Source organism: Dasypus novemcinctus, chromosome 11 (assembly GCF_030445035.2).
Source record: "Dasypus novemcinctus isolate mDasNov1 chromosome 11, mDasNov1.1.hap2, whole genome shotgun sequence".
Classification (NCBI taxonomy): Eukaryota; Metazoa; Chordata; class Mammalia; order Cingulata; family Dasypodidae; genus Dasypus; species Dasypus novemcinctus.
Window position 1 is genome coordinate 86,506,891 of NC_080683.1, and position 285,693 is coordinate 86,792,583.

Genomic DNA, 285,693 nt, shown 5'->3' on the forward strand with positions numbered 1-285,693 from the left:
GTACAGATGAGGGAATTGATCTTGCCACATGGCAAGATGTGGCCTGAACCCATATCTACAGGCAAATCAAATTACTCCCTAAGCTTATGAACATACTATAGCTCAGAGTACACAGCCACTGTCAGCGGAGTCCCGTGGCTTAAATAATATAGAATATAGACTAGCGCTAATAGAATTTTCTACAATGATTGAAATAGCCTGTATTTGCACTGTCTACTACAGTAGCCACTAGCCGCATGTGGCTATTAAGCACTTGAAATATGACTACTGTGATTGAGGAACTGAATTTTTAACTTAATTTGATTTTAACTTAAATAGTGGCTACAGTTGTGGACAAGGAAGATACATTCATAAAATTCCTCTTCTAAGCTCTTCAAAGCATAGGCAGTTATTTTCAAACTTTAAATCACAGAACCCCTTTTTAGAAATTGAAAACATTGTTCCAAACACCAATGTAAAATATAAATCAGCATGCTGGTATGAGGGTGGGCCTGGAGCCCACTGCTCCCTCCCTCACTTCCCGCTCTATCAATTCTCCCCTGTCCTTGGCCAGCTGCACCTGTACCGGATCACCTGGGCCCTTGGGTACCTCCTCAAGAGGTGCACTGAGCATGGAGCGAAAACCACTGAACAAAAATGCAGAAGTTGGAAGCAGCAGCAGGTAATTCCCCCAATGAATACTTACTGAGCAGCAACTGGGAAGGAGGTGCTGGGCTAGATACTGTAGGGGTTATGTGGGAAATTTGGCCCCTGATTCAAAGAGACAGGAAAGGCATAATGATTGTCAATAACCCCTTAGCTCTATGCCATGTGTACCTTACCATATTTTGTCCTCGTGTTAGCCTTATGAAGTCCTGGGATCTTCCTTTCATAGTTTAGGACATGAGGCTCTAAGAGATGAACAACTCATCCAAGGGGGACACAACCAGTCAGTGAGAAGCTGAGATCCAGGTCTACCGGACCCAAAGCTGTGTTGTGCCCCTCAAGAGCTCACCATCCAGATGGGGAGGGTGTCTGTACCAAGGGCCTTGAGAGCTGGTGTTCATCATAGCAGCCTGGCCAACTAAGACACGGGCCCAGATGGAACATGACTCAACTAGAGTAAATGGGCGTTGGGGACAATTAAATGCCAAACTTTATGGTTCAGACTGGATATCTGGGATGAATTTTTTTTTTTTGGAAAAGGGAGCTTAGTGGAACTGGAATAATCCAGAGGATATGGGGCTCCTGCAGGGATCTTGGGAGGTGGGTGGGCCAGAGGGAGGAGCCTCTCCCAGCGCCTGGCACGTGGGAGGGACTCCACGCAAATGTGTTGATTGTAAAGGGGAGAACAGCCTTAGCCCGAAGCTGTGAGGCACACAGCAGGCAGCCAGGTCAGAGCCACGACACGGGGCACCTGCAGGCTCTGCCTCCCCTGCGACGCCAAGGGGTTGCAGTGGGTAGTTATGGATTTCACTGTTACAGAGCTGTGATGATCGTTCATTATCGTAGCCTGTCCCCACTGCTAAGGAGTAAATGTTTACTTATCTAAATACAGGCACTAAATGTGGTCATATTCGAGTTGTTCCTTTAAATATAAAGATCGCAGATGCTGGTAATAACGGCAGGAGACGTTCAGTTTGTAAGACGCCCCTGCTTTTTAACAATTAACATTTCCAAACACAAAGGCTTTGAATATTCTGTACTGGTGCCAGGGACTGGTCAGACCCTGCGATCTGGATGCTTTGGGCTGCAAAAATCTGAAAACCCAGATACGATTCATTTTTAAAATAAAGACATTGATAATCTCCTAGCAAAGAAAGCCAGATGTCGGGCAGTTGGTGGCTGGTTTTTAAAAAGCTTGGTGGTGTTCTGAAGCCCCTGGCTCTTTACGCCGTTCTGCTCAGCGGTCCTCAGCGGTCCAGCCTTGCCTCAGGGTCCCAGGACGGTGGCCCCAAGGCCCAGCTCATGGACAGGGGTCCAGAGGCAGAAAATGAAATGTGTTCATTATCTTTTCAAACGTGAAACAAATCCTCCTGGAAAACCCTCCTGGAGGTTTTCTCTCAAATTTTATTGGCTGGACTTGCATTTCGTGTCCAAACGTAGATCAATACCTTGGAAAAAGGAATGAGACCGTATCTGGTCCGAGCAGCCTTCATCCTCTGGAGCTGAGGCGGTGCCCAGCCTCCTTGGAAGGGCATGGCTACTTGCGGGCAGAGTGGACTAGTTGGGCCCTGACAGCAAGGAGGTAGTGGTGGGTGGCTATGGGGACACAGTCGCAGTGTCTGCCCTAAGCAGGGACTTCCAAACGTTCTCTGCAGAGTTTTTTCCTGAGGTGCAGGAAAAGGGAGTTCTTTGGTCAATTAAGCATCAAAAAGAGTGCATGTATTAAATCACTTTCCAGGAAATTCACAATGTCATTAGTATATTGAAGGCTCTGAGAAGGCCTATATTTAAAATGTGTTTAACTCAGAATTTTCCAGATATATTTGACCGTATAAACTTTTGTTTGTGAAAATTTAAGAACAATCCAACAGAATTAGTGTTCCATGAAATATCTGTTTTGAGGCTGGATATTGGTATTTGTTGGGCTTTCCTAACGATATTTTAAGTTGGTATTTAGGTGTTAATAGGCTTTATGTGTAGATACATTTATAAGAAGAATTGTAGACAACTTTAATTTTGAATATTTTGCTAATTTTTAAATAAACAATATAAATATATTGCAGAATTCAATTGTTCCCTTCTATTGACTAGAAGGAACTGTGTGCTCCCTTCTATGAAGACACAGGAGGTGGGAGCAGGCTGGAGATTGACTTATTTGCTGGAACTAGATCTGATGAAAAGATTCTAGATGCACTGTGAAGGTTTGAAGCTGTATGTACCCCCAGAAAAGTATATTCTTAAAGGTAATCCACTCTTGCGGGTGTAGACCTGTTGTAAATAGGATCTTTTGGTGAGGAGGATCCTAGATATGACCCACATGATTCAGGGTGGGTCTTAATCCTGTTCCTGGAGTTCTGCATAAGAAAATGAAGTTCAGCCACAGAGGGAGAAAGCTATGGAAGCAAGAAGCTGGGAGCAGCAAAACCCAGAAGAGAAGGGAGAGACCAGCAGATACCACCATGTGCTTTGCCAAGTGACAGAGGAGTCCAGGATCACTGGCAGCCGGTCTTCAGGAGGAAAGCATCATTTTGATGGTGCCTTAATTTGAACATTTTCGTGGCCTCGGAAGTATAAGCTTGTAAGCTAATAAATTCCTATTTTAAAAGCCAACCTGGTGTTTTGCTTTTGGCAGTCTAGCAAACTAGAACAATCCCCTAGGCTTTGAGATAAACAAAAATTAATTTTTTTCGTCAGGGTGAGTTCCAGATAGTATGTCCAGTCTTTCCATTATTTTGTTTTTCTACAGAACTACCAGAGCAAGAAAAATCTAAAAACTGTCCAAACGACATGACACTTCTACCACCCCAGGGGCCACATAATGGTTGACGGTCTTCAACAATGAATGTACACGGTCCCTCTCAGGTCAGGAAGCAGTTAGAGAACTTTCAACTTGATATGTTATTCCATTGGTCCAGCCTGAATCTTCTATAGCTCATTTAACAAATGTAATTGAACATCCATTTTAAGTACAAGGCCCTGGGGAGATTTAAAGTTGAACAAAACCGGAAACATGGCCCTTGCTTTTAATAAGTCAGTTCTCTGGTTGGTATCAAGATTCAAGTCCAGATATTAAGTGATAATAAGGATAGCTAAACAATACTGGGCAATTTCACAAGAAATGTCACTGGGCTGTATTAAGAACTACATGACAGACACCCTGGATTTCTGCTAAAAAGCTTGCATTCTCTTTCTAGACACGAAGAACTTGTTAAAAATCATAAAAGAACTTTTTATATAATGTAGTTAGTTGGTAAGAGCCTCCACTTAACCTGAGGTGCTCTTTGGGATCATCATTTTCATGTGAGAGTACCTATGAATTACAAATAACTCAATATTACATATGAAGATACACATACATATGTATTACAATCAATGCTAAGCTCCTAATTCAGACCAAAATAGGCTATCATAATCTGCTAGTTTGCCAAAAGAAATATACCAGAAATGGGTTGGATTTTATAATGGGAGTGTATTGGTTTACAAGCTTACAGTTCTGGGGTCATGAAAATGTGTAGATCAAGGCATCATCAGGATGATACCTTCCTCCTGACGACTGGTTGCCAGTGATCCTAGACTCCTCTGTCACATGGCAAGGCACATGGTAGCATCTGCTGGTCTCTCCCTTCCCTTCTGGGTTTTGTTGTTTCCAGCTTCTTGCATGTGTGGCTTTTACCCTCTCTGTCTGAATTTCATTTTCTTATAATGGACTCCAGTAAAAGGATTAGGACCCAACCTGGGCTGTGCCTTAACTGAAGTAACCTGATCCAAAGGCCCTACTTACAGCAGGTTTACATCCTCAGGACTGGATTAGCTTTAAGAACATGATTTTCTGGGATCCATACAGCTTTAAGCAATCACAAGGACTTTCTCTGGAAAGGAACTTTGCTTATTGATTTGGAATTTATAGACACAGACTGTTCCAACTCTGTCAGGCCTTCCCACCATGGGACTCACCAGCAAACTGAAATCTGGGAAATGGTCCCCCACCCACCATTGGCTGCCCTTCTCAGAAGGGAACTCTCATGCTTTCTATTTGCAGAAAGAGCATCTTTCTTTCCGTCTCTCCCTCTCTTTCCCTCTTTCTGTTTCTTACAACCCCTCTCCCTTTGGTGGGGCAGACCTTCCAAACCTGTCCTATAATGAGCTAAGAGGCAAAACTCAGGAGTTATTTTTGTCCTTTGCCACCTCATATGGATGGTACAAAAGTATTGGAAACTGAAGAGTTTTGCAACTCTTGTGAGTTGGAAATAGAGATGGTACTTTATGAGAACCACAGTGGGGAAATGGAGGAAAGATATTCTCTTTAGGACCTCAAATACTAGTTGGATCTGGACTAGGAGTGTGGCTTATGCTTCATGTTGCAACTGCAAGTCCAGAAAAAATAGTTGCTCTCATTGCTATAACTTTTTGTTGAGGTAGGGGAAAAAAAAAAGGAAGAGATAATGGGTCTTTCCAACAAAGCACACTGAAGAAATCCCTCATTTGGACAGAGTTTTCCTTAAAGAAGTTGAACCCTGGTGCTCTGTGGCATGGAAGGTGATGGCATTCTCCCATGTAAAATCTGACCATAACCTGCACAGATGTATGTATCATCCTCTGTAAAAGAATGATCTTCAAGTGAAGGAGTGAATTAAAGGCCATTAAACTTCCCGTTTATTCTAGAAACACACGTACAAGCTCATAGAAATTGGAGAGAGAAAACCACAGGAATACAGATTTATTAAGAGTGTACTATGAGGTGGGCACTCTGCTAGGTACATCACAGTATCTCATTTAATCCTTAAGCTCTATGAGGTAGATAACATTATCGGCATTTTGCAATTATAAAATAAGATCAGAGACATTCCATAACTTATCCAACACTGCACAGCTCAAAGGTAACAGGGTAGTAGGGCTGGGTTTTAAGTCTATCTCCAAAACCCATGGTCCTTCTGTTGTGCTATCTGTTGAGTTTCACAACTCAATAATTATTAGGAATATACATGAGCATTAGCCCTGTGAGATTTAACCTACTCAGTGCTTATGGTCTTTACTGCAAAGTGTTGAAAAATATAATGGGAAACACCATGAAATCAAGTCATGGGGATCCTTAGTCAATCAAGCTTTCTCTGTTCTTTGCACAAGGCCTCACCCCCACCCCACCCCCCCAAAAAAATTTTAATATCATGGATTAGGTTCCCCGAAACATTTTTGAGGCTATCACTTGGGGTGACTACATATCTTTTTCACTTTTGTACCTATCATCTCTACTGATGTTCAGTCCACTGGCACCAAGGTGCCAATAGGGACACAAAGGCCCAAGCAAATGGTACAATTTAGAAAAGAAATTTCATTAAGCTTACCTGGCAAGGTTAGAAGTGTTAGGATTTAGAACTTCCAAAAAGGGAAGGTTAATGGAGGTAAAGGCCAAGCAGAAGAGAGGAAGGCTAAGTAGGGGCAGCAGAAGAGACAACCTCTCACTGGAAGGAGGAACAAAATACTTTTTAAAAGGCATAAGACACTATTGTTTGCCTACCAGATTGTTACATAATTTAAAGATCGCTTTTGGTGAGGCCAAAGGGTATGGGCATTTTCATATACTGTTAGATGGAGTGGGTAAGTTAGTATAGTCTTTTTGGTCAGTAATTTGGGAGTAAGAGGAATAGAGTATATTTTGGCATGCATCAGAATCACCTGGAACCCTGTTAAAACACAAATAGCTGTTTCAGATTGAGTTTCTGATTCACTGGTCTGCCATGGGGACTGTGAATTTGCATATCTAACAAGTACCCAGGTGATGCTGATGCTGCTGGCCCAGGAAAAATTGTTCTAAAATCACTGGTATAAGTGGTTAAGAGCTTGGCTCTGATACAGATCAGCTCTATGAGCTCATACTTGTTACTTATCCACAATCTGTATCAATTTTGGTTTTCATGTGTTAAAAATGGGAATAATAACAGTGTGATGGCTAAATACATTTATCAACTTGGCCAGGTTATGGTGTCCAGTCTTTTTAATAAGCAAGCACTGGCCAGATTGATAGTGTGAAGACATACTGTAGACTTAAATCATCAGTAAGTTGATTAATTCTAGGGCTGATTATATCTACAATCAACCCAGGAGATTGTCTTTAACAATGAAGGGTGTCTCATCCAATAAGTTGAAGGCTTTAAAAGGAGACATGAGTACTTTAGCAGTCAGAAGAGAGAATTTCCATCTCTACTTCAGTCATTCAGTTTATCCTCAGGAATTCATCAAAAACCTTCATCAGAGTTCCTAGCTTGCAGCCTGCCCTACAGAATTTGGACTTGCCCATCCCCACAGATGTGTGAGACAATTCTTATAAAAATCTAACAATATTTTTCTGTCATTTGTTTCTCTAGTGTATATAGCTCATACAGTTGTGATAATAAAATGAGTTATATATACAAAGTACATAGAGGAAGTGCTCAGTAAATATTAGCTCAATAAATGTTATAATTAAAAATGCTCATTCCCTTTGACTTGGCAATTCCATATCTAAATATCTGTCCTAGTAAATCTTCACATTACAACTTAGATGAAATAAATAAGTCCATTGAAATATAGAACTTAAAACTGACTCAAGAAGAAACAGAAAATCCTTCAAATGAATCAAATGTAAAATTAAAATCTTTCTCACAGAGAAAATTCCAGGTCCAGAAGTCCTCACTGGTATGTTGTAACAGTCAGATTGGTGAATCCCAGAAAAGACTGTTTTTGAGCTAATCCATTCCTGTGGGTGTGGTACCCTTTTGTTGCATTAGATTTGGTTAAGGATCTTGATTAGATCCCTTTTGACTGGACTGCATCAGTGAAGCATGACCCAGGTTGGATCTCCACCCTCTTACAGGAACCTTATATAAATGGACAGACACAGAACTATGGAAGCAAGAAGCTAAAAGCAATAAAACCTGGAAGAGAGAAAGTGAGTCACACCATGTTTACCTTGCCATGTGAAAGAGAGCACTCCAGCTTCACCTACATCAGCAAAAAGAAAGGGAAGTACCAGAGGCTCAAAGAGATGAGGCCCAGGGAGAGATGCCTGATCTCCCACAGCTGAGCTCCAGAAGAAAGTAGAGAGTGACAGGCAGACCTGCCATCTTGCCTTACCATGTGGCAGGACTCCAGAAGCTGCTAGCCGCTGACCCTTGGTGAGAAAGCATCTGTGAAGATGTCTTGATTGGGGCATTTTCACAGCCTCAGAACTGTAACCTTTTGCCCCAAATAAGTCCCCTTTATAAAATTTCTGGTAATTTTGCATTGGCAGCCTTTGGCAAACTAAGACATACATTCTACAAAATATGTAAGGAAGAGATAATACAGATATTGTGCAGAAGACAAAACACTTCTCAATTATGAGTCTAGCATTACCCTAACAAATACAAGAGAAGAACTATAGGCCAATATCGTTCATGAAAATACATGCCAAATTCCTAAACAAAATATTAGCAAATAAATCTTGCAAATTATAAAAACAATAATACATCATGACCAAAATCTGTATTAGTTTCCTAAGGCTACTGTGACAAAATACCACAAATTCAATGGCTTAAAACAACAGAAATTTATTCCCTCACAGTTCTGGAGGCCAGAAGTCTGAAATCAATGTCAGCAGGGTCACACTCCTTTTGGAGGCCCTAGGAGAGAATTCTTCCTTTCCTTTTCCTGCTTCTAGTGGCATTCCTTGGTTTGTAACCCCATCACTCCCATGTCGGCCTCCACCTTCACATCTCTTTTGTGTTTATCCCAGGCATGCAAGGTGGTTTTAGCATTCAAAAATCAATGAGTGGAGGAAGTGGCTGTGGCTTAATCAGATTAGCTCCCGTCTACCATATGGGAGGCCCTCGGTTCGTGTCCTGGGGCCTCCTTGTGAAGGCAGGCTCACCCGCATGCTGAGGAGTGCCGCCCACCCGCAGATGCCGTGGAGCACTGCCTCAGCAAGGTGACGCAACAGAAAAAGAAGGGAGACAAGCGAGAACACAGAAGAGCCCGCAGTGAATGGACAGAGAGAGCAGACAGCAAGCAAGCCGCAAGGGGGGAGGGCAAATAAAATAAATACAGACACAGAAGAATGTACAGCGAATGGACACAGAGAGCAGACAGCACACAAAACGCCTCAAGCGGGGGTATAAAAAAAATCAATCAGTGGGAGAGTGGATGTGCCTCAAGCGTTTGAGCCCCTGCTTCTCACATGGGAGGTCCTGATGTCGCTCAGTGGTTGAGCACTGACTTCCCACCTACAAAGTCCTGGGTTCAAAAGTACTGATGCACCAAACTACATAGATCAATCTCAAAAACATTTTGGTTTGAAAAAATAAGTCTTGAAGTTTGGTAAATGAGGCTTACCATTGCATGATATAAATTACATCAAGTTATAGAGCAGCAAAAATGAACATATAATAAAACACTTGATTAAATATCTAGATTAGGAGTTGCCTTTTTGAAGAAGCTGACAAAATATGGATATACTAAGAAGGCACAAGGGAAATATCTGGATTGATGGTAGCATACTTGTTTATGTTACAGGGGTTTTATATTTGTTGCATTTCATTGAATTATATGAATTTAATTATTGTGCTTTCAACTGTTTGTAAATTATGTCAAATACAAAGAGCACCCAACTCAAAAAAATAGGTTCATTTTATTAGCTATAGCCTAAAGTGTTTTGGTGAAGATTACTCATGTTTGCAACTTATTTGATATGCAAAGAAATAAAAAATATAAAACAAAATGTAAAACAAAAAAACCCACCAAAGTCCTGGGTTCAATCCCCTACCCCAGTACAAAAAAAAAAAAAATCTGTGTAATTCACCACATTAACAGCATAAAGGAGAAAATTCATATGATCATTTCAGGTGTGGAAACAACACAAAAATTCAGCACTGTTCATGATTAAAACATGGCAAAATAGGAATAGTTGGGGACTTCATTAATTTGATAAAAGGCTTGAAAAAACGTTAATGCCATACTAGTTGGTGAAATATTGAATGCTTTCCCTCTAAGAGTGAAAACATTACAAAGTGTTTACTTGCATCAGTTCCACTCAACATTGTATATTGGAAAACCTAGCCCATGCATTTGGCAAGAAAGTAATAAAAACCGTATAGACAGAAAGGAAGAAGTACATCTTTAGATTCACAGATGACATTATTGTGTATGTAGAATATCTGAAGGAATCTGCCACACACACACACCCTCAAAAGTTACTGAAACCAATAAATAAATTTAACAAGGTTTCAGAATATAAGAGCAACATATAAAAGTCAATTGTAAATCTATATACTGGCAACAAATAATGAAAGAAATTTTGAAAGTGCATTTATAGTAGCATCAATATACCTAGGAAAAAAATTAGCAAAAAATGTGCAAAACCTCTGCACTGAAATTTGCAGAACACTGCTGAGAAATATTAAAGACCTAAATAAATGGAGAGATATACCATGTGTATGGGCCAGAAAACTTAAGATATTGCTTCTTCCCAAATTGATTTATAGATGCAATATAATTCCTATAAATATCTAGTAGGCTTTTTGTTTTTAGAAATTGACAAGCTGATTCTAAAATGGAAATGGAAATGAATAGAATATAGAGTAGAAACAAAGCTGTAAGGCTTATTTTACCCATTTCAAGGCTTATTAAAAACCTATACTTGGTTTATGAATACATTTCAATAAAATTGATAAAAAAGAGTGATACAGCAAAGGTAGCAAAAGGTTAAAATTGATAGATCTGGATACCTGGAGGGTGGTGTTATGTTTGAAGTTCTCTGTATGGGGTTTGTATTATTTTTGTACTGCCCTGTAAGTCTGAAATTATTAAAAAAAAAAAAAAACCACAAAAACAAAAACCTACACTACGCCAAGAAAACAAAAAATGGCAGATGACACGGGCGCTGCAGGAGGCCCTGGGGGCTCCGGAGCTCCCGCGGGCCTGGGACCGGGCTTCCGCGGTGGCTTCTGCGGAGGCTTCGGCCGCGGGTCCCCGGCAGAGGTCGGCACGGTGTTCAGGGTGTTGGCCATGGAGCAACGTCGCCAAGGCCACCTCCAAGGCCGTCTCCAAGACCTACGGCTATCTCACCCCCGACCTCCTGAAACAGACCATGTTCCCTAAGTCTCCCTCTCAGGAATTAACCCTCATCTCGTCAAGACCCGCGCCAGGGTCTCGGTGTAGAGGGCGGTCCAAGCTTCCCGCCGTGGCCACCAGCAAGGTTTTCATACAAGAAAAATAAAGTACTTTAATTAAGCCCGTTTTAAAGAAAAACAACACCTACAGTAATTAAAATACTGTGGTATTGGCATAGAACAGGTAATAGTTCAATGGCATAGAATGAAGAGTCCAGAAATAGACCCAAACATACATGGTCAACTGATTTTTCAACAAAAATGCAAATGCAATTTAACGAGTGAAAGTGATGTCATCTTATTAAACGGTACTTGAATAACAAGATATTTATATTAAAATGACCTTTACCTCTACCTCACCTCTTAACACAAAAATTTTCAAATGGGTCATAGACCTAAATCTAAAAGCTTTAACTCTTCTAGAAGAAAATAAAGGTAAATATCTTCTTCCCATGGTGCTAGTTAAAGGTTTCTTAAGATATGAGTGCTCGTGCATACACACAATATATTTGACTTGATTAGAATTTTTAAATTTCTGATTACCAACAGATATTAAAACAAGCAATATTTGCAAGACGAAGGACTTATATTCAGAATATATTACAAATGCCTTATATAAACAATTTTAAAACAGAAAAGATAATACAAATGCCAATAAGCATATAAAAAGGTTCTCAGTGCAAATTAAAGCCATAATGAGATACCCTTACACACCCATTAAAGTGACTATACTTTAAAAAACAAAAGATTGATACTACTGTATGTTGTTGAAAACATAAAGCAACTCAAGTTCTCCTGCCTTGCTTGCTGGCGTGTAAAATGGTACAATCACATTAGAAGACTGGCAAGCTTTTAAAAAGTTAAATGTACACCTATCCTATGACCCAGCAATTCCACTTCAAATGGGGAAACAGCTGTGGCTCAACTGATAGAGCATCCACCTACCATATAGGAGGTCCCAGATTCAAACCCAGGGCCTCCTGGCCCATGTTGTGACTGGCCCATGTGCAGGGCTGACGCACGGCAGGAGTGCCATGTCACACAGGGATGCCCCCCACGTAGGGGTGCCCCCTGTGCAAGGAGTGCACCCCACAAGGAGAGCTGCCACGCATGAAAAGTGCAGCCCACCCAGGAGTGGCACTGCACACACAGCTGACACAGCAAGATAATGCAACAAAAAGAGACAGATTAACGGTGCCGCTGAGAATGCAAGCGGACACAGAAGAACACACAGCAAATGGACAGAAGAGAGTAGACAACGGGTCAGGGGGAAGGGGAAAGAAATAAATCTTAAAAAAAAAAATTAAATAATTGTCATTTATAGGCTTTATATAGATGTCTTTTTTTAAATTTTTCTTAGTATATTGTAGAATAGCCAAAAGTAAATACCGAAATTACTGAACTTACTGAACTAAAATCCAGATTCCTTGATCTTTGATAATTGTAAAATTATATAACCTTTTATTTTGTGATTGTAAAAGCCTTGTGACTAGCCCCCTCTCCATTCTGTTTTACAACTTTGAAGTCTTATGATCGCTAGACAACCCCTTATGGCTTCTTATAAGGAACCTGAGCCAGCCCAGAATCAACACACCTCAGTTACTCATTAGCATAAACCTGCCTGTCCTTGGATACTAGAAAATTGTCAGCATTACTACAGTTCAAGGAGACAGATTTTAGGCTGATAGGCCCTCTGATCTCCTTGCTGTGTACTGGTAATAAACATTTTCTCTCTTTGAAACTCCAATTGGTCATTTGAAGCATATCTGGCAGAAAAATCTGCATTTACTTGGCAACAAAATAAAAACATACCTCCATAACAAAACATACAAAAATGTTCATAGCAGCTTTATTCATAATAGCCCCCAACTGGAATCAATTCAATTGTCTATCAACAGATGAATAGATAAACAGATTGTGGTGTATTTATACAATGGAATATTCTTCAGCAATAAAAAGAAATTACTGATGTACCCAACATGAGTGACTCAAAACATTATGCTGTGCAGAAGGATCCAGACACATGAACACAAAATGTGATTCCATTTATATGAAATTCTAAAAAGGCGAGACAGTGGTGGAAATGAGAATGACAGATGCTTCGGTGGGTACGGGGGATATAGACGGTCCAGGAGTATGAGGGGACTTTCTGGGCCATAGAGGAAGGGGAAACATTTTCCTCCCTCAGAGCATCATTAATTGTTAGGAAGACAAAAGAATAATCTCCATGTGTATGTTGGTGCATGTGAGTGTTCAAGTGTGAGGATTATCTTTGTGTGGGAGATTTTTTGAGGCCTTTGAACTCACCCCAGATAGATAAGAAGGAATATGAATTTCAGTTAAAATTAAGTCAGTGAAAAAAAGAGATGTTGAGAAAGACAAGAAATTGAAGGTAAGGACTGATACTAAAAGAGGAAGGAGAAAAGTTAGAATGAAGCAAAGGTGACTGATTTTCCTAGCTTGAAAGGTGAAGTGAGGATCTTTGTGTGAGAATTCAGCAGCACTTCCTGAAAATAGTCTGAACATCGAAGAAGGAATGTGGTGAATAGATATATTTAAATGTTTTTAAGTCAAAGTTTTCATTTCTTTCCCCATACTGTATTCTCTCACTTAGTTAAAAAGAACAAATTTTCCTTTTAGGTTTTTATGTTGCTTGTCCAAGCTGAATTCTTACTGCCTACAAGATGAAATGATGCTATGTGAGGCCTTAAAATGATTAATTACACCTAGGCAGACAAAAGAAAAGCTTCTAAAGACTGCAACTATGCCTAATAGCTTAATTTTTTATTTAAATGTAATATGATTTTTTTTTTCCTTTGGGGTAGTATTTTATTATGACTTCTCACCCAAAAATATAAGGAATAGACCTATTTGAAGAACAAAATTATGTTCATCCCTGTCCATATACAAACATGGCATATGATCCAGGAATTCTATGCTAGGATACAAGGGTGATGTTAATAACTTGCCCTACTGAGCACCTGCTCTGTTATGCATCCTGCCAGATGAGGTGCTGGGAGTACAGAGGTGGCTAAAGCCCAGGCTCTGTACACAAGAAACAAGAGTCTCCTATGGAAAGAGACACACACTTTTGTTTTCTAGGAGTGGTAAGGTGTTTGTTCAGGTGTCCACTTTCTCTTAGCCTAGTGGCTGGTTAGAAAGGCAGCTGTGGTCAAAGAAGTTTCCCAAGAGATCTGTCCTACAAATAGTACAATACTGAATATGCAAGCACTGCTCATCATTGAAGCAGCCAAGTTAGACAAGCACAATATCAATTTTAAGTAGAAATAGAGGTTTTGTATTTTGTTACTTAAACATTGATTCTTCTTTCCACCCCCTGAGGTATAACCATATAAGATTCCTCAGGTAAATTATAGAGGGACAGATGGGCACAAAAGAACACTCTCAAATTACTAAAAGGAGAAAATCCCAACCCCCTATCCACTCACAAAATGCTATCTTTTTGTTTTCTAAAACATCATTCTAATTTTAATTTAAAAAATTTTCCTCCAGAGATGTTTTTAAAACTATCATTTTACTTCTGAGGTTTTTGCAAGCCTTGCTTCTGTGGTTTTGTGACATCATAAGCATCCTGAATAAACTAACATAATGCAAATCACGGGGAGACTATACTCTGCAAGACAAGTGTAATCTTAAAAACTTCTAATTTTAACACCAAAAAAAAATTTTAACACCACAGCTAATTACAAGAGTACTTTAAAAATTCACACAGAAACAAAGTCAATTAAATTTTATTACAACCAAGAATATAAAATAAATGCAATGTAATTTTAACAGTCATTTCAAGAAGGATGGCAGGACAACTCAAAAGCAGAAACACTCAGCTCCAAAGCGGCAGCTCATCCTGCACCCCACGGAGCAGGCCTGTGATGGGTGCAGCTGGCTCAGAGTGTGCACCTCGCAGCGGAGCACAGAAAGCATACACAGTTGTCTATATCATTATAGAAAGAACGGCGCGTGCATAAAATTACTGCAAAAGGAGACGAAGACAGGCACACTTCACAAATAGGAATTATGGGAAATACCAACTAGGGCAGTTTAGAAAGGATATACTACATACCATATATAAAAAGTACTTTAAACTGTTGTTAAAAAGGACATCTTCGGTCCAGATTTTGTGTAATACTTTTAGTGTCTACACAGACAAATCTTAAAAAAATTAAATAGTATTAATTTACTAAATATTTAGGAGATAACAGTGCATTAAGAATTTTTCTTTTTCATATAATACATATCACTCCTTTGCAGTGATAGCATAGAAGAGTAAGTATGGCCTTAGGTACAACATGTTTTTTAAAAATCCTAAAACAATGAACTTTTTTTATGGTAATTGTGTTTATTCTTGAAGATTATGGGGACCTAAACTGCTCTGCTTTCTACAAAAGATGATTTGACTCGAATCCTTCAAACCTCCTCCGGTCTGGTTGCCATTGCAGGGCCTCTCAATGACCTACGAAGACATCTTTACAATGAATTTAGTTAGAATTTATAATTATCATGGAGTTCTTCCTTCATTGTATAGTTTCTGCTGTCAATTTATTCAAAGTAGTTCAAGCTGCAATTATTATTATTCTACATTTCTTTCCTTTACCCTTTAGCAGAGAAGACAGCATCATTTTAGATGCATAAAATTAGCAGTTGCTTCACCAGGAATGTGAACGAGGCAGCAAACATGCAGGTAAACATTGTCCCTTTCCATTCTTAAATTGTTTTTTGTAAAAACAAGAGTAGTGCAGAAGGCCAAAATTCTATGTCCTAAAGTTTCAAAACCACACAGATATAAAAATAGGCATGTCCTTGGTGTTTGTATGTTACTGCATGATCTACTTCATCATGAGGACTGTTTCAGCCTATAGTGTCAGCCTTGCTAATCAAGCTGCCTTACCCTTGACCTCATAGTGCCTGAAACTCTAGTATCCCTATTCCCAAACACACATCTCACCAGAAAGCTAACTCTAAAATGGAGTTGTAATATGGAGAGCCAAAAACTTTCACTTTGATTCATTCCTTCTTTTCCATAGCCTTTCCTGGTTTGGGAATTTGCCGTGAGTGGCAGATATCCACAGAAGAGTGGTTCCATGTCCCTCTAGGGATATGACTGTGTTAAATACATTTTCAAAGAGGAATATGGTCATTTAGGTACCACAAAGGTAAATTTTAACCTCCAAATGCTTCACAAGTTTCCTTAGAGGTCCCGCAGTTTTAGGGCCCTTATGAATGTAAAAGGCTTTGTTCCCCTTTATAGGGAAAAGGAAATTACCAAAATTATTTTTAAAAATTTTATCATTAGCCCTGAGGCAAGAACAGAGGAGAAAAGGGCCAGTACCAGTGCAGTGACCAGAAACCCAGTCATCTGTAATGGGAATTTCTGGCTATGTCCTAGAGAGCCCAGTGTTCTGTGAGGAAGTGACGAAATCTCCTTAACACTTTATATATCAGTTCTGCCAGTAAAATTCATTATATACAAAGAAATTAGGGTGTCCTGTGAATGTTTAAGTACATATCACAAGGATTGTATGTCAAAGTTGCTTATAAAGTATTAAAGGGCATGGTTTTTTGGTTTATACATATATTTGGGTTTGTCTTTTATTAAATGTACACTCCCATAGAGGGCAGGAACAGAGCTTCTATTTTCAGTGTAATCTCCTACAACACTTGGTAGTTCTGCCTATAAGAACCAACCAGTTGAAAGGATGCCATGAACATTTCCAATATACATTAGTGCCTTTTTTGATATTTAATCTCTTTCTCTAAGGTGGCTAGGCATAGAGAACCCTCCATGGCACTGTTTACAATAAAGAAGAGCTGGGAATAATAACTCCATCAAGTTAGTTTAGAAGTAAACTAAAGGACCTTCATATTTTAAGAAGGTTTTACCTATAAGCCAATTCTATAGCACAGACATCCTGGGAGAGCTTAAATCAGTCATAAGCTCCTTAATACAAGTATGTCTTGGCCTTCCTTTGTGTCTAACACCCAGCGCAGTGCTGGGTCATGGTGAGAGTGCAATGAGCATCTGATGAATGACAGCTCTACACAGGGAGACTTCAGGGTACGGAGTAGAATGTTACACAGGTAGGTGCATTATACAGAAGGCTATGCAGTTCTTATTTTAAAATGGAAGGGGTAAACTATCATGGAGACAATCAGAAATTCCATCCAATGGAGCATGTCAACTGTTTCATCTTCAGTCTTGATATGTCACGATACAGTCTTTATTATTAATAAGCATTATTATGCTGAGATCAGTAAGGTCCCTTGCTGGCTACGGTGTGACATCAATAGTGCAAAATGTATACTGGCTTCTGTCTCAATCTTATGTTACTTGTGTATGGACCCAGAGTATCATAACCAGGTAGATAAGTTCATAAAGAATAGTTAAAAAAATAAAAAAGAAAAAAAGCATAAAATTTGCATATACAGTAATCAGCTATTCTTCTAGCTCAAGAAAACAAATGTTTAAAACAAGGCTGGTGCTGTAGTAGCATTCAGAACACAAGTATCTTGCCCCTTACATTACAGTGGGAGCTCTAAGTCTTTACATTACCTTCTGACTCTGGGGAGGAAAGGGTGCCTTAACCTGGCTAAGAAAAACTCAGCCTCCAATTCATAGATAATGGAAATGCAAAAATTCACTTTATCTAGTATAGTCTTACACTATCTGCCCGTAGTTTTTAGGCACAATTATTAAATTTTCTCCTAGGGGCAAAGGAAAGCATTCAGTGCAATGAAAAGATTCTTGATAGAACTGTTTCACTAACAACAGCAAAATTATGCATACATAATACATACTTCAAACATGAATAAAACCTAAATTTTTAACATGCTTTAAAAATAGTCACTCTATGTCTAATGCAAATATGAATGGAGAACAAACACTGCTTCTTTATTTTAAAAGCAATTTGATTTGCAGGCTTCTAGTTGAGTACCCTTGATTATTTAAGAAAGTTACTCAAGTTGACCCAGATGGGAAGAAACCAACAGTTCTTTAGTGAAGCCAACTTTATGTAAAATATACACTAAAAGCTTTTCTTTCAAAGGAAAGTAATACATCCTTTCATTAGCATTACTCCTTCAAGAAATCTTAGTGCAGTTAATATTCTGTTCCAGCTTTTTGGTGCGGGTCACCAGAGGACTGTATTTCATCAAAACTCTTGAACCCTTTTTGAAGGTAGATTTAGCTATATGAAGATTAAAATTATAATTCTTAATTGTTGAATACTGTTCAGAATAAGATGGTGATTCTGGGAACTAAGTTCCATATGAAAGATTACATAAAAATTACAACATACTTCAGTTTTTCATAGCATAAAGCATAGTAACTGCAAAGGTGTAGGCTGTTTTTGGTTGTAGGTTCACTCTGTCCCACCTCTTGTCTTTTATCAGACCTTCCCTGAAACTAGATAAATAGAAACATAATAGCAAAGTACTTTGGGACAGTAAAAGTTTCTGTTTGAGACTTCCATGAGCAAAACAGTTTATATCTTGTGAAAACAACGTAGTGCTTAAAAAGGTGCATTTTTACCTGTGTTGCTAAATCAGTTCATGTAGTATAAAACTATACACCACTGGAATCCTGTTTCTAAAACATTAAAATCCTATTAAAAGAGCTTTGAAAAGCTAAATCATAGTGATTGCTACAGCATGAGAAAGGTGCACCAGGAAATTCTTCAAAAAATGCTGAAGGTTACAGAAGTTAAGTGCTGGGATTAGATCAGACGCTTCATCAGAGAAATCACAATGCAACACATGCAGGGGGAGGGTGTCGGGGAAACTTCACAAGAATCTTCTTTAAGAAAGAAGAGCTATCGGTTCTGCAAAATGCTCAGTTTATCAAGTTTTCCTCCTATATGTGTGAGTTTTAAACCGGCATCGTAGGTTGCATTTTTGGTTCTTTTCGATGCTGACGTCATATTGCTGGAGTCCACGCGGGGAGGGCTGCGCTGGTCAGTACCGGTGCGCCTGGTGAGAGGCGTGGTACTGCGCGCTCTGCTGGGAGGAGGAGGAGTAGCCCAGTGCGCTTTGGGACTGAGACGGTCCCTGGGCGCTGCTTTGGTAATTCAGGCGTGAGCTGGAGTGCTGGAAGGAAGAGGACAAGGAAATTAAGGATGTAAGAAGAGAATGGCTCAAGATGTTAATCACAATAGCAATGGGAAATGAGCCATTTTCATCATTAGGCTCCCAATTCAGGTCCACCGAGTTACGTTGGCTTGTTAATACATTTTGCTTATTTGAGATCACAGCCTACTACCACTGTAATCACATGTTCGGACAGGCACAAAGTTTGGCTGGATTTCTTTGAGAGATAAGTTACACTTGCAAGGAAAGGCAGAAGAGGAACTTAGGCTCTTTAAAGTATTGATAAGTATTAATAAGTATAAGAGCATAAACATATGTTTTTTATGAGCAATTCTGGGGTGCGATTTAACCTTTCACATAATGGAGATCTGCAAAGTAATTGATTTGGCACACCGAATCATTGGTATTCCTAATGTAGACTGACATGGTGTTTCTCATTATGAATTACACAGGGGTGTGATCAAGATAACATGCTGAGGGGAAAAAGAGTTTTCAGAGGTAGAGGTGGAGTGGCAGCAGCAGCATCTGTGAGACAAAGCAATGCAAGGCCCAAAGCGTGTGGCAACAGTAAGTGTATTTTATAAACTTCAAGTAATATTTAGAGGAAAACAATTTTCATATATGACTGATCTCGAGAGGGCAGAGACAAAAGTATTTCAATTCAATAGGCTTCTATCACTTTAAATGAGACAGTCATTTTCAGAGTACCAAAGTCAAATATGAAAAAATACACAAAAAAGGAAATTCATCTATAGAATAAGAACATGGTGCCTGGTTAAACATAAGCATAACTGGAGCTAGTGTCTTCGGCTGCATTCAGAAGGTTGGCTTTTCTAAAGCAAAGTGGGAGTGAATGTACTTAATAAAGGTATTGCTTGGAGTTAAAAATATAATTACCTTGAGGTGGCACTGGGGTTTAAGGAAGGGAATCTAGGTCCCCTCCTGAGTAAGCAAAGGCTGCCAAACTGGATTTGCAACATCTGGTCTGAGACAACAGTGTTATAAAATAGTCTTGGTTAAAAACAACCAAGTTACATAACTCTGATAACTTGTGTTGGTAGAAGAAGCTTTTCAAAATTCCAAATTTTAACTACATGTTTTATTTTGACGTTTGTTATGAAAAGTGTTTCCACTCACAAGGCATTACTGGCAATTTTGCTGTAAAATAGAATGTAGACATATAAGAATCTAATGTGTTGTAGTGTATCTTTTTTAATAAGTTTTTTTTTTTTTTAGAGAAAAACGCCAATGTCCCTAGTTTAACTGTACTTAATTGTACTTGTTTACAATTCACTGATGAAGTATCACAAAGCCCTGGAATTCTACTAATGGACCCCATTAGAAAAGTGTCAGAAGTTCTCATTAACAGAAAAATTAAGTCTGGCCTTGAATAAATTGAGATAAAAGGAACTCAGGGAGAATCAACTATAAGAAAATAAAATATTACATTAGCCTAATAATTTAGTTCATATATTATGAAACATAGCTATTAACTTTTCATTTTAAAATGTGTTTATGGTGAAACTGAATCCAATTACAAAGGTGTTTTACACTCCTGAAATGGCCTACTAGAGTTGGGAATGTGAGGGAAAAAGAAGATAATGATAAGCCTTATAATTGTTAGGCTATCATTACTTTTTTTTGAGAGGGATGGGGGGGAAGATTTTAGTTTTATTTTATACACAAAGAGCTAGCATTGTTTATTTAGTAGGGTAGATATTGTGCACAATCCATTCAAGCCAGATCACTTAGTACAATTTGCTAAAGCCTGAATCATTTGCACACTGGCAGAAGAACTGGCAGCACATTTCAGGCTGTATTTTCAGATAAGACCATGTGGGTTTGAGCAGACAAGGCAAGAGTGGGGAACCCTGTCTGAATTTTCATGGTTATCTCCCACAGAGCTTCTAGTGACCCATCTTCCTTTTAGGGATACAATGAGGCAAAGGGGACTATGATTATTTTTTAACAGATGTCCTGGTTTGAGTCTTTTGTGGCACCCAGAAAATCCTGTCATAAAGCAAACCCATTCCTGAGCCTATAAATCCATTGTGGATGGGGCCCTTCTGATTAGATCACTTCTGATTAGACTGCTTCAGTTAAGGGCCTTTAATTAAATTTCAGGACCCAGGGTGGATCTTAATCCTTAACGGGAGTCCTATGTAAATTGAGGAGAGGACACAGAAAGAAAGCCGCCATCTTACCCTGCCATGTGTGAGAGGACTCCAGGGTTGCCTGCAGCCCAGAGGCTGAGACTGAGAGGGGATCCCGAAGGCCGAAACACAAGCCAAATGCCTGACTGACCACAGCTGAGCTCATGGAGAAGGTAGAGACCAGCCACCATTTTGCCTTGCCATGTGGCAGAAGGCCAGGACTGTCTGTAGCTGACGTTTGATGAGACAGCATCTTTGAGGATGCCTTGATTTGGACATTTTCACAGCCTCAGAAATATATGCTTCTACCCTAATAATTTCTATTGTAAAAGCCAACCCATTTCTGGTATTTAAAACAGAAACTGGTACCAGATTGGGGTGCTGTTATGCAAATACCAAAAATGTTGAAATAATTTTACAAATGGCTAAGGGCAGATTCTGAAGGAACTGTGAGATGCTTGACAGAGCGGGCCTAGATTGCTTTGAGAAGACTGCTGGTACAAATATGGACCCTAAAGTTACTTCTGATGAGGACTTAGAAATGGTGGATGTGGCATTGTAAACTGGAAGGAAGCAGATTCTTGCTTTAAAGTAGCAGAGACCTTGGCAAAATTAGAAGTTAGATGGAAGGCAAAGACCATAACATAAACTAGCTGTCACTGTGCCTTGCCATGTGGCAGGAGTCCAGGATTGCCAGCAGCTGACCTTCGGTGAGATGGCATCTCTGCTGATGCCTTGATTTGGATATTTTCACACCTTGAGAATTGTAAGCTTTTAATCTAATACCCATTGTATTCAATTTCTAGTATTTTGCATTGGTAGCTTGTAGCAAACTAAAACGGCAGATTAGCAAAAAAAAAAAAAATAGCTCTTCAATACTAGACATAGAACAAACAGGTTGGTAACACAAGAGATGAAAATCAGGAGTCATGGGACTCTCCTACCCCACCCCAAGGTAGTCTCTCCAGCTAAATAGCTCAGAAATCTATCCATTTCAAACATACCCTGTAAGATTTATGCTTAAGCAGAGAGTACAGGAAGGACAAAGAAAAATGTTAGAACTCTTGAGTTTGAAAGAATTGGGAGAGGGGGTTGCACTATTTATCTGTCTATAATTAACTATAATCAGGTTAATATAATCAGAGACACAAAGATGAGCCACTATATAGTAAAGGTTTGTTTCTTAAATAATAGGAATGAACTAAAATTTAAGGTTTGGGGAAAAAACTGAATTCATAACAAAATTCAAATATGATTGCAACTACCACCCAAACAGCAAGCTGTTTTCAGTGGATCAAACTGAGTTTCTGTTTTGGGTCATGGAAAATAACTTTTTAAAAAAGTAGTGTATAAAAACAGATTAGTTTAAGGTATTCAAACTGTGAAATCAGTTTAGGCAGTTCTTTATTAGGTTGTTTTTGTTCATGTTTCTGTTTATTCCAGTTTATCCAGTTTATGGCTCCCTTGCCTAAGGTTTTGTTTTCTATTCTCTCCATCCTAAATCAGTTCCCTGGGGGATTATGGTTCAAAATTTTCTTTTACCTTCCATTAAAAATTTCCCTTCTTCTTCAATCTTCTCTTAGCCTGTTACTCTCTTAAAAATGTTTTTTTTCCCCCCCAAGATTTCCCACAGTTTTCACAATGGGTATTTTTACTTCTTTCTCCAAATATCAGTCCTTAGCTTCTTTTTTTAAATTTCCTGCATTAGTAGAACAATTGTAGCTTTCTTTTTATCTTAATATCAAAAAAGGGGAAACGGACTTTGGACCAGTGGTTAGGGCGTCCGTCTACCACATGGGAGGTCCGCGGTTCAAACCCCGGGCCTCCTTGACCCGTGTGGAGCTGGCCCATGCGCAGTGCTGATGCGCGCAAAGAGTGCCCTGCCACGCAAGGGTGTCCCCTGTGTAGGGGAGCCCCACGCGCAAGGAGTGCACCCATAAGGAGAGCCGCCCAGCGCGAAGGAAAGTGCAGCCTGCCACGCAGGGGTGTCCCCTGTGTAGGGGAGCCCCACGCGCAAGGAGTGCACCCGTAAGGAGAGCCGCCCAGCGCAAAGGAAAGTGCAGCCTGCAGAGGAATGGCACCGCCCACACTTCCCGTGCTGCTGACGACAACAGAAGCGGACAAAGAAACAAAGAAACAAGATGCAGCAAAAAGACACAGAAAACAGACAACCGGGAGAGGGGAGGGGAATTAAATAAATAAAAATAAATCTTTAAAAAAATATATATATATATATATTTATCAAAAAAGTATTTTCTAGTTTTAAAATCATTTTTTAAAGCAGTTTTATTGAGATATATTCACTCACACTCTAAACCATCCTTCTAAATTGTATAATCAATGGCTATCAGTATAATCAGAGTTGTATATTCATCACCACATTCAATTTTAGAACATTTTCGTTACTCTGAAAAGAAAAACCCCATATCCCTTATAATCCCCTATTGTTGACACTTAGCGTTGGTGTGGTACCTTTGTTACAAATGATGAAGAATATTCAAACATTAACTATAGTTCATGGTTTGCATCAGGTATATTATTTCCCACATACCACCCTTTTATTAACACCTGGTAATAGTGATGTACATTTGCTATAATTCATGAAAGAAGATTCTTATATTTATACTATTAACCACAGTCATTGTCCCCAACAAGGTTCACTGTGTTATACAATCCCACTTTTTTATCCTCTAGCTTTCACTCTGGTAACTTACATATGACCCAAAGTTTCTCCTTTCAAAACCACATTCATATTTATATTCAGCACTGTTAATTATACTCACAATAATGTGCTACCATACCTCTGTCCATTTCCAAACATTTACACTCAACCTAAATAGAAATTCTGCATGAATTAAGTATAAACTCCCCATTCCCCCTCTCCCCTCCATTCTTTAACTCCTGGTAACCTGTATTAGATTCTAAATCTATGAGTTTGTTTATTATAATTAGTTCATATTAGTGAGATTAAAAAATATTTGTCCTTCTGTGCCTGGCTTATTCCACTCAACATAATGTTTTCAAGCTTCATCCATGTTGTCCCATGTATCAGGACTTCATTTCATGTTATGTATTTACCGCATTTTGTTTACCCAGTCATCAGTTGATGAACACTTGGACTGCTTCCATCATTTGGCAACTGTGAATAATGCTGCTATGAACACCAATGTGCAAAGGTCTGTTTATGACCCAACTTTCAGTTCTGGGTATATACTTAGTAATGGGATGCAAGATAATATGGCAACTCATATTTAGCTTCCTGAGGACTGTTGGTTTGCACCATTTTACATTCCCACCAGCAGTATATGAGTATTCCTATTTCTTCACATCCCCTCCAACACTTGTAGTTTTCTGACTTTTTAATAGTGGCCTTTCTAGTAGGTGTGAAATTGTATTTCACTGTTGTTTTGATTGGCATTTCCCTAATAGCTAGTGACATTGAGAATCTTTTTATGTGCGTTTTACCATTTGTAGTTTCTCTCTGTAAAAATGTCTATTCAAGTGTCTTACCCATTTTTAGATGGGTTGTTTGGCTTTTTATTGTTGAATTTTTTTATTTTTTAAACATATTCTGGATATTCAACCATTTATTGGATATATGGTTTCCAAATATCTTCTCCCATTGAGTAGGCCACCTTTTCACCTTCTTGACAAAGTCCTTTGAAGCACAAAAGTTTTCAATTTTGAGATTCCATTTATCTTTTATTTATTGCTGTACTTTGGATGTAAGGTTGAAGAAACCATTGCCCATCACAAGAATTTTAAGATGCTTCTTTGTATTTTCTTCTAGGAGTTTTATAGTTTTAGCTCTTATGTTTAGATCTTTGATCCATTTTGAGTTAGTTTTTATATAAGGTGTGAGATAGGGGTCCTCTTTCTTTTGAATATGGATACCAGTTCTCCTAGCACCATGTGTTAAAGGGACTATTTTGTCTGAGTTGAATGGGCTTGGCAGCCTTGACCAAAGATGTGAGTGTTTATTTCTGAACTCTCAATTCAATTCTTTGGTCAAAATATCTACCTTTATGCAAGTACCATGCTGTCTGGACCACTGTACCTTTGTAATATGCTTTAAAGTCAGGAAATGTGAGTTCTCCAACTTCATTCTTTTTTCTCAAGCAGTATCTATTTCCCCTTCCCCTGAGATAGCTGCCTTGTCTGTCTACTCGCTGTGTCTGCTTGCTGTGTCCACTCATTGTTTGCTTGTACTCTTTAGGAGGCACTGAACACTGAACCAGGGACCTCTCATGTGGGAGGCAGGTACCCAACTGCTTGAGCCACATCCATTCCCTCAAGCTAAATTTGGCTATTTGGGACCCCTTACCCTTACAAATAAATTTGATAATTGGCTTTTCCACCGCAGCAAAGTAGATTGTTGGAATATAATTGGGATTGCATTGACTCTATAAATCAATTGGGTAGAACTGACATCTTAACAATACATGTATAAAGAATGTCTTTCCATTTATTTAGGTCTTCTTTGATTTCTTTCAGTAATGTTTCTGTAGTTTTCTGAGTACAGTTCCTTTACATCCTTGGTTAAATTTACTCCTAGATATCTGATTCTTTTAGTTGCGGTAGTAAATATAATTATTTTCTTATTTCCTCTTCAGATCATTCATTTTTATTGTATAGAAACACTACTAATTTATGGGTGTTGATATCGTACACCTACCGCTTTGCTGAATTGATTTATTAGATCAAGTAGCTTTATTGTGGATTTTTCAGGATTTTTCTATATATAAGACCATGCCATCTCCAAAAAAGTTTTACTTCTTTCATTTCAGAGTAGATGCATTTTATTTCTTTTTCTTCCCGAACTGCTCTGGCTACACCTTCCAGTTCAATGCTGAAAAGCAGTGGTGACTGTGGGCACCCTTGTCTTGTTCCTGATTTAGAGGAAAAGCTTTTAGTCTTTCACCATTGAGAATGACGTCAGGTGTAGGTTTGTCCAATATGCCCTTTATCATGTGGAGGAAGTTTTCTTCTATTTTTAGTTTTCTAAGTGTTTTTTATGAAGAAGTGGTGATGGGTTTTGTCAAATGCCTTTTCTGCATTAACTGAAATGGACATGTGATTTTTTTCCCTTCATGCTATTAATGTCGTATATTAATTGATTTTCTTATGTTGAAAATCATACCTTGCATACCTGGATTAATTTCCAACTGATCCTATTGATTTTAGTATATAAAATTTTAAATGTGCTTTAGGACTAGGTTAGCAAGTATTTTGTTGAGGATTTTTGCATCTATATTAATTAGAGAAATTTGGTCTGTAATTTTTTTTTTCTTATAGTATCTTTATCTGGCTTTGGTATTAGGGTGATGTTGGCTTCATCGATTGAATTAGGTAGTATTCCCTCCTCTTCAATTTTCTGGAAGAGTTTGGGCAGAATTGGTATTAATTCTTTAAATGATTTGTTTATTCACCTAGGAAGCCATCTGGTCCTGGGCTTTTCTTTGTTGGGAGGTTTCTGATGACTGATTCAATCTCCTTACTTGTAATTAGTATGTTGAGGTCTTTTTCAATTTCTTCTGCTAATGTGTTTCTAGGAATTTGCCCATTTCATATAAGTTGTGTAATATGTTGGCATACAGTTATTCATATTATCCTCTTATGATCCTTTATATTTTTGTGGGGTCAGTAGTAATGTCCCCCCTCTCATTTTTTATTTATTGCATCCTATCTCTTTTTGTCAGTCTAGCTAAGGGTCTGTCAATTTGTTGATCTTCTCAAAGAACCAACTTTTGGTTTTATTAATTCTATATATTATTCTCAAATACATATATTTCTGCTCTAAGCTTTGTTATTTCTTTCCTTCTGCTTTCTTTGGGATTAGTTGCTCTTTTTCTAGTTCTTTCAGGTGTGCAATTAGGTCTTTGATTTTAGCTCTTTCTTCTTTTTTAATGTAGGCATTTAAGGTTATACATTCCCTCTCAGCATTGTCTCCACTACATCCCATAAGTTTTGATATGTTGTCTTCTAGTTTTCATTTGTCTCAAGATATTTATTGATTTCTCTTGCAATTTCTTCTTTGACTCACTGAATGTTCAAAAGTGTATTGTTTAACCTCCATATCTTTGTGAATTTTTCAGTCCACCACATGGTATTGATTTCCAGCTTCATTCCATTATGGTCAGAGTAAGTGCTTTATATAATTTCAATCTATTTAAATTTATTGAGACTTTTTTTGTGTGTGACCCAACATGTGATCTATCCTGATAATGATCCATGAGCACTTGAGAAGAATGTATATCCTGCTGCTTTGGGGTACAATGTTCTGTATATATCTGTTAGGTCTAGTTCAGTTATATTATTATTCAAGTTTTCAGTTTCATTTTGATTCTCTATCTAGATGTTCTATCTATTAACGACAGTGGTGTACTGAAGTCTCCAACTATTATTATACAGACGTTTATTTCTCCTTTCAGTTTTGCCAGTGTTTGCCTCATGTATTTTGGGTACCCTGATTAGGTGCATAGATACTTACAATTTTCTTTCTTCCTGGCAGATTGCTTCTTTTAGTGATATATAGTGTTGTTCTTTGTCTCTTATAACACTTTTGCCTTTAAAGTCTATTTTGTCCAATATTAGTATAGCTTCTCCCCAGCTCTTTTTTTGGTTACTGTTTGTGTGGAATATCTTTTTCCATTGCTTCACTTTCAACCTATTTGCGTCCTTGGGTCGAAGGTGCTTGTAGACAACACATAGATGGATTATACTTTCTTTATCTATTCTGTCAAATGTCTTAATTGGAGAGTTTAATCCATTAACACTAAATGTTATTACTGTAAAGGCAGTACTTCAACTATTTTTATCCTTTGCATCTTATATGTATTATATCTTATTTTTGTCTCTCTTTTTACCCATTTAGTTACCCTTAGTAATATTCTTCATTTCTATACTCTCTTCCAAACCTCTCTCTCCTGTCTTTTCCTTTCAGTCTGCAGAACTCTCTTTAGTATTTCTTATAGGGCAGGTCTCTTGTTGATTAACTCTTTCAGTTTCTGTTTCTCTGTGAATTTTTTTTTTTTTTAAAGATTTATTTATTTATTTAATTTCCCCCCCTCCCCTGGTTGTCTGGTTGTCTGTTCTTGGTGTCTATTTGCTGCGTCTTGTTTCTTTGTCCGCTTCTGTTGTTGTCAGCGGTACGGGAAGTGTGGGCGGCGCCATTCCTGGGCAGGCTGCTCTCTCTTTTCACGCTGGGCGGTTTTCCTCATGGGCGCACTCCTTGCGCGTGGGGCTCCCCCACGCGGGGGACACCCTTGCGTGGCACGGCACTCCTTGCGCGCATCAGCACTGCGCATGGCCAGCTCCACACGGGTCAAGGAGGCCCGGGGTTTGAACCGCGGACCTCCCATATGGTAGACGGACGCCCTAACCACTGGGCCAAAGTCCGTTTCCCTCTGTGAATATTTTAAACTCTCCCTCATTCTTGAAGGGCAGTTTTGCTGGATACAGAATTCTTAGCTGGCAATTTTTCTCTTTTAGTACCTTAAATATATCATACCAGTGTCTTCTCACTCCCATGGTTTCTCTGAGAAATTGGTATTTAATCTTATTGCCTTTTTCTTGTGACACATCATTTTTCTCTTGCTGCTTTCAGTATTCCTCTTTATCTTTGGCATTTGATGTTCTGACTAGTGGGACTTGAATAGGTCTTTTTGGATTTATTCTGTTTTGAGTATGTTGTGCTTCTTCGATATGGATATTTACATCTTTCTTAAGAGTTGGGAAATTTTCAGTCATTATTTTCTCAAATATCTTTCTGCCCTTTTCCCTTCTCTTCTCCTTCTGGGACTCCCATAACATGTGTCCTGAGTATGACAAGGAGCTGTGTAAAAATGATAACTTCCCACCGAAATGAAGTAGAAACATCAGATCAAAGAAAGACTCATAGAAGTCCAGCTTGGCAAGTTCAGAGACAGTTATTTTCTGAGCTTGATCGGCTGCACTTATTGCCAATGGAGAGGGGTCTTTTATGGGGCATTCTACATTTACAACTGAGGTGGAGCTATCTTCTAAAGAATGTAGTGCATTGCCAAAGGTACATGATTTGACAATAATTATCAAGGCACATGGGAGATGAGTATTACTTACAGGAGACAAGTCCTAAAGGAACAGATGTTTTCTGCAGGGCAGAAGAAGTTATATGTTGGTGGAAAGGTTTACTGATACAGGAGTAGTCAGGCAATTTGGAGAAAACAGATATCATAGCAGCCTTCCAGAAAAACAGGTGAAACATTCTAGTACAAGATCTGTTGATCAGTTATGGGTTACAGCAGCTTACAGTTTTAACCATTCTGGAATGCTGCTAATGTTGGGAGTGGTGGAAAGAGCAGGAAGGGCTGGGGTATGAAAAAATGCAGTGTCATATATGCCATAACATGTATGTCTGTGTACTCCATGCTGTCACTCAGTTCTCTGAGATCTTGCTCAATTTTTTACTATTTTTTTCTCTATCCTTTTCTTCTTAATATCTTTTATCTCTTTAGCCATATTTTCCTTGATATCCTTGAATTGATTTAGATTTATTTGAACATCTTTGATTAGTTGTTTCAAATATCCTTTGGGCCATATCTTCCTGTTTCTTTGTATGGCTTGTAATTTTTTGCTGATGTCTGGACAGCTGCTTATCTTGATGAATTTACTCTGAAGGGTGGTTTCTCTCTCTCAGCTAGGGTTTTGTTGTTGGTAGCTTTGTGTTAAGGCTCTTCTTTGACACTTGGTTTGACAATATTTCCTAGCCAAAACAGGGCCAGGGACCCACAAATGGGATGACGATTAGTTCCAAAGGGTCCTGGGGAGAAGGTCAGGACAGATACAAAAAAGCCTTTTTTCAGCTTCTAAAGACTGTGCTTTCCTGGCCTGCTCAGCAGATGGAACTCTTTGCCAAAACCCCTTTTTGTTGGCCCCAGAAGGTATACTTTCCTGGCCTGCTCAGCAGAAGGCACTCTTCAGCACCCTGTTCCCCACAGTCCTAAAAAGGCAGGGTGTTTTTAGACCTCTGCCTCTGACATAGGGTTGAAACAATGGTGTGACAATGCCTGTCTGGAACAGGCTAAAACAGTGGGGCCCAGTGGTCTAAATTTCCTGGCCAAAAGCTGGATCAGTACTGGGCTGTGTCCCACTCTGTACTTAGGGAGGAGGACTTCTGCAGTAGCCAGCCAGGCAGGGACTGGATCTGACTCCAGGGTGCTTGCCTTGAGAGTGGGAGATTGGGCATTGATCACCACCACCAAGCAAGAAGCTCACAGTCTTTTACCACAGTCTTTGGTCTCTTTGACCCACTATTCTCTGGATGCTATACAGTGCTCCCCTGAGCTCTGGAACTCCAGAGCAATTGTTTCAAAACCTATCCACTAGTGCCTATCCACTAGATGTGTTTGGTAAAGGAGGGAGTCATGCAGCCACCTACTCCACCATCTTCCTGGAAGTTCTCTCCTCATTTTTAGTGAGACTTGTGGCAGTTGAAGCTTTTGTGGATCACAGAAAATTATGTTCTTAAGTTAATCCATTCCTGCACATGTAAACCTATTATAGATGGGAACTTTTGACTAAATTACTTTAGTTAAGGGCCTCTGATTAGAAGGCATGACCCAGGATGGGTCTTAATCCTCTTACTGGTGTCCTTTATAACCAGAGGAATAAAAATCCATTGACACAGCAAAAAGCCAAAGAGACAGAGAGGATTTCAGAAGCTCAGAGAGAAGGCCCTGGGAGTCAGAAGGTGAAATCAATGGTATACAGAAGCTGAGAGGAAGCCACTTTATCCAGAAGCTGAAAGTAGTGAGGCCCAGAGGAGAGGGGAGAGATGACAGGACACTGCCATGTACCTGATCACCCACAGCTGCAGCTTGGGGAGAAAGGATCTCCTGATGATACCTTGATTTGGACACTTTCATGGCCTCAGAACTATAAGCTTTTGTTTTTGTTTTTGTTATTTGTTTTTGTCTTGTTTGAGGTACCAGGGCCAGGAAATGAACCTGGGACCTATATGTGTGAAGCAGCGCTCAACCACTGAGCCACAATGGCTCCCCTGAGTTGATTCTTTCCTTTGTTTCCTTGTTTGTTTGTTTTTAGGAGGCACGGGGAACCAAACCTGTGACCTTCCATTTGGCAAGCAGGCACTCAACCACTTGATCACATCCGCACCCAGAACTATAAGCTTTTACTCTAATAAATCCTCATTGTAAAAGTTAACCAATTTCTGATATATTGCTCCCAGCAGCTTTTAGCAAATTAAAACAAGGCTTAACAATTATTTCTGAGAAGTCACAATCTTACCCCTTTCACTTCTATACCTATGTGGTTACTTACTGATTATCTCCTCCCACTGAAAGCAAATCTTTCTAAAATATGCTCCTTATTTTGTCCAAAGTAAGCCTAAGGTGCTGCCTCCCTCTCTTTCAATTGCTTATCTGCTTCTGGAGATATATTTTTCCTGATCCAAACAAAGTTCTTAGAAAGCTATAAAAGGTAAAATGATGACATTTTCATTGAGGAGGGAAGCATCTGCCTCCTCAATTTCCCCCCTTAGGATATCAGGATAAATGAGTCAGGAAACAAAATATCTTTCAATTCCATGAAATATGATAAAAGCCCTCATTTTCATATAATGCCCTAGATATAGGATTGTACAGTTTGTATAGTCAAACTCTAGAGTTGAAGTGTCTGTAATAAACATTTCCCATTTCATAAAACATGACCCTAGAAAAGAACAAAATTCAGGAGTACCTGATAATCTGACTGAATAACAGGTCCACCAGAGCTTGCGCCTGAAGGCCCCAGCCGTGGCTTCTTGCTGGGTGGCACCTGGCTGAGGCCAGCATCCTGGCCGTGCTGCATCCCTGGCCCGGTGCCCGCAGCTGCAGCCCCTCCTGCGGTGCCATTGGTCTGGGCGCTGTTCTGCTGCGGGGGCGGTGGTGCGGGTGGAGGGGCTGCTGCCTGCTGTGGGGGGGCTGTTGGCTGCTGATGCTGGTTTTGTTGCTGTGGCTGGTTCTTTTAAGGAAAAAAATAAGTATGCTGGCACGAAACTAAGTTTGCAGTAAGTTTCATTATCTGATATGCGCTTGTGACTGCTGACCAATCTGGGGAGGAACCTATGTGAGACACCAAAGTGAATGGAGCAGCCAGGGAATGCAGCGTCCCCCAAAGGTCAAAGCACCACATGAGGACATACCTCATTCCCTAAAGTTCACTGAGTCTACACAATAGCCATTCATATCAGTCACTGACATCCCACCATCGACCAGAAAGCACACAGGAAATAGCTCTGCACTCATTAAAACAGCTATACATCTTTCTATCCCGATTCTGGGAAAGTAGAGTGTGGGGAGAAGGCTGATCTAGCCAGTTAAGATAAAGAAAATAGCGATGCTTTGAAAAGCCAGCCTGCCTGAAGTGATGGTGCTGACACAGAACAAACAAAGCAGCAAGAATTAGGAATCAGCCATAGAACGGGCTATAAAACAACCCAGGAAGTTCACCAGGTAGCTCATTTATCTGCAAGCTTATTTTACCTCAAATTTCAAGGTACACCTACAAACCCTAATCTTCCCTAGAAAGTAAAGTAAAAACAATAACATAAAAGGCAATTAAAAATATAGGAATTACTAGATTATACTTCCCTAAATTCTCTTTATGTCTCCCTTCTTCTCTGCAAGGGGCAAAGTATACCATGCAGTTTATACCTTGTCACCTTTCTCTTCAGGTTCATCTTCATTAAGGAATTCTCGTTTGGGGTATGGAATCTGGCAGCCAGCAAATACACTACAAATAATTGTTAAAAAAGAAAAAAAGGAATACACGTCATGGCTTAAAATATTGACCTTGTTAATTTAATATTCCACTTTTTCTTAACAGATTCATGCTCTCTTACTCATGTATGGCTAGTGTTTGTCTGATGCCTTCCAACACAACTTATGCAAAAGAACAATTAGTTTTCTGAAATTTCACATAATTGTCACTTTCAATAACAAATTTTAACAGTTGTTAGATAATTAACATATATGATATAGAAGTTTCTCCAAACTAACTTCATCAGTAACCAAAACCAACTGAATTTACATTTGCTTCAATATGAAAAAAATTTTTTTCTAAGAAAAGCTGTACTTCTAATAAATCCAACCACAAATTATACACGAGTGTAATAAGGATAAAGAAATAGAGGGTTTGTTTCAGTGGACACACTATGGAAAACAGAACTTTAAATTCCTAGTTCTCTCTGGTTTGGTTCCATCTCTTATCTGGCTGATAGATCCAATCTGTTCTCAACTTTAGTTTTTATCTGTAAAATTGATTAACGGTCATTTCTGAAACAGTTGTTCTCATTCACACCTCTCTGCAGCTTTGCTTGTTTCTATATACAGGTTCTTTTTTTCTTGGTAGTTTTTTTCTGAGGTAGTATGAATAAAGAGAGTAAAATACTTTAGTAACATGTGCCTCTTTTGCTTTCAGCTGCCATCCCACATCCTCAACCTGGAGCAAAGGTCACAGAAAAGGTAAGATACATACTCTAATGTCGGCAAGGGATCCTCCTGAAAATAGGGATCCTGTAGAGCCTGTTCTGAGGTAATTCTCTTGGTTGGATCCATAGTAAGGAGTTTCTGAAGCTAGAGTAACACACGAGAAATTGACAGTACATGAACAAGTTGCACTTGTGCGTTAGTGTCTAGCAGGATTAACATCAAATACATAAAGTACAGCTCATTGCATGATTGGACCACTAAACACATATATGTGAAATGGGCAGAAATCCCTTTTAGAATTAATTTTTTTTTTCTGCTGATAAACCATTGAAAAAATTTCAGGCCAGAAGTCAAGGGTGATGTCTCAACAGAAAAAATATTTAAATTTGCCTCAGCATCCTCTAATTTCTTTTCTTTCTAAAGAGAAAGAATAGCTGGGACAGTTCCATGGTAAATGGGATGAAGGAAGAACTGTGCTAAGGATCAGACTTCAAAGTCTGGGAGAGATACACCTACCAGCAAGAACACTTTGCTGTCAGGCTTGACCTTGTGTTTCTCCATGTACTTGATGAGGCTACTGTTGGCATACCTGCAAGGACAAAATCACACATCATTGGGAAAACTCACAGTTTATATTTCTTTATGAAAAGTTCCAAGATGGGTTTTCTTATAAGGTATGTGTGTTTAAGCCATCATTTTCTCTGATTAAAAAGGAACGCCTTACCCAATATTGACAAATGTGTGAATAAATAGGAACTGATATACAATGGCATATAATTTATATTGATTACACTTTGGAAAATAATTTTGCAATAACCATTATAATTGAAAGTAAAAACAAAACAAAACAAAAAAACAGAAACAACACAAATGTCCATCAACTGAAGAACAGGTAAATAAATTTTAAATATTCACAGGATGAAATGCTTTCTAATAGTAAAAATGAACTAAAGTTATATGCATAAGGCTGAGTGGGAAAAGCAAGTTACTAAAGAAAATACCATTTATATAAAGTTCTAATTCATATTAAACTGAACAATAATTTATTTAGAGATACATACATATGTAGGAAAACTATAATGAAATACAGGGGAGTGGATGTAGCTTAGGAAGTTGAGCACCTGCCTCCCACACGGGAGGTCCTGGGTTTGGGTCCCAGTGCCTCCTAAAGACGACAAACAATGACACTGAGCAAAAACAATGAGCAAGACAAAGAGCAAACAATGAACAGACATCAAGCAAAAATGAACAGGGAGTGGATGTGGCTCAAGCAATTGGGTGCCTGCCTCCCACAAGGAGGTCTGGGTTCAGTTTCCAATGCCTCCTAAAGAAGTAATGAGCATACAATGAGCAAACAGACAAAGGAGCCATCTTGTGGGGGGAGGTGTGGGCAGCAGGGGGAATGGGAATGACTAACACAAATTCAGAATAATTTCTATCCTTTGGGAAAGATGTGGACAGGGAGCGAGGGGGCCCCAGATTACCTCAGTGATCATTATAATGCCCTATTTCTTAGGTTGAGGGGTGAGCAGATTATTATTCTAAAAATACTACATATATTTTCACCATATATTCTTTCCTGTATAAGAAATATTTCCAATCAAAAGGGTCAAAAAATATGTTCATGGTAGAACATTTTTAGACACTATAATATGCATAAAGAAGAAAATTAAAATCCACTTATAATCAAACCAGTGATAACCACTGTCAAAATTTTGATAATTTCTTCTGGCATTTTTCATATATATATATATGATACACACAAACACAGAGGGATTTTTTTTTTTTAATAAAATTGGGACCATACTATGTAAATAGGCTTGTAACATTTTTAACTTGATACTGTTTCATAAACATGTTTCCTTATCAAATACTTTTTAAACTTATTATTTTTAATCGTTGTGTATCTTCTACTGTTACTTATATTGTTTATTTCATAAAGACTGTGAAATGAGGATCCCTGTAGGTCCTTGTAAATCTGGGGTACATTGTAGGGAGGCAATACTGCAGAAGAATCAAAGAGCCCCTACTGGACCCTGACTCAGTCATTTACCAGCTGTGTGATCTTGAGCAAGCAGGTTTATCTGTGTAAGCCTTAGATTTCCCATCTGAAAAATGGGGATTATAATTATAGTTACCTCACAGAGTTATGAAAATCATACAGGAAAATGCTGATAAAGGGCTTAGCACCATGCCTGGCACATAGTAAGCAGTCAGCTATTTGTGGCTGCTCTGACTATGTCTACAGGATAAATTACTGGAATTATCAGATCAAAGAATACACATATTTTATAGCCTTTTAAAAAATGTTTTCTAGAACCTTGCTTACATAAATGTGCTTTTCAGATCAGCAGCATGGGCATTACCTGAGAGCCTGTTAAAAATGAAGATTCTCAGGCCCCAGCCCAGATTCTATATCAGAATCTGCAACCTGCACGATTGCAGGTGATTTGTAGGTATACTGGAGTTTGAGAAGCACTTATTCTCACCATGGAATATGAGTAAGAGTGTCCATTTTATTGGATTCTTGCCAACACTAGGCATTTTTGTTTAAAAAAAAAAGTAGCCACTGGGTAATGGGAAGAAATCGTAGTGTTTAAATAGAAAAGGAGTCTGTCTACATGTCTTTGGTCTTTGTACTTGGTGTTATGGGTTGAACTGTGTTCCACAAAAAAGATATGTTGAAGTCCCCTCATGCCCAGTACCTCAGAAATGATCTGTGGAAGTTTTAGATTATTTTATGAATCCCAAAAGAGAAAGATTATGTTTGTAATTTTGTAAACTAATCTATGCCTCTGGGTGTGATAGCCTTTGATTGCATTAAATGCAGGTGAGGTGTCTTGATCACCTGTGAAGATTAGAGCTTTTTTTTTTAAAGATTTATTTTTATTTCTCTCCCCTTCCCCCACCCCCCATTGTCTGCTCTCTTGTGTCCATTCACTCTGTGTTCTTCTGTGTCTGCTTGCATTCTCGGCAGCACCAAGAATCTGTGTCTCTTTTTGTTATGTCATCTTGCTGTGTCAGCTCTCCATGTGTGGGGTGCCACTCCTGGGCAGGCTGCACTTTTTTGCACAGGGTAGCTCTCCTTGTGGGGCACACTCCTTGCACATGGGGCACCCCTGCGTGGCACAGCACTCCTTGAGCACTGCAGCACTGAGCATGGGCCAGGAGGCCCTGGGTTTGAACCCAGACCTCCTATCTGGTAGGCAGGTGCTCTATCAGTTGAGCCACATCTGCTTCCCAGATTAGGGTTTTTGATTTGACTACACCAGTGGGTGTGACTCAGGTTGAGTCCCTGCCCCCTTGCTGGGTCTGAAAGAAATGGACACTCTCACAGATAGACACACAGGAAGAGATCACAGATAGACACACAGGAAGAGAGAGCGCTATCATTTTTGATCCTGCCATGTGACAAAAATGAGAAGTTCAAACAGCTAAAGTCCCCGGAAGAGATGAGCCATTCACCTGATAGTTTACAGCTGATCTTGGGAAGAGAGCATGACAGCTAAGACTGATAGAGAAGGCCTGGAAAGAAACAAGCCCTATGTCAGGAAAGAGAGGACTATAGGATCTCTAAGCACAAAGCCCCAAGAGGCTGGGCCCACAGAGCTCAAGAGGAAGAGGGAACCCAGAGGGGAAGGAGAGAACTGGTAGAGATCACCCACTATCTTGCTTCAACACATGGCAGCTGACTTGACCAGGAAGTGCCTCTTAAGGTACCTTGAGTTGGACTTTCCACAGCTTTGGGATTCTAAGCTTTTACCCAAAATAAATACTCTTTATAAAAGCCAACAGATTTCTGGAACTTTATATTGCCACCCCTTTGGCAGACTAATATACAACCTTACTTGGAAACAGAGTCATTACAGACAGACTTCGGAAAGTTAAAAAGAGGTCATACTAAAATAGAGTAGGTCCTTGATCCAATGCCTGATGTCTATAAAAGAAAAGGAAAGGAGAAGCAGATGAGGGGAGAATGACATTTGATGACTAAGACAGAGAACACCTTTGCTGGCTACCACCAGAAACCAGGGGCATGGAATTGATTGTTCTCCACAGACTTTTGAGGGGGCATGGCCCTTCCAACACCTTGTTTTCGGATTCCTAGCCTCCAGAACTGTAAGACAATAAATTTTTTTTTGTTTTACTGGTACTGGTAAAGTTTTTTTTACTTTGTGATAGCAGCCCTAGGAAACCCTTTAGTAACTTGGGCTAACTCCAGATTTTGGGTTATTTGTTTCTATCATAATATAAAGGTCTTTTTTTTATATATAAGACTCTGAGATGTCCTATGCTTAATACTCATTTTGGTTCCTTCTTATACTTCCTAAGTATTAATGTTAAGCTAATTTTGTATCATTTTCTTCCATGTTTGTTAAGAGTTTAGGAGCTGAATGGTTTTTAATGTAATTTAAATTCTTTACATACTTCATGAGGGATTTTATGCTTTATATTTATTTGAACAAATTCAATTTTTAACACAACTTTATGATTTCTTTTAATTCTATTTTCACTTCATCTTCTAATGAGCTAATGAGAGTTGACATTTTGGAAAGATTACAGAAACTTCTAATATTAACCTTCCCAATTTCACTGAGAGTAATATTTTTTAGTTCTTTATCTGATATTAAGGAAAGCAAATAATTATCCTTTTACTTTTTAGGTCATTTGAAAGAGAATTTTCTGTAATTTTTTTCTTAATTATATTTTACTTAGTGACTTACATACATTGCATTTTAAGTTTCTGGATAGCTTTAGATTTGGGCAGTTTTAAATAAATCCCTGTTTGTATTAGTAGCCTACTTTTATGTGGGTAGAATGGTATGCTTAGGAACTATGGGCTCTTATCTTTGGACTTTTCCTATTATTCTTCCAACCAAATTTCATTTATCCTTTATAATTTCTCTCCTTTTATTTCTGGTTATTATAAACACTATCATGAATTCTCTGGTAAAATTACCATTTAGTCTTTAAATACTAAGTTAAATGTTAAGTGCCTTAGTTAATATCTACATCTTTTATATTATTATAGTTTTGTCTTCAATTACTTGAACCACTTTCATCCAGCACCCAGTTGACAAGTAATGAATAGCATATACTATGTGCCAGGCCCTGGGGATACGTGGTATATGAGGCAGACATGATCCATACTGTCTAAATGGAAAGACAGATGAGTATCTAAGAAATAACTGTAATGTAAGGTGATCAGTGCTGAAAGCAGCAGCAGAGGATACAACAGGACTTGCAGAGGGGGAGCACCTAACTCAGTCCTAGAAGGTCAGGGGAGGACTCATCAGGGAAATGATGCCTCAGCCAATACCTAAAGAATAAGCAGGGGTTAATCTGATAAAAAGGGCAGGAGGAAAGTATGTCCTAGATTGACGGAATAGCATGTGTAAAAATCCAGAGTTCTAAGAAAGCTCAGAGTATTTGCAGTACTTAAAGAAATTCACGACACCTGGGCTATAGAATACAAACTGGAGAGTGGTCAGGAGGTAAACCTGGAGAAGTAGCAGTCAAGGCTTTATAAGCCATATTAAGGAACTGACAGCAAAGCAAATGAAGAAAAACCAGGTAAATGATATGATCAGATTTGCACTTGTTGATGACTGCAGTGTCAACAGTAAATTGGAATGAAGAGTGGAGATAGAAATACCACTGAGGAGGCCACTGCAGGATGCCTGGTTAGAGACATGGTTGTCTGGACAACAAGAGTAGCAAGGTAGATGGAAAGAAACAGGAAGATTCAAAGAATACTTAGAATAAATAACTGACTAGATGGGTAACTTTTTAGATACTGGGGGTATGACAGAGAGGGGGACAGAAGGAAGATCAAGGATAACTCAAGTCTTGGCTTGAGCAATTAGGTGAATCATAGGGCCATTTCCTAAGATAAGAAATACAGTGGGAGGAGGGGTTTAGGGGGATAGATGTTAAGTTCAGTTTTGGATGTTTAATTTGAAGTATTTATGAACATTCAAGTTGGGATTCCATAAAACACATAGATAAATGGGGCTGAAACTTGGGAAAGAGAGCAGGATATATAGATTCAAAATTGAGGAGAGTGAGTGGGAAAATGTCTAGAGCCAGAAAACAGCCTTTCAGGACAGAACACTGAGCAATACCAGCGCTATCCTTAAGAGATAGATAGAGGCAAAAGGATAGATAGAAGCAATGATAGTAGCATTCTCTACTTTTCTTTAGGATGTCTGGCTTCATTCTTAAAAGTCAACCTGTCCTGAAATTCTTCTATTAAGTTGTCCAAAGGGAACCTCTTTCACTTTTTCCTCTAGGTGTACATGTTTGTAACAAATTCCTATCATACTATCACCTTTACTCTCCTTTCCTTTCTACTCAATGTACATGTCTCTACCAGTTTGTTATTCTCACAACCCAGGCCCATGTGTTTTCCCTCTGCCATCCTTCCTGATTTCCTAGTCCACCATTTTAGTTAACAGTTATGACTCAGATAAAGATAAAATCACAGCTGTAAAGATGCTGGTGGTAAGATGTTAGATGGGAATCCTGTTTTTCATCAATGATTGTTCTATAAACCCTCAACTTCTCTAATAAAGAAAAAACTTTTTAAATTTAATAAAATCACAGCTGTGGTCCTGAACTATGACATGGTAAAATAGAATAGATATTTAAAGTACCTATTGAACCTTAAATTCTAAAAAGTTAAAAAATACTCTAACCTAAACCTGACATGTACATTAATAGTACGTGGAATATCTTCTTTAAATGATAAACATAATTTGTGCTCTAAAATCTAAGCATCTGGCCTTAGTAATAATCTATACCTAGCTTTTTAAAAGATTGAAGTTCCCACTGAAGTTATGTCCTATATGTAATATGGAATTACTTACGTTGTTCTTCTAAAGTCTTTCTGAAGTGTGGGGTATTCTGGCATCTTTCTAATATCTTCCCAGTCTTTATCTTACAAAAAAAATATTGAATTCTGTTATACGAAATAATGTGTTATGCTTATAAAAATTTCCTAATTTAAAAAAATATTCATAAATATAAAAAATATACTTGATTTTGAAAAGAAAACTAAATTACCTGCAGGAAACCCCATGACACTAAATATCCGATCTAGTTGATCATGATGAAAGGGATTGCTTGTTTTTATATCTTCCTGACGACAGTGAAAAATAGGTTCTGAAGTCAGCAATTCAGCAAATATGCAACCTATTGCCCATATATCTATGAAAGAAGAAAAGCAAGTTTTTGTACATATTTATTATATTTCCTTGGTTATAATTCCAAAATATGATCACAACCTACGTATAAAAATACTTTTTAGTGAAGCAATATATAAAACACAGTAAGTGCATTAAGAAAAAAAATACATGGCATGGAAAAACAGAATCTCCACATATCAGATTGAAAGCCAAATAAAAAATGTTTACCTGTAAATTTCCTGATGAAATTAAGCTTGGGAAACTCAATTTAGTAACCAATGAATTTCTTAGAGCCTATCTAACCCACTATCAATAATTTAATTAATGAAGCTTTCACTGAACATCTAATATAGGGCATAATACTCAAGATTTGATGAAGTGAAACAAAAACATCATCAGGCATGATTATGTAATTCCTTTTTAAGGCAATCAGATGAACAGTGATAGAACTTACGAGTTTCTGATATAGACAGATAGTACAAATCAAATAAGATGATTTGAAGAAACTCAATTTTTGTATGAAAGACTGTCAACTGCAGTTTATTCAGCAAATTTTAAGGTCTAGAAGCTGATAAATAATAAACTGCATGAAACCATAGTTCATTTATCTGAACTCACTTAGAAATGGTTCCCTTCCATATAAGTATGCCTTCTGGATAATGGGAACATATCCCTTCAACAGCCATTTTTCATTACATTACTTGCCATCTTAAGAGGCCATAAAACAAATATAATTTAGTCATTCTTAATGATATAGCAGGGTCATCATAATGATAAATATCTATCACTAAAGAGGAGTGTAATAATACTTTTAAGTATCTACTTCTTAATTCTTACCAACCCCCCATGTTCCCACCTCATATTAACTGTCACTCTTGCCCCTGATATGGATGCCTCTGACAGTCTCATTTTTCTTCCTGCTGGCTGTCTCTACTCTGCAGTTGACTGGGACTATGATGGACTCTCTAATATGCTGCCAGTCACACTGATTTCTGGTTTGTCTTCAAAGAATGGGGAAAAGCATCTAGATTTCCCTGTGAATTGCTAAGAAAAGGAATCTCAGTGTAGCAAGTAGGGTTACACTCTAGGGTTTCCTGACTCTTATCAGTTCTAATTTTAAATGGTCATCTGGTTCCTGCACCACCTACACCTACACTTCAATGCTCTTACTCTGTCAACTACTTGTTTCAGTACACACACACTACCTGAGATGTTACTCCATAAATGTCTACTGATAGCACATTATCATCTCTCTTTTTCTATGCTCTAAATAGAAATAACTCATTTCTGACATGGACCAGGTATGGAGAGAATGACAATGTAATGTGATACACACTGCTATGAATATGAATATATTTCAAGCCCAAAGAGAACAGATTTGGGGATTATTCTTTTTCTATGTTTTCACTCTTCTCCTAACTTCTATCCACAGTGGTTAATTGGAACTTAACTAAAATTAGAAATTGGTGATTGTTTTTATCCAGTGTTAAATCTCATTTATTTACAAGCAGTGAACCCTATTGAAAATGATGAACTAAAGTTAATAGTACAATTATAAAAAGGCTCTTTCATGAATTGTAACAGAAGTACCACCCTAACGCAAGGTATTAATAATAGAGTGGTATATGGAAACGCTGCATGATTTTTCAGTAAACTAACAACTTCTCTAACAAAAATAATTAAATAATAAATTTTTAAAAATCTGGGGAGTGATTTTAGCTTAGTTGGCTGAGTGCCAAGATCCCAGGTTCAATCCCCAGTACCTCCTAAAAAAAAATTCTTAAAAACTCTCATTTACTGAGCAACTAAGTTGCAACCTAGTTAAAATTTCTGTTCCTTATGCTGAAGAATTATGAAATATAGTTGGTTTTCAATTCATACACAAAAACCTTTCTGCCCAAATAAATCATATCTATTTTCCTTTCAACACTAAAGCACTTAATCAGAGAATATTCATAAAACTGTGCTTTTCAAAAGCTCTAGGGGGAGCTGAGGTGTCTCAGGCAACTGGGTGCCTCTCTTCCACATGGGAGGTCCTGGGTTCAGTTCCTGGTGCCTCCTGAAGAGACCTCCAGCAGACATAGAGAGCACACAGCAAATGGACACGGAGAGCAAACAGTGAGTGCAGAACAATGGGGGGTGGGGTGGGGAGGATAAATAAAATAAATCTTTAAAAAAAAGCTCTAGGACCACTCATAACAGAATTACCTAAGGGTGCATGTTTAAAATGGGCCTTATACTCAGGACTTATACTAGAATGGGAATTCTTTTTTTTTAAGGATTGAACCCAGGACATGGGAAGCAGGCGTTCATCCACTGAACTACCTTGGCTCCCCAGTGAGAGTTGGTTTTTTCGTTTGTTTGTTTTTAGGAGGTACCGGGATCAAAACCAGGACCTCATACATGGGAGGCAGACACTCAACCACTTGAGCTACATCTGTTCCCTGAGGTATTTCTTTTAACAGAAGGTTTTAGCTGAATTTGTCTTTTCTTAACGGAAATCTCCCTTTTAGCTAGAGACTGTACCAGTGTTTAGTGAGAGCCCAAGGCATAGAGATTTACGCTATCACACCCTCTACACCCTGCCCCTTGCCCTGGGATATTGCACCACCGATGTCTAGGGTACCATCTGTTACTTGCAACTAACATTCCCCCTTTCCCTGGCTTATTTTCAGTCTCTTCCTATCCTCTGTTGCTTTCAGAGATTGTCTATGGGATTTTACTGTTATCAATAGTGGGGAAGACTAAAAGGCTCAAAAATACAGCCTCACAGTAAAAAGCCACTTATTGAAATGTAAATAGAATGAGGCTATTTCCTACTTTAATGAAGAGGTAACAGTTCTAATAAATGGCAGGATAAAAAGCTCTCATTGTTCTTAGAGCCACTCAGTTCCTTCCATTTGTGTTTGGTAGTTCTCCTTTCTTCACCCTTCACCCACAACTGCCACTGTCCATTGCTGATAACATGCCCTTGGCAGCCTTTGATCTGTTATCATACTAGTGGCTCAGCTGTGGGGTGGGGGGCGGTCTAAGGTCAGTCTCACATTCCTGTACTGTCAAACACAAACTGGTTTTCCTCACAGTTCTGAGGGTATTTAGAGGCTTTTTCAGTAATTTAACGAAATTGTTCAACAATATATATAAAAGTATTTACAATATTCCGGCACTGTGCAAGAGTCTCAGTCCCTGGACAAAGTAAAAGTGTGTTCTAGGTGCCTAAATTTTGCAGAAATCTAACGACCTGATAAAGGAGAACATTATTTTAATTTTTGTTTGCCTGTTTTACCCTTGAACAGGTTAATCATCACAATCTTTCCAAGTATAAGAACTTCTCCTTCCTTAGTTTCTTTGGATGCCATCATTTTTTTTCATAAGCTTGTATAATAAAAAAAGGATTGTGCTTATTTGTCTATTTCTAGTAATTTTATACTTTTAGTGCCTTTATTAAATAGAACCCAACAAAAGAAGCTAAATGTAGTCAAAACTGATATTAAACTAATACCAGTAAACAGAATACTCAGCAAAAAGAAAATTTTAAAGAAACACACTTAGCAAAATTAGGTACTTTACAGATACTGTTGACTCTCCCTAGCCTTTTACCCCCTTTAAGGAAATCTCTAGACTTGAGAAGGGTCCTCTCCTCCTGATTTCCTCAATTCGCAGCTGGGCCCCCTGAGAATTTCACAATGACCAGGTAGCAAAATCTCTGAAGCCTCTGTTCTTGTGGCGTAAATCCTACAGAGAGTATATTTATAACAGGTTTTCTTACTCGGTTTTTCTGTTGATTAGATGGCAAGATGCTGAGCACCACTAATTTACCAAGACTCAACCTATTTCCTACTTTAATGAAGAGGTAACAGTTCTAATAAATGGCAGGATAAAAAGACTAGTCATATTGTTTCTTGTTTAGGAAAGGATGCAACTGACAAACTTTTTCCTAAATAGAAGAGGCCTTCTCCAACACCACACTATTTCTGTTTTTCTTCTTGCAAAGAAAAGAATTCTAAACCTCTTTTCAGCTATTCCGATCAATAGCTAGGTAAGGGCAAAATAAAATTCGTAGGATATTATTTCCAAAGCAACTCAACAGGACAGAATCAGATACCTCTTTTCTCTGAAAGAATATGCTTTCTTCTTCTGAAAGAACCATGTTCTTTTGTATAATTAGAAATCCAAATCTACCAGAACATAAAGTCTCAGAATATAGAAACAGGGCTTTCATAAAGAGACATGAAGTAGTTTTTTGCCAAGTGGCTTAGTTATTATATCATTTGGCATTTATGACAGTATGGTGCCAACACAGTAAATCATTTTAAACTAACTTACCAATGGCCTTTGTATAATGCCTTGCACCAAGCAAAAGTTCTGGAGCCCGATACCAGAACGTCACCACTACTGGATCCAAATCTGCTAAAGGCTTTAGAGGAGAATTGAATAATCTGGCAAAACCCATGTCAGCTAAAAAATAAAATAAATTAATGTAAAACTCAGCTTGGCATGATATTAGAACCATGTAGTCATACAAATTTGACAATAGCTATTAATCTTTAAAACAGGTTCTTAACCTTTTTTGTTACACGGACCCCTTACTAAGTCCACGCTATACTGTGTATTATTTAATAAATATATCACACCCACACCAACATGCCCCCACAATACTGTTTTTGAATTTCAATCCAAGCTCATGGACCACTGGTTAAGAACTCCCGCTTTAAAGCAACCCTTGTCTCCGTGCCTCCTTAACCAGGGGTCTGCACCAAGCACTGGTGAAGAACAGTTCATTTCTCTTTAGTAGCTGCCTTTTGAGATAGATATTATTATAGTACCTATTTTACTGATGAAGGAAATGAGGCTTAAAGATACTCTGACTTACCAAGGGTCATAGAGCTAGTAATACAAAGTTAGAATTAGAATCCAGGTCTGATCGGATTCTATTTTTTAAAAAAATCCTTAAATGCTTTAAAAATCTAAAATAGTCTAAATGTCTCCATGATTAATTATGATTTCTGTATTCCTAGTCACCTAAAGCCTGACCACATCTTAGTTCAGTGTGTGCTGGAGCCAGGTCCCATGCCAAGAGCCGATGGGGCACTTCTTTTCCCCACTCTGCATTCAGGGACATCATGTTGATGGCTTGAAACTGGCTGTGGTAGGAATATTGACCTCATGGAAAACAGCAAATGCTACCAATTGGGGCTCCCCTTCACCCCCAGAAAGCCAGTTATTGAACATTTACAGGTACATCACTGTTAGTAACATGTTTCCTTAGTAACATGTATAGAATACATGAGATCATGTTATAATTTAGCATCTAACAAAAGCCTATACCAAAGCTAACTGATTTAAACATTACAGTATTAAAAGAGTAACAAAAAGGAATCTGTTACTGTAAGTCCTGGAGATGATCTAATTTTCTGAAGACTTCATAAATACCTTATATCTACCAAGCACTTTCTAGTTAACAAATAGTTTTCACAAACATGTATCACCTCATTTAATCCTCATAAGAACACTGTTTTAGTATTTTGCTCCCCATTACTGAGATGAAGACTCTAATGCCCAAAGCAGTTAAAAGTTAGAGATGCTAGCACTTAAACAGAAACCATGTTATCATTTAGGATCTGCATTCTTAACCATGGATCTGGCATATAATAAATTATAAATATAATAATTGCAAGTCACAAAGGCAAAGTCACAAGAAAGATAAACCTCTCTAATTTGAAATATACAGGGCATATTTTTATTGTATAAGGGGCCCCAATGCACATATAGCACATAAAAATTTCAACCTCAAAGCATCTTTTAATCTAAAACTAATATGCTGTAATACAATACACATTAAAATTTTAACTTACAGTGATTTTATTTCTTTAGAGTTTGAATAATTTATAAGACATTCTAAGAATACTTTAGAATAGCCAGGTCTTTAAAATAAAGGTGTCCATTCTGTATAGGGTGATGGAAAAATTTTTGTAATGGATGGTGATGATGGCAGCATAAGACAACACTGTGAATGTGATTAACACCTCTGAATTGTATACTTGATAGTGGTTAAAATGTGAGATGTTATGTTGTAAATATGCTACCACAATAAAAATTTTTTAAAATAAATTAAAAAAAAAAAAAGCTGTCCAAGGAAGCCTATGTGACTGCTATTCTTAACTAAATTTCCCTGTAGCAGATATTCAAAATCATTGCACCAAGATTGCATCTACTTTAAAGCATTGCTTTATATATTTGATACAGATTACTGTTGATGGTAAAGAAATATGATGGAATGTTGTTTCATCCATTAAAAAACACTTTACTTTCAAATAAAGGTTTCTAAAGCCAGTACTTCTCCCCCTATTATCTATCTCCTTAGTTTATTCTAGGCCCCATCTATTCACTGTCACATGAAATCAAGGCCATGAGGAAGCAATAAATATTCTTAAAAGCAATTCCTGGGTGACTCAAGCTGTTGAGTGCCTGCTTTCCACATGGGAGATCCTGAATTGGTAACCACTGCCTCCTAAAAAGACAAAAACAACAAGCAAACAAACGAAAAAACCAACTCAGGGGAGCTGATGTGCCTCAGTGGTTGAGAGCCAGCTTCCCAAATACGAGGTCCTGGGTTCAATCCCTGGCCTGGTACCTCAAAAAAAAAAAAAAAAAAGTTCTGTCTACTTTATGAACTTTGAAAGAGTTTCAAACCATTTTTCAAATGATTACAAATTAGAAAAAGGTAACTAGCCTAAACATTACTAACAGTTGTTTTCCTAAAATTAGATATGAGTGAAACTGTTTAATTCAATGAATAGGGATAGTAAAGTTCTGGTATGGGTGCTAAGCAGGCAGTATCAAAAGACAGAAAAGCAGCAGAAGACATTGCCTAACCACCAAGATGCTTATAAGAAGGCAAGATACAAAATAAATGGAGTTGATGAAATAAAAAGGGGATGAGTTCTACAAGAATAAAGGAATGTTTCTACTGGTTTCTACTAGATTCTAAGTTCCTTTGGGGGCAAGGGTCTCTGTGTCCTCGATGTTTTTTTTTCTGGAACAATATTTAATAAATATCTGTAGAAGTGGACTAAATTGAAAATGGAACTTAAGCTGATTCTTGAAAGATAAATCATGTTAATAGTAAAAAAGAAGGCAACAGACATTTTAGGGAAGGTATGGGAGAAGGGTTGCTGGACTCCGATACAAAAGGGCATAGTATGTTTTTCCACTCAACTTTGGTTTTCTTGTAAGGCAAAAAAAGACATGTATTAAAGTATAAGCATTGGTATTAATGTTATTACTTTTAAAAAAAAAGAACATGGGGCCAATTACACATGGCTCAAGTGATAGAGCATCCACCGACCACATGGGAGGTTCAGTGTTTAAACCCAGGGCCTCCTGGCCCATGTGGTGAGCTGGCACATGCACAGTTCTGTTGCACGCAAGGTGTGCCATGCCATGCAGGGGTATCCACCATGTAGGGGAGCCCCACGCACAAGAAATGCGCCCGGCGTTGAGCCACCCCGTGCAAAAAAAGCACAGCCTGCCTAGGAGTGGCGCCACACACAGAGAGAGCTGACACAACAAAAAAAGACAGATTTCCTGGTGCCACCAAGAATGCAAGAGGACACAGAACAACACACAGAGAATGGACACAGAGAGCAGATTTGGTGGGAAGGGGGGGGAGAGAAAAAGAATAAAATGAATCTTTAAAAAAAAAGAATGTAGAGAGCAGATGCAGTTCAAGCTGTTGAGCAACTGCTTCTCACATGGGAGGTGCCTCCTAAAAACAAAACAAACAAAACAAAAAGCAAACAGATGAGAAAACCAATTCAGGGGAGCTGATGTGGCTCAGTGGTTGAGTGCTGACTTCCCACAGACAAGATCCCAGGTTCAATCCCCTGCCCTGGTACCTTAAAAAAAAAAAAAAAGAATGTGCTATTAAAACAATTTAATTAACTAGATTGGTTGTTCACTAGACCTTTGTCATTAGTCATTATTTACTTTTATCCCTGATTTTATCCTTAATCTTTAGGATATTACAATCTTAAAACTATTAACGGTAGGGTAATCCAATGGCCTGGCTAGAGTAGAGTTTATGTTGAAGAGCAGAAGAAACAGTGGGGAATAGTAAGGAGATCGCACAAAGTCTATGTGATCAAGATAAATGTGGTGACTGGTACAAACAAAGGAAATGATGAATTTGGCTTGGGACAATGGAGGATAGAGGCCAGCAGAGCATCAAATCGGAGATAAGGACTTCAGCTAGGATGAGAGAGTAGCCTCTGAGGTCTAGATCTCCAAATCATCTGTGTAGCATTAAGATTTTGAGGCCGTAAGAATTTATCAGTACCCTAAAGATGTCATTGTGGATGAGGCCATGTGCCAAGCTAGTGCCTAGAGTATCTGGAAACAAGAGGCTAATAGGAATAAGAAGAAATGACAAGGAAGTGGATTTGGGTCAACTGATAGAGCATCTGCCTACCATATGGGAGGTCCAGGGTTTAAACCGAAGGCCTCCTGACCCGTGTGATGAGCTGGCCCATGCACAGTGCTGATGTGCACAAGGAGAGCCCTGCCACAAGGGGTGTCCCCTGTGTAGGGGAGCCCCATGTGCAAGGAGTGCACCCTGCAAGGAGAGCCACCCCGTGTGAAAAAAGCACAGCCTGCCCAAGAGTAGTGCCGCACACATGGAGAGCTGATGCAGCAAGATGACCCAACAAAAAGAGACACAGATTCCTGGTGCTGCTGACAAGAATGCAAGTGGACACAGAAGAACATACTAGGAATGGAGAGCAGACAATGGGTGGGGGGGGGGGGGGTAAGGAAGAGAAATAAATAAAAAATAAATCTCAAAAAAAAAAAAAGAAATGACTAATGAAATTCAGAAGTAACAGCAAGAGTGGCAGTAAGAATAATGGAGAAGACAGTCTCAAGGCAAGTTGGTAAGAAGAATAAATGGTTTAAGGCAATAAAGAATGGAGACTAAATACCCAAACAAAGGCCTCTTGACCTGGTGAGAGAGAAGTTCGACAGGTATGTGCTGTTAGAGGGCAAGAGGGGATGAAATTAGATGCTGGAAGTTCTGGAAGTATAGGAACAAGAGGGTAAATATGAAATACAGCAAATGCGAAAGAAGATAATATGGGTAGGAGCAGGTTTATTTTCAAGCTGGGAAGAGGACTATGAATATTTAAAGGTGAAGAGCAACTTGAGAGGGGTAGAATGGAAATACTGTAATATGAGGAGCTCAAGTATAGTGGGAAGATACTTACAAGTCAGGAACCCCATGAGTAAATAGGGCTCAGGAAAGGAAGATTCACTTGTTCTCTGAGAACATCTCTAAGACTGAGATGCAGAGAGGAGACTGGTGGTCAATGCAGTTACAGCCAGGCCTACTTTTGTTATCACTAGACAGAGACTTGGAATTCTAGTCTTACCTTTGAAAGGCTGAGTAAGTTACAAGCTCTCTAAATTGGGCTTCCTATCAGTAATATCTATCTTGGGGGAGCACTGTGTAAAATAAATGAGGAAAAAAATCACAAATCACACTGCATAATAAATTGTTTTACTATCCCTCTCACAGAGAAGAGCCATCCTTTATCTTCTTTCACTAGTGTCTGTGGCAAAAAGTATGTACTCAAAAAAACGCCTATAAAAAAAGCATGCGAAAGAGAAACAGAAGCAGGAGCTAGGAAGAGTGGTGGAAGGGAAGCGGAGGAAAATAGGACAAAATTAATATCAATAAATTTTTGAATGAGTGAGAACTTCAGTAAATTCAGAGTAGAGGCTTAAACAAGGGGAAGCTGGTTTTAAACAGCTTCTTCAGGGACTAGGCTAGAGAATTAGGTGAAGTAAAAACCAAGCAAATGGGGAGTGGATGTGGCTCAAGCAGTGAGCCCCCACCTCTCACATGGAAGGTCCCAGGTTCAGTTCCCAGTGCCTCCTGAAGTAAGAGCAGACAACAAGCAATGAGCAAAAAAAAAAAAAACAAACCCAAGCAAACACACAAGGGAGCCTTCTGCGGAGGGCGCGGTTGGGAATCCTATTAAAAAACTAAGAAGCAGGGCAGGCTAGGTCAAAGTAAGACAGCTTGAATTCATAGTAGGTGAAGTTAGCACAATTTTGTATCACTTTAGCATGGTATATTCTAATAGCAAAGAGAGCTGGCTGATGAAACAATATTTATTTACAAATCCTTCTAAAGTCACTGAACATTCAACCCTCTAAAATCACTGAACATTCAATAAATGTAATTTCTATTAAAAAAAAAGCAATTTCTATAAAAAGCAGTTAGAATTAAGCATTTCTTAGCTCATTTTCTCCCCACATAGATGGCAGGTATAAACTTATGCTGCTATCTGTTAAAATCTTCAGAGTTGCACAGGAAAAAAAATTTTTTTAAAGAAGGTACCAACATGGGAAGCAGGCACTCAATCAGTCCACTCCCCAATGACAGTTGGTTTTTTTGTTCATTTGTTTTGTTTTCATGTTTTAGGAGGTACCAGGGATTGAACCCGGGACCTCATACATGAGAAGTAGGCACTCAACCACTTGAATTAAATCTGCTCCCCAAAGGAAATTTTAATAAACAGATATGACCCCTGCCAGTCCCTTAAAATAAGAAAGACAAGGGATGATTTCTATTGTCTTGAAATGCTCTAAATGAAATGCTTCTCATTTTGAAAAGCAATGTCGAAACCTGGCACAGGACATGCAGGCCTGAGGGAAGGGAGTACCAGGAGGGTCTATATGTTAGGTCATACTGGAGAGAGATGTAGTCAAGGAAGGGAACATTTGGCAAAGATGAGACAAAAGTAAGATTTATGGGATTATGTTTAGGGTGACATGCAGGGCAGTGGTGGTGGCATAAACACATGCTTGAAATATGATATGGGAAGGAATGTTTTTGTGGGCTTGCTTATTAATTCCCATGATACTGTAACTAAGAGTTAAGAATTAACAAATAATTATGATTACTAAATCATTATATAGATGCCTTTATATTATAAAATAGCCAAAGGTTAATAAGTGAAATTACTGAACCTGGCTAGACTTAGCCTAGATTTTCTATTGTGATGGGCATTCGAAACAGTTCTCACCCATTTATAGTTACCCTAGACTTAGCCTGACCATTGTATATGCTTACTATTATGGTTATTCCAAATGACCTTGGCCTTGTTTATGGTTATTCCAAAACTAGGCTCACCCATGTGTGTACTTACTATTGTGAAGGTAACCACTCCACCCTCCTCTGTTTAATATCAATATGAAAAATCTTGTAACTGATCCCAGATAGTTGTGACTCACCCTGGTTTGGTACTCACCCCCATCCTTTTTATCCCCTTAATGTTTATTAATACAGGAAACCATGCCAGCTCCACCCCAATTATTTATTAGCATCCTAATTTTATAAAATATCAAAATTAACACAGTTCCAGGAGGCAGTTTTGGGGGCCACTGACCTTTGCTTGTGTAAACAGATAAACTATTTCTAAATGTCTCAGAAATTGGTCTTTAAAGTGGATCAGGAAGAAAAGAACCTGCTTTGCTCAGTATCAATACTCCAGCTGAGAACCACAGAATCTTATTTCAGGAATAAACCTGAGGGGTTATAACTATCTCTATTTCCCAACATCTTTTCTAGAAGTATTGTGAGGAAGTAATTTTAAAATTAACTACTTAAATAAGGGAAACCGTCTTTGCAGTCACTTCAGTGTTTTAATAAATTATCTTAGGAGTAATTACCTACCTATTTTGACTCTCCCCCTCTCAGGACCTTCTCCCATTACTAGGATATTTGCTGGTTTCTAGAAATAAAAATAGAGCATTCAAATTACTATGTTTATTCTTTTGACATGCTCTACAATGATTAAAAGAAGAATTCTTGTAATATGAATTTATCACTTTCATATTTTCATCAAAACTATAACCAAATATTAAGTACCCTCTATGTAGTTAAAGCATTTGACATACTGAAAGTTAACACTAACTTTATATAAACATTGTTGCTACGGAATTATACCTTTCAAAATTATATCATACAAATAATTACAGAGTAATTAAAGCTACTATTTCTATTCATTCCATAGAAGAAACTAATAGTAATTTTAATAATAATAAACAACCCTGCACGAATTATAAACTGTCTGCTTATTGCACACAACAAAGAATTTATGTGGTTGAAAATTTTTATATAAAATTTCAAACCACAACATAATTACCTTCATTTAAGTGGAGCAATGGAATATTCCCCACTAAATATTTTTTAATTATGATAAGGAAACATGACCAATATTCCATAGAACCCATTAAAATTCATACATCTTTTAAGCTATAGTGCATGCAAAAGTGATAAATTGTAAATATAAAATCCAAGACTAATCTAGAGCTATATAAAGAAAAGAATAGGCTGCAAATATATCTACCATCTTTTTTTTTTTAAAGGTTTATTTTTTTATTTATTTCTCTCCCCTTCCCTCCTGTTGTCTGTTCTCTTAGTCCATTTTCTGTGTGTTCTTCTGTGTCCACCTGCATTCTTGTCAGGCAGCACTGGGAATCTGTGTCTCTTTTGGTTGCGTCATCTTGCTGTGTCAGCTCTCCATGTGTGCGGCACCACTCCTGGGTGGGCTGTGCTTTTTTTGCACAGGGTGGCTCTCCTTGCAGGGTACATTCCTTGCGCATGGGGGACCCCTACCTGGGGGGCATCCCTGCGTGGCAGGGCACTCCTTGCATGCAGCAGCACTGCGTAAGGACCAGCTCACCTCACAGGCCAGGAGGCACTGGGTATTGAACCCTGGACCTTCCATATAGTAGGTGGACACTCTATCAGTTGAGACACATCCGCTTCCCAATCCACCATCTTTTAAGTCCCCCTCATTTGTAGACATTTGAATGCAGACATTTTTTAAATTTTGTTTTGATTTTGTTTTCCTTTTTTGGGTAAGTCAGTGCTTACATTTACGAGCAGTAAATGCTTTGGAGAGAAAACTTGTGTTTTTCACTTATCGACTCGTTTATTCAATCAATGAGTATATTTTATTGTCTTCTAGGCACTAAGAGAAAAACAAAAGTAAACAAAGTGCTTAACCTCCAGAACCTCATATATGGGAAGCAGGTGCTCAATCACTTGAGCTATATCTGTTCCCCTAATTTGCTTTTTGTTTTTTACTTAATTTTATTATTATGGGGACTTTTTTTGAACTTGGCACAAAACTTGAAAGGTACAAAAGTTTCTATACAGTGAAAAGTCTTCTTGCTGCCACCAATTAATTTGCTTTTAAAAATTTATCTATGAAAACAACAAGCAAAAAAAAAAGTTCAAAAGAAGATATGATTAACCAGGAATTCCATTGTTAATGGCAGTGTTCACAGTGGGGAAGAGAGGGAGGTTGTCCATGAGTCAGATCCTGAAGAATGAGTATGAACTAGCACCGCAGAGAAGAAGGGCAAGGTCACGACAGGATGTGGAAAGGGCTATGACTGTGGTATGTGAAGGAGAGAGAGAGAGAAGTCTGACTTGACAGAAATGAGAGGACTCTTGTTGGGGGTAGTAGAATGAACCTAGACTCAGTTTGGTCTTCAAAGCCAAGGGAAGTAATCTGACCTTGATATTAAGGCAGTGATTACAGGAGAGGGGGAGACAAGGGAACTGAGTGATGTGATAAAGGTTTTATCTAATGCGTTGTAAACTGAAATGGAGAGGAAGATATGGAGCTGAGAGACAGTTTAAAGAAGCAATTAACAAGACTTTGTGACTGGCTGGTCAAAAGATTAAGAAAGTGGGCGATAAAGATGTCACCAAGGTTTTGAATTTATATGACTGGCAGAAGGGTGGTGCCTTTTATGGTAATAGAGAAGTTATGACAGGCACTGCTCTGGGATTGGAAGACAATGCAAAGAGGGAGATGATATACTGAGTTTGGGTAATGTGAGATGTCTAAGAGAATAGGAAAATTTGGATATGAAAGCTATTGTCACTAGAGTGTGATAACTAAAGACATAAGACAGTATTAGTTCATCATAGCACAAAGAGATAGCCGTCAGGCAAAAGCTAAACCTGCAAAATTCAAGTTTTGACAACTATTTATCAAAGATCTATCATATATAAAACATTGTACTGGAAACTTTCAGGGAACAAAGAGAATAAAACATGAATACCCTGACTTTAAGTAGCTTAAAATCTAGTAGAAAAAGAAAGACAGCTTTTTAGAACGTAAGGCAGATTACAAAAAATAGCAGCAAAGCAGCAAAATAAAATGCTAGGAATGAGTGCTTCTTTTCAGTGAACTTCAGAACAGTCTTCATAAAGGAGATGACTTTGATGATTTTAAGAATGACTAAGAATTTGGTAAGCAAATTCTTACTTATGAATTTTCAGGCTCACAGAGTCATATAGATAAGGACATAGTCATATACAAATAAAAACAGCATATTAGAAGAGCCCACAAGTATTCTGATGTGATTAGAGTAAAGGATATTCAGCATATAAATAAGACTGGGAAACTTTTTGGAGTAAAATGTCACATAAAGGAGACAGGAATTTATTCTATAGGAATAAATATCTATAGGAATAAAACTGAGATGAGGTGGTAACATAATGAGCTTTATATGAAGAATGCATTAGAAAGGATATATGGACCACAAAAGAGAGACAGAGAGACCAGTTGGCAGTGGACTACAAGAGTCCAGGGAAAAGTAAAGGGCCCTAACTTGTGACAATGGTTATGGAGGACTATATAACAATATTTCAATATAAAAGTTCAAACTTAGCTTGAGTGGATTAGATGTTTAGATGCTGAAGACACAGCAGTAAACAGAACTTGCAGAAAATCCTTGCCGCCCTCCTGGAGCTTACATTTTAGTGAGAAGAATGCTATTTGGGTCTTTTTATGTCTTATACCATTTTGTCCTTCAATTCTTCCATCAATACCTACTGTTGTTTACATTTCATTTTTTGTATTGTACCATTTTGAGTCTCTTCTCATTTCTTTCAGTATATATTTTTCTTATATTTTCTTTGTGGGACATACATTTAATGTCCTAAATATATAACAATCATGTTTTATTTGATAGTATACACAAACACTATTTCTATGCCCTTCTGTCCCCCAACCTTTTTTTTGAGTACTTGTTACAGATTACAACTTTATATGTTAAATGTACAAAATCACAGATTTTATTGGTTTGGGTTTTAAAACCTGTAAAACATAAAAAGTAGAGTCAAAAACACAATGCAATTATACTGGAATTTTTAATTTCCCATACGGTTACCTTTGCCATAAGTCTTTCTTTATGTCACTTTGATCCACTGTCTAGTGTTTTTTCCTTTCAGTCTGGAGAACTCTCTTTAGTATTGCTTGTAGGACAGGTCTAGTAGTGATAAACTCCCTCAGCTTCTGTTTATCTGGAAATGTATGAATCTCTCCCTCATTTTCGGAAGAATACCTTTAATACAAAATTACTGACTGGCAATTTTTTTTCAACACTTCAAATATTTTGTTACTCTGCCTTCTTGCCTGCATGGTTTCTGATGAGAAATCAGTAATCTTTTTTTTTTTTAAAAAAAGATTTTTAAAATTTCTCTCTCCCCACACTCTTGTTGTTTGCACTTGCTATGTCTGTTCATCTTTGTTTCTTTTAGGAGGCACCAGGAACCAAATCTAGGGCCCTTGATGTGGGAAGGAGGTGCCTAATAGCTTAAGTCACCTCCACTCCCTGCTTTGTTGTATCTCACGTTATGTTTTTCCTCTTATGTCTCTCGTTGGGTCATCTTGCCGCGTCAGCTCACTGCACCTGCCCATTGAGCCAGCTCACTGTCCTGCTCATCCTCTTTAGGAGGCACCAGGCACCTCTGCTCCCTGCTTTGTTATGTCTCTCATTATGTTTTTCTTCTTGTGTCTCTTGCTGTGTCAGCTTGCTGCACCTGCCGATTGTGCCAGTTTGCTGTCTTTTTTAGGAGGCACCGAAAACCAAATCATGAACCTCCCATGTGGTAGGCAGGAGCCCAATAGCTTGAGCCACATCCACTTCCTAGTACTTAATCTTATTGGGACTCCCTTGAGTATGACACATTGCTTTTCTCCTGCAGCTTACAGAACTCTCTCCTTATCCTCAGCTTTCTACAGTTTGACTATGTGTCTGGGCTTTGTTCTCTTTGAGTTTATCCTGTTTAGGATTTGCTGGGCTTCTTGAACATGTATATTCATATCTTCCATTAAATTTGGGAAATTTTCTGCCATTATTTCTTTGAATATTTCTTTTGTCCTTTTCTCTCTTCCTTCTCCTTCTGGGGTTCCCATAATGAGTATTTTGGTATGCTTGATGGTGTCACACAGGTTTCTTAGGCTCTGTTTGCTCTTGTTAATTCTTTTTTTTTTCCCCTTTCTGCTCGTCAGCCTGCCATTTCAATTGTCTTGTCTTTGAGATCATTGATTCTTTTTTTTTGCAAGAGCCAATCTGCTGTTGAAACACTCTAGGGAATTTTTCATTTCAGTTATTATGGCCTTCAATTCTAGTAATTTTGTTTCACTCCTTTTAAAAATTTCTGTCTCTTCATTGAGATTGTCATATTGTTCATTCAGGCTTATCTGAGCTTGCATGGAGCCTGCCTTCTTGTCCTGGGCTTGTGCTTGTTTGTGGACCTTATGAATTCCCTAGTTTACAGGAATTCAAATGCCCCCTCTACTCTCTATGAAATATTTTCACCCTTTTTTTGGTACCCTATTGTATGAGGTAATACATTGCCCCCAGGCAATTTTAATTCTTATAACAGCTTTCTTTCTTTTTTTTTTAGATTTATTTTATTTATTTATTTCTCTCCCCTTCCCCCCCACCCCGGTTGTCTGTTCTCTGTGTCTATTTGCTGTGTCTTCTTCTTTGTCCGCTTCTGTTGTCAGCGGCACACGAATCTGTGTTTCTTTTTGTTGTGTCATCTTGTTGTGTCAGCTCTCTGTGTGTGCAGCACCATTCCTGGGCAGGCTGCACTTTCTTTTGTGCTGGGCAGCTCTCCTTGCGGGGCGCAATCCTTGCACGAAGGGCTCCCCTACGCGGGCACGGCACTCCTTGTGCACATCAGCACTGCGCATGGGCCAGCTCCACACGGGTCAAGGAGGCCCGGGGTTTGAGCCGTGGACCTCCCATGTGGTAAACGGACGCCCTAACCACTGGGTCAAGTCCGCCACCTCTTATACTAGCTTTCACACTGTCTTGAAAGTTTCTTCTGCCTGCAGGCTAAGTTCTGGGAAGGCAATCCGCAGACAAATTTCCTGATTCAGTCTTTCAGGCTTACTTATATCAGACAGTTTAGAACCAAGCATACAGGCACCCAGCATGCACAAAGGGATTACTCTGCTCCCTCCAGAATAGGCCAGGAACCATAGTGGGAACGCAGGCTGGCTCTACCCTGCTCTGGTAAGGGTAGAGAAGAGCTTGCAAGGGTGCCACACACTCTGCCTACTGTTTTTTTTGGTTTGTTTTTTGAGGTACCAGAGCCAGGGATTGAACCCAAGATCTCGTATGTGGGAAGCCAGTGCTCAACCACTGAGCCACATTTGCTCCCGCTACTGTTTTTCAAGTTCGCATTTTCTTGATTTGGCCCTTGCCTGTCACGGAAACCCTTTAATTCTTTTCCAGAGTTTTGAGGAAGATGGCAGTTTTTGCTAGCTTTCAAAGATTCTGTGTATGAACAGCACCCTGGAGTGTCTTACATCACCATGTTAGTCAACCAAAACCAAGTAATAGTCTTAAGTGTTTACTGTATTATTATGACTTGCAACTTACATAAATGTTCCAAATGTTCTTTTGTATGTATCATATACTATATTAAAATAATAAAGACCCAAATGCACAAGGAATAGGGATAGGTACTAGTGGAGGTGAGGTGGGAGGATATGTCAAGCATTATTTTAAATTCCTGAGAAAAAGTCTCCTTGAGAAGGTCACATTTAAGATAAGCCCTGAAGAAAGCCAGGTGAAGATCTAAGTGGAAAAGAACTCCAGGAAGAAGCAGAAAAAAGAGTAAGGTGAAAGGCTTGCGGGAACAACAGGTAAGGAAGAACAGAGTGGTGAAGTGGTGGCAGGACCAGAGGGAAGGCAACTCAAAGAGGGACTGCTTGCTATTTCACATGGGTCTACTTTGGGTGAAAGTTATGTTAGTATCAGAACTGGATAGGTTCTTAAGCACAGTCTGCCCTGTACTCTGAGTGTTGATGAGGGCTACTGCAAGTTTTGCAGAAGGGCAAAGTAATGGAGCAGTTAGGAAAACTGTGGTGATCTAGTGGGCTGCATACTGAAGAAAGAGCAGAGGGCAGTGTGGCTAGTCAACGTGGGAGGGGGAAAGTAGTGGGAGAAGCAGAGGGGTTAAGGCAAAGGTTGGGGAATGGGGTGCTGATCATGCAGAATCTTATAGGAACTTGGAGAGACTTTTAGGATTTCCATGACTAGAACTAGCATCATTTTGGTATATTATTTTTTTGCTGCATAACATATATAGATTTTGGTATTCTTGATATCTGATTGCGGGGCTTAGAGAAACTTATTTTCTACTACATTATTTATTTTTATAATGTTCTGTTTTATATATTTTGGTGTTGTTTATCCAGTAAAATAAATACAATAAAAAATAAATGATGCTGAGGAGAATAAAGGAAGGTAAGGCTATTAAGTACTTACTGTATTATTATGAATTTAAAAAGAGCAATGAAAGAGCCTTGAAGGACTACCAAAGGTAGGAAAACCTAAGGCGCACAGGGCACTAGAAGCCAAGTGAATTTAAAAAGGAAGAGGTGGTCATCAGGTACAACAGAATAAAAACTGAGAGGCAATTGGATTGGACAACTACGCCACTGGTGACAGAGAAAAAGATTATTTCTGTGCATTCACAGAAGCCAGTAAGTGAAGCCCAGATAAGTTGAAACAAGGTCAAGACAGGTGAAGAGTATACTTTTTTGCGGGTTTTTTTGTTTTGTTTTTTATTTTATTTATTTCTCTCCCCTTCCCTTCCCCTCACTGTCTGCTCTGTGTCCATTCGCTGTGTGTTCTTCTGTGTCTGCTCACATTCTTGTCAAGCAGCACCAGGAATCTGTGTCTCTTTTTGTTGTGTCACTTTGCTGTGTTAGCTGTGTGTGTGGTGCCACACCTGGGTAGGCTGCACTTTTTTCATGCAGGGCGGCTCTCCTTGCGGGGCACACTCCTTGCAGGGGAGCACCCCTACATGGCATGGCACTCCTTGAGCATGGCAGCACTGCGCATGGGCCAGCTCACCCCACGGGCCAGGAGGCCCTGGGTATGGAAACCTGGACCTCCTATATGGCAGGCGGATGCTCTATCAATTGAGCCACATCCGCTTCCCAAGAGTACACTTTTGAAGGCCTTAGTGATAATGGAATCTCTAGGATGTAATAATTGAAATTGTAATATTATCAAATAAACTGTCTTACATATCAGTTGTTACATTATTTCTAACACCTAATTTTTAAGCTTAAATCCTTGCAAAATAAAGACAGATAAAAGCACAGTATGACATATGGGAGCAAAAGTTGATTCACATAAAAAATGAAAACAGATTATGAGCTGCTGAATGGGAGAAATGTAGGAAACTGGTTTTAGATCACTGCTAGGCAACTCTTGTTGGAAATTCTTGCAGTCATGCTATATTGAAACAGAGAACATGAGCACCAGAATGGAAAAAAGATACTAAGAGAGAAAAAAAAGGAGCTAGTTACATTGAAATTCATAGAGAATACCTCTGATGGAACATACTTGAAGCCTAATAAAGTTGTATGTGTGGGGTCACCATGTCGAGCCTGAGACAAGGGCAGAGGCAGTGACATGGTTTAGGGGAGCAGTGGCCTAAAAACTCTTTTGTACAGTCTGAGAAAGAAACCCAGAGCTTGGTCAGTATTCACAAGGAACGGCTTTGTAGCCAAGTTAAGACCCAGAATTGCAGAAGCAGTCATATTTTTAAATGTATATCTCTTAACTGGGATTTACTGGTCCCTTTCAGAACAAGTAAATAAATATTAAGATCACAAGATACTTGATGTTTTAAAATAATAATAACAACAACAAAGTAACAATATAATCACCACACAATGCTTTTAAGTTCTTACAGCATTTTCACATCCATCATTTAATTTTCATGTCTGGAAATTCCCAGGGTCTGCAAGGGGATGAGGTAAGTCTCAGAGCAAGTTCATCCAATCCTCAAGATTCTACATTGACTTGTGATTACAGATGTTATGCTTAGTTTTCAAAAGACTAACTTTATGATGATGAATTTAAGTGAAAGCTGTACGTTAAAAAGAAAAAGGAAACTGCAGCTCATACATGCACACCTGCACCCACACACAAACCTAAAAAAATGAAGGATACCAAAATTGTCCTGACCTAGTTACATCCTAATTAACACAGACTATGCTTTACTAAAACTCCTCTTCTTGCTGTGAACACAAAATGCCAGCTGTGAAAGAAAGTAATACTGCTGGGTTTGCACACTTTTGTTACCATAGAAACAGTAGAAATGGCAGGAGTTGGATGGCTCACATTTAAGTTATCAACAATAAAACTGTATAGACAAATCAATGCTGCAAGATTCATTTTAGTCAGACTGTATTTTAAAGACAATAGTCAGGGAAATAATGTGACAAATACAATTACTAAGAAACTATTCTTGAAAATCTGCATTTTTGCAGAATTTAGTTAATTCTTGGATTTACATTCCTGATGTTCTATATGTATCCTAGATTTGCTTTTTCCTTTATAGAATCAATTTTCTCCCAAGGTTACATTTATTTCAGTTAATTGGCATATCACCCATAGAACAGCTTAATGATATAAAATCCTTCTACTACATTTGTTTTATACTCCCCACCCCAGGACATGTAGAACACAAATATAAAATCCAAATTATGATTCCTATCCCTACCAATATACAAGGCAGAAAACACACAATTGCCTGCAATCCTCAATAATGGCAACAAAAACGACCAGAATTGGATTATTTTCTGAAAACAATGAACAGTGCTGGCCTAATACTAATGACTACAACTATTCTTTTATTTAAATACTGTGGGGGTACAACTCTCCTCCCATTTGATAAAGAAGTATATTCCCAAGAGGAAACCCTCAGTTCAAGTTCCTGTTCTCCATTGTTTACCCTGAACAAATAAGATTCTGTGTTGTAAGAAATAGGGCAAAGAACTATCTGAAAGTAAGATCTATGCTTTTATAGCAAACATAACAGTCATTTGCTATTAACATTAGTCCATCAAGTTTGCTTACTCCTTAAAACAACTGCATTGATTACACAGTAGAGAATTTTAAAACAGAGAATTGTAGCATGTCATGAAGATGCACAGGTTCTGGTTATTATATTGCATTATCTTCTAAAAGGCAATGAGTATATTTCCGGCACCACTTTATATTTCTGCTGAAATCCAGGCACATAGTAAGTGATTAATAAATATTTGTTGAATGAATGAATGAAAATTGCTAATGGTTAGCATTTATGGTCCATCCAGCTATAAGGGTAAGGCAGAAGTATTCACCTTTGATAGGCAAGTTCCCAATTTAAAAAGTTACAAGAAACTATAAAAGCATTTACCCCTCAAATATGCTAAGCTCACTTATGAATACAGATTTTTAAAAATCCTGATTTCAGCTTATTTCAGTGTTTCAACAATCACCCATAAGCTGTGATTCCCAAATCTATGCCTCTATGTCCCTAAAAGTTTAGAAAGCTATATCAACTGCATGCTGGCTATCTCTACAATGACCTCAAACTAATATGTCCAAAACTCAAATTCTACTTTTCCCTGCCCAATCTGCCTCTTTTTCTGGTGTTCTTTTCTCAGTCATTCAGTTACCAAGGACCAAAGTCTGGACTCCACCTTCTCCTTCATCCCTCAAATCTAACTAATACCAATCCTAAATATTTATCTATTGTCTCTCCTCCTCTCTATCTTGGTCACCTCTGCCCTAGTTCAATCCCTCTCATTTCTCAACCAGCCTATAACAACAGCCTAATAAAGCTAGTATCCCTTGCCCCTCAAACACGTTTTTCCAGATCCCTGTCTGAAAGGCCTGTCTTAAACAAAAATTTGACCAGCTCAGCTCCAACTCTCGCCACAGGATAAAATCCACACTGCTAAGCAAGCCAAATCTGGTCCCTGTCTTTCTCTTCTGATTCTTCTTTCATTACTTCTTGCTTTGCCCCATAATATCAATGTGCTTGTTGTTTCTTACCCATGCCCTTAGTCACACATCTCTGTCTGAAATGCTGTCCTCACCTCCTGCCCCCTTCATTTTATTAATCCCTCCTCATCATTTTAGACTCAGCTCAGTGTGAGTCCTCCAGGAGAGCACCCATTCCAACTGGTGAGGTGTTCTCTGGTGCTCTCAGGACCTTAGGCACAGATGATCCCGGAATGTACTTCATCTTTTCCTTTTTCTTTTTTGAGGTACTAGAGTCCAAGGATTGAACCTGGGACCTCATATGTGGGAAGCCAGCATTCAACCACTGTGACACATCAGCTTCACTGAGTTGGTTTTTCATTTGTTTTGCTTGTTGCTTGTTTTTGTTTTTTTCAGGAGGCACTAGAAATGGACCCTGGGACCACCCATGTGGGAGGCAGGCACTCAACCACTTGAGCCACACCCACTCCCCATCATTTCATTTTTAAGCCTAGTTGTTTCAGGGTTATCTGTTTATGTATACCTTTCCCATCATGCGCCTGCAAGGGAAGGTATTGTACTTGATTAGCCCCTGTGTCCATCACAGTGCTGGTACATAAACCAGCACATCTCCCAGAGAAATGTAGTTACAAATAATATAGTTTAAAAAGACAGTTGGGCTCCATAGTTCTATTAATGTTATACTCTAGATACATTGTAGGTTAAACAAGTTAGGCATTTCTACTCAGAGAAATGCTTAAGTTGTTGTTTCTGAGAGAAAATGCCTTCCCAGTTCCAAATTACCTATTTAAAACTAGAATCTGGCTTTCAATAAAATGGGAGCAATCTATAAAATCAAATGCTGTCCTTGACTTCATTTTACTTTAAAATGGTCCAGTGATATCTGTAACACAGCACTTATGTTAATCCAACTCTGGTATTCATGTCAACAAAGCCTGGCAATGCAGCACTGTTACACAAACAATGGACTTCTTTGTCTTTGCCTTTTAGGAGTGGTTACAGGCCTGAGCAGAAGAGATAAGGTTTTCTTTGCTCTAACAAAAACCACTAAAAAGCAACCATTACACAGCTCCATGCAAAACAAATACGTGTTAGGCTATCTACCTAACTAACTTCAAGGTCACTCAGAAGGTATAATCAAGATATATTCCACATGGACAGCAGTAGCAGGGATAATACCATGAAAGCATTCCGATCTGTCCAATTCATTAATGAGTACAATCCATCCCTAGAGAATCAATACTGGTAAAAAGTAGTTTTCTATTTACATTTGTGATATTCACATTCAAACCGAAATACTCATTTTTATAGCACAAGAAAATAAGAACATCAGAGGTAGAGATGATCAAACTAAGCCCTCTCATTTTACTGATGAAGAAACTGAAGGCCAGAGTGGTGAATGACCTTGAACCTCACACAGCCAACCTCATTCTGCTCATACAGCAGCAGACCCAGGATTAGAACCCAAGTCTCTAGGGATGCACTCCACCAGGGTTACAAGCACAAAGCAGTCCCACACTTGGAAAATGCATGGTACTTAACTGATTTACAGCTCTCACCTCTAGAAGGCTTCTACCCAGACGTGTGCTTAGTTGAGATTATGATCCCACAAAATAACCGTCATAGGTAATTTCCTGGTAAAATGAATGAATCATCAGTCTTTTCATGCAAAATACTCTTATCATTCTCAATAAGGAATCTAGAATCAACCCATGTTTTAGCCAAATAGAATGTCTGTGGTAGGGATTACCAAAGTATATGCATTTATCAAAACTCATCAATTTATAAACTTATACATGCACCCATTTTAAGGGTGCATTTTACTGTATATAAATTCTACCTCAAAAGAATGGATTAAAAAAAAAAAAAAAGGGAAACGGCCTTTGGCCCAGTGGTTAGGGCGTCCGTCTACCATATGGGAGGTCCGCGGTTCAAACCCCGGGTCTCCTTGACCCATGTGGAGCTGGCCATGCGCAGTGCTGATGCGCGCAAGGAGTGCCGTGCCACGCAAGGGTGTCCCCCGCGTGGGGGAGCCCCACGTGCAAGGAGTGCGCCCGTGAGGAAAGCCGCCCAGCGTGAAAAGAAAGAGCAGCCTGCCCAGGAATGGCGCCGCCCACACTTCCCGTGCGGCTGACGACAACAGAAGCGGACAAAGAAACAAGACGCAGCAAATAGACACCAAGAACAGACAACCAGGGGAGGGAAGGGAATTAAATAAATAAATAAAAAATCTATTAAAAAAAACAAAAAAGCAGCATGCCTGAATTCCACATGTCCTGGGGTGATTTTCTAATTTTCTAAATTTAACCACAGGCCTCCATGTACTGAGGCTTCTGTCTGTGCCTTTTGGTTCCTAACCAGTTCCTGCCATTTTTGTAGACATGGAATATATCTTGATTATAGTCTCTTCGTGACCTTGAAGGTAGTCAGGTAAACAACCTTCTAGATTCATGTGTTTGTCAGCACCAGCTACCAAAACTTTGTACCAAAGTCAGGGATCATTCAGAAGAGTGAGCCCTGACCCAGAGCTGGACCTTAAGAGGCTTCCAATGGCACTGTGGGGTCAAACCACAACCTTTGAAGTCGGTCCTCTTGTAAGTATGATTCTTGGTGTGTATCCTCTACCTATGGTACAGATGGCAGGGCATTATACTCTAACTCAAATCGAGGACTGCTGAAAGCTCCAGTTACTGGGTTATGGTTGGAAGAGGAAAAAAGTGCCATGCCAAAAACCCACAGCACCTCGGACATCTATAAGGTGTGTGTCACTGTCCAGAGCACCCTAAGACACATAATCACATATGATCTACCCAAGGCTTTGTGAAGAGGCAGGATTAGGGTCACTATGCATGACGATATCGTTACCAGCAAAAGCCCCAGACTGCATGAGTGGTGGATCCACAGACCACTGAGGACCCAGCTCAAAGGAACTAGGTTAGGAACCAAAAGTCACAGGCAAGAACCCAAGCATGGTTCTTCATGGTGACAAGATTTGTAATGGTCCAAAATCACCTAAAATTACAGATTAGAAGATATTCTAGCAACACTTTACTTTTTCTTTGCTCTGTATTTTGAAAGAAATTTGAATGACTAAGCCATTTAAAAATAAATACTATTTTCTCTCTCACTCTTTTAAGGAGAATGTTAATAAATCAAATGAAAAATAATAAACAGAAAATCATTTAAGTAGCATACAAAGCCTTGTTGAAGTCTCCAACAATTATTGTCTGGTGGGGGTGACTGACTACGCACCTAACCAGGAGCCTCTATTAGTTATATCTCCTTCAAAAAGAAAGAAATGAAAAGTTATATGATGCACTTATTAATCTGATCTCACATAAGAAAATTTTTTAACTTTCATATTTTTAAATATTAATACCTGGCAAAAAAAAATAGCAATATTTAAAATAAACAGGGATGAAACATGGCCTTCTTTTTTTTTTAAACACCAGGAGGCATGGGTCACATATTTATACTATGGTTCTATCAATACTTTGCAAAGCAGAAAAAGCTAGGAAGAGTATCAGGCTAAAGGATTTCTGGGGAAGAAAGAGGTTAAAAGAAAGGCATCCTTGGATTGCTAATGGTACCAAGAAAGAATGTACAGAAGCTTCTACAGAAGGGAACTTGGAGGCAAGGCATTCAGGAACTCTGAAGCTAAGTTGGGGAGTGAGTATGATTGTGTAGGGACAGTGGGTGGGGAGGGGATTCCTAGAGAACAAAAGGCAACATTCTGAAGTCTCAACTTAGCACATACCATGTGCTAGGTACTGGGATATAGTAGTCAAAAAAAGATATTCTAATTTATAGTTCAGTTTATGCCAATGATCCAGAAGCAAAATTCTGTAACTGAGGAGCCATAAATCTACCTAACAATACTATTATTTATTCAATATTTCTGCATCTTTGCTAAATAATAATGTGAAATTTTCAGATGCTTTGCTTAAATTCAAGTAATTTATGAGCATAAACAATATGCCAATGCTAGGGAATCATAAATTAGTAGGACATGATCCCTGTTCTCAAGAAGTTCATAATTTAGAAAAAGAAATAAACTATATCTTGGCATTCCTCCAGTTTACCAGAATAGTAATCCCATAAAAATGAGTCATTCTGTATTTCATCTTCTTACTCTTTGCTATATCCTGCTATAAAATTATAATACATCTTTTCTCCCTTGGTGTTTACAAGTTTCAAACATTTATAGACTTACATCCTACCTCACTATCTCTCAGAAAAAAAATATATTTAGCTCCTTTTCTCCTTTCCTTTTAAAGCAATTCCTCAATATAAGTAATATTTTTGGTGATTTTATTTAAATTTTCTATTTCTGTATTAAATTCTAGGATCCAAATGACATAATTACTATTCCAGATGTGATATGTGATTCAATCAAAATAAAAACCACCAACCTTCATGATGATGTAATGCTTCTGTGTGTGAAGTCTAAAACACTGGCTTCTATTTTTTTTTCTGGGGGCAGGGGTGCGATTAATACTACAACATTACAAATTTATATTTACTCTAACATCTTTAATTGTATGGATTTTCCAAGTTTCTCACATCAAATGAAAATTATTGATGGTGACTATTCTGAAACAGTTGTGACTAACAAATAGTGTAAAGCTAGATTTCTTACAGCAATAGGAAATGAAACATAAAAAATTACCCATTGACAAATAGCAACTTCACTCGTAAGGTCATAAAAATGATTTTTCAAAAGTTTCCATCATCCTCCTTTTAGTACTATATTCATATTTTATGTACTTTATATTTTGTATCTACCACGGGATATATCTACAAAGTAAAAACACAGTTTAAATCTTCTACTCCTAAAAAATATTGAGAAAACAATGACAATATGGTCTAGATATCAGGATTACGACCAGTGAAAAGAATCGACCAGTGAAAAGAACCGAGGGGCTGTCAGACTAGATTCTCATCAATTTAAAGGTTCATATCTTATTCAGAGTTACTTATGAGAGGAGGGGAGACATTTGGTAAAGATGTGCGTAGAATATACTAGGGTCAAAACCATATTCAGAACACAATTTCAATAATGTTTATGCAATGGATGAGGTAATAATAATCAGAGCTGGCTTCTTTAGTGGGGAAAAAAAGTCATTCCATTGCTCACAAACATTCAGTACTTAAAATTCCCTAAACTGATATTCAGGACCTTCCTCAATCGGGCTCCAACCCATATCTTTCCTGTCTTACCTCACACTGCTCTAATTAAGTTTATACATATTGAGCCTATACATCCTTTCTGGAATAAGCCATGTTGCTTCTCACTTTAGAATTTTTACATCCACACTCCCTCAGGTTACCCTCATCCCCCAAATCTCTATTTAAATTCTACTTATCCTTCAAAGTCCAGCTCAAAAAAATGCTACCTGGTGTCTGAAGCTTTCCCTTTCCCCTATTCAGAACCTCTTCAGACCTCTCATGTAGCCATGACCATATTTTCTCTCATTTATTTTAAAATATAATTATTTTTATATACATCATAGTTCTTCTCCTGGACTATAAGTTCCTTGAGGAGATGGTCTTTGATGAAATCATATTAGTACTGTCCCTATCCTTTGTGCTTTGCACATGCAAGCATATAATAAATATTATTGGGGAAAGTTTGTTCAAATATACATGTTTACTTGATCCCCCCCAAAAAAGCCATAATATTTGTTAGGAATCAAATCACGTCCTCAACAAAGATATCTTCAAGTCCTAACCCTCAGTCCTATGATGTGAACCTATCTGTAAAAAGGATCTTTGAAGATGTTATTAGTTAAGGTGAGACCAAACTGAATCAGGGTGGTCTTAATCCAGTATGACTGGAGTCATTATAAGCAGAGAAAATTTAGACACAGAAGGAGGCAAGAGAAGATGGCCATGTGACAGAAGCAGAGACTGAGTTATGGATTGCTGTAGTTGGAATACTACAGACTTCAGAGAAATCCTAATTCTACTGACATCTTCATTTGGGACTTCTAGCCTCCAAAACTATGGGACTATAAATTCTTGTTGTTTGGAGGCGGAGTTGGCCCAGTGGTTAGGGGTCTGTCTACCACATGGGAGGTCCGCAGTTCAAACCCCGGGCCTCCTTGACCCGTTTGGAGCTGGCCTATGTGCAATGCTGATGCACACAAGGAGTGCCCTGCCATGCAGGGGTGTCCCCCGCGCAGGGAAGACCCACGCGCAAGGAGTGCACCCTGTAAGGAGAGCCGCCCAGCACAAAAGAAAAGTGCAGCCTGCCCAGGAATGGCACCGCCCACACGGAGAGCTGATACAACAAGATGACGCAACACCAATCCTATTGAAACTATTCCAAAAAATCGAAACAGAAGGAACATTGCCGAACTCCTTTTACGATGCCAACATTATCCTAGTACCAAAGCCAAACAAAGACACCACAAGAAAGGAAAATTACAGACCAATTTCTCTAATGAACCTAGACGCAAAAATACTTAACAAAATACTTGCTAATCGTATTCAACAACACATTAAACGAATTATACACCATGACCAAGTGGGATTTATTCCAGGTATGCAAGGATGGTTCAACATAAGAAAATCAATCAATGTGATACACCATATAAACAGATTGAAGGAAAAAAATCACATGATTATATCTATAGATGCAGAAAAGGCATTTGACAAAATACAGCACCCCTTCTTGATAAAAACACTCCAAAAGATCGGAATACAAGGAAACTTTTTGAACATGATAAAGAGTATATATGAAAAACCTACAGCCAACATTGTTTACAATGGCAAAATCCTGAAATCCTTCCCTCTAAACTCAGGAACAAGACAAGGATGCCCATTGTCTCCGCTCCTATTTAACATTGTCTTGGAAGTACTTGCTCGAGCACTGAGGCAAGAACCAGATATAAAAGGCATTCATATTGGAAGGGAAGAAGTCAAAATTTCATTATTTGCAGATGACATGATCCTATACATAGAAAACCCTGAGAGATCTACAACAAAGCTGCTAGAACTCATAAATGAGTTCAGCAAAGTCGCAGGTTATAAGATCAATGCGCAAAAATCAGTAGCATTTCTGTACACCAATAATGAGCAAGATCAGGAGGAAATCAAGAAGCAAATACCATTCACAATAGTAAATTAAAAAATCAAATACTTAGGAATAAATTTAACTAAAGAGGTAAAAAACTTATACACTGAGAACTATACAAGACTGTTCAAGGAAATCAAAGAAGACCTAAATAAATGGAGGAATATTCCTTGTTCATGGATAGGAAGACTGAATATTATTAAGATGTCTAACCTACCAAAACTGATCTACACATTCAATGCAATCCCAATAAAAATCAACACAGCCTTCTTTAAGGAACTAGAAAAACTAACTATGAAATTTATTTGGAAAGGAAAGAGGCCCCGAATAGCCAAAGACATATTGAAAAAGAAAAACGAAATAGGAGGAATCACACTTCCTGACTTCAAAACATACTATAAAGCTACAGTAGTGAAAACAGCATGGTATTGGAATAAGGAGAGACACACAGACCAATGGAATCGAATTGAAAGTTCAGATATAGAACCTCAAGTATATAGCCATATAATATTTGATAAAGCCACCAAACCCTCTCAACTGGGAGAGAATGGCCTATTCAACAAATGGTGCCTGGAGAACTGGATAGCCATATGTAGAAGAATGAAAGAGGATTACCATCTCACACCTTATACAAAGATCAACTCAAGATGGATCAAAGACCTAAATATAAGAGCCAAGACCATAAAGATCTTGGAAAGCAGTGTAGGGAAACACCTACAGGACCTTGTAATAGGAAATGGCTTCATGAATATCACACCAAAAGCATGAGCAGCAAAAGAACAAATAGACAAATGGGACTTCCTCAAAATTAAAGCCTTCTGCACCTCAAAGGAGTTTGTCAAGAAAGTAAAAAGGGAACCCACACAATGGGAGAAAATATTTGGCAACCATATATCTGATAAGAGACTTATAACTTGCATATATAAAGAACTCATATATCTTGAAAACAAAAAGATAAACAACCCATTTAAAAAATGGGAAAAAGATTTAAACAGACACTTCTCCAAAGAAGAAATACAAATGGCTAAAAACCACATGAAAAAATGCTCCAAATCTCTAGCTATCAGGGAAATGCAAATCAAAACTACAATGAGATACCATCTTACTCCCTTAAGATTGGCAGCTATGAAAAAAAAAAAAGAATACAAATGCTGGAGAGGATGTGAAGAGAGGGGAACACTCATCCACTGCTGGTGGGAATGCAGAAGGATCCAACCATTCTGGAAGACAGTTTGGCAGTTTCTCAAAAAACTAGATTTGCCATATGACCCAGCAATACCACTGCTGGGTATATACCCATCAGAACTGAAAATAAGGACACAAACCGATATATGTACACCAATGTTCATAGCAGCATTGTTCACTATTGCCAAAAGTTGGAATCAATCCAAATGTCCATCAACAGACGAGTGGATCAATAAAATGTGGTATATTCACACAATGGAATACTACTCAGCTGTAAGAACAAATACACTACAATCACACGTGATAACATGGATGAACCTTGAGAATCTTATGTTGAGTGAAGCAACCCAGGCACTGAAGGACAAATACTACATGACCTCAATGATATGAAATAAGCAAACTGCCTCAGAGAGCTAGAGTGTGGAAAAGAGGCTTACAGGAAATCGGGGGTGGAGGAAGGATGTGAGTTAACGTCTGCAGGGGGGGAATCTGTGATGAGCTGGCGGTAAGTATGAGCACAAAGAAGGGACAAAATGGGGGCAAGGGGTTGCCTTCGGATGGGGCATTTGTGGGTTGGAGGGGGGCTGGGGATGGGCAGAGGGGTAATATTATCCAAAAAATGGGGGGAGGGAGGGGCAACATACGAACATGGGAGAGTGTCAGGTGTTCGTTGAGAACAAAATGTTGAGAAACTCGTATCAAAGTATAAGTAGGAGGGTTACCTGTTTAGGATGCTCAGGGGGTATGGTCTGATGCGGGAAGGACTCCAGGGGAATAGGTAAAGGCTCATTATGCCAAGGTGGGTAGTACCACTGGGAAGAGACCCAAGAAGTGAGAGTTGGGGTGGACCCACATCCTGGAGTATACTAATGCCATCAAATAGAACTGTATCTCTCTTGAGAGAGGATGGCTCCCAGGGCAACAGGGCAGTTGAGAAAGTCAGGCCCTGAATACTGCTGCAAGTATCTCTGGATATGGCTTCTTGGGAAATGGAGATTGGCTTGTGTTGTGGGTCCCAAGGGGAGGGGAAAATGGATGTGGAATGGATGGAACCAAGGTAAATATGGGGGCAAGAGAGGAGTTTTGTGAGAGTACACGAGGATGAATATAAAACATGTAATATTACACCAAAAACATATAGGGGACGACAGACTAATAATGTAAACCATAAGGCAAAACATAGGATAACTAAAAAATTTAGAAAACTGTACAACCTAAAGTATGGACCACATAGTAAGTACAGCTGTCACCTTGTTTGAAAGCTATTGTCTTGGAATCTCTACATCAGTTTCAGGAAATATGATATGAATAAGTTAAAAGATTATCGCTGCGGAAGGGAAAAGGTTTTATGGTGGATCTGGGGAAGTACTGTATATTGTATATATGAATTTCGGTGATCTAAGACTCTTGTGAAGCTGACAATTTGTTGGGATTGACTTTACAGGAAGTTTTGGATCACAGAGTGGTTCAACAATGGCAGCGGAGGAATACTGATATAGGATGTTATTGACAAGATATATAGGGTTAACAGGGAGTTATACAGGGCATATGCCCAGGGTATATAGTAATGTCTAGATATACTCATAGTGGAAACAATTAAAAACAACAGCTGGGGGGGGGTACCGGGCCCTGGCCGGGGGGGGGTCACTGTCGTGGACCCTGGAGGAGTAGCGGCAGTCCCCCAGGTGCAACGGCAAGAACCAGGAAGGAAGGAGGGCCCAACAGTGGGCTCCTGATACTAATGGCTATGCTTTTGAGCCTGTACACCTGCAATAAGAACAAGGCCTAGAGTAACACTGTGCCTGGGAGTTTCCTCCTGACAGCCTTCATGTTACTCAAATGTGGCCATTCTCACAGCCAAATTCATCATGTAGATGCAGTGCATTCCCCCCAGCGAGGGACATGACACCCGGGGATGAGCCTCCCTGGCACTGAGGGACCGCTACCACATACCAGCTGAAGATACAACTAGAAAATGACCTTGAATTAAAGGTTCAATACGGATCAGCAGAATATCCCTGTCTACATATAATAACATGACTTCAAAATGCTGATTGACCTAATGTAAGGGGGAAATGGAAAGGAGAAATGAGATTATAAGGCTGTGAGTCTCTAAAAAAGAGTCTGGAGGTTGTCAGAAGGAATCCCCTTGTGCACAACTGAGCAGAGTCTGAGAGACAGACAAAATAGATACAACCCCAGGTATTGGTTCTTTTGAGGGATAAAGAGACCCACGGGTTCTATGGTCATGGCAGATGGGGTTCACTGTCATGGCAGATGGCCCTTCTTCGGAGCCTGTGTTTCTGCGTGATGGAATTGGACTCAGAGGGGATCTCTTTTCACAAGACTTCCATGCTACTTTATAGGAATTGTAATAGGTGCTGGGGTTTAAGATATATTTAGGGGATTTGAATCTCTGGACTGATAATATGACACCCAGGCCCAGAGCCTCAACAGACTTCGGCTCCTACACTTTGATTTATTGGACTTACCCCACTCAGCTAACATGGAGTTGAAGAAGGTCAACCACCACACCATGGAGCCTAAAGTATCTACAAATGAAAGCAGGAGAGTGCATCCAGTATCCATGTGGAATCTAAGCCCCCACTTGACATAGATGTGCAATGGACACAACCAATCCAATGTCCACAGAGAAAATGTGGAATGGGTGTGGGAAGGGTAGCCATGGTGGCTGCTGGGTTTGGGGAATGGGAGGAAGAGATGAGAGGTGGAGCCAGTTACGGGACGTTGAGTTGTCCTGGGTGGTGTTTCACGGACAACTACGGGACATTGTAGATCCCCCCAGGGCCCACTGGATGGAACGTGGGAGAGTGTGGGCTATGATGTGGATCATTGACTATGGGGTGCAGTGATGCTCAGAGATGTTCTTACCAGGTGCAATGGATGTGTCACGATGATGGGAGCAAGTGTTGCTGTGGGGGGGAGTGGGGGGTGGGGGCGGTGGGGTTAAATATGGGACCTCATATTTTTTGAATGTAATTTTTAAAAATAAATAAATAATTAAAAAAAAAAAAAAAAAGATGACGCAACAAAAAGAAACACAGATTCCCATGCTGCTGACAACAACAGAAGCGAACAAAGAATAAGACACAGCAAATAGACACAGAGAAGAGACAACTGGGGCGGGGGCGTGGAGGGGAAGGGGAGAGAAACAAATAAATCTTTAAAAAAAAAAAAAAGTAAATAAATAATTGTTTAAACCAACAAGTCTGTGGTACCTTGTTACAGAAACCTGACAAACAATGACAATATTCAATCAATATTTTTATTGGTATTAATTCACTGCAGAAATATTTACTTAGCACCTGTTGTATACATGGGTAATGGTATACAAAAATCACTCAGGCATAGTACCTGCTTTCTCAAGTTTATGGTCTAAAACAGGATGTAAGATGTCCATATAAATTGCTACAATACTAAGAGATAAATGCCACAAGAGAAGTAAAGATGTATGACAGGAATAAACGAGGAGGAGAGATTATTTCCAAATTAGAGATGGATATCACGTTTTAACATGTGTGCTGGATCTGGAAGGACAGGTAGTATTTGAATATGTAGAGACAGGGGTAAAAGGGTTTCAAGATGAAAATTAAAGGCCAGATAGGCATGAAATCTGAGAGAGATACAGGTAACATCCAGTAGTTCAAAAGCCTAGAGTATATGTGAAAGATGATGGTGTTAGCAGGACTTGTACTCTGAAAACTATAAAGCATTGTTGAAAAAAATTTTAAAAGATATAAATAAATAGAAAAACATCTCATATTCATCATCTTAACCTTGGGCAAAACTCCCCAAACTAAATTAAAGATTCAGCGCCATTGCTATTAGAATCCCAGTTGACTTCTAGTAGAAAATCATAAGGTGATTCTAAAATTCATGGGGAATTCTAAGTGACCTAGCATAGCCAAAACAATCCTGAAAAGGAAGAACAATGTAGGAGGACTCACACTCTGATTTCAAAACTTACTAGGAAGCAAGAGTAATCAAGACAGTGTAGTACTGGCACAAGGATAGACATATCTTTCAATGAGACAGAACTGAAAGCCCAGAAATAAAACCATACATCTATGTCTAAGTGATTTGCAACAAGAGTGCCAAGATCATTTAACAAAGAAAGTATAGTCTTTTCAACAAAGGGTACTGGAACAACTGTATATCTGCAAAAGCATGAAACTGGCCTCACCTTACACATTATATGAAAATAAAAATGGATCAATGATCTAAAACTATAAAACTCTTAGGCTTCAAAAAGCTAAAGAAGATACTGCAAAGATGAGAAATGAGTCTCTGAGTCCTGAGTTAGCGACAGCTGCATTTGCTATTGCACAGTCTCTCCCTTTTGATATGCAGATGACCAAGTCAAACCTACTCAGACAGCTACTGCAGCATGAGGAAGAGTCGAGGGCACAGAAAGATGGAGAAAGATGAAAAGTCAGTTTCAGTAATATATTTTCAGATATGAAAAGTTTCCAGATCAGCTATAGCTACATAGTAGAAGACCAGAGCATCAGATTCAATTTAATGAAGGATCAGAAAATTATGTTGATGAGGAAATAACCCTGGCTCTTAGAAAAAGTTTGAAGATAAATATATTCAAGGAGAAGAGACAATAGTTTTGATATACTCAAGAAGAAGAGACAACAGTTTTGATATAAGGCAGTTACTGAAGAAGCACCTGAAACAGAGAGATCACCTTTGCTACGGGTCATGGAATTTGCTAAGCAGTTACCATAGTCAATCAACAGCCCTTTCAGAATGGTTTTGAAGAGATGATCCAGTGGACAAAAGAGCAGAAACTGTGGGAGTTCCCAATTAGCATGAAGTAGGCTTCAATAATGATGGTTCATAATTTCACAAACACATATTTCTGGATAAATACCTGAAGGATTTTCCTAAACAAGGACCAATTTGCCACTTCATGGAGGTGGTGACCTGCCCAAAAACCCATATCTGAGTGTTGAACAAATAGAGTATTTTAGAAATTATTTCAATGAAAAGAGGGACATTCTAAATTAAAGTGACCTACAATTCAATTGAAGACCATGTAAATTTTTATTTCAAGCTTTTGGATATGGATATTATCACTAAATAAAATAATTTTATTAGTAAAAAAAAAGAACAATTTCAATAAATTGAAAAAACAACCATGAAGATATCATTATCTATGTAGAAAATCCTGAAGAATTGACAAAAATCTCCTGGAACTAATAAGCGATTATAGCAAGGATGCAGCATACAAGATTAATATAAAAAAAGCTAATTGCTTTCTTATATATCAGCAATGAACAACTGGAATCTGAAATTTAAAAAAAACAAACAAAAACAAAACATATTTACATTAGCATCAAAAAAGAAAAAGAAAAACTCATATGGACAAGATACATATGAGGAAAACTACAAAACTCTAATGAAAGTAATCCAATAAGACCTAAATAAATGGAGAGATATTCCATGCTCATGGTTAGGAAGCTTCAATATAATTAAGATGTCAGTTCCTCAAATTTGATAAGTAGATTCAATGCAATCTCAGTCATAATCCCAGCAAGTTATTTTGTGGATATTGACATATTCTAAAGTTTATATGGAAAGTTTATACGGAAACCAACACAATACTGAAGAAGAAAAAAGTTAAAATACTGACACTTTCACATGATGATGGGAACGAGTGTTGATGGGGGGGGGGGAGAGGGGGGGTGGGGGGGTGGGGTTGAATGGGACCTCACATATATATTTTTAATGTAATATTATTACAAAGTCAATAAAAAATAAAAAAATTAAAAAAAAAAAAAACAAAAAAAAAACAAAAAAAAAAAAAAAAAATACTGACACTTTCAGCTATCAAGACTTACAAAAGACAACTAACAGGGAAGCCGACGTGGCTCAACTGATAGAGCGTCCGTCTACCATATGGAGGGTCCAGGGGTTCGATACCCAGGGCCACGTGGCCCGTGTGGTAAGCTGGCCCATGTGCAGTGCTGCCGTGTACAAGGAGCGCCATGCCACACAGGGGTGCCCCCGGGTAGGGCTGCCCCATGCGCAAGGTGTGCGTCCTCCAAGGACAGTTGCCCCTTGTGCAAAAAAAGCAGCCTGCCTAGGAGGGGCACCACACCACAGAGAGCTGATGCAGCAAGACACAACAAAAAAGAGACACAGTTTCCTAGTGCCGCCTGATAATACAAGCAGACACAGACAAACACACAGCAAATAGACACAGAGAACAGACAATGGGGGGAAAGGAAGAGAAAGAAATAAAATCTAAAAAACAATGCTTCTGAGCTTTGTCCACATTGTTTAAAAAAAAAGACAGCTAACAGAATGGGAAAAAACATTTGCAAATCATATATCTGACAAAGGACTTGTAATCAGAATAAAGAATCTTGCAACTCAAAAATAAAAGATAACCCGATTAAAAAATGAGCAAAGGATCTGGACATTTCTACAAAGAAGATAAGCAAATGGCCAATAAATACATGAAAAGATGCTCAAGATCATTAGTCATCAAGGACATGCAAATTAAAATCACATGAGATACTACTTCATACCCACTTGGATGGCCAGAATCAAAAAGTCAACAAGTGTTGGTGAGGATGTGGAGAAACTGGAACTCCCATAGACTACTGGTAGGAATGTAAAATGGGGTAGCTGCTTTGGAAAACAGTTGGGCAGTTCCTCAGATGATTAAACATAGAGTTATCATATGACCCAGCAATTCCACTCCTAGGTATACGACCAAGAGAAATGAAAAGATAGGTCTACTCAAAAACTTGAACACAAAATATTTATGGCAGCATTAATCATAATACTTAGAAAGTAGAAATAATCCCAATGTCTACCAATGGATGAATGGATAAATAAAATGTGGTATATTCTTACAATGGACTATTCAGCTATAAAAAGTAATAATATGTGTTATTATTTGGGTGAACCTTGAGGACATTATGATAAGTGAAAGAAGTTAGTCACAAAGGTCAACATATTACAGGGAGGTAAGGATGGTCAACCACCTCACCAGGGAACTAAGAGAGTCTACAACAGCAAGCTGGAGAATCCCATCCATCAACCATGTGGGATCTAAGCCCCCTTTTGATTTAGAGGTGGAGTGGGCATCAACATCCCAGGGTCTGCAGGATGGAGGAATAAAATATGATAGAGTGGACTTACTGGTATTCTGTTATAGCAATATTGTGACTCCAGCAATGGAAGAAATTGTATCATTGATGTGAAGATAGTGGCCACAGGAGTTGCTGAGGGCAGGGAGAGGGAAGAAGACATGTGATATGGGGGCATTTTCAGGATTGGAGTTGTCCTGAATGATATTGAAGGGACACATATAGGACATTGTATATTCTGCCATAACCCACTGAATGGACTGGGAGAGAATGTAAATTACAATGTAAACTATAATCCACGCTGTGAAGCAGTGCTCCAAAATGTATTCAACAAATGCAATGAATGTGCCAAACTGATAAAAGAGGTTATTGATGTGGAGGTGGGGGTTGAGGGAGTGGGGTATATGAGACTGCTTATATTGTTTAATGTAACATTCTGTGTGATCTATTATCTTTAAAGAATAAGAGATAATAAAAAATAATATATATTTTTAAAAAGTCAACATATTATATGGCTCCATTTGTATTAAAGTCCAGAATAGGGAAATCTATAGAAAAAGAAAGTAGATTAGTGCTTGCTTAGGGATGGAGAGGGGGATGGGAGGATAGAGGGGGTGATAGCTAAAGAATATAAGGTTACTTTTTTGAGGCTATGAAAATGTTCTAAAATTGACTGTGATGATGGCTGCACATTTCTGTGAATACACTAAAAACGAGTAGCTTGTATGCTTGTAAAATTGTGAATTTTATCTCAATACATTTGTATTTTTTTAAAAGGAAAGATGATAGGATAAAGAAAATTAGAAAAGACAGTTGGAGTTATATCTGGCAAGACTCTGAAAGTCAAATAAGGAATTAGTTTTAGTTTGTAGGCAATAAGGAACTATTTAAAAGTTCTTGAACAGGAGCTGAGTTAACAGTTTGCTGACAAAGAGACAAGTTAAGAGGCTAGTATCATAATCTAAGAAAGAGGTAATAAAGGCCTGAAGTAGGAATGAAGCACTAGGCATGGTACAAGAGGGATGGAGGAGATATTTTGGAGGTGAAACTAACAGGACTTGACAAAAGTGAATGCTAAATGAAAAAAAAAAGTTTACAACTACAAGAAGTTTTCAGACTGGAGGATAGTGCTAAAACCAAAAGAGGGGCCACTGAATCAGCAGCAAGTTTGGATGGGAGAAAAATGACTCCTGGTCATACTGAGTTTTAGTGCCAATGGACATTCATCTCAAATAAAATGTGTCAAACTATGCTGTTTAGAACAAAAACACAATATTGTGGGGGGAAAAAAAAGCTCAGATGAATCGTCAATAAAGATGCTGATCGATGATTCAAACATGATTGTGACCTCAAAAATATAGCCCACATAGGTCACAATAAGGTACAGCAAATTAAATCCTAAATGCTCATTTAGAAAGGATGTTTTCTCTTGAACTACAACAACCTCATGAACCCTGGAATCATTTTAAAATGTGCTGATCCATAGTTAATAGTAAAATGTATAGGTTGAAGTCTTTGAGAACTCTTCAGTTTAAAATTATAAAGTGAAATGCTTCTGGTGAAATGGTAAATGCTTCTTTTATGGTCACTGTCATTTTGGCCCCAATTTTAAGTTCAAGCCAGATAACTAGGCCTGACTAACTAGGTCTTTTTATGCATTCATTCTTTTCTATAATAAATACTTCTCTGTAAAACTGGACTCTACCTAGATATATCCCTAGAATTTCCAGAAGTCTAAGAAATAAATGATCATGAAACCATTTTTGAAAGGCAAAATAAAACTTTCAGTTATAAACTCCAGGGGATTACAGCTAATCAGTACCCCTATCTACTTTAAAACAAACAAAATAATCTCATCAATATAAATCAAAATGACAACAATATGAAGATAAATGTCTAGCCTACTGTTTGATATCAATATATGTTTATTATAGTACGCTGCATTAAAAAGTAAAATCAAACACTTTAATTGTAGCTAATTTGTCTAATAAGTATATTCCATCTGTTAGACTTATTTATTCACTTTTTTATTGTTAATACTGATAACAACATTCTTTTTACCAGATGCGATGTTTAGATCAGTTTAGATCTTAAGGATAAAAACAATGAGGACTCAGTCTTTCAATTATTAATGTTTTTACTAATGATGAGTAATAATAATAGGTAAACAAAATGGATCAGCAGGTACATGTTTCACATATGACCGCCCCACTTAAATAATGTTAATAATGACCTTGGGAGGTTTATGGGTGTTTTTAGTTTCCTCCTTTTTTTCTTATGTGTATTTTCAAAAATTTCTACATTAATGTTTTATTATTATTGTGCCAAGAAGTAAAAATATTTTTTAAAAGAAAAGAATATATTGATTAATTCACAAGAGAAACATACTTACCAAATCTCTATGAAGCACCCAATTTGCATGGAGGTAATGGATACCATCAAGAATCTGGTAAAGCAATGATTTAACCATTGATCTTGGCAACTGCATGGGCTTTTTATTTGCTTTTGATGCACGGTGAAACTTAATAATATGCTAGAAATTAAAAAATAAAACACACTATAAGAACATAGATGCTAAATATCTATGTCACTTAAATAACAATCAAGGCAGTAAAATCTCTACATTTTAAAAGTACTTATTGAGAGAAGCAGATGTGGCTCAAGTGACTGGGCTCCCATCTACCACATGGGAGGACCGTGGTTCAGTTCCCAGTACCTCCTAAAGAAGACAGAGAGCTGGTCCGATGGAAAAACACAGCAAGCTGACACAAGATGGCGCCACAAGAGACACAAGAAGAAAAACATGGAAGATACAACAAAGCAGGGAACAGAGGTTCCTGGTGCCTCCTAAAACAGGACAAACAGGACAGCGAACTGGCACCCAACAGGCAGGCACAGCAACCTGGCATGACAAGATGATGCAACAAGAGGACATGAGGAAAAACATAAGGAGAGACACAACAAAGCAGGAAATAGAGGGAAGCGGACTTGGCCCAATAGATAGGGCATCCGCCTACCACATGGGAGGTCCACGGTTCAAACCCCGGGCCTCCTTGACCCATGTGGAGCTGACCCAGGCATAGTGCTGATGCACGCAAGGAATGCCCTGCCATGCAGGGGTGTCCCCCGTGTAGGGGAGCCCCACGCACAAGGAGTGTACCCTGTAAGGACGGTGCAGCCTGCCCAAGAATGGCACCGCACACACAGAGAGCTGACACAACAAGATGATGCAACAAAAAGAAACACAGATTCCTGGTGCCACTGATAAGGATAGAAGCAGTCACAAAAGAACGCACAGCAAATGGACAGAGAGAGCAGACAACGGGGGTGGGGGGGCAAGGGAGAGAAATAAATTTTTAAAATCTTTAAAAAAAAAAAAAAGGCAGGGAATGGAGGTGGTTTAAGCTATTAGGCACCTCCTTCCACATTGGAGGTCCTGGGTTCAGTTCCTGGTGCCTCCTAAAGAAACAAAGAAGATGGACAGACATAGCAAGAGCAAACAATGAGGGGAGTGAGAGAGCTAAATGAATAATTATTTAATAAAATAACTTATTGAAAACCAATAGCAACACAAAGAAAAATAGTTTGTATAATAAAGTCAACCAACACTGATTTATGGTGTTGGTAGCACAATACTGTAAATGTAATTAATGCCACTGAATTGTGCACTTAAAAATAGTTAAAATGGCAAATTTAAAAAAAAAGTTTTAAAAACTAAATATTTTTAGAGCAAATATGGCTATGTTATTGAGAGTAAAATGATAGGATTTACTGACACAGTTAAGATTTTCATTAAACAAAAACCATATAAAAGGGTTGATATTTAAAAGTCTGCCTAAAAATTTTAGACTGCCTATTCAAATTTCATGTAGTTTTATCATGCTACAAATACTGTTCTTTCATAGTTAGTAGTATTCTCTACCCACAGAATGAAAGAGAAAGGGGGAAAAACCCCAACAAACCTGTAAATCTTTACTACCATATAAAAAGTTAGATGTAACTTAGTGTATTCAGGTAATATCATCAACTAGATTTGAATTAGAATTACTATGAAAGTTCTACCTTCTTTTGGCACAGAATTCTGAGTGGTGTATATTAAAGAGGGAATCATTAGAAAGGAGAAGGAAAAGTAATGCCATTAAAATAAATACAACTGGCTTTCAACATTCAAATTTTTATGTTCACATGTTATATTGTGAGTTATAAAAATATGGTAGGGAGCAGATGTGGCTCAAGCAGTTGAGCGCCCACCTCCCACATGGGATGTGCCAGGTCAGGTTCCTGGTGTCTCCTAAAGAAAAAAACAAAAAACAAAACACAAAAACAGACAACAAGCAAAAAAAAGGACAAGCAGACAAGGAGCAAAAAAAAATGAGCAGGGGAGCAGATGTAGTGCCTGCATGAGGTTTTGGGTTCAATCCCCAGTACCTCCAAAAACAAACAAACAAACAAACAAAACACCAACGAGCAAAAAAATGAGCATTAACAATGAGCAAAAAAATAATGAGCAAACAGAGGAAGGAGCCATCTCACGGGGCGGGGGGGGGGGGGCGGGGTAGGGGTAGGGAATAAAAACAAAAAAAAAATAAAAACAAACATTGTAATGAAAAGGAAGAAATGCTACCTGTCTCTCCCACCCCTCTTGCTATTTCAAAACATGCCACAGTGGGTACTAAAGGCCATTCAAAACTCAATTCTGACAACAGTGGTAAAGTTGTCAACAGTGCTCCACTAGTCTGAAATAGCTAAATGGCACTGGAAAATTAAGTATTTTTATTATTTATTTATTTAAAGATTTATTTTATTTATTTCTCTCTCCATCCCCACCGTGGTCTGCTCTCTGTGTCCATTTGCTGTGTGTTCTGTGTCCGCTTGCATTATCAGGCGGCAATGGGAAACCACGTCTCTTTTTTGTTGCCCCGTCTTGCTGCATCAGCTCTCTGTGTGCGCAGCACCACTTCTGGGCGGGCTGCATTTTTTTCACATTTTTTTCACAGCTCTCCTTGTGGGGCGCACTCCTTACGCATGGGGCACCCCGTCTCAGGTACGTCCCTGTGTAGCACAGCTCTCCTTGCGCGTGGCAGCACTGCACGTGGGCCAGCTTACCACATGGGTCAGGAGGCCCTGGGGATCGAACTCTGGACCCTCCATATGGTAGATGGACGCTCTATCAGTTAAGCCACGTCCACGTCCCTTTAAAGCTTTTTATTTTTTAAAAAAATAACTGCTTGACAACATTCACTTGATTTTAAGAAACTATGAAAATTAAGGTATATTCTATGCAGAACTGTTGAACTGAAATAAAATGGGGGTCATATATGTAACTTTAATTTTTTAAGTCATATTTTTTTAAAAAGACAAAGTTAATTTTAATATATTTTAAGTAATCCAAAAGATTATTTCAATATATAATTAATATAGAAATATTAATGAGATATTTTATAGTCTTTATCTTGTACTAAGTCCTTGAAATTCAATGTATATTTTACATTTACAGCACATCTCATTTTGGACCAGCTAGATTTTAAAGACTTAATAAGCTACTATATTAGACAGAAAGGTTCTATGGGATCTGACTAGTGCATTGTGCTAGTCACCTTCTTTAGGTGATTCATCACATCACAACGTTCAAAGTGAAGTATTTATATATTATCAAGTATACCTTGGTAGAAATTTAGACCAAGAAAAAGGGGGGGATGCAATTTTTCACATTAAAAAAAAAAACATACTCAAGGTTCTTATCAATATCTGATCTCTGAAAGTTCATTCAAGATTGAAGAGTTGTTAGAGTAAGTCCTAAACAGATTTGTAATTTATGTAAATGACAAACCATACCATATTGAACCAAAATTTAATTATCCATAATTTGACCTTATTGCCAATTTTGAATATTTAATATTAGCAATTCCTCTGATAAAATGTTTAGTTGATTACTAACTTACAAAGTTAGAAATTAGAGTTTTGAACTACCTTCATTTCCTTACTTTATATATTGATAAAACGTCCTTAAAATTTGAAGACCATAGATACCCTACTATTTAATGGAGCCAGTTTTAATGGCAAAATGCTGCAACAAGTAAACCTTAACTTAGAATGAGAAACTACTCACAAATACATAACTGGTTAAAATTTAACTATTCTGTGTACCACAAAAGAAAGTAATTTTCACTATGCATATTGGTAAGCTATTAATTACTTCCATAAAATTAAACTCTCCCACTCTTATTACAGTTTTCTGAAGTGAAATTTCTGAATATTAAAATGCTATATTTTCAGTAAAATAAGATGCAAATGTTTACTGCTCCAATACTTTAACATCAACACTTACCTTAATTATACTTATTTTGAACAGTTATTTGAACAGTGAACAGAACAAGCTTCAGCAATATGGATCACATATATTAATATATATGTCTCAACACATATATAAAATAACTTTAAAGTAAAATGATTTTAGACTTACCCACAAATCATGTTCTGCATAATCAAACAACAGCCACACCTTCCGGTCACTGTGAGAAAGGAAAACCTTCTGCAACGCGATCACGTTAGGGTGCTTCAATTCTCTCAAAAGCTGAATACAAGAGGAAGAGAGAGGTCACTACCCTGTTAGCAGGGTGGGGGAAAAGATGGTGAATTTCACTTCAAAATGAAATTTTTGAAAATTTAGAAAATCCAGATAAGCAAGAAAAGAAAAAAAATACCACTACTCAGAGATAAGTTCTGTCAGTATCTTTCCAATCCTTTTTCCATGTGTACGTGTATAGATTTTTAAATGAAATCATACTCTAAGCTAATGATTCCCAAAGTAATCTGCACATAAGAATCACCTGGAGATCTCTGAAAATATTTCAAAGCTTAATCCACACCCCAAACCAATAATTACATAGAAATCTCTGGGGGTGGGGCACAGACATCAATATTCCTTTAAGCCCCCTAAAGGATTCCAATGTACAGAGAAGTTTAGAAACCATTGCTCCATGCACCTATGGCATTGTTTCTTGCTTTTTTCACTCAATAAATCTGAATCATTTTTTGAGCAATTAAAAACACATCTATAGCAAGATGGCAGCAGAGTAAGGAGCAGCTGGTCAACTCCTGCTACAGGGCAGTTAGTAAACACCCAGAGCTATCTGGAGCTAGCGAAGCACCTGTTTGGGGGCTCCAAGAGAAAAGAAGAGCATCCTGCCACATCCTTGAAGGAATGGAAGGAGGAGGCTGTCCATCTGAAGAGAAGACTTGAAAGTAGAGCACTCCACGCCCCGGAGACCAGTGCCCATCCTCCACTGGAGGCACCAGCCACCTTGGGAGCTGTTCCATGGCTGGAATTGAAAGCTCCACTTCACAAAATCAGGGGAGGAAGAGACGGCTGGGCACCAACTTCAGCTATTGATAAGTAAATTCAGGAGGCTAAAGTATAATCCTGAGAACAGCTAAAGTTTGAACCTGTCCAAGCCAGTAAGAGGTCAGTGGCCGCTATCTTAACTCCACACTGGGTACAAGGGGATGTGAGGTAGACTGAAAATCACAGTGCTGGTGGGGACTGGCTTCTTTCCACCCAGGTCGGACTGCAGCTCTAGCCTAGGCCTCAGTGCCACCCCCAGCAGGGAGGAAGCTGGGGGCACCTGCGCCAGCCTCTCCAGGAAATTACCGGCCAAGCCGTGGAGCCTGGTGATCATCCTATTTTGGCAGCACAAGCTACCCCAGGACCTATTCTGTAGCTGGAATTGGAAGCTCCATTTCCCAAAAACAGTGGAGGAGACGGATGGCCATCGATTTCAACTATTGATTGGCGGATTCAGCTGGCTAGAGTATAACCCTAAGAACAGCGAAAGTTTGAACTTGTCCAGGTCAAAAGAGGCTGGGGCTGCCATTTTGACTCCACCCCCCGCCTGAGGGGAAGTAGAGCTGACCGACAATCACAGTAATGGTAGGAACGAGTTTCTTTCACCTACATCAGCCTGCAGTCTAGGCTGGGGCCTAGGTATCAGCCCTACTGGCCTCCCTTCTGGCAGGGAGGAGGCTGGCAGGCCCTGCACCAGTCTCTCCAGGTAACTGCAGGTACATTTGGCTGGCACAGACTGAATAATTGGAAGTCTATCGGACAACTGCGGTCAATTTGGACCTGTACTGCATAGATTGCTGCCCACACCTACAGCTCCATCCCTGTCCCAGGCAGGGGAGAAAGGGACGTGAACTTCATCAGTCTCTCTGGGCAACTGCAGTCTAGGCCTGCACAACTTGAATTTTTCCACACAGCTGTGACTCTGTCCCTATCCCTGGCAAAGGAGAAAGTTGGGAGAAGCTTCATCTGTCCCTGGGGTAATGAGGGCAGCTTGAGCCTCCACAGCTTATAGCACCAACGACGTCCTTGGTTCCTACTGCACAACAAGCAAGTAGAGGGGCAGGAAGTCCTAAACTAAAGAGAAAAACTGCACCTAGAATAAATACTCTAGTAAGCCAGATGCCAAGACACCAACAAAAAATTACAATCCACGCCAAGAAACAGGAAGATATGGCCAGTTAAAGGAACAAGATAAACCTCCAAATGAAGTAAAGGAGTTGAGACAACTAATCATAGATGTTCAAACAAAATCTCCTTAATAAATTCACTGAGATGGCTAAAGAGATTAAGGATAATAAGAAGACATTGGATGAGCACAAAGAAGAATTTGAAAGCATACATAGAAAAACAGCAGATCTTATGGGAATGAAAGGCGCAATAAATGAAATTTTTAAAACACTGGAATGATATAATAGCCAATTTGAAGAGGCAGAAGAAAGAATTGGTGAGCTTGAAGAAATGGCCTCTCAATGTGAACACACAAAAGAACAGATGAAGAATGGAAAAAATTGAACAAGGTCTCAGGGAACTAAATGACAGCAAAAGACGTGCAAACATATGTGTCATGGGTGTCCCAGAAGGAGAAGAAAAGGGAAAAGGGGCAGAAGGAATATTTGAAGAAATAATGGTAGAAAATTTCCCAACCCTATTGAAGGACATAGATATCCATGTCCAAGAAGCACAACATACTCCCATCTGAAAAAAATTTGAATAGACCAACTCCAAAACATATACTCATCAGAATGCCAAATGCCAAAGACAAAGAGAGAATTCTGAGAACAGCAAGAAAAAAGCAATGCATAACATACAAGGGATACCCCACAAGATTAAGTGCTGATTTCTCACCAGAAACCATGAATGAAAGAAGACAGTGGTGTGATATATTTAAGATACTACAAGAGAAAAACTTCCAACCAAACATCTTATATCCAGTAAGATTGTCTTTCAAAAATGAAGGCAAGTTTAGAATATTCACAGATAAACAGATTCACAGATAAACAGATTCACAGATAAACAGATACTGAGAGAATTTCTAACCAAGAGACCAGTTTTCAGGAAATTCTAAAGGGTGTGCTAGAGCCTGAAAAGAAAGGAGAGAGAGGCCTAGAAGAGAGTCTAGAAATGAAGATTATTATCAATAAAAGTAACTAAAAGTGTCAAAAGAGTAGTGAAAATAAAATATGGCAGATAAAACTAAAAAAATCAGGAATAAACTTAATCAACAATGTAAAGCACTTGTATTCAGAAAACTGCAACTGAATGTTAAAAGAAATTTAAAAAGGCCTAAATAACTGGAAGAACATTCCATGCTCACGTATTTGAATACTAAATATCATTAAGATGTCAATTCTACTCAAATTGATATACAGATTCAAAGCAATCCCAATAAAAGTTCACCAGCATTTTTACAAAAATAATTGAAAGCACGATTTTCAAATCTATTTGGAAAGGTAAGGGGTCTTGAATAGCCATACACATCTTAAAAAGGTAACGTGAACTCTCCTCTCTAGACTTTAAATTATATTACCTATCTATAGAGGTAAAAACAGCATGATACTGGGATACAGACAGACACGTAGACCAGTGGAACCAAACTGATGGTTCAGAAACAGACCCTCGCAGGTATGGTCAAATGATTTTTGACTACCCTGTCAAACTCACACAGCTCAGGCAGAACAGTCCATTCAACAAATGGTGCTGAAAGAACTGGATATCCATACCCAAAAGAAGGAAAGAGGACCCCTATCTCACACCTTATCCAAAAATTAACTCAAAATGGATCAAAAACCTAAAAATAAAAGCAAGAACCATAAAGCTTCTAGAAGAAATTGTTAGGAAAATATCTTCAAGACCTGGTGGTAATCCACCAAATGCAATGAACGTCTCATGATGATGGAGGAGATGGTTGTTATGGGGGGAGGAGTGGAGTGACGGGGGAGTGTATGGGGACCTCATATTTTTTTAATGTAATATTTAAAAAATAAAGACAAAAATAAATAAATATATATATATTAAAAAAAAAAGATCTGGTGGTAGTTGGTGGATTCTTAAAGGAGATAGAGGAGGACTGAGTTGGACTACTGATGTTTAATGTATGTAGAAGTTTTAATTAACTTTATTGTAAAAGTGTGGAAATGTATAGTGTGGATGGTAACATATAGTAACAGCTAGTTTATAAATGGGGATGTGACTGAAAATGGGAGTCTAGGTATGTAAATGTCAATTAACAGAATGCTAGAGAATATTCTAGGAACATAATAGCACAGTAAATCAAGAGGTGGATGAAAATTGAGGTTGACGGTACAGATGCAAGAGTGTCCTTTGTGAGCTAAAGCAAATGTACATCACTAATGCAGGGTGATGGGAATGTGGAGAAGCATGGGAAAAATACAACTGGAGTGGCCCTTGGACTATGGTTAGCAATAATAATATAATATTCTTGCATCTATGCCAAAGATGTACTGTGTTGATAATAGGGCAGTATGCAAAATATGTGCCAAATGTACACTATGGATGTATTTACAATCAGATGATAATATCTTATTTGTAACAAATGTTCCACCACAGCATTGTGTGTTGATAGAGGGATGTTGTTTGGGAATTCTGCACATGTGCATGATTGTTTTATAAGTTTACAACTTCTGTCATAAAAAATATATTTAAAAAATAACAATAGGGTGGGTTGGGGGAAAAACACACCAAATATAAGATAAGGCTATAATTAGTAGTAAGATTTTGACAATATTCTTTCATAATTTGTAACAAACATCTCAAGACAATACAAGGTGCTGGTTTAGGGTTAATGTATGGGACCCCTGTATGATGTTAAACATGTTTGCTTTATAAGTTCACAACTTTTACTATACACTTATTATTTATGTATGTTCTTATATAAATGATATAAAGATAATAACGGGGGGTCAGGGGAAAATACTTTGTTTAGTAGTAATAGTTTGACAATGTCCTTTTATCATTAGTTAAAAAGGTTTAACAACAATATTAAGGTATCAGTTTTAGGGTGAGGTATGAGAGTCCTATATGATGTTAGATATGTTTGTTTTGTAAGTTCACAACTATTACTGCACACTTACTGTTTATGTATGTTTATGTATGAGTGACGTACTTCAATAATTTTTTAAAAAGTAAAAAAAATAAAAACACATCTACAACATGAATTTTAATGATTAGAAAGTGTCCCATTAATGATTACAAAGTATTTCATGGATTCTGTCGGATAGTAGATCTTATTTCCACTTTGTCCCGTTAACAAACAATGATGCAGCATTACCAGTTTAAAGTGTGAGCTCTGGAATGAAACTTGGATCTGGATTCAATTTTGGCTCTATCACTTTTTAACTCTGTGACCTTGAGCAAGTCACTTCACCTCACTTTGTCTGTTCCCTCATTTGTAAAATGTGAGTTTAAAAAAAAAAAAAGACGATTCTCCTTTTTTTAGGGTTGCTGCCGACAATTAATTGAAAAAAATGCCTATCAAGTGCTTAACCCAGTGGTTGCCCCATGGTAAGCAGTCAGTTAATACTGCCATTATTGTCAAGATCAAGAGCACAATATTCTTGGAGCTAAATCTTTGTACACATCTTTAATTACTTCGTTAGGATAAATCTTCAAATTATTACTTCAAAAGACCCGTATTTTTAAGGCTTTTGAAACACAATGTCAAATTATCCCCTCAGAAAATTTAAAGAGACTCTTGCACAAACCCATCATTCCCTAAACACTAGGAAACACTGAGGCAGAATTAGAATGTACAGCTGTTCGGTCAGTTATCTTCATGTCATAAAAACACAATTTTAGCTTCTTTCCTGAAAAATTACCATGGATCTTATACCATATAAATTTCAAAAGCACCCCCCCCTTTTTTTTTCCCCCAATGTTAACAACAATCTTTCTTTCTTTGCTACTAGGAATCTCTGAAGACAGTACCTTAACTCTAGGTCTCAAACACTAGGGAAATTATTTGTTTCATACAAGGTTCCATACAGGCACTTTTTTTCTTTAAACCAGATGTTTACAGTTAGATAAATCATTTAAGCACTCTGAGATTCAGTTTTCTCATCTTTACAATGGGAATTTACCCAATTCATTCTACTTCATAGAGGTACAGTGTGACTCAAATGAAATAATGGAGAAAGTTCTCCGAAAACTGTAAAATGGTGAACAAAGGTAATATCATAGCATAAATAATTATATTTTGGTATGTGCATATCTTTTTTACTAGAGGAAAAACTTCTTGGGGGACAGGAATTATGTATTAATACTGTTCATATGCATTCTAGCACCATACTGGTGCTCTATCAATATTTGACAAAAGAAGAAAAGATTTAACAATCCCCATGCTTATCCATGTCTAGACTTTGTGGTTTAGATTTTTTTGAAGATGAGTATAAAGGAATGACTCAATTTACTAAAAAATGAGTATGGAGAGGAGGTTCTGTAAATAGACAAGAATACAAGCTTCAAGCTGAATTCTCATAATGAGGAGAGAGAGACCAGATCAGCAAGTGAAACCTTAGCACTTAGACATAACAGACAGTTGCTTGATAAAATATTTAATAACAAAGACATTAGCTGCTCAAGGTAAAAGCCTTATAAATATGCCTGCCTCAGGCTTTCCTTAAACAGGGTTCAGCTTTAATAGGTAGAAAGAAACATACTCAATTTGATAAATATTTTGAATGCCTTTTAAATGTCATGTTCTGTGGAAGATACAAGGAAAAGGGAAAGAAACTTGTATTGAATACTTTCTATGTGCAAGATGACTATAATTTTTTTCTCTCAGTTAATCCTTATAACAACCCTATGATATGCATAGAACCTGAGGTTCAGAGTGATAAAATAACTTTACAAAAGCCCAACAGCTAGAAAGAAAAGAGGGTTAGATTTAAATAAAGCTGCCTGATTCCAAAGTCCATGCTTTTTCCACTACAACTAAAGTCTTTGCCTTAATTCCCACAATATAGTGAGGGAAGACAGATAACAGGTTAATGAGGCAGAGAGAAATAAATAGCTTACCCACGCTAATACCTTCAAATGAGTAAAGATTACTTTCAGTGCAGGTGCTAGGATCATGCAAAAAAAACAAAACAAAACAACAAACCCTAAAAACTACTACTGGTGTCCAAACCCCCCTGGAATTTTTGTAGACTATCCCGCAGATGCCTACTTCTCTACTACTTTCAATAAGAGTTCCTAGTTACTCAATTCCCTCATTTTGGCTCTGCTCCTCAGCTCTTGGTCATCACCTATACCTTGACAACTCTGCTGGAAAGTGACCCACCAGCTATAATTAGGGCATCATTCCAGGGTATGACTCCCAGTATTCTCCCTCTGACAATATGCCCTAAAACAGAGCTAAGAGGTAAGAGTAGGATAGGCTGCCCCTGGCATACATTCTACTTTTCATAGGGAAGAGGAAAGCAAGTATTAGTGGGTACTCAGATATCACCTGCTATCTCTGTTGCCATTACCTAAAAAATGTTTTAATGATTCCTTTAAGAAGCCCTATTTCTTGCTTCAGATGCAGGTGTAAGATATAATTAGTTCCTAATTAATGATAGATTCAGAGAAAATTGCATTTTGGAGGGATGCAAAGCTATATGCAGACAGTTTTCAGCTTTTGAATGTTTCAGGCTTCCTGCTTCTTGAGTAATATTAATGACCTCATTAGCCACAACTGCCATGGCCAGTCTTCAAGCAAGCGGACCCTGGTAAGAGAACTCACCCCAGAACACACTGATTTGTCTCCTCTCTCTCTTACTTCTTAGTATTGATGGATTTAAGAGTTTACTCAAATTTTTTTAAGTCCCTTCCTAAAACTTCAGTGGGAAGGTGAAATTCCACTTCTGCTTCTAAGCCAGTCTCCTTAAACACAAAACATGTCACATGTAGCAATATTTAATCAGCATCTCTAAAAAGTTGTTCTTTGTGACTATAAATTGTTGATTCCTCTATAGTGAATCCACTTGTCCTTTATTAAAAAATTATTTTGAATAGAAAATATATTTACATAGTTCAAAAATCAAAACTATATAAAAGGATAGACATTGAGATTACCACTCCTATTACCTGTTGCCCCACTGGTAACAATTAGTTTCTTGTTTATACTTCTAGTGTTCCTTTACGCAAAAAAAAGGCAAATGGAATGTATATTTTGTCCCCCCTTTTCTTATACAAAAGATAGCATCATGTACACACTATTCTGTACCTTTTTTTTTTTTTTTAAACTTCATTTTGGAAATCTCTCAACAACAGTATATAGAAATCTTATTCTTTTTCACAGCTGCATGGTATTTTTAGGTCACCTTTTAATATGACATACATAGGGGAAAAGTGTAAAGTTTGCAACTACCTGCATTTAGTAGAAATTTTTCCTAATTCCAAAATTTGCATTTTCTAGTACAGCAATATACACTTTCCATTTCTGCATGCCCATTGTACTTTCCCTACTACAGATCTCTGTAAGTCACCAAATTTCAATATGAAATCAGATTGAGGCAGAGAAATGGCAAATAAACTGTTATCTATTTTGTTCCCTCTTAGAATTGATTTTTCAATCTAGAGCTGGAGTGCTATTTCAAAAATATAAAACCTATCATCTCTGTTGTTACCAGGGACAGGTCTGAGGAAGCAAAGCAAGAGATAGAGCCGAGGCCACATAATGGGGAGTGTGGCAGTTTGAGTCTTTTGAGGACCTCAGAAAACCCTGTTCTTAAAGCTAATCCATTCCTGTGTGTTTAAATCAATTGTAGATGAGACATTTTGATTAGATTCGCTTAAAGGACCTTCTTTTTGATTAGATCCCTTCCGTAGGGCATTACCAAAGATGGGTCTTAATCCTTTTACTGGAGTTCCTTTATAAATGGAGGAATAAAAAGCCACAGGCACAGGAAAAAAAATCACAGAGAGAGAGAGTTGCCTCCAAGAGTTGAAATCAATGAACCAGGGAAGGAGAAAATCCACAGAGCAGCCAGAAGCTGAAAGCAATGAAGCCTGGAGGAAAGATGAGTGGACCCTACCATGTGCCCTATCTCCTGCAGTTGCAATTCAGTGAGACAGCATCTCTGATGATGCCTTGACTTGGACACTTGCACAGCCTCAGAACTGTATGCTTTTAACTTTATAAATTCCCATTACAAAAGCCAAGCCATTTCTCATATATTGCTCCCAGCAGCTTTAAGCAAACTAAGAGGGACTCTTTTAAGTCATGCAGATGTGTCACTAGTGAGTGACACTAGTGGGAAGATGCCAGGGACAGGGAGTTGGTAGAGAAGCCAACTCTTACAAATAAAAGTACCACACTTTTACTACCTCCTTCACTTATTTCAGGGCCAGACCACTGAACACATGAGTTTGAGGGTGATGCCTACCCCACACATCTATTCTGTACTCCAGATATGTGTATCCAACTGCCTCTTCAACAACTCTATTTGGATATCTAAGGGCCAAAATCAAGATCATCACCTCCACCCCCCTTTCCTTCCACCCAATTGCTCTTCCCCATTTAACAGGAACTCCATCATTCCAATTCCTCAGGCAAAAAAACAAAAACAAAAAAAACCTCACCTGCTTTAGCTCTATTTTCAAATATCACCTCCTCCGAGTTTCCCCTAGCCCTTCTATTTAAAATTGCAACCTGCTTTCCCCACCTTTTTTTTCTGAAAGTACTATCAGTATCAGACATGCTACAGGATCTATATTTATCCACAACTATCTACAGTTTTTTGAAGAGCTCAGAAAACGAAAAGCTTTCTAGTAACTTAATCTTCATTGGAAAAACATGCATTGTCAAGGGTCCTTTTTTTTTTTTTTTTAAGGTACCAGGGTGGGGATTGAATCCAGGACCTCGTATGCATGAAGCCAATGCACAACCACTGAGCCACATCACTTTCCCTGAGTTGGTTTTTCATTTGTTTGCTTGTTGTTTTTTGCTTTTGAGAGGCATCAGGGAATGAACCTGGGACCTCCCATGTGGGAAGTAGGCGCTCAACTGCTTTAACCACATCCGCTCCCAGGCACATATTTTCAGACTATCTGATTCTGATTCTAGGGAAGTTATTTTACAACTCTGTATATTGTAGATAACTGATAGTAATGCAAAACAATTCTTATATATAGACATTGACTTTCCTCCCTGTCTTGGAAGAAGTTAGTTTTGCCTCAATTTTCATATTTATTTCAATACTCCTGATCTATATATTTGTCTGGCCTAAGGATTCTCTTTTGAATGAGTTACAGCATCTGATGATTCCTTCATCTAATTAAGTTAAATAAAATCTTAAATGTGTTCATTTTATATGTATGACAGTCATTATTTTATCTTTTTTGAAAATTATCCTTTAATACTCATTTTGCAGCAATATCTGACCTAACCTGACATGAGTCTGTATTTTTCACACTAAATGTGAATGCTTATATACTTTTATTTAAAGATTTTTAAATTTATTTCTCTCCCCTTCCCTGCCCCCCCACCAAGTTGTCTGCTCTCTGTGTCCATTTGCTGTGTGTTCTTCTGTGTCCGCTTGGATTCTCATCAGCGGCACCAGGAATCTGTCTCTTTTTGTTGCATCATCTTGCTGCATCAGCTCTCCATGTGTGAAGCACCACACCTGGGCAGGCTGCACTTTCTTCACACAGAGTGGCTCTCCTTTCAGTGCGCACTCTTTGCGTGTGGGGCTCCCCTATGCGGGGGACACTCCTGCATGGCAGGGTACTCCTTGCATGCATCAGCACTGCGAGTGGGTCAGCTCACCACACAGGTCAGGAGGTCCTGGGTTTGAACCCTGGACCTCTCATGTGGTAGGCGGACATTCTATCCGTTGAACCAAATCTGCTCCCCGTGTTTATACTTTTATTACGAGACAAATATTAATAGGTGTGATTACTACCTCAGACTTCCCTGGGTATTAGGTAATATATAGTATTACCTTTCTAAAGTAAAAAATTTTTTTAATCCAAAACATATCTGTTTCCAAGACTTTGGTTAAGGAATTGTGGACCTAGGTATAGTTTACTTATTTTTTTCCACTTACTTATTTTGTCTTATTATCTTTCTCCACTAATATATGCACTTCATAAAGGCAAAAATTTGTTAATTTTATATCTCTAGTGCTTAAATGTTACATAGCACATAGTAAGCACTTGAAATTATTTGCCAAATTAATTAAATACTAAACTCACCTGTTGTTACAGATAAACCAGTAAATAGCTTGTAGCATAAAATTCTCCTGCCCTTTTGTAAATTATTCCCTTTCTAAAGATGTTTTAAATGATTTTGATTTTAATACATTGAATAGGCTATATGTAAATTACTTATTCCAGGGACACTAACTTTCCACAAGCTACACTTATGAAAAAGGAATAGTTTTCTCACCTAGCACCTACTCTTCTAGAAGTATAAGAGTTCTGGCTTAATGTAAAGAGCAGAAACATAGCTCTTAACATCTCAGGATATATTTAACCTGGGTATAACACTAAAAGCAAAGGGGTGTTATGAGGTTGTTTCCTGAAGAAGCTATAAATACAGTAAATGCTACATAATCCGAAAGAAAAAAATGCATAGTAACAGGGACAAGGGGACTCACCTGAAGAATTAAAGCAGAGATTAATTCAATCAGGAGTTATTTTCACAGTTAATTTACTTATAAAATGCTAGGCCCTTGATAAACTCAACAAAAGAGTGTTCTTTCTACCCCTATTTAATGAGGAGGGGGCAGGGTAGACAGAAATGTAAATATCTCTCCTACTATGCACTAAAAAAAATGAACAAAAACAGTTAACCTAAATGTCCAGTAATAAAAATACTGATAAACTATGGTATAGTCAAATGTAGCCTTATGATATTTGCTAAGAGTTTTTAATTACTAATGCTATAATGATGTGATGAAATATAAAACAAAGGCTATAAAACATAAAATTTTACAAAACAGGAAATAAACCTGTTTTTATTCTTCTATTTTACATGTTTTCTACAAAAAGCATTATTTTTAAATTTAAAAACATAAAGCAGCACATACCAAAAAACAGCACTTTCTCTATAGAAATCTGTCTACCAAGAGGGTGTTCTATCATACTATCTCAGCTGCTTCTTCTGTGGTTGATCTGAGAAGGGACATAATAAAAGAAGGAAATGGTCAGCTTGTACTTTCCCTAAACTCTCTGGCAAAATCAGATTTTAACAATGGACTTTAATCTCTTGTCTCACAAATATTTGTTCAGCATGACATCATGCAACTACAAATATACTTTAATTATTTCTAAATGGCAGTTAAGCACACCTTGATTTTCCTGTGACTCACACTAAATGGTGACATCTCCTGTGCCAGATACTCACAGAGTAGAATTATGATTCAAGAGGAACCTAAAGGAAATGGACATGGCTCAGCTGATAGAGCATCCACCTACCATATGGGAGGTCCAGGGTTCAAACCCAGGGCTTTTTGGCCCATATGGTGAGCTGGCCCACGCACACCACATGCAAGGAGTGCTGTGCCACGCAGGGGTGTCCCCTCCATAGGGGAGCCCGGGTGCAAGGAGTGTGCATTGAGCTGACCCGCACAAAAAAAGCACAGCCTGCCCAGGAGTGGCACCACACACACGGAGAGCAAGATGCTGCAATAAAAAGAGACACAGATTCCTGATGCTGTTAAGAATGGAAGCGGACACAGAAGAACACACAGCAAATGGACACAGAAAGCAGACAACTGGGGGGAGGGGCGGGAGAGGGCAGAGAAATAAATAGTAAAATAAATCTTTAAAAAAATTCAAAACACTAGAATAGACATTTAAAACAAACAAAACAAAAGGAACCTAAAGAAGAGTGTGCGATGGATATGCCGATATTTTATCTGATCCCCCTCAAGGACATATAAGTGAGTGCAAAAAGTTTCCATTTTCCACTGTCCAAAACATAAAACAAAATAAATACTAAACTTTTGCTAGACTAAAACTTCCAGATTCTATTTGTATTTTCATCTACACATTTTTCTTCACTTTGGCTCCATTTTCTGTTCTCTAAGTATCTGATACCACCATAGGTCCCAGAATCCTTTTCTAGGGCACAAGCACCATTAACATCTGAAGAGAAGACTTGAAGGCAAGAGTCCCCTTAGACTTCAATAACACAGTTATCTCAAAGTAAATCCAATTTTCTATTCTTATTTGATCTGCTATAAGTATGATTTATTTGACCACAGATCTGTCCCACCAGTAAAAACAGTGTCAATTACTTCATTTTAGAAAGCATTGACTATATTGTTTTAAAAAATGTCTCACCACTCTCCTCCCCCTCAAAAAAAAAGAACTGAAGATAAATGAAGCAGTATATTTTATGGCTAATAGAGGATACACCTAGCTCCAAAATGTCCCAGTATTCCTAAAGTGGAAATTTCAGAATCAGCATTTTGAAACTTGGAACTTTCATATCTCTGACAGGGTTTTTGGAGCTGGTCTTTACAAGCTTATCATTTACAGTATTGCCTTCCAGCAGGTGGCACTCACACTCTGAAAAGGGGTCTATAGAGATAGTAACTCAGATTGTATTCAGAGTTGAGCACCTGGCTCAAAATGGCCCTAAATTTCCACTTTATTTCAGTGACACTGCTTAGGCACCAGTTATAAACTTGCTTCAAAGAGATCAATGTTCCCCATTACCACCCAGGACAAGTATCAGGCAGGCAGCAGGTATAATGCAAAAAGTACCAGTTTTAGAATTCAGAGATCTGTGTTTGAGTCCTGTCTACCAATTAGCTTTGTGACATAAAACTTACTAGCTGTATAATATAATGCAAATTGTTTAATTAATCTGAGTCTCATAGAATAATAAAAATATATACTCAAACATACATAGTTTTTATAAGGATTAAATGTATGTAAGTACATTACGTACATTACACAATGCTTAGAATGTCTTAAGCTGTGATACTTATAGTTATTGCTCTTATTATAACTATCAACATTTGCTAAAATGTTTTGAAGACTAAATGAGATAATGTATGTAGTTTGCCCTGCATGCAATATTTTTTCTTAAGATTTATTTTTATTTATTTCTCCCCCCTCCCACTTCCCCCCTCCTCCAGATGTTTGTTCTCTGTGTCCATTTTGCTGTGTGTTGTCCGCTTCTGTTGTTGTCAGCAGCACGGGAATCTGTGTCTCTTTTTCTTGCGTCATCTTGCTGTGTCAATTCTCCGTGTGTGCGGCGCCATTCCTGGGCAGGCTGAACTTTCTCTCATGCTGGGCGGCTCTCCGTAAAAGGAGCACTCCTTGCGTGTAGGGCTCCCCTACGCAGTGGACACCCCTGTGTGGCAGGGCACTCCTTGCATGCATCAGCACTGTGCATGGGCCAGCTCCACACGGGTCAAGGAGGCCAGGGGTTTGAACCGCGGACCTCTCATGTGGTAGGCGGACGCCCTAACCACTGGGCCAAATCCACTTCCCTGCAATATGTTTTTGATAAACAATAGCCGTTACTGTTGTATTTACATGAAAAAAGCTAACCACTCCAGGCAGTCAGATACTTACTAGAGACACCCTGCAATGGGGAATGCCATAGCATTTCTTTAAAGTTATTTTTCACTTTACAGTGAACAATCTGACTTCTTTATCTCTGACTTTCAGCATTGCATGTACTTAGTCTGAGAGAGATATGAAACCAAATTAGGTCTGTAATATATAAGAAGTTCACATCCCCTTCATTATGATAGCATTACATGTTCTATTTTAAGTATGTGATTAATCTCTTATATAATATATTCCATATGAGAAAAATGGGTAACTTATAAGTCAATGGCACTCATACACAAAATTTAAATATGCAAAATAAAATTGATGCAAACTAAAATTGTTTACAATGTAAAATCTTAATTACTTAGAATTCCCAGGGGGGTCTCATTTATTTTCTGATTCATTTGAGGGTTAATCAGGAAATCTTCCCTTGTTTCAGGCCTCCTTGCTGAAAACCTTCCTACCTTCATAATTAAAACATGAAACTAAATTTGTCTTTGTAGGCATTTTTTAGTGCATGGGGATTTCAATAAATAAACTCCTAACAAATGCTTATTTCCTTCTAATGTACCCTTTTCTGTCCTTGAAGTAAAGTGAAGAGGAAAAAAGCTCCTTAGAGCTTAAACAATATGAAACTACTTAAACAATATGAAAGCCCAGCTTATTATGAAAAAAGGTATTAGCTTATGCTCTAAAATCCTGACCCTATTTCTCTCTTCCTCTATTTTGCAGGCTCTCTTGACATCTTACCCATGTACTTCAGCTTTAGCTATTACCGTACTTCTATGGAAAATCATGACTCTCAATCTTTAATCCTAACCTCATTCCTGAACTTCTGACAATTTCCAGCTACCCATACATACATTCACATGGAAATCCCACCGAACCTCAAGATCCATAGATCCCAAACTGAACATCACTTGTCTGCCTCAATCTCCTAGTGTGTCCACTATTCCTGCCATGACACCATTATTCTTCAGTCACCATGGTGGGCTCAAAACCTTATCATCAGGATATATCATCTATCAATGTTCAGCCACCAAGTGATACATACTCGGCCTCTTCAAGTGTCACTAATGAACTCTCACCTTGATAATTAAAATGAACCCTTCAATAGTATTTACACATGTGCTCTTTTCTGCCTGGAAAGATCTTCCCTAACTACTCTCCTTATTAATGCCTACTTGCTTTTTAGGATGTCTTATTTATTATTTCTTCTAAGTCACCTTCCCTGAAACAACTAATTTTAAGTGGGGATCTCTCTTCTGTTTCCATTTATACTGTTTTTCCCTTAACAAATTACTAATTAAATAAAATTATGATGTAATATAATTATCTTTCTTCTCCCAGTTGACTGTAAGGTCCTAGAGGGCAGGGACCATGTCTCCCATGCCTTTATTTCCATTTTCTTTGTACAAGCCAGGCACACACACATGATAGGTGTGCAATAAATGTTGGCTGAATGAGTGATCATCTAGCTCCCATTTCTTCTAATATCTGTGCATTGAAATCAGAGTATCTTTCTAAAATTAAGAGCCAGTTAATGTTAATTCCCCACTCCAAAATCTTAAATTAATTCAATGTTACAACTCCTAAATGGAACATTCACAACTATCCACTCCAAAGGCTGAAACTACTTTTCCTACAAATAATTTCTTAGGGGAGTGGGAGTGGGAAGCTCAAAATAAAACTACATTGTAAAGATTTTAACAAGAAATGAGGCAGGTGGACAAGATCCAGGTTAAGGGCCAGTGGACTTTGCGTGCTAAAGAAATCATCATACCTGGTGTATGTTGTGGCTTTTACCTTCAGGGTAGTTTCCCCCAGCCCCCTCGGTGAAGTCTTCACTGAGGCTCCCAAGTTCTCCACTGCACAGAACCCTGCCCATTAACATCATGAATGTTTGCCCTGGGATATGTGATGAGCAGGAACATGATGGACAGTACCTAGCAGATAGCTATGATCGCCCCCCCCCCCAAAAAAAATTCATGAATAAGTATTTGAAAGCATTTGAGTGCCTAACATTTCCAGCCATAGGGAACCTCAGGGAGTTTATGGCCTAATAAGGACTGAAGAGGAGACAGACATTAAACAAATAATTTTAAAATTACAACTATGAGACATTAAGAAAAAATATGTGCATATTCAGCAGACCTAACCTAATATGAAAAGTCAGAGAGGGTGTTCCTAATGAAGTTGGCCTTGCTGGAAAAAAAGGGAATTGGCAATTACACAAAGCATCAAAACAGCAAGAGTATATACTAATAAATATTCTTATCATGTAATGAATACCCTAATTCTAAGATAAACTCCTTCATCTTTTGAATATCAAATCATCCCTACATTATTCTAAACTTAGTATGGCAAATTTCCATGACTATATAATGAGGTACATCTCTTTTCTTTCAAAATCTTACAAAATCATCTAACACAGGACCTGGCACAGAGCTATTGAGTGAGTAAAAGAAATCAATAGTACATGAATTAGTTTTCAAACATATTGGTTGGATGACACTTATTCCTTACTGAAAGAATATTATTTTACAAAGTGCCCTGTATGTTTCATTTACAAGCAACATTCAAACAAAATTAAGTAAGATTTCTGGAGGAATTTAATCCTTATGTCTCAAAATAACTTGAAGTTGCTTTTTGGTTAATTAAGCAAAATAAACTAGTAATTTTATCCTGTATGGCCAGGGTAAATCTTATTTTTATCTCAATTTAATCTCAGGCTATTAGGCTTTACACCTAACCCATACCTTTACAATATATACTTCTAAAATACACAATTTGCATTTTCTAGAGTAAAAGCAGGCTACCAGGTAGAATTCCTCAGGAATTCATCTCTTTCCCTCCCTCTGCCTAGACCTTGCTGGTCGAGAATGTGCAGGGAGAAGGACAGGTTTTTGCTTTGTGACCGTACTTATCCAACTATTAATAATATATGTTAATAATATATGTTATATTAATATATGTCCTGTTTTTAGAATGTCTGGCATTATCAATAGTCAGACACCCCACCCAGACAAACTAGCTAAGGGTTTTGATAAATTTTTTATGGCTAAATTACTAGTACCAATGATTCATCATATTTCAGATCACTATGCTTCTAGAGAAGATAAACACAGTAAAGTCGAGGCTCAAAAAAATCAATCATTTATAGTTCTTTAAGATCTCACAGGGATTCTAACATTAGTAATAAGGAAAGCTACTAAAGTATCTGACTAAATAGTAATAAGGAAAGCTACTAAAGTATCTGACTAAAACACAATCCAGGAATTTTTTACTGCATTGTTTCCATTAAACAAAAAATTCACTTCCTTCCACTCTGCTAGGAAATTTTCATATGCATTGTGAGAAAATGCAGAAAGGGATGAGTTTCCACAATGAATATCTTATATTAAGTATCTACTAAATTTAATCAATAAATCCTAAAAATAGTATTTCCACTTAATGTTCATTTCAATTTTTTTTTACAAAGAGCTACATTGTGACACGTGGCTTTTATGAAAATAAAATGATCAGAAAAGGAATTTAGAAATCACTAAATAGTAATTATGAAAATTAATATGCAGAGTGCACATGCAAAATGGACAAGTTTAACTTTAAAGTTAGCTTTCTTTGAATGATTTTGGAGCTTTGAAATTTAATGTCTCTATCAAGGTTGCTTGAAAAATATATACAATGTATCAAATCTCCCTAAACTATCCTCTCTGAATGTTCTTCTCCAACGTAAATTCTTTAGTAAGTTTAAAATTAACAAATACCTGCTTTAGGGAAAGCTCTCTTTAAATAAAATATACAGGGAAAAGATCAATAAATTTGATTACAAAACTATCTTGGGAATACATCCTGGGAAGTGGATGTGATTCAACCAGTTAGGCGCCCGCCTACTATATGGGAGGTCCTGGGTTTGGGTCCCAGTGCCTACTAAAGAAGAGCTAGATGCTACACTGCCACAACGAGCTAGACGCTGCACCTGCTGTAACAACCTAGACACTACACCCACTGCAACGAATAGACGCCTAAACGAGAAGATGCCACAAGCCAGCAGAGGCTATAGCCTATGGGGAGAGGATATGGCTCAGCCCATTGGGCACTCTCCTCTCATGTGGGAGGTCCCGGGTTCGGTTTCTGATGCTTCCTGGAGAAGGAAAGCAAACAATGAGCAGACAGACAAAACCATCTGGGGAGGTGGAGTAAGTTCTTAAAAATAAATAAGTCTCTTTTTTTGTTGAAAAGAAAACATTTCCTAAACAAAGTCACAAGACTAATAAAAGTTTGAAAACATCAAATCTGATTGTAAGGCAATAAAGGCCTAATTTCCTTGATTTATAGAATTTATAAAAATTAAGGAAAAATCACATCACTGCAGAAAATGTAAGACATTTCACAAAAACAGAAACTAAAATAGTAAAAAAAAATATATGAAAATATGACTACCTCACTTAATTTAAGAAATGCAAATCGATACAATGGAGACCTACTTTTCATCTATCTGACTGGGAAAATGTTTAAATCTTAATAATATCCAGTGTTGGAGATGTGGGAAAGGCACTCATATCATGTTCACAACATTTTTGAAAGACCATTTGGCAATACTTGCCAAAATCGTAAATGCACAAACCCTCTGACCCAGAAATTCTACTACCTGCAATTTTTACTCTACTCATAAAAGAACATCACAAGGTAGAGAACAAAGATGTTTACTACAGCATTACTTGCAAACAAACAAAAATAGTAAACAAACAAAATCTGGGATGCATCTAAATGGCATCAAGAATAAACTGGTTGAATAAAGTAAAGTGCATATGCAAAATGGACAAGTTTAATTTTAAAGTTAGCTTTCTTTGAATGATTTTGGAGCTTTGAAATTTAATGTCTCTATGTCCATTCCTATAATTGGACATTATATAGCAATCAAAAAGAATGCAAAAAGAATAAAAGAGATCTGTATTGTTGATAAGGCAATTAAGATATAATATTAAATGACAAAGAGACAAGGAATAAAACAACATGTAGTGTCTATCTTCAGTATTTTTAAAAGACACTGGTACTGTTATATGCAAAAAAAAAAATCCTTAAGACCATAAAAAGCCACTTAAAAGTTACTTTTGTGCAAAAGGATCAGGTGTGAAGGAAGAGAGAGGTTTTATCATGCATATATTACTTTTATACTCCTGAAATGTCAACTGGGATTACCTGAGAAACAGATTATAAGTAATTTCGGTTTGCTATCTTATATTATTCAGCAATTTCTTAAAATTATTTTTGTAAAAATCCAAGGTATTGTTGTTTAAACTGCAGTTTTTGACCCATTTATGGATTATGAAATCGATTTGGTAAATTGGAACCAACATTTTCCCCCTAAGTGAAATTACCTAATTTGGACTGCATTAGAAAAGAATTTGTTGTGTCAGTGCACATCATAGGTTATAAAGATATTGTTTCACAAACCTTTTATTTCCATTCAGTAGGATGGGGAGTGGGGGAGGCAAGAAAAAGAAGGAAAAAGAAAAAGAGAGATGGAGTGGGGAGAAAGAGATTAAGATTAGGAGCAAGTGAGAGAGAACCTAAGCTAGAGTCAGAGTGGTTCCCAATCAAAAAATTCTGAAAATGCTCTAAAGTTGACAGTATTTTGAATAGGGTTTTCAGGAAAAACATTAACGATATTATCATTTCCATTTCACACATAAAGCACCATTTCACATAAGTTTTAATATGTCAATTCTTAACAGAACCAACTTGAAAAAATACTTCAATTGAAATGATAATGGAGAAAAAAATGTAATTTCTGAGAATTCATAAAGAAAATTCTAATAAAGACATACTGAGACAGCTATACAACATATATTAAAACTTGAATGAATTCTTAAAAAATTATTCAGTCACTAAATTACGTAAACTTAAGGACTACAGGGGAACAAAATTAAAAGACTTTGTTTTCACTAATAGGGCAACCCAACCATGTATATGATATAGTCATAACATTGATAGAAATTTTAATTTCACTTATTTCCTTTTCATGTATCTTTATTGTTTACATTATCTCTTTTCCCTTTATCCAGCATCCTATCTTTGCTTACTATTTACTTCCTTTGTTTCTTTCCATTCAGTAAGTGTTACTCTTCCAAAACTTTGTGGCAATTATCCATCATTCATTTAGAATGCAGCAAATGATCTCTAGCATTATTTATTTTTTAAATACAAATTCTATTATTCTTATATATATGTAGATACTTACATCAACTATTTGGAAGTCTGTATGGCTCAATCCATACTATGAGTGCAGTCATTATCAACAAATCCTTTTGGTTTCCTTTTCAAGTTCTCATATAATCAAGAGGAGTTTTCAGAACATGGATTCCAAGACAAAATAGGTTCACATAATTTAAATATGCTCCTGAATCCTGGGCCAATTGACCACGGCTAATTCCAGGGGCAATAAAGCCAATAAATCTAAGAGAAAGAGAGGAAGGACAGTACCTGACATGTGCAATGGAGATAAAGATAGAAAAGGGGAGATGAATACAAAGAGGTGGGACAGAATCAATAAAACTTAGTCACAGATAAGATAATGATCCAAGATGGGACAAGCAACTGAATAGATTGTGGGACAATTTTTAAAAAGGTAAGGCAGTACAGGTTAGAGATGGGGAGAAATGATGGTTTTAGTATCAGGCATGATGAGTTTGAGATGCCCATGGGGCATATATATAGTGAGTGACCTTAGACATATGAATCTGGAGCTCAGATTAGACATAGAGCTCAATTGGACATAGAGAGCTGTGGAATCATTAGCACAGATGTGAAATTGCCCAGAAATAATATTTTACACGAGAAGAGAGAAAGGCAATTAGTAAAGAGCTCTTTCGGGAAATGAAAACATTTAAGGGTCTGAAAAAGAAAATTTTCTGGCCAAGACTCACGTTGTATGCTCAGAAAAGCAGAAGCCTCCTTCTCCCAGGAAAGAACAATGTTATGGAAACAAAAAAAGAATAGTTCTTTCCTCTAAGAAGGGAGAACAGATTACAATTCCAAGTGTTAAAATAAGTGTCCACTGGACATGTCAACCTCTATTGGACATATCTAAGAAGTTTATAAGAATAGTTCTTTTGTTCCATAAGGACAAAGATCACATATGTTTTGTTCACTGTTATTAGCACTGAGAACAAAGCTAGCCATATAGTGGACACTTAACAATACTAAGCTGAAAGTGGAAACATAACAAGATTGTAAGGAAAGCTGGGCTGCCCTTGATGAGACAATGGGAGCAGAAACCAAATGGCTATGAAGGAGGGGCACTTAGGGTTCAGGGAAGAGTTTTTGCATTGTTTTGCTGTGTTAAGATAAGAGAGACACAGGATTTAAGACAACTAATCAATGAACTTCACTTAAATATCCTTAATCAACTTAAGGAATTGAAGGAAAACACAACTAAAGACATAAAGCATATTAAGATGACACTGAGTGAGCATAAACAATAATTTGCAAAGAAAAGTAATAGAGCTTATGGAAATGAAAGACACAATGGATGATATTAAAAATACAAAAGAGGCATAATAGCAGATCTGGATTGTTTGAAGACAGAATTAGTGAAATGGAAGACAGCATCTGAACTTGAAAAGACATGAACAGAAAGAGAAAACAATGGAAAAAATTAACAGGGTCTCAGGGAATTGAATGATAGCATGAAATGCACAAACATACATGTTATAGGTTCCCCAGAAAGGGAACAGAAAAGGCTCAGAAAGAATACTTAAGGAAATAATTACTGAAAATTTTACAACCCTTATGAAAGACATGAATATCAACATTTAAGGAGAGTGTACTCCAAAAAGAATAATCTGAATAGACCTACTCCAAGATACCTACTAGAATGTCAAATGCCAGAGATAAAGAGAGGATCCTGAGAGCAGCAAGAGGAAAGGAATGTATCACTTACAAGGGAGATTTAATAAGACTAAATGCCAGGCTCTCATCTGAAATTATGGAGGCAAGAAGGCAGTAGTATGATATATTTAAGGTACTGAAGGGGAAAAACTTCCAGCCAAGAATTCTTTATCTTGCAAAACTGTACTTCAGAAATGATGGTGAGTTTAAAGTCTTCTTCACAGACTAAACAACAAAAACTGAGTTTGTCACCAAGAGACCATTTTTACAAGAGGCACTAAAGGATGTGCTATAGGCTGAAAGGAAAATACAAGAATGAGAGGCTTGAAGAAGAGAGTAGAAATGAAGATTATAAGTAAGGGTTGTAAGACAGAACAACATAAAGCAAAGGGATAAAATGGTGAAGAAAACTAGGCCTCTTCATTAATAACAGTAAATGTTAATCAATTGAACTCCCCAATTAACAGACATAGACTGACAGAAGGGATTAAAAAAATATGAGTCATCCATTTGTTGTCTCCAAGAGACTCACCTTAGACTCGAGGACACAATCAGGGTGAAAATGAAAGGTTGGAAAAAGACATTACATACAAATAACAATCAAATAAGATCTGGAGTAGCAATACTAATGAGCAAACAAAATAAATTTTAAATGTAAAACTGTTAGAAGAGATGAAGAAGGTAACTATACATTAATGAAAGAGACAATTCACTAAGAAGAAATAACTACAATAAACATGTATGCACCTAACCTGGGTGTCCAAGATACATGAGGCACACACTGGCAAAACTGAAGGGAGAAAGAGACATCTCTACCATAATAATTGGAGACTTCAAAAGACCACTCTCAGCTTTGGTTAGAAAATCTGGACAGAAGATAAATAAGCAAACAGAGAGTTTGAATAATATGATTAAATGAACTAGACCTAAAAGACATTTATAGAACATTACACCCCAAACAGCAGAATGTACATTATTTTCAAGGGTTCATGGATCCTTCTCCAGGATAGTTCATATGTTCAATCATAAGACAGGTCTCATAAATTTTTAAAAATTGAAATTATACAAAACACTTTCTCTAATCAGAGTGGAATAAAGATACATAATGGACAGGATAAATAATGGAAAAATTCACAAATATATAGGAAAAATGGATAGCAAAAGAATGAAGATGGACTCCTATATTACACCAAGTATAAAAATTAACTCAAAAAGGACCAAAAACCTAAATCTAAGAACCAAAACTATAAAACTTCTAGAAGAAAACATAGAGACCTATCTTTGAGACCTCGTATTAGGCAATGGTCCCTTAGACTTTACACTAAAATACAAGCAACAAAAGAAAAAACAGAAAACAGGTGTGGTGGTGTCAAGCTGTATGCACCCCAGGAAAACCATGTTCTTAAACCTAATCCCTTCCTGTCGGTGTGAACCCAATGTCAGTAGCGACATTTTGGTGAGGTTATTTCAGTTAAGATGTGGCCCAGTCCAATCAGGATGGGTCTTAATACTATTATTGGAGTCCCTTATAAGTGGAATGAAATTCAGACAGAAAGGGAAAGCCAGAGGGAGCAGCCAGAAGCAGAAAACATTGACAGAATCTGGAAGAACGGGAGAGAGGAGAGACCAGGAGATGCCATCATGGGCCCTGTTGTGTGACAAACTAAGGACCACAGAGAGTCAGACCCAGAATGCCACATCTTTGCCTTGATTCCTTGATTTGGACTTTTTCCCAGCAATTAAACTGTGAGCGAATAAATTCCCATTGTTCCACCTGACCCATTTCATGGTATTTGCTTGAGCAGTCTAAGAAACTAAAACAATGTGACTTTATCAAAACTAGAAACTTTTGTGCAAAGGACTTTATCATGAAAGAAAAAAAAACACCCTACAGAATGGGAGAGATATTTGGAAACCTCATATCTAACAAGGCTTTATCACACAAAATACATAAAGAAATTCTACAATTGAAAAACAAGAAGATAAACAACCCAATTATAAAATGGGAAAACACTTGAGTAGGCATTTCTCCAAAGAAGATACACAAATGACCAATAAGCATATCAAAAGATGCTCAACATCATTAGCCATTAGAGAAATGCAAAGAACCAATTTTGGCTCCACTAATTTTCTCTTTTTTCTATTCTCTATTTCATTTATCTCCACTCTGATATCTTCTTCCTGGTAGTTTGGCCTTCTCTAGTTTGGCCTTCTTTTTCTATTTCCTAAAGGTGACAGGTTACTGATCTGGGGTCTGTCTTCTTTGTCACAGTTTAAATTCTTCCCCTTTGTACACTTTTGCTGCATTCTGTAAGTTCTGGTATGTTTTCTTTTTCATTCACCAAGGCATTTTCTAGATTTTCTTTTGATTTCTTCTTTCACCTATGGGTTATTTAAGAGTATACTGTTTAATTTCCACACATTTGTGAATGTTCCAGTTTTCCTTCTGTTATTGATTTCTAGTTTCATTCCATTGTAGTCAGGAGACATACTTTGAATAATGTCAGTCCTAAACTTTTGAGGATTATTCTATGGCCTAGGATATGGTCTTTACTGGAAACATTCTATGTACACTTTAACAAAGTGTGTATTCTGCTGTTGTAGGGTGGAGTGTTCTATGTTTGTTAGGACTAGTACACTTTAACAGAGTGTGTATTCTGCTGTTATAGGGTGGAGTGTTCTATGTATGTTTGTTAGGACTAACTGGTCTACAGTGTTAAGTCCTCTATTTAGTTAATTGTCTGTCTGGTTATTCTCTTCACTATTGAAAGGGGAATACTGAAGTCTCCGACTGTTTTTGTAGAATTGTCCGTTATTCCCTTCAATTCTGTCAGTTTTTGCTTCATATATTTTGGGGCTCTGTTGTTAGGTGCATATATGCTTATAATTGTTATCTTTTCTTATTAGATTGAAACTTTTAATCAACATATAATGTGATTCTTTGTCTCTTGTAACCTTTTTTAATTTAAAACCTATTTTATCTGATAATATTGTTACTCCTGCTCTTTTGAATGGAATGCATGGAATATATTTTTCCATCCTTTTACTTTCAACCTCATTGTGTCTTTGTTATAAAATGAGGCTCTTATCGACAGCACATATATGGATCATGTTTTTCTTAAAAACCCATTCTGCCTATCTCTGCCTTTTAACTGGACAGTTTAGTCTATTTACACTTCTAGTAATTACTGATTTTTTAAAAATGACTTACTTTTCCCATTTAGCTATTTGTTTTCTACATATCTTATGTGGTTTTGTTACTCAGCTCCTCCATTACTGATTTTTTTTGTTTTTACTGATTTTTTGTAGTCATTTTGATTCCCTTTTTTCCTTTTCTGTATGTTTTCAGTTATTTCTTTTAGGAAGTACCTTGGAAATTACAATTAACATCTTAAATTTATAACAACCTAGTTTGAATAATTAATACTTTGATAGTATGCAAACACTTCAATCCAGTACCTCTCTGTCCCTCCCACTTTATATTGTTATTGTCAAAGATTACATCATTATGCATTTTGCGCCCATTAACAAAGTTTCAAAAGTATTGTTTTATGCATCTGCCTTTTAAATAATATAGAAAAAATAGGAGTTACAAACCAAAATACAATACTACTATTTTATATACTTACCTATGTGGAAATCTTTACTGGTGTGTTCTTTACTGCTTCACATGGCTTCAAGTTAACATCTAATGTCATTTCATTTCAGCCTGAAGGACTCCCTTTAGCATTTCTTATAGGGCAGGTCAACCAGGAATCAAAGCTCTTAACTTTTGTTATCTGGACTTTAATTTCTCCTTCATTCTTGAAGCATAGTTTCTCCAGATACTTGGTTTACAGTTGCCGGGTTTGTTTCCCATATTTTTAAAACATGTCAGCCCTCTGTCTTCTGGCCTCCACAGTTTCTGATTAGAAATCCACTGTTAATCTTATTAACAGTCTTAGGTACATGATGAATTGCTTCTCTCTTGCAGCTTTTAAGATCCTATTTTTTTTTGGCTTTCAAAATTTTGACAGATTTCAACAATCATATAGATCTATTTGTGCTTATCCTACTGGGAGCTCATTGAGATTCCTGGATCTATGGATTCATGTTTTTCATAAAATTTGGGAAGTTTTGAACCATTGTTTCTTCAAATATTTTTCTGCTACTTTCTTTCTTCTGCTTCCAGGATTATCACGATGTGTATATTTATATTTATTTATCTGCTCGATTGTCTACATGTCTCTAAAGTTCTGTTCACTTTTATTTTCTTCTCCTTAACCTGGATAATTTCGATTGTCCTCTTTTCAACTTTTCCAAGTCTTTCTTCTTTCTGCTCAAATCTGCTGATGAACCCCTCTAGTATATTTTTCATTAGTTATTGTAATTTTCAACTTTAGAATTTCTATTTGGTTCCTTTTTATAATTTCTATCCTCATTTTGTTCAAACATAATTTTCCTGATTTCCTTTAGTTCTCTGACCATGGTTTTCTTTAGCTCTTTGATCAAATTTGAAACAGTTTATTTAAGGTCTTTTCTAAGTAAATCCAATGTCTGAGTTTCCTCAGGGACAGTTTCTATACATTTGTTTTTCCTTTGAATGGGCCATACTTTCCTGCTTCTTTCTATGTCTTGTGATTTTTACTGAAAACTGGACATTCAAATAATATCATGTGGCACCTCTGGAAATAAGAATCCTCCCTGTCTGCAGGGTTCCCATTCTTGATTGTTGAAGGATTACCTTGTGTTCAGATATGTTCTGACTGAGATTTCCTTGACCACCAGGGGCTTAAAACATGCACATGCACATGCGCACACACATCAAAAAAGAGCAACAAACATCTCCTAGTCTTTGCAGATTGGCCCTGTTCTGAGGTACTCATTTTAATAGTTAACCAGGCCATTTACAAGCTGGTCCCAGCCTTCACTTATTGCTTGTGCTGAGCCTAAAGATCAGTCAATGGTGAAAGCTTAGGTTCTTCTCAGGGCTTTTCTGAGCATGCCTCTGTCCTGGGCATATGCATGGCTTTCTTTTCCTTTTTTTTTTTAAGATTTATTTATTTCTCTCCCCTTCCCCACCCCCCACCCCCAGTTGTGTCTCTGTGTCCATTCACTGTGTATTCTTCTGTGTCCGCTTCTATTCTTGTCAGCAGCACGGGAATCTTTGTCTCTTTCTGTTGCCTCATCTTGCTGCCTCAGCTCTCCGTGTGTGTGGCGCCACTCCTGGGCAGGCTGGACTTCCTCATGTGCTGGGCAGCTCTCCTTACGGGGCACACTCCTTGCATGTGGGCCTCCCCTACAAGGGGGACACTCCTGAGTGGCAGGGCACTCCTTGCATGCAACAGCACTGCATGTGGGCCAGCTCCACATGGGTCAAAGAGGTCCTAGGTTTGAACCGCGGACCTCCCATGTGGTAGGCGGACACTCTATCCATTGAACCAAGTCTGCTTCCCTGTATGGCTTTCTAAACCTCCCAGTATAACCACAGAAGCTTTTGATGCACAATTTCCCAAAGGAACTTTCTCTCCAGCTTCTCCCCCAAAGGCCTAAGTGGTCTGTTTTGTGTCTCACCCACACTTTTCGCCCCAGCCATCTATGAGATTTTTTGGGTGTTCTCCTTAAAATATTTTCAAGGAAGGCCCACCACTTTCCCACCATAAATGGGGTCTGAATTAGGTGAAACAGATATAAGCACCTTGCTTCACACCCTCGGGTAGCCCCAGACAAGCTAGAACAGACAAACACAAAAATTTGCTATAATAATGTGCTCAGCTTCCTCCAGAACCAGAGACCAAAGTCCTACATTGCAAACATGGGCTGCCATAGTCAAGACTTTGCCAAGCTGGGAAGAGGGTTGGACAAGGGCAAGTAAACCCGCCATAAAGCTTTCCTACTGTTTTGTTTTTTTTAGAAGGTACCAGGGATTGAGCCCAGGACTTCATACATGGGAGGCAGGCACTCAATCACTGAGGTACATCAGCTCCCCTTTCCTACTGTTTTTAATTTGCTTTTTCCTTGGTTCAGCATTTACTTGCTTGCTGTAAACATTTGACTGTTTTGCAGAGCTCTGGCAAAGTTGGTCTGTCAATTCAGTTTCTGCTTGCATTTTTATGTTTCTGTAGAGGAACATGTTTGGAACTGCCTACTGTACCATTTTGCTCTTGAAAGTACTATTTTTATCTCTTTTACAATGGAAAAACTGAGAGTGAGAGGTTAAGTAATTTACATGAAATCACAGAAGTAGTAAATGGCAGAACAGGGATTAATATAAATAAAATTTGATGCCAGAGTTCCATTATTTATCTATGTATGTATATACATGTATGTGCATATATATATAGATGTATATTTATACACATACACATGTAAATAATACTTTTAAATATTTATACCAAAATATCAGCAAATACTAACCACATGATTTTATAACCAGTCTTTTATCATTTTACATTGGAAACAACTTTTCTGTTATAAATGTCTATATAGGGCGGCAGACTTGGCCCAGTGGTTAGGTCGTCCGCCTACCACATGGGAGGTCTGCAGTTCAAACCCCGGGCCTCGTTGACCCATGTGGAGCTGGCCCATGCACAGTGCTGATGCACACGAGGAGTGCCGTGCCACGCAGGGGTGTCCCCCATGTAGGGGAGCCCCATGCGCAAGGAGTGCGCCCCATAAGGAGAGCCACCCAGCGCGAAAGAAAGTGCAGCCTGCCCAGGAATGGCACCGCACACACGGAGAATTGACACAACAAGATGAGGCAACAAAAAGAAACACAGATTCCTGTGTCGCTAACAATAACAGAAGTGGACAAAGACGACGCAGCAAATAGACACAGAGAACAGACAACTGGGGTGGGGGGGAAGGGAAGAGAAATAAATAAATCTTTTTTAAAATAAATAAATAAATAAATGTCTATATACATCACAATTTTAATAGCTATACAGTATTTCATTGCCTGGGAGTGAAAGCAAATGCTTTACATAGTAGACTTATGTTACTCCAATATTATAATGCTTTTTAAGACTATAAACAATGTTGTAATGAATAGCTTTGTATATCTGTCTAATTAATTCTTTAAGATAAAAAAATACACCAGGGATGGGATGTGACTCAAGCAGTTGGGCATCCACTTCCCACATGGGAGGTCCAAGTTTCAGTTCCCAGTGCCTCCTAAAGAAGACTAACAAGACTGAGCTGATGCGAAGGGCTGGCACAAAGAGCTGACACGAGATGATTCAATGAGGGGATGCAATGAATAGACATGAAAGACATAACAAGCAGGGAGCGGATGTGGCTCAAGCAATTGGGCGCCTCCTTCCTACATGAGAGGTTCCAGATTCATTTCCTGGTGTCTCCTAAAAGACGACGAGCAAACACATCACACAACAAACAGACACAGAGAGCAGACAGCAAGTGCAAATAACTGGGGGTGGGATAGGGGGAGGGAAATAAGTAAATAAATCTTTTTTAAAACACGCCAAAGAAAATACCCTTTTAAAGGTTTTTTGTACTTATTCAGTTCCCTGGTTGCAACAGCTACACAGGTGGCTACTATATTGGACAGCAAGAGATTTATTTCTCTCATCACAGAGAATTCTCCTTTTGACCTGAAGCTGGTTGAGGTTAGAAACCCCTTTTTATCCACACACCCCTTTGGGCCACTTTCCATGGTGACTCCTGTTTTGGCCCTGCAGCTGCACAAAGGATATGTACTGGCGAGTCAGCTCCCTCCTCCTGTAACTCTGCCAAGGATAGGAGATTCAGATTCCATCTGACATCTCTGTTCCTATTCTTGTACTAGCCCCAACTCCCAGCCTGAACATGTTAGTACGTTTAAATGGAGGGGCAGGCTCTCTAGCCAACCTCCTTAGTATATTCTCTCAAATGTACTGGCTGGCAACTGGCAGACTGATATGTTCCCTTACTCTACTCCTACCTTCATTATTTCCTACCAAATGACTTCAACACGTTGATACTAGGGGTGAGACACTTCTTTCATTTTCCAAGGATGATGTAAATTTTTCTTCATTACCATTTGGGCTGTTTCAACAGGAAACTGGTGAGAGGGTGAAAAGTAACTCACCACCTTGGACTCAGAAGTTAGTTCAAAATTTACATATTTTCAGCAGCTTTAAACAACAATTTGATATCTCAACTGGTTCTCTTTAACATTCCACTTAAAATCTGCTTAAGAAATAAGTGCTTGCTCAGTTTAAATTAAGGCAACAAAGAGTTCAATGGTGGCTCTCAAGCCCAAAATGAAGCATTTTAGAAAGCAAGCAAAGTCTTGCATACATCGATCGAGTTAGAAATTATTCCGTACATTATTTCTTAGTGGAGTAAAAGTTCTAAAGTCACTATTCCCTATCCTCTACCCCCACTCTGGTTTTTTACTACAGTTGATAACCCTCTTGTAAATTGTACATGACTGTTGTATCTTTATAGGTTTGTGACTGTCTAAACTTGCTCTCGGTCTGGGGTTTCTTACTTTATCCTCTTATTGGAAAGAGAGAAACTAAGTGTTGACAGCAGATTATTTGATTATTAGAGAATCCCAGAGTTATCAAGTCAAAGCCAAGAAGTCATTTTCTTCAAATATTTTAATAAAGAAATATTTCAAAAGATTTATGCCCAAAAGGGTTTGATTGAGTTCGAGTCTAGTTATTCTTAAACAGCAATTTGCCATTCAAACCTTGAGTCTCCCATATAGTAAGGGTAAGTAAAGGAGTAATAGGCCTTCTCTGGAAGAGAACATACATGGCACACTGTCTAGCGAAGACTCTCCCTAATGCTGAGGTTGCATTCTGGAGACTAACGATTTCATTTTTTGTAGTTTTTTGTCCAAATGTAATCCCATTCCTGTGTCTTTTAGCATGCAGTTACATTGGGACAAACAAGATGGCTAAAGGATGACTTTATCAACTATAATATGGCTGTAGCTATTTTATATATATATATATTCTGGTTATAGCTCTAATATGGAGATGTTGCATGTTATGCTGGCCTATGGCAGCCGGTGTAATTTTTAATTCATATGGAGGAGGCCAGGCAGGGAGCTGAGATGAGGCCTGAACTTTCCCTGCATTTTCTCTGGACTTTATAATGTAAAGATGCCACTTTTTCCCTCTCTGCCTTTTAGTGGGATCTGAAAATCTACTCCAAAAGTGTTTCCTAGTCACATTGTTATATAATACTCTATACTGATGAAGAATTTGCAAATGGACTTATAGAAACTTTGAACTCTGAAAACAAACCCCAGTCCAGATACAGTTACAGGGTAGTCTCTAGGTTCCCACAGCTTCAGCCTTGGTACTTCTCACCCATTGGGATAGGATCCAGCATTCCTTTTAAACCTTAGAGGTAGCAGTAAACTTGTCATTGTTGCAGTTAACAAGTGCATGTTTGCCAATAGATATCCACATGTACTAATGTATCAATAAGTAAACATTCATTGCACATCTGCTTCTACTATGTCCCCACAAGTGCCACAAAGTGTGTGAGAAGCCTCTCCTGTGGTGGAATGAATGCTGCCTTGACTACTTCTATCAGGATTGTGTAGAAACACATATTTCTAAATTATATATATCTGGATATTATTATATTAATATTTTTCCAAGCAGATAAATGAGATTTTGCCTTAGGAATTCATCACCACAAAAAAGGCTATAGTGTCAATTTTTTTTACACCCCCCCCCACCCTGCAGCTTGCTTGCTGTCTGTTCTCTGTGTCCATTCGCTGTGCGTTCTTCTGTGTGTCTGTATTTTATTTTTATTTTTTTAAATTTATGCCCCCCCCACCTTGCAGCTTGCTGCTTGTTTGCACTGTGTCCATTCACTGCGCACTCTTCTGTGTTTTTACTTGTCTCCCCTTTTTGTTGCATCACCTTGCTCAGTCGGCTCTCTGGGGCGTGTGGGCAAGGCTGCCTTAACAAGGAGGCCCCGGGACGCTAACCCAGGGCCTCCCATATGGTAGACGGGAGCCCAGCTGATTTGAGCCACAGTCGCTTCTCTACAGTATCAATTTTAATTTGATATTCAAACTCACCCTTTAAGTCAGTCAACAAAATATGTACAGAGTTGAAAACACTATGACATAGAACAGGTAGATCACATATAACAATGTAAAGTACTAAAAGGATGTAAAGAAAAAGGGATGCTTGTGACTAGAAAAAGCAAAAACAATAGAAAAACAATAATTTCTAAACTAACAAAATTAGTCTTAAAAGCCATCTCACCCAAAAACAGTTTTGTTGTATGGGCCTTCTCTTTGTGCTTCATCTTACAAGACTGTCTTATGAGAGAAGATTGTTCTTCCTCGTCAGCAATTCACCTGGGTCTATGAGGGAGAAACTCTGAGTCCACTGTGTTTGTCACTGCCAGACCAGGCTGGCATGTCTAAGGATCAGGGGCAAACCATGTAGAAGCAGCTCTGAATAGTCCTGAGTCATCATTCAAAAGACAGATTTAGACAGAGTTTAAATAGAAACGTAATACGCCCTGTAAAACACAGAGGAATCTAATCTACAATGTTATATATTTCATTTTCCTATTAAATTCAAGTACTGTACCCAAAAAACAAAAATGACAAGCTACAAGTGATCTAATATTATACTTTTACAATATTATGAGAGCTACAAACCACTCATGAGTATTGGAGATACCCATTTTCAACTGTAAATTTCTCAAAAGCAACATAATAAACCAAAACCAAAGGCATTTCATAGAAAAAGAAATTCAAATACATGAAAAGCCCAAATCCTATACTAATTAAACTTAATAAAAGCAGTAGAAATGATATCTACTCTAGGTTTCTTTTGAATATACTGTGATAAACAATATTAATGTCTGCATATTTATATGTATTAATGCATAAACACTAAATGCCAATTATTTTTTGTAGGGAAGGACTGACAAAGTAATGAAGTGTGCTTATTTATTAATTATACCTTCTACACCCAAGGATAATTACTTTTTTAAGGAAGGGCTTGAACTGACAAAAATCCTTAGTAAGTGAAAATATGGTTTGGATTTCACAAGGGGTTTGACTTAAACAAGCCTTGTATTTTATACCAGGCTCAACAAATATACTTTACATACTACAGCTTTAACAGAAATAGAAAAGTTTATTCATCAATTTAAAGATAGGGAATATTCCAATTCTTTATTCACCCCTCAAAAATATTGCTATATGAATTAAATAAGACTAAATATAAAGGTTAGCCTTGAAGAAACAAAGAAATCACTGAAACAACAATCTAACACAAATGAAAAGAAAAAAAAAAGCTCTACCTTGATGGAAGATTTATAGGCTACCTAAATATATATGATATGCCTATTAAATAGATCATATATACCTCAGTACTTCTAGTACTAGCTAGTAAGAGTTGCTACTTTTTCTTTTTATTGCAGTTATACAAATTTACAATGCTCTAGGAATGAGGTTATGTTGGATAGTAATAATTCTGCGCAAAAAAAAAAAGTTCTTAGCTCCAGTAACTTTGGGAACTGTTGAGTTAAACAGGTTTCTTTTTTTTAAGATTTATTTTATTTTTATCCCCCCCCCCATGCCTGTTCTCTATGTCTATTTGCTGCATATTCTTCTTTGTCCACTTCTGTTGTTGTCAGCGGCAGAGGAATCTGTGTTTCTTTTCTTGTTGCGTTTCTCGTTGTGTCAGCTCTCCATGTGTGCGGCACCATTCTTGGGCAGGGTGAACTTTCTTTCACGCTGGGCGGCTCTCCTTACAGGGCACACTCCTTGCACATGGGGCTCCCCTACGCGGGGGACAGCCCTGCGTGGCAGGGCATTCCTTGCGCGCATCAGCACTGCGCATGGGCCAGCTCCCCATGGGTCAAGGAGGCCTGGGGTTTGAACCGCGGACCTCCCATGTGGTTGACAGGCTAACCACTGGGCCAAGTCCGCTTCCCTAAACAGGTTTCTTGACTAAGTATGTCTCAGAAGGTTTTAACATGTTAAGGTGCACTGCAGACCTCCAAGACGGGTTAAGCGGCTTTTCCTCTTTCATGGAATCCTCCCACCTCCCCAAAACCCTAACAATATTTCCAGGTAACAGCATTTTGTGGAACATATTTTGGGAAAGAAAACTCTACTCTCAAAAGAGCCTATATATTCTGTGTTAAAGAGATACAAATTTACTAGATCAGCTACACAGTAAGCATTAAATATGTTTGATCTTTAGAAATAGAAGACCAATATGGAACTATCCTGCTAACATCTGTGGACAATTTCTCTTCTAACAGAATTCACAAAAGAAGACAAGACCTTGCCTAATTAGCACTCATTTTTTTCCTCCTTTCCTCCTGTCTTTGGGATCCTTGCTGTCCAAGTTTCCTTGGTAAGGAAGAGGAAAAAGGGGTGCTGAAAAACAAAAGGATCTAGGTCAGTGAACAGGATTGTGGGGAAGCGGGACAAACAAGGCATTTACCCAGAGTGGCAGGAAATAGTGTCATTAAAGGAATAGGTTAGTTAAAGGAAGGGAGCCAAACGTTAGTGCTAACAGAGCAGAAGAAAAATTTCAGGTCAGAAAGATATGTCTGAAGCTAACATCCTAAAGTCCATTACATCTAGAATAAGATGGCAAGGAAAGTGGAACAAGGTTGAAACACATTCACTGGTCATGACTGGAAAGAGGGTCAACTGGTTAAAAAGCAAAGTACCTGGCACAATACCCTGCATGAGGACTGCCTTGTAGTGCTTTCTTCCAAGTTTCTCTGTTATCCAGCAAAATTCTCTGAATGAGACCCCAAACAAACCTGCTACTGAACAGAAACCTATTACTAAACCTGCTCTAAAATATGTTTAATGGTTTCATATATATTTTCAACAAATAAAATGTTTTATAGTTTTTCTAAGCACAAAATAACAATGTTGAAGTAACGTTTCTTTTGATTTATAAATTTTTTCTTAAGTAATACTTTACAAGGAAAAAAAATCACATTACTATTCTTTTCTTAATTGAGGTAAACCACATAATATAAACATCACCATTTTAAAGTGTAAATTCAGTGACTTCCAGTATACCCACAACATTGTGCAATCACCACCACTATCTAATTCCAGGACAGTTTCACCACCCTGAAAAAGAAACCCTGTATCCACCACTAAGTAGCCACTCCCCATTCCTTGATTCTGCTGACCCCTGTCACCACTAATCTACTTTCTGTCTCTGTTGATTGGCTGATTCTGGACATTTCATATAAATGGAATCGCTTACTGTGTGGCTTTCTGCATCTAGCCTCTTTCCCTTAGCATACTGTTATCAAGGTTCAACTATGTTGTAGCATATATCAATATTTCATTCTTATTTATGACTAATAGTCCATTGTCTATATATATTACATTTTACCTACTTATGCATCTGATGGACATTTGGTTTAACTTTTTGGCTATTATGAATAATGCTGCTATAAATATTCATTTTCAGTTCTCTTAAGTGAAAACCTGGGAAATGAATTGCTGGGTCACATGTAATTCTGTTTAACTTTTTAAGCTACCATCAAATTGTTTCCCATAGCAAGTGCCCTATTTTACATTCCCACCCACAATATATGAAGGGTTCACTTTCTCCACATAGTCACAGAACTTATTTTCTGTTTTTCTGTTTATTTTAGAGTCATCTTAGTGGGTATTAAGTGGCAACACATTGTAGGTTTGATTTGCATTTCCCTAATACCTAATGATATTGAACATCTTTTCATGTGCTATTTGGACACTAGTATATTTTCTTTGGAGAAATGTCATTCAAGTCCTTTGCCTATTTTTAAATTAGGTTGTCTTTTTGTGAATCTTCATTTCTAAATCTATTAGACAATCTTTTTCCTCATTTATTTCTTCAAGTCCAAAGACTGATATTACCAAAAATTTTGGTAGGATATTTTCCAATTTTCCCTAAACAACTCCTCATTCTCCACCAAGTTTTATTTTATAATATCTCCTAAGGGCCAGTTAACAATATTTAATGCATCTAATAGTAGCTAAGTGAAGAAGTTCACTGTGAAAAAGACAACATTATGCTAGTGGGTTAACATGGTCAATAATAACTTGATCACTTAAACTCAAGCAACATTTTCTGAACACTCCTATATACAAGGCATTGTGTGTGGTTTTAAGAAGTTAATAATAAGTCTGATGGAAAATGAGTCTTTAATGTCTTTACAATGGTGGTAACTACTCTTTCATTTATTCGGTGCTTTTAGTTTTCTGGTAAAAACTTTATATTTATATGATCATCAAAGTCTCTACACCCTGAAACATCATGCAGTTTGCTTTTTAAGTATTTTTATATGATTAACAGACCAAAACAATGGAACATCTTCCTTTTTAAGAGTAATGTAAAAGTATTTTTGGCTTATGAATATTTTTTATTTTAGCATCCAAAAATAGTTTGGCACTACTTGTGGCATTTCTTCAGGAACAAAAGCATATTATATTTACTAAGAGAGGATACATTTTCTCTATTGAAGGAAGTATAACAATACTAATTGTGTTTCAAATCTGTAGGGCTCATTAAAAGGAGTTACATAAACAATACTGTAATTTCTCCTTTGAGCTTGGAGAGGGCAGATTATGGGGGAAAAAAAAGGTAATTAATTTACAGATATAAAACACTTCCTTAATTCCACATCTAATATTTAAGGGTCAAGAACATTTTTAAAAATAAAGGTCAAGTATAAGGAAATCCTAAATATACCAAAACATGTCTTTTTTTATTGAGGTACTGGGGATTGAACCTGGGACCTCATATATGGGAAGCCAGCACTCAACCACTGAGCCACATCAGCTTTCCTAGTTGGTTTTATCATTTGTTTTTGTTTTCTCAGGAGGCACAGGGAACCAAACCAAGGACCTCCCATGTGAGAGGTGGGTGATCAACTACTTGAGCCACATCTGCTCCCTTATTTTTTTTTTAAAGATTTATTTTTTATTTCTCTCTCCTTCCCCCCCACCCAGTTGTCTGCTCTCTATGTCCATTCACTGTGTGTTCCTCTGTGACCGCTTCTATCCTTATCAGCGGCACCAGGAATCTGTGTTTCTTTATGTTGCATCATCTTGCTGTGTCAGCTCTCCGTGTGTGCAGCGCCATTCCTGGGCAGGCTGCACTTTCTTTTGTGTTGGATGGCTCTCCTTACGGGGCGCACTCCTTGCGCATGGAGCTCCCCTACATGGGGGAACACCCCTACATGGGAGATACCCCTACATGGGGGACACCCCTGCATGGCAGGGCACTCCTTGTGTGCATCAGCACTGTGCATGGGCCAGCTCCACACAGGTCAAGGAGGCCTGGGGTTCGAACCATGGTCCTCCCATGTGGTAGACAGACGCCCTATCCATTGGGCCAAGTCCACTTCCCTGCTCCCTTATTTTTATTACAGTATTTAACATGCTATTATAGCACAGAATAAATAAGCACTCTAATAAAAAATTAAAGCAAGCCACAAAATGCATACTTCATCTATTTATAAAAAGCATCCATCACTGGACCACCTGTAATTTCAGACATTTTATAAAACTTTAATATAAATAATCATGACAAAAAGAATACCTAAGGAATGACTTGGGAACAGTGTGCACTGTATGATCTTACTTTTGTTTTTAAATGCATACATATATACATAGAAAAAAGACTGGAAAGAGCTATACCAAACGTTGACTATGGTTATCTCCAAGTGAGTGATTACATTTTTTTCCTACTGTTCTACTAATTCTAACATCTGTTTCCCCAGTTGTAAAAGTGATAGCTGCTTCTTGCATTTGCTAACTCAGTGAGTGATTCCTTACTGTTCTTTTTGCCTTTCTGGCACTTAGTTTAAAAACTTTATACCTAGCTAATCATTCTGTATATTAATCCCATTTATGATAACTGATGTGATTTCTGTCTTCCCTTCCAGCCATGAAAACAGGGAAGAGGTTAAGCTGGGAAAACATTTTAATGCTTGAAACTTTAATAAAACTTGATAAAACGTATATTTACATATTTGCAATTTTCAACTGTGTATCTGCAAGTTGTGTATATACGGATTAATATACCCCCAATTCCCTCAAGCATTATTAAATAAGAGCTGTAGCATGATGAAGGGAGCCCACCAAAGAAAAGAAAGTGGACTCAGAAAGAGTCTCTGGAGAATAACTAGGCCCCTTTCAACATCTGGCTGAAGTTTACCAAGACAAGTAGTATGGCATACATAGTTACGAAAGTCTTTGGATTGGCACATGTGGTAGGCAGGGTTTTGGCCCCTATGAACTTTGCCCCCTAGTCTTATGCCTGGTTATGTTATAATACATGGCAAAAGAGACTTGGCAGATAGAATTAAGGTTACAGATCTTAAAATAAGGAGAGTATCCTGGATTATCCTAATGGGCTCAATGTATTCACATGGACCCTTAAAGACACAAGAGGAAAGTAGAAGAATCTCAGAGAGAGTGTCAGAGACGCATCCTGAGAAGGATTCAACCTGCCATTCCTAGATTTGAGATGGAGGAAGAGGCCACAATCTAAGGCACGTGGGCAGACTCCAAGAAGCTAAGAATGGCCTTCTGCTCACAGTCAGCAAGGAAACAGGACGTCAGTCTTATCACCAAATGAACTAAAGTCTGCCAATAACCTGAATGAGCAAAGAAACAGATTGTCCCCTTCAGCTGCCAGAAAGGAACACAGCCCTGCTGACCCTGATTTTGGCCTTGCGAGAGGTTAAACAGAGACCTAGCCAAGCCTGCTGGATTTCTGACCCACAAAACCTTGAGACAATAAATGAGTATTCTTTTAAGATACTATGTTTATGGGGATACGTTATAGCAGGGATAGAAAAGTGATACAGCACCAGACCTGAGCTGGTTACATAACCTATGTTATTATAGGTAAAACTAGAAAACTCTTCTTCTAAGCTAACATCTATCCTGGCTTGAGAAAAAGGAAAAACTTTAACTTCAAATTTTATAACCAACCAGCTAAATTGTTTTTTAAAAGTAGGGGCAAAATAATGTTATTTTTAGTCACAGACTAAAAAAAGCTTGCCATTCACAGGCCTTTGTTAAAAGAACCACAGAAGGATATACTTCAATAAGATACAGATGCAAAAAGAAGCTGGTAATTATATAAATAAATTTAAATAAGCCCTGGTTATAAATAAACTAAAAATATACAAAGTTGGGGGCATGAGGAAAGAACAAGGTAACTAAAATAACAAATAATATAGGAGAAAGAGATCTGAGTTAAAGAGGTTCTAAAGTCCTTGTATTATTCTTGAGAAAACTGGATAAACTTGAGAATTAAGTGAAATATGTATGTAAAAATGCATGAGTAATGTAGCAGTCTGATATGGTTTATGAAGTCCAAATATAGATATTGGATTATGTTTGTAAACTGGTCTGTACTTGGGCATGATTAAATTATGATTAGGGCTTTGACTGGGCCTTGGTGGGTAGGGACTCACAGATAAGACTACATGACGGAGCAGCAGTTAGTAAGAGTTTTGATGTTGGAGTTTTGATGCTGGAGTTTTAAATTGCAGCCCTGGAAATGAACACAGAGAAGAAGAATAGAGACAGCCCCTTAGACAAGGCAGAAGGCCCAGAGAGAGACACAGCCGTTTGCCTGATAGTTTATAGCTGGCCTTGTGGAAAAAGCATAGCAGCTGAGCCTGGAGAGAAATGGAGCCCCAGGAAGAGAGGAACCCAAGAAGCCTGAACTCCTGGGAGATGTCGTCAGCCATCTTACCCCAACACTTAGCAACAGACTTTGCAGGGAAGTAACTTATGCTTTATGACCTGGTAACTGTAAGCTTCTACTCCAAATAAATACCCTTTATAAAAGCCAGCAGATTTCTGATATTTTGCATCAGCACCCCTTTGGCTGACTAATACAAGTAACTACTAAATTAGAAAGAGTATGTTACATCCAAACCAGAAATTGAGAAAAATAAAAACTCAACCAATACTACAGAAGCAGAAAAATCAATTCAGCATACAATAGTTACAATTTCACTTAGATGGCTGCTATTGTTTCTTCTGAATAAGGACCTAGAATAGTAAATAGTATGGTTTTAAATATGGCAATGGTTTTAACAAACCAACAGAATACCACAAATGTCCTGAAATCCCTGATTCACAAAGTTATGTGGCAGCAAATGGAATCAGAAACCCCCAGTGCTTTAAAACGTGTTCTTTAGGGAATCAATAAACTTCTCTGCAAGAGAAAAATAACTCCATATACCACTCCCATATCTCAAGAGAAGCTCTTGACAAGGCAGTAATTCAAGGCCCTGACTAGGATAAAATGACTTTGCAGGGATTTAGTTTCCTAAAAGCTGCTGGGAGCAAAGTACCAGAAATTTGTTTGCTTTTATAATGGGAATTTATTAGGTTAAAAACTTACAGTTCTAAGGCCAGGAAAGTGTCCAAAGCAAAGCATCAGGCAAATTTCTCTTCCTGAAGGTCAGCTGCTGGCAATCCTGGACTCCTGCCACAGAGCAAGGCACAGTGATGACCAATCTTTGTCAAGGTCTCTGCCTTCTCCTCAAGGTTTTCTCCCCAACCTCAGCTGTGGGCAATCAGGCACATGGCAGTGAGTGTCCACTTGTCTTTCTCCTCCAGGCCTTACTGCTTCAGCTTCAGGGTGCTCTGTCTGAGTCATTTCTCTCTCCCAGCAGATTCCAACTTCTGGAAGATTCACTATGTCTCTGCTGCTTTTTTCCAGTGTCTGCAGTTTTTTATTCCTCCATTTAAAAAGGACTCCAGTAAGAGGATTAAGACTCACTCTGGGTCATGCCCTGCTGACATGGTATAATCAAAAGGGAGGTCCCTTAATTGAATCTAATCAAAAAGTCACACCTACAATAGGTTTACATTGTATGGATTAGCTTTAAGGACAGGATTTTCTGGGATCTACCCAGCTTCAAACTGTATACCAGGAAAAGAATTCTTTCATGAACTTTGGCAGAAACTTTGTCAAGGTAAAACTAATGATTCATAATGACCTATGGAGCTCCATCCTTCACCAAAGAAGCAAAACCAGATGCATCATCAGGTACTTGATCAGTTTTGCTGGCAAGTCACTTTTCACTGCTTTATGCCTCACTGGCCTTTGCAATTTCCAAAATGGGTTCACAAAACAAGGATTCTTTGATGGCATTAGCATGCTCTAAAAGGACAAAAAAGAGAGACTTGTTTTCACCAAGAAACACCAGAATTTCATTTGGTTACTGGCTGAAAGGAAATGGCATAGCTAACAATTCCTTTAAAACCTTAAGAAAATTGAAGGGGAAAATGTCAACAATTCTAGAGGAATGTCATCTGAAAGAAGCCTTCAATGTTCTGCTCCCAGCCACAAACCATCCAGAGCTTCACCAAGGCCTCTCCAATCTTATCATTTGTGATAAGATCATATTGCTTGCAATATTTTATAAAGTAAGGCTTTTGTGTTGGGGCAAACCCAAATTTAGGTAAGATCCCAGGCTTTTAAAATTAAGCCACCTTCTTAAAAAAATTCTCACTGTCCAATGTGTTTTTGACTGGCAGACATAAGGAGTTTTTTTAGCTTTTTTGGCTTCTGACTTCCATTGGCAAGAATCTTGCCAGGAAAGAAAAGCATGACTCTGTGGCCCTGCACATTCAGTCTTTTTTTTTCTTTTTTAATATTTGTTTTATTATTTATTTCTCTCCCCCACCCTTCATTGTTTGCACTTTCTGTATGTGTTCATCTTCCTTTTAGGAGGCACTGGAAACCAAACCTGGAACCTCCCATGTGGGAGGGAGGGACCTGAGTCACATCCACTTCCTGCTTTGTTATCTCTCTCATTATGTTTGCCTCCTTGTGTCTCTTTTCTTGCCTCATCTTGTTCCATCAGTTCATCGCACCAAGCTTGCTGTCTTGCCTGTCTTCTTTAGGAAGCACTGGGAACCAAACCCAGGACCTCCCGTGTGGTAGGCGGGAGCACAATCACTTCAGCCACATCCACTTTCCTACATTCAATCTTTAGAATAAGACCGAAGGGCATACAAGTTTTAACCTACTTTCTTTTTCCTTTTTTCTTCTTTACTTTTTCTTTTCCTTCCGTTCTTTTTAAATGTTTTTTATTTATACTATGCCCTGCTCAAATACATAGTTGGGTAAATGTTCATTGATTTCTATCAATAGAAAACTATTCTATATATTTCCCACATATGGCAACAATGTAAACTACACATACCATCACATACTTCACATGTTTGAAGTAGGAGAAAGGGGAAAAAAACCACCTAAACAATTTTGACATTTAAAGAAAAAAATTATTTATTTTTAACAGGCAAGTTTTATTATCAAATGTAACAATTCTACAAAACATCAGTAGTACTGTAGAAAGTATTATTGTCTATTTTAAAGTCGTTCAAATCTTTGGGCAGACAGCATCTTAAAGCAACTGGTAGAAAGTTTTTTTTCCTGTTCTTAAGTGCCAATTATCACCAATTTTCATTCAAAATTTTTTTTCTATTGCAGCTAAAGGGCCACTACTGGTCAGTTGAAGAGGTAATGTTTGGCTTTCCATTCAAGATAAGGTGTTAGTGAAAGTAATGCAAAGTAAATAAAAATAACAGCCACATCAATCTGCATGGCACTGCATCTAGGCAAAGGACAATAGAGTAACATAAAGAAATATATGCATTTAGTTAATCAATTCCTCTTTTCCACTTTGGAGTCACACGAGGCAACAGTACTAGCCAGCTAGTGTTTAATATTGCACTTTTGTAGCAGAAACATACCTAAGCCCAGAGTGCTAAACACTGATAGCATCCATATACCTGATCATAAACTGCATCAGTGTTTACCTCTCAGTCTAGCATGGTGACTACATAGTCCTATGCTTTTCAGATTTTAATTATTTGACAAGGCATTAGAGAAAAATATTAATATATAAGCATTCACTTTAGATCAGTTAGTATATTGCTTTCTAGAATACAAGGTTCAAATATTCTCGTTTTGTAATGTTATATACTATGGAATTTCTCTTAAAGTCCAAACCATCAATAATGAAAAAAGTAAAATATAGGTTAATACATATAATGTTACAGTAACAGTTCAAACTGGAAATTACTGACTAGATACAGCTGCTTCATTTTGGGTTTTGCCTTTTAGTGCCAAGTTCATTCTTATTTACAACTGGTACGTGCTGAAAAAGACTTCCAATTTTTTAACTATGTATGCTTTGATGAGAGTATACCATTTCTCCTAATTTATCCTAAGGTGTTTTAAAAACTACTTAAATTGGTGGAGCGCATGTAGCTCAGTGGTTCAGAGCCTGCTTCTCATGTACAAGGTCCTGGATTCAAACCCTGGTACCTCCTAAAAAGAAAAGAAAATGGTTTTTAGCTATAAGACATCATGATGGCCAAGAGATTGGGAAGTATTGAAGTTTTATTTCATTTTTTTTCTTAAGTTTGCGATTTAAGTATTCCAAGTCCTTATTCCTGAATTACTTAGCAAGAGGGCATGATTGTGCAAAAGACAAGTGGTGTTAAAGAGTGGGAGTTCACAAAAACAAAGTGTCCATAACAGCATTCGTGGTGGTGGTAGTCAGCTCTAGCAGAGTATTTTTCCCCAAGATTTATATATGCTACCTATGATGCCACTTGTGACACCACTTAGCTGGAAGTAATGAAGACATCTGATTTCAAATTCACATTTTAAAAGCCAGCTTGCAATCAGCAAGCCAGGACACCAAGACTGGCTTGCCCACCACCCTCTTGTCCCAATTCTTAAATGTATGGTTCTCGTTCTAGCTGGACACATTTTGGAGCAGAGGAGTTGACAAAATCATATCTATATTTTAGGAAGACTAATCAAGTGACTAAGTTTAGGATATATTGGCAGAGAGGCAAGGAAAAAAGTTATGAGACTACAGTTAAAGTTTAGACACAAAGAGATAATAAGGGCATAACTAGGGCAATGAAAATAAATATGGAGAGCTAAATTTAAGAAGCTTTTCAAAAGAAAATTAACAAGACTTGGTTAAGCGAGTAGGGTAAATCTTTAACTATACATGAAAGACATATTCTAAATAGATTTATGAAGATATATAGCTAGATAAAATTATTCTTTGGCTTCTATGCCTGAATTAAATATGACTAAAAATATAGTGGCTTTAAGCTGTGAAGTACCCAGAATAACATGTTCTTAAATTTAATCCATTCCTGTGTGTGTGAACCTATTGTAGTAGGACTTCTTGATGTGGTTACTTCAATTAAGGTGTGACTCAGCCTAATCAGGATGGGTCTTAATCCTGTTACTAGAATCTTTTATAAGCAGAATGAAATTTAGAGGAAGCATCTTGAAATTGAATATTAAAGGAACTCAGAGGAGAAGGGAGAGACCAAGAAACAGCACAAAGTGCTTTGCCACGTGACAAGGTAAGGACTAAGGATCACCAGAAGCCAACTCTAGAATGCCAGTCTTCAGGGAGAAAGGATCACCTTCATGATGCCTTGATTTAACTTTCTCTTGGCCTCAAAACCATGGACAAATATTTTGTAAGTTCACAATTTTTAATATACACTTACTGTTTAAGTATGTTCATATATGAATGATATACTTTAATAAATCGTACATGGGCAAATATAAATTCCCATTATTTAAGCCATCCCTTTGCATGGTATTTTGCGTGAGCAGCCTAGGAAACTAAAACAGATTGGTACTAGCCCATGGAGGCTTTCAAATTGGCATTGTGCATAGAGAGACAAACAGAGCCAATTAAGCAGATAAAAAGGGTGGTCACAAAAGTATTCAAAATAGTTAAGTTTCCAACTGATATCCACTATGTAAGATCCATTATGAGAGGATTACTATAGCCTGTTTTTCACTATTGTATTTCCAGCACCTGGAATGTGTTCAATAAATCAGTAATTATATTTAATGGAAATTATATTTAATGTGCTTTAACTATTGGTCCATATAATCTATGGTATTATCAAAGGACTTCTTATGGATCTGTAGCTCTCAAAAATCACAGAAAAGAAAAGAGAATTGTAGCCAAACAAGAACATATGAAATTAGTTATACTTTTGGAATGCTGAAAAAGTCTAAGTTAATAGAAATTAAACCAAATTTAGAGGGAGACAACTAAAGTAAACAGAAAAAGAAAACAGGGGAGTCATAATTTTAATTATATCTTCCCATAGAAATATAATGAATTAAATGCTAAGATGAAACTGAAAATTACTAAATCAACAGACAGTGAAAGTCATCATAAAATGGATATAATTTATATAATTTAAACGTAAAAAGATTTACAATATTTTGGCACTGATTTTACAAAACTAGAAGACAAAAAGAAAAAATGAGAGGAAGAGATATGTGCAGCCCAAGATGTTGGGAAAACATTACAAGGGTTTCCAGAGTATTGTTCTAACAGTCTCCTAAGCAGCCTGTGAACTTCTGGGTACAGGTAACAAGCAGCCTTAACTAGAACTTAGAAATTATTTAACTGAAATTTGGCAGTACCTAAGTTTTTTACTTATGCTGTTTAAATCAAATTATGAGAAAAAATTATGAGTCTAATGATGAGAAAAATGTAAATTTGATACAAATTCAAATATGAACTTTTACATAAAGCAAGAAACTCACTGGAGAACTTTACAGCAATGTGCAAAAACCTTTGTTACATTCTGTTTAAAAATGCTTTTTTAAAATAAATAGTTATATATGGTTAGCCTGATTTTAAAAATAAAATCTTACAGAAAGCATTTCTCTTCTCAACCCAAGTTGTAAAAGATGCAGTTTTTTGCCATAAGAAACTGGTAGGGTGCTGCCATGGGAACATTTCAGTACATTTTAAAATACCAGTAGCTTCAAAGGACAATTATAAAAAAAAAAAAAAAGAAACTAAAGAAAACAGAAGGGAAACTACTCCCATCTGACTGGGAAAAGATAATCCCAGCATTTCACGAGGTAACTGTTGTAATCATGCTACAACAGAACTTCACGTACTTTTTTCCTTCTGTATCTGGTGGGAAAGTAGGAAACAACTTGGAAAGTATTAGCAAAAGCAAACTAAGAGCAGCTGTTTTGAGTAAAAATAAACAGATGTGATAAGGTCCTCTCCTCAGAGATGAAAAAAGGAAAAGACTCTGATGTGGCACAATTACTAAAGCACATCCCATTCATAATCCTGGAAGCCTGCTGGATCAAAGTTTAAGGGTTCTTTCTGTTCAAACAGGGAGAAAATGGAGAAGGGGCAATGATTAAGTAGTAATTAGTAACAGGTAAGGCCTGAAAAATGTTCCAAACCTAAATATAGGTTCTATGTGTTTCTTTTTCTTAAATCTTATCTTAATTAGGTAATTTAGAAAAATGTTTTGAATTAGTGGTTTAAGCTTCTTTTATGTTAATAAAGAAATGTATTTTTGTTTATAGGAAATAAACCGTAACTGAGTGGGACAGAATACTTTACTTATCACTTCCAAAATGAACACTGCCCACAAGCTAAGCTGTTCGGACTACAGAGTCACAGCACAGACACTGAGATTCACTTAAATTCACACAAAGACAAAGGATCCAAAGGATATTTACTTCTAGGTTCTGAAGAGTGACATGGAATATATATGTAAGATTTAACAGCAACAATACAATAATACTTTGCATTTGCATAACTTAAAGACGCCTACAGGGCACTCTCATATAAATTAACTCAGATACTTTTTTCCCCCTAAAACATCAATCTGGAAAGTCACTATTATAAACATCTTCATAATCTTGGAAATAATAACAAAGTAGCGGCTTAACAATATAATGCTGGGTTTAAATAACAGAAACTTTTCAGTAAGTAGGAAAAGTGGAAACCTAAGATTTACATTACATAAGACAATTTCTCATTATAATGAGAACATATTTAGTCAACTTATTATGAACATAAGACTGTTGGTTAAGCTGTGATTAACACTAAATTGTTCCATAATTAGTAACTGTCCACCAAGACACTTGTCAAGCCCCCTTTCACTATCTTTTTAAAGCTTATTGTCAGAATGCTTCCCTTCCCTCCCACACTACTCATTCTTTACAGTCCTTCTTAAATATTTCCTTATCTATGAAACATTCAGATCATCCTGTCCAAAGTAGTCTCACTCCACCTACTGCACTGCTCTTTCAGAATGTATTCATTCATGGCCTTGTAGTATTAATTATACTCTCAAATGCATCTCCTCTCCTTGAGCAGAATATAACTCTGTGAGGGAAAGAACCAGGTCATATATTGTTCTTGTATAATCATCTTCATCATCGAGATAATCCTTGTCTCTTTCTCCTATTAGATGTCTCAAAGGAATCCCAAACTACACATACCTAAAAAGAAAACATCTCTCCCTCCTTTCTCCAACCTAGTCCTCTTCTAAGATTTTGTTCTCAAAAAGAGCCACCATGATCTATTCAATTGACTGCCTAAGTCAAAGAAATCTAGAAATCCTTGCCGCCTTTCTTGCATCCAATCCATCAATTTCTATCAGTTGATCTCAACTTTTCACTTCTTTCTATGTCTCCTAGCTCAGGGTTTCTGCAATGGTCTTCTAACTCTTTTTCTTATATCTTCTCCCCCATCTCTACTCTCATCTATTGACCCTACAGCTAGAATGATCATTTAAAAACCTTTTTTTTTTTCACCCATGCCATTCCCTGCTAAGAACCCAAACTTTTAACATGGCCTACACAGCTCAATGTGACCTGACTCTGGTAAGGGACCCTTATTAGGCCTTTCTTATTTTCATTTATCACTCAAGCCTCACTGTCATCCTCTGCACATTCAAATTTACCATGCTCCCTCACACTTGTACACAATGTTCCCACTACTCTTTGCCTAGTTAGCTTCTACGCATCCTTTAAACCTCTGCTCCAACATTACTTCCTTTGGGAAATCTTCCTAGATGCCCTAAAGTTAAATGATACTCCCCTGTTATTCTTCCATGGCCTCTGCATCTCCTTAGCTCTTATATTATTGTGTAAATATTTGTTTGCATGAATATTTGTTTAATAACTATCCCCCACAACAGACTTACAGTGCCAAGCACATAGAACAGTCAATATACAGTTACTGAATGATATACAGTTACTGAATGAATGATAATAATAAAACATAATATTTAAAGGGCCTTATATGCCAAAAACTATGGTAAGTGCTTTCCATAAATTAGCTCATTTAATCTTCCAAAACACTAAGAAGCTACACTGATGTAAAGTGTTAATAATAGGGAACTGTGTATTTTATGTATGATTTTTCTATAATCCTAAAACTACTCTAACAAAAAAAAGGAAAGAAAGAATATAAAAACATCATTAGGTAAATAATATTATTAGTCTTAGTTTTACAGATGAAGAAAAAAGAGGATTAATTTATCTAAGATTGCAGAGCTATTAAGTAAGAGCTGGAACAGGAACCTAAGTCTATCAGACACAAAAAAATACACTTCTACCATTAACGGAATCTACCTCCCTCAGACCATTGCTTGTTGGACTAAATACTTATTCCTTGATTGCCTAAAAAGTCTGTACATATTAAGCAGATAAATATTAAGATAATTTTATACTAAGATAAAGAATGGCAAAAAATATTTAACCAGAGTTTTATTTCTTTTAGAACTATTAATCCATTGAGTTACAAATCAGAGTTACCAAATGGATTCCAGACAGAGAGGAGTTGTGCTGGGACAAAATAACTAAGCAAACAGGCTTCTGTTTATGTGAGCACAGCCCTGGGCTGTTATAACAAACCTCACTGGGGTAACTAGATCTCCATTTCTACCTTCATCAGGAATCTTAACAGCCAAATCCACGGTCTCTTGATAGGATTCATTATACTTAAATTAATTGGGGTGGGAGGGAGTAGGGAGGAATCTTTAGCAATTCTCAAAATGACTTTCTGTCTTCAGCTTAACTTTGCTAATTTTCTAAAGCAGGTAATGAAGGTAGCTGTTTTATTTCCTGGCAAACCCAATCAACCCAAAGACAGTACAATGAAACCCATGTCTAACCAGAATTAGGAGGAAGAGAGAAATTATTTGGGTTTGTCAATAATCAATTAATCTGAAGTCTGTAGGAAAATTTCTTTCAAAAAGTAATTACATATATCAGGACAATAAAAAACAATTGCTAAGCAAGAATGTTATATCCTCCAAGACTTTCTTTCAAAAATGAGGGAGAGATTAAAACATTCCCAGAGAAGCAAAAGCAGAGGTAATTTGTCACCATGACACCTGCCCTAGATGCAATGTTAAAAAAAGTTATTCAGACTAAAAGCAAAGGAATGAAACAGATCAAGGTGGCATAAAGAAATAAAGAATCTGGTAAAGTAACCACATGGGTAATTATAAATGCTAGTACCATAGTATTGTCTTCTTTGGTATGTAACTCTACTTGTTACTTCCCACAGGTGTTAGAATTCAAATGCATAAAAAGTAATGACAGGGAAGTGGTTGTGGCTCAACTGAGAACTGAAAGAGAACGACATGAGCAGACATCTACATACTGATGATCATTGTGGCATTATTCATGATTGCCAAAATTTGGTAACAATTCAGGTGTCCATCAACCAATGAATGATTAAATTGTCATGTATTCACATGATGGAGTATTACATATCTGTAAGAAGCAATGAAGTCATAAAGCACATGACAATATGGATGAACTCAGAAGACATTATTTTGAGTGAAGCAAGCCAGACACAAAAGGACAAATACTGTATGACTGTGTTACTACGAACTAAATATATTGTGTAATATATTGTATGACTCCATTTATATAAAATGTAAATATAATTCAATTTATAAAGATGGGAAAACTGAAAGAAGAAGAAATGAAGTCCTGATACATATGACTACATGGATGAATCTTGAGGACATTATCTTGAGTTATATAAGCCAGCCACATAAGGACAAATATGTATGATCTCATTAATACGAACTAATCAGAATGAGCCAACTCATGGACTCAATATCTGGAATATAGGTTACCAGGAAATAGAATGAGGATGGTGAATTAGAAGCTGATGCTTCATGTGTGCAGTAAATACGATAAGGTTGACAGTGTTTGAAAATGGAGAGAGGTGATAACAGTACATTATTGTGAGGGTCATTAACAGTGCTGAATTGTATGTGTGATTGTGGTTGAAAAGGGAAGTTTAGAATGATTGTATGTCACTTGAAGGAAAACTAGAGGATGAAACTTGGGACTGTATAACATAGTGAGCCCTGTTGTGGATGATGACTGCGGTTAATAGTACAAATATAAGAATGTTCTTTCATGAACCATAACAAAGATACATCACTATTACAAGGTGTTTATAATAGGATGGTATGTGGCAAAAAATACAACCAATGCAAATTACTGACTACAGTTAACAGTAATCTTTTTTTCATTAATTGTAACAAAGATACTACAGCAATGCTAAAGGTCAATAACAGGCAGATATATAAGAGATAAGGGTTTTTCTTTTTTTTTATTTTAATGTTCGGAGCATTGAAAATGTTTTAAAACTAATTGTGGTGATGAATGCACAACTCTGTGATTATACTGACAGCCAATGATTGTACACTTTGGATGGATTGTATGGTATGTGAATAAACCTGCTTTAATTTATATATATTTTTAATGATTTTTTTAAATTAGGGAAATTATGAACTTACAAAACAATCATGCAAATGTGCGGAATTCCCATACATCACCCCTCTACCAACACATTGCACTCTTGGGGAACATTTGTTATGGATCATGAGAGAACATCATCGGACTATTACCATTATGGTCAAGTACTTTTTTTTTTTTTTTAAGAATATATATGCAAAAAGTCCTCAAGAGACGCTCTCTGCCTAGAGGCGCCTGCACCAAATTTCAGTGCATATTTCTATCCATCTCTTCCATTTCTCAGCAAGCTCTGTTCTTTTCCCCCATTTCCCAATAAATTCTTTTTACTGGCCTAAAAAAAAGTCCTCAAACTGAACCCAACAGCACATGAAATGGATTATATACCATGATCAAGTGAGATTTCTCCCAAGCATGCAAGTATGCTTCAACCTAAGAAAATCAATTAATACACCACATCAATAGAATGAAGGGGAAGGGGAGCGGGAATCACATGATCATCTCAATTGACACAGAAAAGGCATTTGACAAAATCTAGCAACACTTCTTGAAAAACAAATACTTAGGAATAGAATGGAAAAACTAGGAATAGAAGGAAACTTCTTCAACACGGTAAATGACATATAGGACAAACTCACAGCTACCATAATACTTATCGGTGAAAAGACTGAAAGCTTTCCCTCTAAGATCAAGAAGACAAGGATGCCCACTGTCAACACTGTTATTCAACACTGAACTGGAAGTTCTAGCCAGAGAAATTAGGCAAGAAAAAGAAATAAAGTACATACATATGAAAAGAAAGAAGTAAATCTTCCCCTAACTGGAGACTGCATGTTCCTATATATAGGAAACACTGAAAAATTCACAATAAAGCTACTAGAGGTAATAAAACAAATTCAGCAAAGTGGTAGGGTACAAGATCAACACCCATAAATCAGTAGTGCTTCTATACACTAATAAATAAAGCTCTAAAGAGGAAATCAAGAAAAAAAAATGTATTTACTATCACAACTAATAAGTATCAAATATCTAGAAATACATTTAACCAAGACGTAAAGGACTTATGCATGGAAAACTATAAAACATTGCTGAAAGAAATCAAAGAAGACCTAAACAAATGGAAGGACACCCCATGTTCATGGATTTAGAAGACTAAATTGCATTAACACCTCCATTCTACCCAAAGTAATTTACAGATTCAACCAAATCTCAATCAAATTCCAAAAAACTATTTTGCAGAAATGGAAAAGCCAATCAAATTTATAAGGACAGGTAATGGGCCCCAACTAGAAAAAACATCTTGAAAAAGAATGAAATTGGAAAATTCACACTTCCCAACTTTAAAACTTATTACAAAGCCACAATAATCCAAAAAATAAGGTACTGGCATAAGGATAGACACATAGACCAGTGGAACAGAACTGAGAGTTCAGAAGTAAACCCTTACATCTGTGACTAATTTATTTTTAATAACATTGTCAAGTCCATTCAATGGGAAAAAAATCTTCAACAAATGATTCTGGGAGAACTGGATATCCATATGCAAAAGAATGAGTATGGAAATCTACTCATACCACATACAATAATTAATTCAGAATGGATCAAGAAACCATATGTAAGAACCAAAACTATAAAACTCCCAGAATAAAACATAAGGATGCACCTTCAGGACTTTGTATTAGACAATGGTTACTCAGACTTCACACCCAAAGCACAAGCAACAAAAGAAAAAAATAGACAAATGAGACTTTATCAAAATTAAACCTATTGTGCAAAGGACTTCACCATGAAAGCAAAAAGACAACCTAGCAAATACTCAGTAAATGAAAGGTGCTCTTACAGACAGTTGTTTCTTAAATGCACAGGTTGTGTCACGTAAGACTAAAAAAAAGGAACTGTCTGTCTTTAAGGGATGATCCTATCTTTTTTTCCTTCTGGCTTTCCTTTTCATTTAATCAAAGACATGTGGATAAACATAAACACAGCACAATTTCTTCAGATCATTCTTTATATTGTATATACAAAGACCAATGAAAGTAATCTGAAAGAAACATGCAGTCAGCAATGAAATGCATACAGCTTTTCATTTCCTCACTCAAAAATTATCTTAAACCACACAAACTTAGAATCTCATCAGTGCACATTCTCCTGTGAAAATAATTCAAACATAAATACTGGGTGCAAAGAAACTATATGCTAACATATGTATAACCCTTGTTAATGAAAAAACAAAACAAAACAAAAGCAGCCATAATGATTAAGATACTTTCAGTTACTGATAGCTAATTATGTCCTAAGGGGCATTATCAAAAGAAAAACTGTGCTACAGAAAAAAGCTCTATATACATATAGAATGAGAATAAAAACAGCAAGATTAACACATGCATGTTTAGCAATGGAAAAATCACAGCCCTCCAAAATTTCTACACATATGTTATAAAAAGCCTTTTGCACTCAACTAAAATTAAAATGATCTTGAAAGAATAGTTGTAAAGTTTACTGTAGTCTTTTCAGCTACAGAAACTGCAGTGGAAATAAATGTTCAGAATAATCTTCAAAACAAAAACAAAAATCTGTTCTGAAGATATGCATGACTAAAAGATCTATGCAAGATATATTGCTCTACATTCCCAATGACCAGGAAAAAAAAGTTCTAGTCAATTTTTAATTTTCTGATGGTCAAAGGATTTTGTCAGGATTTCAAATCTTCTGGATCTTTTCACCATCAACTACTGGATTTTCTTTTTGATTTTCTCAACAGCATCAGCTTTGTAACTGTAAGACCAATTGTATACATCTGAGTAACAGTGCACAGCACAGTAATAATTTCCACATTGGCATCCCAATCCAGTAAGTCCCATTTTCTTCCTGCGCATGTGTAGCAGTTTGATATGGCTATGAATTCCAAAACCAGATATGGGGGGAACGGATTTGGCCCAGCGGTTAGGGCGTCCGTCTACTACATGGGAGGTCCGCGGTTCAAACCCCGGGCCTCCTTGACCCGTGTGCAGCTGGCCCATGCACAGTGCTGATGCGCGCAAGGAGTGCCGCGCCACACAGGGGTGTCCCCCGCATAGGGGAGCCCCACGCACAAGGAGTGCACCCGTAAGGAGAGCTGCCCAGCGCGGAAAAAAGTGCAGCCTGCCCAGGAATGGCGCCGCCCACAGTTCCCGTGCTGCTGACGACAACAGAAGCGGACAAAGAAACAAGACGCAGCAAACAGACACAGAAAACAGACAACCTGGGTAGGGGGGGAATTAAATAAATAAATAAATCTTTAAAATAAAAAAAAAAAAAGATATGGGATTATGCTTGTAATCTGATCTGTACCTGGGCATGATTGAGTTATGATTAGGGCATGGCAAAGAACAGAGCTGAGGGTTTCTGGAGTTTTCATGTTGGAATTTGATGCTGAAGACTTAAACTGGAGCCCCGAGAAGTCAGCACACAGAGGAAAGAGAAGCCAGCTCCAGGAAGGAAGGAACCGTGAACCCAGAAAAAAGCAAGCCCCAGCAATGTAGGAACCTAGGAAGCCTGAACCCTGGCAGACATGAGCGGCCATCTTGCTCCAAATAGACTTTAGTGAGGGAAGTAACTTATGCTTTATGGCCTGGAATCTGTAAGCTCCTACCCCAAACAAATACCCTTTACAAAAACCAACCAATTTCTGGTATTTTGCATAAGCAACCCTTTGGCTGACTAAAATACAACATGAAACAGCGATTCTTTTTTTTATTTTGTTTTTTCCAGAGACTTGCTTTGCTCTTCAGATGGCTGAAGTGTTGTATCTGATACTGAAAGAGGATCACATTCAACAGAAACAAGGCCATCTGCTCTGGGTCCTCGCAGACCTTATATTACGGGTACTGCTTTGTCCAAAAATGTACTATCCACTTGGGAAGATACTACAGATTGTGATAAAAAGTGACTGATTTGATATAAGGCTTGGCTGCATCCATGAAGATATAGAGAATAACCATGACTGAACTTCTGGGACATTGCTATCTGCATACTGAACTGGTAAGATTCAGACAGACTACTGATAGAAGTTGCAGGTGGGTTTATTCTATCTATAATATCATTACTATAATTCTGATTTGAAGATGCTCTTTATAATAAACCCAACCTATGCCATTTGTATGAGGAGTTCCATAAAATCCACAGCCAGTAGTACAGAGCATAGGCATTTGGGTGTGATTAGGTTCTTGAGCCATGTTCCTATTTTGTACCTGGCAGTGGCTCTCTCCACCTGATGCACTGCCTGCAGCCAGCTGGTGAATGGGGACAGGCATGGCCTCCAAACCTCTACCCACTCCAGCCCCACCACCAGCGGCCCCAACCTACCTTATTATTATGATGGTTTTATTTTCTAACAATTAATATAATAGAATCTATCACTAAAATATATCCATTTCAGAAAAAAGTTTTAAATGCAATTTAAGATCTAATACTGTCTCCCCTGTACAAAGATACACATCAGTCCTAAATAAATCATCGTCTATTTCAATAACCCTAAGATTACAAATGCTAAATATCATTAAGAGAATGTTCAAGGGTCAAGTAATTTAAAAATTTATGCAAATTTCCTCATCTTAAATAAAATATCCTTAAATTTAATATCTGTGAAATAACCAGGTACTGTATACATTAATGAAACTATTTTATATTAAAATAAATTATCACCCAATGTCAATAATAAAATAAATAACTGTATATATATCCACTTACTGCAATCTCTCTACAAGCCGACATGGATATTCCTGTGCCTTCAATTTGCTTCAATGCATATTCCTTTTCATCTTTCCTGCACATAAACAAAAAAAAATTTGTTTTATTTTTTCCCGCACATTACTTTCAGATTCAAAATTATAACTACAAAAACAATGGAAATGCACCAAGTTTTCTCAGTGATATGTAAACATTCTCACTATGTCATGCATTGCTTAATATTTTTGCTAGTATTTCAACTACAGAAATATGAAAGAAATATCAAAAGAAATTCATGTCACAATGAGAACAACAGACAGCCAAAACACGAAATTCAAAACTGAAATAGGATACTAAACACAGCATTAGTTTCAAAGAGCAAACAAGCATAAACTCAAGCATATTGCAAGATAATTCCACTCCTGTCTTAATATATGTAGTCTACAAAAATATTGTTATAAACACTGGCTACAAAAATAACTGACAGACATAAACTCCTAGATTCATTTAATGAAATTCCATAGTGTAAGCAGGTTTAGAATACATAAAAGAATGGTGACACACTGGCACATTGGTTCCCGCCCAGGAAAAGGGACATTCAAAAGCCCCAAAACCTTAGCCAACAGCCTTCAACACACTTCAGAACTCTAGCCACAAACATCTTATTCTCCGGAGCTCTAGGAGAAACCCTGTGGTTACAAATGAAAGTTCCAAATACCTGAGGTAGGATTAAGAATTCTGGGGAACTCCAACAGTTGCCAGGGTGCTCATCCAAGGAAAAACAGCATTTCAATAATGGTCATAAATCCCCTAAAAATAGTATCAGATAATGGCTAGTGCAACACAATATCCTCAGGGTGCTGATACCAGAATTGTTAATATGTGTGGTCCGTTCTGATAACAGGGGCATAACCACACCCTTCAAGTTTTGTACTTTGATTGCATTAGAGCCTCAGCAAGGTATCAGCATGTCATGATTCCTTTCTCAAATGATAGTGTCTTAAGTAGTGCCACATTTGTACTACTTAGCTTTTCCTCATCTACTCCATTCAGTGTTTATTAGCAGATAAAGCAGTTCAAAGGGTTTATTCATAATATGTATTTAAAAATTTGTTTTAGGCGGCAGACTTGGTCCAGTGGTTAGGGTGTCCGTCTACCACATGGGAGGTCCGCGGTTCAAACCCCGGGCCTCCTTGACCCGTGTGGAGCTGGCCTATGCGCAGTGCTGATGTGTGCAAGGAGTGCCCTGCCATGCAGGGGTGTCTCTGCGTAGGGGAGCCCCACGCGCAAGGAGTGCACCCCGTAAGGAGAACCGCCCAGCACGAAAGAAAGTGCAGCCTGCCCAAGAATGGCACTGCACACACGGAGAGCTGACACAACAAGATGACGCAACAAAAAGAAACACAGATTCCCCTGCCGCTGACAACAGAAGTGGACAAAGAAGACGCAGCAAACAGACACATAGAACAGACAACAGGGGTGGGGGGAAGGGGAGAAAAAGAAATAAATAAATCTTTTTAAAAAATAAAATAAAAAAATAAAAATTTGTTTTATGTGCCTTTTGAAGATTTTCACAATCATCTATGTTTGAGGCAAATAAGTGGTTTACGATTACTTCCCCCTTGACCAGTTTGAAAATTATATCCTTTTTTTCCCAATACTTGGTATTCAGGAAATAATTAAGTAACATTTTGGTAAACAGAAAATATACCACATATGTCAACAAGACAGACTTTTGTAATTATTAAAATGATAGCCATAAAGATCATTAGAAACACAAAAATGTTTACCATATACTACTGGGATAATTATACTATGTAAAAATATACATATACATACATATGCTGAAGATCATTTTAAAAACGAAAAACAGCTGTGTCAAGATGGTATTTTATACAGTTTTAAAACTAACTTCAGTGTCATTACTACGTGGTCTTTTTATAATTAAAATTAGTGAAATAAAAGTCAAAATAATTGATACTCTGGAACTATTCACCTACTAAAACGAAGTATTTTCAAAGTGATGCCATTAAGCATTTTTTTTTTAAGATTTATTTTTTATTTATTTCTCTCCCCTTTCCCCCCACCCCCCAGTTGTCTCTCTCTGTGTCCATTCGCTGTATGCTCTTCTGTGTCCGCTTCTATCCTTATCAGCGGCACCCAGCTCTCCGTGTGTGCGGCACCATTCTTGGGTAGGCTGCACTTTTTTTTGCGCTAGGCGGCTCTCCTTACTGGCCACACTCCTTGCGCATGGGGCTCCTCTACACAGGAGACACCCCTGCATGGCAGGGCACTCCTTGCGCGCATCAGCACTGCGCATGGGCCAGCTCCACACAGGTCAAGGAGACCCAGGGTTTGAACAGCGAACCTCCCATGTGGTAGGCAGATGCCCAATCCACTGGGCCAAGTCTGCTTCCCCGTTGAGCATGTTTTAAAGAACAAAGTCAAAAACAGGAAAAGCCTAAGTGATCATTGTTTCCTCCCAACATGCCCTTAAGACATTTTTTCAGACCACCAAGAAGCCACTAAGAAGAACAAGCAACAGGTGACTAAATGTAATTAAAGCCAAATGCCAGAAACAAAACAAAACAAAAATAGAAAAAAAAACAATAATAAAAGAAAAAGAAAAGATAAATGTCCCCCTCTATCTTAAATGTATATGTGTAGAAAGTACATGTAAATTTTATACATTTAATAATTGAATCAACCACCAGGTACCTAAAACTAACATTTAAGCTTAATAAAGTCTTAAAACAAAATTATATAAGCTTTCTGACAAAATTCTCATATGGAATTATAATTTTTAAAACAGTATTTCAATCCCTAGATTCCCTAAACTCCAGAAGCTCATGTAATTGCATATAGTTTTATTTTTAATACTGTAAAGAATATTATACAATCTGGATAGGTTACTGTTGCTATGGAAACTATAAGGATTTTTTTTTTTTGCAGTAAGTGAAAAAAGTGCAAAATTAACACATCACATTAATGGCTTTTTGAATTTCACATCCAGGCTGTCAAAGGAATTTGAAAGCCTGAGCAGAATAGACTGAAGCATGGGCCTCTTGAACAAACCCAGTAATTATTTCACTTAATAAGTTTAAATATAACTTCCATCTGTTAAATATAAAAAAATACTCAAAGATCTGCAAATTTAAGATCTGCGAATTTTACATTGAGAATGAAGGAAAGTACATCTGTTATTACCATTTCTCTTTTGTACATTAACTGTCAGATGATAAGTGATGATGTGCAACCTCTGAGGTTCACCATTTGAAGAAGTGGTAGGTCCTAGTGGGCATATGGGAATGCCTGCCACTGTACTACGTCAATGCCAATACTTTAGTTATGAAGACTAAAGATATATCATTTACCATGATGGCCAGAAATATTTCAATTTATGAGAACTTTATTACAGCCATCCCAAATGACCCCTCTCCAAGAGTTTTTCCAAGTGGTAGTGGTAATTCACATCCCACAGCTTAGATGTTTCAGGCACATATAGTATTAAGTATCATAAAAGTATAAACTGTTATTTCACTGACAAAGCTGAAATGTAGGTAGAACCCAGCACACACTGCTATGACAGCCTGGCTTTTAGAGGCAGCTTAGTTCTTTCTTAAAACTACTTTATTTCTAAATAACATAAAACGAGACAAAGCAATTCCAAAATACTTAGCTTTCAGTAAACTGCTTTCCAAATTTTAATGCATATTAGATAGTAAGATTAGAGCTACTGCATATTGATGAAAATAATCAAGTTTATTAAATAAATTCGAGAGAATTAAAAATGCATGCTTTTAGTGTACATATATAAGTACTGTAAAAAATTATGAAGAATTTACAGACATTTCCTCTATATGACTGTAATGTGTATCAAAACCACTCAAGCGTCACTCTCAATGGTCACAGTGAAAAACAATTGCTCCATGGAAACATTACATAACAACCAAACAGAAAAACTAATTTGGCAGAGACTGTGATTCGATTAGGTTTTCCAGCTCAGACGCTATTCTGGAAAACTCTTGATGAAAGCAGAAAAAACAAGAAACATGTATTTGTGCAAGGAGCAGGCATCATTATCTTAAAATGAAAGCTTCATCCTAAGTAGAAAACCAGGTTCAGTGGTAGAATTTAAATATAATACAGAGAAGAGCTTCTCAAGCCTAGAGAAGCAAGTCACATAGGGTCATCTCTTATATGAAAGATTAGGAACTGGTTTAACGAAAAAGACAGTCTTACATCTTTCAATAATGTCCAAACTTGGTGACCAGCATCTACCAATTAAAACAAGGTGAAGCAGCATTCAGCAGCCAAGAGGCACAAGAAAAGTTTGGCCAAAACCCCATTTGCTTGTTATAGTCATAATTAAAGTGGCCCAAGATTCTCTGGCTTCTATCAGTAATACAACCAGATGTCCAGACAAGATATGGGCAACCTTTAGTCCCCAAGTCTTAGAGCAGACAACAAATTTACAAGAAGCCCCCCTTAGAAAAGTCTTCAAACAAATAGGTTAAAATCCTTATCGTTCATAAGGAAAACAAAAGAGCCTTACTATTTTATATCAACCAAAAAACAACTACTGAGTTCCTATGATGTGTGCCAACACTGAGCCAAACTCTGGAGATGAACAAAATTAGAGACTGTCTAACTGTCCTAGTATCAGAAAGCTCACAATCCACCTGGAAAAAATATTCTGGATGGAGGAGAAATATAAACAAATAACTCAAACACCCCTCCAAGAGATATGCATAACTGGCACAGAGAGAATTCTTTCAGAGCTTTAAGAACGGTACTATATGAATGAGCCCATGAATGAACCCGTGCCTTGAAGGGAGTTGTTCTGCAGGCAGAAAAGGGAGGTGGTCAAATTTCCAGGCAGAAATATGGCATGAGAAAAACAGCAAAGGCGTATTCAGGAAATTGCTGGTATTCAGTATGACTGGAGAGCAGGGCTGCACCATGAGAAGGGGCAGGAAATGAGGTTAAAAAAGTAAACAAAGCGACCATATATGAGTTCTACAAAGAAGCTTGTACTTCATAAGTTAACAGTATAGAGTCAAAGGTTTTTAGAGCACAGAAGGGACAGTAGATCTTTGCTTGAAAAGATAACTATCTACAGAGAGAAACTGATGGCAGGGAAAATAAACATTTGGTAGATTGCACGAAATAGCCAGATAAGAGAAGATAAAGGACTAGGTTATATTAGTGGTAGAGAAGAAGAAATTGAATTACAAATAGGCATTCATTTAAAACACATTTCTAAGACAGAACTGACAGAATTTAGTAACCAATTTGATTTTACAGGAGAAGGAAAGGAAGACTGAAGACCCATGAAATTTCTACTTTGGCTAACTGTATGAATAGTACCAGCACTAAACAAGAAAATATCAGCGATAACAAGTTTGAAAACACAAATAAAGAGACTGGTTTAGGTATGTTCAGTCTAATATACGAAAATATCAAGAGCCAGAGTGGATTTTGGAAAGGTTGAAAAAGAGAAAGGACATTTTATTTGGGGGAAAGTCAGGGACAGCAAGAGGAAACGCCGGTCATGAATATGCAGAACACTCTGAGAAAGCTGATGAGATAGGACTACTGAAATTAAAAATTCAGTAGAGGTTCGGGAGAGAAATAATGATATGACATAAATGGAGAGCTGGAGATTTAAGACTTTATTCTAAAGGCACTGCAAAGTACCTAAGAAGGTTAAACTGATTAGAAAGGATTGAGATAAGAGAGGTGAGAAAAACAATTAGGAGGTGGATGCAGTGTTAAGTGTGAGAAAGTGAGAACCTGTATTGGTATAATAGAATATTAGCTCTGAAAATCATTTAAGACAATCCTGTACAATTCTTCATTTAAAGATGGAGAAACTAGGCCAGCAGCTAGAGGCATGGCTGAGACATGTACCCAGATCTTCCAATTCCAACTGGAATTCCAATTCCAAGCCTAACATTCTCTATAACAGAGGAGCAACAGTAAGATTGGGAAAAAAAAGGGAACACTGTATAGAGAAGTGGCCTTGGCCCAATGGATAGGGTGTCTGCCTACCACATGGGAAGTCTGCAGTTCAAACCGGGGGCCTCCTTGACCCGTGGAGCTGGCCCATGTGCAGTGCTGATGCGCACAAGGAATGCCCTGCCACACAGGGGTGTCCCCTGCATAGGGGAGCCCCACACGCAAGGAGTGTACCCCATGAGGAGAGCTGCCCAGCATGAAAGAAAGTGCAGCCTCCCCAAGAACAGCTCCGCACACATGGAGAGCTGACACAACAAGATGATGCAACAAAAAGAAACACAGATTCCCGGTGCCGCTGATAAGGATAGAAGCGGTCACAGAACACACAGCGAATGTACACAGAAAGCAACGCTGTGACAGTCATTTTAAAGGAGAAATTGGCAGGATCAAGTCAACAGATAAGGAAGATGAAGGATGAATCAAGGATGAGTCTGAAGCTGTTGGGAAGGACATCACTGATAACAAGGCTTACTCAGGTCAGAATGTTAGAAGGTTCTTCTGCTCACAAATGTTTCTTTTACAAAGAAAGAAACTCTAACCAAAAATGAAAATATCTGAGAAGTCCAAAATGACTTCCTAAAGATGCTCACTAAGGGTCTACTATAGCAAAGTTTCAGATTGCAAAGACCTACAGATGTGATGATATTGGATGGGAGGATGTAACACATAGATAAGATGTCTTTTTTGTGCCTAGGGAAGAACCTAAGACAAAAAAGGAGTGAGGGAGGAAGGCAAAGGAGGAGGAAGCAAAGATGAAAGACAGAACAATTTCTGAAAGACACTTTTTTCAAATCCCTCAAAAAGACATATGATTCTATGAACTTGCCCTATCAGGTTTGTTTTTCCAAACCTTAAGAGTAGAATTTAAGCACTGATATCATCAGAATTATAGTATCCAAGATGGTACAATATTACCAGTTTTTACAACTCAGTGCTACCAATAAGATAAACTTCGAAGAATGACACCTGAGTCTTGCCAACAATTTTTTTTTCTTCAAGAATGCTGGCATAAAACAATGTTGTTTCCCTTCCCTATATTATGTGATGTTACAGCTTACCAGATTAAGAGGTTTTCCACATTACCAGGAAAAATAAGAAAAGAAAAAAAAATACAAAGTGAAAATGTGGAATAATAAAAACCAAAAGAGATCATTTGGTTTTATGTTGCGATCACTCTGAATTATTCAATATCATAAAACCAATATTCAGACATTCTAGTATTAATGACTGCTTATTTAGGGATACTTTTTATTAAATGCCATAATATTTTTAATATTTTTTATCATGGAATTTTTCCAAATAAATTTTTAAAAAATAATAAACGAAAGCCATACTCTATATATCCATCACACTGCTTCAACAATTATCAACACATGGCCGAATCTTGTTTTACCTATGCTCCCTACCCACCCACTGCCTCCCCATTTCTTGATTCTTCTGAAACACATCCCATATCATGCTTCACTCATAAATACTTCAAAGACATAAAATTTTTAATATCAAGAATTTTAGGGGTTGAATAATAGTAGTCTTTTTAAATAATTCTGAAATGTTAAAAATCTGTTAATGTATTAAATGTTATTATATTACCTTTAATTAACAATGTCAAATAATACTAGCATCCACTCTATGCTTTCATCTACCAAATATTTTAATTACCCATTCTCTGAACTTCACTGAAATATAGTTATATTCTCTCTTCATTCAAGTTCAGGACTCTCTGGCAACACAGAAATCTGACAACATTTTGAATACCTTTTGACTTCATTCTTTACAAAAACTGCCTTTATTTAGCCTCTTTTCTTACAAACTGATTTATTAATATATTCCTTTCACTAAAAAATATAATCTTAATTTTATACTACTTTCTTCTTCTTTCTGAATTCCAATTCACATAAACATTTATTTTTAAAGGTTCTAAAATTAGAACATTTCAGACACTCTTACTAATTTGGGGGGGAGTCTCAAAACATAATTAAGAGTAATTTATTCATTGGTTAATTGTACAATTTCTCTTTTTTTAGGGTATGTTCAGATTTAATGGACATTTGTATACAACCAAATCTTGATTGGAGAGTATTACTTTACTTTAATGAAAACAACAATTCACTACACTGAATTCACATGCTATCAACATATTTCATCAGTGGTTCACCAAAATTTCAAATCTTACTAATTTGGATATATTGATAATATTTCTTCAAACTTCTCACTTTTTAACCAACAACTATTTGAGTTTTTATTACAATTCTAAAATCTCAAGTTAAATGTTGCATTGCATGTAGAGTCTTATCAATATTTAATGTTTAACTTGTTTCTAAAAACGGGAAAATTCTTATTGCTCAGAAATGAATTTAGTTAAAACAAATATATCAGCAGTAATGTTTGAAGATTTCTGGCATCAAAAGTGTTAAGCTAAAATCATAAATAATTAAGGGACTATATTCTACAGAAGTAATCATTAGCAATATTTAGTATAAACCAAATTTTCATGTTGTATATAAATATACTACATAAAATTTGTAAATTTTTATAAATATTTAAAATATTACCTTATCTTAAAAATTCATCAATCTCAGTCAGACTTACTTGCTACAGAAGATAACAGAAAAAGTGACACCTGACATGCATTTCAGTAATATTTTGCTAATAAGCACATGCTATGTTCCAAGCACCGTGCTGGGCTCTAAGAACAGAAAGAAGAATGAGACTGAATCTAGGTCAAAGGTATGTGGGTAATCATTGCTTTAAAGTTTCAGCTTTTCTGCTCTTGTGAAACTTTTCTTAATAAAAAATTGAAGGGGGAAGTAATAATAAGCAGCAATTAAAGAGAGTTAAAGAAAAAACAATAAGAACATTTATACAGAAGCCAAGGGAAAAGTGTCAAAGTAAAAAAGTATCAAATGTAGAATTAAGATCAAATAGGAGAGAATGGAAAAAAAGGTAAGTGGATTTAGCAGATGATGTTTCTGTAAGAGCATGACTGGTAAAGCAAGGGCCTTCCTATACTTATTTTGTTATTAAAATTACTTGGAATTAACTAATGCCACTTACCTCATTTCAATCTATATATTCTATAGGAGCTAACAAAGTACCTTGGCAAATAGTAGAAATTAAACGTTTCTTGCATTAAAATTAACTTAGGGTTTTTTTGTGTTTTTTTTTTAAAGATTTATCTATTTTATTTATTTCTTTCCCCTTCCCCACTCCCCCACCCCGGTTGTCTGTTCTCTGTGTCTATTTGCTGCATCTTCTTTGTCTGCTTCTATTGTTGGCAGCGGCACAGGAATCTGTGTTTCTTTTTGTTGCGTCAGCTCTCCGTGTGTGCGGCACCATTCCTAGGCAGGCTGCACTTTCTTTCGCGCTGGGCGCCTGTCCTTATGGGGCGCACTCCTTGCGCGTGGGGCTCCCCTACGCGGGGGACACCCCTGCGTGGCAGGGCACTCCTTGCGTGCATCAGCACTGCGCATGGGCCAGCTCCACACGGGTCAAGGAGGCCTGGGGTTTGAACCGTGGACCTCCCATGTGGTAGACGGATGCCTTAACCACTGGGCCAAGTCCGCCGCCTACTTAGTTTTAATGAACTCAAAAATATTGTCACAGTAACAAAACAATCTGGAAAACTTTATTTTAAATATGTATCCTCTAGCCAGACAAAAGGACAAATACTGTGCAATTGTCCTATTATGAACTAAATATATTGTATAAACTCATAGAGTTAATAATTAGAATACAGGTCACCAGAAAATAGAAGAAGGGTAGAGAATGGAAAGCTGGGGGTTAATCTGTGCAGAACTGGTAAAAAGGTTGTTTGTGAATATTCAATAGAAATGCTGAAAGCACATCACAGTGTTTGAAACTAGCAGAGCTATTACATGGGTATGACAATGGTTGAAAGGGAAAGTCTAAAGTCATGTATATTACCAGAAGGAAAGCTAAAAACTATAACATGGAACAGTATAAGATAGCAAAATCTCATGTGAAATATGAATATGGATAATATTGTCTATGTAAGACTGTTTTTACAAAATATAAATACAAATACACTAGAAAGAAGGAAAAAGAACAGCAGCTATGTATGGCAGGGGAAGCATAGAGAGATTGAGAAGTGATACGTTTTGTTTTTTGTTTATTATTATTATTGGAATAATGAAAGTGCTCTAAGAATGACTGAAGTGATGAATGCACAAATATTTGATTACACCAAATACCACTGATTACATACTTTGGATGGATTTATGCTTCATTAATATGTAGCAATAAAATTAATTTGTTAAAAAAATGTAAACTCTAAAGACAAAAATTATATATTTCTAAAATTAAAATTACAGTGACATTCCAATCATCAGTATTTTTATAGAAAAACTAATCATATCCAAAAACTCACCAGAAACAATAATCTCCTTCCAGAAGGAAGGAGAAAAATATAAATATTTTGTCATTCTTAAATCTAGCACTGTCAGATTAGATAGAGGTTGATCATCAAGTCAGAGAGTCTAGATCATCAACCTGCTCCTGTAAATACATTTTCAGATTTCAGTCATGAAATCATCCCAAATTATATAAGTAGCAATGAAAAGAAAATGTTAAGAAAAAATAATCAAGATGTCAAAAACAATACTGCTCAAATATATATAAAGCTTTTTCACCATACCCCTGATGATACTGCCAAACCTAGGCCACTGAGGAATCTCCTTTTGATAAAATTAAATTTTTCCATGTTTTTCCTAGCTAATCGCTTTGATAACAGAGAGAGTGTCTCTCCTAAAATAGCAAGTATCCTTGCTAAACTCAAACCCTTTGAACCACTATAAACCACAATCTCTAAAATACAATTGAAAGAAAAAGCTAATTCCTTTAGAGGACTTCACCTGAAACTTTAATCAACATGGCACATAAATCATAAGATAAAAATTCAGCCGTTAAGAATTATGTTGGGGAAGCAGATTTGGCTCAGCGGATAGATAATCCACCTACTACATGGAAGGTCAAGGGTTCAAACCCAGGGCCTCCTGACTAGTGTGGTGAGCTGGCCCATGTGCAGTAATGATGCATGCAAGGGGTGCCATGCCACGCAGGAGGTGTCCCCAGCATAGGGGAGCCCCACACGCAAGGAGTGCAGCCTGTAAGGAGAGCCGCCCTGCGCGAAAAAAGTTCAGCCTGCCCAGGCATGGCACCGTACATAGGAAGAGCTGACGCAGCAAGATGACACAACAAAAAGAGACACAGATTCCCGGTGTGCCGCTGACAAGAATAAAAGCAGACACAGAAGAACACACAGCAAATGGACACAGAGAGCAGACAATTGGGGGGTGGGGGGTGGGAAAGGGGAGAGAAATAAATATAAAATAATAAAAAATTTAAAAAAGAATTACGTTGCAGTTCGGTAAACCCAAAACTCTCCAAAAAATAAAAGAAAATTTAAAAAATTTAGCCAAAGGAGTGCTGATGCAAAATACCAGAAATTGGTTGGTTTTTATACAGGGTATTTATTTGGGGTAGGAGCTTACAGATACCAGGCCATAAGCATAAGTTACTTCCCTCACCAAAGTCTATTTTCATGTGTTGGAGCAAGATGGCTGCGTCTGCAAGGGTTCAGGCTTCCTGGGTTCCTCTCTTCCACAGTCTCGCTTCTCTCTGGGTTCAGTGTTCCTCTCTTGCTTCTTCCTGGGCTCAACGTTCCTCTCTTCCTAGGGCTTGCTTCTGTTGAGCTTATTTCCCAGGGCTCCAGCTTAAGGCTTCAGCATCAAATTTCAACATCAAAAGTCCAACATCAAAAACCCTCAACTCTGTCCTTCGCCATATCTTTTAGGAGTCAACACCCTAATGACATGGCCCAATGAAAGCCCTAATCATAACTTAATCATGCCCAGGTACAGACCAGATTACAAGCATAATCCAATATCTATTTTTGGAATTCACTCCAGAAGCACACAGTTATTATGCAGGCAAAGCATAGAGTATATTTCATACTGATTCTAAAACACATTTTTCAAGTGGATTATAAATTTGAGTATCAGAACATTCTGGAAAAAAAGGATAATGTAGAGGCATAGCTATAGATGTGGAAAAGCATTTAAATATTTTTAAAGGAAAACTACAAAACCATGTGTATCATGCATGTACAAACATATTAACAATTGGTCCAAAAAATTTGTTTCCTTCTTTAAGCTTATCTGTACTTTCTAATTTTTCTATAATGAACATTAATTATTTGAAAAATAATAATTTTCTTTTCAAACTTTCCATATAGATTAACCTGAATTTGTCTGTACAAAAATTCGGGTAAACCTAACCTTATCAAATGATCCGTTTCATAGGAATCTCAAACTGAGATTAAATTCTAGCTACTAAAAACCTAAAAAAACAAGAAGTTAGGAAAATAAAACTGCTGCCCCTCCAAAAGCAAAGATAAATTACCAACAATAACAAGTCAATCAACTCATAATTTGTGGGAGAAAATTTATATTTTTGCTTTTATGATTAAATCAACCTTAAAACATAAAAATTAATACTATCTAGTATCACAATGCAATTACACCGAGTTATAATAATAGCTACCCATATAGAGCACTTACTACATGAAGACACTTTTCAAAGGTCTCAAATATATTAACTCTTTTAATTTCCACAACATGCCATGAAGCAGATACAACTACCATCCCCACAATACAGATGACGACACACGCAGTGGGGGTTAAGTAACTCTCCAGATGTCACAGAGCTAGTTAAGTAAGTAGATCAGGACTCACACCTAGGCTGTGTGGCTCCAGAGTCTGTACTTTAATCACTATATCAACTGTTTTCATTTCTTCATATTCTCCTCTAAGAAAAGAGAATAGCATTTATCAGAGCTCCAAGGCAGAGGGAAAAGCTTGTAACTTTGGAGCCAGACAGTCCTGACTTCAAGTCACAGTGCTTCAGGACTGAGTGACCTTGGGCAAACAACCCGGCCATGTGATAACTGTTGTTTTCACATGGAGCCTAAGAACATCCACCTCATATTTGCTCCTGTGAGATAACTGTATCACAGATTCCTGTGAGATCATTTCTCCCATGGGGCCAGGCACTGAAGCATCTCCCACCGTCTCTTTTTAAGCTACCACAGTAGGCCTTTCACCACCTACAGCATCTGACCTGATACAAGCAGGGGAAACTGCAGGTGATAGTCCATGGAATCTGGTGGAATGTATCCTGCTATCAATTTAATCTCAATGAGTACTATGTGGTATCTGGTATCCAAAGCCACCACCCACAAGTATGGCATTGACTAAGCCTGAGGCACAGGATGGATCACCCTTATTGCAGGTTCAGACGATGCTTCACTAGGACACCCTGGCAGCCAGACCCTTATCTCTCCAGTGCAGCTTCCAGATCCTTGGTCACCGCTTCACCTTGCCAACCACCTCTGTCCCTCTAACCACATTTAAAAATAAAATCATTTTAGAGAGAGAGACAATGTGGTGCATTTAAAGTTCAATAAGGCTGGTTTAGAGAAGGGAAAAGCAAGCACTAAGAGTTGAAGCTGAAGAAGCCAGCCAGATCAAGCAAAGCAGATAATCCACACTGAGGAAACTGGACTTCACCCAGGAACAAAGGTAAAGGATTTTAAGCAATCTGTGTTTTAATTTGGAGGGAAAAGTGGCATAGGAAGACTAATTAAGAGGCTCCTGCAGTAATTTAAGTGAGAGATGACAGCAGTCTAAATTATGATGGTGGCAGAGGGAATAAAAAGTGGATGGATTTGGGAGAGAATTAGGAAACTATCAATAGAACACGTAGTGGAAACAAGAAAAAAAATTATCCTCAGTTTTTGGCTTGGGAAACTGAGCAATGCCACTGAATGCATTAAAAAAAACAGATTGGGGAAGTGTGATGGTTCATTTCATGTGTCATCTTGGCCAGGTTATGGTGTCCAGTTGTTTGGTCAAGGAAGCACTGGCCTGATTATTACTGTGAGATATTCAAAGGCCTATATCATCAGTAAACTGATGGCATCTATGGCTGATTACATCTACAATCAATTGAAGGGACTGTCTTCAACAATGAGAGAAGTCTCATCCAATGATCTGAAGGCCTTAAAAGATGATGTGACAGATGGAGCTGTCAGAAGAGATAATTTCCATCTCTACTTCAACCAGCCAGTTTCTCCTGGAGAATTCATCAAAAACATTCATTGGTCTTCACAAACCTGCCCTATGAAATTTGGACTTGCCCATTCTCACAGTCCTATGGGACAATTCTTATAAAAATCTCAGAATATTTACATGCATCTCCTGTTAGTTCTGTTTCCCTAGAGCACCCTAATACAGGAAGTTTTAGATAAGTTGAAGTTGAAAAGACTCTGGTGTTGTCTAAATGGAGATGTCCAAAGGCTACAAACCTATAGCTTAGAAGGGAAATAGTGAGCTACAGAAAGAGAAAAGTATTTAGATATTGAAGTCATGACAGTAGAAGAGATCACCCAGAGAGAGCACAGAGTCAATAAAGGGGGCCTAAAAAAGAATCCTAAAGAACACCATTTAGGAAAAGATACCCACAGGATTTAAATGTATATGACATTATCTTGTACTTAACACTGCTAAATGCTTTCTAATTATTTTACTTTACTCTTGTCTTCCCAACTAAACACTAGGTTTCCTAAAAGAAATGACACCTTTATTGGCCTTATGTAATTGCTATGGACATTTATGTGCTATTTAACCAACTGAGGAATGGGGAAGGGACGAAAAATATATACTTGATTTTAGGAAAATCCTTTTCTCAGTATTCTTTTGATGTTCCACCCTCCTCCCTCCCCCCAGGCCTTTTGCTCCCTCAGTTAGTGCTGCACTGATCATTCTAACCCAGCAACAAAGATGAGCTTGGACACTGATGATATGGGAGTTACCCAATGGTTCTGCAACCTACTCTCTCACACTCAACATCCCATAAAGCAAATGCAGGAGAAATCATGTTGTTTAAGAGAAAAATGGAATGCGAGCAGTCCCTTGTTGAAAATAAAAGATAAAACTGATTCTATGGTATTTTAATACTTCATTTGAAATCTTCAAACTATCAATCACAAAATATTCAGTGTTCTTGGACTTCAGTCTTCATTACACTGAATGATCTCCCTGATCTCTTTCCCCTTTATTCTTATCTATCTGTCAAGGGCAAGTTTTCCAGAAAGTTCTCTCCCCTGCATTCACAAAGCACATCTCTGCACCATACACATGGCTTCCATCATTTGCTACTTTGTAAGGTAACTATTCTGTAGTGTGATATAAAAAGCTTAGACTATGGGAATCATACGCTTACTATACTAAGTAGTTAAGTTACTTATATACTCAGATTATAGTTTTTACATCTGTAAATTGGGAATAATTATACTTACCTTGCAAGATTGTTTTGAGGATAGAATGAGATCATATATGCAAAGTATCTAGCACATTGTCTAGTACCTACTATAAAGTTCAATAAATATTAGTTCCTGCATCAAAATTGTAAACTTCATTCCTTAAAGGAATATGGAAAAAGTCTACGAGCAGACATTTCAATAAAAATGATGAGGAAGGGATATAGGAATATGAGTTTATGGCCAATATATTATATTTGCAAAACTGGAATACAGTATTCGTAATTCTTATGTTTTCTGAGAGACGATAACATCATGTGTGCCATCATAATATATTGCAACTAACAATGAAATATTTGATGCACTGATAAGATTACATGACTAACTTTATTGCTATACGCCTTCTCTAATAAGCTGGTTTACAGCAAGAGTCTAGAATTAAGTTTTTTATTCAACAAAGAGTTAATGACAGCCTAATGTGCTTTTTGGGCACTGCAAGGATTGAAGTATATATTGAGGTAGAGTAGCCCCACAGTAGTTCACAAGAGAATAGAGGAACTAATATGCACAGTTACTAAATATGGGGCATTCTATTAAAAACTACTTGAATTACATCATTTAAAGTATTTCTATAACCTTCCATTTAACCCCATCTTTCTCAAATAACTTGGGGTGTTCTTTTATACTACTGATAAGGAGAATGTATTGAGATTCTCAATTAACAAGAAAATGCATCACATTTAGACTAATTATATATAAAAATGTATAATTTGGGAGCAGATATAGTTCAAGCGGTTGAGTGCCTGCTTCCCACATACAAGGTCCTAGGTTAAAAAAAAAGTTTATTTTTAAAAAAAGTATAATTCAATAGTGAAAATAGCCAACTAACCTAAAAATAAAGAATTGAAAGCCTTCCAGAAATTACTTCCAGTCTAACTAGTATCAGTAAATAGAAAATATCCTCAAAATGGCAGCTGAAAGGAGTAAAAGAAAGGAAAAAGACTTAGGTAAAATTGTAGGGTACCCAAATAAACAGCCTAAAATGCATCTATCTCCTCTAGTGTTAGCTGCTCTGAATAGGAAGAAGGTAAAGGACACAGTGAAATTAGATGCCTGTAAAATGGAGCAATTCTGTGCTCAGCACACAGTAGAGATTTAATAAACACATACTACTTTAATTTCATTTAGGATGTACATCCTAGATATATGGTACAATGTGCAGCCACTCGATATCAAAATAGGGAAGCAGTTGTGGCTCACATAATTGAGCTCCCATTTACCATATGGAGGACCCAGGTTCAATCCCCAGGGACCTCCTGGTTAAAAAAAGAAAAAAGGTGTCCCAGACCTGTACTGTGCGGTACAGGACCCCACGTGGAGAGGTGCATTCCCCTGAGAGGCACAGGCCCCCTTGTGGGGAAGCGACACACCAAAATGAAAAAAATTTTTAAAAGATGACCCAACCAGATAGGAAATATATATATATATAATTTCCAAAAGACATAAGAAACCATTCCTCTAATTCCCATTCATCATCTATCTAAAAACTAACCACTTTATTAACTTTATATCTAAAAGAACAACATTTTAGATGATAAAGATCTTTTAAAAAAACTCCTCTATTCAAGTATCATCTGAAGAAAGCTTATAAATGGTTTCATAAATTTACAGAAAGTAATATTTATGTATCTGGCACATAAATGGTAAAATGTCTCTACTTTTTAAAAATTCAAAGATTCACTCCAGGAAGGTATGTCAGAATTTCTGATATCTAGTCGTGCTATATTCTTAAAAGTAACTCATAAGAAGGTCACTATAAAAACATATTTTCTAAGTATGTGGGACGTATTTGTTTCTCTACTGAAACAAGAACTTACTTGAGAGAAAAGTATAATAACAAGTTCTGAAAGAGAGCAGTAATTAGCATACTGAAAACTAACATTTTTAGTACATGAGGCCTATAGCAAGAATATCTATCCTCTGGGTCAAGAGTTATGGACTATTTGTATAAAAAAAGAAAAAAAAAAAGAGTCATGGACTAGGTTTCATCTTGATTTACTGGAAGGCAGCAAAGAAGAATACAACATAAGAATAATTACTTGGATAACTTTCCATGAAGAAATCACAGTGAAGCTAGGTCTCGGAAAATAATATAGTATATACTATACATTATACTAATACACTCTTTTCTTAATATATTCCTTAGCCAAGGGCAGACACAGTGAAAGAATCATCAACTCCATCCAAAAATTTTCTATTTGTTATGTATTTCAGGAATACTGAATAAAATTGTATGCTTTTTAACTTGGTTTTCAATTTTATGAAAGTGAATTATTTAATACACTATAAATTATTTTGTGATGGCATTCTAAAAAAGTTCTCACCTATCACATACCACCCCAGGACACACACACAATGACACCAGAAGGCAACACTGCTTTACCTTCTGCTGAAAAGTCTGCTACCTCCAACGCTTGAGGTCCATACACGAAGCCCTCCTGGAATCTACGAACACAGCAGAGGCAAAAGGCGGAGAAGTTTATGCAGATTTAAAAGTCAGACTACCCAAAACATAAAATGCCAAATGCCTACCATGATTCTACATATCCGCCAAGAAAATCAGATTTTAGATTTGACAAGAAGTAAATCAATAACATATTGATATTTAGAGGTCATTACATATTATGTAGCTAATTATATGAAAAGAACAAAAGTTGAACTTAACTAATTTATATTCTCACCTCCAGAAGCAATTAAAGTACTAGAAAACTAAAAAAGCTATAAAGTATGAATTTATATATACTGAAAGTAACAACTTAAAATTATGTGAAAGAGTCCAGACATATATAAGGAACATAAAAGAAATTAAGTAGAAAAATACACTTCATAAAAGGAAGTATACTTCAGCAATTATTGGGAAAATAGGAAAAAAAAAATTAGAAACAGACTTGAAAGAAGGCAAAAGTGGATAAAAAGGGGGAAAGTACAACTGTAATGATTCCAATGGCAAAATTTAATTTAATTCTAACAATAATGTTGAATTCAGCAAGGTACCACATATGCTAGGCTTTATGGGAGAAATCTACCTAGTTCCAAAATATAAGATAAAAATGAGCATGAAACACGATATACTTTTTCAGAAAACAATTGTGTATAAAAATAAGGATTTTGTCAGGTAAAATATTGCCAGATTTAATTTTATTCTTTTCTGGTGATAGGAAGAGAAGTCTACAAAATGTAGCTGGTATTTGAAAGAAAAATCAGATATATTTTATTAGCTATTAAATTTTTAAAAGGAGCATTTAACTATGTGTAATATTTAGAAATCCTTAAAAAGGACCGTCAAATAATTAGAAAAGATAAAACTATACAAAGTACCATCTTAAAACATGATGATATGCCAAGGAAGAAATAGTTATTATAAAACATTGGCCCTGGAGCCAGGTGGCTTGAGTTCAAATTCTAGCTAGATTACTTAACAACTGCTCTGTTACATCAGGCAGGTCACTCAATCTCTCAGTACAGAGTTCAGTACAAACAGAGTTGTTTAATGAGGGTTAAAACTCCTTTGTAATCTCTCTCTCTGATATTTACTCAATATCAGATGAAATAAGGTTTTAAAAATGTTATAAACCACAGAATGCTATCTTAGGCAAAAATTTACATCACTGCATTTTTAAATTAAGAACCAGAAGGAACTATGAAGTCACCAAGAAATTTTGGGAGATACTCTGGGAAGCCCAAAGAAGCAAACTGAAAAGGCTAACCTGAACGAAAAGAAGCCTAGAGTAGCTGTCAGCGCTAAATGGCAGCCAGGAGAGAACAGTCTTCAAAAGATGGTTCCATCATGTAGTTAACCTAGCAATTGCCCAGCACCTCCAGTTTCAGAGGTACCTTCTTCTCTTAATTCCTAAAACATCCTTCTAGATTGCACCTTCCTCTAAGGCAACATTTGTGACAGTCTAAGCTAGTGATCTGAAGCAGAGTACCAATTTGCACATTTCATTTATTTCTAAAAATCAAAGAGATAGGAGCAGACATGGCTCAAGCAATTGGGCTCATGTCTACCATATGGGAGTCCAGGGTTCAATTTCTGGGGCCTCCTGCTGAAGGCAAGCTGGCTTGCATAACGAGCTGGCCCGAGGAGAGTGCCAGTCTGTGCAGGTGTGCTGGCTGTTGCAGCACGATGACACAACAAAAAGAGACACAGAGGAGAAAAAATAAGAGATAAAGTAGACCAGGAAGCTGAGGTGGTGCAAGAGATTGAGCACCCCTCTCACACTCTGGAAGGTCCCAGGATCGGTCCCCAGTGCTGCCTAAGGAGAAGACAAGCAGACACAGAAGAACACACAGCAAATGGACACAGAGAGCAGAAAAGAATGGGGGGGATAAATAAATAAATAAATCTTTTTTAAAATCTGCCCCATAAAACAATAATAACAGCAAAGGCTTATAAAGGATATATGATGGGCCAGACACTACAGGTATTAACTCATTTAGTCTTCACAACAATTCTATTTTGTATTAGTCAGCCAAAGGGATGCCGATGCAAAATAATAGAAATCTGCTAGCATTATAAAGGGTATTTATTTAGGGTAGGAGCTTACAGATACCAGGACATAAAGCATACATTACTTGCCTCACCGAAGTCTATTTTCACGTGTTGGAGCAAGAAAGTTGCCAATGTGTGCAAGGATTCAGGCTTCCTGGGTTCCTCCCTTCCAGCATCTTTTGCTTCTTTCTGGGTTCAGGGTTCCTCTCTTCCTAGGGCTTGCGTCTTCCTGGGCTCAGTGTTCCTTTCTTCCTGGGGCTTGCTTCTCTTTCCTCTGAGCTTCTTGGGGCTCCAGCTTAAGGCTCCAGCATCAAACTCCAATATCGAAACTCCAACATCAAAAACCACTCCAACTCTGTCCTTGCCATGCCTTTTATCTGTTGAGTCCCCACCCACCAAGGGGTAATAATGTGGCCCAATCAAAGCCCTAATCATAATTCAATCATGCCCAGGTACACATCAGATTACAAACATAATTCAATATCCACTTTTGTAATTCATAACCATATCAAACTGCTACACCATACCTTAACCCATCTTTGGGTTAGAGTCTTAACCTGCCTAGTATATAGTGACATGAAGATAAGATTCCCCCTAACTTTTGGCAAACAGGCTCAACCCACTCAGAGCAACAAGTTGACCACCTGGCCTTCCCTAACCTTTGCCATGCAGGTTCAACCCTCTCAGAACAACAGCCTGACCATGTGGCCTTCCCTAATCCATGGGGACAGGTACACCCCTCTCAGACCTGTGGGGCGCTGACCTTAACCACCATAATCCTTGGGGAATGTGCTCCACCCTCTTTATACCCTGGGGTGGTAAAACTTTCCCAGAACATCAGGTGGGAACATCCACCCTCTTCAACTTCTGGGGTAAACTCACCCTCTCTGTACACATGGGTGGGGTTCCTCCCTTGACCCAAGGTGATGTCTTAATTCCAGATCTCAGCTTCCATGGTTTTCCTCTTAAAGTTGTTTCTCCTTCAATCTCTCCTTTCCATGCCCCTTTTAGTCCAAGCTGACAGTGGTTTTGTTCATACAGTTCTCTCAAAAGCCTTGTTGGTTTAGCATGCAAGAAGCAGTGCACCTCGTGTGGAATCTAAGCCCCTCTTGATCTAGAGGTGGAGGGGACATAGCCATCCCAGGGTCCACAGATTGGAGGAATAAAATATGGACAAGAGTGGACTTACTGATAATCTACTATAAAACTATTTTTTCTCTTTTTTTTTTAAATTTTATTATTTATTTCTCTCCCCTTCCCCCCGACCCCGGTTGTCTGTTCTCTGTGTCTATTTGCTGCATCTTCTTTGTCCGCTTCTGTTGTTGTCAGCAGCACAGGAATCTGTGTTTCTTTTTGCTGCATGATCTTGTTGTGTCATTTCTCTGTGTGGGTGGCACCATTCTTGGGCAGGCTGCACTTTCTTTGGCACTGGGCAGCTCTCCTTACAGGGCACAATTCTTGCGCGTGGGGGCCCCCTACGCGGGAACATCCCTGCATGTCACGGCACTCCTTGCGCGCATCAGCACTGCGCATGGGCCAGCTCCACACGGGTCAAGGAGGCCCAGGGTTTGAACCACAGACCTCCCAGGTGGTAGACAGATGCCCTAACTACTGGGCCAAGTCCACTGCCCTATAAAACTATTGTGACGAGTAATAGAAGAAATTTTAGCCACAGTAGTTGCTGAGGGCAGGGAGAGGGTAGAAGAGATGTGATGTGGGGGAATTTTTGGAATTTTGAGTTGTCCTTAATGATATTGCAGGGTCAGATGCTGGACCTTATACATCCTGCCATAACCCTGAATGTACTGGGGGAGAGTACAAACTACAGGGTAAACTATTATCTGTGTAGTGCAGCAGCGCCCCAAAATGTATTCACCAAGTGCGATAAGTGTGCCGCAATGATGAGGGAGGTTGTTGGTGTGGGAGGAGTGGGGTGGGGGGTGGGGGATATGCGGGAACCTCTTATATTTTTTAATGTAACATGTTTTTGTATGATGTATATATCTTCAAAAAAATACAATTTACAAAAATGATGTGGTGGGGGTGTGGAGTGGGTTATATGGGAACCTCTTATGTTTCTTGTTTTTTTATGTTTTTTTAATGTGACATTCCTTGCGACCTATTTACTTTAATTTTAAAAATTAAAAAAAAAAGCAGGGCTCTAAGCTATTAGACAGTAAGACTTTCCACAAGTCTTTCCGACATAACTCCATCTTCAATCCTGATTTACAAGTTCCAAGTTTAGTTAAGTCCTCCAATGGGGCACTTTCATCTGGGAGCTTGACTTCCAGAGACTTGGAATTTCCAGAATCAGTTTCTGTTTTCTTTGAACCTGACAGTTCAGTCCTCAGCATATCTTTCATCTAGCATTTTGCTATAAGCTACAAGCAAAAGCCAAGCCGCATTCTCCAGATTCACTTTGGAAATTTCTTCAGCTAAATGCCTAGGCTCGCCATTTTCAAATTCTGCCTTCCATAAAACACCAGGAGTTAATCTTGCTAAGTTCTCTGCAACTTTAAAACATGGATTACCTTTCCTCCAGTTTCCAATAATAGTTTCATCATTTAATTCTAAGGCATCATGAAAAGTCTCTTTGGCATCCATATTGCTATCAACAGTCTCTTCAAAGCACTGTAGGTCTTTTCTTCCAAGCATTTCACAATTCCTCCAAAAAATACCCCTTACCCATTTATAAAACCATTCCAGCATTTCAGTAATTGCAAAAGCACTTCCCCACTCCTTGGTACTAAATTCTGTATTAGTCAGCCAAAGGAGTGCTGATGCAGAATACTAGAAATCTATTGGCCATTATAAACGGTATTTATTTGGGGTAGGAGCTTACAGATACCAGGCCATAAAGCATAAGTTACTTCCCTCACCAAAGTCTATTGCCATGTGTTGGAGCAAGATGGCTGCCAACATCTGTAAGAGTTCAGGGTTCCTGGGTTCCTCCTTTCTAGGGTCTTGCTTCTCTTTGGATTCAGGGTTCCTCTCTTGCCAGGGCTTGCTTCTTCCTGGGCTCAGGGTTCCTTTCTTCCTGGGGCTTGCTTCTGTTTCTTCTGTGAGCTTACTTCCTGGGGCTACAGTTTAAGGCATCAGCATCAAACTCCAAAATCAAAACTCCAACATCAAAAACCCCTCCAATGCCTTAATGATGTGGCTCAATCAAAGCCCTAATCATAACTTAATCATGCCCAGGTACAGACCAGATTACAAACATAATCCAGTATTTATTTTTGGAATTCATAACCATATCAAACTGCTACACTATTATTAATACCTCTTTAGAGACGAAGAAACTAAAACAGGAAATTTAAGAAAATTGCCTAAAAGCATGCAGTCAGTAAGTGCCAGATCTGTAATTCAACCCCAGCCTTTCTACTTCTACAGTCACACTCTTAGTCCAGACCATCCTGTCTAGGAAGCAAAACTCACACAAACCAGGCAACTCTCCGTAGATAAAATGCTAAACAAATATAAATGTTCTTACAGTTTAAATCATGCCATATATTTTTCAGCATTTGCAACATTTTCTTGGAAAATTAAAAATAAAATTATAGTTGTACAAAATAGGTAACAAAATGGGAAGTGCTATCATAATAAAACTAAAAGAAAAAAATGAAAAATTTGAGAAACAAAAAAATAGACTTAAAAAAACACTAAAGGGGGCAGCAGACTTGGCCCGGTGGTTTGGGCGTCCGTCTATCACATGGGAGGTCCGCGGTTCAAACCCCGGGCCTCCTTGACCCATGTGGAGCTGGCCCATGCACAGTGCTGATATGCGCAAGGAGTGCCATGCCACGCAGGGGTGTCCCCCGTGTAGGGGAGCCCCACACTCAAGGAGTGCGCCCCGTAAGGAGAGCCACCCAGCGCGAAAGAAAGTGCAGCCTACCCAGGAATGTGGCCGCACACACAGAGAGCTGACACAACAACTTGACGCAACAAAAAGTAACACAGATTCCCATGCCGCAGAACATGCAACAGAAGCGGACAAAGAAGAAGACACAGCAAACAGACACAGAGAACAGACAACTGGGGTGGGGGTGGGGGGGGGGAGAAAAATAAATAAATAAATCTTTTTAAAAAAACACTAAAGAACATATATCCAAATAATCAAATAATGTTTGTAGTAGAGGAGCAAATTGAATCATTTTCTTGCCATTTTTTAAACTTGCTGCCATGGAATTATATAAATCACTCAAACAATTTGTAAACTTCCAAAAATTTTAAAGGTTAAAATAATTAAAGCCGAATTTTTCTCCAAGAACTTAAATAATGTGGTATCAAAATAACAGCTTCAATCTTCTAGGTTTCCCTACAGAACAGCTTCCCTACACAGTGACCAGAGTTACATTGTTGCATTTCAAGATTATCAATCAAATTGTTCCTTTGTGAAAAATTACAGGTATTATCACTTAGGTATTATACTAAATTGGTCTCTCTAGTACATTCTCAATCTCCAGAGTGTTAGACACTGATAGTCACCTGCTAATTACCAATTTTCCCTTTCTTTCTTAGTTAATAGATCTGGTTTTAGTCTTCCAGCATATACCCAGGTAAAAGTATACACTTTCCAGCCTTCCTGCTGGGGCTGGTCAATTAGCTGGAAGTGGAAATCATTGGGTGGGGATTCCAGAAAAAATATTGAGAGGCGACTAATTTTGCTGGGAAAATGTAACTTGGACATGATGGATGGTATTCCAGCAGTCATCTTTGACTATGATGTAATGGGGGCTAAGCCAAAGGACAGTAAAAGAGACAGACAGACTGCAGGTCGATGATCCTAGAGTCACCATACCAGCCTGGAATTTAATGTGAGAAATATTCCTCTAATTTGTTGAGGTCAGTTATTTTGTATTCTAGGTAATTCTGAATAAAATACCCACCAATTTGACCTTTATGTTGTTTACCAATGACCTTTCTAAACTGCAAATCAGAACATTTCAAAATTCTTATCCTGGGAGGAAATGTGGAAAAGAATGCAGAGTAGGGAGTTCCAGGACTCATCCTCACACCAAAATAACTACCAAATGGGCAGGAATTGTCTGAAACAAATACTTTGAAACTCTGGAGGCCAGAAAGACACTGTACAACATCCAAAGAAAAGTGGGAGGAAAAGGCTGATAAACTACAGTAAGGAATAGTAAATTGCTCTCAGCATGTGGCAGTTACTGGTGCCCATCCCCCACTCTTACAACAGGCCACCACAGGGTCCAATCCCTGGCTAGCTCACTGGTTTAAAAAAAAAGGGACACAAAAATCCTCTTTCCCAAGAACAGGGGTGGGTACAGCCAATCACTCATCATGGCTTTTAATTAGCAAATTTGGATCACTGAGGGCCCAGCTCCGGGGGCAGCAAGTGTTCCAGCCCCAAAGTCTGCAGCAGTCACTACTTCAACCCCACCCCATACAAAGGATGAGGCAGCCATTGTTTCAACCCTCCCAAGACAAATATGGAGGTTGTGGAGATTTAAAGACCCAGTGCTCGCTCAGAGCTGTGGGGGACACTAAGCTGTAGGGCTGCACCTGCTGGTCAGGCCAGGAAAGCTCAGGTTTGGGGAGACATGGGATAAGCTTTTGGTGCCCTTTCCCCCAAGGCCTTTTGGAGCCAGTCTGTGTCCCTTTGTGGGTCCCTGGCCTTGTTTTGGCTGGGAAAGACTGACTTGGAAGTCCTCTCCAGGGTGACTATCCTCCCAGAATTTGCCCTCCAAACAAAAGATGCTAGAGACAACAAAAGAAGTTTAAAAAAATAAAATAAAAAATAAAAAATTATAGAGGCAGACAATCTGGGAACAAAGGCCTGAAGGCAGCAAACACCAGGAGAGGGAGGTGTGTCTCCTGGGAAACAGAGAGGACAACCAATAAACAGGGGAACTCCAAAATAGCTAAGAAGCAAAAGCTCAGGACAACACAACAGAGGCCCAGAGAGGCAGGGAAAACCCTGCACACTGCACTGGCTTTGGGCAGACTTTCCTGATTGGTGGGCTGAAGCTCAAGAAAATCACTGCCTTATCACAGTTGGTTACAAAACCAAGAAAAAGACATCTCAGGGAATAAATCCAAGAGTTAACTTTAAAATGTTAAAATATCCCTTCCAAAGGCAGGGGATTAAAAATACATAAAACATGAATAAAGAAGATGAAAATAAGGACATACTTAACAAAGTCTTAAAAAAAATATTATTAAAAATGTTCAAGGAGATGAAGGAAAGTATAGAGAATTAAAGGATATTAAGAAAAAAAATGAATGAGCAATATGAGAGTCTAAGTAAAAAGAAATTTTAAAAAGGAATCAAACAGAACTACTTGAGTTAAAGACCACAACAACTGAAAATTTCCCAGGAGGTTTTCAAGAGCAGATTGAAATTGGCAGAAAAAAGAATCAGTGAACTTGAAGACAAGACACTTGAAATGAATCAGACTGCTCTAATTGCTTACATAAAAAAGAAGAAATACTTCATATCAGAGAACTAACCTCAAAACTGGAAGAACTAGAAAAAGAAGAGCAAAATAAACCCAAAGCAAGCAGATAGAAGGAAATAAAAATTACAGTGATCTCCAATAGAGAGAATAAAAAAAAACAAAAGGTGGTTCTTTGAAAAGATCAATAAAATTGACAAACCTTTAGCTAGACTGACAAAGAAAAGAAGAGAAAAGATACAAATAATGAAAATCAGGAATGAAAGGGGGGACATTACTCCTGACCCCACTGAAATAAAAAGGACTACAGCAGTTACTGTGAACAAACTATATGCCAATAAACAAGATAATTTTGATGAAATGGACAAATTCTTAGAAACACACAAACTACCTATATTGACTCAAGAATAAACAAGATCTCAACAAACCAATTACTAGTAAAGAGACTAAATCAGTCATCAAAAACCTCTCAAAAGGAAAAACCCAGAACCAGATGCCTTTAAAAGGAAATTCTACCAAACATTCCAAGAAGACATAACTCCAATTTTGTCCAAACTCTTCCAAAAAAATTGGACACGATGGAACACGCCCTAACTCATTCTACGAGGCCAACATCACCCTCATATCAAAGTCAGATAAAATGGGAGATGTAGCTCAAGCAGTTGAGCACCCACCTCCCACATGGGACATCCCAGGTTTACTCCCCACGTGCCTCCTAAAGAAAAGAAATGAAAAAAACAATGATCAAAACAAGCAAAACAATGAACAAACAAGCAAGCAAAAAAAAAACAAGCAAACAATGAGCAAACAGAGGGAAGCAGACTTGGCCCAAAGGATAGGGTGTCTGCCTATCACAGGGAAGATCCACAGTTCAAACCCCGAGCCTCCTTGACCCATGTGGAGCTGGCCCACGTGCAGTGCTGATGTGCGCAAGGAATGCTGTGCCATGCAGGGGTGTCCCCCACATAGGGGAGCCCCACACGCAAGGAGTGAGCCCCGTAAGGAGGGCCACTCAGCGCGAAAGAAAGTTCAGCCTGCCCAGGGACGGCGCCGCACACACAGAGAGCTGACACAACAAGATGACGCAATAAAAACAAACACAGATTCCTGTGCCACTGAGAACAACAGAAGAGGACAAAGAAGAACACGCAGCAAATAGACACAGAGAACAGGCGACTAGAGGGGGGGGGAATGGGAGAGAAATTTTTTAAAAAAAGCATGAGCAACAAAAGAAAAACTAGATAAATGGGACTTCATCAAAAATAAAAACTTTTGTACAAAGGACTTTTATCAAGAAAGTAGAACAACTTACACAGTGGAAGAAAATATTAGGAAACCACACAGTCAACAGAGGATTAATAACCAAAATATGTAAAGAAATTCTTCAACTTAACAAAAAGACAAACATACTAATTTTAAAATGGGCAAAAGACTTGAACAGACATCTCTCCCAAGAAGCTATTAAAATGGTCATGAAGCACATGAAAAGGGGCTCAGCATCATTAGCCATCATGGAAATGCCCATCAAAACCACAATGAGATACTATTTCAGATAAGACTGCCTCCTATTAAAACAAACAGAAAATAACAAGTGTTGGAAAGACAATGCAGAGAAAAAGAAACGCCAATTCATTGCTGCTGGCAATGTAAAATGGTACACACCCTGTGAAAGGCAGTTTGGCAGTTCCTCAGAAAACTAAGTATTAAACTACCATATGACCCAGCAATCCCACTACTAAGTACATACCCCCAAAAATTGAAAGCAGGGATTTCAACAGATATTTGCACACTTATGTTCACAGCAGCATTATTCACAACTGCCAAAAGATAGCAGCAACCCAAGTAACCATCAATCGATGAACAGATAAACAAAATGTAGTATATACACATTATTCAGCCCAAAAAAGGAATGAAGTCCTGATACATGTGACAACATGGATGAACCTGGACATCATAATGAGTGAAATAAGCCAGATATAAAAGGACAAATATTGCATAATATCATTGATTTGAAGCAATTATAATACACAAACTCATACTCAGAATCTAAAGCGCTCCATGCCATGGAGTCCAGTGCCCATCCCCCACTGGCAGCATAAGCCACCTCAGGAGCTATTCCCTGGCTGGAGTGCAAAGCTCCATGTCCAAAAAACAGGACAGGAAGAGAAAGTCAGGCACCAATTTCAGCTGAATAGTCAATCTGACTGGCTTAAATCTAACCTAACAACAGCTAAAGTTTTAACCTGTCCAAGTCAGAAAGAGGTCAGTAACCACCATTTTAACTCCACCCTTGGCATGAGGGGAAGCAAGGCTGAATGAAAATCACAATGACAGTAGGGACTGGATTCTTTCCAGCCAGGCTGGATGGTAGCCATAGCCTAGGCTCCAGCCTCATGTCTGACAGGGAGAAAGCTGGGAGGACCTGCACCAGCCTCTCCAAGCAACTGTGTAGTAGCTTTCAGCCTGCACAGACCAGATAGTTGGATACCTGTAGCTCCATCCCCACTCCCTGGAAGGATAAGAGGGGGACGGTGTTTCCCCAGCCTCTCTGGACAACTGCAGGTAATTTTGGCCCACAGGGACTGGACTGTTGGACCCCTGTGGCTCCATTCCCACCCCACGATAGGACAGGAGGGTAGCAATGTTTCCTCAACTTCTCTGGGCAACTGCAGGTGCTTTCAGCCCACACAGACTAGTTTGTTGGGCACTCCTGAGTCTCCATTCCGACCCCAAGAAAGGGAGGAGAGGTGGGTAGGGCTTCTTCAGTCTACCTGGGCAACTACATTTTTTGCTGCTGCTGTTAAGTTTGTTTTGAGGTACCAGGGACCCAGAATTGAACCTGGGACCTCATATATGGGAAGCCGGCACTCAAACACAAAGACTTCCGAGTTGGTTTTTTCATTTGTTTTACTTATTGTTTGTTGTTTTTTTTTTTTCAGGAGGCACCAGGAACCAAACCTAGGACCTCCCACATGGGAAGCAGGTGATCAACCACTGGACCCACATCTGCTGCCCTGCAGTCATTTTATAACCTGTATGACTTAGTTTTCTGCACACCTGTGGCTCCATCCCCTCCACAGGCAGGGGAGGAAGGGGTGTGAAGCTTCATCAGTCCCTCCAGCTAACTACTTGCAATCTTGGATTGCAAGGCTTGGATTACTGAACACAGCTAAGGTTCCATCCCTATACCTGGCAGGGGAGAAAGGAGGGAGAAGCTTCATCAGTTCCTGGGACAATACAGGCAGCTTCAGTCTCAACAGCTCACAGTATAACTGCATCCTCAGCTCCTACTACGCAACCAGCAAGGAGAAGGGGCAATAAACAGATGAAAAGGAGCTAAAAAGTTCAGATTCACTAAACATGATTCCCTATAAAATTCCAAATTAAGTTGAATCAAGTCTCAAAAAGGGGCTGTAGCACAAAACCAATCAAACAGAAAGTCCTAAAGAGTGAAAATGTGCCCTAATAAATATATCTAATAAACCAGATGCCAAGACCCCATAAAAAAAATTACAATCCATACCAGAAAACAGAAAGATATGGCCCAGTCAAAGGAACAAGCTAAGCCTCCAGATGACATAAAGGAGTTGAGACAACTAATCATAGATGTTCAAACAAATCTCCCTAACAAATTTAATGAGATGGCTAAAGAGATTAAGGATATTAAGGAGACACTGGGTAAACACAAAGAAGTTGAAGGAATACATAGAAAAATAGCAGATCTTATGAAAAAGAAAGGCACAATGAATTAAAAATTAAAAACACACTGGAGGCATATAACAGCAGAGTTGAGGAAGCAGAAGAATGGATCAGTGAGCTTGAAGACATGGCCTCCAAAAGTGAATGTACAAAAGAACAGATAAAGAAAAGAATGGGGGAGCAGATGTAGCTCAACTGGTTTAGCACCTGCTTTCCAGGTACAAGGACCCAGGTTCAATCTCTGGTACTCCTAAAAACTTAAAAAAACTAAAAAAAACAATGAGAAAAAATTGAACAGGGTATCAGGGAAATAAATGACAGCAAGATACATGCAAACACATGTGTCACAGGTGTTCCTGAAGAAGAGGAGAAGGAAAAAGGGGCAGAAGTAATATTTGAAGAAATAACAGTAGAAAATTTCCCAAATCTATTGAAGGACATATATATCCATGTCCAAGAAACACAACATACTACCATCTGAATAAATCTGAACAGACTTGAGACACACACTAATCAGAATTTCACATGCCAAAGATAATGAGAGAAACCTAAGAGCAGCAAGAGAAAAACAATTCATCATATACAAGGGATGCCCATTAAGATTAAATGCTGATTTCTCATCAGAATCCACAAAGACAAGAAGGCAGTGGTATGATATATTAATATTTAAGATATTGCAAGGGAAAAACTGCCAGCCACGAACCTTATATCCAGCATGACTGGCTTTTAAAAAATAAGGGTGAGGGAAATTGATGTGGCTCAACCAATTGTGCTCCCATCTACCATATAGGAGGTCCAGGGTTCGATTCCCAAGGCCTCCTGGTAAGGGCAAGCTGGCCCACGCAACAAGGTGGCCCACGTGGGAATGCGGCCCCATGCAGGAATGCAGCCCCATGCAGGAGTGCTGCCCTGCGTGGGAATGTCGCCCTGCATAGAAATGCCACCCCGTGCAGGAGTGCCGGCTGACATGGAAAGCTGGCATAGCAAGATGATGCAACAAGAGACACAGAGGAAAGAAAATAAGAAGATGTAGCAGAACAGGGGAGCTAAGGTTGCACAAGAGAGTAATCGCCTCTCTCCTACTCTGGGAGGTCCCAGGATTGGTTCCTGGAGCCTCTTAATGAGAATAAAAGCAGACACAGAAGAACACACAGCAAATGGACATAAAGAACAGACAACGGGGGAATGGGGGGCAGGGGAAGAAATAAATAAAAAATAAATTTTTTTTAAAAAATGAAGGTAAGTTTAGAATATTCACAGATAAACAGGAACTGAGAGAGTCTGTGACCAAGAGACCGGCTTTGCAGACAATACAAAAGTAGTGCTACAGCCTGAAAAGAAAACACTGGCGAGAGAGGCTTAGAAGAGAGTCTTGAATTGAAGATTTTATCAACAAAAGTAAAAGTGTAAAAAGAGTAGTGAAAATAAAACAAGACAGATAAAACCCAAAAGTCAAACTGGGTGAAGTAAAAACTGCTTTTACAGTAATAACACTGAATGTTGATGGATTAACCTTCCCAATCAAAAGACACAGGCTGGCAGGCAGAATGGATAAGAAAATATGAGCCATCTATATGCTGTCTACAAAAGACCTTGGACTCAAGGATAAAAATAGATAAAAGGGAAAGGTTGGAAAAAGATATTCCATGCATGAAGTAACAACAAAAAAAGTTGGAGTAGGTATTCTTATATCAGATGAAACAGATTCAAAAGCAAAGCTGTTATTAGAGACAAAGAAGGGCATTATATTAATAAAAGGGGTGTGACAGTTTAATATTATTGATGAATTTCAAAAAGAGATATTGATTATGTTTATAATCTGGTTTGTTCCTCTGGGTGTGATACCCTTCGACTGATTTAAATTCAAAGGCTTTACATTTACTTAATCAAATCAAGATTAGGGCTTTGATTCAACCATGTCATTAGGGTGACTCAGTTTGTCCCCACCCCCTTTGTGGGCTACATAAATGGGCACTCAATCAAGGAGACACACAAAAGTAAATATACAGAAAAGATACAAAGAGGGAAGAGAAAGAGCTCCATATTATGGCAGAGACCCCAAGAAGAGAGATGTGCCATTTGCCTGATAGTATGCTGCTAAAGAAAACAGAGCAGCTGAGCCCTATGCCAGCCTAGAGCTGAGGTACACAGAAGCTGGCCCCACAGAGCCTTAAGAGGAAAGAGGAAGGCTGAACCCTCGCAGACATGGCCTGCCATCTTGCTTTAACATGTGGCAACAGATTTTGGTGAGCAAATACCTCTTACAGTACCTTGAGTTGGACTCTCTAGGGCTTTTAAACTGTAAGTTTCTACCCCCAAATAAACACCCTTTATAAAAGCCAATAGATTTCTGGTACTTTATATCATCAGCACTCCTCTGGCCAACTAATTCAAGGGGTAATTCACCAGAAAGAAATAACAATCATAAATGTATCTGTACCTAACCAGGAGGCCCTAAATTACACTGGCAAAACTGAAGGGAAAAATAGATGTCTCTACAATAATAGTTAGAGATTTCAATACACCACTCTCATCATTGGATAGAGAACATCTGGACAGAGGAGCAACAAAAAAACAGAAAGGTTGAATAATATGATAGATAGACTAAACTTAATAGACATATACAAAACATTGTACCCAAACAGTATGGTATATACATTATTCTCAAGTGCTCATGGATCTTTCTCAGTATTGACCAAATGTTGGGTTATAAAGCAGATCTCAATAAATTTAACAAGATTGAAATTTCTCTAATAATGGAATATAGTTGGAAATCAATAACAGCAAAGGATTGGAAAATGCACAAATGTATGGATGTTAAACAACACACAAACAACCAGTGGGTTGAAGAAGAAATTGTGAGAGAAATCAGCAAGTTTCTCAAGATGAATAAAGGAGAACACAACATATCAAAAGTCTTGGAATGCAGCAAGGGCAGGGCTGAGAGCAAAATTTATATGACTAAGTGCATACATTAAAAAGGAAGAAAGAACTAAAATGAAAGAATTCACTACACACCTGGAGGAACTAGGGAAAGAAAAGCAAACTAATCCCAAAGCATGCAGAAGGAAAAAATTAACGAAGATTTTTAGAGCAGAAATAAATGAAATTGTGAACCAAAAAAATAGAATCAACAAAAGCAAAAGTTGGTTCTTCAAGAAGATCAACAAAATCAACAAACCCTTAACTAGACTGACAAAGAGAAAAAAACAAGAGGGAAGATGCAAATAAATAAAATCAGAAATGAGAGGGGGGTATTACTACTGACTCATCAGAAATAGAAGAACTCTTGGGAGGATACTATGAAGAACTGTATGCCAACAAATTAGACAACTGTAGACAAAATGAACAAATTCCTAGAAACACACAACCTACACTGACCTGAGAAGAAAATAGAAGGCCTCAACAAACCAGTCACAAGTAAACAGATTGAAATGGTCATCAAAAACCTACCAAAAATGAAAAGCCCAGGACCAGACAACTTCATAGTTAAATTCTACCAATCACTGAAAGATTTAATAGCAATCTTGCTCAAACTCTTCCAAAAAGTTAAGCAGGAGGAAACACTACCAAACTCATTCCATGAGCCAATATCACCCTAATACCAAAGCCAAATAAAGATACTATGAAAAAAGACAATTACAGACCCATTTTCCTATTAATATAGATGCAAAAATCCTCAACAAAATACTTGCCTATTGAATACAACAGCACATTAAAAGAATTAAATATCATGATCAAGTGGGTTTTACCCCAGATATGCAAAAGTGGTTAAACACAAGTAAATCAATCAGTGTAATACACCAAATTAATAAATCAAAGAAGATCACATAACTATCTTCATGGATGCAGAAAAGGCACTTGACAAAATACAGCATCCTTTCTTGATAAAACTCTCCAAAAGACAGGAAAAGAAGGAAACTTTCTCAATATGATAAAAGAGATATATGAAAAACCCACAGCTAACATCATACTCAATGGTCAAAGAATGAAAGCTTTCCATTGAGATCAGGAATAAGACAAGGATGCCTTGTCTGCCTTTGTCACTGAGGATAGAGACCATCAGTCATTCTTTTGGCATTCCATCGCCCTTAGTAGAGGGTCTGGCACAAATAAATGGTGGAATAAATAAATCAGAGAAAAGAGTCATTCTTAAGCACTTCAAAAATCTCATTCGCAAACACTAAAAGCACACTCTTGCCTTCATCTTAAATCCCCAAAACATTAAATATTAAGCAGTATTATAGAAGACAAGATTTTAAACCAGTTGATAACATGTAATTTCTTTAACTTTAAAGTACCATTTTTCTTGTAAAACAAAGTGTCCTGAGTGGATAAATAAACCTATTTTTTTTTTCAGTACAACTTTTGAGGTGTTCAAAAAGGCAGTAGAAAATATTTTGTCTCTTTTCCAGACATTCCTACAACAAATACTTATTGAGCATAGTTTATGTGTTAGGCTTTGTACTAGACAATTAAAATACAAAATGATGAACTCTTTGCAAGAGGAAAGCTCCAAGGTACTGAGTACACAGGCAGAGTAACCTCATCTTCATGGGACAAGAATACTTAGAGGAGATGAACGTTGGATTAGCTTTTTTTTTAACAAAAAAAAAGTGAAACCTTTAAGAAAAAGAAATTTTAGTTTTCCACTTTTCGAAGCTCAAATTTACTTTCAGGTAAGATGGAAAGAGCCAATATTTTTAGTTCCCACCACGTAATAACAGTACTAGATTCCTTGTGTGCATTATTTCAATTAATCCTCAAAAAAGTTCTGTGAGATGGTTCTTATTAACTTGATTTTAAAGGCCAAAAAATAAATAATTTGACAAAGTCACACTGCTAGAGTCTGAGCTCAGAAATGTGTGCCTCTAACAACTACTGTACATTATATATTAGTAGTTCTTAAATTCGTAGGTAGAAACATGAAATACAGGACCAAGAGAAAGTTATCAACTTAGCTTCCAGTTAACTTAGCTGCCACATACTTCATCATTAGTCAACTTTACTATGCTATTTTTAACCAGGTGCAGTCACCTTTTTTTTTTTTTTTAATTTCTCTCCCTTTCCCTCCCCCACCCCGGTTGTCTGTTCTCTGTGTCTATATACTGCGTCTTCTTTGTCCACTTCTGTTGTCAGTGGCACGGGAATCTGTATTTCTTTTTGTTGCATCATCTTGTGTCATCTCTCCATGTGTGCAGTGCCATTCCTGGGCAGGCTGCACTTTCTTTTCGTGCTGGGCGGCTCTCCTTACAGGGCACACTCTTTGCATGTGGGGCTTCTCTACGCAGGGGACACCCCTGCATGGCACGGCAGTCCTTACACGCATCAGCACTACGCGTGGGCCAACTCCACACAAGTCAAGGAGGCCCGGGGTTTGAACCGGGGACCTCCCATGTGGTAGACGGACACCCTAACCACTGGGCCAAGTCCGCTTCCCGCAGTCACCTTTTAAATGATGAGAAAAACAGACTTTAAAGAGCTCAACTGATAGAAATGAAATTCAAGCTTTCTAGAAAATATCTCTAAAGTATAAATAAAAAGCAGCAACAAAACTTAAGGATCTATCAGCCTCACTAAAATTTTCTTTAATTCCCTCCAGTATAAGTAGGAAAAAAATGTTGCAGGAGAAAGCATCTCTCCTAAATTCGATGCATCTGTTATACAATCCTAATTGCTGACCCTAAAGAAAGTCTATTTCTCAACACATAATATTTATAATAATACTTCAGATGAGTAACTACGTCCATTAAAAGTTTTGGGGGCAGAATATAATAAAATAAAGAGGCTAAACAAGAAAAGTAACTTTTGGAAGAAAAAAGGTAATTTAATACTGTGACTGTTCTGATTGAATTATCCTTACTCACATCTTCTTGAAGCTCCAAAGAATGGATTACTATGACAGTGCATATCGATTCAGGCAACTAATTTTTAAGAGGTTCATGAAAGGAAATAACATAAAACTAAACCAGAAATGCCCAGAAATAGTGGCATAAGGTATTTCAATTCGATTTTTAAAATTTTTAAACACCAACAGTGAGGATTGTTAAATGTAAAGATGAGCAATCAAAGAAGAGTATGAAGTTCCTTTCCATAAGAATATTCTAATCAGAAAATTTTATGTATAGGAAAGTTGATCCCTGAAAGTAAGGGAGGTCGGTTTTAGTGACCTAAATCTTTATCACTCAGCAATGCATGCCTTAGTTCCACAACACTAGTCATTAAGCAACTAATTATCTTTTAGTTATCTGAACAGCTGAAAGATCATCAGCTTATGAAAGAGAACTCTCAGTCCCAGAACTGAGAGTCTATGCCAAGACTACATTATTGTGAAGATAGCAAAGAGCAGAGATTTCACAGTGGTGAAAAAGAGCAGAACCTGATGAAAGTGAAATCTTACTCAGAAATCATGGCAACCTATAATTCAAAGAACATCTGCCATTAACTTGTCCAAGTGGCTCTCCAATCTGCCCCAACCTTTATTCCTCAGAATACAAATATAAAACTTCCAACATGAACTTTATGAAGTATAAAAGCTAATGCTACAGATACAACCAAAATGAAGCAATATCTCAAAGGAATCTGCCAACCTTTACAAATTCAAGAGAGAAATATAACTAATAAGAGAAAAGGGCATAATTTAATACCTTTTTTTCTGTCAAAATAGAATTTAATTATTATTTTTAACACCACTTCCCCCTCTAAATAAGCTCGGGAACACAGGAGTATAGTAAGAGCAAACAGGACAGACTCCACTCTAGAATTATGCCATTGCTAAAAGCTGCTGCTATTCTTTCTCTTTATGCCTGTTCAAATGACTCCACAATTTGGTCTCTGGTTCTAGAAATCCGTTCAACTACCATCCTAGCCTCTTTTCTGTCCTTCATTCCACATATCCACTGGTTACCGAATCCTCTCTATCTCCTAAATATTCTTTCAACTTCTCTCCCAGCACTGCCCATTTCTACGTCTCCCTCCCCTCAGCTAATGTGAAAGTACAGATCCTCATCCTTTCTCACCTAGGCTACTCTAACAGCCTCCCTGCTCCCACTCTCACCTGTCTCTTGTCTTCTCCAACATTCACACTGCTGCAAAACTGATAATGAAATTCCCACGGACAGGCTATACACCAAACTGCAAGCAGTGGTTTTATCTCTAGTGAATGGGATTATAGGGGACTTTCACTGCCTATATTTGTATTACTTGTGTTCACCATGAGCATGTGTTTCTTCTACAACCAGAAAAAAAAAAAAAAATTCACTCTTTCCATTTTGGGAACTATTGGAATTTATTCCATTTGGAATCTATTACTCTTCTTCTCCATAAGGTTAAAGTCCAAATTCTTTAGCCTGGCACACAGGATCATGCTTTTGCCTGTTTCTCTCAAACTTTTTTCCAACTACCCCAAGTACTTACTCCAGCCAGATTTACCTGTTATTGGGTTTCTTGATTTTATAATTTTATATATTTTGCTTCCTCTGCATAGACCACAAAAATGTAACAATAAACTTGAGTGTGCTCCTAAAAATCAAACTGTCTCTTCCTAATAATCAAGTCATAACCTAAGGAAAAGAATAAAGTCATATTTATCTCTTCTTGTAGCACTCTAATCCTAACTGCTTAAAGTCCCACAGTTATACCAACATATTAAACTATTTCCTTATAATAAGGGAAACTCTGATGTTTTTAAAACAAGAACACAGGATGATGCTTTGCATTCATAACCTAGGTCATGCTAGGGGAGGAGAAAGTACAATGCAGAGTGCTAAATCTCGGTAGGGGCAGAAAGAACAGAAAAAAAACAGGACAAGGACCCTGGTTAGATTTGTAGCATAACTTTCATCAGTGAAGTAGCTTTAATTGATGTTTTAAAATTTTTCAAATCAACTCTAAGTAAAATCCAGAGTTAAATTTTAAAATACTAGCTATTTCTATATTGCTTTCTCACCTTTGTTAGCATGAAAAAACAAAAGTTGGGCACTTTTTAAAAGCATATTATTCTAATTGCTTTTCTCTTACTTCAGTTTTTTCTACTATACATCAAGTACAAAAAAATCCAACGGAACCTACAGAGACTAAATGGAACGTAGTAAGATCTTTCCTTGTGAGTACTAAATACACATAATTTTCTCCTTCAAATCACATGAAATATTGAAACAAAACCCAGATTTTTTTTTAATACAAACAAAATCATGGGGGAAAAAACTTTCCTTTCATTTGACTGTGTAAGTGGGTCAAATGAAATCAGCAAACAGCTTTACTTAATGTAGATTTCTACCTAAAGCAATAAATAAAAATAAATTTAAAAACCAGGAAAATGACAGTGGAGGAGAAAAGTTCAATAAGTTAAAATGATTGGAGAACAAATCTAAGGATTTTTATACATTTGTGCTATATAATATAATCTTAGTTCTATTTAAAAATACAAAATTATAATGTTAACTGTAATGATGGTATTATGGTAATGCAGGAGAATGTGTTTACTTTTAGGAGAGGCAGGCTGAAAATATTAAAGGGTTTAGTGTCATAATGCTTGCAACTTACTTTCAAATGGTTCAGAAAAAAATGTTTATGTGTATACATACACATTTACAGAGAAAGCAAATAGAGTAAAATGTTAACTGTTTAATTTGAATCAGGGAAGCAAACTACCCCCTCGGCCAAATCAAGCTGCTGCCTATTTTTGTAAATTAAGTTTTATTAGAACACTGGCATGTCCATTTATTTACCTACTGTCTATAATGTGCTTCAACTACAGAGTAGTGGTAACAAAAATCATATGACCTCCAAAACTTAAAACATTTATTTGGTAGCACGTTACAGAAAAAATTTCCTAAGTGGTCATTATGGGACTAATTCTTTATACTCTTCTGTAAGTTTGAAATTTTTATATTCGAAAGGGGAAAAGTATAAAATTTCATAAATATTTTGATATCTCAAGAATACAGTGAAGTGGACTTGGCCCAGTGATCAGGGTGTCCATTTACCACATGGGAGGTCCACGGTTCAAACCCCGGGCCTCCTTGACCCGTGTGGAGCTGGCCCATGCGCAGTGCTGATGCGCGCAAGGAGTGCCCTGCCATACAGGGGTGTCCCCACGTAGGGGAGCCCCACACACAAGGAGAGGTCCATAAGGAGAGCCACCCAGCGCTTAAGAAACTTCAGCCTGCCCAGGAATGGCACCGCACACACGGAGAGCTGACACAACAACATGATGCAACAAAAAGAAACACAGATTCCCGTGCCAACAGAAGCGGATAAAGAAGAACACGCAGCAAACAGACACAGAGAACAGACAAGTGAGGGGGAAAGGGAAAGAAATAAATAAATAATCTTAAAAAAAAAAAAAGAATACAGATAAACGCCAAAACAGATGATTGAAACACAGAGCTTGAATACATTATAATATTGACCTAACACTAAACAGGGTTTTTAGTTTTTAGTTTGCAGCTTTTCATGCTTTATTACTTGCTTGTGTTTCACCACTGCTTTTCAAAATTGGTACAACTTTTTAAGAAAGCAATTTGGCAATATTTATTTTAAAACAGGGCTATCCTTATAGGAATTTACCCTATATACACACACAAGTGTGAAAAAGGTTAATAGCAGCAGCAGTGCATATTCTAAGCATTTCACGTTACATTATGTAATCCTCACAACAAGCCCTTAAATTAGATAATATGATTATTCTCATATTACAGATGATGAAGCTAAGACACAGTTATTTACCCACATCACACAGCTCATATGTAGCACAGCTGAGAGTATGAAACCAGACAGTGCAACCTTAAATCCCAATCTTAACTGCCATACAAAACTGCCTGTTGAAAAAAGGACAAAAGAAATAAATAGAAAATTTCCAACAGATGAAACAAAGTCAATACATATATGAAGACATTCAACATACCTGGCCATAAAAAAAAAACAGTGATATGATATATATAAAGGTAAAATACTGTCAAACTATCAGTTTAGAAAAGTAGGAAAAGCCAGTGTGGGTAAAAGAGGAGAAAGGGACAGTACCATGCCCATTTGACAGAAGAAAAATTGGCTCAACTCTTTTGGAAGAAAAAAGTGAGATGATAAATTCCTAATTTAAAAAAGGACATACCCTGCTCGTTTATTAGCCATTCACTTTGTCCACTGCAAGGGGTTTGTTCAGGTTTTTGTTTTTTATATACGTGTGTCTGTGTGTTTTTCTTATTATTATCACACTCTTTCAAAAAAAACTACAGGTTTTCCACAAGTTTCACCATTTAGTTCTTTTATATCTGTATACATGTAATAGGGGAAGAATATTTGAAAGCTAAATTTTGTGTGGTCCAATCTATCAGCGTTACATGTTATGTTTCTCCCATTGCTTTTCTGTCTCAGAGTTATGTGTCATGTGGGCTATACTCTTTTTAAATATTTGCTTCTTTACAGTTCAATAATTATCTTTTTTTTTTTTTTATTTAAAACAACCTGGGAAGCGGACTTGGCCCAGTGGATGGAGCATCCCTCTACCACATGGGAGATCCACGGTTCAAACTCAGGGCGTCCTTTGACCTGTGTGCAGCTGGCCCACGTGCAGTGCTGATGTGCACAGGGAGTGCCGTGCCGCGCAGGGGTGCCCCCCACGTAGGGGAGCCCCACGCACAAGGGGTGCGCCCCATAAGGAGAGCCGCTCAGCGCAAAAGAAGGTGCAACCTGCCCAGGCTGATGCAGCAAGATGACGCAACAAAGGGAAACACAGACCCGGGCCGCTGACAACAACAGAAGCAGACAAAAAGAAGAACACGCAGCAAATGGACAGAGAGAACAGACAACTGGGGCGGAGGAAGGGGAGAGAAATAAATAAAAAATAAATCTTTAAAAAAAAACAACCTACTGAGTATTTATTGTAAAAGAACAATCTGGCATATAGTGTGTAATTACAGACTTACGAAAACCTAGAAACAGAGAACACTAAAAAGTCAATGAACATCAAATTTTATGCCACAGAATTAATAACAGACCTAACATTTATATATTGACTTAGGTGTAAAAACATCACCTCCTCACAATTCCTAAGGAAAGATGTACAGATTTCCATTTTCAGATCCTAAATTTACAATCGTTCAAGTGCCCCCCCAAGTTATAAAAAAAAAAATTTTAAAGATGCTTAGGATTTATCTACCTCAAACAAGAAGTGATTTCTTTTCCACACTTCCAAGTTTCTTTCTTTCTCCTCTACACTACATGTTTACCACTTGTCTTATTAAACTAAAAACCACTTCCCTCTGACTCATATCAAACTCCAGTTACAGAGAATTCCTCTCCTCTTGGAAGCTTTCCAAACCACTCCCACAGTTCTGGGTCAATTCAGCACCCCTCCTAGTTACAAGGCATCACAGAATATATAGCCCTGTATTATAATCTACTTATTTGATTTGCTCTCCCTCCAGAATGAGAGGAAAGGAACTATGGCTTTTCTCCCTGTATCCCTAGTTCTCATATAGTTATTCAATAAGTGTCAAATAAAGGAAGGTATCCATCATTATCTCTTCACAATTTGGCCAAACACACAATACAGTTCTGGATCCTGTTGCGTGCCCCTACTGCCCCATCACTTAAAAAAAAACAAACCACTGCCAGACCTAAATGAAAAAAAAGAGGAGTAAATCTTAATAATCTTAGATCAGGCAATGTTTTCTTAGCTCTAAGAACAAAATAAAAAATAAATAAATTGGACTTCATCAAAATTTAAAACTTGTGCTTCCAAGGATACTGTCAGGGAAAAGAACAAATAACCCACAGGATGAGAGAAAATATTTGCAAATCATGTATCAGATAAGGACTAGTACCCAGAATATATCAAGAATTCTTACAACTCAACAATCAGAAGACAACCCAATTGAAAAAATAAGCAAAGGATTTGAATAGACACTTCTCCAAAGAAGATATAAAAATAGCCAATAAGGACATGTAAAGGTGTTCAACATCGTTAGCCATTAGGGAAATGCAACTCAGAACCACAATGAGATACCACTCCATATCACTAGCACGGCTAAAATAAAAAAGGACATACAATGACAAATGTTGGTAGAATGTAGAGAAATTGGAAGCCTCATATATTGCAAGTGAGAATGTAGAATGGTACAGTCAGTATGAAAAACACTTTGCCAGTTCCTTAAAAGTTAAACACAGAATTATCATATGACCCAGCAATTTAACTCCTAAGTATACACTTAAGAGAAATTAAAGCATAGGTCCACATAAAAACTTGCACATGAATATTCATAGCAGCATTATTCATAACAGCCAAAGGTAGAAATAACCCCTATGTCCATCAACTGATGAGTGCAAAAACAAAATGTGGTATATCCATACAATGGGATATTTTGTCATAAAAAGGAATGAAACTTAAAAAAAAAAAAAAAAAGGAATGAAGTACTCACACATGTTATAATATGGATGAAAATGAAAACATTAAAAGTAAAAGAAGTCAAACAAAAAAGGCCATATATTGTACAATTCCAATTTATAAGAAGTGTCCAGGAAAGGCAAGTCCATAGACACAGAAAGCAGATTAGTGGTTGCCAGGGGATAGGAGAAGGAAGGAATGGAAAGTGACTACTAATGGTTACAAGGCTTCTTTTTGGGTGATGAAAATGTTCTAATATTACATAGAGGTTGTGAATACACAACTATGAATAAACTAAAAATTTTTTCAGAAAAGCCTTTGCCAAAAAGTTCCTAAATAAATATTTATCCTAAATAAATAATTTATCAGTCAATATCCTTATTATCTTAGTTTGTCAGGGCTGCTATGACAAATACCACAAACTGGTTGGCTTAAACAATAAAAAACAAAATCAAAGTCTCAACAGGCCATGTTTTCCTCAAAGTCAGTAGCATTCTGGTTCTGCCACAATTCTTGTTCCTTGGCTTGCATCTCTGCCTCCATCACATGGCAAGGTGCCCCATTCTCTGGCTTCTGATTGTTACTTCCATGTCCAATTTCTTTATAAGACTTCAGCCATATTGGATTAAGGCCTCGTCCCATGCACTTTGACCATGTCTTAACTAATAATATCTTCAAAGGACCTATTAACAAATGGGTTCACAACCACCACATTATAGGTCAGGACTTGACATGTCGTTTGAGGGGTATATGATTCAATCTGCCAAAAGAATCTAAATAAATACGTGACTAATGGTAAATGCAGTAATTTATCAGTCAGTACCCTAGAGAGTTTATAGAAAAAAGCATTCTGACCATTTATGATAATTAATTTGCCTTCATCAGTCTAGTCTCTCTTCACTAAAGATCACCATGGATGCTCCACAAACAATTCTCATTACTTTTATTTTTACAGTGTTGGAGTAGGAGTTAGGAAAACTATGTTTAATTATTCATGTACTTAATACCAATATATCGGGCACTGAAACACACTAGGTGATCTTAAGGAAGGTATTTAATATCTCTGAACTTCAATGTCCTCATTTTGAAGGGAAAGAATTTGAATCAGATAAAATGCCATGTAGTTCTAAAAGTTTATGTTTATATCACTCCAAGGACTTTGAGATTTTTTTAAGTTTTTAATTAAATTATGTAGATTCTTAAAATCTCCTACTTTTTAAAAAAAAATTTATGTATTTTTAAAAGATACATAGATCACATAAAATGTTACATTAAAAAATATAGGGAAGTGGATTTGGCTCAATTGATAGATATCCTCCTACCATATGGGAAGTCCAGGGTTCAAATCCAGGGTCTCCTGACCCATGTGGTGAGCTGGCCCACACATAGCGCTGAAGCGTGCAAAGGAGTGCCGTGCCACACAGGGGTGTCCCCAATGTAGGGGAGCCCCACACGGAAGGAGTATGCCCCGCAAGGAGAGCCACCCCACAAAAAAAGCGCAGCCTGCCCAGGAGTGGTGCTGCACACACAGAGAGCTGACACAGCAAGATGATGCAACAAAAAGAGACACAGATTCCCACTGCCACTAACAAGAATGCAAGCAGACACAGAACACCCAGTGAATGGACAGAGAGAGCAGACAATGGGGAGGGAGAAATAAATAAAAAATAAATCTTTAAATAAAAAACCTAACAGCAATCAGCAGAGGAACTGGTTAAACAAATAATAATACGACTTGGGAAACAGCTGTGGCTCAATCAATTGGGCTCTCCTCTACCATATGGGAGGCCCTGGGCTCATGTCCCAGAGCCTCCTTGTGAAGGCAAGCTGTCCTGTGCCTGCGGAGAGCTGACGACCCACACCCACAGAGAACTGACGGCTGGCTCAGCAAGATGACACAACAAAAGGAGACAAGCAGACAAGCAGAAGAACACACAGCAAATGGACACAGAGAGCAGACAGCAAGTAAGCCGCAAGGGGTGAGGGATAAATTTTTTAAAAATAAAAATAAAAAATAAATAATACAATTATAGAGTGAAATATAATCATTTTAAATGTTGTAGAATAGTAATTCTCTGGGGGAAGAAGGTCAAAAAGCATTCTTTTATACACACCCTTAAGAACAAATGGGAAGCGGATGTGGGGCTCAAGCTCCCACATGGGAGGCCCGGGGTTTGCTTCCAGTGCCTCCTAAAAAAAAACAACAAGAAAAAAAACAAAAAACCCAACTCAGGGAAGCCAATGTGGCTCAGTGGTTGAGTACCAGCTTCCCATATATGAGGTCCCAGGTTCAATCCCCAGTCTCAGTACCTCAAAAACAAAAATTAAAATTAAATGCAGAGGAGCAGGTATAGCTCAGTAGTTGAGTGCCTGCTCCCCATGTACAAGCTCCCAACTTCAAGCCCTGGTACCTCCTAAAAAATAAAATAAAAAATAAAACACACTCATCTTATCATTTCTTACCTAATTAAACAATGAAGAACACTATTTTTTAAAAAAGAATAAATGCATATAATTATTATATTCTTGATAGAAGAACAGCATATGTGAATGATGCATAGATTTTCTTTTAGGAAGGATAGAAAACCACTGCTGGAAAGGAACATTTAATGACTTTTAGAGTCACTTTCAGGTATAGAATGAAGTAAACAGCTCTAATTCCTATCAGGATAAGACAGAAATCGTTTTTTACCAATCAAATTGATAAAGAATTTTCAATACAACTGAGGTTGAGATAAAAGAGATACTTGTATATATTGTTAGTGGTGGTGAAAGAATCTACATGTGAAAAGCAATTAGGAAAATACATTAAGAGCCTCAAAATAACTAATATCCTTTGACACAGTAAATCTATTATAAGACTCCTATAAGGAAATAATCAGATAAGAATATCAGGTACAATGTTATTTATATTATCAAAACAGTGCAAAGAACGTAAATATTCAGCAATTAGATAGGGTTAACTAAAGCACTGTTTAGTCGTGATGGAAGAGTATAGATATCCATTAGAAATCAAGTTTTCAAAGGAAATTTAATAATGTGGATAAACATTTATCATATCATAAGTCAGAGGATCCCAAGTCCTTTACATTACCCTTGGTATGTAGGACAGTTTGATATTATTTATGAATTCTAAAAAGATATATTGATTTTGTTTGTAAACTGATCTGTTCCTCTGGGCATTATACCTCTTTGAATGTATTAAATTCAGAGGTATCACTTTTACTTTATTAAAGTTAGGGCTTTGATTCAACTATGTCATTAGGGTGTACAGGGTTGAGTTCCCACATCCTTGGCTGGCTGATAAAACAGACTCACACGGAAGTAGATACACAGAGAAGAACACAAAGAAGACAGATAGCCCATTAGATAAGGCAGAGGCCCCAAGAAGCCAAAGAGCTTGATAGTTTACAGCTGACCTTGTGAAGAGACTAGAGCAGCTGAGCCCAGAAAGAAACAAGCCCCGGGAGAGACAAGTCTTATGCCAGCCTACCGCTGAGATCCAAAGAAGCTGGGACCACAGAGCCTTAAGAGGAAGAAGGCAGGCTGAACCCTTGCACACATCACCCACCATATTGCTTCAACACGTGGCCAGTGACTCTCGGTGAGAAAGTAACCCTTATAGTACCCTGAATTGGACTCTTTAGGGCCTTATGGCTGTAACTTTCTACTCCAAATAAATACCCTTTATAAAAGCCAACAAAATTCTGGTACTTTGCATCAGCATCCCTTTGGCTGACTAATACAGTATGACAAAACTTTTTCATAGCACCTCTAAGCCAAAAGAAATACCTAAGAGGTCCAAGCAACTTAGTATTTCTATCCAAACAATGTAGTAGCCATTTAAAAAATAAAATACATATAAATTGAAATAAGAAATATTTTTGTTTCATTCTTAAATAACCACAATTACTTACTAAGGAGATATGTGAAGCACTGTAAAACTTATAAAGTCTTGGAGTCAAATTAAACACTGCCACTCTCATTTCCTGGTCAGTATTGATTTTTTGCATAGTACTTGGGCTTTATTAAAGCAACCCCAGGAAGGCAGCTGTGGCTCAAGCAATAGAGTTCCCATTTACCCAGGTTCAATCCCTGGGACCTCCTGGTAACAAAAAAAAAAAAAAAAAAAAGAAAAAAGGCATCCCAGACGTACAGAGTGAGACGCAGGCCTCCGCACAGAGAAGGGATGCACCAAAAACAAGACAATGATGCAACCAGACAGATGAAAAAAAAAGCAACCCCAAAAACCCAGTCTTTCAAAAATATAAAAACATCAAAAGAAATGTAGACTACTGGAACTACAGACTATCTCAAGCTAGCTAACAGTTCTGACAGATGTCTAGTTTCGATTCATTTCTCTCAAAAATTTAAAATACCCTACAGTGTACCCTATGAATTCACTGCAGTGCCCAGGACACCTAAATACACAGTTACACAGTTTGGTAACCATGTTCTTAAGTGAAAACAGCATTAGTCATAACCAATTATAGAGAACAGTCTCAATTTTGTTTAAAAATTAACTCAACAGCAAAAAGAAAAGGAAGCTAATTTTAAAATGGGTGAAGGACTTCAATAAACATTTCTCAAAAGAAGATATACTAGCAAATCAAAAGATGCTCAACATCATTAGTCATCAGAAAAGTGCAAATCAAAACACAATTAAGAGGGAGCAGATGTGGCTCAAGCAGTTGAGCTCTCCCCTCTCACATGGGATGTCCTAGGTTCAGTTCCCAGTGCCTCCAATAAAAAAATAAATAAAACAAAAAAATAACAAGGGGAAAAAAAAACAAAACAACTCAGGGACACCAATAGGGCTCAGGGTTTGAGCCCTGGCTTCCCACATGAGATCCCGGGTCCAATCCCCAGCTGTATGTATGTATGTATGTTAAATAAATAAGATATAACTTCATACCCACTAAGATGGCCGTGGGGGCAAAAACAGAAAATAACAAGTGCTGGTAAGGATGTGGAACAAGTAGAATCCTGGTACACTGTAGGTAGGAATGTAAAATATTATAGCCACTGTATAACAGAGTTTGATAGTTCCTCAGAAAGCTAAGGACAGAAGTACCCTAGGACCTGGCAATTCCACTACTAGGAATATATACCCAAAAGAATTGAAACAGGGTCTCAAACAGGTATTTGCACATGGATATTCATAGTGGCATTATTCAAAGTTGCAAAAGGTTCAAGCAATCCAAGTGTCCATCAATGAAAGAATGAATAAACAAAAGTGGAATAAATATAAAGGGAATATGATTCAGTCATAAAAAGGAATAAAGTTGTGACATAATCTATAACATGCATGAACCTTGAAGACTCCGTGTTGAATAAAATAAGCCAGACACAGGACCAATATTACATACTCCTAATTTTATTAAATAATTAGAATATGCAAAATCATAGCCAGAAATTTGAATACATGTTTTCAGGGGCCAGGGTGGGGCTGGGGAATGGGGAATTAACACTTAATGGGACTAGAGCTCTGCTTGGGGTGATGGAAGTTTTGGTAATGGATAGTGATGATGGTAGCACAACCTCATGAATGCAATTCACACCACTGAATTGTATACTTTAAAGAGGTTAAAATGGGAAATTTTAGGTTGTACATATAACAGAAGGAAAAAAACAAGAAAACTATACAATGCAAAGAATGAACCCTAATAACATAATTATAATTCATCAATTTTAATAAAGGCACCATATTAGTGTAAAATATTAATAGGGAAAACTGTATATGTGAGATGTGGGGTATATGGGAACTCTGTACTTTCCACATTATACTTCTGTAAACCAATAACTGCTCTAATTAAAAAGTAAAATAAAAACAAAATAATAATAAAACAGCTCTAATGTGGGGGGAAATAAAAGAATGATGACATAATACATGCCACAACATGGATGAACCATGAAGACATTATGATAAGTGAAAGAAGCCAGATACAAAAAAACACATATTATATGATTCCATTCAAATGAAATGCCCAGAATAGGCAAATAGGACATTGAGACAGAAAGTAGATTACTGTTTGCAAGGGGCTAGAGGGAAAGGAAAATGGGGAGTGGATGCTTAATGGATATGGGGCTTCCTTTGGGGTGATGAAATGTTCTGGTACAAGATAGTGGTGATTGTTGTACAACATTGTGAATACACTAAAACCCACTGAATTTTTTATTTTAAAAAGGCGAATTTTATGTTAGGTGAATTTTACCTCAATTAAAATATCTACATTATTATGAATAAATAACCTATAGGGAAAAAAATAAGAAGAAAACATTCCAAAGTATTATCAATCTGGGTGGTCAGGTGATGTATGTTTTCTTCTTTATCGTTCTATAATATAATTCCTAAATTTTCTTTAAGAGATACATGGTTTTCATAATAAAATAAAAACTTTATTTTTTAAAACAAGATTTTTGCTTTTTCTCCAATAATAAAAGTTATACATATTTTACATTTTATGTTTTCGTTTTTTAAAATCAGTAATATGCACATAGTTAAATATTTTTTTCAAACAATACAAAAGGACACAGTTGAAGAAAAATATTCTCAATTCAGATTTCCTCCCCATAGACAGTCATTATTAGCAATCTGCTGTAAATGCTTCCAAGTTTTTGAGGGCAGAGATCATATCTCATTTATCTTGTATCTTCATCACCTATAGCAAAAATACTTGGCTCATGTAAGGAACCAAGTGATAAAGTGTAAAGGATAGATAGGTAAATGGAAGACAGATGGAAAAAGATAACAGAAAGATAAAAGATAGATGGAGGATAGATGGATGAATGGAAATTTGGATAGAGGAATAGACAAATGGACAGACTGATGGATTAATATGTAGATAATGGATCTTACTGTGATATAACAGTGCTAGCCTTTACTAATTTACCTTTTAAAAGACCCTTTCTGCTACTTTATCCCCATCCTCCTTCATACCATTATATCTGTCTGTCATTTTTGGCCTCTGTTGACCTCTTGTTAGTAGTTTTGAAAGTTAAATTACATATATTTAATTGGACATAAATGCACCAGTCTTTACTTATCTGAGGGAAATCTGAACTAGAGATTTGTTTCAATCCTTTCAACTATATTATAAACACAAGGGCCTCAAATTTGCAGCTAGGACAGTGCTAGATACAAATTAGAATTCATTAAATTAGATTATAATTCTCTACATTTGAATAAATAACTATAATTTCTCTATAAGTGAAAATAGAAAAATGTTTCAATTGTCTTGGTCTAGCACTCAGATTGTAAGATAAACACTACAAAGTAAAAGTTAAAAACAGTACATGGTGCATTAAAAAAATTACTGAAGAATTGCTTATAATGGCAAAACACTATATACAACCTAAATACTAATGAGCAATTTACATTATTAAACCAATAAGCGTCTTTTTTTTTTTTTTAACCAATACCCTTTTGATCCCAATCAGACTACTGAATTCAAGACTAAAGAATGGCAACCCAGTTGAAGACCAAACTGGTAATCTAGAAGATTAAAGTAATCCCAGAATGTAAGAGAGGGGGGAAAAAAGAAAATTTTGAGAAGGAATTTAAGAGGTATAGGAAATAGAGCCTAAAAGGTCAACATTTGCTAAACAGGATAATTTAACAAGAGACAACAGAGAAGTAAACGAGGGAAAAGTGAAGATAATCAAAATAAAAATGGGAAACAAAAACTGCCCTAAACATAAGCCAAAAACAAAAGGACCAAAGTATAAGGGAGTGAAGGACAGATAGGTCTGAAGCTAAATAAAGCTACTAAATACCACTTTTGAAGTTCGAACTATTTGCAAGATTACCTATTCAAATAAATAAATTTTAAAGGACCCAGGAAATAAAACCAGATGAATTTTATTTAAAAGGACCTATATTTCCTTGACACACTCTGGTAAAACTTTAGAATGCATGGATAAAGTGAAAAATCCTATGAGATTTCAGGGAGGTAAAAGATAAGTTTCTAACAAAGAAACTTCCCATGAACAGCAAGAGATGCTGGAAGACATGAAGCAATAGCTTTGGTTTTGAGAAAAACTCATTTTTAATATGTATTTCTATAATCATCCAAATTATCAATCAAGTAGGAAGGCAAAATATACCATCAGATATATAAGAACAAAGAAATCTACAAATCCTGTATGAAAAAGCTACTCAGAGAGGTCCTCAAGTAAACAAACAAACAAAAGAATCCGAGAAAAACACACATGGGATATAAAACAAAACTGTTAACTATGACCCAGAAGACTAGCAGAAGGAGCAAATATAAATGACCCAATTAGGACTTAATATCTAGAACATTCAGTTTCAAGCAGCATTCTCCAAGCATCCAACCTATTTGGTCAGCAGGAAATACATTTTCATAATAATATTTTAATGCTCTTGAATAGTTTTCAATGTTCACTTTTCAGAATTAACTCGTGGACAAAAGGCATGGAATAAATCAGGATGCTGTAAAAATACCACTTTAAAAATCAAGAGATAGAGGAAAAGAGTAGAAAAAGAAGTATCACCTTCCTTAACCTTAATATCAGGAAGATCACAAAAATCTAAATTGATAAATCAAAAAAAATAAATGTAGGTTTATAATTTAAAGTCATAAAAATAGTCACCAAAAAAATTTAAAAAGGAAAAACAGGAGAGTGAGATTTCACAAAATTGCTCAGCTGTTATAAAGGAAAGGCAACAGAAACGGCCTAAAGTTAATGCATTAGGAAACAGAATTATATGTATATTAGGTAAAGTTTAACGGTAAGCATCAGAAAAACTTAAAGCAGAAACAGCACTGTTTATCTCTGAGAGAAGCAGTTGGCAAAGAGGTGGACAATAAGGAAACAAGGAAGGCTTTTACTTTTCATTTTACATAAAACTATACTGTGGGAATTTTTTAGTCAGGTGCAACTATTCATAATTCTTAATAGAATAAAAAACAAAAACATTTTCACTTTGATAAAATTATACTACAAAGGTCAACAGTTTGCTAATTTTCTAAGTAATGATCAAATAATTTTTCAAAACAAGTAAAAAAATTTTAATTTGCACATAATCCAAACATGCAGTATTTAACCAATGTCTGTCGCTCTTTAAATGCAATTATAATAATTACATTACATTATGAAAGGGGGAGGGAAAAAGTAAGCTTATACACCCAACACACTTTGTGCTTCAAACTGTGATTGGCACCTTTATGGATATACCTACTTAACAATCATAATGAAAATGATACTTTCCCACAGGTAAGGCAAAAGTTTTACCTCATTTTTCAACAGCCTTGGACTTACCTTTCTGGCCAAATGTAAATATCTACAAAACCTGCAATACGGTTTGCCATGGCTGGATTTTGATCTGTGGTCACAGAACAAAACAAAGTTAGCTGGCCTGCTTGCTAATTAAATCCATTCCCTAATCATATACAGTTTAGCAACTGAGATCAACTAGGAAGCCTCACTGAAAAAAAAAAGTTTTTCAGTAGCCAATACTATACAATAGGTTTAAAGTCTCTAGAGTTTTTTTCTTTAGCAAAACTTAGGAAAAAAATATTTTATAAGGACACCAACTATTTGAGGACTTTACAGGTTTTTATTTCTCTGTGATCTGTCAGTCACTTTGGGATAAGAATTCAAATCCTCAATTAAAAACTACCGCTACACACTTGTATCCTGAATTATATCCTGTTATCTCTCTTGAGACTTTCTTTTATCCTGCATGATGCATGCTCAAAACCACTCTTACAGGAAGTGTTTTGATTAGCTATTTATAAATAGACAAAAATCTTTAAATAGCTTTGTCCACTACTTCTTTATGATTCTAGACCTAAAAAAATAAACCAACCTATTTTAAAGGAATAGCTAATTCAGTAATTCAAAATATAAAATTGCTCTCTTGAAAAAAAAGTTTCCTATCCCTTTGTTTTGGAACCCAAAGGTCACATTAATATTATAGTCATAACATCACAAGACAAACAATTTGACCTTTAAAAACACACTTGCCAAATACTCTTATTCTAATAGTTTACCACAAAGAAAATTATCAAATTGTAATGTACTGCCTTAAAGTCTTGAGATCTAACCCTCCCTGCACTACTTGAACATTTTTCAAAACAAATACACAATTCATCAGATTAATTCATCTAGCATACCCAGTTCAGAAATATAGTACACCAAAAGTGAAAATACTTAATTCATCAGTATTGACATCTATATTTAAAAACCTTACCACCGATCTACTTCTATCCTTTGTTAGTCTCAGAGATATGCCTTTCCCATGTTGCTAAAACAGTAACCCACTCTTATAGTGAATGGTTTAGAACTCATTTTTATGTATTAGCGATTAATTTTTAAATCTTTAACATTTTTCTTCCTTATTCTTAGTCCTTCTATCCTCAGTCTTTAGGGATTTATGTCTTGTACATAACCAAATAAGGAAATCATTTCAAGCCATTCCTTCCAAAGGTAAGCAGCTTCTAAATTTTCAACTTAGAACAGATTAATATGCACAAAATGCTGTACGCATTAGGATACTAATTCCAGTGTTAATACTAGCAAAAAACTGGAGACCATCTAAATGTCCATCAAGAGGGATGATTAAATAAGTGATATAAATATAACAAAATACAATGAACTATTCAAAAGAACCAGACATCTCTGTACCGAAGATATATAATGATTTTCAAGTTATATTTAAGGTCAAAAAATACAAAGAATTTGTATAGTACATTATCATTTGTCTTTAATTATATACATATACACACACAAAAAAAAAAAAATCCCAAGAAAATCTCTCTATATAAGGTCACCCAAGAACCACTGCTCTAGAGTAAGGAAAAGGGTGGCTAGGGAACTAAAGGGAGATTTATTTTACATTATATGTTCACTTCTGGTGGGGGGGGGGAAAGAAAGCATGCATTACTAAAATTACTAAAAACATACTTTTATTTTTACAAAATACACCTTTGAAAAAGTAATCAGCCTTGATTCCATTCACAAGTTGATAGTTTCTTGTAAGAAATGGTTTGCTTTTATCAAACTATTTCAGTCTCAAATTTTTTCCAATAACTTGAAAGAAAAGCCAAGAAATTTCCTATTTCTTTTGTCCACACCCTCATTTTTACATTTTTATTAAAAGGTCACTTCATGAATTAGAGAATTATAAATGTGTTCCTAAGTCACCCCTTCCGAAGATCATAAACCTGAACAGTTTAATATAATAGCCACTAGCTAAGAATTTAAATTAAACCCTTAAAGGTATAATTTCTCAGTCATACAAATCACATTCCAAGTGCTCAGTACAGAACATTTCTATCATCACAGAAAGTTCTATTGGACATCACTGCTCTAGACCAGGAATCCCCAAACTATAGCCTACGGGTCACATCCAGCACATTACCTGTTTCTGTCAAAAAGTTCCATTGGAACCCATCATGCTCATTCATATTCATTTATATATTGTCCACAGCTGCTTTGGTAGCAGAACTGAGTAAATGCAACAAAGACAGTATGGACACAAAGCTAAAATACTACTGCCTCTTTACAGAAAAAGGCAGCCAACCCCTGCACTAGACAAATTTCATTGAAAAGAATATCATTTCCCTTGGACCTCAAAAATAAAGTTTTTGAATGTATGCATCACAGAAATGAAGAACCAATTAAACACAAAAGAATGTCTCCTTGATTTACTAAGTGCTAAAGATATTTAAATATTTAACATAAATACATAACTTGGAAAAAATATCTTCCTGAAATGTTTGAATACTGACATTTTCTAAGCATCTTGTGAAATAGCCAGCAAAAAAAACACTGAAAACAGATTACTACAGTCTAGCAATTCTAAGAGCTGGCCTGAGGAAAAAAAATATGCTTACTGATTCAAAATAATGTGTGTTCCTTACCAATATCTATTAAAAGAAATTTATTGATCACCTTGAAAAACAGCAAATAATTTGTTAGAAAAATACACTCGATCTACTTAGTGCTATAAAACCACCTATCTCAGGGTTCCAAAAACAATTACTGAAGGCATTGCTTTTTAAGAAAAGTAAATAAATTTGTTTTAAAAAGGATATTACGTGATAATCTTCATCAACACAGAAAAGGCATTTGACAAAATCCAGCATATCCTTTTTTGATAAAAAACATTGGAAAAAATAGGAATAGAAAGAAAATTCCTCAATATGAGAAAAGGCATATATGAAAAACTCATGGCCAACATATTACTCAATGCGGAACAGTTGAAAGCTTTCCCTCTAAGATTGGGAACAAGACAAGGATGCCCACTGTCAGCACTGTTATTCAATATTATACTAGAAATTCTAGCTAGGGCAATTTGACAAGAAAAAAAAAATTAAAGGTATCCAAATAGGAAAAGAATAAGTATAACTCTCACTGTTTACAGATGACATAATCCTGTACTTAGAAAATTCTGAAGTACCCACGACAAAGCTACTTGAGCAAGTAAATGCATTCAACAAAGTGGCAGGAAACAAGATCAACATACAAAAATCAGTAATGTTTTTGTACACTAGCACTGCACAATCTGAGGAGGAAATCAGGAGGGAAATTCCATTTTCAGTAGCAACAAAAAGACTCAAATACCTAGGAATTAATTTAACCAAAGAAGTACAGGACCTAGAGTGCAGAAAACTACAAAACAACGCTACTAAAAGAAATTTAAGAAGACCAAAACAAATGGAAAGACATTCTGTGTTCATGGACTGAAAGAATAAATATCAAGAAGATGTCAATCTTACCCAAACTGATTTATAGATTCTATAAAATACTAAACAAAATCACAACAGCTTACTTCACAGAATTAGAAAAGGCAATACCAAATTCACTCGGAAGGGAAAGTGCACCAGAATAGCCAAAAGCATTCTAAAAAGGAAGATTGACAAGGGGAATTTCACTGCCTGACCCTGAAACATATTACAAAGCTACCACAATCAAAACAGCATGATACTGGCATAAAGATAGACACATCCATCAGTGAAATAGAATTGAGAACCCAAAAATAAATCCTCACCTATACAGTCAACTGGTTTTTGACAAAGCTACCAAGTTAATATTAATGGGATAAAATAGTTCCTTCAGCAAATGATGCTGGGACAATTGGATACCTATAACCAAAAGAATGAAAGAGGACACCTATCTCATTCCCTATACTAGAATCAACTCAAAATGGATCAAAGACCTAAATATAAAAGCCAGGACCATAAAACTACTTGAAAAAAATGTAGGGAAATACCTTCAAGACCTGCAGAAGGTGGTGATTTCTTGGACCTTACACCCAAAGCACATTCGACAAAAGAAAAAATAGATAAATGGGACCTCCTCAAAAGTAAACACTTTTGTACCTCACAGGACTTTGTCAGAAGGGTAAAAAGGCAGCCAACTCAATGGGAGAAAATATTTGGAAATCACATATCTGATAAGGTTTAATATCCAGGATACATAAAGAGATGTTACAACTCAACAATAAAAAGACGAACAACCCAATTTGAAAATGGGCAAAAGACTTGAATCGACATTTATTCAAAGAAGAAATACAAATGGCAAAAAAACACAAAAAATGCTCAACATCACCAATGACTAAGGAAATGCTAATCAAAACTACAATGATATATCCTTTCACACCTATCAGAATGGTCCCTATTAAAAAGATAGAGAACTACAAGTGTTGGAGAAGATGTGGAAAGATAGGAAGACAATTTATTCTCTGTTAGTGGGAATGCCGAATGGTACAGCCACTGTGAAGACTATTTGGCAGTTCCTAATGAAGTTGAATATAGACTTGCCACATGAACCTGAAATACTACTATTGGGTATATACCCAGAAGAACTGAGATTAGTGACACCAACAAACATGTGTACAAAGCGGCATTTTTCATGAATGCCAAAAGCTGGAAACAACCCAGGTGTCCATCAACCGATGAATGATAAACTGTGAAATATTATGCACAATGAAATATTATGCAGCTATAAGAAGGAATGAAATCATAAAGCATATGACAACATGGGATGAACCTGGAGGACATTATGTTTAGCAAAGCAAGCAAGACACAAAAGGATAAATCCTTTACGATTGCATTATGAACCAAATATATTGTGTAACATTGTATGATTTAAAAAAAAGTATTATGTATGTATCCAGTACATTTGAGGAATGTCTTTATTCAACTTTTTTTTAAATTTGCTTATATTTTCAATTATTAAATGTACAAAATAAAGTTTAAAAAAAGAGGATGTTATCTGCTTCTAAGACCAATGAAAAATGTTCACTAATTAGGGTGTTTCTGTTGTTCTAATTTTTATTTAACCAAATCGTCAATGTACTTTATATGCCCAACCCTGCAATGTGCTGGAGACAGATAAAAAGGAAGATTTTTGGAACTAATAGTTTACAGAGCATATTAACAGCACACAAGGAATATTACACACATATGACCAAATATGGGTAAAACCACAACTGATGGGCAAACTGAGTGAAGGCGGCTTCTAGGAAATAAACTATTTGAATTAGTTTATTTGCATTAATGTGAGCAGGAGTTTGCCAGTTTTGTGAGTATGAGAGAGAGAGTGGTGAGACAAGGCCAATCTAGTTTAAATGAAATGAGATAGTGGCAGGGTGAGGACATTCTAGTTTAAATGTCAAAGAAAATAAGACATGAAGAGAACCTGGCAAGTTCTAGAAAATATGAGTTCAATACTATGAAAACATATGGGATGTAAGCACTTACTGGAAAAAAAGGAGGGAGCTGGTGGCAGATGTAAAGGCTGGAAAGACTTTAGGATCAGAATATGCATGGCTTATTCTGTCAGACTAAGGAGTTAAGATTGGACCTAATTCTGTATACCACAGAGAATATAGTTTTCCAAGAGACAGGACATGAGTGATTGTATTTTGTAGGAAAATGACATTGGCAGCAACTTCGATCCTGTACTATAGTGAGGAATGACTAATGGCAGAGACCAATTATGCTACTGTGTAAATCAGAGATGATGGCTGAAAGTAGTGACAATGGGCTTAAAGAAAACCAGATGAAGAGCAGCAGCTACATATGGTAGAATTTACATGCCTGCATTCCCACTTTATTTAAATGTTCCTCATATGTGATATTTTCCCTTTTCCATTTTTCATAATTTCAGTACATATGTATGTTTTGCAAGGAAAAAGTTAATACAATAAGATTATCAAGAATGCAGGTAACGCAGCCTTTTGATTTGGTATTAGGATAGAAAACAGTAGGAAATCTATACATTCCTAGTCAAGAGATCTGGATTACAGGCTTAGTCTTTGCTGTGAGACTTTGGCCATGTCAATTAACCTCTCAAAGCTCTGGTTTTTTCATCTGTAAATTGAGGAAGTTGAACTAGATAATCTAAAATTCTTTAAAGTTCCAAAATGCTTTGATCATACTGATACATCTTTAATCATCCAGACATCTCTAATAAAAATGCAAATGTAACAATCTTAACTACCAATGAAATGTGAAAATCCATCAAGTACAGGCTGGCACTTATTGTACTTATTTACCTATGTGTACCTACATGTAACTACATTTGTGAAAATTTCAAGATATATATTAAAATATGTAGTCAAAACTACTCATCTGAAACCCTGAGGCAAAACTGAAACTCTGTAAGATGTCTCATGTCAGCACATTTCATTTTTAGTCACTAAGTATCTTTCAAAATCACATATCCAAGAGGGAGCATTATTTTATTGGAGCCATTCAAAAGACTAAACAAATACCTGCAATTTTGAACTGTAGTAGTACTGTTGGATAAAACAGATTTCAGACATAACACTATCCTATGGAATCACCGTTTGTCTGAACCTCTTATTGACAAAAGAACTTTCTAACAATACTGTTATCAAAACAAAGTGTTTCCAACATGAAAAATATGGTCTTGAGATTTATAACAATGAACTGTGTGTGCGTTTTTACTAATTTTGAAAGAAAAGTTTTACAAATTCTTGTTCATACTAAAAAACTCTAGAAATATTCTAAACTTGTTTCTCTTCAAAAATAAGTTTAAGCCTGATTTTTAAAACAAGATATTTGGATCAAAAGACTCTCTCTTTTCAAAAAAGAAAAAACAACAGGGGAGGGAGGTGGAACAAATAACAATTTTATTAAAGTTGAAAAACCCAAATCTTAGCTTTGCATTTTCAGTCTAAGTTACAAATGCGAAGCATAATTAATATAACTTAAATCAGCATAGCCTAAAATAAAGTCATATTTTAAGAATAATATTTCAAGATTTTGTGAACTGTAGTATTAAACTTTGTACAGAGGCTTTCTAATGATATTTTCTATTACTTCTTTCAGTGATTCTTCTAAAGACCAAACAACTTTTTATTACATAATACATTATATACAACAGAATATTTTCTCTTTAACATACTCATGGATTTCTGTTTCCAAAAGTAGCATTATGAATTTTTCTGAATCAACCGAAATAAAATCTGGAAACACCTTACTCGGGGTATAAAATTCTTTACTCTGCAAATCTACATCAGTTTAGAACAATCACTAATAACTTTTCGTTCTTTCAAATCACTGATGTCATAAAACTAATAAAACATAAAACTAATCCCCCTACCACCCCTCAAGAGATGTGTGTGTACTGTAAAGCCTCAAATCTCAACCAAACTCAATGCAAGAAAAAAAAAAACTTACTATGGTTCATCTAAAATACAATAGTTATTTAAGCTAATGCTTCTAGAGTCTAAGAGTTTTTTTAAAAGCATGTTTTGAAGATACACAAACTGACCTGCTGTAATGAAACCATCTTACTCTCCTAAAGCAGCTGTATTATTTCTAATTAAATAAATTTCACTCAAGAAGGAAAGTGTATTTGAATCAAGAACTTTATTAAAGGGGAAAATATTCAAAAAGAACAAATAGAAGCTGGAATTAAATTATCTAGTTTTTTTGTTGTTTTAAGTCTCTGCTATTCAGATACAATTCTGAAGCAAATTTTTAACTTTTCTCAAAAGTTGTCTGATAAAAGGAAGCTAATGATAAAAATCAAAATACATTTTAAAACTCTAGATCAAGTATATTATAAACAGAGCGTGGGTATGAAAAGAACCACTTTTTGATTTCTTTTGTAACACCAATGTCTAAACAAAAAAACTTGATGGGCTTTCCCCAAATATATCCGATAAGACTCCCTCCAGAACACCAGTATAATAAGCAGAGTGGATATTCCAAAAAACAAAATACAAGTTAATTATAATGCCTCACATCCTATGACAGTTATTCAGGAATACTTGGTAATTAACTGAGAAATGTTTCCAAAAAGTGAGTAGGATGGGGCCTGTTCAGATATGAGAAAAAAATATATGTACAATAGTAACAATCCTTTACACTTGTATAGTGCTTTATACTTTCCAACATACTTTCACAGAAAGCACTTTCTCAGATTTTTATACGGAGAATCATAATACTTGACACCAATAACAAACCTATACGGGGTGTCGGGGACTCGGTGCAAATATCTCCAATACTTTATGATAAAAAAAAATTATAAAGTTGTGTTCGTGTACGCGCGCGAGCACACACTTCCTACTTTGGTCCTAGCGTTCATAAATCAACCATATCAAATTACAAAAGAGTGCGCAGAAAGATAAGCAGCACTTCAAATCTTACTAATGTCTGCACGCCTGGTTTATTTAGAAATGTTCAGCTACTATCCTATAAACTCTCCTCCCTATAGTTTGACTGTAGCGTCTCAGCGCGCCAGACACATCTTCCTCGGCTCCCTAACCTGAGGGGAGGGGGATTTCCGCCAGGATTGGACGTGTGGTGACGACTGGTTTAAACCTACACTTCGCAGGCGGGGAGCTGGTTCCGCCTGTCCTGCAGTATCAGCTCGTCTGCCCTCCTGGACGGAAGGACAGGCGTTCTCAACAGATAGCTCAGCTTGTCTTCTCAAGGGAATATTCGGTCGGGGTTCCTACTGTTCTCCCTCAACTCTCAAGAAAACAAAGGTTCAGGACCAGCTCTGTGTCGCTTCGTGGTTTTTTTCTTAATATTCGAGGTACCCCGTAAGCCCCAGCAGTTGGCAAAGGAGGGAGTGGAGAACACAAGAATGGGGGGGGGGGGGGGGGGGGGGGAAGGGGAGGGAACGGATGCCAGAGAATCTGGACGAACTCTCAAGTTCTCGCCGGCAAAACGCGATTAGTCTCTCCTGAGGTCCCACGTTCGAAGGGAGGTGAACTCAAAATTGTTTTTGAGAATACGAAATCGGAGGCGGATGAGGAGGGGTCGAGAAGTCATAGGGTACGCGACCGGGTCGGGGAGGGCTGCGCTGAAGGGCCAACTCGGGCTAGCTGGCCCCAGGGGCGCAGGTCGTGGCCGGGGTGGCGATGCCCGTCGTGTCAGACGCCAGAGGCTTGCGGGAACCCCGGTGCTCGGCCGCCCGACGAGCTCCGCTGCGAGGTTTCAAACCGCCGCCCGCGGAAGGGACTCAGCCGATTGGAAGTTCAACAACGACCGTCACCGGCCCAGGGCCGGCGCGGCAACTCCGCGGCGGAGCTCTCCCCGCCCTCCGCATCTCCCCTAAGAGACCAGACCCCACAAACTCCACCTCCGGCCGCGCTTCCAACTCGAGTCCCGCCGCCGGCTCCACACACGCGGAGGGCGCCCTCCCCGACGGCCCCCGACAGGACTGCGCCGCGGGAGCTAGAGGGGCGCGACGGGGCCTCGCAGGAGGGTGCAATGAGGGAGCGTCCCTCAGAGTCCACTCTGGGAAGCTGCCCGGCGTCTACCTCCGCCGCACCCCTCGGCACGGCCCGCCTGGGCTCCGACCCACCCATCCCGCCCGGTCGCGGGCAGGGTGAGGACCCGGGCGAGACTATTTCCCCCGCCCCTGCTCTTACCCATCTTTCCGCCTCGCCTTGTAGACGTGCCCGTAGGTGCCGCGTCCCACTTTGCACCCTTCGTACTCAAACAAATCCTCCACCCGCTCCCGCTCCGCCGCCAGCTTCGCCTTGAAATCATAATCCATTGTCTGCTTCCCCCATAGAGGCACCGGGACGCGGGGGCCGCCGCCGCTCAGTCCCTCCTCCTCCTCCCCCCGCGACCGCCGCTCCACTTCTCCAACAGCCGCCTCTCGGGCGCGCGCGCACCGCCCGCCGCTTCGCGGTCCGCCTTCAGCAAGGGGCTCCTCGGCGGTCGCGGCTGCCACCTCCTCCGCCTCCTCCTCCTCCGCGGTGGCGGCAGCTCCCGCAGGCACCCCCAGTCCCGCCTCCCCCCTTCATTTCCTTGTTTTGGAACCTAGTGGGCCGCGCCGCGGCTTCCTCGAGCTCATTAACAAACCAGCCCGCCCACGCCGCGGTCGCTGAGGCTCCTGGGAAATGCAGTCCCGAAATCCTCATAAGTGACTGAGGTTTGACCGAAGAAAGAAATACAATTCCCAGGATGCCCCGGGCCTCCATAGCCTCGCCTCCATAAGGCACAAACGCCTGCGCACTCGGGGCCGCCCCTCCCCCTCAGGTAGCCCTGGCGTCCCGGTTATGTGAAGGTAGAGAGTTCAAAGTTGCAGTGTGCTTTCTGTGATTCTGGGGGAAACGGACCGAAAGAAGGCGCTTGTTCTGGTGGGAGAACCATACTCCACTATAATTGTCCCCGGGCGAAAAGGAGAGTGGAAAGTACCCTGCTCAGGAGTTTGCTCCCATTCCTTACGAAGCGAGAGTGTGGTTAGGACAGTTGTACTGCAGATTGTTTGTTTTCTATGGCAATTGGTCCGCCTGCTGCCCCGCCCCTGCCCAACCGCCCATTGGCGGAGACTAGGGAATGACGTCCTTGTTGGTGCGTGGGTATCCCCAGCTTTTGGCTTTTTTCCCGCCCGTGATTGGTAATTGGTTGTACTAGGTTCTTCCTGATAGGACAATGTTTTTTCTTTACGATGCAGAAACCGTATTTCAAATGCCGAACTCACAGCGGTTTCCTAGTTCTTGCATCGGTTTGAGAAGAACTTTTAGCCCAGTAACCAATCATCCTTTTCTTCGCCCTTTGGTAGGTCCCCCCCTCACTCTTCCCCCCTGTGTAATGCGGTTTCCTTAATGCATGGAGGATGCAGAGTTTTAAAAACAAATCATTTTGGTTGGATAGAAAAGGGTTTTTTAATGGTCTATGCAAAATGGTGAGATTCACCTAGGAAGTTGAAGAAAGTCCCTTTAATCAGAGTAAACAATGATTCATTTCATTATTGCGTGTATAAAATCTCAGATGCTTTAGAAAACTAATTTAAACGTGGTTGGTGCTAGGATAGGCTTTAGGTACCGCATTCAGTGAAAACACAAAGGAGGGAATAGTCCACTTTACCTCAAGCGGTGAAGAAAGTTAATAGTGACTCCTGCCTGCTAGGTTTTGGAAGACGCTTGCAAAACTGGAGGAAGCGGGGGGAATGTTTATTTGCAACAACTCCTCCTTAGGAAACTTCCTCAGCTCTTGAAGGGATCTTCAACTTTGTATCTAAGTTTCTAAGATATGATCAGTGCTGGAAAATACCACATGAAAACTTACCTTTTTCCGTCTGGGAACTAAAACCTATTGAAATAAACATGCAAGCGAGTTAAAAATAAACTGTGTGCAGAGGAGTGTGGGGTTGATGCCTAATGGATGTAGGGTTTCTGTCTGGGGAGATGGGAGAGTTATAGTAATGGAAGGTGGTGAGTGTACCACAATATTGTGAAAGTGATTAATCTCGTTAAATGGTCTGTTTGGGCATAGTTGAGATGGGAAAGTTTATTTTGTATATATATTCCCACAATTAAAAAAGAAGAAAGAGCAACTAAGGAGATAATGACAATTAGATGCAATGCGTGATCCAAGACGGGAGGAGAAAAAGGTCTAACGGACATCATTGGGAAATATGCAATAATTGGAATACATGATTTATATCAATGTTAAATTTCTTGAACTTGATAACTGCACTTAAGCTGGCTACATAAATGAATATCTTTGTTCTTAGGAAATGTACAAGTGTTGGAGGAGCATGATGTATACAGCTTACACTCAAGTGTTCAGAATGGTAGGGATGGATAGAGAGAAAGAAGGGGGGAAGAGAAAGGGAGGGAGGAAGAAAAAGAAAGATATGGTAAATGTGGCAAAATGTTAAAAATTGGTGGATCTGAGTATGAGGGATAGGGGTGTGTTGGAGTTCTCTGTATGGGATTTGTTCTGTTTTTGCAACTGTTCTGTAAGTTTGAAAATATTTCAAAATTTAAAAATTCTTTAAATAAACAAAATAGTTACAAACAGTAGTAGGAGTCTAGGGAGTCCAGGGTGGGCTTCATGAGGGAGGTAGGTTTAAGCCAAAATTTAAGGGATGAGTAGGACTTTGCCTGGCAGACAAACGAAAGAGTAGGGAGCAGGGCAATGATTTCAGAGAGTATGGCATGTACCAAAATTATGAAAGGGCATAATATCTTCTAATATGCAAGAAGTTTGAATATTACAGATCAAGGCAGGGGAAGGGGAGGAATAATAAGAAAGACTGGACTCTCAGAGCTGGTAGCTAGTTTGCCTGAACGTGGCTAAACACACCAAGAAGGTCAGAGTGGTAGGTAAATACCGGACCCGTTATGGTGCCTCCCTCAGGAAAACAGTGAAGAAAATTGAAATCAGAATGCCAAGTACACTTGCTCCTTCTGTGGCAAAATCAAAATGAACAGACAAGTTGTGAGGATCAGGCACTATGGTTCCTGCTTAAAAGCAGTTGCTGAACGTGCCTGGACTTATACCTCCACCTCTGCAGGCACAGCAAAGTCTGCCATCAGAAGACTGACGAAATTGAAAGACCCCTGGAAGCTCCACAATTTGAAACATCTCTAACCTATGATAAATGAGTTAATTTTATGTAAAAAAGAAGATGAGGAGGAGTAGGAAGAGACTGGACAAATGAGCAGAGGTCAAATTATGAAGAGCTATATTTGGCAAGCAGAAGTGTTAGAATTCATAGTACTGTAGACAATATGGACCCATTAAAAACTTTTCAGCTAAGACCTAATGTAAATCAGTCTTGTGTGTTCAGAAGATCTTTCTGACAACAGTGTTCCAGACAAATTAGAGAAAGATGAGAATAAAGAAGGTATTACATAAGTACTAGTCAAATACAAGGACCTGAATGTGAGGAAAAGGCAGACACCAGAATTGTTTAGGAATCGAATTCAATAGGATTTGGTGATTAATGTGGGGTTAAAGGAAAAGGGAATAATACAAGATGACGTCCACGTTTTTACTTCAGTAATCAGGTATTACCTTTGAAAAGCTAAGAAATACAGGAATGGGGAAACGGACTTTGGCCCAGTGGTTAGGGCGTCCGTCTACCATATGGGAGGTCCGCGGTTCAAACCCCGGGCCTCCTTGACCCGTGTGGAGCTGGCCATGTGCAGTGCTGATGCACGCAAGGAGTGCCGTGCCACGCAAGGGTGTCCCCCGCGTGGGGGAGCCCCACGTGCAAGGAGTGCGCCCGTGAGGAAAAGCCGCCCAGCGTGAAATGAAAGAGCAGCCTGCCGAGGAATGGTGCCGCCCACACTTCCCGTGCCGCTGACGACAACAGAAGCGGACAAAGAAACAAGACGCAGCAAACAGACACCAAGAACAGACAACCAGGGGAGGGGGGGGGGAATTAAATAAATAAATAAATCTTAAAAAAAAAAAAAAGAAAGAAATACAGGAATGGGGGCAATTTCTGAGAGAAAGATGCTGAGTTTAGTTAGGGACATGTTGAATTTGAAGTGCCTACAGGGCATCAAGATAGAAATAACAAGTTAGCAAGGGAATATTTTTACCTGCAAATCAGAGGTCTAATCTAAATGTAGGGTTCTGGAAGTCATCAGTGTATGATGCTAGAATGTGGAGAATAATTTTTCAGGTGCTTATATTTGTAAGTGTGGGGTCTTACATTCATTATATCATTTAATCCTGAAAATATCCTTATAAAATGTGTTCAGTATATCCCTATAAGAGGTATTCTACTGTTAGTCCAAATTTTCATGTTCTGGAGACACGGGGCCCGGACTCCCCCTAAGCCCACAGCATGTAACTGCCTGTGTGTAACTACCCTCCCCAGAGGGGAAAGAATGTACAGATGGTGTCGTAAACCATAATGCCCTCAGGGCAATAAACTTAATTCCTGCCTACATAGTGATAACATCACCAGACCCCATGTGTGAATCTCACTACACCCTAGCAGAAACTCTGTTCTCATACCTTGTGGCATGTCTTTATTCTGAAACTCTTATATCACCCCTCATTTCCCATCTCTTTGTGGAGAGCTAATTCCATTCTCCAGACTGCTGCCACTAGACACTCTCTCCTGTTTATAAGTCCAAAGAATCTTATGTCTGACTCAGTGCCAAGTGCATTCTTTGGTCACGTGGCTGCCCCTGCTCATGCCCTTCAGGAGCTGAGTTGGAACAATTGGCAGACCAGCCAGGAGATGAAAGGACCACCGGCAGTAGCAGGTATGAACTTAGGGAAAGGAGAATCGGCAGGGAAAATGCCAGGTTGGTCTATAATGTCCATGTGGGGAGGGGTGGCTGCCCTCCTGGACAAGTAAGGACCACCAAGAGAATGTGGGGATGCCCTAGGAACTCCAGAAGTTATACTGGCTATGCTCTAGCAGATAGCAGAGGAACTGCATTTAAATAAGAAGAAGAGAAATGGTCAAATAATGGTGGCTACAGCATGGCCCTGGTTAGGAGGCTTACAGGTGGCTACTGAGGCAGAACAAGTAGCAAAGGCCTCTGTGCACCTCTTAGAAGAAGAGTTAAAGTTAGAAAGGGAAATGCACATATACAGGCAGAAATGAAAGATTCCTTAACCAATCACCTGCACTGAGTTCATGACCAGCGAGAAACCCTAGGGAAGCGGATGTGGTTCAACTGATAACAGCATCCACTTACCATATAGGAGGAGGTCCATGGGCCTTCTGGCCCATGTGGCAAGCTGGGCCATACACAGTACTGCCGCGCTCAAGGAGTGCCATGCCACACATAGGGGAGCCACACACACAAGGAATGTGCTCCGCAAGGAATTGTGATGACCAAACAGTACAAATTCCTGGGTGATGGGGGGTGGTACGGAATACCAGGAAATTAGTTCTACAATTAAGGAATTAGAAACGGTAGGTGTAGCAGTTTGATATAATTGATGAATTCCAAAAAGAAATATTGGAATATTTGTAATCTGATCTGTACCTGGGCATGATTGAGTTATGATTAGGGCGTTATGTCCACACCCCTTGGTGGGTGGGGACTCAGATAAAAGGCATGGCAAAGAACAGAGTTGATGGCTTTTAATGTTGGAGTTTTGTGGAGTTTGATGCTGAAGACTTAAACTGGAGACCTGGGAAGTCAACACACAGAGGAAAGAGAAGCCAGCCCCAGGAAGGAAGGAACCTTGAAGCCAGTGTAAAGCAAGCCCCAGGAACGTAGGAACCCAGGAAGCCTGAACCCTAACAGACATCGGCAGCCATTTGCTCCAAATAGACTTTGGTGAGGGAAGTAACTTATGTTTTATGGCCTGGTATCGGTAAGCTCCTACCCCAAATAAATACCGTTTATAAAAACCAACCAATTTCTGGTATTTTGCACCAGCACCCCTTTGGCTGACTAATACAAGAGGGATAATAATTCCTAATTATTAAGGGATAATAATAATACCCATAGTCCCTTCAATAGTCCTGTATGGCCAGTATGAGAGCCTGATGGAACATAATATATGACAGCAGATTATCTAAAGTAACATCACTAAGGTATGTAGCCATCCCAAACATTGCTGGTTTATTGCAAGAAATTAGTACCCAGTTATGTCACTATCACTTTGTTTTAACTCTTGTTATTGATTTTAGTACCCCCTTAGACAAGTCAAGCCAGCCTGCATTTGCCTTCACATGGGAAGGCCAACAATGGACCTTTACAGTGCTTTCCCAAGGCTACGTGCATAACCCAACCATCTGTCATGGCCTCGTGGCAAAGGATCGGGCTGCAATAGAAGAAACCTGTGGCTGTAACCCTATTTCACTATATTGATGCTATTATGCCAACCAGTAATTCTCTTTCAGAATTCAAAGAAGCATCAGAGACAATAGTATCTTATTTTGAAAGCCGGGGGTGGGCAATCAATTGGGACAAGCTGCAAGGCCCTGGTTGCTCTGTCAAATTCTTAGGTGTTGTTTGGTCCAGTAAGACAAAATCTATACCCTCTGCTGTAATTGATAAAGTGCAATGTTTTCACACACCACAAACTCCAAAACAGTTAACGGCCTTTTCTGGGATTATTGGGGTACTGGAGACTGTTCATCCCCCACTTAGCTCAAATATTAAAACTATTGTATATACTAATCAGAAAAGATTGTACATGGGAGTGAGAGGACCCCCAGCAGGCTGCTTTTGAAGAAACAAAGAGAGCAGTAGCATAATCTCAAGGACTAATGCGGTAGACCCTAATTTAGGTAAATTGCCAGCACCGATATTGGCTTCAAGTGGGGTTTGTGGCAAAGGCAATATTCTAAGCAAGTACCCCTTGGGTTTTGGTGGCAATTATGGAAAGGGGCTGAATTATGATATAACCCCTTAGAGAAACACCTATGTGCAGTATACAAAACCTTGTTGCAAGTAGAAGGTTTAACCTCAAAGTGCTCGGTCATTCTGAAGACTGCCATCCCTATCCAGGGGTGGATTGCAGATACTAAGAACAAATCTCGCATTGGCAGTGCACAATTAAGTACCTTATCAAAGTGGAATGCTTACCTGTTGCAGGACAATGCCTTGAATACTAACCACCTGAGTACTGAAATGCACAGGATCCTAGACCCAGTGTCTTCCATGGAAGACTGTCTGACCCAAATTATAACCTCCAAAGTGCCCACTAAAGAAGGCATAGGAACAGTCCCAGAGAATGCATGGTACACAGACAGTTCAGCTAATGGACAGCTTCCTGTGTGGATGACTGTGGCTTTGCAGCCCAGCACTGACACTATTTGGTGGGAAATGGGCACAATATTAAGCAGCCAATGGGCTGAATGAAGAGCCATGTAGATGGTTGTAGTGTACGAGCCTGGGGACCCATTAACAATCTGTACTGATAGTTGGGCAGTATACAAAGGCCTTACCACTTGGATGGCAACTTGGACACAGGAACAATGTACTATCATGAGCCACCCTCTGTGGGAGAGAGATCTATGGAAGAACATCTGAGATGCCTGCCAGTGGTGACAGGTAACTGTCACCTATGTCCCTGCCAACTCCTCTAACACCCCCCTTGGGAATGTTGAGGCAGATGCCCTCAGAAAGGGCTGGAGCCATACCACTGAGACCCAAGAAACAGTGGAATGGCTCTACAGGAAAAGTGAACATAGTTACCAGACCCTGTGGCACTTAGCCCAGCAGTTCCAGCTGCCTGTCACTCACCAGCAGCTTGTGGACATCAACCACAAGGGCCCATCATGCTCCCTCTAGCAACTGCAGCAATTACCTTACCAGATGGGGCATATTGGTCAAGCACATACCCCAGTAACATGATAACAAGCGTATTATATCAGTCCCCTCTTATTTTCAGAAGGAACAAGTTATGCTTTCACCGCCACAGACACCACCTCGGGAGTCTTCTTGGCCTTCCCAGAAGGAAAGGCCACCCAGCGGGCCACTAGTCACTGCTTAGAAAAAGTAAATGCCCTATACAGGGTGCCAGCCCAAATTGACAGTGATCAGGGAACTCCATTTACCAGTCACTTCATGCAGTCTTGGGCAAAGGACCAAGATATTGCTTGGACAATCCTGCAAATTAGACAGCATGAAATACCTTTTTGGTGTGGCAGAATAAAACCTATCAACAAATTTGGAACAAGACCTACTCATTTAAGACTGAAATTAGCTGCCATCTTTCAATTATACTTGTGATTATATATTTTCCCTTGAATGGGAACAGGAGAATAAGTCCAAGCCTTTGTTAGGATATTCTATATATAATGGTTTAGGATGGTTAACAGCTGAGGCTGTTTCCCTAGGTCACCTTGTCCCTGAACGCATGGAACCACAAGAGAGAATCCATGATGTGGGGTGGTTACCTCCTGAGTTGTATAATTTTACTATCAAACTAGAAAATAATCGTCTTTTCCAGTGACAGACCTCTTAGCACCCATTTCCTGGGGCCTACCCATCCCCTAAAGGATGACTGTGGACTTGTGGATAAAACAGGTGGCCACATTTGCCCTATAACTGGACCGGACAATGCACATGGGGACAGCCATATGTCCTCACCACCCTATATGACTCATTACCCCATACTCCTAGTAATTGGGAAATGATCAAGGCTAGATATATGGTACATCACACCCCCTGGTAGTTCTACTCATTGGCTGTTTTTGTGTCAGGTGGTGCTGCAATTATCACTGGAAAACACAGTAACTGCTTTAGCCAATCACACTACTCAAGCCCTTAATGACTCCAAAGTAGCAATTTCCTTATTAAACAAAGAAACCACCTGTAGCAGTTTGATATGGTTATGAATTCCAAAAATAGATATTGGATTATGTTTATAATCTGATCTGTACCTGGGTCTGATTGAGTTATGATTAGGGCCTTAATTGGGCCACGTCATTAGGGCGTTGAGTCCCTGCCCCTTGGTGGGTGGGGACTCACAGATAAAAGGCATGGAAAAGGACAGAGTTGCGGGTTTCTAATGTTGGAGTTTTTTTTTTAGAAGGTACTTTTTTTTTTTTAAAGATTTATTTATTTAATTCCCCCCCTCCCCCGGTTGTCTGTTCTCTGTGTCTATTTGCTGCGTCTTGTTTCTTTGTCCACTTCTGTTGTCTTCAGCAGCACGGGAAATGTGGGTGGCGCCATTCCTGGGCAGGCTGCACTTTCTTTCACACTGGGTGGCTCTCCTTACGGGTGCACTCCTTGCGCATGGGGCTCCCCTACATGGGGGACACCTCTGCATGGCATGGCACTCCTTGTGCACATGAGCACTGCACGTGGGCCAGCTCCACACGGGTCAAGGAGGCCCGGAGTTTGAACCGAGGACCTCCCATGTGGTAGACGGATGCCCTAACCACTGGGCCAAGTCCGTTTCCCTCTAATGTTGGAGTTTTAATGTTGGAGTTTGATGCTGAAGTCTTAAGCTGGAGCCCCTGGGAAAGAGACAGAACCATTTGCCTGATTATCTACAGCTGACCTTGTGGAGAGAGCCAAAGCCTAGAGAGCCTCATAGTCTACAACTGATCTTGTGGAGGAACTAGAGGAGCTGAGCCCAAAGGAACCCAGAAAGCCTGAATATTCACAGACATCAGCAGCCATCTTGCTCCAACATGAGGAAATAGACTTTGGTGAGGGAAGTAATTTATGCTTTATGGCCTGGTAACTGTAAGCTCCTACCCCAAATAAATACCCTTTATAAAAACCAACCAATTTCTGGTATTTTGCATCAGCACCCCTTTGGCTAACTAATATACTACCCAACTATGAAAGGCAGTTTTACAAAATAGGACGGCTTTGGATATTCCTACTGTAGCACAAGGTGGGATCTGTGCCCTCATTAATGTTCAATGTATGTATATATTCCTGATGACTCCCATATTTTACAAGCTCTAAATCATATGCAAGAGCACATATAGCACATTGATAAATTAGCTGTTGACCTCCCTCTTTCAGTTGTTTTATTTCCCTTTCTTGGCCCTGACAACATGTTTTTGTACATCTACTAGCTTTTGGTGGAGGACTCCTATAATTCTGTCGTCTTTTATACTGTTACTGTGGAATATGGATGCAATGTAAATCCTATGGTCCACATAGGCTGCTGCATAGGGGTGGATAGTGGAGGTCCAGGGCCCGGGCCCTCACTAAGTCTTCAGCACATAGTTGCCTATGTAACCTGGACATAAATTAAAGGTTAACAACCTTCTCCAGAGGGGAACGAATGTATAGATGGTATTGTAAACCATAAAGTTCTCAGAGCAGTAAACTCCATTCCTGTGTACACAGTGATAACATCATCACACCTCATGTGTGCACGTCACAGCACCCTAGCAGAAACTCTCTTCTCATACCCTAAGGAATGTCTTTGTTCTGGAACTCTTATATCACCCCTTTTTTCCACCTCTTTGTGGAGCACTAATTCCATTCCCTGGATTGCCACCACTGGAGACTCTCTCCTGTTTATAAGAACAAATAAAGCTTATGTCTGACTCAGTGCCAGGTGCATTCCTTGGTCTTGCAGCTGTCCTAACTCGTGCCCTTCAGGAGTTGGGTTGGAACACATGAACAAATGGACAGCTAGCAAACTGCAGAGCCAGGGTTTAATGAATATGTAGTTGGGGGAAAATGTAAAGTGTTAAATGTGTAGGTAAAAAATCAAATACAGATTATATAAAAGCTTAACTACAAAATCAAAAAGTCTGACAGCACTCTCTTACCAAGGATATGGGGAAACCAATACCTTCCTACATTGCCAGTGGAGGTATACATTGTTAAATATTTATACCAAAGTACACCAGTATACACATTAGACTTTGATTTGGCAACATCTATCAAAATTACAAATGTGTATGTGCTAAGACCCAGCAAATCCATCTAGGAATTTATCCTACAATTATACTCCTCATGGTAGATTCTTAGTTTATCTTAATTTGCCCAGCTGCTATGCTAAATACCACACAATGAGTTGGCTTAAACAATGGGCATTGAAATTACTTTTTTTTTCACGGTTTTGAAAGCATAAGTCCAAAATCAAGTCAACACCAAGGCCGCGCTTCTTCCCCAAAGTCTGTAACATTTGGTGCTGGCTTTCTGCAATCCCTGGGACTTCTTGGTTTGCATTTCTGCTTCCCATCACATGGTGATGTCCTTGATTTCCTAGAATCTGGTTGCCACTGACTTCCAGCTTATCCTTGTGGTTTACTCTGTGTCTGACTTTCTTCTGCTTATAAAAGACTCCAGTAATATGGATTAAGGCCCCACCCTGATTTGGTTGGGCCACAACTTAACTAAAAAAACATTTTCAAAAGGCCCTGCTTATAAATGGTTTCATTCTACCAAGAATACAGATTAGGATTAAGAATTTGTCTTTGATGGGTACATAATTCAATCTGTGATGTGATTCCCAGTTCCCCCTCAGGACTAAAGGATGAATTCTCTCAGCTGTTGTACTGCCGCAGCTAGTTCTCAGCTGACAGCCCTCTTGTATTATCAAGGGGAAATGTTAGGTTGTATATATAGTAACAGAAAAAAAAATTTTTTAATCCATGGAATTACCCTACCCAAACAGTGAACCCTAAATTCTATTAACTAATGATAATTAATAGTACAATTATAAAAATGTGCTTTCATCAATTGTAACAAATGTTCCACACCAATGCAAGGTGTTAATAATAGGCTTATATATGGGAATACTGTATTTTATGCATGATTACCCTGTAAACCCACAACTTCTCTAATAAATTTTTTTAAAAAAGAATTGAGGGAAGCAGATGTGGCTCAAGCAATTGGGCTCCCGTCTACCATATAGGATGTCCAGGGTTCGATGCCGAGCACCTTCTGGTGAAGACACACTGGTCCATGTGGTGAGCTGGCCCACGCAGAGTACAGGCCTGCGTGGAGTACAGCCCTGTGCAGGAGTGTTGCCCCACACAGGAGTGCTGGCCCACCCAGAGAGCTAGAGCAGCAAGATGATGCAACAAAAAGAGACACAGGGGAGAGAGAATAAGAGATGCAGCAGATCAGGGAGCTACGGTGGTACAAGAGAATAGTCGCCTCTCTCCCACTCCAGAAGGTACCAGGATCAGTTCCTGGAGCCACCTAATAAGAACGCAAGCAGACACAGAAGAACACATAGTGAATGGACACAGAGAACAGACAATGGAGGGATGAGGGAGAAATTTTTTTTTTAATCTTAAAAAAAAAGAATTGCCCTGGTTGAATAGACTCATCACCTTGGGTCATGAGCAGCCTGCATCTAATGCAGACATAGAAGAAATGGACCTCTCACCCCACTGCAAAACAACTCTGACCAGTTGTCCTATCTTCAGAACTCCCTGCGGGTTGGCTGAGGCCATCACTGAGAATACACTGGAGACCAACTTCTCAATATCCCCAATTCTGCTTTCTTCCCTTTTCTTCCACAGTATTGATCCCAAGATCACTCCCTAATAAACTTAGTACATGTTAATCTCCACACAGAGTCAGCTTCCCCAAGAGTCCAACTTGTGTCACTCTCACATGCACAAGATGATATAAGGTTATTCCCTAGAGCATTGTTTGTAATAGGGAAGGACTGGAAACAGTATAAATATTCATAGAGAGGGAACTGGATGAATAAATTATGGTCTATCCATAAGTGAATTATTATGCAGCCCTAAAAACAATGTGGAGGCTATGAAAATACAATTTCATAGCAGAGGGGAACCAGCTGCTGAGCTGTGAATATACCACTGCATTTGTACTGAGGTCACACTTCCCGTGGACAACTTTCAGTCAACAACTGATCAGAGCAAGGATACTAAGGCAGGCCGGTTCCTGGAAGATGAAGGAATCTCCTAATGGGTGAGTTTGACTCAAGGACTCCCCATTAGCCTGGCTGAAACGTTCTTAGAAGTGGACTGTAGTCTGAATCACTGCCTACCCAACCCTCCTACCTTCCCTCTCTCCTTCACAGGAGTCGACCCACGTGGTTATGTCAGGACCCCTCCAGGTCCCTCCCTCACAGGCATTTCCTGCAACAAACCTCTTGCATAGCTGATCCCAACCTGACATCTGTTTCTCAAAAGGCCTGAAATAGCATAAGCATTGCGAGAATTGTTTATGTACTGTTGAGAAAACATCTCTAAAATATATTTTTAAGTGGGAAAAAGCAAGAATCAGAAGAGGATCTATAATATGCTAACCTCTGTGTAAAAAGGAAAAAATTACGTATCTGTTTTACTGTCTCTGAAAAGACTACAAGAACTGTTTGCTCAGGGAAGGAGAACTATGTGCTTGGAATCAGAGGTAGAAGGGAGAATTTTACTCTGTATCCATGACTTTTGATCAATACGATAGTTCCTTTTCAAAAGATAAACTAATCAAATTTAAATTTTAATAAAGGGGGAGCTTGCCCAAGAAAAGAAGGAGAGGGATACATAGGCTTATAGCTATCACGGTGAAGAGATTTTTTTGTTTGTTTGTTTTTACTTAGAGAAAAGGATTTCTCTTATATTGAGGGAAAAAACTGATGGGGAAAGAAAAGGTGGAGCCATAGAATATAGTAGGGCTAAAATATGGAGCACCAAGAGGATAGGATTCAGGCACAGGTGGCTTCGCATAGAAAGGGGGGGAGGGCTTCTTCAGAAGGAGGGTGGTAAAGTTTGAAACACATAAAGAAAAGGAGATTGAGAAGCTGAAGGTTTCTAACAGTGTTTATTTTCCATATGAAGTGGACAGTACTTTTAAACACAGGAAAAAGCGGTGGAGGTAAGGACAGGGAGCTTGGGGAGGGAATAATGGTTTGGCTAATTTTTTTGGAAAATAAGTGGCATGAGGGTGAAAGCTAACATTTATTGAATCTTCGGCATTTTTGCAGAAGTTTGTTAATATGATCCCCCTAACTGCCCTGTGAGGAAGGTATTTTCTCCATTTTATAGGTAAGAAAAGTAAGGCTGTAGAAGAAAATTTGTTGTAATGTTTCTGTTAGTCAGTACTAGGATTTAATCCAAGTTCTCTAAGACCCTGCATGATGAAAAATACACTACTCAGTGTTGATAGCACCATTTTCAAGATCAAATGTTCTCAGTGAAACATTCTAAACATTTGCATATGTTAGAATGATAACCTCTGCTTTCTTTTCCTTCATATTTTATTGATGTCAGTCATTACTTTCCTGTTCTTAGTGTTATACAAGAGTCACAGGTTTGACGAAAACAGAATTTATAGTTGCCACAGCCATTAAGATGCCTATTATCTGAAAAGTATAAGTGGCCTTCTTTGCCTTTGCTCTTTCCACTATATACCTGCAATAGTTCTCTGACCAATCAGATGTCAGAGCAGTAGCTGCCATGTATATATCAGTTATTCTTCTGGGAAAGAGATTCAGACTACTTAAACAATGATTAAGTCTGAAAACAAAGTTTCTTTTAATAAGGATGGTGTAAGCTTGAAAGCCATTAGGGAAGCAGATTCTGGTCTATTCCATGCACTGTCAGTGCCAGGGAATCTGAGGTGTAAGAATGGGATCCTGGAGTTAAGAATCAGACCTCTCTCTGCCGGACAAGGATGCTGGCCAAACTAAGAGAGGGATATTTGCCTGCAGCTGATACAGTGTAGGAAGTGCTTTGTGCCCAGGCTTTGACTCTGTTACTGAACAGGTCCATTCTGAGAAAGGCATTAGAATGGTCCTTCCTCTCTACCCATACAACATTCAATGGAAGTGGAAGACTTTCTCTGGCATCCCTAGACTGGGCTACCTATATTTTTATTTTTGTAAAGGTGAGTTTAACTACAAGAATGAATGTCCTTGAAACATTCTTTCTTCATCTTTTAGGAGTATACTCTACTGACAAAAACAGATTGCATGATAGATGAATCTGATCCTTAAAAATTAGGCTAGTACTGTGGAGGACTGTTTGGCAGTTCCTAAAGTTGCTGAATATAGACTTGCCATGTAACCCAGCAATACACTACCGGGTATATACCCAGAAGAACTGAAAGCAGAGACATGAACAGACATCTGCACACCAATGTACGTAGAGACATTATTTACAATTGCCAAAAGTTAGAAACAACCCAGGTGTCCATCAGCTGATGAATGGGTAAACAAATTATGGTGTATACACACAATGGAATATTATGCAGCTATAAGAAGAAATGAAATCATGAAGCATCTAACAACATGGATGAACCTGGAGGATACTATGTTGAGTGAAGCAAGCCAGACACAAAAGGATGAACACCGTGTGATTGTATTATTATGAAATAAATGTATTGTGTAAACTCATGGAGTTAATAATTAGAATAAAGGTCAGCAGAAACTAGAAGGAGGGTAGAGAATGAAAAGCTGAGGGTTAATCTGTGCAGAATTGGTAAAAACGTTGTTCGTAAATTTTCGGAAATGTATAGCAATGGTGAAAGCATATCACAGTGTTCGTAACTAGCGGAGTTATTATATGGGTATGACAGTGGTTGAAAGAGAAAGTCTAAGGTCATGTATATTACTAGAATGAAAGTTAAAAACTGTATCATGGGATTGTATAAGATAGTAAAACTTCATGTAAAATATGAATATGGGTGATATTGCATATATAAGAGTTTTTACAAAATAGAAATACAAATGTACTAGAGAGGAGGAAAAAGAATAGCAGTTATGTATGGCAAATACATTGGAATGAATCTAAAAACTAATTACAGATAGGTGAAAATTTCACAAATGCATAGAAATTGAACATATTTCATAAAAAAACAAAGGTTAAAGAAGAAATCACAAAGGAGATTAGTAAATATCTTGAGATGAATAAAAATGAAAAAGAATAGCAGCTACGTATGGCAGGAGAAGCATAGATTGAGAGGTGAAGAGTTTTGTTCGGTTTCTGTTTATTATTATTATTATTATTATTGGAATAATGAAAGTGCTCTGTGCTCTAAGAATGATTGAAAGTGATGCATGCACAAATATGTGATTACATCAAATACCACTGATATTACACTTTGGATGGATTTATGCTTTATTATTGTATCAATAAAATTGATTTGCTTAAAATAAATAAATATAAAGAAAGAAATTAGGCCAGTGAAACACATACACAGAAGAAGTAAGCAGGGATTCTAAATGTTTCACTACGAAGATCAACCGATTAAAAGTAGGCAGTCATATATCCGTACCAAGGTGAGCAATGGGAAGAGCAAGTTCATGACACTACTATCTTTACTTGTGGTGTATTTTTTAAATTCTATGATAAAAAGTTATTTATAAAAATGTAAAAACAAAAAAAAATTAGGTAGTAATTGAACTGAAAGACAAAAAAGTAGACTTGCAAAACCCAAATACCAAATTGGCATAAGTAAGTTCTGCATTATCAGTAGTTACTTAAAAAATAAATGTGTTAGAATGTGGGTTGAGAATGGTAACTGATGCTTAATATATGTAGAATTTTTAGTAAGGTTTACTGTAAAAGTATGAAAATGAATAGAGTTGATGGTGCATTATAGTGAGTATAACTAACACAGCTGATTTGTAAATGTGATTGTGACTAAAAGGGATTGTATTAGTCAGGCAAAGGGGTGCTGATGCAAAATACCAGAAATCTGTTGACTTTTATAAAGGGTATTTATTTGGGGTAGAAGCTTACAGTTACCAGACCATGAAACATAAGTTACTTTCCTCACCAAAGTCTGTTGCCACATGTTGGGGTAAGATGGCTGCCGGTATCTGCCAAGAGTTCAGGCTTCTTGGGTTCCTCTCTTTCTCTCCAGGCTCAGCTGCTGTGCTCGCTCCACAAGGCCAGCTGTAGACTATCAGGCAAATAGCTCTGTCTCTCTATGGGGCTTCTGCCTTGTCTAAGGAACTGTCTCTATTCCTCTGTTTACTTCCCAGGCTCCAGCTCAAAACTCCCAACTCTGTCCTTTGCAATATCTTTCTTCTGTGAGTCCCCACCCACCAATGCCCTACTGATGTGACCCAATCAAAGCCCTAATCATAATTTAATCAATTAAAAATGATACATCTAACAGACCAGTTTACAAACATAATCCAATAACCATTTTCGGAATTCATAAACAATATCATACTGCTACAAGGATAGTCAAGGGAAGTAAATGTAAATTGAAAGGAAGGTAGAGGATAATCTAGGGACTGTATAACAGTGATTTCAGTGGTGAATGAAGATTATAGTTAATAGTATAAATATAAGAATGTTCTTTTATTACAAAGTATTAAGAATATGGTGATACATGGGAAAATTATAACTAATGTAATTTATGAATGATAGTTAATTGTAATATTTCAATATTTTGGCTAAAGATACTATATCAATTCTAAAGGTAAACAAAAGGGGGTATAAGGGGATTAGGGATTTTTCCTTTTGGAGTAATGAAAATGTTCTGATATTGACTGATATGATGACCGCACAACTCTGTGATAAAAATGAGAGCCACTGAGTATACATAGTAAATGGATGGTGCAAGGCATGGGACTGTATAACAGTGAATCCAGTGGTGAAAGGTGACTGTGGTTAACAGGACAAATATGAAAACATTCTTTCATAAACTATAGCAAGTGTATAATACTAATAACAAATGTATTATGTTAACAAGGCAGTCAGTTGGGAAAATACACCCAATGTAAGATATGGACTATAGTTAGTAGTAATATTTTGACAATATTCTTTCACCATTTATAACACATATTCCACAACGATACCAGGTGTTGGTGGTGGGGTGATGTGTGGGAGCCCTGTATGTTATGCATGTTTGTTTTGTAGGTTCACAACTTTTACTATACACTTATTGTTTATATATGTTCATGTGTGTATGATATACTTCAATATAATTTTTTTAATGAAAAAGTAAATGTATTAAACTTGCCACCCAAAAGGGCAGAGATTGGTTAAAAAAGCATGACACAACCATATACTAGTTACAAAAGACTCACTTTAAATTCAAAGAAGCAAGTAGGCTATAATGATTATAAAAACATATGACAAAAAAACACAAAATATAGAAAGCAAACATTGACATGTATTAAGAAATAGACAGACAGTTCTATATTAATAATGGGAGAATTCAATATACCACTTTCAATATTGTATAGACCATCTAGATAGAAGAGCAATAAGGAAGTATAAGACTTGAACAATGCTACATACCAACTATATTTAACAGACGTATATAGAACACTTAGCCTAATAACAACAGAATATGTATTTTCTCAGGTACACATGGGCTCTCCAGAGTAGACTATATGTTAGTTCACAAAGCAAGAATCAGTGATTTTCAAAATGTTGAAATTATACAGAGTATCTACTCCAAATACATTGGAATAAATCTAGAAATTAATAACAGGTGAAAATTTCACAAATGCATGGAAATTGAACTATACACTCATAAAAAGGCAAAGGTCTAAGAAGAAATCACAAAGGAAATTAGTAAAATCTTGAGATGAATAAAAATGAAAACACAATACATCAAAATTTATGGAATCAATATTAGAGAATTTTCTTTCTCTTCCTGCACCAAGTTGGCCTCATCTGTCTGCTCATTGTCTCTGCTCATTGTGTCTGCTCGTCTTCTTTAGGGGGCACCAGGAACCAAACTCAGGACCTCCCATGTAGAAGCTAGGTTCCCAACTGCTTGAACCACATCTGCTCCCTGTTCATTGTGTCTGTTTGTTGTGTCTGCTCATTGTGCCAGCTCATTGCATCAGCTTATTGCATCTGCTCATTGTGTCTGCTTGTCTTCTTTGGGAGGCACTGGGAAATGAACCCATGTGGGAGATAGGTGCCCAGCTACTTGAGCCACATCTGCTCCCAGAGCATTTTTTTTATTACTCCAAAAAGACTTATGGAATGCATCAAAGGCAGTGGTGAGAGGGAAATTCATAGCTATAAATGATTACATAGAAAAAGAAGAAAGATCTCAAATCAGTAACCTAACCACACCTGAAGGAACTACAAAAAGAACAGCAAAGTAAACTCCAAATGAGCAAAAAGAAGGAAGTAGGAAAGATTAAAGGACAGATAAATGAAATAGAGAATAGAAAAACAAAAGAGATCATCAATGAAACCAAAAGTTGATTCTTTGAAATGATCAATTATATTAGCAAATCTTTAGCTAGTTAATAAAGAAAAAAGAGAGAGGATACAAATAACTAAAATCAGAAATGAATGGGAGAATATTACTACCAATCTCACAGAATAAAATGGATTATAAAAGGATACTATGAACAATTGAATGCCAACAAATTAAATAAACAAGATGAAATGTACAAATTCCTAGAAACACAAAAACAGACTCAAGAAGAAATGGATTATCTCAACAGAACAAAAAGAGGTAAAGAGAATGACTCAGTAATCTAAACTTCTTAACAAAGGAAAAAGGGAAAGTGGATGTGGCTCAACAGAGTGTCCACCTACCAAATAGGAGGTCCAAGGGTTCAATACCCAGGGCCTCCTGGCTCATGTGGTGAGCTGGCCCATGCGCAGTGATGCTGTGCACAAGAAGTGCCAGCCCATGCAGGAATGCCTTGGCATAAGGGTGTCCCCCACGCAAGGAGTGGCTCCTGCACAAGGAGAGCCGCCCCACGTGAAACCGCAACCTGCCCAGATGTGGTGCCACACACACAGAGAGCTGACACAGCAAGATGATGCAACGAAAAGAGACACAGATCCCCAGTGCCACCTGATGAGAATATAAACGGACACAGAAGAACACACAGTGAATGGACACAGAGAGCAGACAAAAGGGGGAGTGGGGAGAAGGGGAGAGAGATAAATAAATAAATCTTTAAAAAAAAAAGAGAAAATAAAAAAGTCTCTTCCACAAACGATGCTGGGAAAACTGGATATCTATATGTAAAGAATAAAGGTGGACCATATACAAAAATCAACTCAAAATGGATCAAAGATTAAAATAAGAAACAAAACTATAAAACTCTTGGAAAGAAACAGCATCTTCAGGACCTTGTTTTAAGCAATGGTTTCTTAGACTTTACACCAAAAGCATGAGCAAAAAAAAAAAGCAAGAAAGAAAAACTAGATACTAAAGACTTTAACAAAATTTAAAACTTTTGTGTATCAAAGGACTTTATAATGAAAATAAAAAAGACAACCTACAGAATGGGAGAAAATAACCAGAAATGACATGTCCACTAAGGGATTACTATCAAGAATCTATAAAGAACACCTACAACTTAACCACAACAAAAAACAAATAACCTAATTTTTAAAATGGGCAAAGAATCTGAATAGACATTTCTCCAAAGAAGATGTTCAAATGACCAATATGCACATGAAAAGATGCTCAACATCATTAAATATTAGGGAACTGAAATCAAAATCACGAGATACAACCTCATACGTACCAGTATGGCTATTATTTAAAAATGGAAAGCAAAAAGTGCTATCAAGGATGTAAAGAAAGAGAAGACCCTCCTGCATTGTTAATGGGAATGAAAATTTGTGCAAACACTGTGGAAAACAGTTTGGCAGTTCCTCAGCAAGTTATGACAATACATAATTACCATATGACCCAGCAATCCCACTTCTAGGTAAATACCTGAAAAAACTGAAAGCAGGGACTCAAACAGATACTTACATACTGATGTTCATAGTGGAATTATTCACAACTGCCAAGAGACACAAGCAACCCAAGTATCTATAGACAGATGAATAAATAAACAAACTGGGAAGTGGATGTGGCTCAAGCAATTAGGCTCCCGCCTACCACATGGGATGTCCATGGTTAAGTTCCTGGTGCCTCCTAAAGAAAACAGCAAGCTGGTGCAATATGCAGGTATGGCAAGCTGACGCAACAAGATAATACAACATGAGACACAAGAAGAAAAACATTATGAGAGACACAACAAAGCAGGGAGCAGAGGTTCCCAGTGCTTCCTAAAGAAGATGAGCAGGACAGCAAGCTGGCACAATGGTCAGGTGCAGCGAGCTGACATGACAAGATGACACAACAAGAGACACAAGAGGAAAAATATAATGAGAGACACAGTAAAGCAGGGATCAGAGGTGGCTTAAGCAGTAAGGGGCTTCCTCCTACATCCAAAGTCCTGGATTTGGTTCCCAGTGCCTCCTAAAGAAACAAAGAAGTTGAACAGACACAGCAAGTGCAAATGAGAGAGTAGGGAGAGATAAATAAATAAAATAAATCTTTAAAAATAAAATCAAATAAACTGAGGCATGTGCATATGATGGAATATTCCTTAGACATAAAAAGAAATGATATTGTGATATATATGATATATCACCTTGAAGACATCAAAGTTGAGTAAAACGCATATGACTACCAAAGGGCAGATATTGTATGATTCCATTTATATGAAATATCTAGAACAAGCAATTCTTAGAGACAGAAAGTAGTGTAGAGGTTACCAGGGTTGGAAAGAGGGGATAGTGGGAAATTAATGCTTAATAGGTACAGGGTTTCTGTTTGGGGTGATGAAAAGGTTTTGGTAATTGGTGATGGTGGTGGTAGCACAACATTGGGAATGTCATTAATACCATTGAATTGTATGCATAAAAAGATGGGAAATTTTTATACCACTAAAATATTCTCTTTAAAAAATTAGGCCACGGACTTGGCCCAATGGATAGGGCATCTGCATACCACATGGGAGGTCTGCGGTTCAAACCCCAGGCCTCCTTGACCCGTGTGGAGCTGGCCCATGCACAGTGCTGATGTGCGCAAGGAGTGTCATGACACGCAGGGTTGTCCCCCGCGTAGGGGAGCCCCACGCACAAGAAGTAAGGAGAGCCACCCAGCGCAAAAGAAAGTGCAGCCTGCCCAAGAAGGGTGCCGTGTACACCAAGAGCTGACACAAGATGATGCAACGAAAAAAAACACAGATTCCCGGTGCTGCTGATAAGAATAGAAGCGAACCCAGAAGAACACACAGCGAATGGACACAGAGAGCGGATACCGGGTGGGGTGGGGGGGACAGGGGGAAGAAGGGGAGAGAAATAAATTAATAAATCTTTTTAAAAATTAGGCCAGTATTTTCTCTGGAAGATTACAAGATCTTTTATTTCTTTAGTGGATCATGTGTGGAAACATTTAGGATGTTCTTTTTTTTCTCTCCCCTTCCTCCCTCATCCAGTTGTCTGCTCTCTCTGTCCGTACACTGTGTGTTCTTCTGTGTCCACTTGCATTCTTGCCAGCGGGACCGGGAATCTGTGTCTCTTTTTGTTGTGTCACCTTGCTGCGTCAGCTCTCTGTGTGTGTGGCCCCACTCCTGGGCAAGCTGTGCTTTTTTCCCATGGGCGGCTCTCCTTGGGGGGTGCACACCCCACATGGGGGCTCCCCTGCATGGTATGGTACTCCTTGTGTGCATCAGCACTGCGTGTGGGCCAGCTCATCACATGGGTCAGGAGGCCCTGGGTTTGAACCCTGGGCCTCCCATATGTAGGCAAATGCTTTATCAGTTGAGCCAAATCCACTTCCCTGTTTAGGATGTTCTTAAATATACAGTAAATACAATGTGTAGAAAACAACCAAGTAGATTGATCAGTCCCATAAGGGGCTGATACTTATTTCAGAGCAAACTGGGCGGGGGGGGGGGGGGGGGGCGCTATTTTTTTTCTTTCAGAATAGAGAAAGATCAAATTCCTTTAAACTATAGCAAGGCTGCATATGAACCTGATTTTTCACTTTGGCTAATTATATTTTTAGGAAAACATGGAGAAAGAGAGGGAAAAAAGCCTGCATATGTGACATTGCCAGTCAAGTGTGAATTTGCTCAACTTTTTGGCACCAACATAGCAAGAATTATTCTCTGACACCAGAATACAGCCTTCCCTATGCTGAAAGAACAAAAGAAGGAAGAAAGAAGAAAGGAAGGGAAGGGATAGGAAAGGATGGTATGGGAAGGGAAGGGAATGGAGGAAGGAGGGAAGGATGGAAGGAGAAAAAGAAAGAAAGACAAAAGAAAAGAAAGAGAAGAGAGAGGAAGAGAGGAAAGAAAGAAGGCAGGAGAGAGAAAAAGAAAGAAAGAAAGAAAGAAAGAAAGAAAGAAAGAAAGAAAGAAAGAAAGAAAGAAAGAAAGAAAGAAAGAAAGAAAGAAAGAAAGAAAGAAAGAGAAAGAGGGAGAGGAAGGAAAGAAAAATGAAAGCAAGGAAAGAAGGGAGGGTGGGATGGAGGGAGAGAATGAGAAAGAGAGAAAGATTAAGGAAGGAAGGGAGGGAGGGGAAGAAAGAGCTCAAAGGAATGAATGAGGCCTCATTACAAGTAATATATAAATACTAAAAAATTCTGAATTCACTCAGAACAGGTAGAGAACTTGAACGAAGGGAAAAAGTGATGGTTTCAACAGTTTATTCAAGACAAAAGGAAAGGAGGGTGTGCCCACCGTCTAGTGGATTAGTCATGAAGAGAACTGAGCTGCAAATCTTGCAAGTCAGGTTTCCTGCATATGTGATGGAAGTAGTAAGCAAAATTGTGGCTGTTTTTTAATGCTTATGCTCTTAGTCATGACCAGTTTATGAGCTATGTGGAAGTCCTATCTGAATATGGAGATAAAATTTCTCTTGCCACCATCCAATGTAGGTCAGGGAAATTTGTTGAAGAGGTTTAACAAATTGTTTCCTCAAGGCTTAAGGCTCAGCTCAGGATTATCTCTTTCAGAAAGTCTTCTCTTGCCTCCCAAGACTGGGCTGGGTGCTCCTGGTCCATGCTCATGGCAACCTAGATAGACCTCTTCATACTTTCCTTATCTTATGCACGTCTGGTTTATGTCTTTTTCTCCCCAGCAAGACTATGAGCTCCTCCATGAGCAAGGATTACACTGGTCACTTCCAAATGCTTACATTTTAAAAAATTCACTGTGGTAAAATATATGTAACATAAAAATTTGCCTTTTTAAACATTTTAATTGTACAATTCAGTGGTTTACAGTGTTACCATCACCACCATCCATTACCAAAACTTTTCATCACTCCAAAAAAAAAGCCTGTACCTGTTAAGCAATAACTTCCCATTCCTTCCTACCCGCCCCCCTGGTAAACTCAAATCTACTTTTTGACTCTATAAATTTGCTTATTCTAGATATTTTGTATGTGTGGAATCATGACAATATTTGTCCTTTTGTGTCTGGCTTCTTTCAGTTAGCATAATGTTTTCAAGTTTCATTCATATTACATCAAGTTTCAGAATATTCTTTTTTATGGCTGAATAATATTCCATTGTGTGGATATACCACATTTTGTTTACCCATTTATCATAATGGACACTGGGTGGCTTCCATCTTTTGACTATTGTGAGTAACTGCTGTTGTGAACATTAGTGTACAATTATCTGTTTGAGTCCCTGCTTTAGGACAGTGGAATTCCCAGGTCACATATGTGGCCATAAGTTTGTTTTATCCCTTTTTAAGTGTCTTATTTTTTTCTTACAAATGTTTAGGGTCTATTCTTGAGGTACTGGTGCCAGGAATTGAACCCAGGACCTCCCCAGTGGGAAGCAGGCACTCAACTGCTTAAGACACATCCACTCCCTATCTTTAATCTTGGACACATAATCTTTCACAAGGATATGGTTTTGAGTGTGGCTATTTTTAACTCACTTTGGTCTATTTTTCCTCTTACATATTTCTTCCTCCTCTGTACTACCACCACCTCACCACTCCATTCTAAACTCTTTTTGAGACTCATTTCTCCCATGTTGGAACATTTAGATAAAGTCCCCATGCCTGTTACCATTTTTCTCTAATTTTCCACATTTGTCTTTTTATCACTACATTTGGGGATCTGGCCTTAATTTTAAATTTTGCTGTCATTTTTCTGTTCTCTAGAATTCTTTCTCTTTCTGGAGTATTCCAACCTTTTGGTGCACTCTTCTTGTTTTACAGATGAAATACATTCTTGAATATCACTGAATACAGTAATTACAGATTCATTTGTTTCTCTTTTTTTTTTCCTCCCCTCCCCTCACCTGCTATCTGCTCTCTATGTCCATTCCCTGTGGGTTTTTCTGTATCCGCTTACATTATCGTGTGGCACTGGGAAACTGCATCCCTTTTTTGTTGCATCATCTTGCTGCATCAGCTCTCCGTGTGTGCAGTGCCACTCCAGGGCAGGCTGTGCTTTTTTCACACAAGGTGGCTCCCCTTGCAGGGTGCACTCTTTGCATGCCCCAGCACTGCTGTGTAGGCCACCTTACCACATGGGTCAGGAGGCCCTGGGGATCAAACCCTGGACCCTCCATATGGTAGACAGACACTCTTATCAGTTGAGCCATGTCTCTTCCCTCATTTGTTTCTTTTAAAGTGTGCTTCTTTCTCTTCCTTTCATTATTCATTTTGCTTCTACCATTATTTTTTCAGTTTATGCTTTTATTTTTATCTTGGTGGTTTTCCTCAAACATCTGGTAATCCTTGGTTGTTGGTGAACATTGGTGAATGAAGACTGAGGGGATAATACAGTTTTCCTACGCTATTGTGTTTGTGCGTCTGTCACCTGCTGGGTGTCTGCCCTAAACTTTGCTTAGGAGCTCTGAGTATGAAAGCTGTAGATTTCTGCTAACACTTGTCTAAGGGAGCCCACACATGCCGGAAGAAGGGCTTTTCTCTGAAATGCTAACATTTACATTAGGGATCTTAGCACTTCTCTTCTCTTAAGGGACAAGAACTCCAGTTTTTGGCTTTGTGCTAAATGTCTGGAGCTTTTGCTCTGACAATACTTTGTCTATGAGGGGAAGAGAATGAGCAAGGGAAGGTCAACTGTTTTATGTACAATTCTTCAATTAAGGTCCCAGCTCTTAAGTATGTTGCTGTACTTCCTTGCACCTGCCAACTCCGGCAGCCCCGGGACTTCTCAGAGGATCGTGGTAGACCACCCGCATCCTCTCGGATCTTGTGGAGGAGGACTGCAGCTTCCTCGATTCTATTACATCTGTCCACACAGTCTTATATAAATGTTTTTAAAGCTCTTGTTCCCAAGGTATTTTCTTCATTGTGAATGTGAGGCAGTAAAGAATACAAGAGGCGAAGTGCGTCTTGGCATCATTATGAAAATGGACTTGACCTTGAAGAACCCCAAAAAAGGGTTTTAGGGACACCCAGGAGTCCATGGACCAAACTTTGAGAATTGCTGAGATGGATTGCCACAGGTGCCTCACCAGTATGCCCAGCTGGAAGTTCACTCTCAGTCAGCTGAGACACCTGACTTACCCATACTGCTCGTTCCCTTTTTTCTGAGGATGCTTCCTTAATAAATTCTTTGCTGAGAATCCCTGTCTTAGTCTCTGTTTCTAGGGACCCCAACCTAAAATAATTCCTGAATCATTTTTCACATCTCTGATTGGTTACTATTTCAATAACTGGTGCTTGCTTTTCACTAAAGAAGGGGGAATTGGAAATGTTACACATTCTCAGTGGGAAGGGAAATCATAAAAATCTTTCTTGAAGACAGTTGGGAAATATGTATAAAAAAATTTCTTGTACATCCCCTTTGCCCTAGCAAATCCACTTTTGAGAAGTCTTAAGAGAATAATCAGACAAGCATGCAAAATATATGTACAAGGATGAGCATGAATATGTTTTTTAATGATAAAAAAATTAGAAACTGTTTAAAAGGTTAAATAAGTAATAATCCTTTTGGAGGATTTAGCTACAATCCATTTAAAAGAAGGTTGTAGATATAATTTCTATTAATAGGGAAGCATGTCCATCTAAAATATAGAGTCAGAAAAGTACTACACAACAGTATGCAGACTGTAGCATCATTAAATACTGGGATATTACTCAAATGCATTACAATCAACATTTAATACTTTAATAATAAAGCATATTTCCATTAAAATATGACTAAATATGTACAAATATGCTTGTAAATATAGAGAATCTCTTTAAAAAGAAGTGCAAAAGACTGATTGTAATGAAACAGGATAGGTAAAGAACAGGGGTGGAAAGGAGAATAACCTTTCCCTGTATCCTTTTTTTTTTTTTTTTTTTGGTGCCTTTTGAATTTCATTCTATGTACATGTATGACCTCCTCAAAAGATATAACATTAATTTTTAAATTGCAGTAAGCTGTAGTGACTTCTGACACCAAATACAATGTAATTCTGACTATAATCACTTCTAACCCCAAAAGACTGCTCTCACTTCAGGCACCTCCTGCCTGAAATTGGTGGTTCCCAGAGCCACCCTCTCTTCTGAGGTGAACTGGCTACAAATTTGGGGGTTCCCACCACTCCCCGCATTCAATAACTCACTAGAATGACACAGAACTCAGGAAAGCACTATATTTTCCGTTACAGATTTATGGTATAACAAATAACAAGCCAAAAGAAGGGGCGCGTAGGGCGAGGTCTGGGAAGGTTCCGAATACAAAGTTCTCCTGTCTTCTCCGCATGAAGTCAGGATGCATCATTCCCCTGGCACACCCTAGCTTCAGTGCCCAGAGTCTTTACTGATGTTTCATTACCTAGACGCGATCAGTTGAATCAACAACGCCCAATCCCCAGCCCACCACCCCTCCCTGGAGGTTGGGGTGATATGAGGTGCCTCAAAGCTCCAACCCTGTAATCATACGGTTGGTCTTTCTGGTGTGGCCAATCCCCACCCTGAGTCTTCTCTCCTTAGCATAAACTATCAGGTGTGATCTGGGTCCCACCGTAAACACCAAAGACAATCCTATCACTGGAAATTTCAAAGATTTAGAAGATCTATCTGAGGAATGAGGGACAGAGGCCAGCCAAGTTCTTCAGTATACGTTACCCAATAAAACTTTTACTACGATCAGTTTAAAAGTACCAACTGTAAAATATGAGAAATCATTTTACTTAACTGTATTAAAGAACCATCCCACTCCCAGAGAGGCTAAACTGGTGAAAACTACTGATCAGACATTTTCTATGATGATGTTTTTAATAACACAAGGAATACCTAAAAAGTTTCAGTAGTATCTTTAAAGAATAAAACTCTGATTTCCAAAACAGAACTCCTTTGCACAATTGTTATAGAAAAGTTCATTAGGGGAATATTTGGCAAACAAGTACCAGTGGTAATAGAATTGAAAACAAAAGTCTTTCTTTTGATCTTAAATTCATATAGATATATAAACCACATTAAACCAGCACTCTTCTGTGACCAATTGTCAAGGGAAATCCATTGAAGAAACTGAAGTGCTATTTATCGGTAATAGTCAAAATGCAGGGTCACGATGTGAAGTTCTGTGGCGATGCTATGAGTCAGCAACATGGTCACCTGATGTCTTTAAATTAATTTAGCCGTAGCTATTAATTTCAAAGTGAAAATGAGAGCTAAATCTCATATTATGACATATTCTGGTTTTACTGAAATTAAAATAAAAGGAAACTTTTAAGTTGACATTTTACTTTAAGCAGTTGTACTATGAGGTATCATGTATTTTGACTGGAATATGGATAATTTACCAAAATATTTTTCATTTAGGATATCTCCCAAATGTTTCCCATCATTTATCTTTTTTTCCAAACTGTTAGGAGATTCCTAGGAAACTTATGTGCTAATATTTTCATTTGTAAATAATAAAATATAAGTAAGTCATCAACTAGATGAAGTTTTAGGGTTTTTTGTTTGGTTGGTTTTTTAAATGTAACTTCATTTATTTTACTGGGCATGAATTTAGTGGGAAGAACAAGTTGATAATATTTGTAGGTTTGTGAAGAGTAGTTCCTGTTGGTAGGTACGAGCGACTGTTTTCTTCCAGTTGTCTCCAGGCCTTCCATGCAGGTTAGAAGAATTCTGACCGAAGTCTCACAAAGTCCATAATGGATACATAAAATATTTCTTCTGACTATGGAGAATAAGCTATCTGAGAGTTAGAGATAATCCATTTCTATGCAGCCTCTGCTGGGTTTTGTTTGTTTGTTTCCTTTTTATTTAATTTTTAGAGTGGTTGTAGGTTTATAGAAAATCATAAAGAAGGTACAGAGCTCCCATTTACTCCCTACCTCACACACCATATAAATTGTAACATTTGTTACAACTGATGAACCAATATTATTTTACTTATATTATTAACTAAAGTCCATAGTTAAGGGCTCATTCTTTGTATTCTACAGTTCTGTGTTTGTTTTAATTTTTTTTTTAAGATTTATTTTTTATTTATTTCTCTCCCCTTCCTCCCTGCCCCCCCCCACCTGCCAGTTGTCTGCTCTCTGTGTGCATTCATTGTGTGTTCTTCTGTGTCCACTGGTATTCTTGTAAGTAATACCAGGAATCTGTGTCTCTTTTTCGTTTTTGTTACGTCATCTTGCTGCGCCAGCACTCTGTGTGTGCGGTGCCACTCCTGGGCAGGCTGCACTTTCTTCATGCAGGGCAGCTCTCCTTACAGGGTGCACTCCTTTCACGTGGGGCTCCCCTACGTGGGGGACACCCCTGTGTGGCAGGGCACTCCTTGCACACAATCAGCACTGCACGTGGGCCAGCTCAGCACATGGGTCAGGAGGCCCTGGGTTTGAACCCTGGACCTCCCATGTGGTAGGCAGACACTCTATCAGTTGAGCCAAATCTATTTCCCTGTTTTAAATTTTTTAGTATATTTTTTATTAGAGATATTGTGAGCTTACAATACAGTCATATGTAACATGCAGAATTCCCACATATCACCCCTCCACCACCTTGCATTGTTGTGGAACATTTGTTACAGATTATGAAAGACTGTTATCAAAATATTACTGGTGGCCACCTGACTGAGCACCAGGAACCGAACCCAGGACCTTCCGTGTGGGAGGGAAGTGCCCAATTGCTTGAGCCATCTCTGCTCCCTGCTTTGTTGTGTCTCTCATTATGTTTTCCTCCTTGTATCTCTCGTTGTGTCATCTTGTTGCACAAGCTTGCCACATCAGCCCATTGTGTCAGCTCACTATCTTGCTCATCTTCTTTAGGAGGCGCTGGGAAATGAACTCAGAACATCCCATGTGGTAGGCAGGAGCTCAATGGCTTGAGCCACATCCACCTCCCTCAATATAATTTTACTTTCTATTTTCATTTAAACTTTTTCTATGTTTCCGTTTTCTAATTTCCTAGGCTGTTCAAGCTTAAACAATGGGAATTTATTAGTTTATGGGTTTTTTGTTTAGTTTTATTTTTAATACTACAGTTTGTTCCATTACTAGTCACAATAGTTCTATAGTAGAATACCAGGAAGTTCACTCTAATCCATATTTTAGTCCTCCATCCTGAGGGCCCTGGGTTGGTGATGTCCACTCCACCTCTATATCAAAAGGGGCTTATGGGGAAGCGGACTTGGCCCAGTGGTTAGGGCATCCGTCTACCACATGGGAGGTCCGCGGTTCAAACCCCGGGCCTCCTTGACCCGTGTGGAGCTGGCCCATGCACAGGGTTGACGCGCGCAAGGAGTGCCCTGCCACACAGGGGTGTCCCCTGCATAGGAGAGCCCTGCGCGCAAGGAGTGCACTCCCTAAGGAGAGCCACCCAGAGCGAAAGAAAGTGCAGCCTGCCCAAGAATGGCTCCCCCACACACAGAGCTGACGCAGCAAGATGACACAACAAAAAGAGACACAGATTCCCATGCCAGTGACAACAGAAGCAGACAAAGGAAGAACACGCAGCGAATGAACACAGAGAGCAGACAACTATGGGGGGAGAGAAGGGGAGAGAAATAAATAAATAAATCTTTAAAAAAAAAAAAAGGAGCTTATGGTATTGAGGCTAAAAGAAAGTCCAAATCAAGATGATACTTTCTCTCCAAAGACTAGCATTCTGGGGCTGGCTGCTGGCGATACTTGGCTCCTCTTTCATATGGCAAACTATTTGGCAGTGTCTCCTGGTCTCTTCCTTCTCTTTGGGTTCTATTTCAGCTTTTTATTTATTAATTATTTATTTATTTATTTTTATTTTGGGAAGGAAAAAATCATTAATGACCAGCCAGGCTGTGGAACTCTTGTTGAAAAGCCCAAGCCCCAAATAAGATTTTTTTATTCTTTTTATACAGAGGAAGAGCCAAATGGTGCTTTGTTTGAATCTATTTCAGCTTCTTGCTTCCTGTGACATCTCTCTCTGTGTCTGAATTTCATTCTGCTTATAAAGGACTGAAGTAAAAGGATTAAGACCCATCCTGAGTGAGGTGGGTCACACTTCTTAAATGAAGTAACCTCATCAAAAAGTCCTATTTACAACGGATTCACACCCATAAGAATGGATTAAATTTAATCACATGTTTTCCTGGAGTACATAGAGCTTCAAACCATCAGTCTTTTCTATTATAAACAATATTTCATCCTTTATAGAAATCTTGATTATTTGTTATCTTACCTATCCATGAACAAATGTTAAGTATTTTACTATCTGGCATTTTTCATGGCTTTATAAAAATACTCTGTTTCCTATACATTTGAGTGAAAGGAAAAATTTCTTTTTTATTTTCTCTAGGCAAGGCAGGAAAAGCAAAGAGAGTAAACTAATGAAACTAATGTCTATTGTACACCCACCCTGCAATAGGCAATGCCATAGGCACTTTTTGCATGATCTCTTTTTACAATCTTGTGAAATAGGAAACATCCGATTACAAATATTAAGTGGTTTACAGAAGGTCACACAGTTAGGTAGAGGTGGGCCTCAGATTCTGATTCTAAAACTTTTTAGAATACATGCTTTTTCCATTGTATTGTATTGTATTGTAGTCATCAGTAACAACTACAACTTCTTCAAAGTATTTTTCTAGAGCAGTGCTTCTAAAACATATTTGTGCCTATGAAATATCTGGGGATCATGTTTAAAGGCAGATTCTGATTCACTATGGCTGGAGAGGGGCCTAGGAATCTATATTTCTAATTTGAAACCAGGTGGGGTGATACAGGTGCTTCTGGTCCTGGGCCACACTGAGTAGCGAGTTTTCAGAGTGTGTTAACACTGCAGCTATCCAGGTCATTGCTATATTGAAGTTATGAAAGTAGCAACATACAGCATTTCAACATGTGGTATTTCTGAAATTGCCAACCAAACAATTGGCTAATGCAACTGTGTGTGCTATGCAAAACTCAGAGAATCCTGAGGCCTTGCTTCTTGTGCCTTATTTGGAGTGATATTTCTCCTAAAGCAGGAAAATCTTCAGAAAACTAGAAAAAAATCCAATTAACTAAAAAACCTTACTTCCTAATCATGTTGACTAAATATATTCTTTTCCAAACCTGCCAGCTTTCTGTATGAATTCAGCATTCATACAAGTGATTCATGATATCCTAGGTTCCAGTAATGATTGCCTCCCCTTCATTTCAGCCAAACTGGCAGCTTGACAGATCAGATTCACAGAATAATTCACGACCATCTTAAATGCTACATAGAACGTGAAAAATATATCTTAAATGCTAGATAGAAGGTGTTTAAATATATTTCTGTGCTAGCAAAATAGTAAGGAATACTCAGTAGCCGAAAACCAAGTGAACCTGGAAAGGATAAACCCGAAAGGCAGATTTTATTCTAGGAGCACCTTCTTAACTCTGGTGACCTTGACCTACAGTTCTAATGACCATGAAGGATGGGGGCAGGAAACTAACTCAAAGCCCCAACCAAGTAGGGAGTCTAATAGGAGAGACCACCCTTACATACACATTCATACACAAAAAGTAGGACCTCATAAAATATAAACCTGCCCTACACCAGAGGACAGCAAGAAAACCTAACTGTCTTGACCTTGGCTATAGATAAAAGGGAGAAAAAAGATATCCTAAGCCCAAATTCAAACTGTTGTTAGTAGACTATTCTTCATGAATCCCTCATAGTTCTGCATGTCTTATGAGCAGAGGCACTGAGATATCTTTTAAAAGGTATTTGTTTAGTGAAAAACCTTTTGAAGATTGAGATAATGCCTACCTAAGGAGAAAAAGGTAGTCATGTCTACTGCCCATTATAAAATATTTATGCTAACTTCAGGGTTCCTTTCCTGTAAAGCAACCCACTGTGTATACAGGTGTCACCTGGGCCACTTTGTGTTGCCCTGCAGCAATTGGGACTTAGGGAACTGACACAATACTCTGGCTGCTACTATTGCTTTGAATAATAAACAGGTCTTTGTCTCTGACCCAAGAGTAGTGTGTCTTCTGACAACATCCATGAAACTGGCTAACTGAGGAGGGTAAAATCTTAGGCCCTATGTGGTCCCAAACCCTGTATGCTGCAAATTTATTTTAAATTGGTCCCGGGTTGGGTTGGTAGTACCTCTAGACAGCTAGTGTAAGCTGAAAGACCACCGTTTAACCAAGACCTCAGCCAATCCTCACACACCATGTACCATGAGCTTTTAGTCAAAACTCATAAAACACATTTTTTAAAAAGGTAACATAAGTAAGAACCAGGAAAACAAAAGACACCAGAAGCAGTCTCACAAAACTTCTGATATTAGAATTATTAGACACAGAATATAAAATATCTTAAAAGAAATTAGATTGAAATGTTGAGTTACAAAATAAGAGGTTGCTAAAAACTGGCCAGTAACATTTGCAAAGAAACAAAGTATGATTTCTAGAAATGAAATGTATAATTATTAAGTTAAAAATTGAATGGATGGGTTAAACAGCAGTAGAGACAGAGCTGAAAAAAGAATGAATGCTTTTTTTGCAGCAGGTTTGCCGTCACAACAGATTGTGTCATGAAAATCATCACTAAATCTTTAGCCAAATTGGGAAAGGAAAAGGCTCGCATCAACATTTTCATCACTGGACATGTAGGTTCAGGCAAGTCCACAACTACTGGTCACCTGATCTACAAATGTGATAGAATCAAGGAAAATACCTCTGAAAATGTTCAGAAGGAGGCTGCTGAGATGGAGAGGGATTCCTTCAAGTATGCCTGGGCCTTAAAACCAAAAGCTGGAGAGAGTGGTATCACCAATGTTATCTCCCTGTAGAAATTTGAGACCAGGAAGTATTATGTGGTCATCACTGATGCCCCAGGACACAGAGACTTTATCAAAAACATGATCAGAGGCGTATCTCAGGCTGGCTGTGTTGTCTTAATTGTGCTGCTGATGTTGGTGAATTTGAAGTTTGGTTTCTCCAAGAATGGGCAGACCCGTGAGCATGCCTTCTGGCTTACACCCTGGGTGTGAAACAACTAATTGTTGGTGTTAACAAATTGTATTCCATTGAGCCACCCCACAGCCAGAAGAGATATGAGGAAATCATTAAGGAAGTTGACACCTACAAGAAGAAAATTGGCTACAATCCTGACTCAGTAACATCTGTGCAAATTTCTGGTTGGAATGGTGATAACATCCTGGAGTCAACTTCATGTCTTGGTTCAAGGGAGGGAAAATCACCATAAGGATAGCAATGCCAGTGGAATCATGCTACTTTGAAGCACTGGACTGCATCCTGCCAACTGACAAGCCCTTGCATCTGCCCCTCCAGGATGTCTAACAAAACTGGTGGTATTGGTATTGTCTCTGGGGGCCAACTGGAAACTGGTGCTCTCAAACTGAGCATGCTGGTCACCTTTGCCCCAGTCATTGTTAAAACTGAAGTAAAGTCTTGAAATGTGCTACGAAGCTTTGAATGAAGTTCTTCCTGGGGATAATGTGGGATTCAGTGTAAAAAAAAAATGTGTCTGTCAAAGATGTTCATTGTTGCAACATGGCTGGTGACAGCAAAAATGGCACACCAATGGAAGCAGTTGACATCACTGCTCAGGTGATTATCCAGAACATCAAGGCCAAATCAGTGCTGGCTATGCAACTGTGCAGGATTGTCACCCACCTCACACCGTTTGCAAGTTTGCTGACCTGAAGAATATTGATCATCATTCTGTTGGTCAAGAAGCTAGAATTTGGCCCTAAATTCTTGAAATCCAATGATATTGTTCCTGGCAAGCCCATGTATATTGAGAACTTCTCTGACTAGCCTCCTCTGAGTCATTTTGCAAACATTTACAATCAAACAACAGAAAATTGCTGTGGGTGCCATCAAGGCAGTTACAAGAAGGCTGCTGGAACTGGCATCATCATCACGTCTGCCAAGAAAGCTCAGAAGGCTAAATGAATATTATACCTACTACCCACCACCCCAGTATTAATCAGTGGTGAAAGACAGGTCTGGTTTCAGAACTGTTTGCCTCAATTGGCCATTTAAGTTTAATAATAAAAGACTAGTTAATGATAACAATGCATTGTAAAACCTTCAGGAGAGGAATATGTTATGGACCATATGTTTCTTTTGTGTGGCAATTTTACATTATTAGTTCTAAGAATTGTACCTTTTATATGGAAACAACTCAACCAAAAATCTATCAAAGAATTCTGAGACCCATTAAAACAAAGTTTAATGAGGAAAAGAAAAAAAGGTCTAATCAAACTCCAGAAGAAGAGAAGTCAAATGAAAAGTTATAAAAGTTATAAAGGCTGAAGATTTTCCAGAATGCATAAAAGACACTGTATTAGAATCCTATTGCTTCTGTAACAAATTACCATACTTCAGTGAGTTAATATCTCCAAATTGATCATATTTAGTTTTGTAGGTTTGAAGTCTAGTATGGATTACACTGGGCTAAAATCAAGATGTTGGCAGGGTTACATTCCTTTTTAGAGGCTCTGGGGGAAATGTTTCCTTGCACTTTCATGCTTCCAGAGGCCACTTACATTCCTCCATCTTCACATCACTTCTGACCTTTTGCATCTCTCTTCCACATTTAAGGACCTTGTGATTTCATTGGGCCCACCCAGATAATCCAGAATGATCTCTCCATCTTAAAGCCAGCTAATTAATAACCTTAATAAAATAATCTAATACACTCACAAATTCTAAGGATTATGACATGGATATCATTGGGGGACCATTTTGTTGACCACAGACACTAATCTATAGGTTCAAGAAGCCCAGTGATTTTTTTTTTTACTTTGTGTCTGATTTCTTCACTTAGCATAATGTCTTTTTAAAATTATTATAATTTTTTAAATTAGAGAAGTTGTAGGTTTCCAGAAAAGTTATATAAAAATACAATGTACCCTCTATTGTTGATATCTTGCATTATTGTAGTACTTTTGTTACAACTGATGAAAGAATATTAAAATATTACTGTTAACTATAATACATAGTTTACCTTATATGTATTTTCCCCCATATACACCTGTGGCAGTTTGAAGTTGGGTGGAACCCAAAAGTTCATGTCCTTAGAGCTAATCCATTCTTGTGTGTATAAACCTATTGTACATGGGACCTTTTGATTAGAATCAGTTATGGGACCTTCCTTTTGATTACATCACTTCAGTAGGGCATGACCTAGTGTGGATCTTTTTTTTTTTTTTTTTTTTTAAAGATTTATTTTTATTTATTTAATTCCCCTCCCCTCCCCCGGTTGTCTGTTTTCTGTGTCTTTTTGCTGCGTCTTGTTTCTTTGTCTGCTTCTGTTGTCGTCAGCGGCACGGGAAGTGTGGGCGGCGCCATTCCTCGGCAGGCTGCTCCCTCCTTCGCGCTGGGCGGCTCTCCTTATGGGTGCACTCCTTGCGCGTGGGGCTCCCCTACGCGGGGGACACCCCTATGTGGCTCGGCACTCCTTGCGCGCATCAGCACTGTGCGTGGGCCAGCTCCACATGGGTCAAGGAGGCCCGGGGCTTGAACCACGGACCTCCCATGTGGTAGACGGACGCCCTAACCACTGGGCCAAAGTCCGTTTCCTAGTGTGGATCTTAATCCTTTTACTTGAGTCCTTTTACTGTAGAAATAAAGAGCTGTAGAAACAGAAAAAAAAAAGCTGTAGAGATAGAGAAACCCCAAAAAACTGAGAGACAGGTCCTGGAGGACGGAGGCTGGAATCAGTAACAAGGACATCAGAGGCAAGGAAAGAGGCCCCTGAAAGACTGAAAGAGATGAGGCCGAGAGGACAGGGGAAGACTAGTCATTTGCATGATCAACCATGACTGAAATCAGAGAGAAAGCATGTTTAGATGACACCGCCATATGCCTGATTCCCCACAACTGCAATTGGTAAGACAGCATCTCTTTTTTTTTTTTTAAGATTTATTTTTTATTTATTTCTCTCCCCACCCCCCACCCCCAGTTGTCTGCTCTCTGTCAGTTCGCTGTGTGTTCTTCTGTGACTGCTTCTATCCTTATCAGCAGCACTGGGAATCTGTGTTTCTTTTTGTTGCGTCACATTGTTGTGTCAGCTCTCCGTGTGTGCGGCACCATTCTTGGGCAGGCTGCACTTTCTTTCGCGCTGGGCAACTCTCCTTACAGGGAGCACTCCTTGCGTGTGGGGCTCCCCTACACGGGGGACACTCCCACATGGCACGGCACTCCTTGCGCACATCAGCACTGCGCACGGGCCAGCTCCACACGGGTCAAGGAGGCCCAGGGTTTGAACCACAGACCTCCCATGTGGTAGATGGACGCCCTAACCACTGGGCCAAGTCCGCTACCCACAGCATCTCTTGATGATGCCTTCATTTGGACACTTCCACAGCCTCAGAACTATAAGTTTTAACCTAATAAATTCCCACTATAAAAGCCAACCCATTTCTGGTATATTGCTCCCTGCAGCCTTTAGTAAATATTAACACCTTGTAATAGTGTCATATTTGTTAAAATTCATGAAAAAGCATTCTCATATTAGTACTGTTAACCACAGTCCATCATCCACCACAGGGTTCACTGTGTTATACAGTCCAATATTTTGTCTTGTAACTTTCCTTCTGATAATATACTCTATCCCTTTCAACCACATTCACAAGCATAATTCAGCATTGTTAATTGCACTCACAATAATACCCTACCATCACCAATATCCATTTCCAAACATTCATAATCAACCTAAATAGAAATACTGCATAAATTAAACATCAGCTCCTCATTCTCTATGCACATTCTATCCCCTGGTCCCAGTGAATTTTAAGCAAAATAAAATGATATTTAAATCTAGTAAAAATCCATATTTAGTCACTTAGTAATGAACTTCATGTGGAGTTTTTCTTTTCTGAGTAATGAAATAATTCTAAAATTTTTTGTGATGATGACTACACAACATTGTGATTATACTAAAAGTCATTCATTATTCACTTTAGGTAGATTGTAGGGAATGTGAGTATATCTCAACATAATTGCTAAATAAATAAATAAGCAAGAATAGCCAGAAACAGCAGCTATGTACATCAGGGGAGACAGAGAGAGATAGCGAGGTGAAGAATTTTCTTCTTTGTCTGTTTTTTTGTTTATTATTGTTATTATTATGGAAATAATAAAAATGCTCTAATAATGATTGAAGTGATGAATGCACAACTACATAATTATACCTAATATCATTGCTTATACACTTTTGATGAATTGTATGTTTTATTAATAGATATCAATAAAATTGATTTGTTAAAAAAAAAAAAAGGGTAAATGCACACACGAGAAAACAACTTCAGAATGACAGAGACAAAGAGAAAATACCAAAAACAGCTAGGGAGAAGAGAGATATCTTCCAAATAGATAATTTTACTGATAGCTTGCTTTTCAATAACTACAACAAAAGTCAGAAGACAGAAGAATAATACTGTCATTCTATTGAGAGAAAATAATAATCAGCCTACAGTTATTTAAATAAAAATTGTATTTCAAAAACAAGGGATAGGGAAGTGGACTTGGCCCAATGGATAGGGCATCCGCCTACCACATGGGAGGTCCGCAATTCAAACTCTGGGCCTCCTTGACCCATGTGGAGCTGGCCTACGTGCAGTGCTGATGTGCGCAAGGAGTGCCCTGCCACGCAGGGGTGTCCCCCGCGTAGGGGAGCCCCACGCGCAAGGAGTGCACCCCGTAAGGAGAGCCGCCCAGCGTAACAAAGTGCAGCCTGCCCAAGAATGGCGCCGCACACACAGAGAGCTAACGCAGCAAGATGTTGCAACAAAAAGAAACACAGATTCCCAGTGCCACTGATAAGAATAGAAGCTGTCACAGAAGAACACACAGCAAATGGACACAGAAAGCAGACAACATGGGGAGATAAATAAAAAATAAATCTTCAGAAAAAAAACAAGGAATAAATAAAGTCATTTTCAAACAACAAAAAACTGAGATAATTTTCCCCCAAATCTTTTTTTATTTTAAAAACTGTTTATTGAAGTATATCATCCATACATGAACATACATTAGCAATATGTGTATAGTAAAAGTTGTGACCTTACAAAACCGACATCATACAGAGCTCCCACACATCACCTTACCACCAATACCTTGCCTTATTGTGAAGAATTTGTAACAAATATGAAAGAGCATTGTCAAAGTATTAGTACTAACTATAGTCCATATCTACATTGGGTGTATTTTCCCCCAACCTATTTTTTTTGTTGTGCATAAACCATATATTTATCTACATAAATCAATGACATTTAGTATAATCACAGAGTTGTGCATTCATCACTTTAATCAAGATTAGAGCATCACCGTTCTTGTTATAGCTGAAAAATATTTCATTGTATGTATAATACCACATTTATCATCCATAAATTACATTAGTTGTATTTTCCCACGTATCACTATACTCCTAACACCATGTAATAGTGACATACATTTGTTCTAGTTCATAGAAGAACATTCTTTTATTTGTCCTGTTAACCACAGACTTCATCCACCACTGAAATCTCTATGATACTGAATCCCAAGATTCTCCTCTAACTTTCTTTCTATTGACATTTTCATCCCTAGATTATGCCTTTAATAGTCGTGTTTATAAATCAGCAGTGCTGATTACACTACCTATAATGTGTTATCAGGTCTATCCATTTCCAAACATTTGCAATCAACCTTATTTAAAATTCTACATAGGGACTTCTGGAAAGATGGCAGACTAGAAAGAAATGGGACTCTCTTCTCTCACAGAAAAATAGCTGGAGGACAGGCAGACAGAGCCTGGGGAAAAAATCTTCTAGGCTTTAGGACACCAGGGGCAGGCTGGACTCAGCCCAGAAGAGAGAGTGAAAAAGGAAAACTGTAACTCAAAAGCACAATCCTCCACACTAAAGATACTTTTGAATTCTCAGACCTCTGTGCCTGTGGCTACAGAAAAAGGCAGCCACAGGGATCCACCTCCCCAGGAAAGGGGAGAGAGAGAGGGACATAAACTAAGACCGACTCAGCTTTTAACACACAATTTTCATCTCCTATGTCTTTGAGCCCTTCCAGGCTGGATGGTCCCGTGCCAACGTTTGCCTTGGGAGCCATGTTTGGGACTAAAGAGACCCGGGACTAAAGATATCCGACCCTCTCAAACTCCCTCTCTACTAAGAAGGTCTGATTGTTGAGGATGGAGAGGGGAGTGGAATTATTTTCTACCCAGGAAAAGGGAGTGGGCTGTCAGCGAAGGTTGGAGAACTGTCTCTGAGAAAGTTTGAATTACAAGGCTCTTAATCTCCAGGCAAGAACCTGTATCACAAAGATCAAGTCCCTGTTACAGCAAACATACTCCGATCAGGCATTGAACTGAGAAGGCTGTTAAAAAAAGCATCAGCTGGCAAACCAAGGAAGTGCATGTAAGGAAATTAAAAGTAAATAAGTAAGAGAGCCTTTTTCTAGCCTTAATAGTTTCTCCTCCCAAGGACCTAGGGAACAGGTCTGCAACCCATTACTGGGTCCAGAGCCCAGTTTTGAGGAACTAGCAATGACTATCCTAAAGACCCAGGTTGAACAAATAATCAAAGAATAGCAGTAACACACAGCCTCCCACCAATAAATCCCTAAAAAAGTGAGAGAAATTGAGCATCTGAGTAAACTCACCATCCTAATCAGATGTTAGAAATCAGCAAAAAATTGTGCCATACTAAGAAAATGGAAGACGTAGCCCAAGAAAAGGAATATAAAGCCCCAGAAGAGACATAGAAACACAGCCCCAGAATATGCACACAAATTTCCAAACTCAAATTTTGAGTTGAGAGACAATATGGCTAAAGAGATAAACGACATCAAGAAGACATTGAGGGAAACGCACGTGGTTCAAGTGATAGGGCCTCCGCCTACCAAATGGGAGGACCCAGGTTCAATACCTGGGGCCTCCTGGTGAAAAAGAAGAAGAGAAAGTGTGCCTGCACAGTGAGCCAGTGCCTGTATGGCGAGCTAAGCGCCCACGCAATGAGCTGAGTGCTCACATGGCAAGCCAAGTGCCCACGTGGGTGCCTGCACAGTGAGCCAAGTACCCACGTGGTGAGCTGAGTGCCCATGCAGTGAGCCAAGTGCCCAGGTGAGTGCCTGCATGGCAAGCTGAGTGCCCACTCAGTGAGCTGAGTGCCCGCATGAGTGCCTGCGTAGCGAGCCAGTGCCCACTCAGTAAACCAGTACCCATGCCGGTGAGTCACCAAGCAAGATGATGATGCAAGAAAAAAAAAAAGAAAGAAAGAAAAGAGAGAGAGACAAAGGGGAGAGTCAAGGTGAAGCACAGCAGAGAACAGGAACTGAGGTGGCACAACTGACAGGGACCTCTCTCCACATCAGAGGTTCCCAGGATCGAATATCGGTGAATCATAGAGGAGAAAGATGAAAAGAGAAGACAAAAAGAGAAATAGATACAGAAGATCACAGAGCAAATGACACAGGCAGCAAAAACAGCCTGGTGGGGGAGGGGGAGGGGAAGGAAAACAGTTTTTAAAAGAAGAAGACATTGAGGGAAGCGGATGTTGCTCAAGCAATTTGGTTGATTGCTTTTGGTTCCCAGGACTTCCTGGTGAAGGCAAGCTGGCCCACACCACAGTAGCTGGCCTGTACCGTGAGCTGATGCAGCAAGATGACACAACAACAACAAAAAAGAGAGACACAGAGGAAAGACAATGAGAGACATGGCAAACCAGGGAACTAGGGAGGCTTAAGTGATTGAATGCCTCTCTTCCACTTTGGAGATCCCAGGATTGGTTCCCAGTGTCTCCTAAAGAGAAGACAAGAAAAGAAGACAAGCAGACACAGAAGAACATGCAGTGAGTGAACACAGAGCAGACAGCAAGTGCAGGCAGCAAGGGTGTGTGTGTGAAGAAGACATTGAGTGAGCACAAAGAATTTGAAATCCTGAATAGAAAAGTAAAAGACCTCATAGGAATGAAGGACGCAATAGGTGAGATCAAAAACATATTAGAGGCATACAACAGTACTCAAAGTGATAAAAGAAAGAATAAGTGATCCCAAAGACAGAAGAGCTGAAATTGAAGAGAGAAAAGAATGGAAAAAAATGAGCAGGGTCTCAGGGAGTTGAATGACAACATGAAATGCAACAACATACGTGTCATGGGAGTTCCAGAAGAAGAAGAGAAGGAAAGGGGGGCAGAAAATATATTAGAGGAAGAAATAACTGAAAATTTCCAACTCTCACAAAAGAAATGAACTTCCATGTCCAAGAAGTGCACCATATCCCAATTAGAATAAATCCAAAAAGACTACTCCAAGACACATACTACTCAGAATGTCAAATGTAAAAGACAAAAATAAAATTGTCAGAGCAGCCAGAGAGAAGCAAACCATCACATACAAGGGATGCCCAGTAAGACTTAGTGCAGATATCTCATCAGAAACCACAGAGGTGAGAAATAGAAGTAGGATAAAATTAGGAGACTGAAAAAATGCCAGCCAAGAATTCTTTACCCAGCAAAATTGTCTTCAAATATGAAGGTGAGTATAAAATATTCAGAAACAAACAGAAACTAAAAAGTTTGTAAAAAAGAATCCACCTTTGCAGGAAATATCAGAGGAAGCCTTAGAGTCTGAAAGAAAATGACAGGAGAGAGAGGCTCAGAGGAGAGGTTAGAAGAAATAGCAGAAAGGATAAGCAAAGGAGTGAAAACATAGACAAAAATATGATATGACATATGAACCAAAGAATAAAATGGTGAAAGGAAATAATGCATTTACAGTAATATCATTGAATGTGAATGAATTAAACTCTATAATCAAAGATACAGGCTGGGAAGCAGATGTGACTCAAGTGATAAGGCCTCTGCCTACCACATGGGAGGACCTGGGTTCGATCCCCGGTTCTCCTGGTGAAAAAGAAGAGAAAGCGTGCCTGCCTGGCAAGCCAGTGCCTATGTGGGGAGCCAAATATGCACACAGCAAGGCAAGTGCTCACATGGTGAGTCAAGTGCCCATGCAAGTGCCCATGTGGCAAACCGAGAGCCTATGCAGTGAGCCGAGTACCTGCACAAGTGCCTGCATGGTGAGCCAAGTGCCCATGTGAGTGTCTGTGTGGTGAGCCAGTGCCTGTGTGGCAGCCAGTGCCTGTGCAGTGAGCCAAGTTCCTTTGCGAGTACCTGCATGGTAAGCTGAGTGCCTGCATGAGTGCACATGTGGTGAGCCATTGCCCATGCAACGAACCAGTGCCTGCGCAGTGAGCAGAGTGCCCGTGCAGCAAGCTGAGTGCCTGTGCGGTTAGCCAGTACCCACGCCAGTGAGTCATGCAGCAAGAAGATGATGCAACAAAAGAGAGATGAAGAGGCAAGTCAAGGTGAAGTGCAGCAGACACCAGGAACTGACGTGAAGCAATTAATAGGGAACCTCTCTCCACATCAAAGGTCCCCAGGATCAAATCCTGGTGAATCCTAGAGGAGAAGAGAAGACAAAAAGAAAAATAGATACAGAAGATCACACAGCAAATGGACAAAGACAGGAAAAACAGTAAGTCAGGGGAGAGGAAGGGGAAGAAAAAAAATACTAGCTGACAGAATGGAAGAAAAACGTGAGCCATCCATATGCTGCTTACAAGAAATCTCCTTAGATCTAGGGATACAAACTGGCTGAATGTGAAAGATTGGAAAAAGAAACTCCAAACAAATAGTAAACAAAAAAGAGCAGGGGTAGCTATACTAACATTGGAAAAAATAGATTTTAAGTGCAAAAGAGTGGGGAGCAGATTTGGCTCAAGTGGTTGAGTGCCTGTTTTCCACATGGGAAGTCCCAGGTTTGGTTCCCAGTGCCTCCTAAACAACAACAACAAAAAACAAATAGTAAGCAAACAAATGAGGGAACCAACTCAGGGAAGCTGATGTGGCTCAGTGGTTGAGCGCCGGCTTCCCACATATGAGGTCTGTGTTCAATCCCCAGTTCCAGTATCTCAAAATAAGTAAATAAATAAATGCAAAAATTTATAAGAAATACAGAAGGCCATTATAAATTGATAAAAGGGACAATTCCCCAGGAAGATATAACAATCATAAATATCTATGTGCCTAACCAGGGTGCCTTAAAATACATGAGAAAAACTCTGGCAAAACTGAAGGGAGAAATGGGCATTTCTACAATAATAGTTGGAGACATCAACACACTCACATCATTGGATAGAACAACTAGACAGAACATCAACAAGAAAACAGAGAGGGAAGCAGACTTAGCCCAGTAGATAGGGGGTCCGTCTACCACATGGGAGGTCCACAGTTCAAATCCCGGGCCTCCTTGACCCGTGTGGAGCTGGCCCATGCACAATGCTGATGTGCACAAAGAGTGCCCTGCCACACGGGAGCCCCACGCACAAGGAGTGCACCCGTAAGGAGAGCCGCCCAGCAGCACAGAGAGCTGACACAACAAGATGACGCAACAAAAAGAAACACAGATTACCTTGCCGCTGACAACAACAGAAGCAGACAAAGAAGAACACGCAGCAAATAGACACAGAGAACAGACAACTGGGGTGGGGGAGGGCGAGGGGGCGGGGAAGGGGAGAGAAATAAATAAAAAATAAATAAATAAAACAGAGAACTTGAACGAGATGATAAGTTAGGTGTAACAGACATATACATAGAACATTGCATCCAAACTGTGCAGGTTATACATTTTTTTTTTTTTTTAAGATTTATTTATTTATTTCTCTCCCCTTCCCACCCACCCCCCTGCCCTAGTTGTCTGTTGTCTGTGTCCATTTGCTGCATCATCTTCTTTGTCTGCCTCTGTTGTTGTCAGCGGCACGGGCATCTGTGTTTCTTTTTGTTGAGTCATCTTGTGTCAGCTATTCGTGTGAGCAGCACCATTCCTGGGCAGGCTGCACTTTCTTTCGCGCTGGGCAGCTCTCCTTACGGGGTGCAATCCTCACGGGTGGGGCTCCCCTACGCGGGGGACACCCCTGCATGGCAGGGCACTCCTTGCACGCATCAGCACTGCGCATGGGCCAGCTCCACACGGGTCAAGGAGGCCCGGGGTTTGAACCACGGACCTCCCATGTGGTAGACAGACGCCCCAACCACTGGGCCAAGTCCGCTTCTCTATACATTCTTTTTAAGTGCCCATAGATCTTTCTTGAGGATAGACCACGTTAGAGCACAATGCAGGTCTCAATAAATTTAAAAAGATTGAAATTATACAAAGCGTTTTCTCAGATAATAATGAAATGAGAAAGGAAATCAATAATAGACAGGAGGTAAATTCGCAAATTTTTGGAGATTAATCAACACACTCCTAAATAATCAGTGGGTCAAAGAAGAAGTTGCAAGTGAAATCAGTAAATAAATTGAGACAAATGAAAATGAGGAAACAACTCATCGAAACTTATGGGATACAGGAAAGGCAGACCTGAGAGGGAAATGCCTATATTAAATGCCTATATTAAAAAAGAAGCTCTAAATTTAAAGATCTAACTGAACACCTGGAGAAAGTAGAAAAAGAACAGCAAACCAATACCAAAGCAAGCAGAAGAAAAGAAATAATAATGATTAGAGCAGAAATAAATGAAATTGAAAATGAAACAAAGAAACAAACAAAAAACAATAGGGAAAAACAACAAAACCAAAGCTGTTTCTTTGAGAAGATCAATAAATTTAACAAATCCCTAGCTAGGCTAACAAAGAAAAAAAGAGAGAGAAGATGCAAATAAATACAATCAGAAGTGAAAAGGGGGAAGTTATGACTGACCCCACAGAAATAAAAAGGATCATAACAGCATATTATGAGAAACTGTATACCAACAAATTAGATAATCTTGATGAAATGGACAAATTCCTAGAAATGCACAAACAACCTACACTGACGCTACAAGAAATATAAGAATTTAACAAAGCAATCACATTCAAAGAGATTAAATCTGTCATCAAAAAATCTCCCAACAAAGAAAAGTCCAGGACCAGATTGCTTCACAGGTGAATTCTACCAAGCATTTTGAAAAGAATTAACACCAATCCTGTTTAAACTCTTCCAAAAAACTGAGGAGGGAAAATAACCCAGTACATTTCATGCAGCCAACATCACCTTAATACCAAAGCTAGATGAAGATACTACAAGAAAAGAACATTATAGACAAATGTCTTTAGTGAACATAGATGCAAAAATGTTCAACAAAATACTTGCAAATCAAGTTCAACAGTTTATGAAAAGACTTAAACATCATGACCAAGTGGGTTTTTTTTCCTGATGCAAAGCTGATTCAAACATAAGAAAATTAATTAGTGTGGTACACCACATTAACAAATTGAAGGGGAAAAACCACATGATCATTTCAAGCAATGCAGAAAAGATATTTGACAAAATCCAGTATCCTTTTCCTTTTTTTTTTTTTTTTTTTTTTGAGGTACTGGACCCAGAGATTAAACCTGGGATCTCATATGTGGGAGACCGGGGTTAACAACTTATCCACATCATATCTCCTGAGTTGGCTTCCTTGTCAGTTTGCTTGTTATTTGGCTCGTTGTTTTGTTGTTGCTGTTGCTCGTTGTTGTTTTTTTTATTTTCTTTATTCCCACCCCTTTCCCCGTCACTTGTTCTCACTGTCTGCTTGTTTCTGTCCATTGCCTGCTTGTTGTTTGTCTTCTTTAGGAGGCACTGGGAACCAAACCCAGGACCTCCCATGTGGGAGGCCAGCGCTCAACTGCTTGAGCCACATCTGCTCCCAAATTATCAATACTAAGATTCTGACTTGAGATTCTGAATTTAATGTTCAAACTAGAGCAACAAGAGGTAGCTCTAAGAGTCTGTTTGTTTAGTTAACTGAAACCTAGCCTGAGTTATGATGATTACTTGGGAAAAAAGATACAGTGGTTTTGGTTCTATTTGTGATTGTTCTAGTTCAACACTTTCAATACTCAGAAATAATTTTTGAAATTACAAAATTAATGTGTGATAGTTTAAAACCGTGTATCTAATAAAAAGAGATACAATGTGAAAAACTGAAATCCAGGCCAATGACCCAAATCTCATACCCCAGAAATAACCACTTATAACAGTTTGTATATTCTTAAAATTTATTATTTTTTATCTATATGTAAATATAAACACCTTTTAAGAATTTTTTTAAATCATCAGAGTATAGAAAGTAAGATTTGTTGCCCATTTATCTATCCATAAACTAGAGCAGGGGTCTCTAAGATTTTTTATTGCATACCCAATTAGTAAAAGTTTGGAATATCTGTCACAAATATCTACAAAGCATCAAATATATATTATGCACATTATAAAGCATATGTAAAAATACAGATTTTCAAAGAATGAGATAAAAGTAAAAGAAAAGATTTTTTAAATAACTTGATCATTTTGCTTTATTCTACTGTAAGCTATTAACTCAAGGTTAAATATATATATTTTAAGACTAGGTTCATACTTATCAATGGTGTAGTCCATATTTCAAATAATCTTCATGGTAATTCTTTTGGAGGAAGAAACTAACTTCAGATCGGAATAGCATATTTTAATCTGTTTTTTTTTTTTGTGGTTGATGAAGAGCTCTTACTGAAATCATCTGCTCTGGAATTTTCTCATTTATTTGTATTTGTATTTTGAGTATATTCTGAGTTTGACATTTCTTTGCAGGCATCTTTTAAATCCATATATCCAGTTTGTGAATGTTAGTTTAGTCAAAACTAGACAATCCATGAAGCTGCTTAACCTAGCAGTTGTAACTGAAAATAAACAGCAAAAAAGCTGAGAGGGAATATAAAAGTGGTAGCCATCATCATTTGTGAAGCACAGTCCTTCTCTCACGATTCCTCCAGTGAGGGCACCAGTGTCAATATGTATACTGAGTATGAATAAAGTTTAATTTATTCAAGATAAAAAATAATTAAAAGTAGGAGTTTCAATATTCTTTTAATAAAATTAGTAGTAGTAGTATTTTAAATTTTATTGTGGTAATACATATATAACAAAAATTTGCCATTTTAACCATTTTTCAATTTTTTATTAGAGAAGTTGTAGGTTTACAGAAAAATCATTCAGAATGTACTGACTTCCCATATGCCCCCTCCTATACACAGTTTTCCCTATTATTATTAACACTTTCCATTAGTGTGGTACCTTAGTTACAATTCACAAAACAATATTATTGTAATTATACTATGAACTATAATCCATAGTTTACATTAAGGTACACTCGTTGTGTTGTGCAGTTCTTTGGTTTTTGTTTTTTGTTTTTCTTCTGGTAACATATATGAGTTAAAATGTCCCATTTTAATTACTTTCGAATATACAATTCACTGGTATTAATTACATTAACAGTATTGTGCTACCATCCCCCCCCCTCCCATTACCAAACTTCCCTAACACCTCAAAAAGAAACTTTGTACTCATTAAACAATAACTCCCCATTCTCCTTTCCTCTAGCTTCTGGTAAACTCTCATTTATGTTCTCGCTTCCATAAATTTACTTATTCAATGTATTTCCCATAAGGGGAATCATACAATATTTGTCCTTTTATGTCTCGCTTCTTGCATTTAAAATAATGTCTTCAAGGTTCATTATTCTTGTTATGGCTGAAGAATATTTCATTGTACGTATAATACCACATTTTGTTTATCCATTCATCTGCTGATGGACACTTGGATTGCTTCCACCTTTTAGCTATTGTGAAGAGTGCTGCAATGAACATTGTCAATATATTCTTCTTGAGCCCCAAAGTGGGTGTGTGCATTCCACAGGTTTATAGAGTTACAGTGGGACAGGATCCTAAGAATGCTAAATTAGAGCAGCACAGTTTGTCTTGAGTGTAGGAAGGGAAAGGTAAGAAAGATCACTTTCATTTATCGTTAGATTTCTTTTTTTTTTTTGAAGCTTAATATATTTCATAGGTTTTTTTTAAACTTTATTTTGTACATTTAATAACTGAAAATTAAACAATTAAAAACTAAAAAGAAAACAGTTGAATAAAAACATATTTCTCATTCCAAGGTACTGGATACATATAAATTTTTTTTGAGTCATACAATATGTTACACAATAGGCTTGGTTCATAATAACACAGTCATACAATATTTGACCTTTTGTGTCTGGCTTGCTACACTCAACATAAGGTACTCCAGTTTCATCCATGTTGTCATATGTTTTACCACTTCCTTTCTTCTTACAGCTGCATAATATTCCATGGTGTGAATACACTAAAGTTTGTGCATTCATTTATTGATGGACACCTGGGTTGTTTCCAGCTTTGGGCAATCATGAATAATATTGCTAATGACATCGTTTTGCTGATGCAAAATACCAGAAATTGGTTGTTTTTTTACAAAGGGTATTTATTTGGGGTAGGAGCTTACAGATACCAGGTCATAAAGCATAAGTTACTTCCTCATCAAAGTCTATTTTCACATGTTGCCGCAAGATGTCTGCCAATGTCTGCGAGGGTTGGGGTTTCCTGGGTCTTGCTTCTCTCTGGGTTCTGGGTTCCTCGCTTCCGAGGCTCCAGCTTCAGCATCAAACTTCAACATCAAAACTCCAACATTAAAAACTCTCTCATCAAAAGCTCCAACTCTGTCCTTTGCCATGCGTCATTAGTGCCCTAATGAACTGGCCCAATCAAAGCCCTAATAATAACTCAATCATGCCCAGTAATAGATCAGATTACAAACATAATCCAATATCTATTTTTGGAATTCATAACTATATCAAACTGCTACAATCAGTGTGCAGATGTCTGTTGGTGTCACTAATCTCAGTTCTTTTGGGTATATACCCAATAGTGGTATTGTAGGGTCATATGGCAAGTCTATATTCAACCTCTTTAGGAACTGCCAAACAGTCTCCACAGTGGCTGTACCATTTTGCATTCCCACCAACAGCGAATAAGTCTTCCTATCTCTCCACATCCTCTCCAACACTTGTAGTTCTCTGTCTTTTTAATAGTGGCCATTCTGATAGCTGAATAGTGGCCATTCTGATAGCTGTGAAATGATATCTCATTGTAGTTTTGATTTCCCTAATCATTGGTGATGTTGAACATTTCTTCATATGTTTTTTTGGTGTTTGTATTTCTTCATTGAACGAAAGTCTGTTCAAGTCTTTTGACCATTTTTAAATTGGGTCATTTATCTTTTTATTGTTGAGTTGTAACATCTCTTTATATATCCTGGATATTAAACCCCTATCTGATATGTTATTTCCAAATATTTTCTCCCATTGAGTGGGCTGCTTTTTCACCCTTTGACAAAGTTCTGGGAGGTGCAAAAGTGTTTAATTTTGAGGAGATCCCATTTATCTATTTTTTCTTTTCTTGTGTGTGCTTTGGATGTAAGGTCCAAGAAACCACCACCTACTACAATGTCTTGAAGATGTTTCTCTACATTTTCTTCTAGTAGTTTTATGATCCTGGCTTTTATATTTAGGTCCTTGATCCATTTGGAGTTGATTTTTGTAAAAGGAGTGAGATAGGGGTCCTCTTTCATTCTTTTGGTTATAGATATTCAGTTGTCTCAACACCATTTGTTGAAAAGACGTTCTGTTCCGTTAACATTGACTTGTTAGGTTTGTCAAAAAGCAGTTGAGGGTAACGGACTTGGCCCAGTGGTTAGGGTGTCTGTCTACCACATGGGAGGTCTGCAGTTCAAACCCCAGGCCTCCTTGACCTGTGTGGAGCTGGCCCATGCACAGTGCTGATGCCCGCAAGGAGTGCCCTGCCACGCAGGGGTGTCCCCCGCGTATGGGAGCCCCACGCACAAGGAGTGCGCCCCATAAGGAGAGCCGCCCAGCGTGAAAGAAAGTGCAGCCTGCCCAGGAAAGGCGCCACCCACACTTCCCATGCCTCTGACGGCAACAGAAATGGACAAAGAAACAAGACGCAGCAAATAGACACAGAGAACAGACAACTGGGGTGGGGGCAGGCGGGGGGGAATTAAAAATAAATAAATCTTTTAAAAAAAAAAGGCAGTTGACTGTATAGGTGACGGTTTATTTCTGGGTTCTCAATTCTGTTCCACTGATCAATGTATCTATCTTTCAGTATCTTGCTGTTTGTTTTGTTTTTTTTTAAAGATTTATTTTTATTTATTTAATTCCCCTCCCCTCCCCCGGTTGTCTGGGGCGCTGGGCGGCTCTCCCTATGGTGCACTCCTTGCGAGTGGGGCTCCCCTACGCGGGGGACACCCCTGCATGGCAGGGCACTCCTTGCGCGCATGAGCACCGCGCATGGGCCAGCTCCACACGGGTCAAGGAGGCCCGGGGCTTGAACCGTGGACCTCCCATGTGGTAGACGGACGCCCTAACCACTGGGCCAAAGTCCGTTTCCCAGTATCTTGCTGCTTTGAACACTGTAGTTTTGTAATGTGTTTCAAATTAAGGCAGTGAAATTTCTCCCTCAGCACTCTTCTTATTTTGGAATGCTTTTGGCCTTTTGGGTGCATTTTTCCTTCCAAATGAATTTGGTAATTGCCTTTTCTAATTCTGTAAAGTAAGCTGCTGGGATTTTCATTTGTATTGCATTAAATCTGTAATAAATTTGGGTAAGATTGACATTTTCATGATATTTATTCATCCAATCCATGAGCACAGAATGTTTTTCAATTTGTTTAGGTCTTTTAAAATTTCTTTTAGCATTGTTTTGTAGTTTTCTGCATCTAGGTCGTTTAGTCAAATGCACTTCTTTAGTCAAATTAATTTCTAGGTATTTGAGTCTTTTTGTTGCTATTGAAAATGGAATTTCCCCCCCCCCCCCCGATTTTCTCGTCAGACTGTTCAGTACTAGCGTACAAAAACATTACTGATTTTTGCATGTTGATCTTGTATCCTGCCACTTTTTTTATAAAAAAACATTTATTTTTTATTTATCTCTCTCCCCTTCCCACTCCCCCACCCCTCAGTTGTATGCTTTCTGTGTCCATTTGCTGTGTGTTCTTCTGTGACTGCTTGGATTCTTGTCAGTGGCACCGGGAATCTGTGTCTCTTTTTGTTGCATCATCTTGCTGCATCAGCTCTCTGTGTGCACGGGGCCATTCCTGGGCAGGGTGCGCTTTTTTCGCCCTGGGCGACTCTCCTTATGGGGAACCCTCCATGTGCGTGGGACTCCCCCACATGGGGGGGCACCCCTGCATGGCACAGCATTCCTTATGTGCATCAGCACTGTACGTGGACCAGCTCATCACATGGGTCAGGAGGTCCTGGGTTTGAACCTTGGACCTCCCATGTGGTAGACGGATGCCCTATCCATTGGGCTAAATCTGCTTCCCGTATCCTGCCACTTTGCTGAACTCATTTATGAACTCAAGTAGCTTTGTCATGAATACTTCAGGATTTTCTAAGTACAGGATCATGTCATCTGCAAACAGTGAAAGTTTTACTTCCTCTTTTCCTATTTGGAAGCCTTTAATTTTTTTTTTTTTCCTTGTCTAATTGCCCTAGCTAGAACTTCTAGTACAATATTGAATAACAATGGTGACAGTGGACATCTTTGTCTTGTTCCCGATCTTAGAGGGAAAGCTTTCAACCTTGCCCCTTTGAGTATGATGTTGGCTGTGGGTTTTTTTTTTATGCCTTGTATCATATTGAGGAATTTTCCTTCTATTCCTATCTTTTGAAGTGTTTTTATAAAAAATGGATGCTGGATTTTGTTGAATGCCTTTTCTGTACCAATTGAGATGATTTTGTGTTTTTTTTCCCTTCAATTTGTTAATGTGGTATATTCCATTGACTGATTTTATGTTCAACCAGCCTTGCATACCAGGAATAAATCCCACTTGGTCATGATGTATAAGTCTTTTGATATGCTGTTGGATTCAATTTGCAAGTATTTTGTTGAGAATTTTTGCATCTACATTCATTAGAGAGATTGGTGTGTAATTTTCTTTTCTTGTATATCTTTATCTGGCTTTGGTATTAAGGCGATGTTGGTTTCATAAAGTGTGTTGGGTAATTTTTGCTTCTCTTCAATTTTTGGAAGAGTTTGAACAGGATTGATGTTAATTCTTTTTGAAATGCTTGGTAAAATTCACCTGTTATCTCTATATTTCCAGAGGTGGTGACAGAAAACAAATTTTTTCCACTATCAGCCTATTGACAACTTCAATACGTTTACCTCTCTCCCTAGAAACAATAATCAGAATAGCCTAACAGGAAGTAGGCATTATTTCCAGAAGAGGGTTCCTCATCTCCAAGGTGTATTCTTCAAGGGGTTAACATATTGTTTAAAAATTATTGAGATTTCAGCAGGCTGTGCAAATTTAGGCAGGATGCATCAATACCAGAAGGACTGCCCTTTTCAAGGAAGGGAGAAATTTGAAACAGAAAATTGCTGTCCAGGGTACCTTTCTGGCAGTAGATAAGAGAGTGTTACTTTCCTACCCAGGGAGGAAGAAGGAATTTTGCACCTGACAGTCTTTACTATACACTATCTGATCCTCCCAGTAACATTGTCCGTTCTCTGTGTCCATTTGCTGTGTGTTCTTCTGTGTCTGCTTGCATTATCCGGTGGCACTGGGAAACTGCATCTATTTTTTGTTACATCATCTTGCTGTGTCAGCTTTCCATGTGTGCAGTGCCACTCCTAGATGGGCTGTGCTTTTTTTCACACAGGGTGACTCTCCTTGCGGGGTGCACTCCTTGCATGTGGGGCACCCCTATGCGAGGGTGCCCCTGCAGGGCACAGCACTCCTTGTGCGTGACAGCACTGCACATGGGCCAGCTTACCACGTGGATCAGGAGGCCCTGGGGATTGAGCCCTGGACCCTCCATATGGTAGGCGGACACTCTATCAGTTGAGCCAAGTCTGCTTCCCAGATAGTAGTATTATTACTCCTAAAAGACTAGGAAATTAAGGTTCAAAGAGGTTACGTGGGCCAGCTTTCCAGAGGTAGAGTTGAGATTAAATGTTGTTCTTCTAATCCCAAACTCCATGTTCTTTTCACTCTGTTTCCAGAAGGCCACTGTAAGCAGATGAGGTAATGAGCACTATCATGTACCTAGAATATGAGATTTGCACTATGACTCAGATTAAAATAATTGTTTCCATTCCTCATTCTTTTTTTTAAAGATTTATTTTTTATTTATTTACTTATTTCTCTCCGCACCCCCCCCCCCCCCACCAGTTGTCTGCTCTCTGTGTCCATTGGCACCGGGAATCTGTGTCTCTTTTTATTGTGTCATCTTGCTGCGTCAGTTCTCCATGTGCGCGATACCACTCCTGGGCAAGCTGCACTTTTTTCACGCAGGACGGCTTTTCTTATGGGCTGCTCTCCTTGTGCATGGGGCTCCCCTACGCAGGGGACACCCCTACGTGGCAGGGCACTCCTTGCACGCATCAGCACTGCATGTGGGCCAGCCAGCTCTCCACACGGGTCAGGAGGCCCTGAATGTGAACACTTGACCTTCCATGTGGTAGGCAGATGCTCTGGCCACTGAGCCAAATCTACTTCCCTTCCATTCCTCATTCTGAACCATATTGTTGATCTTTAAAGTTTAGGCAGATAATAGTTTCAGTTGGTTGAAAAAATGTAATTTAGCAGTGAGTGCCTAAGGCTGACTTTAGAAGGATTTCTTCACATTAACTATAAAGACCAATTATTTAGAGCACTTTAAAGAACTTTTATTTTATTAAATAAATTGGCTTATACATGAAAAATGTATTGTGTCTGAGATACATATGCATTATTACGTATTGTTATTATGACTTTAGTTGGATACTGTAGTTGAGAGAGAAGATGGAAAACAAATAAATATTTGCTTTAAGGACACTATCAGAAAATACAGGGAAGTGGATGTGGCTCAACTGATAGAATGTCCGCTTACCACATGGGAGGTCCAGGGTTCAAATCCAGGGCCTCCTGGCCCGTGTGGTAAGCTGGCCCATGCGTAGTGCTGATTCATGCAAGGAGTGCCCCCCATGTAGGGGAGCCCCACGCACAAGGAGTACGCCCTGCAAGGAGAGCCGCCCTGTGCAAAAAAGCACAGCCCACCTAGGAGTGGCACCCCACACACGGAGAGCTGATGCAGCATGATGATGCAACAAAAAGAGACTCAGATTCCCTGTGCCACTGAGAATGCAAGCAGACACAGAAGAACACACAGCGAATGGACACAAGAGAGCAGACAATGGAGGGGAAGGAGGAAATAAATAAATAAATAAATCTTTTTTTTTTAAAGAAAATGTCTATGGAAGCACCTGTGGCTCAAGCAATTGAGCTCCTGTTTACCATATGGAGAACCAGGGTTTGATCCCCGGACCTCCCAGTAAAAAAAGAAAAAAGGAGTCCCAGACCTGCACTGCCTGGAGAGGCACAGGCCCTGCGTGGCAAAGCAACACACCAAAAAGATGATGATGCAACTAGATAGAAGGAAAAAAAAAGAAGAAATGGATGTAGCTATAGAACTACATCATATTATATACATCCAAAATTAATGTTACTTGAATAACATTGAATAATGATATTAAAAGCTTCCAGTTATTAGATGACTGCCCACTATATGTTAGGAATTTTGCCATATGCCTTCAATGAATTATTTCCTTTAATATTTATATCATCCCTATGAAGTAGATACTATTTAGGGCCTGTAATATAATAAAGAATTTGTTGGTCTTTTTTTCTTAGTTCTTGGGAGATATCCTCTAAATTTTTGGAATTTCCTGCATTAGGAGTGTGTTTTGTTATTCGTGGTGGGTCCCTCAGCACACCTGAATAGTTCAGTTTATCTAAGGAAATGATCCAGAGTTGGAGCCTACAGTCAAACATGTCAGTACACCTCCCCTACCTGTGGGGGTGGGTAGGTGCTAGAGATTAAATTCAACCACTTTGGCATTGATTCCATCAATCGTGCGTATGTAATAAAACCCCAATAAAAACTCTTGGTAATGAAAATGCTGTAATAATGACTGAAATGATGAATGTACAACTAAGTGATTATACCAGTTACCATTGATTGTACACTCTGGATGGATTGTACACTTGGGATGAATTGTATGCTTCATTCATATGTATCAGTAAAATTGTTAAAAAACAAAAACAAAAAACTCTTGGGCACCGAAGCTCCAGCGAGTTTCCATGATTGATAATATATATTGATATACTGGAAGAATGACACGTGTTCTGACTCTCATAGAGAGGACGCAGAAGCTTTACACTGGACATTGGAGACCCTCCCAGACTTCACCTTATGCATCTCTTCTTATTTGTATCCTTTTCACTCTAATAAATCTCTAATTGTAAGGTTAGCCCTTTCCTGGGTTCTGTCTTTCTAGTGAAACCTGAGTGGGTGGTGGGAAATCCCAAATTTGTAGTCAGTTGGTCAGAAGTGTTGGGTGGCCCAGGAACCCCTGAACTTGTGACTGGTATCCGAAGTAAGGTAGTCTTATAGAGAATTACCTTTAACCTATAGAATCTGGCCTAACTTGGGGTAGTTAGTCAGAACTGCGTTGTAGTTGGTGTAAGGAGTGACAGAAGTCATCTGTAAGGCCCCATTTTATAGATGAGGAAACAACCTTAAAAGAGGGTCAAAGGAAATGCAAAATGATACAGTCAATGTAGAAAAAAGTTTGGCAGTTCCTCAAAAGGTTAAAACATGGAATTAACATTTGACGCAGCAATTCCACGCCTAGGTATATACTCAAGAGAATTGAAAACATAGGCAAAAACTTGTATACATTATTCAAAATAGCCAGAAAATGGAAATGACTCAAATATTCATCAGTTGATGAATAAACAAAACGACATATCCAGGCTTGGAGCCATCGCAGTGGGGACCATGTTGCAGCCGAACATCCTGCTCACCAGTACACGAAGGGTTGGAAAAACTGCACTAGGCAAAGAGGCTGCATCGAGATTAGGACTGAAAGACATGAATGTGGGTGATTTAGCTAAAGAAGTCTGATCACCAGACATCATGGAGTCTGGCAAGATAGCTTCTCCCAAGGGCATGCCAGAAGATGCACAGATGATGGCACAAATCCTGAAGGATATGGGGATTACAGAATATGAGCCAAGAGTCATAAATCAGATGTTGGAGTTGGCTTTCTGATGTGTGACCACAATTCTAGATGATGGAAAAATTTATTCAAGCCATGCTAAGAAAGCTACTGTTGATACAGATGATGTGCAATTGGCAATCCTGTGTCATACTGACCAATCTTTTACCTCTCCTCTCCCAAGGGATTTTTTATTAGATATTGCAAGGCAAAGAAAGCAAACCCCTTTGCCATTGATTAAGCCATATTCAGGTCCTAGGTTGCCTCCTGCTAGACACTGCTTAACTGCTCCAAACTATGTACTTAAGTCTTTACCAAAAAAAGGCATCTAGTTCTGCAGGAAAAATAACGGTTCCCCAGTTAAGTGTGGATTCAGTTACTAGCAGACCTAATACCCCCACATTAGGCACACCAACTCCACAAACCATGTCTGTTTCAACTAAAGTAGGGGCGCCAATGTCCCTCACAGGGCAAAGGTGTACAGTACAGATTCCCACTTCACAGTCCCCAGTTGTAAAAGTGTCCATTCCTGCAAGGTTTGCAGTTCAGAATGTTCTAATTAGTCCATCATTAATTGGGCCCAAAAACATTCTTATTACCACTAACATGGTGTCATCACAAAATATTGCCAGTGAATCATTAAATGCATTGTAAAGAACACATGACGATGATGACGACGACGACGATGATGATGATGACTATAATCATGTGCAATCTAGCCTTGATGCATGGAACATGTATACTTGGTCTTGAATCCATTGTTCTTAAACCATGGATGCTGGATCTTTTCAAGCTCTGTTTCAGAAAACATAATTAGTATTTCGTGAGTAAATATGATTACCATACTTTTCAACTGACATGTTGGATTTTCTTTAAGAGGATTAGTAGTCATTTTTCATCAGCTTTAAAGTATAAAAAATAAAGTTGTCATTCATCAGAAAAAAATGACATATCCAAGCAATGGAATATTATTCTGCCATAAGAAATAATGAAGTATTCATGCATGCTGCAACACGGTATCCTTGAAAACATTATGCCAAGTGAAACAAACCAGACACAAAAGGATAAATATTCTTTGATGATTCCATTCATCTAAAGTATCCAGAATAGGTAAAGTCAGAGACAGAGTGGTTGCAGAGAAGGGGAAATTGGAACTAATAGGTGTGAGATTCTTTTTAAGAGGTGATGGAAATATTAGGGAATTAGTGGAGACAGTTGCACAACATAGTGAATATGTTAAAAAAAACTAATTAGAAAAAAAAACTAATGAAAGGGAGTAGATGTGGCTCAAGCAGTTGAGCACCCACCTCCCACATGGGAGGTCTCAAGTTCAGATCCTGGTGCCTCCTGAAAAAACAAAAGCACATAATAAGCAAAACAAACAAAAAAACCAACTCAGGAAAGCCAATGTGGCTCAGTGGTTGAGCACTAGCTTCCCACGTACATGGTCCCTGGTTCAATTTCTGGTACCTCAAAAAAAAAAAAAAACGATTGAAGTGTAAACTTTAAAATGGTGAAATTTAGGACATGTGAAGTATATCTCACTTTTTAAAAATGGTATTAAAAAACAAGAAAGAGGGTCAAAGATCTGTGCAAAGTCACAATACAAGTATTAGGTACGGTATTTCCATGTAAGGAGAGTCAGCTCTATTAGCATTATGCTATGGGTTACAGTTTAGGTTAATCAAAGAAGCCTAACCTCTAATGGTGTTTGAGCACATTTCTAGGAAAATAGAAGCATATGGACTGAGAGTAGAAACAGACCGTATTACTACCAGAAGAGAAACATCAAGAGCAGAAGAATACAAATGTATGTTAATGTTATAAGATGTTAATACCAGGCAAAAATACAACCAAAGCAAACTATGGACAGTATATATAGTAATATATTAATAATCTTCCAGGAAGAGTGGGAAAAAAAAGGAAATATACTAAAAGAAAGAAACTAGACACAGACACAATGTACTACATATTACTTGATTTGTCTCCATCTATACAAAAAACAAATACAGATAAAGTAGAGAGAAAGAGACTAGCAGCTATGTACGCATGGGATGCATAGAGAGATTGAGAGGTGATGAATTTTGTTTGTCTGATTTGTTTTTTATTATTATTGTCTGATTATTGTATGATTGTCTGATTATTATTGTCTGATTTGTTTTTTATTATTATTATTGGAATAATGAAAATGCTCTAATAATGATTGAAGTGATGAATAAACAACTATGGAATTATACCAAACACCATTGATTGTACACTTGGATGAATTGTATGCTTTATTAATATGTATCAATAAAATTGTTTATTATTTTTAAAAATAGCATCCTAAAATCTTTTCTCTTACAGCATCAATTAAAAACAAAATACCTGACATTATAAAAATAAGTGGCATTGTTTTTTAAAGGCAAAATGCATGAATTCATGTATCAGGACATAAATGCAGGTTTGTTTGTTTAGCTATTTGTGATGCCATAACATGAAGTTAAATTTCATTCTGCATTTCATATACATTTTGTCCTAAAAATGGAAACACCAAAAAATGTTTAAGCAACAATCATACTCTCTCTTTCTTTTTTAACATAATTAATTTAAAGAAATTAAATAATAGCATGAACCTCTTGTGAAGTGGGAAGCATTTCCTTTTCTGTGAAAAGGATTTCACCAGCCTAATGATTCCAGCTTCCCTCCTCCATACCTCCCAGCAAAGGCAAGGAGTTGGATTGGTGAATTTAGGGGAAGAATCTGGGTATATGTAACCCACACTCTACAGTCAACCTGAGAGCTAGCTTTCTCTAGGAGAGTCTGAGTTCTGCCATATGGGAAATGATTCTGTCCCTGTGGGGGAGTCTAGTGGTTTTCTAGCACTGAGACAAGGTTGGCAAATCTGCCTAATTTTGGAGTTCAGAATTTAAAATCCCACATTCTCACAAAAGTAAGCCATGTTCAGTTTTTATCACTAATAAAGAAGATATTTTGGTTCTTCATATACCTACATTTTTGGTCTTATCTTTCAATTACTTCGGAGCTCAGGAGGGAAAGGATGACATTTATTGGTTTCCCTCAAATACTAACGTCTGTACTTAGCATTATTAAAGATAATGTTTGAAAATGAACTTTCTAACATTATCTTTAATAACAATTGTGGAATAGTTTATATTTAAAATTGGTTCTTCATCCAAACCATATTAAAATGTGAAATGGATTTTTAAATTTCTAAGAAAGAGTGATAGGATTGTATATTTCTGTGAAAGTACTGCTCAATACAGTTGAAAACATAAGTCAAGCAAAATCAAGGGAGAACAGGATTCATTCATTTTTCTACATTGCTATAGAGCGTTCAATCTGGCCTGCAAAAAGAGATCTGGCTTTTTCCTGGCTCCCGAGGGACAGGAATAGGGGTGGGGCAGGGATTGTCTCTAAATCCTTGGAATGTCCCTTGATAGGAGTATCTTGATAGTGGGCGGTTGAGCTCACCTGAGAGTTTATGCTAAAGAGAAGACCACCCATGTGATGAGGGGTTTAAGCTGTGTCTTACCAGTCCAGCCTTCTGGGGCATGCTTGAGATGGAATTCTACAAGGTGGGCCCTGATTTATTGAATCATCACTTTGTAATGAAACCCCAGTAAAAGCTCTAGACACTGAAGTTTGAGAGAGCTTGCATGATTGATAATACACTTCAATGTGCTGGGTGGGCATTTTGGCTCCACGTGAAGACACAGAAGCTTGTGTTTCAGACTCTCTCAGATCTCACCCTATATATCTCTTCTTTTGGTTTCTGATTTGTATACATTTTTGTCATAGTAAAAGTATAATCAAAGTATAGTGCTTTCCTCCGTTGTCTGTTTCTTTTTCTAGGTGGTGGGAATCCCCCAAACTGTAACCAATATTCGGAAGTGTGGGTGGCTCTGGGAATCCCTGAACTTGTGACTGGGATCCTAAAATAGGTCAGAATTGCACGCAGTTGGTGTTGGAAGTCATTGCAATCAATTGCAACTAACATTTCCCAAACTTCCCTGATGATATGACCTGGGCACTTGTCAAATTTGCGAATTATCAGGTTTCTCCCTCGCGCATCCTAATTCACGGTGTCTTAATTGGGGCCCATGGATCTCTCTCACTTTTTTAAAGCAGTATCGGAGGTAAGCCTCACTGCGCAGGAAATTTGAAAAGAACAACACCACCTTTCATCAGAAATAATATAGAAAACATACTTTGATTATAGGACTGAATGTGTATAAAAATATAAAATGAAATTTAGTTTTGTATGATGGTACCCAATAAATTAGTGTGAACTTGTTTTTCTTATATTTCAAAATAAACCACCTATTAACAGAAATGTTATAGAGTTAAGCATAATATAAACTAAAGGAAAAAAACTTTCAGGATTTTCCCGAGTCACATAATTTGTACACAAAATGATAGGTAGTAGACATGGCGGTTTGAGTTCAAATCCCAGTTCTACCACTTCCCAACTAAGTGACTGAGGTCAAGTTACTTTTCTATTCCTCAGCTGCATAATGTAGATTTGTTTTAGTAGTAACTTCCTATATAGTGGTTTTGACGATTAAATGAGGTAATTAATGTATAGCACTCAATGTTGAGAGACTGACTAATTAATTGTTGAGCATTTTATTAGGACTTATATATAATTAAATAGGCTATTACACATGAAACACCTAGAAGAGTGTCTGGCACATTGTAAATACTTGAACCTGATGTAAGTTATTATTTATACAAAGAGTAATGAGGCAGGCTAGAACAGGGACCTGAGGGGGAAAAGAGTGCCTTATTGCACTTGGGCAATAAGGACAGAGCAGGCTGCGCAAAACTCCTGCTCTGGGGCAACCATCTTTGCCTGCATCTGACAGTGGAAAGTCCCGCCAACGAGGGAGGAGTCAACCGCCCAAGGCCAAATGCCTGAAGACAAGAGATAAGAAGGCCCCTGCTACCTCCTTCCCTGACCCCCACTCAGGCCCGCAGACACTGAGAACTAAAGAACATGTTGTGTTTCCAACCCTTCCTTTGCAGACTCAGAACCAATGAGAACGCTGTAACTCACGTCTTCATTTACATGGAGGAAGGGCGCCCGGGGAGGCCCGCGTTAAAAAGGCGGCAGCGCCCGCGGCGCGCTTGCAGCGCGGAGCTTGCCCGCGCTCGGGTCTCCAGTGTGTACTTTCGCTTTCTTTCGCTTCTCTTTAAACTCTTTACTGGCTTTCTTAACCTATGGCCCATCTTTGAATTCTTTCTCGATAAGTGGCCAAGAACCTGGAAACTAACCCGGCAACAAGTAATATCGAGATCATGATGACCTGTATGTCTAGAACTAATTTTAAATCCACTTTCATATGATTGTCCTTTTACCAGCAACTTCCAGCAACTTTGGAAGTAGCTATTATTAGCTCGTTTTTATTAGGAAGGAAATTGAGATGTAGAGAGATTAAAAAGTCACTCAAAACTTTACAGCTACTCAGCTCAGCCGTGCTTGAATTGCAAGGTTGAATTTGCAAGACTTTGTGAGGTGGGTGTGTCTCTTTGATCTTATTAGCATCTGGACACAGGAAATGCTTCGTAACTTTTGGCTGGAGTTAGACACAGGGCATCCTTTCTCAGATCCTTAATCGTTCCAAATCACCTAAGAAATCAAGTGCAAACTCCTTTGAGCTTTTCATTTCCTTGATTTGTCTTGCCTTACCTGATTCACTTATCTGATACACCCTCACCCACTCCCTCTATTTGAATCAAACAAACGTATTTCTTGTTCCTGGGACCGAATTATGATAATCATATTCTTGAAATTTAAGCTGGGAACGTATTTCTGATTGATAATCCAACAATGGGGAAGAACACGGAATCAAGTTCATCCCAGGTCATTTAGGATGTTCAATCACTATAAGGATGATCCTCATTCTTCCGCTCTGTGTGTGTGTTGGGGGGGGAGAGGGAGATTTTTTTAAAACAAATCAATTTTATTGATGTAAATAAAGCACACAATCCATCTAAAGTGTACAATCAAAGGTATTTGGTATAATCATATAGTTTTTCATTATTTCATAATAATAATAAACAAATGAAGAAAATCCTTCACCTCTCAACCCTGCTGTACATATCTGCTAGGATGCTATTTTTAAATGCTTCTTTGTGGCTAACACATTGTAGATATGGGTGGATTTTATTCTCAGTAAATGAAAATCCAAACTATCTTTAATAGACACTACAGTTCTCTAGTTCAACGTTTTTAAAGTACTAGAGACATCCTGAAGTACCATATGAAATTTTGATTAGATGACCTCAACTTCAGATCTACTGAAGCTCATTGGGGATGGGAGTGGCAGGGTCATATAGCGTAGTGTGTCCTGGTTCTGGAAAGAGATGCCCAGACTTGGTTCTGCAGTTTAATAGTTGTGTGACTTTGGCCAAGTGACTTAACATTAATTTTAGTATCTGAAGTTGGAAATGAGTCTCTGCTTCTTAGAGTGTAAATGAGACAAAGTATTCAATGGAGATAAGAGCTTTAGCGAGATAAAGAATAGTGTTTAGCATGACTGCAGCTTGGATAAATTAAATTCTCAATAAGTATTGGCATTGTTCCTATATCTTAGACATATTCAGTTTGCCGGTTGGGGGTGGGGGACGGGGGAGTAATCCTAGACCTAGAATAGGGGATGGTGATGCAAAAGAAAGTAATAAGCGCAGCTCACTCATTTTTAAAAATGTATCTTAATTAGATTATTTAAATTGAAACCTAGAGCATTTGTTTAAAACTGACTCTAGCAAATTCTTTTACAGGATAATGTATTTCCGCAGTACATTATGTAGCTATTCATGTTTGAACTATCTCCCCCTTCCTGCAAATAACACTTGGAACACATCTGTCTTAGATATTCCTATCAAGTAAAGGTTCATTCTCTAATTTTACCTTCAAAATAAAATGAAATAACAATAAATAATTCAAGGACTTGCTGATTTTTATTTCTAAAAATGTGACTTTGGTAATAGCCCTCTCGTAGAAACCTTACAATATTAATGTAAGACTCTAAATTTTAATACTTAAGACCTAACATAGTGCCATATACTTGATGTCTCTTAAATGGATAAATGGTTTAATTAATTAATATGTGAATAAATAAAGATAATATCTAAGTCTAAGAGTATTCTGAGGAAAAAAAGACTAGCAAGAAAGATTCAGAGGTATAAGTAAGCATATCATTCTTAAAGTAATTGACCTTTTAGAACTAATAATGGGGGTTAGGAATTCTCTATTTTCCCTCTCTACGTCCCCTACAATGACCACATATTATCTACATAACACTGCAGCTCCTTCACTATATTATGGATTCATACCTAACCTGCACAAGTCCCATTGTTGAATGTCATATGATAGGCCCTCCACTCAACTGTACTCCCTGTCACTTAGCAACATTTCCCTACCCCACTCTCTGCCCTGGTTGGGAAGTTGCCTGTTCTGAGGCTGTGGAAGTTGGCAGGGGTAAAGGAAAATCCAGTGACTGATACTTTATGTCCAGGAATTTGCAGAGGCTGTAGATGACTTTTGGTTTTGGATCATGGTTTTGTTTTGTTTTGATGTGTTTTTAAAAAAAAAAAAAAAAAACAGTTTGTTTGGAAATAATTTTAAACATAGAAGAAAGTTGCAAAAATAATATTAAAACAATGCAGAGAACTCCAATATACCTCCTGTCCAGATACCCAGATTTACCAACTTTTAACATTTTGTCACATTTAATTTGTTATATCATTCTATCTATCATCTATCTATCTATTATAACAATCTATCACATCTATTGTTTTAGCTTCCTAGGCTGTTCAAAGCAAATACCATGAAATATGTTGGGGGGAAAATAGGAATTTATTGGCTAAATTAACTAAATTCCATAGTCTACATTAGGGTTCACTCTTTGTGTTTTATGGTTGTATGATTTCCTTTTCTTTTTTTTTTTTAATTTTTATTGTGGTAACATATATACAAAATTTCTCATTTTAGTCACTTTCAAGTGTACAAATAATTGTGTTAATCACATTTTCAGTGTTGTGCTATCCCCACCACCATCCATTACCAGAACTTTCCCATCATCCCAAATGGAAACCCTACACCCATTATGCATTACCACCCCGTTTTCCCAATCTTCACAACCCTGGAAAATTGTAATTTTCCTTCTGTCTCTATGAATTTGCATGCCGTAGTTATTTCATATAAGTGGAATCATACAATAACTGCTCTTTCATGTCTGGCTTATTTCACTCATCATGATGTCTTCAAGATCCATTTATGTTGTAGCCTGAATCAGCACTTCATTCCTTTTTTAAAATTTTAGTAACATGCATACAACTTAAAATCTCTCCCTTTAACCATGTTCAAATATATAATTCAGTGGTGATAATTACATTCACAATGTTATGTAACCATCACCGTCCTCAGTTAGTATAACTTTTCCATCACCCCCAAACTTCATTTCTTTTTAAGGCTGAGCAATATTCCATTGTATGCATATACCCCATTCTGTTTATCCATTCCTCTGTTGATGGACACATGGGTCATCTCCACCTTTTGGCTATTGTGAATAATCCTGCTATGGCACATTGGTAAAACAATATCTATTGGAATCTCTGTTTTCAATTAGTTTGGATATATACCTAGAAGTGGAGTTTCTGGGATATATGGTAATTCTATATTTAACTTTCTGAGGAACTGCCGAATGTTTTCCACAGCAACTGTACCATTTTGTATTTTCACCAACAATGTACCAGCGTTCATATTTCTACTTATGCTCACCAGTACTTGTTATTTTGTGTTTTTTTTTTAAATAATAGTCATTCTAGTGGGTATGAAATGATATCTCATTGTGGTTTTAATTTGCATTTCCCTAAAAGCAAATGATGAGGGTCACCTTTTCATGTGCTTACACTTATTAGCCATTAGAATATCTACTTTGGAGAAATATCCAAATTTAAGAAATTTAAATCCATGTCTTTTTGTGGTTGAGTTGTAAGTATTCTTTACATTTTCTGAATATTATATCCTTATTAGATATATGGTTTGCAAATATTTTCTCCTATTGTAGGTCTTTTCACTTTCTTGATAATGTGCTTGATGTACAAACGTTTATTTTGATGAAGTCCCATTTATGCATTATCTTTTTCTTTTGTTGTTTTCTCTTTTGGTGTAAGTCTAAGAAATCATGGCCTATTATAAGGTGCTGAAGATCTGTTTCCCTATGTTTTCTTCTAAGAGTTTTATAGTTTCCGCTCTTATATTTAAATCACTGATCCATTTTGAGTTAATTTTTGTATATGATTTGAGGTAGGGGTTCATTTTCATTCTTTTGCATGTGGCTATCAGTTTTCTCAGCACCCTTTGTTAAAGAGACTGCTTTCTGCATTGAGTGGAATTGACAACCTTGCCAAAATCAATTTGTCATAGATTTTTGAGTTTGCTTTTTATTGTTTTACTTTCTTGCTTTTTTTCTTTATTTAAGGATTAGAATGTATTTTCAGAGAGTTTACTGCACAATGGAAGATGCAGAATGGAAACATGTTTGGCTGGAATACAGCTTCTTTAGCATGGGTAATGCCACTCCTTAATTGCTAAGACATTGATGGGAAACACTGGCACTCCCCTTCAAGGATTACAGCCCTGGGGAGTTAAGCAATCACTATTTCACACTGCAGACCTGAATTTAAATGAGTCACAACTAACTTTTATGTAGGTCAGCAAGGTGCACAAAAAGGGAAAATAAGTGAATACAAAGGAGAAAGGAATCAACTAACTCCTTGGGCATAATTATAATTCTGAGTGGATGAAGTAAATGGACAAATCTAGGGTAAATTATAGCAATAATTCATTCACATATTTGCTTTCTTTTAAAAAATTAAGCTTCAAAATATCCATTGGCAAACTATTGAAAGTAATAATTATATTAATCAAAGTAACCACCTCCTTAAAATTATCTTAGGAATAACATATTCTTTTTTTTTAATTGATTTTGTAAAAATATTACATTAAAAAAACAATATGAGGTCCCATTCAACCCCACCACCCCCACCCCACCACTCCCCCCCCAACATATTCTTTTTAAGGCTTTGATCGTTTTCACAGCTGATAAGGTTCAGAAACAAAGATGCTTGCTTTTTTTTTAAAAAAGTGTCTCTATTTTAATACCTGAAATATAAAAAATGAGAATAATGTCAAATATGAAATAGGTTGTAGAAATATTGACGTTAGTGGAAAAGTTTTCACATTTCACTTTATTCGTAAAACTAAATAAACAATATTGTGGCTTTGCTATTCAAAATAGGTAAGAATTAAATGGTTATAAAAAGTTAAAATTATAAAATATTCTAATGTTTAGTTTTCCATGGGTAGGAATAATTTATTTCCTTTCATCTAAAATGATAATGATTCTCATTTTTGGTCTCTCTTTATTTCATAAGGATTTAACAATGGCAAACAGTGTGACTTGAAAATAAATGAATGGTTTTATCATCTCAGATTGAATTGAAAGTGATTTAAAGAGGAAACTCCTCCAGAAGTATACATTTTATATATGATCAGAACCAAAGTAGTCATAATTATTTTATGTGTGCCCATAAAAATGTTATCTACTATACTTTTCTCAACAATATCAATGTCTCCTCCTTTAAATTTTCCTAATTTTTATATTTGGTAGGATAAAATTGATTGTTGAGTTTATGGTAAAAAAAAAATGTACAAAATCCTAGTTTCATTCATTTTACAAATGGTTCTTCAAAGGGTCCTCATCTTAGCCTTTCATATTGTGTAATATTAAGTACATGGTAGACACTTAACTAAAATTTGCTAAGTTGAAAAGTACATTTGTAGATTTTAAATAAAAAGTACTAAGTTAGTTACATTTTAAAATGTGAAGGTTAGGTATATTAATAAACCTGGGTAGGTTCTCTTCACTGAATGCCTGACTTAAAGTTCTCTTTTTTAAAATAATTGCTTGACAGAAGCTTTTTCAAATAGAAATCTCAATACCATATGCTTTGTTAAAATAAAATTTCAACAAAGGAACATTCCCAGGCAAAAAAAAAACACAATCATATTTTTAAAAGACAAAGAAAATAATTTAAAGGAAATATCTTGACTATGATTAGGAGCACTGTTGTTTTTTTAATTAGAGAAATTTCAGGTTTATAGAACAATCCTGTAAAAAATACTGCATTCCCATATATCCCCCTATTATTAACCCTTTGTATTAGTATTAGTGTGTACCTTAGTGAGGAAAACATTTTCAATTTGTTCTATGACTATAGTCCATATTTTACATTAGGATGCATTTTTTTCTAATATACCACCTTATATTAACAGCTTGCATTAGTGTGTATCTTTGTTATAATTCATGAAAGAAAATCTTTATAATTATACTATTAACTATAGTCTATTTATAATAGGGTTCTCTGTGTTGTACAGTCCTATGTTTTATCTTTTAATTTTTATTCTAGTAACATAATTACGACCTAAAATTTCTCCTTTTAACTGTGTTCACACATATTATTCAAGTGCTGTTAATTAAATACACCATGTTCTGCTACCATTATTACCACCATTCATTTCCAAAACTCAATAGAAATTCTATACAAATTAAGCATTAACTCCCCATTCCTTATTCCTAACCCAGTCCCTGGTAACCTGCATTATAGATTCTAAATCCATGAGTTTGCTTATTCCAATTATTTCATATAAGTGAGATCATAACAAGATTTGTCCTTTTATTTCTGGCTGACTTCAAGGTTCTTGCACATTGTATGAACCAGAATATCATTCGTGTTAATGCTTAATAATAATATATTGTATGCATATACTACATTCTATTTGTCCATTCATTGATTGATAGACTCTTGGGTTGCTTCCATCTTTTGGCAATAGTGAATAATGCTGCTATGAACATTAGTGTGCAAATATCTGTTCAAATTCCTGCTTTTGATTCTTTTGTGTATATACCTAGTAAAGGGATTACCAGGTCATATGGTAATGAGTGCTCCTATTTCTCTGCATCCTCTCCAACACTTGTAATTTTCTGTTTTTTAAAAGCAGCCATTCCAACGGATGTGAAATGGTATCTCATTGTGGCTTTGATTTTCATTTCCCTAATAGCTAATTACGTTGAGGATCTATTCATGTGCCTTTTGGCCATTTGTATATCCTCTTTGGAGAAATGTCTGTTCAAGTCTTTTGCCAATTTTTTAATTGGGTCATTTGTGTATTCATTGTTGAGTTGCAGGACTTCTTTATACATTCTGGATATTAAATCCTTATCTGATAGGTGGTTATCAAATATTTTCTCCCATTGAGTAGGTTGACTTTCATGATAAAGTCCTTTGATATGCTAAAGTTTTTAATTTTGATGAGGGAAGCGAATTTGGCTCAACAGATATAGCATCCGCCTATCACTTGTTCAGAATATATTCTGAATGTTCAGAATATATTCTGAACATTAAACCTTGATTGGATATGTGGTTTCTATATATTTCTCCCATTGTGCACATTGTCATTTTATTTACTTACCCGTGTGATGAGCTGGCCCCTGCGCAGTGCTGATGCACACAAAAAGAGCTGTGCCATGCAGGGGTGTCCCCCGCATAGGGGAGCCTCACTTTCAAGGAGTGCGCTCCATAAGGAGAGCTGCCCAGTGCAAAAAAGTGCAGCCTGCCCAGGAGTGGGGCCGCACACATGGAGAGATGACGCAACAAAAAAGAAACACAGGTTTCAGGTGCCGCTGACAAGAATCCAAGCGGACACAGAAGAACACACAGCAAATGGACACAGAGAGCAAACAACTGGGGGTGGGGGAAAGGGTGGGAAAGGGGAGAGAAATAAATAAAAATCTTAAAAAAAAATGTTTGATCAGGTCCATTCTTCAATTTTTTTCTTTTGTAGCTTGTGTGTTGAGTGTAAAGTCTAAGAAACCACTGCCTAACACAAGATCCTTAAGATGCTTCGCTGCATTTCTTCTAGGAGCTTCATAGTCCTGGTTCTTATATTTAAGTCTTTGATCTTCATTTTTTGATATGATGTGAAATAGGGTCTTCCTTCATTCTTTTGCATATTGATATCCAGTTCTCCCTGTACCATTTGTTGAGGAGATTATTCTTTCTTAATTGAGTGGTCTTGGTAGCCTTGTCAAAAATCAGTAGGCCAATTTGTTTAAAAAAAAATATCAATTGGCCAGAGATGTGAGGGTCTATTTCTAAACTCTCTATTCAATTCCATTGATCTATAAGTCTATTCTTGTGCCAATACCATGCTGTTTTGACCACTATATCTTTGTAATAAGCTTTAAATTTAGGAAGTGTGAGTCCTCCAACTTAAATCTTTTTCAAGATTCTTTTGGCTCTTCAGGGCCCCTTACCCTTCCAAATAAATTTGATAATTGCCTTTTCCATTTCTGCAAAGGAGGCTATTGGAATTTGGGATTGTGTTGAATCTGTAAATAATTTTGGGTAGAACTGACATCTTATCAGTATTTAGCCTTCTAATCCATGAATGTTGAATGTCGTTCCATTTGTTTAGGTCTTCTTCATATCTTTTAGCAATTTTTTATACTTTTGTATGCATACTTGTCCTTTGTATCCTTGGTTAAATTTATTCCTAGATATTTGATTATTTCAGTTGCTATTGTAAATGCAGTTTTATTCTTGATTTCCTCCTCTGATTGCTCATTAATAATGTATAAACACAGTACTGATTTTTGCATGTTGATCTTGTACCCTGCCACTTTGCTGACTTCATTTATTAGCTCTAGTAGCTTCGTTGTAGATTTTTTCAGAATTTTCTATTTATGGGATCATGTCATCTGTAAGTAGTGAAAGTTTTACTTCTTCCTTTCCAATTTGGATGCCTTTCATTTCTTTTTCTTGCCTAACTGCTCTGGCTAAAACTTCACATATAATGTTGAATAGCAGTGAAGACAGTGGACATCCTTGTCTTGTTCTTGATCTTAGAGGGAAAGCTTTCAGTCTTTCATCATTGAGTATAATGTTAGCTGTGAGATTTACATATATGCCTTTATATTATTGAGGAAGTTTCCTTCTATTTCTATTTTTCCAAGTTTTTTTTTTATCAAGAAAGGAGGCTAAATATATGTCAAATGCCTTTTCTGTGTCTATTGACATGAACAAGTGTTCTTTCCCTTTGTTTTGTTAATTTGATATATTACTGTAGCAGTTTGATATTATTGATGAATTCTAAAAAGAAATATTGAATTATGTTTGTAAACTGCTCTTTTCCTTTGGGCATATGAGATTATACTGGACTCAGAGGTTTACTTGATTACTTAATCCAGTAAACCTCTTGTGTCAGTAGGGCGTTGAGTACCCACCCCTTGGTAGGTGGGTCTTGCAGATAAAAGGCATGGCAAAAGACAGAGTTGAGGGTTTTTGCTGTTGAAGTTTTGATGTTGGAGTTTGATGCTGAAGCCCCAGGAAGTAAGCACACAGAAGAAAGAGAAGCAAGTCCCAGGAAGGGAGGAACCCAGGGAGCCTGAACCCTCGCAGACTTCAGCAGTCATCTTGCTCCAATACATGAAAACAGACTCTGATGAGGAAAGCTTATGCTTTATGGCCTGGTATCTGTAAGCTCCTACTCCAAATAAATACCCTTTCTAAAAACCAACCAAATTCTGGTATTTTGCATCAGTCCTCCTTTGGCTGACTAATACAATTACATTAATTGATTTTCTTATGTTGAACCATCTTTGCATACTTGGGATAAAACCCACTTGATTATGGTGTATAATTTTTTTTTGAGGTACCAGGGGCCAGAGATTGAAACTGGGACTTTGTATGTGGTAAGCAGGCACTCAACCCCTGAGCCACATCAGTTTTCCTGAGATTTTGTTTTGTTTTTAAATTATTTTTATTTTTAAAGGAGCTTTAGATTACATAAATGTTACATAAAAATAGGATTTTCCATATGTCCCACTCCCCCTCCTTACCATACGTACCCACATTTAAAAAAATCCTTCATTAATGTGGTATATTTGTTACAATTGATGAACACATGTTGAAGCATTGCTACTAACTATGGCTTATAGTTAAGTATATTTGTTTCCTATGGACTACTGTTTACATTGTAATTTATACTCTGTCCAACACAATTTTGAAGGTTTTGACAAAACATACAATGGTCTGTATCCATCATAGCAATGTCATGCAGGACAACTCCAATGTCTGGAAAATGCCCCCATATTACATATTCTTCCCTCTCCCATCCCTCAGAACCTCTGGTGGCCACTGCCTTTATATCAATGATAAGAGTTCTTCCATTGCTAGAATTTAATAATAAGGCTATAGTAGAAAAATAATAAGTCTACTTTAGTCCATTGTTCATTCCCCAATCTTGAGGATTTGGGGATGGTGATGTCCACTCTGCTTTTTTATTTAAAAAAATTTTTTTTATTTCTCCCCATCCCCTCATTGTTTGCACTTGCTGTGTCTGTCTTTCTTGTTTTTCTAGGAGGCACCAGGAACCGAAACTGGAACCTCCGATGTGGGAAGGAGGCACTTAATTGCTTAAGCTACCAAGCTACCTCTACTCCCTGCTTTGTTGTGTCTCTCATTATGTTTTCTTCCTTGTGTCTCTTGTTGTGTCAGCTCACTGTCTTGCTCATATTCTTTTTTTTTTTTTTTTTTTTTTAAGATTTTTATTTATTTATTTAATTTCCCCCCCTCCCCTGATTGTCTGTTCCCGGTGTCTATCCGCTGCGTTTCTTTGTCTGCTTTTGTTTCTTTGTCCGCTTCCGCCGTCGCCAGCGGCACGGGAAGTGTGGGCGGCGCCACTCCTGGGCAGGCTGCACCCTCCCTTCGGCTGGGCGGCTCTCCCCACGGGGCGCACCCCCCGCACGCGGGGCTCCCCCACGCAGGGGACACCCCTGCGCGGCAAGGCACTCCCCGCGCGCATCAGCACTGTGCATGGCCAGCCCCACACGGGTCAAGGAGGCCCGGGGTCCGAACCGCGGACCTCCCATATGGCAGACGGACGCCCCAACCGCTGGGCCAAAGTCCGCCTCCCCTTGCTCATATTCTTTAGGAGGCACCAGGACCTCCCAGGTGGTAGGGGGGAGCTCTAGCACTTGAGCCACATCTGCTTCCCCACTCTGCTTTTTTTTTTTTTTAATTTTATGTTTCCAATAATTTTTTTCTACTTTTTAAAAATTAAAGTTAATAGATCACAAGGAAAGTTACATTAAAAAAAACATTAAAAAAACAAAAAAAAAATAAGTTTCCCATATAACCCACTCCCCACTCCCACCTCAACATTTTTGCAAATTATATTTTTTGAAGATATATACATCACAAAAAAGTTACATTAAAAAAATGTAAGAGGTTCCCGTATACCCTCCACCCCCTAGACCACTCCTCCCATACTAACAACCTCCCCCATCATTGTGGCACACTCATCGCACTCGGTGAACACATTTTGGGGCACTGCTGCACTACATAGATAATAGTTTACCCTGTAGTTCACACTCTCCCCCAGTACAATCAGTGGATTATGGCAGGATATATAAAGTTCCCATTCTGCTTCTAATTGAGAGGGGGCTTAGATCCCGTGGGGCAGATGAATGAAACTATCTTGCAGTTGCAAACACTCTCTGTTCCTTGGGATGGTCGTTGTCCATCATTATCTCCTTGTTAGTTGTTCTGAGTGAGTCCATTGAACTGGAGAGTAGGTGCTGCAACTCTGCTGAAATTCAGGGCTCAACTGGCACATGGTCAGACCAAAGATTTAAGCCTCTGGGGCATATATTTATCAAGTATAGTATTAACTATAGGTTCACATAAAAGGGGCAGAAGAGCCATGTGTAGAGAATCTATAAATGAGTCTAACTCTGTTAAATTGGGGAGCATAAATTCCAAAGTAAGGCCCACTGACAGGGTGCCGAATTCCTGAGCTGTCTGTCCTGCTTACAGTTTCTGGATGTCTCTAGAGGCCTCAGGAGGCCTGCTATTTGAGACACTGTTTACTGTGGCAGTCAATGAGATCCTGCTGAGACTTGCAGAAGCCTGAGTTGGTTTTATCATTTATTTTGCTTTTTGTTTGTTTTTTCTTTAGGGGGCACCAGAACTGTATACCCGGGAACTCCCATGTGGGAGGAGGTGCTCAACTGCTTGGGCCACATCCACTCCCTGTATAATTCTTTTAATGTGCTGTTGTATTTGATTTGCAAGTATTTTGCTGAAGATTTTTGCATCTATACTCATTAGGGAAATGGATCTGTAATTTTCTTTTCTTGTAGTATCTTTATCTAACTTTGGTATATGGGTGATATTGACCTCATAGAATGAGTTAGGTAGTGTTGAGTCCTGCTCAATTTTTTGGAAGAGTTTGAGCAGGATTGGCATTAATTATTCTTGGAATGATTGGTTGAATTCACCTGTGAAGCCATCTGGTCCTAGGTTTTTCTTTGTTGGAAGGTTTTTAATGACTCATTCAATCTCTTGCTTGTAACTTGTCTGTTGAGGTAAACTGTTTCTTGTAGAGTCAGTGTAGGTTGTTCGTGTGTTTCTAGGAATTTGTCCACTTACTCTAGTTTATTTTTGCTCCTGATTTTTGAAGACTGATGGGTAAGGAAGCTAAGCGTATTCTAGTCCAGCAATGTATTATCAGTCCCATTAATTATGTCAATGTAAGAAAAAGAGTTTTATCTTTATTTAAAACTTAAATGTATTAAGATTATAATTTTAAGCAATACTTCATTCATTGCAAATTCCCCATTATTGTTTTAGAACCTGGTCTCTCTATAAGATTAAAGTTTGTCTATGTTGATACTTTAATTACATTAATTTTTTTGCAGTAATCAGTTTTCTTCAGATTTTAAGAATGCTGAGATCAAGGAAATAAGTGGATTTTTTCCTGAAAACTTTCAAGTATAATTAAAACTCCATAACTACATGTATTAAGTCTATGGAAAACTGATAGGTATCTGCAACCAAGAGTTAACAGATTTATTTCATAAAAGAGTACTGAAATAATAACATCATACTATATTTAATAACATTATAATAATATTTACTTCACATTAATTTGATGGAATGATAAATTAATAAATGGCATAAAATTCATAGATGGTGCATCAGGCGAGTAGTCTGATTTCTTTCACCTGCTACCAGATCTGCTGAAGGGTAGGCAGAAGCTTGAAGAAGACAAGAACTCCTGAATTCCTGAAACTAGAAAGATCCAACCTTCTCCTCCTTATGACTTTTCAAAGAAATGTATTCTCCATCCTGATAGTTCTGTGTTCCTCATCAACTTAAAGATCAAAGTGGATCTTAGGATCCAGGTGGTGAAAAAGGGGTATAAAAAGTGAGGGGCAGAAGGTGCCAAATATGAACTTTTGAAACAGTTGAATTGGGGATTCTTTGGTTATAACAATAGAAATCTCTATGGGATAGAATTAGGGTCTTTTTTTTTTTAAGATTTATTTATTTATTTCTCTCCCCTTCCCCCCCACCCTGGTTGTCTATTCTCTGTGTCTGTTTCCTGGCCTGCATCTTCTTTGCCCACTTCTGTTGTGACGGGAATCTGTGTTTCTCTTTTTGTTGTTGTTGCGTCATCTTGCTGTGTCAGCTCTCCGTGTGTGCAGCGCCATTCCTGGGCAGGCTGCACTTTCTTTCACACTGGGTGGCTCTCCTTATGGGGCGCACTCCTTGCGGGGCGCACTCCTTGTGCGTGGGGCTCCCCTACGCAGGGGACACTCCTGCGTGGCACAGCACTCCTTGCTCGCATCAGCGCTGCACATGGGCCAACTGCACACAGGTCAAGGAGGCCCGGGGTTTGAACTGCGGACCTCCCATGTGGTAGACGGACGCCCTAACCACTGGGCCAAGTCCACCACCCCCCTTTTATTTTTTTTGGAAGTTTACTTCTACCTCCTGCATCATTTTTATTTCTTCTGTTGTTTGTTTTCCTTCATTTCTATTTGCTTTGATCTCTTTCCTTAATATTGTGGGTTTTCTTCCAAAGTCTGATACTCGTTTGTTAATATTTATATATAAAACAGTGTAAAACATTGTTAAGTTCTTGGTTTGTGAGTAGGGTTTCTGGACTCATGGACCTCACCATAGGAAAACCAAGTTGGATTTTTTTGTTGGAATGAGCCTTAAATGTAAGTAGAGGTTCTTTATTTGGGGTGTCTCAGTTTCTACAGAGCAGAAACCTCCAAATCCCAACTGGAAGATATAAACCAGACTCTGCCTTCTGAAATTAGACTTGGGGTGTTGTGGATGAGGGAGAATGGAGGATCGTCTCTAAGAATTTAGAAATCAGATTGAAAAGAAAATATTCTTTTCACAATACTAGACTTAAAAACTTACCATAACCAATAAACACAATAACTGAATTTCTCTAAATGTGATCTTTTCATAAAATGTGGGCTTTTTTATTTTAATGTGATAGGTTTTTTGAGCTAGAGTGGCTGGTTGGTCCCCCAAAGATGAAAACCTCTACTTTAAGAAAACGTTATGCTTACCAGTGGTATAGAAAGACTAGGGAAAAACTGTGGGGAAGGGAGGATGGGTGGGATTTGGGCTTCAAGCTACAGTTATAAAAGGAAGTTAGGATAATAAGAGACACAGCAGACCAGGGAGCTGAGGTGGCGCAAGAGAATGATCGCCTCTCTCCCACTCTGGAAGGTCCCAGGATCAGTTCCTGGAACTGCCTAATAAGAATATAAGCAGACATGAAAGAACACACAGCGAATGGACATAGAGAGCAGACAATGGAGGGAGGGGGGAGAAACTAAAAAAAAAAAGCATGTTAGAAGTTACAGGCCGGAGATAATTTCTTGGAAGACTGGAATCAGTACCTCCCTCAGACCCAGCAATTGGGGCCCTGGCCCTGGACCCTGCTTGTCACAATCACAACAACAACAAAAAAATGCACTTACTAAGTAACACATGGGCACCCCTCTCCTTGGAATCCAATGCCCATTGCTGGCATATTGTAGCCTATAAACTTAAACATTCATTTCTCTGAAAAACACCAGTTAGGTCCCTGGGAAAGACTTCTCCACATCTTTGACCTACGTCCACAAAACAAAAGGCAACCTAGTACAAATGCCATGAAGGAAAATGGATTATACTGCTGTTGACATTGGAGAGAAACACTGCTTTGGAATGTAGGGAGGATTTTGAACAGCTGCTTAGATGACAGACAAGACAAAATAATTAACTTGACAAATACTTCCTCTCAGTGTGGATGCAATAGCTTTTGGCTAATGATGTATCTTTTCCTGGTGCTATATATACTCACCCCCCTTCCCTCTCTCCTTCCCTTCCTTCCTTCCTTTTTTTTTTTTCCTTCCCTTAGAATACAAGAGATACTCATAAGTTAGGGTGAAATAGAGTGAAACTCCAAATGGTTGCATACGGAAGCTGAGAAACATTTTGCCATACTGATCATGAAATGTGATACTGATTCTTTACATTAGTAAAAAGATGGACATGGAATAGTGGAATTGCAGACAGTTTCTTTTTCTCTTTTATTTTTTCTTTTTTTTCCTGAGGTACCAGGGTCAGGGATTAAACCAGGGACTTTGTATGTGGGAAGCCAATGCTCAACCACGGATTCACATCAGCTCCCCTGAGTTGGTTTTTTCATTTGTTTGCTTATTGTTGTTTGTTTTGTTTTTAGGAGGGATGGGGAACTGAACAAGAACCTCCCATGTGAGAAGCAGGTACTCAACCACTTAAGCCACATCTGTTCCCCAGTTTCACTTTTATAAAAATAAGATTTCATTAAATTTTCAAAAAATTAAATAGAAAAACTTTACCTTTTGCTAGATAGCCATTTCTTGGTTGGCAATTATTTTTTCAGCACATTGAACATGTCCCCTATCATTGCCTTCTTGACTAACTGGTTTCTAATGAGAAATTGACATTTAATCTTATATATATTGAGGCTCTTTTGTACATGACATATTGCTTCTTTCTTGTGGCTTTCAGGATTCTCTCTTTGTCTTTGGCATTCCACAGTTTGATTATAACGTGTATGGGTGTGGATATCTTTGAGCTTATCCTGTTTAGATTTTATTATGCTTCATGGAATTGTATATTCATGCCTTTCCTTAAATTTGGAGAGTTTTCAGCCACAATTTCTTTGAATTTTCTTTTGTCCCTTTCTCTCTTCTTCTTTTGGGGCCCCATTAGTGTGCATATTGTAAAAATGGAAATGGATACAACTGGAAATGTTACGTTTAAATATTTTTTAACTTTAGATTTACCTAAATTGTTGTAATTTTAACTTTTGATATCATTAATTATAATTCACATTTTTACTTACATTGACTTACAATCAATATTAAAACAGAATTCACTTAGTGAACTGTGAAAACACTATGTTGATTAGCTTTGAAAACTATAAAAATACATGCTTTATTCATTACTATGTATTTATATTGACTTACAATCAACGTTAAAACACAGAAGTTAGTGAACTGCGAAAACACTATGCTGATTCATTATGAAAACTATGCAAAATACATGCTTTGAGTGCTCTACTTAATAATTCACATATTGATTGTTTTTTGATATTAATAATTTTAATTATAGAGCAGAAATACACTTTCAAACATTACTTTTTAAAATCCTTTCACTGACAAAATGAAGATAAGTTGAGCTCATAATAGAAAAAAAGAAAATACAAGTGGAACTTAAAAGCAGTAAAATATATCTAAAAGAAAGAAATTTAAAAGTCTTCAAAGAGGTGATCTGCTTAAATATTTTAAAACTGAAGCAATGAAAGAGTTCATGGCCCACATAAAATTTGCAAACAGAACATTAGGATTTCTTTGTTTACTAAATATTTAATTATTGATGAAAATGAGTAAGAAAATATCAGCACATTTTGCCAGGACAATAGTCAATTACTTTGCTTCTAAATGGTCTTGTCTATCTCCATTAAGTTAATTTATTTTTAACATTATAGGGAAGTGGATTTGGCTCAATGGATAGAGCATCTGTCTACCATATGGGAGGTCCAAGGTTCAAACCCAGGGTCTCCTGATCCATGTGGTGAAGCTGGCCCATGTGCAGTGCTGACGTGCACAAGGAGTTCCGTGCCATACAGGGGAGTCTCCCTCATAGGAGAGCCCCATGAGCAAGGAGTGCACCCCATAAGGAGAGCTGCCCCAAGTGAAAAAAGTGCAGCCTGCCCAGGAGTGGGGCTGCACACATGGAGAGGTGACACAGAAAGATGATACAACAAAAAGAGACACAGATTCCCGGTGCTGCTGACAAGAATACAAGCAGACACAGAAGAACACACAGTGAATGGACACAGAGAGCAGACAATAGCAGGGGAGGGGGAAGGGGAGAGAAATAAATAAAAAATAAATTATCAACACCAGTGATGCCTGTGCTTTCAGTACCTTCACCTTGGGGCCTCAGCAGAGGCATTTCTACCAATGAGCAAGTAATCAACATTACTCTCTGTCCTACTGACCATCTTCCCTTCTACCTCCAGGCACACCTAGTCTATGATTTTGTGGATCCTGTAATGAGGTCCGGAAAGTTGATCATGATCACAGTTTGGCAGGAGTCAAACAGCGCTGAGCACCCAGAGGGGCGCTGGGGTGGGTAGGGAACCCGCAGAAAAGTAGTATGTAGCTCTTGCAAGGAAGGAGCCAGTTTTAGCGCATCACTGGGTCTCTTTAAATTCAATTTAAAATATACAAAAACTTAGACATGTCCCTAGTTTTGACATTGGGAATCAAAATAAAAGATATGGGGGTGCCAATTTTGTTGGCAGATTAAATGAGCAATGGGAAGCTCAGTGGTAAAATGGGTGGTCTTATCCACAAGTGTTGGAGTTTTTCCCAGAGGAGACTGAACATGATGGGTAGGTTCTAAGATGGCCCCCAGTGATCCCAGACTCCTGGTATTTGTGCCTTTTTGGAATCTGCTCCCCTTTGGTGTGGGCAAAACCTATGACTTGCTTCTAACCTTCTTAACCAATAGAATATGGCAAAGATGCAAAAGTAATGGGATACCACTTCTGTGGTCATATTAAATTGTAACTTTTGCCTTGATAGTAGACTCTCACCATTTCTGGCTTTGATGAAGCAAGCTGTTCTATTGTTTGCCCAGGTAGCAAGGAACTGAGGCCCTCAGTCTAACAGCTCACAAGGAACGGAATCCTGGTAACAATCACATGAGCTTGGAAGCAGATTCTTTCCCAGTTCAACCTTGAGGTGAGAGCACAGCACTGGTTAACTCCTTGATTGTGAAAGACCCTGAAACAGAGGACTCAGCTAAGCCACATGCAAACTCCTGAACCACACACAGAAACTGTGAGATAATAAATGGCTGTTGTTTTAAGACACTAAGTTTGTTTAATTTGTTATGCAGAATAGATAGCTATTGCAGTCAGTGTATGCTGGAGTATCATCCTAAAGATTCTTATGGAATTGTAACTTCAGGTAGTATTGGAAATTGAACAAGATCTCAACAGCGGAGGAGTGGAAGACCTTGAGGGAATGGTAGAAGTAAGATTAAGTTGAACAAGTAGGACATATTAGGAGGTTATTGAAAAAAATCATTTATTAATTTACTCAACTAGTACTGATTGAGTCCCAACCTCCAACCAAATACTTTTTTGGACAATGATATTGAATAAAGACAAACAAGATTTTATGTAGCTTAAAATCTAATTAAGGGTGCAGGGAAGTAAATACAAGAGAGTAATAAGAATTATACACCTGGACAACTAACAAATTGATGATGATGGGCCATCCCCATCCCAAGCCTAGGAGTATCTTCAGTCTCAAGCAAAACAATTCCGTTTCTCTGCCCCATAATGTCTTTGTCCCTTCTCAGCCTGAAGCAGTCAGACTGGACATTGTCCCAAATCCCTAAAGATTGAAGAATGAACAAAAATAAGGGGAGAGTGTGACCACTGACTCATGCAGATTTATTGTTACTGTAGTTTATTCTTTTGTGCTGAGTAACTTGGAACATTAATATAAAAAATAAATTTAAAAATTTTTTAAAGTTTCTAAAAAAAAAACACTTGACCACTGGGAAGAGCCAACAGGAATCCTGCTGCCACCTGGGCAACATATAGGAGTTCCAAGGTGTTAGGCATCATCCTGAGGTGTCTGCAGCCATCTGGGCAGGCAGGGCTGGCGGATGTAGGAGAATAAGCCACCTCCTTTGCTGTAATTGCATGGGCTGGCAGAAAACTCTCCTTCCCCAACATATCTTTTCATTCATCTGCTAGGGTGCCAGAATTGTCCCCATCAGTTGCTCCAATGGCTCTTGACTAGGGATATTTATCAGCAGGACCAGCCACATAATTTGTAGGATCCAGTCCAAAATGAAAAAATGGGGTCCCTTGTTCAGAAAACCAAGACAATGTACAGTTAAGGAACTAAAATATAAAGTATTTTCTTTCTTCTCCAGCCTGGATCTCAACTTATTATGGTGATTTTTACTTGCCATTTAATGTTCTAAGTGAAGAAAACCTAAAATAAATAAATTTAAAAAAAGAATTATAAAAGAAAACAAAGGAAATGAATGTGGCTCAAGGGATTGGGCTCCTGTCTACCATATGGGAGGCCCCGGGTTCAAATTCCAAACCCAGCACCTCGGTGAAGGCAAGCTGCCCTGAATGCGGAGAGCTGGAGGCCGGCACTGTGGAGAGCTGGCTCAGCAAGGTGAGACAACAAAGGTACAGAGGAGAGACAGTGAGAGACACAGCAGATGGGGGAGATGAGGTGGCTCAAGCAATTGAGAGCCTCTCTCCCGTACTGGAGGTCCCAGGATCAGTTCCCAGTGCCTCCTAAAGAGAAGATGAGAAGAAAAAAGACAGCAGACATAGAATACATAGTGAATGAACACAGAGAGCAGACATCAAGGGCAAACAAAAACAAGTGGAGGGGATATATATAAAAGAAAACAGAATGATGTACTAGGGAGGGACTAGCTGGCTACTATAGATTAGGTAGTAAGCAAACATGTGGCAGGACCCCATGTTGTTCCCCTGGATCTATTCTCTCCCTCCTTCCTTTTAGTAATAGAATCCCGAGTTTTGACTAGGCAAGTAGCCTCCGTGCCAGAAAGTACATTTCTAACCCCTCCCTTGCCACTAAGTGTGAACATGTGACCACGTGAGAAGTGATTTTTATAATTTCTAGAGCTTGGTGGTTTTTTTTTTTTTCCTTTTTTGTAAGGAAATTGCTTTTACTCCACTTTCTTTCTTTCCCCTTCTTCCAGGATGGAATGTGGACAGATGCTAGCTAGTTTCAATCATGTGAATTAAGACCACATCCTATGGTAGAAGTGCAAATTAGCAAGAATCTGGGACCATGGTTGATCTCATGGAGCAGAGCTGCCCACTCTTGCTGAACCACCTGCCTATTTCTAGACTGTTATGTGTGAGAGAAAGAAACTTTTATCTTTTTTGAGTTTCTGTATTTTAGGATCTCATTTTCCTAGCAGCTTAGCCTGTGCCCTAAGTACCACAGGTATCCTCTCAGAAAAGGCAACATTTTAGCTAAGACCTAAATGTCAAGTACAAACAAGTCATATGAATAGAAGGAGAAAAAGCACTCTGGGTAAACGGAAAGGCCCTAGGGAGAGAAAGTCAGTATGTCTGGGGCACAGGAGAGGAGACTGGAGAATTAATCCACGACAAGATCATATAGAGAGGCTCTAAGGCTAAGATAAGGTATTTTTATTTCACTTGTGATGGGAAACCACTGGGGAATTTTAATGAGAAGTGTCATAACTAGGTTTACAGTTTTTTTTTTTTAAATATATGTATTTTTAAATTTCCCTCCCCTTCCCCCTCCCCTTGTCTGCTCGCTCTGTCCATTCGCTGCGTATTCTTCTGTGTCGGCTTACATTCTCAGCGGCACCGGAAATCTGTGTCTCTTTTTGTTGCTTCAGCTTGCTGTGTCAACTCTCCACACGTGTGGTGCCACTCCTGGGTGGGCTGCGCTTTTCTTGCACAGGGTGGCTGAATACGGAGCGTACTCCTTGTGTGTGGGGCTCCCCTACGCAGGGGACATCCCTGCATGGCATGGTACTTCTTGCGCCTGGCAGTGCTGCACGTGGACCAGCTCACCACATGGTCCAGGAGGCCCTGGGTTAGAACTCTGGACCTCCCATATGGTAGGCAGACACTCTATCAGTTGAGCCATGTCTGCTCCCCAGTTTACATTTTTAAACCATCACTTTGGCTACTCTGTGGCATATCAACTGGGGGACCAAAGTGAAGGCAAAGCGACTAGTTAGAAAGTGAGTGCCATAATTCAGGGGAACTAATTTTAGTGCTCTGAACTACAGTGGTGGTAGCAGTGAAAACATTTTTGAAACATAAAGATAGCCCATCAATAAAACAAATGATAGATATGGGTATGGGAAAGGTGTGGGAAAGTGTGGAATCAAGGGCGACTCTGGACTTGAGCAACTACTGTTTCATTAGATGGTTGCTGTGTGAAGGGGGATCAGAAAGGAGGCAAGAGCAGAGGCAGAGAGGTCAGCCAGGGCACTTGAGTTGGGGAAAGCTTGTTTTTTTAATTTTGTTTTTGTGGAGAGGGGACACATTTTTGTGTGTGAAAAGGAACAGCTCTTTTTGAGTCATGTTGGCTTTGACATGCCCATTAGACAACAAGTAGAAGTATCGCAAAGCTCTGGAATTCAAGAGAGAGGTCAGGACTGAACATAAAAATTTGAAACTCATTTGTATATGGATGGGTCATAAAATCACAGATTGGATAAGGTCACCTAGGTGGAAAGTGCACACAGAGAAAAGGGCAGAGAAGAAGCCAAAGGCATTCCAGCATTTGGTAGAGTATACCAAGACAGAAGGAAACCCAGAAAAAGAAAGTGTCACAAAAGCCTGGAGAATTATTTTTAAGAAGCAATATGTAAATTGTGTCACATGCTAAATAAAGATGAGTTAAATGAGGACTGAGACCAACCAGGGGCTTGAGCAAAGACCAAGATGTGGGCCTTGAGAAGACCCACTTCATTCAAGTGGAGGGATAAATACCCATTTGGAGGGCTTGAAAGAGAGAGATGAGGAGGTGGAGACCACAAGTATAGACATATCTTGATGTCTTTCAGGGAGTTTTGCTGTGAAGAGGAGAAGAGAAATTAGGCAATGGCTGCAGGGAGAAGTGGGGCTAAGTGAGGACTTTTAAAAATTGGGGTAAGATCCTAACAGGAATGACTGTTAAATAGAGTAACACAGGGGTTCTTAAGAAGGGGCCAATGAG

General features: G+C 38.2%; 1 protein-coding gene and 3 pseudogenes across 4 annotated transcripts; 2 read left to right on the plus strand and 2 right to left on the minus strand.

The window, feature by feature from the left end:
• Positions 1-14,502: 14,502 nt before the first annotated feature.
• CDK19 (cyclin dependent kinase 19) lies at positions 14,503-202,052 on the minus strand. 4 transcript variants are annotated; one of them, XM_004461209.4, is made up of 15 exons: positions 201,603-202,037; positions 191,999-192,062; positions 158,102-158,163; positions 140,322-140,397; positions 84,712-84,822; positions 80,641-80,781; positions 52,414-52,471; positions 45,003-45,134; positions 40,555-40,698; positions 40,359-40,428; positions 34,006-34,078; positions 33,536-33,633; positions 32,713-32,791; positions 31,757-32,020; positions 14,503-18,866 (listed from the first exon to the last, which is right to left on the minus strand). In XM_004461209.4, exons 1-15 carry the CDS (start codon positions 201,728-201,730, stop codon positions 18,735-18,737), a joined length of 1,632 nt encoding a protein of 543 aa, XP_004461266.1. In that variant the 5' UTR covers positions 201,731-202,037; the 3' UTR covers positions 14,503-18,734. The 4 variants fall into 4 exon arrangements, with proteins under 4 accessions (XP_004461266.1, XP_023445358.1, XP_023445357.1 ...); XM_023589590.3 differs by lacking the exon at positions 191,999-192,062 and having other exon boundaries at positions 201,603-202,025; XM_023589589.2 differs by lacking the exon at positions 158,102-158,163 and having other exon boundaries at positions 201,603-201,937.
• Positions 75,412-76,176, plus strand: LOC139440064 (small ribosomal subunit protein mS31 pseudogene; annotated as a pseudogene).
• On the minus strand, positions 138,242-139,922 carry LOC101440300 (AN1-type zinc finger protein 6-like; annotated as a pseudogene).
• Positions 202,053-258,351: 56,299 nt separating the features above from the next.
• On the plus strand, positions 258,352-259,186 carry LOC101417295 (transcription initiation factor TFIID subunit 9-like; annotated as a pseudogene).
• The last annotated feature ends 26,507 nt before the right edge of the window (positions 259,187-285,693 follow it).

What these genes read in the sequence shown, in the direction of transcription:
- CDK19 (XM_004461209.4), bottom strand. Translation starts at nt 201,730, where the DNA reads ATGGATTATGATTTCAAGGCGAAGCTGGCGGCGGAGCGGGAGCGGGTG. An exon ending in GAGGGGGAGAGTCAAAATAG is followed by an intron (nt 45,135 to 52,413) that starts GTAGGTAATTAC and finishes TTTATTTTTTAG; the next exon opens with CTGACATGGGTTTTGCCAGA. An exon ending in AAAGACTTTAGAAGAACAAC is followed by an intron (nt 34,079 to 40,358) that starts GTAAGTAATTCC and finishes TTGTCCTTGCAG; the next exon opens with GTATGCCAACAGTAGCCTCA.